Source organism: Monodelphis domestica, chromosome 1 (assembly GCF_027887165.1).
Source record: "Monodelphis domestica isolate mMonDom1 chromosome 1, mMonDom1.pri, whole genome shotgun sequence".
In the NCBI taxonomy this organism is placed as follows: Eukaryota; Metazoa; Chordata; class Mammalia; order Didelphimorphia; family Didelphidae; genus Monodelphis; species Monodelphis domestica.
The window spans coordinates 593,393,610-593,607,818 of record NC_077227.1 but is presented as its reverse complement, the minus strand read 5'-3'; the positions used below and the strand labels follow the sequence as shown (position 1 = coordinate 593,607,818).

Below are 214,209 nucleotides of genomic sequence, written 5' to 3'. Positions count from 1 at the left end.
TATGTGACCCTGGGCAAATCACTTAACCCTGTTTGCCTCGGTTTCCTCAGCTGTCAAGTGAAATGGATAAGGAAATGGCAAACTATTGTAGTATCTTTGCCAAGAAGACCCCAGACAAGACTGAAAATTACTGAACAACAAAGGTGATAGTGGATAGAGCAGTGAGCTTAGAGCAGGGAAGATATGAGTTCAAGTATAATCTCAGACCTGCTGCATGACCCTGGACAAGACACACATCAGCTCTGTGCCTCTGTTTCCTCAACCATAAATGGGAGTGGTGGTGGTAATAAGACTACCTCCCAAGGTCTTTGTTTATGAGGATAAAATGAGACATGAATAAAGTTCTTTGCCAGACTTAAAATACTATATAAATGCTAGTGGTTATTGTTATTGAAGGAAATCAGGAATTCCAAAAGACTGGAGGGAGGACATTTTAAGCATGGGGGACACAGCTAGTGGAAAAGTAGTAAGGTGGGAGATGAAACATTGAGTATGGGTAAGAACAAATTACGGGGTAAGTAGGTGGCCCACTGATAGAGTCCTGGGCCTAGAGTCAGAAAGACTCATCTTCCCCAGTTATCAACTGGCCTCAGACACTAGCTGTATGACTCTGGGCAAATCATTTCCCCCCTCTTTTGCCTCAGTTTACTCAGTCTCAAGTGAATTGGAGAAGGAAATAGCAAATGACTCCATATCTTTACTAAAAACTCCAAATGAGATCACAAGGAGCCAGAAAGTCTGGGAAGACTGGAAAGGGTTGGATTGCAAAGAGCTTTAAATACCAAATAGAGGAATTTTTATTTACTCGTGGAAGTAATTAGGGAGCTATTGGTATTTACTGAGCAGGCAAAGGGAAATAGGATGATGACTTGAAGGAACAGCAGAACCTAATGATGATTTTTAAAGTATATGCATTTTTGAAATCAGTAGGGAAGGAACCAATTCATAGAGCTTCCATTATGACTCAATTCAAGTTGTATTTTCTGCAGAAGACTTTTTCTGATTCTCCCTTTGCCCCCTCTCAATTTCTAGTTCTTTTTCTTCTTAGATTACTTTCTATCTACTCTCAGACAGTTCACATCTATAAAGCCCCTACCATGTACTAGGAACTAAGCTAAACTCTGGGAATACAAAAAAGAGGCAAAAAACAGTTCTTGCCCTCATAATCTAATGGGAGAGACAAGAAGCAAATATAAACAAGCATATAAGCTATATACAGGATAAATAGGAAATAAATAAAAGGAAGACACTAAAATTAAGAGAGATTAGGAAAGACAGCCTGTAGAAATTGAGACTTACAGGAAGTCAGGGAAGCCAGTAAAGGAGATGAGAAGGGAGAGTATTCCAGACATGGGAGACAACCAGAGAAGATGACTGGAACTAGGAAATGGAATGTCTTATTCTTGGAACAAGATTCTCTGTTTACCTCTCCACTTTGAAGAGAGAACTTCTCCTTGGATGAGATCAAGCCCACTCTCTTGAATTGGGCTGAGCTTAGATCTTATGTACCCATCTAAAGAACTCATTCATTCTTATACATATTTTCTGATATATTATAATTGGTATAATTCTCTGATTTGTTTACTCTTTTGCTTGGATAAATAAATTTACCAGCTATTCACTATTTATGATGGTCTTTTGTGTAAATATCATTTGATGGGAAGGAGTCAAGTTAGTAGGTGTAGTAAACTTGGAGCTCCCCTCCCCCTTAAGAGTACTTAAGGGGGGGGGGCAGCTGGGTAGCTCAGTGGATTGAGAGTCAGGCCTAGAGACAGGAGTTCCTAGGTTCAAATCTGGCCTCAAATACCTCCTAGCTGTGTGACCCTGGGCAAGTGACCCCCATTGCCTAGCCCTTACTACTTTTCTGCCTTGGAGCCAATACACAGTATTGATTCCAAGATGGAAGGTAAGGGTTTAAGAAAAGAAATTTTAAAAAAAGAGTATTTAAGTCTTCCTTCTAGACCCTTAAAAATCATACTTCTAGAACAGAAACTTTTAGGGCAGCAGAAAGATATCATTGTAATCTGGTTTTCCTCTTGGAGATTGGATGAAAGAATAACCAATTTTGTGGAGCTTCTAGGACTGGCCTACTTCTCTCCCCCAACTAGTATGCTGACAGTGATGTATTCAATGCCTGAGCTCTCCTCAGAGGCAAGCTAGACTTCAAATGATGTCTCTCCCTACCGCTCATGAGCCAAATCAATACATGAGAGCCCACATGTCTTACATATTATTGCTGTATATATTTATATATGTTCTTATATGTGCCATTAGAATGTTAGTACCTCATGTTTAGGAATTGTTTCATTCTTTGTGTGTATATCCCCAATGCCTTTCATTTGTATTCAGTGGTTTTAGTCATGGTTGACTCTTTATTCCCATTTGGGATTTTCTTGGCAAAGATACTGGAGTGGTTTGCCATGTCCTTCTCCAGCTCAAATCACAGCTGAGGAAACTGACGCAAACAGATTTAAATGACTTGTCTATGGTCATAGAGCTAGTGTCTGAGACCAATTTTGAACTCTATCCACTGTGCCACCTCATTGCCATCTGCCTTGCATAGTACTTAGCATATGGTAAACCTTTTTTTAACCCCTCACTTTCTGCCTTAGAATCAATACTAAGTATCAGTTCCAAGGCAGAACTATAAGGCCAAGGCAACTGAGAGTTAAATAACTTGCCCAGGGCCACATAGCTAGGAAGAATCTGAAGTCTCATTTGAACCCAGGACCTTCTGTTTCTAGGTCTGGCTCTCCATCCATTGAGCCACCTAGCTTCCCCTAGTAAGCTCTTAATAAATGCTTTTTAATTGAAGTTACACATATACATATAATATATCTACATACAGACACATAAATTTTTATAGTGCTTTGTGAACCTTAAAGTACTTTATAAATGTAATAATTGTTTTCTTCTGTTGATATTTTGGAAGTTATTTTATTTGCATAATAATAATTCTTACTACTGAATGTTGGGCCACCAACATGAAGAATATCTTCTACAGGAGGGAAGGGTTACAATCTAAGAGTGGAGGGCATGCTCATATAGATGAAGCAAAAGTATAACAAGTATCATTACTTTGATAGTTTCATCAAAACCACAGTGAAATAAGGGTGGTTAATTTGATAGTTTGTAATGCATCTGTTCCTGGAAATTATCTGTGCCTCTCCTAAATCCATCTGCTGAATGTCTTTCTCTGACTTGGCTCCAGTGAAGTATGTGGACCATTGTCTCTGCTGCTGCATAATAATAAAGTTAGCATTTATATGGGGCTTGAAGGTTTGCAAAAACATTTTTAAAATATCTTGATGTGGTACACTTCACAAAGTGAGTTCAAACACCCAGAATTTCAATTATTGGAACTGCGATTTATTTGTTTATTTATTTATTATTTTTTTAAGCCCTTTCCTTCCATCTTGGGGTCAATACTCTGTATTGGCTCCAAGACAGAAGAGTGTTAAGGGCTAGTCAATGGGGGTCAAATGACTTGCTCACGGCCACACAGCTAGGAAGTGTCTGAGGCCAAATTTGAACCTAGGACCTCCCAATTTCTAGGCCTGGCTCTCAATCCACTGAGCTACCCAGCTACCCCCTCTGCTGACATAATTTTTAAAGTTAGGAAACATTCCCTAATTCCAAGGTAAGGTTATAAAAATGAATGTACAATTTATTAATAAAGAACAAATAAAGAATCTACTAGCTTTCCCTAGTGCAAGCTGCTTTGATCTAACATTTTGGGACAGTTTATATGTGGTTACAAGATACAAAGTTATTTCTTTTTACACATAGGTTCTTAATCAAACAAACCTTATCACCAACACAGGAATGTGGGGTCAGAGATGAGGAGACAATCCTCAGATTTATATGGGGGCTGTTATTTAGGGGCTGTTTATTTTCACATCCATTAAGTCACCTGGCCCTATTTAGCCATATGTTATCTTGCTTCTATCCTGACCTCTTTGATAGTCCTGAAATTCCTTTGTCTTCCTGCCCCTTCTAATTCTCACCCCCTAGCTAAGTAGAGACTGGTCTGCTGTCTGCATAAACAGCTCAACTTCCTGGGGGAGAGAAGCCAGGTCTGTTCCCTAAAAAATGCTGTCAGGGATTTTTATCTGTTTTATCTATTTCAATTTTACTATCCTCCTCTTTTTAGACTACTTCAATCTCATTCAATTCTCACAACAACTCTGGAAGGTAAGTTTATTATTATCTTCATTGTACATATGAGGAAATTGAGGCAGACAGAGACTATTTGACTTGCCCAAGGTCACATAGCTAGGTAATGTCTTAGGCTGGATTTGAACTCAGATCTTTCTGACTCCAGGTCTAGCAGTCTATTCACTGTATCACCTAGCTGCCTCTATAACTGGCTAATTTTCTTTTTTGGTGATACATTTCTCTGATGTTATTTCTTTTGTCACTATTTCTTTATATCTCCTTATTTGTAATGTCACAGTCTGTTCACACCCACCATATGCCTCTCCATTGGCTTTTGGATGATCCTCAATTTCAATTCTTTAAAAGATAGCAATTTTCCATGACTCATAACCATCTGGAATCACTGGCAGAATATTGGTGATAAAAAGATGAACCTTTATTTCAGTGAAAAACTAGTATCATTAGATTATAGAAGGAAGAAGTCAGGGAAACCTCTGATTTCCTGGTGTAGGGCCAGGAAGATGGGTATATGCTCTGTTCTTTTGTTGAAGAACATGGGCCATGTTAAAATGATGTAGTGACACCTTATTGGTAACTGGTGGATTATGTCAAATCAAAGATAAGTTAGAAGGAGCTGTCCATTCCATGGGATTTTTAAAAAATCTTTCACCTTAAAATCAATACTGTGTATTGGTTCCAAAGCAGAAGATCAATAAGGACTAGGCAATGGGAGTTAAGTGACTTGTTCAGTGACACACAGCTGGGAAGTGTCTGAGGTCAGATTTGAACCCAGGATCTCCCATCTCTAGGCCTGGCTCTCAATCTGCTGAGCCACTCAACTACCCCCTTCCATGGGGTTTAATGGGGAAAAAAAGCAAAGCAAAAAAAAAAAAACTAGAGAGAAAAAATATCCCCATTTGGAATGCATCTGATGTTTTCTATCCTTTAGATTCTAGCAAGGGGAATAGGAAGGGAATTTCACTCTTTTCCTCCTCAGTAGCAGTGGTGGCTACAAACACAGGGCAATGAGAATATATCCTTGCCTAAATAAACCTTAGTCCCAGGCTGTTTCTTCTGCATTTGTTTCCCTCCTTAGCCACAAGTCAATGAACAGCAGTCTTAAGAAATGAGGATGTCTAGCCTTCGTAGGTAATTTATGATTTCAAGAGTTCTAGGGGATGGATGCCAGATGCCCAGTGGAAGATGATTCCCATAATGGCATTCTTCTCAAAAAAGAAGTGATCCTAGAGAGGATCACCCTAAAACCTATAAGATTAAAGAATCATACCCAACTGACCAGGAGATCTGAACCTTGTGATTTCCTAACAGATATAAGATGAATGTGAAATAGCAGTCCTGGCTTTTTCAGGAATACAATTAAGTTTTTTTTCACCACTTGGGATAAGCCTGTATATTGGCTATTTTATGACTTTTTTGTTTCTGTATTTAATACATATGAGTTGTTTTATGCCTTAAGCATTTTCTGGGGAGGAAATAAACTGCTGTCATATTTGTAAACTGAGTCCCATTTTTACCCATGCAAGGCACTGCTTCTTTGGTAGAAAAAGAATATTCATTTGAGAAGTATTCCAGGGATGGAGTGAGTTTCCAGAGCGAAAAGATTTCTGTGGCATTGTAGACAAAATCCTTTGGGGTGTCAGGAGTGTAGCCAGGGGACATGTATTTTTAACCTTGTATTGATGGGAAAGTGAGGCTCAGTGATACTCAATGACTGGTGGATCTGAGCTGCAATTCTTTTTTTTTTTTTTGCGATTCCATTGTGAGTTAAAGCACATCTTATTTGTGTGCCAATGATAGTATACACCCTTCATTATTATTTTTTGGGGTGTGTGTGTATTTTTATGCTCTAGGGAAGCAAAATCACTTGGTCTTGAAAAGATAATGGATTCAGTAAAGGGGGGTGGGTGGGAGGGATTTAGGGTGCTTGTGTTGATCCTATTCACTATAATGACAAGAGCCAAGCCATTTTACTTTGGAAAATCTCCAGATTTAGATTCCCAATGTTTAACGACAAGAATTATTCACATTCATAATATAATAAATAACATTTTATTACCAAAAAAGGAAGAAAAGAAAACCATTCATGCAAGAAAAACAAGAAATACAGCCCCCAAGACAAAATGGAGAGGAGAAAAATGGACTCTTCTTAGAACCAGTTAGAGAACTATACCTTGGATGTATTAACTTGGAAATAACATAGAACTATTAAATAGTCAGAAAAACCAAGTCTTTAATCAGGAGAGGGATAAATCCAATTTGGCCCTTTACCCAGAGTTCAGCACCACAACTTTTTCAGGGTATAAACCCTAGACTCTGGGGATGTTATCCCTGGGAGTGCCCACAATGCTAGATGACACTCAGAGGAACAAAAGAATTTGGGGAACCCATATACCATTTGGGGAATCCAGGGGCAGGGAAAGATGATTGACATCACTATAGCTACAAAGAAAATGAGAGTGTTCCAACTACACTGACAGGATACAATCAAGCTTGTGTAAGAGAAGGGGCTACTTACAATGGATACTAAAGGATCCTTAGCATATGCTTAGTCTCACCCAACTAGGATAGTCATTCCCCTGAGGGTCTCCCACTCAGTCTGAAAATGCTAGCCTGAGATTTCCTTCAGGGTAGATTCCCATGGGAACAGGGAACAAGTACAAAGTTTGGGGTCTCCAACCTATAAGCTAGTCCTGAGACTTGGGGTTCATCAGATCCCACTAGGCCATAAGTTTGGGATTCCTAAATTCCATGTTGACACGCCCCCTTTTGGTCAAGACCAAATGTCACTGACCAAACAAATGGACAAATGGGTAATGCTATATGGGATTGGACTCCATCCCAATGGTGGGAAAGCCTAAGGATACAGGTTTGGGCAATTGACATTTGAGCCAGAAAGGCAGGGAGTCTGCCTTTGGCAAAAAAAACTAACAAGTAAAACACTACCCCATTTTCCCATAGTCTTAAGTCTTTCACATCTGGTGGGCCCTGATATGATGCCTTCAGCCTCCTGTCTCACAGACTTCTGTCTTCCTGCAGATGCCTTTTGTACCAGACAGCTTCTTTGCTGCAAGAGAAAACTTAAGAGAAATCCATAAACACATTCTTTAACAAGACTCCATCAACTCCCAATATACTTTTTTTAAATTTTATAATATTTTATTTGATCATTTCTAAGCATTATTCATTAAAGACAAAGATCATTTTCTTTTCCTCCCCCCCACCCCCCATAGCTGACACATGATTCCACTGGGTATCACATGTGTTCTTGATTCAAACCCATTGTCATGTTGTTAGTATTTGCATTAGAGTGTTCGTTTAGAGTCTCTCCTCTGTCATGTCCCCTCAACCGCTGTAGTCAGGCAGTTGCTTTTCCTCGGTGTTTCTACTCCCACAGTTTATCCTCTGCTTATGAATGGTGTTTTTTCTGCTGGATCCCTGCAGATAGTTCAGAGACATTACACCGCCACTAATGGAGAAGTCCATTATGTTCGATTATACCAGTGTATTAGTCTCTGTGTACAATGTTCTCCTGGTTCTGCTCCTCTCACTCTGCATCACTTCCTGGAGGTCCTTCCAGTCTCCATGGAATTCCTCCACTTTATTATTCCTTTTTGCACAATAGTATTCCATCACCAACATATATCACAATTTGTTCAGCCATTCCCCAATTGAAGGGCATCCCCTCGTTTTCCAGTTTTTGGCCACCACAAAGAGCACAGCTATGAATATTTTTGTACAAGTCTTTTTGTCCATTATCTCTTTGGGGTACAGACCCAGCAGTGCTATGGCTGGATCAAAGGGTAGATATTCTTTTGTAGTTCCAAATTGCCCTCCAGAATGTTTGGATCAATTCACAACTCCACCAGCAATGAATTAATGTCCCTACTTTGCCACATCCCCTCCAGCATTCATGACTTTCCTTTGCTATCATGTTAGCCAATCTGCTAGGTGTGAGGTGATACCTCAGAGTTGTTTTGATTTGCATCTCTCTGATTATAAGAGATTTAGAACACTTCTTCATGTGCTTATTAATCGTTTTGATTTCTTTATCTGAAAACTGCCTATCCATGTCCCTTGCCCATTTATCAATTGGAGAATGGCTTGATTTTTTGTACAATGGATTTAGCTCTTTATAAATTTGAGTAATTAAACCTTTGTCAGAGGTTTCTATGAAGATTTTTCCCCAATTTGTTGTTGTTTTCCTTCTGATTTTAGTTACATTGGTTTTGTTTGTACTAAAGTTTTTTAATTTGATGTAGTCAAAATTATTTATTTTACATTTTGTGATTCTTTCTATGTCTTGCTTGGTTTTAAAGTCTTTGCCCTCCCAAAGGTCTGACATGTATACTATTCTGTGTTTACCCAATTTACTTATGGTTTCCTTCTTTATGTTTAAGTCATTCATCCATTTTGAATTTATCTTGGTGTAGGGTGTGAGGTGTTGATCCAAACCTAATCTCTCCCACACTGTCTTCCAGTTTTCCCAGCAGTTTTTATCGAATAGTGGATTTTTGTCCCAAAAGCTGGGATCTTTGGGTTTATCGTATACTGTCTTGCTGAGGTTGCTTTCCCCCAGTCTATTCCACTGATCTTCCTTTCTGTCTCTTAGCCAGTACCAAATTGTTTTGATGACTGCTGCTTTGTAATATAGTTTAAGGTCTGGAACTGCAAGGCCCCCATCATTTGTGTTTTTTTTTTTCATTATTTCCCTGGATATCCTTGGTCTTTTGTTATTCCAAATGAACTTTGTTACGGTTTTTTCTAAATCAGTAAAGAAATTTTTTGGGAGTTCAATGGGTATGGCACTAAATAGATAAATAAGTTTGGGTAGGATGGTCATTTTTATTATATTGGCTCTTCCTATCCATGAGCAGTTAATGTTTTTCCAATTGCTCAAGTCTAGTTTTAGTTGTGTGGAGAGTGTTTTGTAGTTGTGTTCATATAGTTCCTGTGTTTATCTTGGGAGATAGATTCCTAGGTATTTTATTTTGTCTAAGGTGATTTTGAATGGGATTTCTCTTTCTAGTTTTTGCTGCTGAGCTGTGTTGGAGATATATAGAAATTCTGATGACTTATGTGGGTTTATTTTGTATCCTGCAATTTTGCTAAAGTTGTTGATTATTTCAATTAGCTTTTTGGTTGAATTTCTAGGATTCTTTAAGTAGACCATCATGTCATCTGCAAAGAGTGATAACTTGGTCTCCTCCTTGCCTATTTTGATGCCTTCAATTTCTTTTTCTTCTCTAATTGCTACTGTAATGGTAGAAATTTTAGGCTTCTGGGAGAGGTTATGAGCACTGTAATTGGTTAAAATTGTGGCTACAGGATTTATGTAATATTGAACAATGGCCGCCAAGGAATTTACTTATGAAATTCCTAAAATGAAACACTCAAGTCAGAATGGAGTTTATGGAGGTTTAATCACACTGGGAGTAGGGAAAGGAGAGGGAGAGAAGGAGAGAAGAGAAAAAGGAAAGGGGCTACTCAACCTCTGACCAAGGCAGAGGGAGTTCTAGGCCCAAAGGGCCAAGGTGGAAAGAATCAGTCCTTAACTCACGTGAGTGATCTGAAGGAAAGCTGTCTGCGGGCGTCCTCCCTGTCCAAGCTCCTAACACCCACTCCTGTCTCGCTCTCGCCACAGGAAGTCCGAGAATCCCAGAGGCTGTTCCCTACCTCACTTCCTGTGTCTCACAAATGCCAATGGTTGGCTCTAGCTTGGCTTAGGACAGCCCAGGTGGGCAGTTAGTTATTTCTGATTTGTCATTGACTAGCACATGCCGGTGTAGTGTGGGTGTGCACAATTTTTGGGTGCTAGACCAAGATGGAGACTTTTAAAATTCACACTACTGCTAGTGTTTCTAGTACAATGTCAAATAGTAGAGGTGATAATGGGCATCCTTGTTTCACTCCTGATCTTATTGGGAATGCACCTAATTTATCCCCATTGCAGATGATATTAGCTGATGGTTTTAGATATATACTGTTTATTATTTTTAGGAACGACCCTTCTATTCCTATGCTTTCTAGTGTTTTTAATAGGAATGGGTGTTGTATTATATCAAAGGCTTTTTCTGCGTCTATTGAGATAATCATGTGGTTCTTGTTGGTTTGCTTGTTGATGTGGTCAATTATGTGGATGGTTTTCCCCAATATACTTTTTTTTCCCACCAATATACTTTTAAAGATTATCCATGCTGCTAAACTTAAATCTGTCATCCCATATTATTATAGTTTAGTAATGTCTTTTCCACACTAATTATAAATTATGTAATTTATACACACTGCCAAAATAATCATAAAAAAAGCAACCCTACAAACTATAGAAGTATAAGGGCAAAACAAAATCCACATCACAGGTTAATCAGGACTTTGTAAATCTGGAAGTGGCCCTACCTTGTGACTGTGAAAAATGTGGGTTTCAAGACTGTGGATTGCCCAAACTGTAAAGATGATTTTTAGTGTTTTGATTTAAATAAAAAATAAGTGGTCGCCATGGGAAAAATTCCCAAATATGAAAATACCCAAGTCAGCTGGGTTTTATGGAGATTTTAATTAATACAAATGAAGGAATTAAGGAAAGGGAGAGAGAGAGAGAAGAAGAAGAGAAAATAGTATGAAGGGCCTTTGGCCTAGGCCTGAGCTTTAAGAGAGACTACTAGTCAGTCTTTTATCCACTCACCACAAGATTTTGTCCCAAGCAAAACTCCAACTAAGTTCAGAGAGACCAGCACCTTTTAAAGAGAAATTTCTCTTATGTCACCTCCCCTAAATTTTCACATCTACCAATCATAGTAGAGTTTTTCCCAGGACTGCCCATTCTTAGTTCTCACTACTCTTTAGTTCTCACTTTCTCTGGGTAGACTAAAACTTCACACCTCTTTTGTTAAGCTTGCCTTTTGTAAATTGCTTGACCTTTTAGTGATTAATTTAACCTTTATAGGTACTTAGCACCCTTTTGTATTAGATCTAAAAACAGACCACCTAGCTTACAGTTTTAGCTTCACTATAAGTATGAGTTGGGGACTTTTCATTGTTCATTAAGGAGTTTACAACTTTATCTTCCCCTAAGGCACTGTCTAAGTATGGGTGGAGTAATGTTAAAATTCCCAATACATTCCTGATCAAGTATCTCCATTGTTGCAATAAGGGAATAGATTAACCAAATTTTCTAAGGTAGAGTCTGAGCAGTTTTAAGATTCACAACCTCCTGTTTGTGGCCCCAAAATTAAAATGTTGTCTAGCACTGTTACAAGGGAATCACTTTAAAAGACTGATATATATTAATTTAAGGTCGCCAAGGAATCAGCTATGTAATTCCTAAATGAAAAACTCAAGTCAGCCGTCAGCCTTTTTTGGAGTTTAATTACAATAGGAGCAAGAAAGGAATTAGAGATATATATAGAGAGAGAAAGGGGAGAGAAGGGAATAGGGCTTAAATACCCCTTCTGTTTAGGCTGGGCCAAAAGGCCCAAGCCCTTAGATAGCTGGGGCAAAGAAAAGAGATCAGTCCCTTTCACTCACGTGTCCAAAATGGAGAAACAGTCTCAGAGGCCCCCACCTTCAGCTTCCTTCAGAGCAAGCTTCCTCAGAGCCCAGGAACCACACCGACCAAAAAACTCCATCCTCTCCTCTCCAGACCCTCCTATCTTTAAGGACACCATCCAAGTTGCCTCCCCTCAGTCCTCACATCTACCAATCACTCTTCATCAATTTCCCTGTCAATGGAGGCTCTCGCTTAACCCAGGACCGCCCAGAGGTTTCTGGCTTTTGCACATGTCTGTTGAAGGTCATATTTTCAAATGATTAAATCTATACTCCTTTGCTACAGCCCTTTCTAAATCCTGTTAACTTGAGTATGGTAGAGATTGGAATAATTAAAATTTGATCTAGGCTGCAGCCCTTACTCAATCCTATTAGGACTGAATAGGGTGGAGATTTATTCCAAGTATCTCCATTGTATCAATTCTAAAATCAATCAAGACTCAAAGAAATTCCTGTTCTATGCTTAAGCATAGATCAAAGTCCTTTCCATTGTTCAGCAAAGGGTCTCTGTCCTAAAGTAATCTTAAGAAGGGAAGAGAAAGAACCTCCCATGCCAATGGGATTCCCATTCCAATAGACTATCAGTAAGAAATTTTCCAAGTATGAAATATCCCAATGGTGAAATTTTCAACAATTATAAGTCTAAGGAAATTTGAGGTTTACAATCCCCCCTGATGATCATTGGGAGACTAGTCTCCCCATTGATCATTTAATATAATCATTTTGTAGTTCTAAATTCACTTCTAACTAAAGATATACACAATATTCAATTTTCTAAGAGAAATTAGAATAGTGAGAGAGGAAATAGAAAAGAAAAGAAAGCAAAACCAATGTTTGCTAGGCGCATTGACAGAAAGCCAAATTAGGGGCAGTCCCTTTTGGCATAAATGTTACAATAAATATTCAATCAAAAGTTCAGTCCAATCAATCACATCCAAAGTTCATTCTTGATCTTCTTGATGAAGTGTAGGTTTTTGGCATCTTTCTGCAACAGTTCATTCTCTGGATATAAAAGTTTCAAGCTTCTTTCTTGAAGATCTTTTCTTGAACAAAATCAAAATCTTTGAATTTTTTATAAAAGTAAAATCTTAAACAAAAGTCTTGGATTTTTATAAAAATAAAATCTCAAACAAAAAAAATTCAAAAATTCTTAAATTTTAAATTAAAATACAATCCCCCCTGAAGTAAGTATTTAAAAAAAAATATCAAGTTTAGCTCAGAATGCAATGTTCAGTTATGGGGGTGTATGTGTCAATTATCAAAAGAATAGAAAAATAATCAAAAACATAAGAAAAATTCAAAATAGGCCTTGTATAGGTCCAGTTTAAAGTAATTTCTATCCCACAAGTATGTAGGACAGAATACAGTAATATTTCACTTAGCCATTTGTAGCCAAGACTACAGGAAGTTGCCATAATATAAGAAGGAAAGAATTAGAATTCTATTTTGATGGGGAAATGTCATTCCCTTGTCTGATTTTTTTCCTTCAGAGATATAGGGAGCCAGCATGATAGTCAAGCTTTGTACTTGTTTGAGTACTTCAAAAGGAGTGTAGATACAAGGAAGTCCTACGACTTAAACATAAGTTAAGCGTCGCAACCTTGAGTCTCACTTTAATATTTCATGTGTGCTCTATTGGCACTATTCAGGTTTAGTCTGTGCTCCTTGTTTTTATCCCTTTTCCTGGAATCAGACACAAACATTAATCACAGTCCTATAATGTTTTATCAATAAATGGCAGGTTCCCATAGTTTAAAGCTTTTAGGCATATATTGATATTATAGCAAGAGTATATATATTAACTTGTATTACTGCAGGGAAAAAATAATATTAATATTAATTATGTGTACCTTCAGTACAAAAAATGAGAAAAAAATCAAATATTCTGATAAAAAAAATAAAAGAAAAGAAATAAGAAAAAATAAGAAAAAAAAATCAGTAATTCAATATATTCTTGAGAGAAAAAAAACCAGCATCCATTTGTCTATGGATTATTATTTCCAATTCTTATGATAAGATAGAGTCACAATTCATATGATAAGATAGAGTTAATCAGTCTCAGCAGAAGATGCTTTCTTCACATGTGAGCAGTGAATCCAAGAGTCTCTTTCTCCAATCTTTATAGATGTTGGAGTAGTTAATAATATTTGGAATGGTCCTTCCCAGGAAGGTTCAGTTGCTCCAGTTCGCTTGAAATTCTTGATATAAACTTTATCTCCTGGGTTCAGGTCATGCAGAGAAAAGTCTAATGGTCCAGCTTGTACTGCAGCTCCGGATTCATGAAGTTCACGTAGTTTGTGCTGTAACTCCTGTATATAGGAAGCAATAGTAATATCTCCCCCTAATAGCGATGTATAAGCCGGGGAGAAAGGCTTAGCCTGTATAGGCGGATGTCCAAAAAGCATCTCAAATGGTGAAATATGTAAGTCTCCTCTAGGCCTGCTTCTAAGATAAAATAGGGCCAGAGGGAGAATTTCAGGCCATTTTAAATGGGTCTCAGTGCATAATTTGCCAATCATAGTCTTAAGTTCTTTATTCATCCTCTCCACTTGGCCTGAGCTCTGGGGGTGATATGGAACGTGGAATTTTGGAGTTATCCCCAAGCAAGAATATATTTGATTTAAGACAGAATCGGTAAAATGACTCCCTCTATCGGAGTCAATACGTGCTGGTAGGCCAAAACGAGGAATAATTTCTTTTAAAAGTATCTTTGCAACAAAATCTGCTGTGGCTCGGGTCGTAGGAAATGCTTCCGGCCATCTGGTTAGTTGATCTACAATTACTAGACAAAATTTATAACGTCCAGCTTTTGGCATTGTAATGAAATCTATCTGTAGATGTTCAAAAGGTGTGTAAGCCAGAGGACGTCCCCCAAAGGCTTTTCCACGATATGCATGTTGGTTATATGCCTGGCAAATAGGACAGGCTGAACATACTTTAGAGGCTACAGTAGTTATACCAGGGGCTATCCATACTCTCTTGACAGAGTCCACGATGCCCTGGGTGCCAAAATGACCATTTTTATGAATAGATTGGCAAATTTGGTTATAGAAACTTCTAGGGAGCAGGGGTTTTCCTTCAGGTGACACCCATACTCCATTAATTTGTTTTGCTTTAAATTTTTGTTTCCATTTTCCACTTCCTTTTCATTATAGGAGAGTGATAAATTTAAATTATCAGTGGTTGTTAATGTTAAAATTAATCCAGGTCCTTCTATGGCTGCTAGTTTTGCAGCGGCATCTGCTCGGTCATTTCCTCTAGAGACAGGGTCAGAGCCACCTGTATGGGCAGAGCAATGAACTACAGCTAGGGCTTCAGGCAGTTTGAGAGCAGAAAGAACTTCATTAATAATTTCTGCATTAGCTATGGATTTTCCAGCTGAGGTTAAAAATCCTCTCTGGAGCCATAGCATCCCGACTGAGTGACAAATGCCAAAAGCATATCTAGGATGCCTCCTTTGAGAGGGGATACTGAGGGATAGAAGGAGGTGGGCTAGATTTAGTTTTTATCTGCACAGGAACAGCAGACTACAAACCTACATCAGAAGAAGATGTGGCCCAAAGAGACTCTGGTATATCTTTAGGTATTGCAAAGACGGGATGCTCTTTTTTCTCCTGACTCTGAATTACAGGGAATAAATTTCCTCTGGTACTTCTAATGATAATGAACCATCTGGGGAGCAGGTTATTGTGGCTCTGAGTTTGCATAGAAGGTCCCTCCCCAGCAAATTTAAAGGGGAGTCAGGCATCAAAAGGAAGGAGTGTTGTACCTCTAGGGGTCCTACAGACACCATTCTAGGAGTCTTTTAACTCTTTGGGTTATTCCTGATACTCCCATTACATTCTCTGAGCCAACAGAATAACATTGTAAATCAGGTGTTCTCTTTAATACAGACCAGGAAGCCCCGGTGTCTAATTGACAATCATAATAGGTGTTACCCACTTTTAAGGTAACATGGGGTTCATTAGTATGGGGAGGGCAGTGGATAGGGACAACGGGTAGTAGGACATCAGGGTCTGGGAAATCAAAGGTTGTATCCTCTGATTCCTGTGCCCCAGCCCCCCCCGGGCACCATCATTGTGTTTGGGATATTCCTTGGGCACCCCCCTGAAGGGCACCTCTCTGAGGGTCATTAGTACCTCGAGTAATTTTTGGACGAGCGCCATTTCTCATATATTGTTGAGTATTATCATTAAAATTTTCTTCAATTTGAGCATTGTCATTAAATTCCCAATTCCTATTTCTATAATTCTGGTTTCTAAAGTTCTTATTTCTATATTCATTATAGTTATTTCCATAGTCATTATTATAATTTCTAGAATTCTGGTTTCTATAACCATTATCATAATTTCTATAGTTATTATTTCTAAAACCATTATTAAACTGTGTATTCCTTCCAAACATCTTAAGAAAGGTTCTACATTCCATCATTTTGTGGCCCTTCTTCTCACAGAAGTGGCAAGTAATGGATTGATAATTGGATTTCTGGAGAGGGGCAATTGTCGTTGGTTCATTATCATGCCCACTTTCTAATTTAGTTATCCTATCTATTACACATCTCATTTTTTTCTTCATTTCCTCCATGTCATCATTATTCTCTTTCTCCTTTTCTTCGTTTCCCTTAAAAACATATATAGCTGTTTTTCGCAATTCTTCAAGGTCCATATCTGACCATCTTGGGCATTGTGTTTTAAAATAATTTTTAATTACTTTGCAAGAATTATTTACAAAGATTCTTCTAACTTGTCTTAAACTATTCTCTTTATTTAAGTCCCAATCTAAGTATCTGTCCCCAAACTCGATAATTCTGTCCATAAATCTGGAGGGTGTTTCGTTTTCCTTTTGCTTAATTTTTTCCAGTTCCATCCACTTATCTGTACTGTCCGCACATTCCTTCATGGCCGTGAGGATGGCCTCTCTACAACGGTATAGTTGTAGATAGTCCTCAGGATTATTATAGTCCCATTCGGGATCCTGAGATGGCCAATGTGCTGCATTACGCCCCCGGGTTTTGTTGACATGAGCAATTATTTTATTTTTTTCACGTTCACTTAAAAAAGCCTGTAGTAAGCTCTCAACGTCCTTGTAAGACGGATTATATTGAAAAAATATGTCTCCCATCTTTTTTGTTACTAGAAAAGGATCTTGTTCATATGTGGGGATATTTCGTGTAAATTCATTTATTTCTTGGGGAGTAAACGGTATCTTATGTCTTAAAGTCACCACATCCCCATTTCGTCCTATTTCAGGTACTTCTCTTAGAGGAAACAGGCCTCTAGTTGAATTTTGCACCTGTGGGTCAGTTTGACAAGGACAGGTTTCTCTAGGAGGACAAGATCTCCCTTGCATTGGAATTTGGTTTTCTGTAGGAGAAGGAACATGAGAAGCTGGGATTGCAGGGGAAGGGTTTTGGGGATTAAATTCAGACAAGATTTGCACTGCACGAGAGAAGCAGTCTGTTAACTGGGCTATAGGGAAGGTGTTTTCCATCTCTATTTCAGGGAAGGAAATTTCCTCATTCAAAGGTTCAGAAACAGGTCTGTTTCTGGTAGAGTGGGTGTTTGCCCATTGATCCTGTAAGAAACATTTTAGATCTTCTAATTGGGCTTGCATTTTTTCCTCAATTTTTCCTATTTTATCTTCCATATCTCCCATTTTATCCTCAATATTTCCTATTTTATTCTCAATATTTCCTATTTTATCCTCAAGTTTTTCTATTTTATTCTCAATATTTCCTATTTTATCCTCAATTTTTTCTATTGTATCCTCAATTTTTTCTATTGTATCCTCAATTTTTTCTATTTTATCCTCAATATTTTCTATTTTATCCTCAATATTTTCTATTTTATCCTCATTTTTTTCTATTTTATCCTCAACATTTTCTATTTTATCCTCAATATTTTCTATTTTATCCTCATTTTGTTTTATTTTATCCTCATTTTGTTTTATTTTATCCTCATTTTGTTTTATTTTATCCTCATTTTGTTTTATTTTATCCTCAATATTTTTTATTTTTTCATCTCTAAATATAGTATTGAGGAGTACAAAAATGACAGTACCTATTAATATAAAAATTTGGAGGTATCCTTCATTCCTCAATGCCCCTACTTCTTCAGCTGCCATATAATTGTCAAAGAATGTAGTACTCATTTTTATATGTATATTTTGTAATTTCACAAAACAGGTGGGGAGCAGGGCAAAGCAACAAACTTTCCACAGGGTTTTTTTTTTTTTTAATCCAGGAAGTTGTTCCTTAAGGGAAAGGATATTTAGAAACAGTTCTTCCAGCCAGGACTTTAGAGTCCTGTTGCTGAGATTTAAAAACAGCTGTTTTCTGTCTATCAGAGTCACACAGCTGGGAAGTATCTGAGGTCCGATTTGAACCCAGGACCTTCTGCCTCTAGGGCTGGCTCTCAATCCGCTGAGCTACCCAGCTGTCCCTTAAGATTAAAGGGAAGAAAAAGAAAAAACTGCTGATTCCAATTTAACTTAAGGAGAAAAGAGAAAAAGTTTTTTATACTCACGTGTTCTAGCAGCTGTGTCTTTAAGCCAAGTTTTTTTTTTTTTTTAAAAAAAAGGACTAAGTGGTGAAACAGTATAGTAAAAAGGCAAGGAAAAAGTTTTATTGAGAGGATTCTTTAGACTCCCGTGTGGTCAGCCACAATGTTACAAGGGAATCACTTTAAAAGACTGATATATATTAATTTAAGGTCGCCAAGGAATCAGCTATGTAATTCCTAAATGAAAAACTCAAGTCAGCCGTCAGCCTTTTTTGGAGTTTAATTACAATAGGAGCAAGAAAGGAATTAGAGATATATATAGAGAGAGAAAGGGGAGAGAAGGGAATAGGGCTTAAATACCCCTTCTGTTTAGGCTGGGCCAAAAGGCCCAAGCCCTTAGATAGCTGGGGCAAAGAAAAGAGATCAGTCCCTTTCACTCACGTGTCCAAAATGGAGAAACAGTCTCAGAGGCCCCCACCTTCAGCTTCCTTCAGAGCAAGCTTCCTCAGAGCCCAGGAACCACACCGACCAAAAAACTCCATCCTCTCCTCTCCAGACCCTCCTATCTTTAAGGACACCATCCAAGTTGCCTCCCCTCAGTCCTCACATCTACCAATCACTCTTCATCAATTTCCCTGTCAATGGAGGCTCTCGCTTAACCCAGGACCGCCCAGAGGTTTCTGGCTTTTGCACATGTCTGTTGAAGGTCATATTTTCAAATGATTAAATCTATACTCCTTTGCTACAGCCCTTTCTAAATCCTGTTAACTTGAGTATGGTAGAGATTGGAATAATTAAAATTTGATCTAGGCTGCAGCCCTTACTCAATCCTATTAGGACTGAATAGGGTGGAGATTTATTCCAAGTATCTCCATTGTATCAATTCTAAAATCAATCAAGACTCAAAGAAATTCCTGTTCTATGCTTAAGCATAGATCAAAGTCCTTTCCATTGTTCAGCAAAGGGTCTCTGTCCTAAAGTAATCTTAAGAAGGGAAGAGAAAGAACCTCCCATGCCAATGGGGTTCCCATTCCAATAGACTATCAGTAAGAAATTTTCCAAGTATGAAATATCCCAATGGTGAAATTTTCAACAATTATAAGTCTAAGGAAATTTGAGGTTTACAGCACCAAGTAAACTTCTAACTAAATATTCTATCACCCCAAAATCCAAAACCACATTAAAATGACTGCATGGCAATTTCAGCTTCAAAACTATTTTTAAATTCAAATTTAAGTTTCAATACTGAAATAAACTCCAAAATTCTCAAGATTAAAATTCTTCTAATTTTCCTCAATTTTAAAACCTTTCACACACCTCATACACACCCCTTTGGGGAGATTAAGATGCTAGGGATTTTGAAACTGTTTTCATTCACCTTTAATCACTTAACTACCATAACCATGCACTTAAACAATTTAAGACTTTTTACTTCTATTAACTACTACCTAGTATGAAAAAAAAATAATGTTGCAACTGAGTCAGCTAATGTAAAGTCTGTAGATAAAAATTTTTGTTAAAATAATTCTCCTGATTGGACTGAGTTGTAGCCTTAAATTAGTTTTGGGTACACATTTTATTTTACTGAGTATTTGTTCATTGGCAATGAGGACTCCTTTACCACTTAATTTAGGCCTAGTCTAAAGGTGATTTCATTAGTATTCCTAGGCACAAAGGCTTTCTCTAATCTCATTGTTTCTTGATTTGAAGCTCCAAACTGTATAAACTTTACTAGTACTGGGGAGCAATTCAGTGTTCTGTCAGAACCTTGTTTATTAAAAATGCTGCTTAGAATCTCTTATTTATGTGCAAGGCCTCCCCCCTTTTGGCACTGATATTTTGCCAGGTTTTCCTTATGACCTAAATGCTTCCTTTTAAGAAAAGGAGCCTCTTGTCTCTAGGCCTGGCTCTCAATCTAGCTGCCTCCAGAAGGGAATCCCAGGCTAGCAGTTTCAGACTGAGTGGGAGACCCTCAGGGTAGATTCCCATGGGAACAGGGAATAAGTACAAACTTTGGGGTCTCCAGCCTATAAGCTAGTCCTGAAACTTGGGGTTCATCAGATCCCACTAGGCCACAAGTTTGGGATTCCTAAATTCCATGTTGACAGATGAAAACAGCTATTTAAAGGTTGAGTAAAGAACTGAGGGTGTAATGGCCGCAGGAGATTGTGGTCCATCAGCTCGTTTGCATTGGATTGTTTTTAGAGTTTTGAAATTTGTAACTGACAAAATTACAAAGCTGGAAACTGGAAACTCCGGGGAGATTACGTGAGGAATGTTGGATTCAGAGCTGAAAGAATGAAGGATTTCTGGAGTTTTATCTTATAAGACAAAAGATCATTCACGGACCACCAACAGGCTCTGATTTGAGGCATTAAAGGCTGTTGAGAAGCCAGCAGGAGGACAAGCTTTGAGAAGACGCAATAGGACAGATTAAGAAGGAGGACTCCAGCTGAGATCGTTTACCCCTCTGCTTCTTTGCTGGGCATTTTCTGATTGGAAGAGAATCGTTGCTTTGTTGATTAATTTGGAGGAAAGCTAGAGCTCCTGCTGCTGCAAGCTCATTGGATAAGAGATGAATCTTGCCACAGTGTGAAGAGCCATTGAGTGTCTTGAGCAGCTGAGAGAGAGGAACCTCTCAGGAATGCCTGCATTGCCCTCTGCTGCCCTTTCTGGTTTAAGAGGTGGAAATGGGGGAAAAAAAGATAGACGTTGCATCCCTGTTCCGAGGTGCGCTCTGCCATGAGAAGAGGCTTAAAGCTGATTGGACAAAGAGGGATCCCCTGCTATTTGCAGATTTAGCAAGAGGAGCTTGCCAGTTCTCCAGCTTAAGGGAAATGTTTGTCACTGAAAGCATTAACGCTTTTCTTAGTGCGCTTTTGTTGGCTTCTAGGAGCAAAACGAGCTCATCACTGTTTCAAGTGTTCAAGAACAAAAGAGAAATAGTTTTGTATGGCAAGGAGAGGTGAGGACCTACAAGGGAGCAGCTAACAGAGAAGCAGTGTCCTACGATGCAGATTTTTCCTAAAAGGACCAATAACATGAAGGCCTTCAGACGAGAGTTGTGAGTCGCTCTGCAGTCAAGGGTTTCCCCACTCATGTGTCTTCCTGCTAAGTTTCTTTAAGTGCATGTATGCTCAGTCTCCTTCACAAGTATATGTAAAAGGTAACCCAGGTGTATGGGAATATTGTCATATTGTGATTATTCTTGCCATATTCCACTGAGCAAATGTTAGGATTATTTCTGTTTTTGCTTACTGATGAATAAATATTACGAGTATTATTGTTTTGCCTTATGATTTATAAATCTATGTTAAATTATTAATTAACACTTAATGAGCTATTCAATTAATTTTATTCCTTACATTAAATTTTAATTTAAAGAATTTTGTAAACTAGTCTGTCAATTATTTAATGAAATTAATGAAATTTAGATTAATTTAAAGAATTTTCTATAAATTTTATAAAATAAAATTTTTATAAGGTTGGGGAGGGAGAATGGGACAGAATTTGGAACTCAAAATAAAAAGAATGCTAAAAAAGTGTTAAAACTTTGCATAAATTATATAACTTTCTTTTACTTATATAAATTTCTTGTTTGCATTTTGCTTTACTGACTAAAAGATATGGAGTTAAAAAAAGAGAGAGAATGGTGTCTTGGAATTGATTTTCCATAAATAAAAAAAAGTATATCAGTAGGAGCTCAGGAGCTATGACAGTGAGCAAGAAGAATGTAGCCTACCACCCTATGAAAGGATTATCCCTAGATTCCTGACAGGAGATTGTATGAAGTATATCAGCATGGTTGTTTCCCTAATATGGGGTTCCCAAATCTGCCAGTGAGGAGGAGAGTCAGGACAGAGAACAAGGGTTGGAATAAAATGCCATATCTACACTATACCCATTTTGGCTATATCTGAGTTTTTTTTTTTTTTGAGATTCCTTCTGACTTAATTTCAGGTAGGGGCAACAAGCCAACAGAGAAAAAGAAAGTTCAAGCTCCTTTTTTGGGATTAGGTGCTCCTACACTGCATCTAAATCCATGTGGACTTAGAGCTAGAGCCCCCTAGGAAAGAGGGCTCCCTGGACCATAGTTTGCAGAAAAGAATTTAGGGGGCTCAGTAGACAGAAAGCCAGGTCTTGAGACTAGAGGTGCCGAGTTCAAATTTGACTTCAGAAACATTCTAGCTGTATGACCCTGGGCGAGTCACGTAACCATACTTGCCTAGTCCTTACTGTTTTTCTGTGTTGGAATCACTACTTAGTATTAATTTTACGATAGAAGGTAAAGGTTTTTTAAAAAGAATTATATAATTTCTTTTTAATTTTGTTTTTTTAATTGTCATGTAAAATATACTTCTATATATATCTAATTTCTCAAAGGCAATTCATGCTTTTCTCCTTTTCAGTTCCAGATCTTATCTATTTATAGGGTTCATAGTTTTTACTATATGAATAATTAGGGTAAAATCTTGCAAGTGACTACAGATATCATTTAGGATTTTCTGCATTTTCAGGGCTGGTGGAATTGGCAGTGTCATTCCAGAACAGGAAGGCTCAGAGAATCTTGCCATCTAAAGGGTAGGCCTTCTCCCTTCGTGACAGTGGCAAACACTTTTTATGAACATGAAATTCTATCAGTAGCCAAGTATTAATTAGGCTTATATACCCAATATCTTTTTTGCCTTTGGTTCCTCTTCTCACCTTGTACTGAAACCATTCATCATCCCATGCATCTTCACTCTGATAGTTGAAATTTAATATGAGAAAATAGACCTCTTTCACTGTAAATGCCCTCTTCTCCTCAATTCCTAGATAATATATCTCTCTTCTTTAATTCAGAGGTGTCCTTTTTCCTTGGCAAGGCCAACCTCTCTCCATGGACTCTTAATTTCATCCCTCTCTAGTCTTTTCTAGAAGATTGTCTCCACTATCATTTCTTCTCTTTCTCATATTAAATCTCTATCTACTGGCTCCTTCCCTGCTGCTTAAATTTCTCTCACTTAAAAACCTGTCACTAGATGCCACCATCTCCTAAAGCTATCATCTGTATCTTCTCTCTTTTCACAACCAAGCTCCTAGAAAAAACTTGCCTCCATTTTCTCTCCTCTCACTTTTTAGCTGTCTACAATTTATCTCATCACTCAGTTGAAAACTACTCTCTCCAAAATCACCAATGATCTTTTTTAAAAAATTAAATTAATCTTTAGTTTTTAAATTGCCTTTCTCTCCAAAAAAAGTCATCCTTTATAGCAAAGATTTTTTCTTTACAAAGGAAGAAAAAATTTTTTCAGCAAAACTATTGAAAAAAACCCAAACCTGACATTATATTCAACAGCCCACTTCTGTGGATCCCTACCTCTACAAAGAAGTTTGGAGAGGGGCCTTCTGATAGCTCTTCTTTGGGGCCAAGTTTTATAAAATGTTGCCACATTCAGTCTTGGTCGTATTGTGTTGGTTGGTCTTTCCATTTACACAATTTACATCTTTGTATGAATTGTTTTTCTGACTTTACTTACATCTGCATTGTGTTAGCTCATATATTTTCATGCTTTTCTGTTTTCATATTCATTTTTTGTAACAATAATATTCCATTTCATTAATGTACCACAATTTATCTAACCATTTTCCAAATGAAGGTCATCTTCTATTTGAGGGTAGGGACCATATAATTTTTGTCTTTATATCTCCAGCATCCGACAAGATGCCTAGCACATGGCAGGTATTTAATGATTGCTTGTTGTTTGGTTAACCACTCTCTCCTCCTAGATAATTTTTTCCTATTTGAGTTTCCAGGTACTGCTCTCTCGATTCTTCATCTATCTATCTGACTGCTGCTTTGAGAGGTGATTTGGACCTGAACTAAGGTTGTAGTTGCCTGTGAGAGAGAAGAGATGGATTTGAGAGGTGTTATAGAGTTAGAAATGGCAAAATTTTGACATGTTTGGTGAAGAGACTTGAATGATACTGAAGTTGTAAACCTGGTTAACTGGAAGAAGAGAAAAAGAGAAGTTCAGAAGAAAGTCGAGTTTTGCTTTGGACATGTTGAGTTTGAGGTACCTATGGTTATATTCATTTTGAAATATCTAATAGGCCATTGGGAATGTATGACAAGAACTTAGAATGATTAGGAATGGAAATGCCCATGTGAATTGATAAAATTATGGAGAAAGTGGGAAGGGGTAGCTAGGTGGCTTAGTAGATAGAGGTCTAGAAACAGGAGGTCCTGAGTTCAAATTTGACCTCAGATACTTCCTAGATGTGTAACCCTGGGCAAGTCACTTAACCCCCAATGCCTAGCCCTTACCACTCTTCTGCCCTGGAATCAATACAGAAGGTAAAGGGTGAGGGGAGAGGGAAAGAGAGAGAGAGAGAGAGTGAGTCAGGAAATTCTTCTTTCTGAAGATAGGAATTTATATGAGAGCTTGAATGAAATCAGGGAAGTGAGGAAGGAAGTAGAGTGTTTGAGACATGGAGGATAACTGGTGAAAATGCCTGTAGTTCAGAAATGGTCTATCCAGTTTGAAGAATAACAAGAAAGCCAATATCACTGGCTTACCAAGTACATAAAGGGTAGTAAAGTATAAGAAGACTGGAAAGGTAGGAAAAGGTCATGTTATGAAGGGCTTTTAAATCCAAACAAAGGATTTTATCCTAGAGGCAATAGGGAACCACTGGAGTTTTCTGAATACTGGGGTGACAGGACTGAGGTGGGCTTTAGGGAATTCAGTTTGACAGCTGAATGGAGGATGGACTGAAATGGGGAGAGAATATACAGCTAGAAGACCAACCAGCCAGCTATTGTATTTAGTTTTGTCTATTAGACATTTTAAAATGGAGATACGATTGGCATCTCAAACTAAGAAGGAACTAAATAGTCCAAGACTATTTAGGATCTGCACCAGGGTTTTATCAATGTTAGAAGAAAGAGAAGGGGAAAAAAAAAACATGAGATTGTGTGAAGGTAGAAAAGAGAGGACTTGATAATTGGTTAGCTATTACAAGTGAGAGCGTGAGGAGTTGAGGATGACACCTGGGGACAGTGGTACCCTTGATAGCTTGATATTAATAAGAGAGCTAGAAAAAGAGGAGTTAGGAGGGAGGGTAACCCTAATCATCCTCTGGACAACCAAGTTTCAGAGTGAAGTTGGAGCCCCCAAACATGCCAGTTTTATATGTTCTCAGGAAAGCTGGAAATGATGTCAATAACCTGCACCTTTAGTCCCATTAGCCATTCAAAATGATGTTTCAATATCACTTAAGAAAGAAACTAGTCTAATTTACCCAGTGATGGTAGGTTAGGATATTGCTCCCATTGTACCCAGGCAGTATGTCATAGAGGGTGGAATGCTGGACTTGAAATCAGGAAAACTTCAGTTCAAATCTAGTCTTAGTTTGCTAGCATTCTGACCCTGGGCAAGTCATGTAACCTCTCAATCTTAGTTTCTTCATCCTTAAAATGAGACTAATAATAACATTTATCTCAGAGTATTGTTGTGAGTATCAAATGAGATAATATATAAAATGCATAGCAAAATTTAAACTACTACATAAACACTGATGATGATCATCATCATTATTCTCCATCATTTACTTTCTCTAATCCTTTTCTTATGCTTCTGGTTGAATGCTGGGTCCACTACAGATTTATTATGTAATCTCGAATGGGCTCTCACTACTGCATGGTAATCAGCAAAGTCCTACTCCAGTGTTTCATCATAATGTGGAGGTGATCGAATTCTCAAAAGTTTTCCAAGCCCAGTGCCATTTCTGGCTGGCTCTACCCTGCTGAAAAGGCTATAAATATAGTTTAAGTTGCAACAGAGTATGTTTTCTGAGGACTAACTTAAGTATAAAAAGGCTCATCACCAGAAGGTTGGCCACTTGGTGGTGACTTCTTTGACCATAACAATCTATAAAAAAAAATTTTTTTTAATTCAAAATGGCCCTTAGATCTGTGTAGTCCCCCTTTGCTCCTTTGGTAACGATGGAGTATGATGAAAAGGGAGGCAGAAAGTGCAATTAACTAGTTTTCAGCCAGTCTATAAACTTTAATTTAGTTGTTGGCATTCTGACTAATGAGGGGTTATCAACTAAACAATAAGCTTTTAGTAAACTATTTCAGTCAATGAATCAAGATTTATTAAGCCCCTACTGTGTCTGTGCTAAGCTCTGTGGATACAAAAAGAGCCAAAATACAGTCCCTATCCTCAAGGAGCTTCCAGTCTAAAGGGGAATACAGTATGCAAAATAGATTTGTACAAAGCAAACTAAATATATAGGATAAATGGGAGATAAATAAAAGAGGGAAGGCAATGAAATTAAGAGCGGATGGGGAAGGCTTTGTGTAGAAGGCGGGATCTTAATGGAGACTTAAAAGAAGCCAGGGAGGTCTGTAGTCAGAGTGGTAGAGGGAAAGTATTTTAAGCACAGGGGACAAGAGAAATCACCTGGAGCCAAGGGATGGAGTGCTTTGTTTACATTTTTATGACAATCATAAATAATTTTTTTCTTATGACGAGATTTTTTCATTGGATTTCTTCCATAAAATGATTTTTTAAAATGTAATCACAGTTTGTTTGTGGAAGCATCCCTGGCAGAGAAGAAGGTGTAAGAAGCCTGGAAAGGCCGGAGGAGGAGAGATTATAAAAGGCTTTGAATGCCAAATAGCATTTTGCATATTTGATCCTGGAAGCAATAGGGAGCCATTGGAGTTTATTGAGGAAGGGAAGAGAGGTGATAATACATGATCAGATCTGCCCAGCACTGTGCTATGTATTGAGGATGTACACCAAAGGAAATTAATTTTTCTAATCTTGACAGTGTCAATGACACTAAGATAAGATGAAAGAGGTAATTGGCAATTAAATGGGAAAATAGCTCATTGGTTCTCCTTGGAGAGGCAAATAGAAAAGTTAGAAATGTGTCACCTCTTGTATGAATATCCTGTATGTACTCTAGGTTTTTATACAGCGACTTTCCCCATCTTTGTTCTCTTTAGCTCCAGTGCTACCTCCTCTGTAACACATATTGGGTCATGACGTTAGAATCCAAGTGTGGTGGAGTCTGTTTTTGGTTTAAAAAGAAGTTTGTTATGGAAATCTTTGCGGATCTTTTCCATTTTCCCCTTTCTGATGTACTTCCATTTTCACTTTCAAATGCCCTTGGACAATTCTGAGGGACTTATGGGAAAGAACTCTATTCATATCCAGAGAAAGAACTGTGGAAGTAGAAACCGAAGAAAAGCAACTGCTTGATCACATGGGTCAATGGGGATATGATTGGGGATATAGACTCTAAATAATCACCCTAGTGCAAATTTCAATAATATGGAAATAGGTCTTGATCAATGACACATGTAAAACCCAGTGGAATTGTGTGTCAGCTATAGGAGGGGATGTGGGGGGAGGGGGGAGAAAGAACAGGAATCATGGAACTATGGAAAAATATTCTAAATTAATTAGTTAAATAAAATTTTAAAAAAATCAAATGTCCTTGGGATGACTGCTCAGTTGATTACACCAACTCTTCATTACATTGGTTTTACCCTATATGGCTTCTCTATTTTATCTTTTAAAATTAGAATAATAATTGCAACTACCTCCCAGGGTTGATGTGGCAATAAAATGAGAGAATATATGTAAAGTGCTTTGCAAACCTTAAAAGTGTTACTTAAAATACATATTAGTTATTAAGAAGGACTCCATCTATGCTTTCATCTGTAAGATCTTATGAGTTTGTATTCTAAACTAGAGCTGCCTTCGGCTGACATTTTTTTCTGCTTGGTAAGTACGAGTGTTTGCCAACATTTATGTCACTTCTAGCACTGTAAACATTTTCACATAGACAGACCTTGCTTATTGTCAATAAGCAGGTAAAGAGGATTGTGGGAAGATGGTGGTGTGTTAGGACCTAGGAGGGATCAAATCCTTCACAAGTACCCCAGGAAATCTCTAAAAATGAACTGGAATGAACAATAATAAAATAACCCAGAAAATCCGCTACAAATTCCCTTATTCAGTCCAAGACTGCATAGGACTGCCAGGATCCTGCTGAAGCCTCGAATGGAGACAAGCCAGGGTAAGTGAAAAGCACAATGCTAACTAAGCAGCCCAGTTTTAAGAGCAAGGCAGCTCTGACCTGCAACAAGGGCCCCTGAGCAGTGTCTAGGCATCTCCAGTCCTGTATGACAGGAAAGAAGGCCAGATGATTCCTGCAGAAAGTGGGTTTTAACCTCCGTCTTCCAGAGATTAGGAACAGAATCTGACCCAAACACGTCTCTGTTCTAGTGCTGTGGTTGGTAATATGAGTAAGCTGGAGAAAATGCCCAACACACTGAAGCAATACTTTGGATTGAGAGATGCTCATAGATTAATTCCAAAAAGAGAATAACTTCACAAATCCAAGTAGGGGCTCAGAGAAAAAAAAATGTCCTGACCAAGGATTATAAGAATACCTGGGAGAAACTAAATAAGAGTTACACAATGGAATAGCTAAGGAGGAAAGAATGGCAAGAATAATTAATACCTTAGAAGAGATGATGGCGACAGATGACTCAGTGGATTGAGCGCCAGGCCTGAAGTGGGAGGGCCTGAGTTCAAATTTGGCCTCAGACACTTCCTAGCTGTGAGACCCTGGGCAAGTCACTTAACCCCCATTCCCTAGCCTTTATACTCTTCTGCCTTGGAACCCATACTGAATATCAATTCTAAGACAGAAGGTAAGGGGGGGGGGAGAACTAGTCTGAAATATCAAGGAAAAGGAATCTAAGAATCTGACAATGATGGGCAATAACCAGGCAAGACATTTCCCAGCCTCATTTTCTTCATTTATCCTAGATGACCCCAAAGTTCCTTCTGGCTTTAAATTTATAATTCAATGATGATTTTGTGAACTCCTTGGAATGTAAATCCAATAATATAATTTCTGGGATACGTAATATGAATAATTTTGTTATTTTTCTTTCATAATTCCAGATTATTTTCCAAAAATATTGGCCTAATTCACAGCTCCACTGATAAGAAGTTAGTGTGCTTCTTTTCCCACATTCCTGCCAAGATGAATTCCCCCCCCCATATTTTATCATATTTTCCAATTTGATGGATTTGAGGCAGTCATAACTAGTTGAAGTTGGGCTGGAGGCAAGTGTGTGTGTGTGTGTGTGTAGCTTGGTGGTGATAGCTCAGCAGAGGACAGTTTAGTCTTGATTTGCAGCTCATTCTCCACAAAGTCTGGTTATTACCTTGTAAAGACTGAGTGAAAATGAAGGTCCTGGGAGAGAGGCACCATAGTGATTAAACTGTACTGGTTATAGAACAAAAAGAGTTATTACACTGTTGAAAGACTATGAGACAAGTCATGGGGAACGTAGTCATAGGGGCAGCTAGGTAGCACAGTGGATATATGTGCCAGTTCTGGATTTAGAAGGATCTGGGTTCAAATGTGGCCTCAGACTCTTTCTAGCTATGTGATTCTAGGCAAGTCACTTAAGCCAAATTGTCTAATCCTTACGGCTTACATTTCTGCCTTGGAATCAATACTTGTATCAATTCTAAGACAGAAGATAAGAAGGGTTTAAAAAAGAAATAATTCATTTCCTATCTGTATCTAGGAAAGGTGGGTGATTTATTTAGCAACAAGCATTTATTAAGTGCTTTCTATGGAAGAAACATTTTTAGTCATAATCAGATAATTTGAATTATTATATCATAACAAGTTCTGATACTTTTTCATTTTTATAACTTTATTTCCTTTTTCATATATTTGTATCATACATATTCCCACATATTAATGACCTGTATTACTTCTTATGAATTCTAGCATTATTTTGCCAAATTCTATAAAGTACTTCTTTGGTAATTTGGTGAATATAGCATTAACTCTATAAAATAATTTGAACAACAGCATCATTTTCACCATATTGGTATGACCCAGCTATTGACATTAAATGCGTCTCCATTTATTTCAGTCTTCCTTTATTTCTGGGAGAATCATTTTCTAGTTGTACTTATTTAAGTCCTATGCATGTTGGTAGGTTAATTCCCAGTTTAGAGGAGACTGTGAACTAAGGAAGTGCTAACGTGAATGAAGAAGGGGCAGACTGAAGAGATATTATAGAGACAGAATGGACAGAAATTTGCTGTTCATTAGATGTCTCTTGATTTCTTTGCCCCAGGTCCACTGTACTTGGAACATAGAGTCAAAGAAGCCAACATTCCTGCCACTGCCCCATCCCTCAAAAATAAGATCAACTGATTCTTCCTTTTTCCTATCATGGACAAATTTCTAGCTTTTGTGTACCTTATTCTTGTGAGGCAGAATCTTTGTTTTTCTTTCTGAACCCTCATTCTCATCTATCCCAGCCATGCCCTGTCAACAGTCCATAACTTCCTTTGCCCTCCCCTTTTCTGATATACTCTTTGGAACCTCCATTCTATTGTTAACAAGCTCCACTGCAGATCTCTTTGTCTTATAACTATAGCAGCAGCATAGCAGAGCATCCCCTCTCTCTAGACTCTTAGGTTTGCAATCTTTTTTTTTTTAACTCTTATGTTCTCTCTTAGAATTGATATTAAGGATAAGTTCCAAGACAGAAAAATGGTAAGGGCTAAGCAATTGGAGTTAAGTGACTTGCCCAGGGTCACACAGCTAAGAATTACCTGAAGCCAGATTTGAACCTAGGTTCTTCTGATTCTAGGCCTGGTACTCTATTCTCTGTGCTACCCAGCTGCTCCAAACTCAGTCATCTTTGATAGAGAGCTAGGTGGTATAATGAATGAAGTTCTACACTTGAAGATAGAAAGACTCAAAGACAAGATATAATAGCTATGTAATTCTGGGCACCTCAGTCTCAGTTTCCTCATTTTTAAAATGAAGAAAAATAGTAACCGTGAGTCTGTTAATAAACATGTATTGGTGCCTACCATGAACAAGGTACTGTGCTAAGTTTTGGAGATACTAAGAGAGGCAAAAGACAGTCCCTGCCCTGAAGAAGCTCACAATCTAATGGGGAAGGGAGAGTGTGAAACAAGCCTACAAATCTGTACAAACAAGCTATATATTGGGCAAATAGGAAATAATTAAAAGGCATTTGTAGGCATTAGAATTAAGGGCATACTTCACAAGGTTGTGAGAATCAGATGAGAATGGATAGAAAGTCCTACATAAATCTTCCCCGTTGTTATTCTCTCTTCCTCAGCTACCATATCCTAGCAGTTACAGAGTCTTGATTATTTTATCATTGACATTTGGTCTCTGTCACCTTCACTCTCTTCACACAGGCACCACCCTATCTTAGGCCCTTATTACTATTTGCCTGGGCTATTCTGATAGCCTTCTAATTGGTCATATTGCTTCCAGTCTTTCACCTCTCTAATCCATCCTCCACATAGCTAGCTGCCAAATGAATGCTACTAAAACACAAGTCTGAACATGACACCACTCAAAAATCTTCAGTTACTACATAGAGTCTCTAAGACACGGGCTCTCTATCAGAGTCCACAGATTCCAAGGGACCTGTGGATAGACTCCCAAACATTTGGATGGGAAAATGATTCCTCTTGCTTTGGTATAATATATTTCTTTTGTAATCTTGTATATTTTAAACATTTAACAACATTATTCTAAGAAGGGTTCATCAGATTACCAAAGGGGTCCATGAGGCAAAAGAGGCTAAAAGAAGCTCTACTCTAGGATAAAATACAATCTCCTTAGCTTTTAAAGCTCTCTATGACCTAGATCCTAACTACCTCCTCCAGAAATATTTCATATTATTCCCTTTCAATATACACTACTTTCCAGGCAAACAGGTCTACTAGCCATTCTTCCAATTTATCGTTTCACCTTTATGTCCATTCCTTTGTACAGTTAAAGGGACTACCTCCACTCATCTTTGCTTATAAGAATGCCCAGCTTTCTTTAAGGCATAGTTCAGGCTCCATCTCCTTCAAGAATATTTCCCTGATAAACCTAGCTGTTAGTATTCTCTGTATCAAAAAATACCTGTCATGGAGCAGCTAGGTGGCTCAGTGGATAGAGAGCTGTGTGACCCCGGGCAAGTCACTTAACCCTTATTGCCAAGCCCTTACCTCTCTTCTGCTTTGGAACTGATACTTGGTATCAATTCTAAGATAGAAGGTAAAAGGGTTAAAAAAACAAAGCAAGTTTGTACTTATCTATGTACATAATGTATTCTCCCAATACAGTGTAAACTCCTTGAGGTGAGATACTGTTTCATTTTTGACTTATTTCCAAAACCTAATACATTAAGCACATAATAGGTGATTCTTGAATATTTTTAGATCAAATGTTTAATTTTGGGTCAAGGTACCAAAACTGGAAGCTAAGGGAAAGGTATAAGGTATGAGTATAATTTAGAACTTTGTAAAATATTTGACTAAAAAGTTGATGCTGTGTTTGTGAGGAAAAAAAGGAGGAATGTAAGCTATGTGATAGTACAATTAGTTGGATTTGTAACTGATTGAATGGTTTGTCTCAAAGAGTAGTCATTAATAATACAATATTCAGCTTGGAAAGAAGTCTCCAGTGGAGTGTCCCAAGAGTCTGTGCTTGGCTCCATACCATTTAACACTTTAGTCAATGTCTTGAATACAAACACAGATAGCATATTTATCAGGTGATGCCAATCTAGGAGGGATAACTGACACACTGATTGAATCAGGATCCCAAAGGATCTTGACAGGCTAGAACACAGGGCTGAATAGAATAAGATGAAATGTAATAGGATTAGTCTAAAGCCTTACTTCCAGAAATTGTCTTCAAAAAGCCTCAAGAAATTGTCTTTACAAATTTAAGTTGAAAAGTACATCATAGCTGTTTGTATGAAAAAAAAAAAAAGCCTGGAAACCCAGATTGAATTGTTTTCCTGCTCTGGGAGGGGAGGGAGAAGGGAGGGAGACAATTTGGATCATATAACCTCAGAAAGCTTATGTGGAAATTTGTTATTAAAATTAAAAAATAAATGAAAAAAAGCCCCTGGTGTTTTAGTTGACAATATTATGTGAGAATCAAAAAAACTAAGGTAATCTAGGCCCCACATCAAGAGAGGCATAATTTCCAGGAATACAAAGGTCATCTTCATACTATACTCTGCTCTAGTTGGGCCAGATTGGGAGGAATCAGGTCAATTCCAGGAACCACAATTTAAGAACAAAGGTAATAAGCCAGGGATTTCCAGAGAAGGGCAAGTTGCAGGACTGAAGGACTCAAGCTGGTGACATATGAGTATTGATGAAAGGATCTGGGGATGTTTAGACTGAAGAAGAGAAGTTTGATAGTGGGGGGTGGCAGGTAGACAAGATTTCTATCTTGAAGGACTAGCCAATTGGATTTGGTCTGTTTGGATGAAATGGGAGCAATGAATAGAAATTACAAAGAGGAAGAGTTAGGTTTGCATTAAGGAAAAACTTCCTTAGATTCTTAGACTTAGGACTATCCAAAGGGAGAATAGGCTGCCTGGGGAGGGTTGGTTTTCCCCTTATTGGACCTCTTCAGATAAAGGCTGGATACAATCAGGTTATGGAGGGTGGGAGCCAACTAGGTCAACCTGGACCCCTTCTTCAATGCCTGAGACTGCCTTACTTAGATCCTACCAGGATCTTCTCTTCCCAAATGTTATGGGCATGGGCTTCTTCTAGGCCCTAGCTGCAAGGATGTGGCTAGTCATGTCTCTTCAATGAACAGAAATTTACCAGATATAATCCTTCAATAAGGAGAAAGTTCAGCAGATCTTATCTGCTCTGCTCATGATCCCTCTACTAGATACATTGACCATACCACCCACCTTGCTATTGCACTCTAAGGCTCCCTGGCCACTGAGTAAGGTGGCACCTGCCTACAATCCCTTCTTCTAGATAGGCTAAAATTGGCAGGTCTCTTGAGCTTGAGAATTCTGGGCTTTGATGGCTTAAGACAATCAGGCACCTGTACTGTTTGGGATCAATATTGTGATCCCTCAGGAGTGGGAAGCCATCAAATTGTCTAAGGAGAGGTAAATTAATCAAGATCAGAAACAGAGTAAGTCAAAAATACTGTGTGGAGCAGTAGAGCATCAGACCTGTGAATATCCTCTGCATTTCTAGCCTGGGTGAGACATGGAGACCCAGTCTTAAAACTAAATCAATAGACTTTGTTGTCTTGTCTTGATTTGTCCAGTACATCATAATGGTTGATTCTTGTTTAGGAATGGATTAAAGAGTACTAGATGACCACTGAAGTAAGTCCCTTCAGTTCTGAAATTCTGTGATTCTATGACTATGATTCTGTGAATTGAATTCCCACTCTTACCGGGTGGGAGGAAAGGAACCACCCAAGGTGATGAAGAAAGAGCGATTAAACAGGTAGGAGGAGAACCAGTAGAGAACAGTGTCACAGTAGGCGAAGGATAAGAAAGCATTAAGAAGGTGTAAGTGAGCAAGAGTGTAGCAAATCCTGCAGGAAAGGCAAGGAAGATGAGAACTGAGAAAAGGCCATTTGATTTTTACAATTAAGGGGCCATCAGCTCCATGAGGATAAAAAGCCAGATTGCAGGGGACAAAATGTGTGGTTAAGTGTAAATTATTCTCTCCATCATTTTAGCAGCAAAGGGGAAAGAGAAGTTAAGATGATAGCACACACAGGTAGCAGGGCCCCTGAAAGGACTATTTATTTTAGGATAGGGAGGGTTTGAGCTTGTCTGCTGATGATGGGGAAGGAGGGAGAAAGATTGAAAACAAGTACATTAAAGATGTGGAGGGAATTGGAGTCCTTGATATAAGTTAGCCTTGGTATAGAAAGATATTCTTTAATCCTCTGAGGCAAGAGGAAAAATAGGCAAAGAAAGAAAGAAGTTTCCAGGATGGAGGATGGGATGGGAGATGATAGCACTTACTTTTCAGAGAGACAATCTGTAGGGATAGTGTTGGGGCCTTGAAAAGATAGGAGAACAGGTTATATAAGTGGGAATAGAAGCCTCTAGAAGATCTAACTACCACTGCCACCTCTGCTTTCATCTACTATTCCCTCCAGCTATTAGTTCAGAGGCCCACAAATATGCATTCAGTCAATTAATTCTTATTCACATTTAGTTATTATTCACTCCCTGGAGCTCAACACCATTCCAAACCAGAAATATTTCCATGCATCACCTACCTAGCATCTAGGGAGGGAGCAGGGCCTGACCTCCCCTCTTACAGAGGAAGAAACTCAACCAAATCCTGGGGCTCATATTGCCCATCCCAAATGGTAATAGAAAACAGGACCAAAAGCCAGGTCTCCTTAATGTCTAACCCTGGACTCTATCCACAAGCTCAGTTTGCTTATCTTCTGTGTTTTGACATCTCACTGTAGGTGTGTGAGAGGAGGGGCCTAGTTACTTGGCAAAGGGAGTCATTTATCCAGCTTTGCTCTACCCCACTGCATTCTGTGGTTCAGAATCTGACAAAACTTGCTTGGGCTCTCCACCCATTGAAGCCAAGACTGGCTCTTGTTTGTCTTGGGCATATGAACTCTTCTTCCCTTTCTACCCACCCCTACTTGTCCTGTCCTCTTACAATGCCTTCTCTCCTGAGCCTTGGAAGTAGCCCTCTGGGAATGCCCATTCTGACACAGCCAATTCCCAAAGCCCAGCACCAGCATCCTGAAGTATTTTGCCCAAAGTTCTCCTTGTTCCTCCTTCACAACCCTGCTATTGACAACTTTGCTTCCCATCACTGAGTTACTACCTGTCTCCCCTCTTTCAGGGGAGATTCCATTATACTTCCTTCCATTATACTTTTCTATTCCAGTATACTTCCTTCCATTATCACTCCTACTCCATCAACCCAATGCTTCTTCCTTGATACACCCCATCTCCTTACCCAGGCCTTCCCTGCTTATTCTAGCCTGAATCAGTCTTCTCTGCATCTAACTTCTTCCTTCTCCAATCCATCAATCCATCCTCAACGCAGCTGCCAAAATGATATTTCTAAAGCACAGGTTAGATCTTGACTGACACAAAAAGTGTCAGTCTTTCTCCACAAAAATCTTTGGGGGTCCGAGGATAAAATATAAACTGAATTTGGTATTTAAAGCTCTTTGCAGTTTGGCTCCAATCTGTCTTGCCCGGCTGATTATGCATTACCTCCTTTCATGCAATCTTTGTTTTAACCAAGTGTGCCAATTTAGCATTCCTATCTCCTACCCCCAGGCCTATGCCAAGCTGAAAAGGTCTCCTTCCTCACTCGATTTTACATAATCACTAATACAACTCAAGTATCACTCTTACTAGGAGACCTTTTCTGATCTCTTCTCCTACCCCTCTAAATTTCTTTGCATTTACTCAGGAACATCAGAATGTCAGAAAGATCTGAGTTCAAGTTCCAGTTCTGACATCATCTGGCTCAAGCAGGTCAAATGACCTCTCTGTGCCCCCTATGGAGCAGATGTTAGCTTTCATTGATAGAGGTAGCTTCATGTTTGGGAGTTCCCTGTACAATTAAAATCACAGGTCCATCCAGTTTGTGTCTGGGGCCATGTTCTTCCCAGCCCCACTCCTCATTCCCAATACTTCAGCACACAGAATCCCCAACCCCATCCCTAGTGCTTAGTACACAGTAAGCAAATGCTTATTGAATTGAGTTAAATGGAACCAATCTTGCTGTTCTCTGAATACAGGTTGAACTAATTATCCAGGTGGCAGATTTTGTGCATTATGTTTAGTCTCTCATTTGCTGTTTCACATATATAATCTTAGGAACAAGGTTATTAGTTTCGTGAGGGCAGTGACTATCTCTTATTATTTTCCCTTTTGGCATCTCTCAAAGTATTAGGTGACATAGTAGTTTCTCCATCAATGCTTGTTGTGTGATTAGAATCCCCGAAATCATTTTTTCTCCCAAGTGTCACCTCAGGATCCTCATTCCTTGGCAAATAGAATATTTTCTTGCAGAAGTATATGCTCTGAGGTCCAGGGCACAAGACAGTGTGCTTTGTGTGGTCCCTGAGATTGACCCTGTGCTTTTCTTCTCCTGACAATAAAGTTTTAACAGGGATGGGCACAGTTAACTAATTGCTTGTTCTCCCCAAACTCTGACATCCTTTTTCCTTCATGTGTATTTTCCACACCCTTCTGGCTCCACTGCTTTCTCCCACTCCTTTCCCTAATAGATTCTTAACTTCTAGCTGACGCTAGTCAACCAAGCACAGATCACTACCCCACCCCTTTCTGCAGAAGGCTTTGCTAACTTTTAAGTTACTGGGAAGGGAACTGAGCTCCCCCTTGATTTAAAATTGTAAGACCAGGACAAGAACAAAGCTAAAGATAGAACCCAGGTATCTATTGATAACCTGCCTCTTGAAATAGGATCCCATCTCCAACCTACTAGTTCTTCTCTTTTTCTCCTTTTCCCCAATCAGAAATCTTGCACTGGGACTTCTTGGCCCATTGCTTCTTAATTCCAGTGCCTTCTCTTAATTATTTCCCATTTATCCTGTACACAGCTTGTTTGTACCTATTTGTTTGCTAAATGTCTTCTCCATTAGATTGTAAACTCTTTGAGGGTAGGGACCATCTTTTGCCTTTTTGGTATCCCGAGCACTTAGTACAGTTCCTGGCACACAGTAGGTGCTTAGTGAGTGTTGATTGACTGAGTATTCCTTACCCCCTTTGCCTAGGGAGCATCATTCTGAAGTTAGGGGCTGCAGACATTTCCCAGAAGGGGCAACTTTTTTTTTTTCCAGGAAGGATGGGGGAAAGGGTATCAGTCATCATCAAAAGCAACTCTGTTCTGTTCCCTGGGAGACCCCCCCCCCCTGCCCTTTCCTCCTCCCACCCAGCTCCAGGGAGAGAGCAGGGACAGAGCTTCTTTTATCACCTGACGCTGTGCAGTCACCGATCCCATTGGTGGAGCCAGATTCAGTTGGTCTCTCTCTCTCTCTCTCACCCCCTCTCTTCTCCCTGTACCTCTCTCTCGTCTTGCTCTCTCCCTAGTCTCTCCCCTCCACACACGCTGCTTTGATTTTTCTTTTTCTCCTGTGAGTCTAGCGGACGTTTCATAAGGAGAGAGCAGGCAGACAGTGTGTGCCTGAGAGAGAGAGAGAGAGAGAGAGAGAGAGAGAGAGAGAGAGAGAGAGAGAGAGAGAGAGAGAGAGAGAGAGAGAAGACAGGCGCTGCCAGGGGAAGAAGCCGCATGGAAGAAAGGTCCTCAGCTGCCAAGAGCCCAGCAAGCCAGTGCTGCTGCTTGTAAAGCCAGGAGTGCAGTACCTTCTGCTGGCTCCAGCCCCGCAGGGGAGCAGGTCCGGACAGTGGTCCCCGTCCTTGTCAGGTCTTCTTCTGCAGTACCTGGTGGAGCCAGGTAAGCTACTCTCCCTCCCAGGAGCAACCTGATGCCCCCGGGGTGAGTGGGGTGGGGGGTGGGGGCATTGCAAGCACTGGGATAATGGAGGGGGGACAGTTAGGAGATGCAGACTCCTGTCCTCTTGGCCCTGCACTGGACACTCACCCTGGCATGCGTGTAGGACAAATGGCATGCCCCCTCCCCTTCCCAGGGGGCCTTTGGTAAAAGTGAGAACTGGACTCAGGCTCTGGGGCACAATACTGCTCAGTCACCTCGTGACCAGCCCTGCTGCAGTGAACAGTGCCAATGGGGACACAGCAGGTTAGGAGGAAAGGTTTCTGGTGGCATATGGGCTGCTCGTGGGTATGTGCGTGGCAGAAATATGGGTGCCTGTGTGCGCAGCATGTGTGCATGTTGAGGGGGGGGTGCATCTCCCTAGATGCACAGAGAAATATGAGTGCAGGGTAGGAGGGGGGTGGCAGTGCTGGGTATGTGTTTTAACCTGTGTGACCATGTGTACCAGTCTATGAGTTCCTGTGTCCATGTGAGTGTCCATGTGAAGAGCCTGGGAGCAGTTTATTGGAGGAGGGCTACTTTGGTATGTGTTGGCATGTGCACGCCTTCAGCGAAATGGGCATGGCGTGGGTATGTTGTATGTGTCATGCATGCACACACATGCATGTGAGGGGGTCCCCCACCCACTGCCTCTCCATATGGGGAAGCATAACCATAGAGCAAGAAAGTGGTTGGTAGGTGGGAGAGAGAATAAACGTTCATGTGTGACGGTGTTGTTATAGGCAGGTCTCTGGGGGTATATATTCCGCCTAGGATTGCTTCAGCCTTGACACACAGTACATTGCTAAAGCCTATCCAGAGGCAAGTTAGGCATGCACACATTCATGTGCTCGTGTGCCGAGGGAGGACCCTCCCTGAGAGAGCATCCCTGTGTGGATGTGGGCACTCATTGGTTTCTTGTGGAGGTGGAGGCATGTGTCTGTTCCTACTGTATGCGCTTACCCCTGACTATGACTTGTGAGTAGGAGTACATATGAGTTGTACATACATGAGGACATCTACATATATGATGGCTATGTGGGTGGGATAAGCGTGAGGGACTTTTCAAATATAAGGTAATCAGGCAAAAAGCATATGAATGCATAGAAGATTGTGTTTGTGGGGAGCTGGAGTGGCCCTGTGGAAGTATGTGAGTTGGTATGCTCAGGCTGTGGGGGAAGGGGTATACATGGGGGTGGATATACTCCTGTGTAGGTGGGGGGCAGTGTATATGTGTGAATGTGCCGATATGTGGGTGTGTGAACGTATGTCTGTATGTATGTGTACATGAGAGTGGAGGTGTTTCTCTAGGGTGTTGCCTCAGCCTGTCCCTCAAACCCTGCCCTTCCCCAACTCATCTGGGCGGAGGAGATGGAATGGTTCACCCCCACCCTCTGTCCACCGGAGCTCTAGCTTCATGGCTCTCTCAGTATCAGCCATCTTCATACTCCTAGAGCAAGGATGGTGGAGGCTTCTTAGCTTTCCCAGATCATAGGGAGAGTACCGAAAATTATTAGGAGAGGGACAGTAGCCAAGGCATTGAAGAACCCATTCCCCAGACCCTCCCTCATCAGACAGCAGCTATTCCCTTCAATAGAACCTGATGGGGTATGGGCATCGATCTAGGAATTCCTGCCTCCTCCATATAAATTGGCAAAGGGGCCTCTTGGGTATATGTCAAGGCTAGGCTGAAGCTTACAGCCATCTCTGTGAGTTTGAGGTGGACATGGCAAAGGTAGAGAGGTTTGCTTGGTATTGCCAGTCATGTCTCAGTGATTTGTTAGGTGACTCTTTCACCTAGGGGTTCTCCCAGGGCAGCAGATTCTGTTCTGTAATCCTATGGTTGGTTTTTCTTGGGTGGCATTTGACCGTTTATTTGCCAAAGGCTCCTCACTTCTATATATCCCTTCCCATGCTCATATGCCATGCACTCTAGGGAGACATTCAAATGATGCTGTCAGTTGGTTAATAAACACTTATTAAGCCTCTTCTGTGTGCCAGGTACTGTGCTAAAGGCTGGCATGGTACAGGGAGAGCTGATTAAGCTTCATGAGTGGCAAGGAAGGATTTTAAGGTAGAAAAACGAAGGCACAATACAGAAATGACACCATTAAAGGCTCAATCCTACCCCCACTCATATGCATACATTGTACCTGTCACCCAAACGTCTCACACAATTAAATGTGGGGGTGCCAGGCTCTGAGCAGTCTTAACCGAAGGGGAAAATGTAAGTTGAACTTCTATTAGCTAGAAACAAAAGCACCTACTTCTTGGGTAGGTACAAAGAAAAATCTGCTTCCTAAACCCATCACAGATCCCCCTTACTCACTGGAAAATGGATAGAGGAGACAAGAAGATTCCATTCAGTGAAAAGCCAGGTATTCTGCTGTAGGGACCCAGGCTGTGGACAGAGTTAAGGAAAGAGATGAAAGAGTGAAAGTGAACAAGTAGGGCTAGGTCACACATCGGATAGAGCAACAGACCTAGAGTCAGGAGCACATAGGTTCAAATCTGACCTCAGATACTTTCTAGTTGTGTGACCCTGAGCAAGTCAATTAGCCCCATTCATCTAGCTCTCACCACACTCCTATTTTAGAATTAAAACTTAGTAGTGTAAGGGTTTAGAAAGATAAGGGTTAAAAAAAAAAGGAATCAGATAAGAAAAATAACCAAAAATTATATAGCACTTGAAAGTGTGCTTAATGAAATTAGCTAAGTTGTTCTGTATAATAAATATGTGTAGTAGACATTATTGTCCCATTTCCCAGATGAGGAAATGGAGACTCCAAGGTTAAGTGACTTGCCCAAGTCACATAGCTAGTAAACATCAGAGGTAGGATTTCAGCCTAGGACTTTCCTCACTACAGGTCCTAAATTCTTTCAACTATACCATAGGTCAGTATGTGATGGAGAGGAAAAGAGAGAAGAGATGGAATGGGAAAGAGTTGTAAAAGGAAAAGAAAGGGGAGAGAGATCCCAGGGACCAGGTCCCTTCTGATCACTCTTCTCCAGACTTCCTCCTCTTTCCCTGAACAAGATTAGACCTCTTCTCAAAGAGAAGAGACATTCTCTTCAAGGGGAGTCTCTAACTTGGTATCCTGGTCGTTTTACTTCTACTAGTCCCATGCCTGAAGAGACCACACCAATGGGTGGTATCTTTGATACATGGCTGAGTCATCTTCTTTCCTCTTTGGCCCCTTTTAGTTAAAACCACTCATGCTGGTACTGGTGCTAATGGGCATAACTGAAACCAGGAGGGAAAGCAAAACAAAAACAAAAACAAAAACAACTCCTGGTGTGGCAGGACAAGTTGTGGCATAATGTATAAATAGCACATGAGCTCTTAAGTCTAAAGACCTGAGTTTTGACCGGAGGCCAAAAGATCTGCCTCAGATAAAAATCTCCTCTGGTGATTATGAGCAAGTCCCTTAATTTCTCCCAGTCTCAGTTTTCACCTCTGTAAAATGGACTTAATAATACTCATGCCACCTAACTCTCAGTTGTCGTCAGGAGATTGTTCTTTGCAAGCCTGATTAAGATATAAATGGTCATGATTATCTTTTGATACAACTCTGATATAGGATCAGAGAGAAGGGTAAAGGAGTTTTTGTGGGGAAGGGAAACAAAACAGGTGATGCTATGCATCAGGCACTCACAGGACAAGTAAGAAGGAAGGAGAAAAATATTGTGATAGCATGAAATAAATGGAGATTCCAAAAGATGGAGGGGAGAGAATAAAGGCAGAGAAATCCAAGGGCTGACTGTTATTAACAGCATAGGAGGAAAGCCATGGCTTGTGATATTAGAATATGACACCTACATCCTATCCATGAACTACTTCTGTACATACCTGTTCTCCACCTGTACACACCTGTGTTACCTGTAAGGGGTGGGGTACTACTGACCTAATTGAGTTTTGAGTCTCTTTTTAAAAAGAGATAAAAGAGAGAATATATACCCCATCTCTCCAAGATCCCTGTGACAACTGGATCTCTGAATCTATTCCCTTTTGCCTTATTATGGTCCTTAAAAGTGACCTCTTGCTATCCCCCTTCATTTTCTCTTTTCTTCGTCCCTTCCCCTCCCCTATTATTGTCCCTTTCTTTTTTGATGCCTGCTACTAGCCCAGAGGCACCCCCCTTCCTCCCCAGCTCCATCTGCTCTGAATCTGTCCTGCCCTGCGCTTCAACATTTTCATTGCTTCTGCCACCTGCCAGGTGCCGTCTGCTACGCCTTCCCCTCTGCAGAGAGCTGAGAACTGCAGGGGGCTGCAGAATGGGAGACAGCACCCTTCCCACCTCCCGGGGGGGGATATGGATAGTCTCCCCACTCTAAAATAACCCTAGTTCCCCCTGAATGCTCCTCTGAGATCAGATCTGGCAATGTGGAGACCTTAGCCTAGCTGCAGTGCATGCCCTCTCTGAACATAGGTTTCCATATGTGTGTAGGTGGAGTGGGCTGGGGAAGATGATAGGAAGAAATGGTCTTGGGGAAACCATAGGGAAATAGCATTGACTGCCCCACCGCCATTCCCCTAGGAGCTGAGCCAGAGGAGAGCATGGAGATGCTGCTGTCTACCCCACACAGCATTGAGATCAATAACATCACCTGTGACTCCTTTCGCATCTCCTGGGCCATGGAGGGCAGTGACCTAGAGAGAGTCACTCATTACTTCATTGACCTCAACAAGAAGGAGAATAAGAACTCCAACAAATTCAAGCATAGGGTGAGTAGGTGGCACGTTGGGGGAGAAACAATGTGATCAAACACCCCCACCCCCTTCACGTACACATAGACCATACCCACAACTCAAACAACTCACAGTAATACCACTTGAACGATTCTTGAGGCTTCAGGGTGGCCAAGAAGAACTAGGAGTGGTAAGATGAAGGATTATAACACCTGGGGGCCCAAGTCTCAAGTTCAAATCCCGTGGCCACCTTAGATTCTAGAACCACCTTGGGGTGTTGGCTGGGAGATTTCCCATGGCCAAGGGTATGATCCTATCTTCTACCCCAGCTCTTGATCAGTGGCAAGTTTCATCCTCAGACTATCTCTATTCTCTACTCTCTACCACAGTTTGTCTGGGAAGATGTTGTTGTTACCCACTTTTTCCTTCACCTGGGAGGCATCTCTCTTCTTCAGGGGGATACCTCCACTCTGAGGAGTGTGGAGAGCAGAGAAGGAAAGTTTCCACTTTCCCAAACTGGGGGAAAAGGAAAGGAGAAGAGGGAGGTGGGAAAGAACTGGTCCACATGATGACAGAACATCAAAACAGGTTACTCACCATCCCCCCCTTGGAACTGTTTCCTTGGATCTGGGTGTCTTTTGGCAGGCCAGTTGCCACAGCAACAGAATGCTTAACATCACCACCATCACCACCACCACCACTGCCATCCCTCCACTCCCCCCCCAACATAAGTCATTTTTTCTTTCCTCCTGGGCTTCTTAGCATTTGCTGTTGCCGTGGAGACAGCCCTGCAGTGCTGAGTGCTCTTGGAGAAGTCTTCCTCAAAAAAAGAAGTCCTCACCGCCCCCAGTCTTAGGGCCCTCCCTCTACCAGTCATTTTTCTCTAGCTCTCAAGAAAACTGGATGTCAGGGGAATTTGGGGGTTAGGGGTGCTGGGGAGAATCTGAACCGCATTAGTGATTCCTCTCAGTATGAGTGGGAAAACGATCTTTTGGGGGGGGGAGTGGTAGTGGTGTGAGTCTTCCCTGCCTTGGGCCCTCCTTATGTGAGACCTCCAGGGGAGGGTGAGTGGGAGGGACAGTTCAGGTATGTTGGAGGATGCAGAGTGGGTAGACCAGCTAGCCCGACTCCTGGGTACTCACCTTCTTCTCACTATGTCCTATAGGATGTCCCCACAAAACTGGTGGCAAAAGCAGTGCCCCTGCCCATGACGGTGAGGGGTCACTGGTTCCTGAGCCCCCGCACAGAATACAGTGTGGCCGTGCAGACTGCCGTGAAGCAAAGTGATGGAGAATACCTGGTGTCTGGATGGAGTGAGACGGTTGAGTTCTGCACAGGAGGTAAATAAGGGCCCCTAAGACCGGAGCAACTCCCCCTTCAGGCCCAAAGGCATGACTCCCCAACAGCATCTTCAAATGAGCTCCCCGAGCCCTAGTTCCCTGGCTTTTGTCCAATGGGCCACATTCCCAACTATCCCAGTTCCTCTGACTTTTCCACATGGAAAATAGTAGATTCAGCATCCCCCCCCTTCCCAGACACAGCAATGGGATGAAGAGAGGACAGTACACACATCTGGCTCCCTGTGGGCCTTCTCCACAAAATTCTCCTTTTCCATTGCCAGAGTTCTCTTACTAGTGTGACTTGAAGGGTGTCAGGAGGGATCATACCCCCGAAATGTCTCCTTGTTGTTCTGTTCTCTGGGGGCCTCTTCTAGTTCAGTTACTCCCAGGAAGAGAGGCTCCCTTAGGTGCTCAGAGCTGTGAGCCTTACTCCAGCTATTCTCCTCAGGGACAGAAGAAAAAGGGGGGGGGGAGGATGAGGGGAAAGAAATTAAGAAGGAAAAAAAAGGAAAGGCATGGACGAGAGTGGCAAGCAATGTCCAAAGCAGAGGCTGATCTGGTGTTTTGATCAGGGCCTGGGGTCATCTGTTAATGAACCTGCCGAAAATCCAGGATACAGCCAGTTGTCCTGGGGATCTGGTTGGTCATAATTGGGGAGGGGTTTTGAAGCAAAAGGCCCCCAGCTGGTATGACACCCTTGGGCTCACTTGGACTCCTTATAGATTATGCCAAAGAGCATTTGGCACAGCTTCAAGAGAAGGCAGAACAGATCGCTGGGCGTATGCTCCGATTCTCTGTCTTCTACCGGAACCAACACAAGGAGTACTTCCAGCATGCCAGGTACAGTATGTTTGGGTTCCCCAGAGGTTTCCATATGGGATCATTTATTTCATGCCTTCTAGTTATTTCTTCTCCCTCTTTTGAGTCAGTCTTTTCCTCCCCCTAGTCCTTGCCCTGGAACCCTCTTATCTCTGTGTGTAATGGATAACCCCTCTTTCTAATTACCCCTGGCAGGAGTTACTTCAGCATCTTCAGTTGAGTTCAGGAAATCTGAGACATGTGGGGCCTCATCCAGCATGAGTATATATATGAGAGAGAAAGAGAGCGAGAGTGTGCATGCGTGCATGTCCACGTGTGTCTCAGTGTCCATCCTATTTAGCTCTGCCATACTAAAGTTATGGGCTCGATCCCCATGTGGACCAATGAGCTTCACTCTCTTCCCCAATTTGACCTTTAATCCTGAACACATCCACTGTCTCCCAAATGTATGTCCTTAATAAAGAGTGTTGATGTTAATTTATCCGCACTACTAGAAAAACTATTAAAAGTGTACGCCTTTGGGTGGTGGATTAGTAGACTGCCTAAATGTTAAAAAAATTATTATTATTGTCATTAGCTTCAGAGAGGGACAGAGGGCTGAGAGAATGAGTTAGGGTCATAGATTTAGAACTGGAAGGAATCTCTGAAACTGAAGCACAGAGCAATTACCTAATTTGTGTGAGGTCACATGAGTAGTAATTATCAGAGGTGGAATTTGAGCCCAGAGCCAGAGCTCTATCTGCTATATAGCATTGGCTTCAACATCTTAATTTTGTTCTAATCAGTCTGTCGAGATGCATTATTAAGTGTCTACTATATGTCAGGCACTGTGTAAGTATGGTTCTGTTTCTGGGGGATAGTCTACTGGCATCTTTTAGAAGCCGAAACGCCCTGGGGAAGCCAGGCAGGTACAATGGAGAGAACCCTGGAATGGGAGAGAGAAGAGCTGAGCTCTAAGACTCGGGTGCAGCTGAGTAGCTCTTGCAGTATATAGAGCTCCAACATTAAGCAGCTGTGTGACCCTAGGCAAATCACTTAATCTTTCTGTGGCTCAATTTCTTTAACTATAAAATGGGGATAACAATGACACCCAAGTCTCAGGGTTATTTTTGGGACTGCAGGAGAGATATTCATAAAGTGCTTTTGCAAACCTTAAGGCACCATATAGCATTATTATTAGCTATCTTTCAGGCTGGCTTTGGGCAAGCCATTTGTCCCCTTTGTGCAGTGCTGTCTCCTTGGTTTATAAAGTGAGGGGATTAATTTAGATCACCTACGAGTTGTGAGAACTTCCAGCTCTAACATGTTATGCTTCTACATTTGTCTTGAAAGCGCTAGTGGTCCCCATGGCAGAGCCTAGGAGCTGGCACAAGTAGTTTCCTCCTCTTTTTCCCCACAAAGCAGCAAAGGGCCACTAACAGACCCCCATTCTCTCCCCAACCTCCCCCCTGGCCCGGCAGGACTCACTGTGGGAACATGCTTCAGCCTTACCTGAAGGACAACAGCGGCAGCCATGGCTCTCCTACCAGTGGTATGCTCCACGGTGTCTTCTTCAGCTGTAACACTGAGTTCAACACCGGCCAGCCCCCTCAGGACTCCCCCTATGGCCGATGGCGCTTCCAGATTCCAGCCCAGCGCCTCTTTAACCCCAGCACCAACCTCTACTTTGCAGACTTTTATTGTATGTACACAGCCTACCACTATGCCATTCTGGTACTGGCCCCCAAAGGCTCCCAGGGTGACCGCTTCTGCCGGGACCGTCTTCCCCTTCTGGACATTGCCTGCAACAAGTTCCTGACCTGCAGTGTGGAAGACGGAGAGCTGGTCTTCCGTCATGCCCAGGATCTCATTCTGGAGCTCATCTACACGGAACCAGTCGACCTGTCGCTTGGCACTCTGGGTGAAATCAGTGGGCACCAGCTGATGAGCCTTTCAACTGCTGATGCCAAGAAAGACCCCAGCTGCAAGACCTGCAATATCAGTGTGGGGCGCTAGGGACTCCTAGGGGGATCCGGGGGTGAGTCAGGAGGGGACTGACATGGAGAGGACAAGGGAGAGAGAAGTGGCACATGGGAGGAAACCTCAGTTGACAGCGGTCTAGGGAGCTGGGCTTCTCTCTTGTCTCCTCCTGATCCCCATTCTCATGCCATGCTGCCCTCACTCCCAATACTAATGAGATAGAGGGAGCCTGTGTGAAAGCATCCCCTTTTCAGCTGGCAGTCTCACTCCCACCGGAAGCAAGTCACAAAAATCCTTTCTTGTTCAGAAGGGCCCGACTATTGCTTCCATAAGGGTGGCCCACCCAGCGTCTGATGGAGTTGGCAAAGGTGTTGGCCAGGTGTGGGTGGGCAGGCTTTTTTGGAGGCTTCTTTTCTCCTCTAGTCTCCCAGTTTTGCTGTTCCCACTTTACTCTTGCCTGCCCCTGGGTAGAACTGTCCTAGTTCCTATTAGGGTCTCTGGTATAAAATCCCAGCCCCCTTGAAGACTCATTGGATCCCATCTTCCTGATGTTTACCCCTCCTGATGCTTATTTCCAGGCAAGATGTGTAGGGAGGCTCTGGGAGTTCTTCTCCTCAGCCCCAGCCCCCCTTAACCCAGAGCCAACCAAGAAACTCTCCTATGTCTTTTTTTGAGCAGGTCACTCAAATAACTAGTCCCTAAGCAGCTCCCACCTCCTGGCACAGACCTCTTTCCTCTATAAATAGTCCCCTTTCAATGTGACTCTGGCTATCTCCCTTGCCCCTGCTATATCCCTAGGAATGGCTACCCCCTACCAACCCTGTCCCCAGGGTCCCCTGTTTCCCAGAATAGGGGCCTTCTTTCTTTTTCTACGCCTTATGGGCACTTAGCTGTTTTTTTTTAGCTGTTTTTTGTTTTGTTTTGTTTTGTTTTAACCTTTTCCCTCCTGGGAGCCGGTATGCCCTGAGGCACCTACCCCTTTGTTCCAGAGCAGCAGAACTTGGACTATAATTGGGGTTGAGGATGGAAAGCAAGGGGTAAGGAAAGCACTGGTACTATGAAATGCCCCTTCTTCAGCCAGGAATGGACTCTGTATCCCAATCAAGGCCAGCATGGAGCTGGAGTGCCACAAACTTTCCTCCAGGGGGCTCCAGGCACCATGCCCAGCTAGGCTGCTTCACTCTCTGTTTGCCAGGGTTGCCTGCTGTGCTTGTGTTGTACCTGTGCATAAGTCAAACCGTGGCTTCTCCCATAACCATCTGCCCAGGCTGTTTCTTTTCATTGGAAGGAATCTAGCATAGCCCACCAGGGCCCCTTGGATTTTGCCAGAGCAGGTCCCAGTTGGGCATGGTGTCTCCCTTCCCTTGAGGTTACTTGAGACTCCCAAGGAAAACATGGCAAGCTTGGGTAAGCCTCTTGGGGCTTCCCAGTGATTTTACATAATTGTTTCTTGAATGTGATCACAGGTCAGCGGTAGACTTCTAGGAAGGTGTTTCATGGCAGGTGAATCCCTTGGGATTGGTAGTTAAGGGGAGGTCAGAGCTTAAATCAGGCAGATAAGGAGGTGACAGCAACTTTTAGAGACAAGGAGATAACTGAGCTAAAGGCATAGCAGACACTTTTCTGAGAACAAGGCAACTTTATCTCCAGATGGAAGGATGAATGGTTAAAAGACTGGTGTCCCTGGCATGGGACTGAAGGGAGCTGGTATGAATGGATTGGGCTCCAAGATGCTTGGAAGAAGAGAGGACATAGACACTTCTGGCCCTTTCTGCTCCCTCTGCTTACTACAATGCCAGCAAGAGGTCCTTCCCCTCTGCCCCAGTCCATGTGTCTGACCTTTGCTGATGGCCTGCCTGTGCTATGCTTACAATGTGCATCAATAAACCACTACCGCCAGAACCCCCAACTACTCCTTCCTTGGGCAGGGTGGTGGGCTGGGGTGTATATGTATTCCCTTTCTAAAAGAGAAAGTACTTTCAGGGGTCACTAGATCTATTCAGCAAAGAAATCTCAGGAATCCCAAACCCAAAGGAGTTGAGATTAAGGAAGATTCTATGTTGTAATCCCCATTCTTAGAAAATTGGGCTAGAATGTTCCTCTTCCAGGAATCAAAGCCAGTAGAGATCTTAAAGATCATTTATCTAGGCCAATGCCTTAATTTTACAGACAGGGAAACTGAGGCATAAGGCAGCATAGCAGTGGTATACCTAAGACCTCTGTTCTTTCTGCTGGTAGATTTTGCTGTCAAAATTCTAAACCTGGATGTCACCTCCCCCTAGCCAGGCTCTGAAAGGTTGCTGTTCTGAGTCACCTCTTCATCTATTATAGTTATGAAAATGGCTCCTCTGCCTGAGCAGAAAAGCTCCAGAAAAAGCTAAGCAGCCCACTGACTCTTTGAGTGCTGATCTAGGAACTGCCAGCCTTACAGCATATCCAGACTGAACAGGAGGAATAAACAACAACCAGAAATCTGGAGGAAAGACTTTTCTAGGGGAAAAAAGTCCTTATGTTAGAATGTCAGAAGCAGCCCATTTAAGGGATAGCTAGGTCGCTCCATGGATTGAGAGTCAGGTCTGGAAGTCCTGGCCTCAAATCTGGCCTCAGACACTTCCTAACTGTGTGACCCTGGGCAAGTCACTTAATTCTCATTGCCTAGCCCTTATCACTCTTCTACCTTGGAGCCAATGAATGGTATTGATTCTAAAACCGTAGGTAAGGGTTTAAAAAAAGAAATGGACCGTTGGCTTCAGATTAAGTGTGTATACCCAGTGACGGATCACAAAAAAGTCAGAGGCAGTTAGGTGACCCACTGGATAGAGTCAGGAATACAAGCTCAAATCTGGCCTCCGACACTTCCTAGCTGAGCAACTCTAGATAAGTCATTTTACTTCTAATTGCCTCAGTTTCCTTACTTATAACACGGTGGTTGTGAGGATCAAATGAAATCATAATTGTAAGTGCTTTGCAAACATAAGAGCACAATCTAAATGGCAGATATTATTAAAGATAGGACCTCATACAGCCCTTTTCTGGGACCATGAATGATATTCTCTGAAGTTTGCCCCAGTTTGTGGAGATGGGAATTCCAGTCTCGTTAGACACCAGGGGGTGCTGTGGAGTCATAAAACCAATGCCAAGAAAAAAAAGATTAAATGAGAAGGGTGGGTGGGATGGAGCATTTAGAAGCCTAAAGTTTAGGAGGGATGGCAAAAGGTCACCCAGGCCAACCTCCTTCCTCCAAATAGGCCTGTATCAACTATCTTAGCCGACTGAGAATCTTGCTTTTTTTTTTTTTAGAGGTCTAAAGGGAGCAAATTCCACAGACTTCTCCTAGTAACCCCAGAAATAATTTCTTGGGAATTTCTTGGCTCACTATAAGATTATCTCTTGGAGTCCTTGACATTCTTACCCCCATCTCTCCCCCACTTTGTGGAAGGTGGGAGTAGGAAAGAGAAGGAACAAAATAGAAGACTTGGAAGGGTAGAGGAACTTGAGCAATGATTTTCCATTCCTAAATCTAACTGGTGATTCTTTCCTATGATCAACTGGGGCCAAAGCTAGAATTTGCCCCAAGGATCTTTCCAAACCAACCCCCAGAATCCTCTTTTTCTTTATGGTCTGATCTGTTTGGTAGACTGGATGAAAAGACACATACAACACAGTTACTCTATCAGCCGAGAGGAACGAAGACAACTCAGGAACCTCATGCTGTCCCCTCCCGTCCACCCCCTCTGCGGCTGAGGCTCCTGTCCTCCCTCTGTCATACCCACTCAATGGAGGGCAGAGGGGATGAGAGCAGCAGAGAAGGATCTTGGGGAAGGGATATAGCCAAAGTATTCACATCCCCACCTTGCCCTGTACACATCCCAAAAAACACACACTCACATACACTTGATGACCCTCAACTGTATTCCTGTGTTCACAGATGGCTATTGACAGGGACAAGCTCATGTCTACATTCACACTTTCCTGTCTGCTGCTTGTCTACCTGGCTTCCTTAGAGCCCCTCCTAATGACCCTTCTCATTTCTCCAAGGCGGGGAAGTTTGTTTTACCAAGAGCTGTGGCTTAGGGGACAAGCCCTCTCCGCTGCCACAAGGATTCCACATAGCTCCTCCTCCCTCCTGTCTGAAAGAGACTATAGGGAACCAGAGACTATCCCCTGAGGTAGGGGGCCCTCAGGAAGCAAAGCTGAGGCCTCCATAGGCAACTGGCCATAAAAACACCCCCCAAAGCCAGGCCACTACATCTGGAATATATTAGAACCAGATGTGGTGAGAAAAAGGAGGTGGGGGTGGGGAGAGGTGGTGATGAAGCAAAAGACGCAGCGGCCCTCACTTGATCAGGCAGCCGGTAGGAGGGATGGGGCAAGAGGCCCCTAACGTTTATTTGGGAGAACGATGACTTGGATTCAGGCTAACCCCTTCTCCCACCCCTCCTTTGGTTAGACTCTAGAGTTTTTCTGCTCGGTATAAATTCTGTGATATGCCATCATGGTGGAGAAAGCAGTCACGCAATCCTGTAATTTAAAGGGTAGCCATGCCTCCTAAGTATGTCATCTACCCTAACTTTGAATATTAGTAATTCATTTCTTTGGGTTAAACATGGCCTCCTCCTTATATTGTATTTTAAGGTTTACATATGCCTAGATGAGGTAGAGACTTGTGGGGGCTAGTTTATCTGTAGCTTTCTTCTAAGATCAGAGGGCCTCGTGTTCCATAGAGACACCAGGGTATTTGGAATGGTAGTTCAGTGAAGGAGAAAAACAATAAAAAGGAGAGATCACTCTACTGACCTGGGAACTACTCAATTGCCACTTTGTCTCCAGGAAGGGCTCCTCAGTAATCCTGGGAGAAAATCGTATAAGATGTCTCTGGTATTATCTAGACATACAAGGGTGCCCCACTATGACCACATCTCTCTGTTACCACTGTTACCCATTACCCTATTGGAGGGGTCAAAGAACTTTCAACCTTTGGTTTCTTCCCCTTATCCAGAGGATTGTGGCCAGCACTACTCCCAGCATGCTGGCCCCATGGCAAGGGGATGCCCAAGCAGCATTCATTTCAGGGATTCAGGACAACCAAAATATTTCAGAAGCAGCAAAACCCCATACAATATAGAAGTTGAGGAATACAAAACAGGTTGGAAATGACTTCAGAGAGAAGATATCTCTATCCCTTTCTGTTACCCATACCTTGGGGCTCCCAGATCAAGGAATCCCTTAGGTGGGCTGATCTAGTGAAGAGTTTGCTTTAGAGCCTCTAAATAGCTTTTCCCTAGGTTGTTTCCCATATGTAAACACTATTCTTACCAGCCCTTGATTTTAAACTTTCTATTGTTCCTTCTCTGGACTGTATATGATCCAGTCTGGGGGTTGCTATTCCCTTAGAATTATATATTAGAGCTAGAAATAGTATCCATTTCAACCTCCTCATTTTGGAGATGAGAAAATTAAGACCCAGAGATATTATATGACTCACCTGAGGTCACACAGCTATTAAGTGACCTATCCCAGACCAGAGATTTCCTGCCTTCCAGTATGAAGCTCACTCTACCACATCATGCTGCCTTTGCTTGACGGGGGAATCCTACGCAATGTGGAAGGCCCGCCTGGAACTTAGGTAATGAAGATATTTGGTTGTGGAGATGGTTAGGGACAAAGTCTAAGAGAGATCAATTTGTTCACCTTCTGATCATGCCCTAGGTATCCAGGGGTTCAGAACCCCAGTTCTCAGATGGAGCCAAGATGGTGGCTTAGTAGCAGTGAAAGCTGAAACCACTCAAAGAATCTTCCCAAACCAACCTTAAAGTAGCACCTAAAAATGACAGGAGTCACAAAACCAACAGCAAGATGGAGTGAGGGGGCTCTCCAGCAGAAAACTTGAAAGGTAGGCAGAGAGAGTCGATTTTCAGGGGATGAGGGAACGGGAAGTAAAACTGCACACAAAGGAGTGCATGCTGACCCCACCTGCTTCACCAGGTTCTGAGACTGGGCACAGGCCAACTTTGGGATCTTGGGACCCTGCCTAAACCAACAATAGAGCACCCCATACCCACTCCTTGAAGTCCCAGGCCCTGGCACCAGCCTTCTGTGAGGCCCTGAAGTCCATAGTGTTTGCCCCTTTCAAGCCTGCCTTGTGGTGAAGCCCTGAGCCTCAGAACAAAGTCATTCACAGGGCTTAGTCCTGCAAGCCATCAGCAGAGGAGACAGAATCAGCAATTTTCTGAACTCCCAATCCAAAGGCAAAAAATAGGGCTGGGAAAATGAGCAATCAAAACCCTATTCTCAGGCTGAGGAAAGAGGCAGGGGTAGAAAGTAGGAATATGGAAATCTTACATTGGCATTTTGGGGACTGAATGAATTGTAAGGCCAGTGCTTAGGGGTTATCAGAGCTATAAGAGCGGAGAACAGAACCCAAGAAAAAAAGAGGAGTAGAAGCTCTCCCAGAACTGGGGGAGGGGATGAGGTGGAATAAGCATTGAGGATGGAGGCATATTCCTGGAGAACTTATTAATTTATTAAATTCTGAAATACGTCTCCAGGGACAGCAACCAGTTTCGGAATAGCTCCCGCCATCCATAGGAAACTGTTTCTTCCTCCGCATCTTCGTCTTCTTCGTCTTCCTCTTCTTCTAGCCCTTCATCTTCTTCTGTTGGTATCAACTTTTCATCACTCCCTTGAAAGATCTCATCACTATCTTCCTTTTCATGGTTGCTTTTGGTTGTTGTAGATTGGGTCATCTTGTCTTGGACCCCAGGCAAAAGACTCACAATTTCATCTTGCCCCTGGGAAGACTCCAAGCAATCTGCTGGCAAAGCCAAATCCTCACTGATTATGACGGAGGGAACCTGTACAGCTGAGTGTACTTTTTTGTTCTTGGGTTTTTGTTGCTTCCGGGCTGGCATATTTTGGAGGGGTACTCTACCACTCTTAATTTTATTGGATATATTCCTGCACCAACGCTTCCAAACCAGTCGATTACCAGTATATTTTCTAATATACCTCCTCCTGGAACGAGGTGTCTTCCCCTTGTGTGCCACACTGGTAGATAACCATTTCCTGAATTTGGCTTTGGTATTGGATTTGGTACAACTGGGGGACTTAAAGGCCTCAACAACTGTGGATTCACTTGAAGAGACAGGCCCTGTCTTGTTGTTCAATATAATGGTAATACTGGAGTTTTTCTTGGCCTGATGACGTTTTGCAAGCTTGATCCTGGACTGCGTTTGTCTGTATCTCTTCAAACCAGCCGTATTCCTGGTCACAGCACCACAGTATCTTCTGGAGGAGGGCACTTTGCTGGATGTCGTATGGCACGATTTCAGGGATGCGAGTTGTTGTACTATATCTTTTTGGTCCTTTGAGGTCTTACTCTTGAAAGCTTTAGGTTGGCAGGGAGGGTGCTGGTGACCAAAGACTACAAATTCTGCCATGGAATAAGTGACCCCAATCTGTCTGGCAAACTGTCTAGCTGAAAGTCCCAGTTTGCTCCATTTGCTGGGGAGCCCCTCCATTCTGCTCTTGGCCCCCCAGCCTGCCCCATGGCGACCTTCATCCTAGCCTTAGAAAGGTTGGGAAAAAGGTGGAGGTTGCCATGGCATCACTGACTCTAGTGAGGTCATAAGCACTTTCCCTATGACTGTAACAAATGGGTTTGTTGTTGTCTTGCCATCAAGAGAGAGGGATCTTTCCCAGAGAGGACAGAACTTCCAGTTGAGAACATGTCAACTTCTTATTGTGGGGAAAAGGCTTTGGGGATGTTAATGGTGGAGTGCATGCTCCTTAACAGCCAGCTGGAAACAATTCCCAGGATGCCAGGGCCCTACATAGGGTTTTCAGTGCATCTCCTTCTCCCACCTTCCTCTTGGGAAAGTATCAAAATGTCCCATTAGTCATGCTGGAACACTCACTAGAACTATACCCACCCTACCAAGCCTCAGTTCCTTCATCTGAAATGAGAAAAAGTAGGACAATAAAAAGTTTAGTGAACCAACTTTCAGCTTAGGTTATCCACTAGAGGCTAAAGAGTTTGGTTATTAGCAATCACAGCTTCTCTACAGAGTGGACCAAAAGATGCCATGGTATCTGTCCATCTGGAATATGCCCCAAACAGGGTATAAAATGTGAGAAACAAAGCTAAGGATCAGTCATCCTCTCTTCCAGCCCCCAAATCCTTGGGATTAGACTTTAAGGCTAGGGGAGAGAGCAACTTGTCAGCAGCAGAGATATACATGACTTTCTGATCTCTGCTCCCTATGAATGAAGTCAATGTTTGTTGAAACATTCTCCCATCTCCCCATTCTCTCTCTCTCTCTCTCTCTCTCTCTCTCTCTCTCTCTCTCTCACATACACACACATGCACACACACACACACACACACACACACACACACACATTTAGGGCTCCTAGTCCTTTGGGGAAAGCAGGCTGGAGCTGGAATGTTTGTTCAGCAGCTAAAGGCTGTCTGACTTTATCTCTTACAAGGAGAGGAGGCCCAAAAGTGCCTCCAGAGACCCAAATCCCTGGGGGTTGATGGGAAAACACTGGGAAAAAGAGGTTGCTGATTTTAATTTTTTTTTTTGGTGGGGGTGTGGGGGAAGAGTTGTGTAACAGCCCTAAAGTTAGTCTTTCCAGCTAATCCAGACTTCTCCTTGCCTGGATTTGGTTTGATTCTTGAGATTAGAAAACTAACCCTCCCTCCTCCATCTTCTCTCTCTCTCTCTCTCTCTCACTCACACACACACACCCCACACACTCTCAGGGATGGAAAATTCCAGATTCACAAGGAAACTTGCTTCCCCCATCCTTTGCAACACCCCCTCAACTCTCAGTACATGTACTCCCTAGGGATACATTCTCATAGCTAGTGGCTCAATAAGGGAGGGTGCCTGTGGGTACAGGTTTTGTTTGTACTAGTGGATATGTATTTTTGCATCATAGTGCTTACTGTATGACTGTATGTGCTCCTTAGGACAGTGTGTTGTGACAATGGGTGTGCATGAGGCTAGCTGGGTGTGTAATCTCATGCCACTATGTTTAAAATAACAGCCCTAGGGGACCCAAGAGCAAAGAGAAAGTGCTGGCCAGAGAAACCAGGTGTCCTGGCTCTCTCCCATACAGCACCACACACACACACACACACACACACACACACAGCAAGGCCACACATCTGGAATCAGCATATCCGCCCCCCCCCCACCAGGCACATCTGGCAAGGTTAGTGAGTTGGTTGTAACACTTTCAGTTTATTGGCTGGGGGTATCCCCAGATGGCTGACCTCACTGCCGCTGGGAAAAGAGAGGGGCCCTACACTGCCCCATTTCTCCAGTCTCCCATCCGCCCCCATCACCTCCCTCAAGACTGCCCATTGGACAGACATGCTAAAACCGGAGCTTTAAGAATAACACCAAAATGAGAAGGGAGGAGGGCAAGGAAGGAGGAAGACTGGGTTTGCTGGTATGTTACAGTGAGGATTTTGCCACCGACTATACAGAATACAATTTGGAGTGAGAGGGACAAGAAAGATCAGGGAGTCTTTTGCTCCAAGTAAAGCTCTCCCAGATCACTATGTGGAGGGAAGTTGTATGTGTGTGTGGGAGGGGCTGCTTGGAGAACACGGATGTCTTCAAATCTCCATGAAAACTTTATCTCCCAGACCTTTATCCCTCTCAGTCACAGGGCAGGCATAAAGAAAGGAGAGAAGAGTGGCGGTGGGGGAAGCCATTTAGAGAGAAGTCTGTTTCCTCTACCCGCCGAGACTCAACTGGTATCCAAGCTGGAGACTGGTTCGAGAGAGGAAAGGGGAATCGCCTCCCTCTGTCCCCTTGTCCAACCATGTAAGACAGTCTGTGTGTGTGTGTGTGGGGGGAGGGAGCTGGTGCCCAAGGAGAGGAAGCCTTCCTCTTCCCTCGGGGGATGAAGGGAGAGGTCACTTCTGGCTCATTTCCTGCTGTGAAGTGTGTCCTGGAACTTGGTGCTGGTATAGCGAAGATGGAAGCCTTTTTTGTTGATGGTGTCATCAGAGTGGAATCTCACCAGGACTGAATCTCCAGCTGAGTACACCTCCTCTGGGGGCTATTGGAAGACAAGGGGTCAGGGGTGAGCACTGGAGCCTTTTTACCAGGCTGCCTCTAAAGGGACACCTTGTGAACCAAGGCTTCAGGATGGGGAGATGAAAAGCCTTCCCTCAAGAAAGTAGAATCTAGGATCAGGGATTTAAGTTGGAGAGGAGTTTTTTAAAGTTACTGAGTTCAAACCTCTCATTTTACAGGTTTGGAAACCAAGTCCTAGAGAGGTTAAGTGCCTTGTTCAGAGTCACACAACAATTGTCTGAGGCAGGATTCAAACCCAAGTCTTTCTCACTCCAAGTCCAGACCCATTTGTTTAGAAAAAAAAAATATATATATATATATATATGTATATATATATATATAAATTTTCATCCAGTTGTGCCTTAGAAAAGTTTGAACAGGGCAATGTTCTCTCCAGAATGATTTCAGTGGTGGGGATGAGGCTAGAGGAAAAACAAGGGATGGAAGCCAGGTTGCCAACCAGACCTAACTATGGCTTTTCCTCATAATAACACCTTGTGAGTCAGTTCATTCTTATTAAAGAGAGAGGGATATAGTACCTGCTCTAAGTCCCCTTCTCTAGTCTCTCTTTTTCCTTTGATGGTCTTGCCAGCTCTCATGGCTTCAGTTACCACTGCCATGCAGATAGTTCTCAAATCTACATTTCCAGCTGTAGTCTTTCTTCTGAGCTCCATTCCCCAATTTCCAGCTGTGTATTGGCCATTTGGAACTGGATAGCCCATAGAAGCATATCAGAGTCAATATGTCCAAAACACAATTTATCTTTCTCAACCCAACCCCCCCCCCCCAACTTCTCTATTGTTGTGTTTTCTTTTTGGAGTGAAGCAAAGATGTCCATTAGTGCTTCTTTCCTTCTACTGCTGAGGGCACCACCACCCTTCCCAGTCTCCCTCCAAGATTCACAACACAGATGTGTTCTTTGAGTCTTGTCCTCTTTCACCTCACATATCTAATCTACTAAATATTGTAATTTCTGCCTTCACAATATCTCTTGATCTAGTTTCCTTCTCTCTACTCACACAGCCAACTGACTTAGTTCAGACCCTTATAACATCCCATTCCCACTCAGTCTATGGCAAATGTCTTTTCTTTTTAAACCCTTACCTTCCTGGTTCCAAGGCAGAAGAGTGGGAAGGGCTAAGCAATGGGAATTAAATACTTTGGCCAGGTCACACAGATAGGAAGTGTCTGAAGTCAAATTTGAACCCAGGACCTCCTATCTCTAGATCTGGCTCTCAATCCACTAAACTATATAGCTTCCTTTGGCCATAGGATTTTAACTGGCCTTCCTGCCTCAAGTTCCTTGCCATTCAAATCTTCCTCCACAAAGCTACCAGCTAAAGGTAGGTCTGACCATGTCACACCCTTACTCAATAAACTCTAAGGACTCCTCATTACCTTTAGGATCAAATATAAAGCCTTCTGTTTGGAATTTAGAGCCCTTCACAACCTGCTGATTTGCTATCTTTCTTGTCTTCTTATCACTCCCTTCCATGCCCTCTTGTTTGGCCCAGGGATGCCTAGCTTGCACATGGTACTTCATCTTCTAACTTCACACCTTTGCACTGACTGACCAACTCCCACGCTCAGAATGCTTTCCCTCCTCATCTCTGTCTCTTTACCTCCTTGGTTTCTTTCTAGATTCAGCTAGAATGCCACTTTCCAAGTTCCCTCAGTCACTTGAACTTTTCCCTCCTTCCTTCCACTCTGGGGATAGCTTGTACAGACACTGAATCCCCCATTTATATGTAATTCCTTGAGGGCAGGAACTGGTTTTAATTTTTCTTTCTTTGTATCAACATTTAGCAGGATACCTGGCACATAACTGGTGCTTAATAAATGCTCATTGGCTAATTAATGATTGGTAGCCTTTACTTTCTATGCTTAGGGTAAGATGATGTCCACCAGACAGCATTGGTGCCAGACTAGCTTTCTGTTCACCAAGGTTGGGGACTCCAATATTGTCCTTTCCTTTCACTGAGGGACCCCACCTAACACCACGTATTACACTTCAATCCTAGACTGTCCTTGTCTAGGCTGTACCCCAGAGTGGTGGCACACACTGAGGACATTCCTCAATCAGTCATAAATGAGTGCTGACTCTTGGAGAGTAGGGGGGAAAATGAATTCACTCTCCTTTAAATCCTGGCAGATGACTAGATCCCTGGTTGGAACTGGGAGACCCTGAAATCATGTACCTCCATTCCCCTTATTCTGTGTCTCTTCTACAGTCCAAGGAGAAGAGGGAAATGGAAGAGCAGAAGACTGCTTGAGGAAGATGACCTCTATAGAAAATAATTAGAACGCAAAGGAAGACAAGGAATTCCTAACTCTTCTTGGCCAGGGCTGAGGCAAGGTGGCAATGAGAAACTGTGGGGCAAAGGGAGAAGGTAAGCAAAATGTTGTAGCTGGGGGGGGGGGACACTGGGCCAAGGGGTCAGGGTGGAGAAGGGCCAGGAAGGAAACAATGAAGGGGTGAGGGTGTCTCTGAACCTTACTCCCAACTCCACCACTCCCTCCTCCCTCTGCCCTGGTGCCCTTTCCCCAACCCCTTGCCATTCACGCAAAGGCTGAATAAAGTTCTGCTTTCCTAAAGGTCTGGTAGAAGTTGGACCAGGAGCTGCTGAAGGTTTACCTGTATTTAACTTTTCTGGAAGCATTCAAGTGGCCCTCAAGAGAGCAGGGAGTGATGGAAGAGTAGGAGAGAGGAAATGAAGGAGGAGAGAGGAAGGGAGAGAGGGAAAGACAGAGACAGAGACAGACAGAGACAGAGACAGAGACAGACAGACAGACAGACAGAGACAGACAGAGACAGACAGACAGAGACAGACAGACAGAGAGAGAGAGAGAGAGAGAGAGAGAGAGAGAGAGAGAGAGAGAGGTGTGAATGGTTAGGATAGAAGGGATGAAATAATTTCCCTGGAGGAGAAAAGGATGAGAGATAGTGTAGAAAAAACTTTTTTAAAAGAGAGAAGAGAAAGCATGAAACTTACATTGGCCTGTCAGGCTTTGATCTCCCTTCTGGGCCATAACTTTCTTAGGGGCTCCCTATGGATGGGGGGGGGGGACTCTCAAAGTGCTGTGGAAGTCATTTGGGCAGATGAACTCAAAGGAAGGTGGAGAGTTTTTATGTATTAGCAAAAGAATCACAGAGAGAACACAGGGCGAGTTCCTACTAGATTTCATGCCTGTCTGGACACAGGCATTTTGCTCCTGCCTTCTGGTCTCTGTAACCCTAACCCTGGCTCTATGCTGGAAGGCCCCCCAAGCCTATTTGATAGCAGGCACCTGGGACACTTCACTTGGGACAAATAGAACTCCTCCTTCCCTTAAGGCTCAGTGGTTTCAGATCTATTTTCAGGGCAGGCCCAGTACAAATAAGGGCTTCAACCTGGAGGAGAGCTGAACCTCATGCTTTGGGCCCCACATCAGTGACCTATATTTCTCCAAGGTCTACAGAGACACTCATTTAACCAAGCCAAAGAACTCTGCCCAACTCTTAACTCCCAGCAAATCCTCAACCCAGTGTCCTTCCATGTTCAGACTCATGGACCCCATTTCAAGGGATCAGAGACAAACCCCCAGCACTCTCTATCTAGTCAACGTGATAAGGAAGAACTCACCCCAGAACCACAGTAGCGCCCAAGCCTGGGGGCTGTGCTGTCATAACCGTCAAAGAGTTCCATGTAATCATAGCCACAGTCAGCCTCCTCCTCCACCTCAAAGGTCTGGAACACCAGCTCCACACCGTAGCCCTCTTCAGCCACGATGACCCACTCACAATCTGACCCCCCAGGGTAGTTGTTGTCTCCGAACTGTGCATGGGAATAGAGGTCCTTGGTCTTCACTTCTGCTCGCACATGGCCCCCACACTCTGTACACAGGAGGAACAGACAAATGCCCATGGCGGTGGCCGGGAAGGTAAATAGGAGGAGGAATGAGAGAGCTACCAACATCACCTCCTTTTTTTCCCCTCCCTCTTCACCTCTCTTTCTTTTTTTCCTTCTTCTCCCCCTCCCTATCTATTCCTCCCTTTCTCACTTCTGCCCATTTCCATTCCCCTTTTCTTTCTCTCCCTCTCTTTCTCCTTTTTATCTCTCTTTTTCTCTCCCTCCCTCAGTTTTTCTTTCTCTCCCTTTCTCCCTCCTTCCTTTCTCTCCCTCTCTCTCTCCCTTTTTATTTATATCTCCCTCCCTTTCTTTATCTTCCTCTCTCCCTCACTTTTTCTTTCTCTTCCTCCCTCTTTTTTCTCCCTCTCTCCCTCCCTATTTCTTCCCTCCCTCAGTTTTTTCTTTCCCTTTCTCCATCCTTTTTCTGTCTCTTGCTTTTTCTCTCCCTCTTTCTTTTTTCCTCTCCCTCTGTTTTTCTTTCTCTCCCTCTCTCCCTTGATTTTCTTTCTCTCCCTCTCTCCTTCACTCTTTTTTCTCCTTCTCTCCATCCCTCTTCCTTTCCCTAGCTGTTTTTCTTTCTTTCCCTCTCTCCTTTTTTATCTCTCCCTCTTTCTTTCTCTCCCTTTCTTTTCCCCCTCTCCCTGTTTTTCTTTCTTTCCCTCCCTCCCTCAATTTTCTTTCTCTCCCTCCCTCTTTCTTTTTCTCCCTCTCTTTTGCTCCCTTTCTTTCCCTCCTTTCTTTCTCTCCCTTCCTTTTTCTTTCTCTCCCTCTCCCTCCCCTCTCCTCTCTCTATCACTTTCCCTTCCCCCACTCCAGGCCACTTCACTACTTGTGGCAGGTTACTGCTGATGCAGAGGGTGAAGGGCTGAGGGTAGAGAAGTGACAAAGCCCCAGAAAAGGAAATGAGGGGGGGGGGCTCTAAATTGCAAAGGGAGGAAGGGGAAAGCATATGTGTGAATCAATCAGTAACATAGTGAGTAGCCATTTTAAGCTTCTGCAAAGGGTCAACCCTGAACAACCAGGAACTATTGTAGACCTACTCAGTAGTCAATCTCTCAGTAGGGATCCATGCAACACCCCTACCTCCACACAGCTAACTGGCAGCAATACCCTTCTGGCCCCCTTTGCAGAGAGATTTCAAGGTCAGTTCTTTCACCTCTAGCAGCTTCCCTTCAGAAAGCCTTCCCTGACATCCCAGCCCACAAAGATGCCCCCTCTTGAATTCTCCTAGTGATTACTATTTCTACCAAGGGTATTGTTCATTGTTTACTCTTTCTACCTGACTGAATTGGCTCCAGCAAGGCTAGCATGAGAGTTCCTTACCTTTTTATGCACAGAGGGACTACTTTGCCTTCCCCTAATGTCTCATGATCCTTCAGGAGCCTGACTTCTTTCCAGGATCATTTCAACCCAGTGAACCCTTTTCTTGTCTGAAAGCTTAGAAAAACTTACTGATTCTAACCCTTACTTAGTCTGTTGTAGTACATTAATTGTTTTCTTTGGTGTAGATATGTGTTATGGTTCCTTAATTAAGCTGTGAGCTACTGAGGGTCAGAACCTGTGGTATATCTGGCATTTCTCATAGTATCAAGTACAATACCCTACAAAAAGTGGTTAAATGAAAGAATGAACAAATGGATGGAAGGAGTAAATGGATGAGCGTGCTGGACCCTAGACCCACTCCCTCCAAACCAAGTCCTGGCCCCCACCTGTGGAATGGGAAGCCTGGAAACCTTTTCTCTGGACAGAGTTGTCAGAGAAGAAGCGCAGGAACATGCGATTTCCAGTGGCCAGGATGGGTTCAGGTTTCTTGCTCCCACAGAATCGGCCCAGGACAGGGGCTTTGGCATCACGCCCGTCATATACCTCCAGGTGGTCATAGGTACATTCTGGCTGGGACTCAATGTCCAACTCTGAGAAGGTCTAGAGAGGGGAAGAAAGAAGGAGGACATAAGCTAGAGGGGTAGGGGGCAGGAGGAGCATAAGGCTGTCCCCTTCTAGCCTCCAGAATAAGGACAACCCTGCATGAGATGCCAGTAGACTGGACTTGTGGGGGAGGGATGGGAGAGATGCAAGAGAGAACAGCAGAAGCAGTTAAGGCTTACAGGATTGGAGGGAGAGGAGGAAGAAAGTTAACATTTTCAGGGGTGGGGATGCTCATGTCCTCTGTCTGGGGTCAGATTCAACCATATTCTTAGGGCTGGGAAAGTGTCAATCGCAATGGCTATGTTCCCTTGACTGAAAAGTCCAGGTGCCAACTACCCTGTGACTTATTCCAGAAGGTGGAGCAATAGGGGTCTTGGCCAAAGAAGGTCAAAGGAGGGAGAACACATGTACACGTGTGGCATCTTACCAGTTTGACACGGTGCCCAGCAGTGCTAGAGATAGACCAGGTACACTCCTTTTTGCTTGGGTATTTATCAGGCCAGTTGGGGCTGGTGATGGTGCCACTGGTGGATGTCACCTTATGGTCACAACCGGCTGTAGGGAAGTGGGAGAAGGGATTAACATGGACAGGAACTCTATTCTCCCTGGACAAGAACGATTATCTCTGAGAATGGGGTTTAGGGAGCTATATTCCCTGTCACTCATCCACCCAAGGGAAAGTCAAGCTAAGCTGTTTTTACTTGCCATTAGTTAAGCACCATTTGGTGGCGGTTACCTGATTTACAGGTTTGGCAAATAAGAGGACCTGAGTAAATTCTGAAGGGTGTGTGTCGCAAATTCAAGCCCATGAAAAGATGATGAATGCCATATCCAGTTGGACAGGTCTCTCCAAGAGGAAAAAAAAAAGGTCCTGTGAGAGCAGGAAGAAAACCACCGAGCAGGAGGATGGGGAGCATATGTTTTAGCTGTTACCTCTAATCTATCCTGCTTCTCTTCCCTTCTCATTTCAGCATTTCTCCAGTTCTTATTTGTGGCCAGCCTCTCTGGGACTTCTCTGTTCTCTTACAGACACTTGGGAGATCAGGATTCTAGTCCCAGTTCTGCTCCTAACTAGTTGCATGACAGAGGAGTTAAACTTTCTAGGACTCATTTTCTTTACCCATCATATGAAAGGATTAGACCAATATTCTTTAAAGTCTCTATAGACTAGGGGGCAGCTATAGCCAGGCTTGGAGATGGGAGGTCCTGGGTTAAAATCGAACCTTACATACTTCCTAGTTGTGTGATCCTGAGCAAGTCACCCTTACTGCTCTCATGCCTTGGAATCAATATGCAGTATTTATTCTAAGTCAGAAGGGAAGGGTTTAAGGAAAAAGAAGCCTCTGCAGACTGATATTTTGTATTTTTTATGATTCTTACTCCCTCTGAGAAGTCTGCCTTCTTTTGGACTCATTATTCCCTTCTATTCATGTATTCTTCTAGGCCACCACTGAATCTCCTGAGAACATGTAAAGCACATAGAGAGTACAGTGGTTACAGGGCTGGACTTGGAGTCAAGAAGGTCTGAGTTCAAATCCCCTCTCATCAACTTATTATCTTTGACACTGGGTGAGTCATACAATCTCTATCTCAGACTCAATTTTTCATCTGTAAAATGGGGAATAATAATAGTGCCCATTTCACAGGGTTGTTGTGAGGATCAAATGAAGTCATATATGTAAAATGCTTTGTAAACCCGAAAGCACCATATATAAATGCTGGCTATTATTATTGTAGCAGAAAAAGCTGTGGCTCAGTGGTTAAGAGCAGGGGTCTAGGGAGGCAGCTAGATGGCTCAGTGGATAGAGTGCTAGGCAAGAAGACAGGAGATTCTGGGTTAAAATCTGGCCTCAGACTCTTCCTAGCTGTGTGACCTTAAACAAGTCCCTTAACCTCTGTATGCCTAGAGGCACCTAGGTGGCACAGTGAAGTGCTTGGACTGGCGTCAGGAAGACCTGAGGTAAGATCTGACCTCAGACTTCCTAGCTGTGTGATTCTGGGAAAGTCATTTAACCCCTAATTGTCTGACAAAAGGATCCATTGGATCCATTAGAGAACATGGCAGACTATTGCAGGATTCTTCCCAAGAAAGCCTCATGGATAGTTATGGTCCATGGGGTCACAAAGAGTTGGATATAACCAAATAAAGATTATTATTATTAATAATAAAATTATTATATACATATAACAAATAAGATATAATAAATAAAAATTTAAATAAAATAACTAAATAATAAATATAATATAAATTTAAAATAATAAATAATTAAAAAATGATCTCCAATGACAAATGACAGTTTGATGACAACACAAGTGAGGACAAAAGTGAGTTCAGGATCCCTGCCATGCTTATGATAATGCATCAGAGTAAAGAACATATATTGTCATTTTATGACTGTTTTGGCATCCAGGTGGAACAGTGAATAGATTGCCCAGTTTAGAGTCAGGGAGACTCATACTCCTGTGTTTAAAGTCTACTCAGACACTTACTATCTGGGTGACCCTGGACAAGTCACTTAACCCTGTTTTCCTCAGTTTCCTTGTCTGTAAAATGGGCTAGAGAAGAAAATGGTAAGCCACTTCAGCATCTTTGCCAAGAAAACCCCAGAATGGGATCACAAAGAGTTGAACCTGACTGAAAATGACTGCAAAATAGCATGATTATTTTTCATGTTAGTCTTATATGCCCAGATATATTTGAGGATTCTAAAGGTAAGAGACCATATTTTAACATAGCCCTATGGAATGAGTCATTGATTTTCTATTAATCTATTGATTGACAGTAGGTAAACTGGTGTTTCCAAAATGTATAAGGGCACTAGAAAATGACTGGTCTGCATGAGTACGATTATCCCTTCTGTATCATGGGGGTAAGGGGAATGGCACCCCTGTGATCTGGAAAATCCACACAAAACTTTTTGGTCTCCCTTCATACCAGAGAAGAAGTCTGAATTTCTTCTTTTTCTTTTATGGAACATTTACAGTGAGAGAAATTGCATATATTTATAGTATTAAAAGACAAGATATATTGCTATTATACAATACTGGATATATATTTTATGCACTTCTGAGTTTCTAAACCTTTTCTGTGTTGTCCTGCTGGCCTTAGCGTGTTATCTGGTCCTCCATAAAACTCTCCCAAATTCCTTTTTAATTTCTTATGCCAATCCATCAAAATGTTCCGCCTGGATGCCAAAACAGTCATACAATGACAATCTGGTTTGTTGGTGCTATTAGCCCATCTTTTCTTCCCACATAATATAAAGGTAAAGTTTGGCTCAGACCCTTTGGAATGCTAAGATTCCAGTTCTAAAGCAGAATTAGGGAAGCCCAAAGGAATGAAGCTCTGCTGTCCTTTCCTATTTTTGGGGTAGAGGGACAGGAACAAGTACTCAGCACCTACCAAGTACAAGGCATTGTGCTAAACTTAACAAATATGCTCTCATTGTTTCACATTCGGTCTTGCAAAGCTCCCTCTCCCAGGATATGCAGGCACCTTCTCCATATTGTCTCTAATCTTGAGGAGCTGATTAGAACCCAGAGAAGTGAAATAACCTGCCCAATGTCACCCAGCTAGTATGTGTCAGAGGTAGGACTTGAACTCAAGTTTTCCTAGTACTGATGCCAGCTTTCTCCATCCTCTACACCATGCTGAAACCTAAGAAAGAATTTTCCATTGGGAAAATGTAGTGGCATGGGGCATCTCATAGGGGAGTAAGACTTCCATAGATCCTATGATCAGGCTAATGGCAATGATACCCTACTTTCTTCTCAGCCCTTTACCAGGAAGGAAGGTAATGAGCATTTATTAAGCACCCACTATTTTTTAAGTGCCAGGCACTTTACAAATATTATCTCATTTTGAACCTCACAAAAATCCTAGGTGCTGCTATGATGATCCCTATTTTACAGATTAGAAAACTAAGGAATCTGACCTCATACACTTCCTAGCTGTGTGACCCTGGGCAAGTCACTTAACCCCCATTGCCTAGCCCTTACCACTCTTCTGCCTTAGAACCAATACATAGCATTGATTCTAAGACAGAAGCCCTTCGTAAAGGTTAAAAAAAAAAGAAGAAAAAGAAAACTGAGGCCAACAGAGGTTAAGTGGTTTCCCAGGATTACAAATGTAGAGTAAGCATCTGAAGCTAGATTTGAATTCAGGTGTTCCAGACTCCAGGACCAGTGCTCAGTGCACCATGGTGCCTCCAAGCTGCCTTGGATCAGCACAAATCCTAGCCTCTTCTCTCCTGCTATCCCCTCAGGTACCAGGATAGCCAGTGTCAGCTGCTTCTGCCAGGAGCCTTGGCAGGTCCTTCCTTACCTTCCTTACAGTCATGCTTGTTGTCATGGAGGACAAAGCCACTTCGGCACTGGCACTCATAGCTGCCGAAGGTGTTAACACAGTCCTGCTGGCATCCACCATTGTCCTTGGAACACTCATCCTTGTCTGTGTGGGAGAGAGAGCAAACACAACACAAAGCCCTCTCTGTGGGCTGGGGGCAGGCATGGCAGGGCCAGGGCAGGGAGGAAGCAGAGGGCTATACTCCTGCGGGTGGGAGGAGAGTCCAGGCTTTCCTCTCCCTGAGGGCAAGGGCAAGCTGAGGTTATGGGATCCAGAGGTCAGAGCATTAAGTAGCAACCAGATGTGGGAGGCCTAGTTGTGCAGCCCAGGAATCATCCATGATGTGGGGAGAGAAGGTAGGTAGGAGGCAGAAAGTGGGATAGGGGAACAGGGAAATGCAAATGACCGACGTGGGGACCCCCTACCATTACCTGCTTACTGGACAGACGGACAAGTGGAAAAACAGACACATGGACAAGCAGACTGCAAGAGAAAGGAGCAGGACACAGGGGTCCCTCTTTTACTTCACAACAGGAAATGTCACAGACACCATCAAAATGGGAGGGGGTAGGGTGGGGAAGCACCCAGGGGGTAGGGGGGAAGAGGAGAGCACCAGTTCTGTCCGGCCATGGCAGGGGGGCAAGGAGATGTAGGCCAGAATGGAGGGAACAAAGGAGTTGAGGTGTGGGGTGGGGGGGCTCACAGCCCCCCCTTTCTTCCAAGGAGTTCCTGAGTAACAAACAGGCTGGAGAGGCCACACTGGCCTCACTGTTGGGTCCGGTTTCTTTTCTGCATTCGGTTTTTGAATGGCTGGGGGCGTCCCCGAGGTGGCAGCAGTGATGGCCTTTTTTCTGAAATGAGAGAGAGAAGGACAAAAGGGACCAAGGGAAAAGGGAGAGAAAGGTAGGGGTCAGGAAAGGAGAGCAGGTGAAAACCACATCCAGGATCTCAGAAGCACATTAAACAGGGGCTGGGGTGGGGTGGGGATGGGGAGTATCAGGGACATGCAGGACAGCCATATCCAGGTACAGCCAGGTCACAAGAGAGAAGCAAGGAGTGCAGCAACCATGGCATAGAAAGGGAGATCCTGGCAAGGAAGGCAGGGAAATGTTTTCCAGCCCTGAGGAAAAGCTGTCAGGGGGACCTGCTGCACCAGACATCTAGGGAGTCTTGGGCAGGAGACAAATGAGAGAAATTGATTTTGGGAACAAGGGAAGGAAGGAAGAAATGAAGGAATATAGGGAAGGAGGAGGGAAGGAAAGAAGAAAGGAAGGAAAAAAGGAAGGAAGAAAAGAAAGGAAGAAAGAAGAGGAAGGAGGGCAGAAAGAAGGAAGGAGAGATAGAAGGAAGTAAAGGAAGGGTTAGGGTTAGAAAGGAGGAAGGAAGGAGGGAAGGCAGGGGAAAGGAAGAAAGGAGGGAAAAAAGGAAGGAAGGAAGGAAGGAAGGAAGGAAGGAAGGAAGGAAGGAAGGAAGGAAGGAAGGAAGGAAGGAAGGAATAGAGGGAGGAAGAAGAAACAATTTCTCTGAGAGAACCTAATTTGTTCTTTTAGTCTACCTGCTGGGTCTATAGATCATCCTAGTCATACTGATATATGTTCACCAAGATGTAAAGATACTCACAGACATGCCCACAGCTTCACTGAGTCACTATGATATTCATTTAGATATACAAATACAGATTCACATTCAAATAGAAGCATAGATAGAAACATATACACATCCAGAGAGAAACAAACACAAGTACACATTCTCCTCTCTCTCTTTCTCTCTCTCTCTAGCTCTGTCTCTTTCTCTTTCTCTCTCTCTCTCTCTCTCTGTCTGTCTGTCTGTCTGTCTCTCTCTTCCTCTCTCTCTCTCCCCCTCCTTTCTCTGTCTGTCTGTCATCCACTTGCAATCTCTTGGCTGGAAAGGGTCAGTAGGCTCTTCGGCCATGAATTTAGAGACCCTGGGGATACCAATCCTTTCTTAAAGTTGGAGGGGTGCCTCATGGCTGGAGCAGACAGAAAGGTAGGTTATCTGGAACTAACTCTACCCTCCAATAGTCACTGGAGTTCAAAGGGATGTCCAGATAAGTTAATAAGATAGAGACCTTCCACCACCAGTACTACTGAGGGGAAGCTTTTATCAGATCTTTCAGCTCTGACTGTGGGCTCAGCCTCTATCTCCTTAGAATTCTTGCTCAAGCTAATGGGAAAACTCCTGGGCAGAGTACCTGAGATTTTATAGAAAGGACTTCAGAAAATATACATGGTTTCAATAGTAGGAAATCCCTGAAAGGAAATTCACAGAAGCCTCTGGGCTGGTTTCCTAGATACTGGGACAAGCCAGGTCCAAAGAGGAAGAAGGAAGATGTATTCTTAGGGGACTCTAGATTCTTCTTATTCCCTGTTCTAAAACTGGTTTGGAGGGCAGTTGGGAAAGCTAGGTTCCATGGACTGATGAGAATTACGATGTGTTTGGACTCTGGCCTGGGGAGTGGGGATGAGAGGGAGCCTCACCTCTGAGCCAGGGGAAGGGAAACAGTGAGAGCATCAAGGGCAAAGAGAGGATTGACATGTGCCTGAATGAGGAGACTCCACTCACCCTCCAGTGCCTGCAAGCCCCTTGGCATCTTGCTGAGATTGAACTGAATTTCTTCCAGGGTCTTCTGCTTCTCAGCTTAGAGTCTCCTTGTGAGTGTCCGAATGGTTCAAAGGTCCCCAGTCGTGGGGTTCCAAAGCCAGCCACCCCATACCCCCAGCACCAGTGGAAGAACCCTCCAGCCAAAGCTCTTCAGTAGGTCTCTTGCAACCAAAGGCAGAGTGGGGCATCACTGAGCCAAAGGAAGCCATCCTTGGGCTGCCAACCCTGGCATCCAGGCCAAATCGATTTGGATTTTAAGAACACCCTTTCCCCATTTCATAAGACCACAGTAATAGAAATACAGAGAGAGACAAGAGTAAGCAGGTAATGGTTATTCCCTGGGGTCATATCATGCCCTGACTGGGCACAATGTCACTTCTGGCTACTCCCATTAGTTTTCAGGGACCATCACAGTTATATGTGACTTGGATAGGGAAACACTCTGGTTCATGTTGCATCAAGGGGCATCTTGGCAAGCAACAGGAAAGGTGGGGGTAGCATGGGGGTGGGACATGGAGTGCTTTAAGCAGAGCAGTACAGTTGGCAATGCCAAGCAGGATAGGGCAGAAGAAGCAGGTGTGTGGTAGCCAGATGGGGCAGGCAAGGGAAAGGAACCTTTAAGAGCTGGGCATAGTCAATTGGTGGTACTGGGAGAAGGTAGCGCACTGGGGCTTAGGGGGAGAAGGTAGGAAGGCACAGGATTGGGGCTGGGATGGACAAAGGGAATATGGTTCATGTAGGGAGGGGATGGGGAAACAGATAATATCCCTCTGGACACCTGCCCTCACCTCTCCTCTCTACCATATAAGCACAGGGAAGTTGCTGGCTTGGCCTTCTGAGGTCTCTTATTTAGGCAGGGAGTGGGAGATGGAAGAGAATGGATATATAGGAAGGGAGAAAAATTGCTTGTGGGGCCCAAGTTGAGTCCAGCTTCCTCTATGTCCACTGGTTTGAAGCTACATGGTTCTCCCTACCCTATAGCACCTTTAGGACATCTTTTATAATTTAATCCTGGGTAATATATTATATGGTATTTTCAACTGCTTTCTGTTTCATATGTGTCTGTCTTGTCTCTTTGTAAATCTCTTTGTAGCTCTGAGACCAGAAGCCTGTCTTACATTCTTATCCCATCTCCAAAAGGCACCTAGCTCAAGATGAAGCACACAGTAGGGACTCATTAAATATTTTTAATTTTAAATTGTTACTTTCTTAGTAACAACTCTAAGACAGTCAACAAGGGAACAATCCTATAATAGACTGACCTGGAACTAAAGGATATAAAACGAACAAGGACAGTGCCTTGAATGTTATAAGCATTTTAATAAATATTGTGATGTGTCTTCATCTAGCACTCCCTCATTTGTGGGCAGATTGGGGACAGGGAATGTTTTATGTTAGGATGGCGATGCCTAATTATTCCTTTTCCCCACCTCTTCAGGACCTGTGATTTCATCAATGTGGGGAACTCTCTAGCAGAGAAACTCTCCACCAATTCAAATCCCCAACTCATCCATCACTTCGAGCCTTGAAGGGTTATTAGGGACATTAAGAGGTTATGGATCACTAAGCCCACATGTGACAGATGTACCCCCTGAACCCAGGCTTCCTGCCTCTAAGTTCATCAGTGTCCTGGCTACTCCACTACACTGCCTCTCTTCTTTCTTAAATCCCTGTAATGAACCAGGTCAGCTAGCATGGAGTTTGGCAAGTGGCCTAGCCACCAGCCAAAGGTGGGAGCCAAAGGAGGGAGACCTGTTGCCTGAAGCCTCAAAAGAGCATCAGCTCTAAAAGGCATATAGTGGGGAGAAGGCTGACTGCCCCTGGAGGGATGGAGGGCAGGAAATCCCCACATGCCAGGTTCTCAACCAGGAGAGCTCAAAGACAGATTGTCATCTCCGCCTAAAGGTGGGGGTCCAGGGGAGTCAAGGGGGAGAAGAAGAGATTTGCCCTTTAGGTCTGGTGGGAGAGGTGTGATGTTGGATCCTGGGGTGGAGGATGCCAGTATTACCTGAGAAGAAGTGGGCCTTGAAACCCTTCTTGGAGACAGTGTTGTCCGACTTAAATTCCACTCGCATGTTGTTGTACTGGGAGGTTATCACCTCGGGTTTTTCAGCACCGCAGAACTTGCCATGAAGTTTGGAATCTGCTGTCAGTCCGCTTCTTACTTCCACAAAGTCATACTTGCACACCTGCCCCAAAGGGTTCTGCTCAAGTCCCCCTTCCAAGAAAGCCTCCCTTCCCGAACACATCCAGCTCTCAACCAGCTACTTATGCTCTGAACCAGCAAAGGCAGGGGTCCTTAAACTGAAGTCCACACCCCACCTTCCTAGGGGACCAGAGATTGATTTCAGGGTGTTCATGAACTGATGAGGAAAATAACTGCATCTTTATTTTCACTAACTTGCAATTGAAATTTAGCATTTCCTTCAAATATTTAAAAACATGATTTTGAGAAAAGGGTCCATTAAGTTTCACTCAACTGCCATGGAGGTCTATGACTCACGAAAAGTGAAAAAGCCTCTGCCCTGGAGGGGCAGAGGGATTTGAACCCCCAACCAAGGATGAAACATACTCTCTTTAAAAAAAAAAAAAACCTTACCTTCTGTTTTAGAATCAATACTAAGCATTAGTTCCAAGACCAAAGAATGGTAAGGGCTAGGCAAAGGGGCTTAAGGGACTTGAACTTGTCACCTATATTTTGCTTTTATGTCTCTGAAAGCCTCTAGCACATAGCAGGCCCACAAAATGTTTGATTGGTTTATAAAACATGAACTCTGTTCTTAAGAAGTTTACAGTTTGGGGTTGTTGAAGGAACAGGGGGTTGGGACAGTGGCCTGAGCCACAATAAACTCTTTCTAGTATTAGAAGGGCCGTCATGTGGATGATAATCTGTTCTATTTGGTCCCAGAGGGGAAAATTGGGAGCAAGATGGGAAATTCAGAAAGGCAGTGACTTAAGTTTGATACTTGTAAGGTAGTGAGTCCCCCATCAAAGGAGGTCATCATGCAGAGACTAGATAACCACTTTATAAGATCAGAGATCTAAAGCTGAAAGGGGTATCAAAGGACATGTTAGTCCAATCCCTTCATTTAATAAATGGAAACTCAGTGAGATTAAATACCTTAAATTCCTATATTGTCACAAAAATATCAGAGATAAGATTTGAACTCAAATCCTTTGATCTCCAAAGCCAATGGAAAGAGCATTAGGTTTGAAATCCAGTGATGCTATTTGGAAAGAACAGAATCAGCATTCAAGAAACATCTTTTAAATAAGATGGCATGGCCAGCTGGGTGGGTCAATGGATAGAGCATCCTACCTGGAGATAGAAGGTCCTGGGTTCAAATCTGACCCCAGACACTTCCTAGCAGTGTCACCCTGGGCAAGTCACTTGACTCCAATTGTCTTAGGACCAATACTTAGTATTAATTCTAAGAAGGAAGGTAAGGGTTTAAAAAATAAATAAGATTTTTTAAAGAAGGATATGAGCACAGAAGAATGGGGCACCACTTCTTTGTTCTGCCCTGCCCTGGGCACTGGAGCTAGTACTTACATCATTTCCCTCTGTTTCAAAGAAGTCAAATTGTAAGGAGATTCGGTACTGGGTAGGTGCCACAAGTTGCCAGATACAGTTCTTATTGGGAGGGTATTCCTTGGGCCACCCTGGGCTGGTGATGGAGCCATTGAGCTTGGTAAGAAAACCACCGCAGGCAGCTGTGGGGTGGAGGGTATAGGGAAGATTGGGTTAGAGAAGTTATCATATACCAAAGGCCCCTGACCTGGGAGTGGGGAAAGAGCATGGCAGAGTGAAGCCCTGGCTTGGGCAGGACTGAGACGCTGGCTGCCCCCCAGGAGAGTGCAAAGGGAAATACTCAGTGGCTCCACAAGCCCAGGCAGCCAGGACTGGATGAGGACAGGGGTGGGAGGTAGGGAGTCAAAGCAAAAGCCTCCAGAAATCTTTAGGAGCACTAACGTAGAGTCATCAACCAAATCTCCCAGCTCTTCAGGGAAGGCACTGGTCCAAGGGCTATCAGGAATGATTACTGACAAAAAGTTAACTTCTGGACGTCAGAGGGAATAGAGATCGGGGGTGAGCGTGGTGATGGCATGCTGCTCACCTTCACAGCGACGCTTGTCTGGAGCCAGCTCATAGCCTGGGTCACAGCTGCATTTATAACTGCCTAGAGTGTTGAGACATCGCTGCTCACAGCCTCCTCGGTTGGGCCGGGAGCACTCGTCTACCTCTGGTGAGGAGAGAAAAGGGAATCATGAGTTAAACCTTGTGACTGAGGTCCCAAGCCTCCTCTTTTGAAAAAACCCTTACCTTCTGTTTTAGAATTTAGGGGGCAGCTGGGTAGCTCAGTGGATTGAGAACCAGGCCTAGAGACAGGAGGTCCTAAGTTCAAATCTGGTCTCAGCCACTTCCTAGCTGTGTGACCCTGGGCAAGTCACTTGACCCCCATTGCCTAGCCCTTACCACTCTTCTGCCTTGGAGCCAATACAATTGACTCCAAGATGGAAGTAAGGGTTTAAAAAAAAATAATCAATACTCTGTGTTGCTTCTAAGGCAGAAGAGCAGTAAGAGCTAGGCAATGATGGTTAGGTGACTTGCCCAGGGTTACAAATTTACATCCAGGGCTTCCCATGTCTATTCACTGAACCTCCCAGATGCCCCTTCCCACACCTCTTCTGAATCCTTCCAAATCCTGTCTTTATTCCTTTCTGCAGATCAAGTTCTTTCTTCACTTAACTGCCCTACTTTTCTGTGCTTGGGAGGGAGACAGCTCCCACTGGTTTTGTCACATCCTAGACATGCCCAAGAATTGCATCTAATCGAAGTGGGGGATGGACCAACGTGAAGAGCTCCTGACTCCCTGACAGTTCTCCTGGGGAGAAGACAAAGGGATCCCTTAGGAGGAAGTGTCATGTGTCACAGATCCCTTCTCAGAAGGAGGCTTTTAAATGCATAAAATCAAGTTCATACCATTATGAAGAGAACCAAAGGTGAGTGAAAATCAAGATGGAATTTTCTCCCATCCAAGTTCATAGATCTCAAGTTAAGAACTTCTGCTACTTAGGGGCACAGAGATGAAGGAGGCGAGTGTGAGAGAGTGAGACAGATAAACTGTGGATGTGGATGTGTATACGTGTACATTGCGTGAGTCCGTGTGTATGTATGATATGTGTATAATTTAGTGGTACTGACCATTCAGGAAGCTTTCCCTAACTGCTCTAACCACAATGACTTCTCCTTTCTTTGCACTCCTAGTCCATGAGTGTTTCCATGTCATCAGTTTAAGGTTTGCAAAGGGCTTTCCATAGAGCCTGTCACTTGATCCTTACAACCCTGGCAGGCAGGTAGGTACTTCAGGTATGGGTACCACAGGGTCTGGGTAGAAGGAAGAAGGGAAGCACCTTTGAAAAAATTGACAGCAAAGCCAGCTTTGTTGATGGATCCATCAGAGACAAACTTGAGCCAGAGGCGGCTGGATGTACTCTTGATGTCATCTGGTTTCTCATACCCACAGTATCGTCCAATGAGGGTGCTGGTTTCACTGTTTCCATCCCGTACCTCCAGGTAGTCATAGGCACAGCTGTCATGACGTTCAATCTGGAGGGGAGATTGAAGGTAGAAACCAGGTTGGAAGGAGGAGTTTCCAGATGTCATAGGAACCTATACCCATCTAGACTCTTGGAGAGGTAGAAGATGTAGACTTGAAACTATGAAGTAAGGGGCAGGGCCAGTTGGCTCAGTGGATAGAGTCATGCCTGGAGATAGGAGGTCTTGGATTCAAATCTAACCTCACATACTTCCTAACTGTGTGACCCTGGGCAAATCACTTAACCCCAATTGTTTAACCCTTACTCTTCTGCTTTGGAATCTACCTGGGATTATTATTACTACCCAGAAAAAATACCTAGTATTAATTCTAAAACAGAACAGAAAGGTTAAAAAAAAAAAGAATTATGAAGAGGGCTACAGGGAGTTGATCAAAAGAACCAGGAGGAAAGTAGGTGATTGTCTTAAAAGAGAGAGAGACAAGGGCTATATAGGTTTAGAAGGCCATCATTTCCCACAACTAGGGTGGTCCCTCATTCTGAGATTCAGCACCATACCTCAAAGGACTGGAAAGTCAGCCCCACGTGGAAGCCCTCAGACACCTGGATCCGCCAAATACAGACTTTGCTGGGCCTGTAGTCATCTGGGTAATTGGGTGACTGAATATGACCATTGTCCTTCTTTACATCACCCCCACAGATAGCTGCAAATGGTATGGGTGGAGGAAGTCAGAATAATAGTGGAGAGGACTTCAGTCTATCTGGTGGGGTGTTTGACATTCCTCACCTTCCTGGATTCCCAGAATTCATGATAATTCCTACTTTACTGGACTCTTCCCCTTTGTTTTCCCTATTCCCCAGATCCTGCCATTTTTTAGAGGTCTGAGATTCCCATGGATTCTCTTCTCCATAATCTTTTATTTTCCCTGTATCTTTTAACTTCCTATCCACTTTAGCTTCTCTGATACCTCTGTCCAATTTCATTCCTCATTTATTTTCTTATCGGTTCTGTTCTTGATGTCTCTCTTTTCCCTAAGGCAATGTGTCTTCCTATTATTCCCTGCTAATAAGGAGCCTTCCTATTGCCTCCTGGATGAAATATAAAATCCTCTTTTGTCTTTTAAAGTGCTTTATAACCTTACTTCTTCCTGGCTTTCTAGTCTTCTCACACTTTTCTTCCCTCCATGTACTCTAGAAACCAACAACACTGACCTTCTTTTTGGCTCCTCTCCCATGAACTCAATGTCCAAATTCTGTGCCTTTGCATCGATTATCTTTCCTGTTTTAGAATTATCTTCTTGTCTTAGAATGCTCTCCTCCCTTACCTCTCTCTGCTTCCCAATTTCCTGGACTTCTGGACTCAGTTCAAACTTTACTTTTTGCAGGCCTTTTCTAGTTCTTCCAGTCCTCTACCCCAGCTAGTACCTTCCCTCTGAGATTACCTCTGATGTATACCGTTTATAGCTTGTATGTCCAATTGTTTTGCATGTTGACTGGCACAGGTCAGTTTCAGTGGGCAGGATCAAGGCATTCTCTTTATACTCAGGCCTCATCCATCCCACAGCACAATACCTGCAAGTACCTTCATAAACAGCAAAGAAGCCTTTTCCAACCCAATTGCTGCTGCTTCTGAACTCCACCCAGAGGCGACTGTCAGTGGAGACGATGGGTTCAGGGAGTTTGCTCCCACAGAATCTTCCTATGGGCAGTAAAAGGGTAGGGAGTGGTATGAGAATAGCAAAAATGAATCCATCTAGAAATTAGGTATCAGGAAAGCAGGTTGTACGTAGGAGGAGACAATGAGGGATTCTTGATATGACTGTATGACTGTAAATGCATATGTTTGCATTATCAGAAAATCCCACTGTCCTTGGCCTGGATACATTTATTTAAGATGTCTTGTCCCCTGTGTCATAAGGAAAGCTTAAAAGTCTACTATAGGTTACAACATGGAGGAACCATAATTTTCAAGCCTTGCCAGGGGCACCCAGATACTCCAGGTTCTATCTCTACTTTAGCTCTGACCCTATCTCTACTTGATGCCCTTTATTCCCAGGCTCCTTTCTGTTGTTCAGCCATTACATGACACAATCATTCCAAATTTCTTTCCCTTCCAGAAACTGCAAAACTGCAGACCTTGGACCTGGAATGGGCTCATCAAGCAAGGTACATAGATAAGCAAGAATCAACCTGCAGCCTTTCTCTTTCTCATCTTATCAATTCCCCAAAGCACTGACTACACTGGCAGGCAGGTTGGATAGATATGGTTATCCCTGCTTTATAGAGGAAGAAACTGATGGCCACAAAAGTTAAGTGATTTCCTTAAGGTTGTATCAGAACCAGGATTAGAATCAAAAGATTCTGCTGCTGAGTCCAGGGTTCATTCCATTTTAGTATAGTAATCAATTTGACAAGTGTGCTTAGAACTGTGTTCCACAGTGGGGTTTAGGAAAACTATTAGGAAAGAAATGAGTAGTTCTCAGAAAGAAGGATAAAAAATAATAACTAGCATTTATGTAGCATTTTAATATTTTCAAAGTGCTTTACTGGGCAGCTAGGTGGCATAGTGGTCAGAGCAGTGGGCTTAGAATTAAGAAGAGTCATCTTCATGAGTTCAAATCTGGCCTGAGATATTTCCTAGCTTTGTGACCCTGGGCAAGTCATTTAACCCTCTTTGCCTCAGTTCTTCATCTGTAAAATGAGCTGGAGAAGGAAATGGTAAGCCACTTTAGTATCTTCGCTGAGAAAACCCCAAATGGGGCCAAGAAGAGTTGGCCACAACTGAACAATAGCACCTTCTTGCTTCTAAAATCCATGACTCTTACTTATGGGCAGCTAGGTGAAACTTTATATGTTATTTCATTTGACCATGATGCCTAGGGCAGGGGAGGACATGGTTACCTCGAAGGGGAGCTTTTCTCCAAAACCCGTCTCTAACCTCTACGTAGTCATACCAGCATAGCCGGCTGCGGTATAAATCCAGGGAAGTAAAATTCAGAAGAATCTGTCAGGGATAAAGAGGAAGGTAAAAGGTCATGTCACTTCTCATTCTATCCCTTTTACCTCTCCCTAACCAGCTTCCTTAGCATAACATGTCTCACCCTGCAGTTGGGTAGATGGCAGACTTGAGAAAGGACCTAAGGATCTCTGCACTCAAGCACTCAACGTGGCAAATAGATATATTCTGAGGCAGTGGTGCCAAAATCAAATAGAAAGCCATACAGAAGGATTCTGATAGGCCACATATTGACTTAGAAAACCACAAATTAATATTATATGTTATGTATTTTTTGTGAAATATTTTCCAAGTACATTTCAATCTGTTCAAACGTCACTCACTCAGGCTCCATAACTGACACTTCTGTTCTATAGCACCAGGGAGGTGCCCTCTCACTAAAGGCTTCTTTTCAATGTCCAGCTGATATAATCACTAATACTTTAGTGTGAATTAGCTGACAAAAGAGTGTTCTTTGGTAACAGGAGGGGTTCAGAACAGCATGAGACTAGTTGGCGCCCAAAAGGGGAAAAGTCCTAGAAATAGAGAAGACTAGGATGGAAGGATACTGACACAGTCATTCCACACTTTCCACGAACTTCATTTATTAAGTACCTACTCTGTGAAGGGAACTACACTGGACACTGCAGATGACACAGTCTTGTCCTCAAGGAGCTCGTAGTCTGGAGGGAAGGGGAGTATATAAGAAAGATACATATGAAAATATAACTAATAAGTCAAGGAAGCCAGTGATAAGACTCTGCTATTTTGTAGGTGGGTCCTAGAAGAATCCATTTTCCTAATTACTAGCATAGTTAGTAATTAATGAATGCTTGTTGGCTGATGGATTGGACTGATAGACTGAATCCATGTCAGATTAGCAGATGGGCCACAGGTCTAAAGAGATATAAGAGCGGCACCTCTGGGAGTAGTGAAGGCAATTTGCTTGGCAGCTTCTAGGTAAGTGTTGGGGTGGAGGGGCGGGGGGGGGGGGGAGGGAGGGGATAGTATGAGCTAGTTTAATTTGCCTTGAGATTCCAGAAGTATGAGCAGCAAAGAACTCAACCGAGTGATGCATAGGGTCTTTGCTACGTGTATCTTCTTTCCTGAGATGGTAGGTAGTCCAATTATGAAGGCTTCCTGTGTAAGCTAATCCTTTAGCTAGAGGTAAAGGAAAGGGTTTGCACAGTGACTCTCTACTCAGGTTCCTAGATAGGAAGAAAGAAAGAATTCTGGAAGGTTAGTTGGTGATCAGGAAGCAAAGCAAAGGATTGGGGAATCTGAGGTAGTGAGTGGGTGGTGAATGTAAGAATGTAAGACAGAAGGCAGAAAGGAGGAAGGCAATAAATAGATCTACCCCCATCAAAACCTTGGTCAGCAGAGGATGAATCCGGACTTTCTGAAGAAGCATCCAACACTGAGTGGAACACAAAGACCCCAGAAAATGAGAAGACTCTGTGCCCTCCCTGAGAAGAAAGTGATGCGTCATGGTGGGCAGGGACTCCCTATTTAGGAGCACATGGGTAGAACTGATGTGGCTGGCTTATTTAGGTATCTAAGATGAAACTCACAGGCTGGTAAATATCTTTAAACCTACTTAAACACTTCTTTTTAAAAACCCTTACCTTCTGTCTTGGAGTCAATACCAAGTATTGGTTCCAAGGCAGAAGAGTGGTAAGGGCTAGGCAATGGGGGTTAAATGACTTGCCCAGCATCAAACAACCAGGAAGTATCTGAAGTCTGATTTGAACCCTTTCTCCAGGCCTGGCTCTCTATTCACTAGCTGCCCCTTAAATATACTTTAAACCTAGGAATCGACCCCTTCTCACTGCCTTATATGGGGACAAATGAATTGTTCAGACAAAAAAACCAAACCAAGAATATTTCACTAATAGCCCTGGAGCCAAGGGATTTGGTTTTTTGGAGGAATTAAGACTAGAAAAAAGACAAGGATAACAGGAAATGGATGATATGTATCTCAAAAGGACCAGAACTCTTTGAACTAATCAATAGGACTTTCAACCAAAAACTGAGGGAAAGGGGTGGGGAAAAGGCCCAGATAAAATGATAGTGACAGTCTGGAGAATACCACGGGTGATAGAGAAGCCTTTAACAGAAGACATGCTCAGCAATTCTCTGCAGGAGATGGAGTGGGGAACTATAAGGAAGAAAGCTGCCTTTAGAATAATACTTAACAGATTTAACTGTCTCTGTCATAGTCAATGAACAGCATATGGGCAATAATCAAAGTGGATTTGAAATTTTAATATAAACAGGTTGATACAATTTCATAGTTATCACTGAGATGATAATGGCATTCTGGACTGGAATATGGCAATGGTGAGATTACCATATTTGTCTGAACAGAAGAAGTGGGTCATATATATACCAAAAAAGGCAAGAAAATCCATGAGGCTCAGAGGGGAAACATGATAGAAAGCATATAGAGAAGGATCGCAGAAGGGGAAAAGAAATTATGTTGTTCACAGAACTACACGTTACCAGACCATGAGCCTATTACAGTTTACAAGACTGATACAAAGAAAAAAATATGGTAGCAATAAGAGATTTCAAATACAATGACAAGTTAAAGTGCAATTCTGCCAAAGACAGACTATCTGATACATTCTTGCCTTACTGATAATTTCACCACTTAGAATGTAGAGAGAGCAATTACAACAGCTGCTGCTCTAGACAATTTTAACCAACAAGGAAAGCTAGTTGGTGATGTGCCAAAGATTTTGTAATCTGAGAGTTAAGAATATTCAAGGCTGTCAGCTAGGTAGCTTGGTGGAGTGAGAGCCAGGCCCAGAGACAAAAGGTTCTGGGTTCAAATGTGGCCTCAGATAGTTCCTAGCTGTGTGCCCTGGGCAGGTCACTTAACCCTACTAGCCCATACCATTCTGGTCCTAATCTCAGCCTGTCCAAAAAATGAAGGTAAACTATAAATGCCTAATGGTGAAGTAAGAGAAGGAAGGAGATAATCAAACCATTGTACGTTTCCAAAGCCCTTTATGACTTTCAGAGGGACTTTCTTACAGAGGGAGCTTCTTTCCATCAAGATCTTTATCAATGGGCAGCTAGGTGGCTTAGTGCATAAAGAGCCAGAGCCAGAGTTGGGAGGGCCTGAGTTCAAATGGGGTCTCAGACACTTCCTAGCTGGGTGACTCTGGGCAAGTCACTTGACCCCCATTGCCCAGCCCTTAACGCTCCTTTGCCTTGGAACCAATACTTAGTATTGATTCTGAGATAGAAAGTAAAGGTTTAAAAAAAGTATTCAAGGAAGGAAATACTAGAAACAGTAAGACATGCACCCTAGACTTTTAGGAAAGTGGGTTTTTTTGGGAAAAGTTCAGAGGAAAGATCCAAGGGCCAAAGACTCTAAAAGGAAAGATGCCTCAAGAGGAATGATTATATGTTGTGAATATTTATTCCCAATGAAAAACCAACAAGTCAAGTAGCTTAAGGAAGCTGCAAGGTAATCTCTTGGATGAGTTTACAAATGTTTAATGCACATATATAAATGAAGAAGGCACATGCAACCAAGGATGAATAGTGATGGTGGCCAATACTAACTTACATGGGCATAGTGCTCTGTATTATTCAAGCCCTTTCCTCTCAGCTACTTTCTGCAGTAGGTTAACATCACTACCTTGAACTGTGATAATTATATCAGGAATGCTAAAGCCCAAGATGAATTTTATTTTAAAGCAGATAGGTGGCTCAGTGAATTGAGAGCCAGGTCTGGAGATTGGAAGTCCTCAGTTCAAATCTAGCCTCAGATACTTCCAGGCTCTATGACCTTGGGCAAGTCATTTAACCCCAACTGCCTGGCTCTTTGCCTTGGAACTGAAACTTACTATTGATTCTCATACAAAAGATAAAGGTTCAAGGGGGGAAAAGTTGGTAAGGGAAACAAACAAAAAAATCTTAATAAAAAGAAAAGGGAGCAGCTGGGTAGCTCAAGTGGATGGAGAGCCATGCCTAGATATGGGAGATCCTGGGTTCAATCAGACACTTCCTAGCTGAGTGACCTTGGGCAAGTCACTTAACCCCTATTGCCTAGCCCTTATCACACTTCTTCCCAAGAACCAATACATAGTATTGATTCTAAGACAGAAAGTAAGGATTAAAAAAAAGAAACAATAAAAAAGGAAGAGATCTGGGCCTGGAAAAAAGTGGAAAGTTAAAAGATGATTCAGGAAAGGGGAATTGTGCCACTCATATTTTCTGTGCATTTTCTCTACCAAAGAGAAAATGTCTTCTCCAACCAGACTCAAAGGAATAAAGCAAATATGATTAAAAGGCAGTTGAAGCCCAAGATAAGGTGAAGATGATAAGAACACATCTCATCACTTTAAATGAACTCAAGGTGTTAGGTCTAAAGGCATAACATTCCAGGATACTGAAAAGACTTGCAGATGTGTGAACACAGAACCACTTCTAGTGCTCTCTGGGAAATCATGGTGAATGGGAGAGGGGCCAGAAAATCAGATGGGTGAATACTGTTCCAGTTTTCAAAATGTGGAAAAATATAGATCCTTCCAATGAAAGGCCAGTGATTTTGACACTGATCTCTAGCAAAATTCTAGGGTGATTACCAAACAGATGGTTTGTGTGCACTTAGAAAAGGAAGCAATGATCATTAGTAGCCAGCATGAGTTCAACGAGAATAAGTCATGTCATATTAATATCATTTCTGTATTTCTGTTTTGATTCAGTTTCTAGTATTGTTCACCAGGGGAACGCCATATGTATATATATGTATATATGTATACATATATATATAAAGTATATCTGGTTTATACACACACACACACACACACACACATATATATATATATATATGGTTTTTATTAAGGCCATCAAAAAAAAATCTCTTATGGGCAATGGAAGGTAGTGGGAAGTTCACTGGGTTTGGAGTCAGAAGACTAAGGTCCAAGTTTCTGATTTTGTCAATTAATTAACCTAGTAAACAGGGCAGCTAGGTGGCACAATGGATAGAGCACTGGGTCTGGAGTTAGGAAGACCTGAATTCAAATCTGACCTCGTATAGTTAGTTCCTAGCTGTGTGACTCTGGGAAGTTACTTAACTCTGTCTCAGTTTCCTCATCTGTAAAAAAATGAGCTTGAGAAAGAAATGGCAAACCACTCTATTATCTTTGTCATGAAAACCCCAGATGGAGTCTCAAAATCTCAGACAGGACTGAAAGGACTAAACCACAACCCTGGACAAGTCACTTAATCTTTTTGAGCCTGTTTCCTTGGAGATAGAGATACTCTTTGTGATATCTCTCCCCCTGGGTTGTTTTAAGTCCCATGAGAGCAGGACCAAATCTTCCAGATATCTGTATCTCTTCCAGAACCACATAGTCTGACTTGCACATAGCAGGCCCTTCATTTTGATGCAGATCCATAATATTAAGCTACTGCTTAATAAACAGAAAATTCTAAAAGGCAACGACTGTTTTTTGTCTTTGTATTCTCAAGCCTACCACAGTGCCTTATATATTAAACACCTAGTAGGTATATAAGTACATTTGCTGAATTGAACTGAAATGTCTGCTATGTACACAGCATCATGCTAGGTACCAGAGATACTAAAATGAAAAACAAAGAAAACCTTTTGCTCTCAAGGGGTCTTGAGTTAGGTGGCAACATGAATAAAGAGTAGGAAGGGGAATCAGGAAGACTTGGGCTCAGATCCTGCCTCAGACACTAGCTATTCAATTCTGTACAAGTCACTTAACCTCTGTCTACCTCAGTTTCTTATCTGCAAAGTAGGGAAAACTAAGAGAACCCACTTCCTAGGATTATTATGAGGACCAAATGAAATAATTGTAAAGCACGTTGCAAACTTAAAGCACAACATAAATGCTAGCTGCTACTACTAGTGCTATAACCAGAATTCACTTAATAAATGTTAGTTAAATGAAAGGAAGCATAATATAAATGTAAGCTATTCTTACTATATTTTGTGGGCAAGGTAGGCTGGATTACAGTACAGATAAGTAAGTTGTCTAAACAACCAGAAAGTAATGATCTAGTTTGAGGAGGTCCTCAGCTTTGTAACATAAGAGTTCTCTCTCTGTGGTTTTCCAATATTTTGACCAAGGATTAGGGTTAAGGTATATTTAGTTCAAATCAACAATCATTTACAGAGCCATTCAGCAATCATTTACAGAACCAAAACAAGGAATCCTGGCACCCATGAAAATTCACTTGAACAGTGTGAAGTGACCATTTTCCTAGGGCGTCTGGCCTACATTCCAAAAAGAGCTAGAAAAGAAGGCAGAAGGTAATCTGGAAAGATCGTCTGATCTTAAGTACAATCTCTCCCTCTCTCTTCTCACTCTCTATGGCCCATGATTTCCCCTTCTCAATTTTTTTTTCTTTCAAACCTCTTCAAACTAGATCATTACTTTCTGGTTGTTTAGACAACTTAAAACTATGTGAGATAATAAGAGTGAAATGAGTAGAACCAAGAGAACATTATATAGAGCTACAGACTTAATATCTGAAGAATAATTTGTGAACATATACCTCCAGAGAATAAACTGAGAAGTGGAAACACAAAGACTATATTTTGCTGGATGACACCTTCTATGGTGTGGGAAAGAGAGGAGCTGAATAAAAAGATGTAATAAACTTTTAAAAAAGAGAATTAGACAAGTTTAAAGGAGTGATAGGTTTTTGAGGGGGGAGAGATTGTGAATTCCATTTTGTACAGGTTGAATTTGAGATATTTATAAAATATTCAAAGAGAAACATAGAAAGCTGTTGGTGACATGGGACTAGATTTCAGAGAAGAGATTAGAACTGGACCATAGATTAGGAAATTACCTGCATAGTAATGGTAAATGAACTCACGGGAACTGATGAGAACACCAAGAGGTAGAGTAGAGAGAAAAGAGAACAGAGGCTTGGGGGATACCCACGGTTAGGGAGTGGGATGATAAATCCCAAAAGGAAGCTAAAAAGAAAAATCACAGAGGTAGGAGAACCAGGAGAGGGCAGTGTCAGGGAAGCTGAGGGAGGAGAGAATATGTAAGAGAAGGGGTGCTAAGTAGTATCAAAAGCTATAGAGAGTTCAAAAAGAATGAGTACTCTGAAAGAAACAATAGATTTCATAATTAAGATGTGGTTGGTAACTTCGGAGAGAACAGTTTCAGTAGAGGAATATTAATCATTTTGCCAGAAATCATTTTACAAGGGGTTTAGAAGGGAGTGGTTGATGAGGAAGTCATGACAACAAAGATAGCTTCTAATTAATAACAGATGCAGAAAGAGACATAGGATGATAACTTGAGGAGGTGGGGAAGACCTGGGAACATTTTTTTTAGTCCATAGGGAAGGAATTGGTAGATAAAGAGAGAGTGAAGATAACAAAGAGAAGGGAGATGATCAAGGGACAGACTCCCAAAAGAGATAGAAGGGTATGTAAGGGCATAAGTGGAAGGGTTGGCCATAGAAAGAAAAGGGACATTTTCTCCTCAGATACCTGAGCAAAGAGAAAAGGACAGATGACATAAAGGAGGTTTAAGGTACAAAATAGGAATGAACTGGAAGTTCTTGGTATATGACCTCTATTTTCTCAATAAAATTGGGGTCAAGATCATTTGGTAAAAAGAAGGGAGAAGTAGTGATATAGGGGGCTTGAAGAGAGGAGAAGGTTTGGGATAATCATTGTGAGGAACATACCATAAAATCAATGAGGAATGAATAAAATAACTGCTTGCAACTGGCATTAAATAACATAAATTTATAATGTACCTGGTTGTATGACTTCCAGTTGCATTCAACAGCACATGGGAAGGAAGAGGAAAAATAAGTGATGAGGCAATCCAGGGTTGAAGTTTGTCAAAATATAGATGGCAACAGAACAATGGGCCCAATGATTTAAGAGTAGAGAAATTTATAGAGGAACTGTTCCATTATAAGTTCAAAAATCTGGAGGGAAGGAAGGAAGGCCAGAAAAACACATAGAGCCTTGTAGAGTAAAGACTAGTAACTAGTGAATGCAAAGAGAATGAAGAATAGATTTAGGAAAGGTAGAAGAAGAGAGAGATATGGAAAGGATAGGAGGTTGTGATCAGAGTGAAATTCAGAGTTCTGGATCACAGTGGTAAAACAGTTGTGGGTAATGGTGAGATCAATGATATGATCATCCAAGTGGGTAGTGGAGGTAGAGTGAAGGTGAAGGCCATGAGAGTTAAGAAGATTGAGCAGTAAAGTTGGCAGGAGGTGTTAAAGTATATTAATTTATATAGTGAAGATCTCAAGTATGAGAAAGTTGAAGTGGATGGAAAAAGGGAAAATACAGAGAGAGAAGAAAGCCCTGGATAGAACCTTGAGTGACATCTCTGCTAAAGAAGGGAGAAATGGGAATGATTTCTGATCTCACCTCTTTATCAGGTAAGGAAAAGAAGTTCATATAGGTAGGATAACACTATCATGGAAGCCAAAAGAAGAAAAAAGTATCAAGGACTAGATATTGAATAGTGTCTTAAAAAAAGCACGCTGGTCAGGGAGCATGAAGATTATAAAAAAGCCACTGGAACTGGCAATAAAGGGATCATTGGTGACCTTGGAAAAAAGCTATTTCAGTCAAGTGGTTTTGATGTGGGCTGAAATGTCCCACTGAACCCTGCCAAATAGCTGTGAACAATCAAAAGAACATGGAAAGAATAACTTGTTAATTAGTATGGGGCCACCTTTTAGCTAGATTTACAATTATGAGGAAACTTCTTACATCACATGACCTAAGGCCTTGGTTAAGGAGGTTTGGATTCCCAGTTACACAGGACTAGGTTTAAACAAAGCTTAGTTTACACAATCACTGCCTTCCTTAGACTCTGTGAAGAATTAGGCAAAAGTAACTTGGTTGACATTCCATTTACATTGTGGTTTGTTCCCCCTACAGTGGAGAAACAAGGTGAATCATAGGTAAGGCCACACAGACCAAGGTGAACTATGGGCAAAGTGACATCAGTTCCCCGGGAATGGCAGGGCAACAACCACCCAAACAAATGACCCCTTCCTTAGTAACTACTCGAGATATAAAGAATTCCTGAAAACCTCTCAGGAACTTTCCACTACCATGCCTTTTCATCACTACAGACTTTCCATCACCATGGTCACTTCATCACCAAGGCCATTCCACTGCTTTCCTCCCTCTCAATAAAGCTTGTTTCCTTGCCATGGAGATTGCCTGAGTTATTAATTCTTTGGATAAGACCCCATTTCCACACACCCCCCACATAATTTTTGGCACCCAGTACCAGTGAGGGATGGAATGGTTACCCCTGGCAAGATCTAGTCCTCTAAGACATAAGAAAATGGAGAAAGGAGATGGACTTGGACATAGGGAAGATTATAATTCAAATTCTGTTTCTATCAATTACAACATGAATGTCTCCCCCTCTGTGCCTCAGTTTCCTAAACTATAAAATGAGAGGATTATACTACATCAGAGATGTTAAACATGCAATTGTGGAATGAGGGCAGAACCAGGTTAAAATGTAATTGGGAAACATTTAACAAAATAAATAAAATTACAATAGAACATAATGTTAATATGTGATTTTCTAAGCCAGTATGTGGACTACAAGGGTTTCTTATGTAGAGTTTAGTGGGCCCATTTCTATTTGAGTTTGATATGACTGGATTGCATGACCCATAAGACCCCTTGCAGTTCAAATCTATTGTCCAGATGGCCTCATTCTTCTCTGTAAAGTAGAAGGAGAGGTCATCTATTGAGAATGTGTGTGTGTGGGGGGGGGGCATAGATGGCATGTTCTTCAAATCTGTTGATTACATAAAGTGAAAGGGATAGTCAACAGGTTGGATGAAGAATTTGGATTCAAAGACAGGTTGAAATGAATCAAGAAAATGACAGGACTGACAAAAGAGATAAACCAACCTTGGGACATGGTAATAGAAAATATTGAGTTCAGATAATGAAAGGTCACTCTGGGCTGGTCAGACCACATTTAAGGTTTCTGTGGTTGACAAGGGACCATATGTCAAGTATCCATCAAATGGAGAATGACTGAACAAACTAACATATGAATCTAATAGAATATCATTATCTTGTAAGAAATTACAAATCCAAAGAATTTAGAGAAATTTGGAAGACTTTTATAAACTGATAGAGGGGGAAATATGTGAAACCAGAAGAGAAAGTTATATAATAACCTCAGTAACATAAAAAAATAAACTAGTCTTAAAAGGCATCAGAACTGTGATCAGTGCTATAGTTAATATTGACTTCAGAGGATAGAAAATGTAATACTTTGTCCTCTTGATAAAGAGGTGATGGATACAAGGTATTTTGTCATACATATCCCATTTCGATATAAGGAAAAGTTCTACTGTAAGTGTGTGTATGTGTGCATGAGTGTATATGACAATTATTTTTAAAAGGATGTTGGTAAAAACTTTTTATTAAATAGAGGATGTTAAGAAAGAAATGACTAGTAAGTCAAATGGCTTGCAAATCATGTCACACGAGGGAGAGTTAAAGGAATTGGGGCCTTTTATCCTGGAAAAAAAGTGAATAGAACAGTGGCCTTAGAATTAGGAAGACTAATCTTCTTGAGTTCCTTTAACTAGTTGTGTCATCCTGGGTAAGTCACATAGCCCCGTGTACCTCAGTTCCTCATCTATAAAATGAACTGGAAAAGGAAATGGCATAGCACTCTTGTATCTTTGTCAAGAAAACCTGGGCAGTTGGACATGACTGAAAATAACTGAACAACATCTTGGAGAAGAGAAGTTTGAGAAGAAATATAGGATCATAAGGTTGCTAGCACATGATAGTTGACTTTAGACATTTTCAGAGATGTTGTAGGAAAAAGAACAAGAACTTGCTCTACACTGCTCCAGGTTTGACTGGCAAGAAGAATGAACAATTAAGGACATTCAATAATAAAGTAGGCTGCCACAAAGCAGTAATGAACTTTTGATTGGTATAAGAAGAGGCTAGAAGACACTATGAGGGATGCTGTGGCTAGAAATCTTATATGGAGAGGAAGGCTAGATGAAATGACTTCTGAGTTCTCTTTCCAAATCCAAGATTCTATAGTATTATTTAACCGAATGGTTTACTATAGTGTGAGAACACCATGGGCTATAGAATGGTCAGGGGCAATTTTAAAGAAGAGGTAGAATTCTAATGAGACTTTGAAGGGTGGAGACAAGTTGCACAGGTTTGGCCAAGGCTGGTCTTACCTCTAACCACTCACTCCTAGTTCCAAAGAAACAGCTAATGAAGGCAGGGGACTGACAAAGAAACAGATCCACAAGAAGAAAGAAGGAGAAACTGAAAACTGAAATGCTTGTCTAGAGAAGAACTGATATGGAAGATGAAAAGAAGGAAATTGGAGAGGAGAAAGGTATGGTCAGGTTATAATCCCTACATATATATCAAGTGCCTATTCCATACAAGGGGAAAAACAGATGATAGGGAACATGCAAATGTTTTATCATCTAACTGCTAATAATGCAGCCACTACAGTGGCCATTAGAAGGGTCATTTTGAGTATGTATATTTTTAATCTGAATAATATGCCCCAGGTGCTTTATGGGAGTTAACTGATGACTAGTTGGAGTGCTGTGGCAGACCCTGAAGAGCTGGAATACAATCCTTTGGAGAATAACACTTCACCTTTTTCCAAGCAAGATTAGAAAGATAAGTGAGTGGAGAGGAGGAATAGGTCACTCTGAGTGAAGATTTACGGGTCTCTTCTATCCCTCTCTCAATCAAAAACAAGACACAAACATACTCTGCAGGAGAGGAGAATCTGGTTTTTGTTTCCTTTTTTTTTTTAAAGGAAAATGTCATAAGCAGAGCTACAGATAGTATTTTCCACATCTAAAGCAAATAGCAGAAAATTGCCCTCAGAGTAACTTTTAAGACACATTTAGCTGGGGGAAGGGTGGTTTAGGGACATTCAAACATCAAAAATATCATTACTTAGTTGAAAACTCTTTACTTGGAGAATAATATCTGCAACAAAGTAGATGCTGCCATTTAGTTACTTCCCATTTTAACTAATTAGTGTTGTTATACTGTAGGGGTTTTAAGCTCAGTTGTTTCTCCGATTATGGAGTGTTACTATTGTTACTAGTGTTACTAATTCTAAACATTGGCAATGAAAAGTCCTGGTGACCCTAGTTGTATGGCTATGATTAAAAAAGTTTCTATAATCATATTTTTTAAAATTTAAGATTAAAAGTCTGACAAATTTTTCTCTCTCTCTGTTTTATGGCTTATGGGATGGAATACTTGGTTTTGATACTCATGACCCTCTTAACCCTAGGTGTGTCGGACCTGTTTCTTAAAAGGGTGACAAAATGATTTCTGATGTGTGTCAACTGAATTCTTGATCTACTATTTTGACTGCCTAGGTGGCAAACTAGCTGAAAAGGAAAGTACTGGTTTGTTCTAATGGAAACTACCATTTTGGACCTAGACAAATCTAACAAAAGATAGATTAAAAAAAGAAGTTAAAGACTTCAATAGGGCTTTAGAGAAGTAAGACCTCTGGTGATTACTGAATGGGAATAGAGAAGAATATGCATGTTTATCATTGTGTTTGTTACCTTTCTAAAATTGACCACATTCTAGGACAGGAGCTCTTAGACTATTTTGTTTCATGGATCTCTCTGGCAATCTGATTAAGTTTATGGATCCACTCTCAGAATAATTTAAATTTACAAAATAAAATATATAGAATGACAAAGGAAACCAATTATATTGAGATACAATTATCAAAAAGTATTTTTCCAGGTCACAGACTCCACGTTAAGAATTTCCACTTTAGGGCATAAAAACTGCCTAAACAAATGCAAATATTAAACAAATCCTTTAACCCACATAATGAAATAAACATTATAATGAAAAAAATGTCTTTGAAGAAAGGATATATATTTAGATGGAGGCTACATAATTTGATATTAAAGATTGGTGGGTCAAAGAACAATTTAGAGAAACAAAAGAAAATTTCATCAAAGGAAATTACAACATTGATATAATATACCAACACTTTTGGGATATAGCCATAGTAGTGCTTAGGGGAAAATTTATATCCATTACACTTATGTTAACAAAAGAAAGAAAGAACAGATCAATGGACTGAGTGCACAATGAAAAAATTAAAAAATCCACTAAAAACAAAGCAAAAATTCTGAAAATGAAAGATAAACAGAATTTAAAACAAGTAACCATTGAAATGATAAATGAAAGTAATAGTCCTACTAAAACACAAATAATAGGGATAAATCACCAGCTTATCTGATAAAAATCTAGGAAGAAAAAATTGTTGATATCAAAAACAAAAAAAGGAGAAATAATCACAAGTTAAAAATAACTAAAGGAAAATATTAGAAATTATTTTACCCAATTATGTGCCAGAAAGAAAACACATGAAATGGATGAATATTTACAAATATATAAAATACTCAGAACAAGGAACAGAGAATTTAAATAATCCAATCTCAGAAAAAGACATTGAATCAGCCATATATGAACTATGAAAGGGAAAAAAAATACAAAGACCAGATGGATTTATAAGTAAATTCTACCCAGCGGCCAAGGAACAAGTAACTCCAATTTTAAATGAATTACTTGCAAAAACAGGTAAAGATAGAATATTATTAAACTCCTTCTAGGAGACAAATATAGTACTGATACATTCCTAAATCATGGATCAGGAAGCCAGAAATATTGCTAATGAATATTGAGGCAAAATTACTGAGTAAAATATTAATATTAGCAAAGAGTAGTAGCAAAAGTATAGTAAAATACTTAAAATTGTGTACTATAAGCAGTTTAGAATTATAGTAGGAATGCAGAGTTTATTTAGGAAAACTATAAATATAACAGAGCACATTAATAAATGAAGGAATGAATGAATAAAAGTCACATATTTATACCAAGAGACAGAAAAAACTTTTTTTTTTTTAAACCCTTACCTTCCGTCTTGGAGTCAATACTGTGTATTGGCTCCAAGGTAGAAGAGTGGTAAGGGCTAGGCAATGGGGGTCAAGTGACTTGCCCAGGGTCACACAGCTAGGAAGTGGCTGAGGCCAGATTTGAACCTAGGACCTCCCGTCTCTAGGCCTGGCTCTTAATCCACTGAGCTACCCAGCTGCCCCCCAGAAAAAACTTTTGATAAAATATATCCTTTTTTTAAAAATACCAACTTTTCTTTACTCTGATAAATCTATATAAAATTAAGAGGAAGCATGGTTCCATAATTTATAGTGGAGAAATATTAGAGGCCTTTTGAAACTGATCAAGAGTAAGGCATACATGTACATTGTCACTAATTATTTGATAATAATTTGACATGATAATAGTTATAGAAAAACTATCTATAGTCATATAAGCACTGGCAAAGAAAAAAGTTGATCAGTGAAGTCAGGGAAGGTAAGTGGCTCAATGGATAGAAAGGCAAGGCTGGAGAAAGGAAGTCTTGGGTTCAAATATGGCCTCAGACACTTCCTATTTGTGTGGTCCCAGGCAAGTCACTTAATCCCAATTGCCTAACTTTTACTCCTCTTCTGCTTTGGAACCGATATTTAGTATTGATTCTAAGACAGAAGGTAAGAATTAAAAAAAAAAAAAAGAAATACATTAAGTACAAAGGTCCAGAAACAACTGAACATAGTAGTGTAGTGATCAATAAACCCAAGGATCCAATCTACTGAAGTAAGGCCTCATTAGTGATTCAACAAAAACTGGCGGGAAAATTGAAAAGCATTCTAGGAAAAATTAAATTTAGATCAAAATCTCAAGCCATATGCAATAATAAGCCCTAAATGGATATATGCCCTATTTTTATAAAAAGTTTAAATATAATAAATAAGTTATAACGATAGATAAGGTAGGACTTTTTGATCAAAGTAGAGAGAAGCTCACAAAAGATAAAATGGCTAATTTTGATTATGTAAAATTTGAAAAAAGTTTTGCCCAAACAAAAGCAAAGCAGTAACAATCAGAAAGAGAACAATTAACTAGGGAAAATTTTTTAAAGTAAAAAAAATAGGAATTGATACAAATATATAATAACAATAGTCATTCCTCAAGAGATACATTGTCAAGGGATATGAACAGGCAGTTGTCAAAGGAAAGAAATTCAAACTGTCTACAATCATATAAAAAATGCTTCAAATCACTAAGAATAATAGAAATATAAATTATAATAACTTCTATCCATCAAACTGGCAAAGATCACAATTAAGAAAGTGACAATTGTTAGAAGGGCTAGTGAAGGACAGATATACATACAGATAGGTTGGTCCTGTTATGAACTGGTCCAAATACTTGGGAAGACAATTTGGAAGAATACTTTAAAAAATCACTTCTGTAGCTCTTTAGTCTAATGACACTCTTGTTGGCATGTACCCCAAAGTGATCAGACAAAAGAAAAATTGTAACAAATAACTGGATGCAAAATGAGAGTCCATTCATGGAAAACCACTGAACAAATTACAATATTAATCCTAGTGGAATATTACTGATCCATAATAAATGCCATGAGGGAATACTTCAGAGAAACTGAGAAAGACTTACAAGAACTGACATAAAATTAAGTCAGCAGAACCAAGAGAACAATCTATATTCATTGATCATAGCATTGTAAAAGAAAACAACTGTGATAGATTCAAGAATTCTGATCACTGTAATAACCAGTCCTAATTCCAAAAGACTGATGAATCATGCTTCCCACCTCTTGCTGGACAGATGTACCATACATGCAAAGTGAGACATTTCCATTACAACATAAATTTGTTTTGCTTGATTATATTTTTATTACAAAGTTGTATTTTGGAGGAAGGAAGTTGAGAGGGGAAGTGGAGGATAATGATAATTATGCCCAGAAAGGAAAGAAAAGTGTGTTGATGAAACATTTAAAAAGACACAAAGGTAAAGGGGACAGCTGGGTAGCTCAGTGGATTGAGAGCCAGGCCTAGAGACGGGAGGTCCTAAGTTCAAATATGACCTCAGATACCTCCTAGCTGTGTGACCCTGGGCAAGTCACTTGACCCCCATTGTCTAGCCCTTACCACTCTTCTACCTTGGAGCCAATACACAGTATTGACTCCAAGACGGAAGGTAAGGTTTAAAAAAAAAAAGACACAATGGTGGGGCGGGTAAGTGGTTTAGTAGATAGAGAGCCAGGCCTGGAGTCAGGAGAACCTGGGTTCCAATCTGGTCCCAGACACTTCTTAGCTGTGTGACCCTGGAAAGTCATTTAAACCCTATTTGCTTAGCCCTTGTCCTTCTCTCTTAGAGTTGTTACTAAGACAGGAAGTAAGGGTTTAAGAAAAAGGGGGAAAATTTACACAGGGGTGTGAGGGAGATTTGGAGGAGACACAGGCAAGAAGGGCCAGTGTTGGTACTACCATATTAAACTAAATGTATGTTAAAAGGAATAGGCTGCAGGTTTCATGTACAATTCCCATTATCTGTCCTTCGTTGCGTAGGAAAATGTTCATGTTGATAGATGATTTCTCTTTTGTAACTCAAAAAAATTTAGAGAATGATTAAGAAAAAAATAATTAAAAAAAGACTGATTCTCAAAAAGCTGGAATTCCCAGGGCTTTGTCAATGTGTCTGGGAAGAACCACAGACCTTCTTCAGCCAGAGACAGTACAGCTAGAGTGACTCACATAGGAGGTAGGGCAATAGCATCAAAACAACCCCCCTTGATAGGAGGGAGCAGCAGACTCAAGAGAGATTGTGAAATGTGGTGACACGTAGAACAGTAAAAGAAAGGCAAGACTACCAGAAGTGGGTCCCAGCCTGGGCTGTAGTGACCATGTTCTATGTCTGTGTTGGGGCAATGGAGGGGGTAGGGAGGTTGACCCTTGACATATGTGGAATTTGCAAAGAATACTCATTACTTTGTAACTTGAACAATTAATGAGTGTTTGCAAGTATGGTCATCAGTGTCCCTGGGGGACATATTTCCCAAGTTTCTTTGTTAGGGTTCGAGCCCAGAAAGAACAATAAAATCCAGAGAAGGCCCTTTATGCCATAGATGTCCATGGCACAAAGATTAGGACAAAATTAGAGGATCATAGATCTAGACCTGGAAAAGGGCTTAGTGGTCATCTAGCTCAACTCCCTCATTTTATACCTGAGGACTGAAACACTGAGAAATTTGGTGATTTGTCCAGAATTAGTCAGAGGGAACATTAGGAGTCATTTATTCTAGCTCCCTCAAAATTTGCACAAGAAAAAAAGTCAAGTTCAGAGAGAAGTGACTTCTTAAAGGCCAGCTGGCTAGGACTAAATGTTAGATTTTATGACATCCATTACAGGGCTCTTTCTACTGAACCACACTGCTTGTGTGTATACCTGGCCTCCCCAACTAGATTCCATGTTCACTGTATCCCCCATAGTGTCTACCACAGTGTACTTAAATATTGAATGAATGAATGAAAATAGGTAGAGAGCTTCATTCACATATCCTCAGCACTACATTTGTTTTCAGACTGGTTATATCTTTAAGGATACAGGGTAAGAATGTGATGGGTAGGGAGGGGAACATATAGGTTAGAGACTGGATAGTACCTTTTCTCCAGGTGTGACTGAGATGCGCCAAACACAGTGCATGTGGGCAGAATAGCCATTAGGGTATTCGGGAGAGGAGAAGTTTCCAGTGCTGTCCTGAAGAGTCTCTCCACAGGCTGTTGAGGAAACCACAAATGGCAGTATCATTCATTAGATGCAATTCCCAGCACTCCTAACTTGCATCCACCCTTTCCTCAAACTCAAGCTTTATCCCTGGCAACCCTTCAAGGGTAGGGATAAGGGCGGAAACATGAGGCAAGGAAGAATCTTTAGGGGATAGCCCCGTCTCTTTAAGTTCCTTTCCCCATACACACAGATACACCACCCCCACCCCCACCCCATTCTACCTCTCCCTGCTTCTCGCTGCCAAGACAACCAGCCCTACCATGGCCGTTATCATGGCAACAAAGGATTCCTGCAGTTGAGGTCAAATTCTGGTCTAAATCTCTTCCCCTTTCATTGGGCCCCAACTCCCAGGCCAGCTGGGGGTGGGGAACAGAGAGAAGGGGACCAGGGAGTCTCCTGGCTCCTTCCATGGATTCACCTTACAAAGAACATCTGGTACCTCGAGGCATGCTCAACACCAGTATTTGGTTTATTACTCCCCAGGAGCGCTTTCACACTTCACCTTATTTCTTTTGATCCCTTCACAAGGGCATACCTTTAAGTGCTTATTTCTGGATCCAGCCTTATCCCTTGCTCCTCCCTTCAAGCCTTAAACTCACTCCCCAGGGCCTGTCCTTTAATATACTGCTTTATTCTGCATCCCGTCCCCCCCCCCCAACACTACTCCCCTTTCCTTCTTCCCTGCCTAGACCTTGGAAGGCATAGTTCTCCCTCAAGCTTGATCCTTCCCAATTTGTTCAATCTAAAGACTCTTCATTTGACTCCAAAGCCTCCTTATTCCACTAAGATTTGCATGATGCCACCCTAGTTCATCATCTCTGACAACTCTGCCCATTGTACTCTGATCAATGCAATGAAAACTCACAATTCTAGAAGACCAAAGAGAGTAAGCTTATTAGAGAGGAGATGAACCCAAAATGCAGAATGAGACATATGTTTAAAAAAAAAAAACCTCTTACCTTCTGACATAGAATCAACACTGTGTATTGGTTCCAAGGCAGAAGAGTGGTAAGGACTAGGCAGTGGGGGTTAAGTGATTTGCTCAAGGTCACACAGCTAGGAAGTATCTGAGGCCAGATTGGAACCCAGGAACTCCCATCTCTAGGCCTGGCTCTCGATCCCCTGAGCCATTTAGCTGCCCCAAGATATATATTTTTGATTCAAAGCCAACAGGGAACTTGCTTTGCTTAACTGTATATTTTTCACAAATAGATTATTTTAATTTTTTGATGTTATTATTCTGTCGGGGGAGAGGGAGAAAAATAAATGCTTAATTTAAATACAGTTAAATTATTTAAAGAAACTACTTTGTCCTTTGTGCTATGTCTTGACTCTCACTGACACTACTCAAGCAAACTCTGAGACGGATGCCCCTAACTCCCCCCCCCCCCAGACTAACTTTGACACCTAAATCTAACTTTTTCCTCTTACCTGGGCACTTGTAGAGCTTTCGGGCTTGGGCAATGTCTCCCTTACTAAGCCGAGTCCTTTGGCCAATAGGGGGTTTTACCCCATTTACATCATATTTGGGAACAATGGTGTCCAGGAAGATACCCCTGGGTAGGGAAACCAAAATCAGAATGGTAATGTTGGGAGGAAGAAAGAGAAGTCCCTTTAGCAGGGACCCACTCAAGTGTGGGCACACAGTACTGCCAGTGAATGGAGCTCCAAGAGGCTCAGTGTCTGCTTCCATAGGTCATAACCCTGCCTGAATTCAGACATTCTGCAGCAGGGTCAGGACAGGGTGGAGACAAAGTACCCTGTCATTACTATGCTATGACTAGCAACCCCACCCCATGGCAGCTGGACCCACCACGAGGCTAGAGAAGCCACAAGGGAACTCAACATTTAGGGAGAGAGGCAAAAATAAGGGATGGGATGAGGGTGTCTAGGGTCCTCCTGGCATACCTCCTATGTTCTTATTCAAAACACAGGTAGCTTTTGACCCTTTAAACCTTTATGTCATCTCCAGCTGCTCCCCACCTCTTCTCACCCCACTCACTGCTCAAGCTGACTCATGCCTGCTCTGATCCCCAATTCCTAGCAATTTACCTCGCTGGAATTAGCTGCTGTAAGGTTTGTTAACCAACTCAATCATTGGGGATAACTAAGACTGTGGGAGTCTAACAGTCCCAGCTATAGCCTTCTGTTCCCAGTGGGGAATGATGAAATCCTGCAGATTCTGCTTCCCTAGAGTCCATGATGGATTGTAAAGGTAGGGTGGGGTGGGATATGGGTCTCTGGGGGTGGGGGATGTAATGACCTCATCACTTTTCTCTGGTCTTTGATGTTGCGTCAAGGGTCTGGGAACAGCCTTGGATTGAGAAAGAGCCAGAAGGCAGGAAGAGGGAGAGAGTGGAACTGAAAGAGAAAGAGAGAGTTTGAGATTTGGCTGGAGGTAGGGTGAGGGCAAGGGGTAGAAGAACAAATTCAAGGGCAGAGGAAAAGTCAAGAAAACAGAAAGAACAGGCTGAATTAAGAGCTACCAAAGGCCAGGTCCTATATCCCATGAGAAAGGAGCTGAGATACTGACTTGAAGAGGTCTAGTGCTCTCCAAATCGCCTCCTCAAGCTTTTCTAGAAGGCAAGGCTTGAGTTTCTTCTTTGGTACTTAATGTATTACGAGTAGGTAGTCCAAATCTAATAGTAGTTGTGGCTTCTGAGAAAGGAGGGCAGATCTACTTAGAACCTCTATCCTAGATAGAGAATACCAATGGGGAAGGATGAAGGATATACTCTTAGAACATTTCTCTGGACTTTGAGGCTGCAGAAGCCCACAGGACACCTTGGGTCCTTGCTATGAAGAACCAGAGTGTCACCAGACACTAGTCACCAGAGGGCAGGACTTGGAGTCAAGAAGACTTGGATTCAAAGCCCACCTTAGACCCTAACTAGTTGTATTATGGTGGGCAAGTTCTTAGCCTCTCAGAGCCTCAGTTTCCTCATCTTTAAAATGAAGGGGTTAGAGTAGATGGTCACTTAACTTGAAGTGACAAAGGTCACTTATATAGGACCGTACTACATTGTTGTCTATCTGTCACACCAGCGCCCCATGTCAAGTCTGAAGAAATAGTGCATGCCACTGAGTGATGAGCAAGGTGAGGATGAGAGCAGTCACTGGAGACTTCAACTCTAGCTCTTACCTGGAGAAAGTGTTTCGAGCATAATGCATGATACTGTCGAAATCGTAGGTCTCCCCCAAAGATTCCACTTCCTCGAGCTCCATCTTCAGGAAATTATACTCCTGTCCTGTGGAGATGGGGTAAAGGATGCGGGGGGCAGGAGGAGGGGAAAAGGAGAGGGGAACTGCCCAGCTTTGGGGCACTGAGACAGTGTCAGAACACCTCTCTTGGGGCTAGCACACTAGGAAGGGGAGGCTTCTTGGTAAAGATCAGGCACTGATGCAGTTGGGGTCCCCAGGAGTGGGCAGCCAGGAGGAGGACAGAATGTCCTACTAAATGGCTAGCTCTGCCCAAATGTCTCAGAGGAAGCTCCAAGAGTGGACAGGGAGAGAGCAAATGGGGAAAGGGCAAGGGGAGTGGATAGGAATGCAGCCTTGGGAGTGAAAAGGAAACACTGAGATGGAAACGTCAAGATGGAGAAAAACAGGGAGACACTAAGACAAAGAGGTAAAGTCAGAAGGGGAGATGGAGATCATAACGGGAAAGGGAAAAAAGGGTGAGGAGATGAGAGATAGCAAAGAAGTGAATGGTTGGGAAAATAGCTCTCCTTGCTCCTGTCCCCACCTTTTTACCCCAGAGACCAGTTGGATTCTGGGATGATCTAAAAGTCCTATTTGGTCCAGGATATAGGATATACTGGTATTCCTAAAGTGGTTCCATAATTGGCCTATTCTACTCAAGGCCCTTTGGACTAAGGATGACCAAAGTTTCTTTGAGTTCTTTAGCCTAGAGTAGAACCCTTGGGACTTCAGAGACTAAGATCTGAACTAGGCTGAAGTTAGGGGAGTCTACTGACCACTCTCTCTTTTCTCTATGATATGGATAACAGCAGGCACCAGGCACCGGACTGGAATGCTAAGCTCATAGCCACAGAAGCAGAAAGGCTAAATGAGGAAACATAGATGGGATTACCTGGCTGGATATTCTCCCTCACGATGGCAACATGGTTGTCACGGTCAGGTCGTGTGTGCTCATGCCAAAAGCCGATAACATGGCCCAGTTCATGGACAACGATGCCAAACTTGTCACAGTTCTTCCCAATGGAGATGGCCTGGGGTCCCCCGCCCCGTCGACCCACATAAGAGCAGCACCTGGGGGGCAGGGCCAGCTCAGGGGGGCAGGGCCCGAGCTGGGGGAGTGCAGCTGACTCAGGGGGAGGAACCTGCCTGGACTATTAGTCCAGGCTGAGGGGAGGGACAGGAGCTGGGTAAAGAAGTAGGGAATGAAGGGAAGAGATGGTTTTAGGGACTAAAACCCAAGACTAAGAGTCTAGACAAACCCAGGAGGTCTGTCCCAGGGGCCAGTGACCAAGGAGATGGACATTCTAGGATGAGGAATACCATACCCATGGGCAGCACCTCCACCAATAGGTAGTGCCTAGGGAGATGCCCACATGAAAAGGACCACTTCTTTTAGGGGTGATGCCCCAGGGAAGTTTAAGCCTTAGGGTTTCCCACTCACCCGCAGGGTCGGTAGGTGAACACGATGTAACTGTCCTCATCTGTGCGCTCTAGAAAGGTGACACATGTGTGTTTCTCCCAGTGTCTCATGGCTTGCCGAAAGACTGCCCGTTGACTGCCTAAAGAAGAAAAGAGGTTGGCCAGGTTGTCACAGCTAAATAGAAGTCAGACACGAGCCAGGAACTCCAAGAGACCAACTTCTCTCCTAATCAGCTAAAAGCACTCTGCCCATTGGATCTCCTTCATTCACTGCTAAGCAATATTCATGGAAGGGGGTTGGAGAGTGGGAGAGCTGGAGAAATGAGGAGAATGGGAGAGGTCAAACTTATTTTTCTCATTCGACAGCTAGGAAACAAGATTCTTGGGGGTAGCATCGACCAAAGACAGAGCAAGAAGAGAGCCTAGAGGTCTGGTTCCCAGTCTCTGTTGTCCACTTCTATTTACTGTGAATAGAGGGGGGTCATATGTACTCTGAGGAGCATAGTGACCTAAGAGAGGAGTCAACAGGGAGAGAGCCTGATAAGTCGAGAGAGGGAGATAATATCCCTCATTGTGTTTCAGGGCTGAAGGTCAGCACTCCACTCCAGGAACCTCCTGGTGCCAAACCTCTTAAATAAGTCAGTTCAACTGACCTTGCCCACTCTCCCTTGCCCCCCTCCACTCACCAGTAAAGTTCCCTCCAATGACAAAGGGGATGATGCCATCAACCCACACTCGCTCCGGCCGGGATGTTGCTGCTCTCCGGTTGCGGGACCGGCCCCGACCCCGGCCCCCCAGCTTCTCCCGGGCCTTCCTTTGAAGCCGTCCCCGAGCATGCTGGTTGGCAGGGGTGGAACTATTTCCTGAAAGGAAAAGGGAAGAGGAATGGAGTTTTAGATGGGGGAGAGCTTGTTCATTTCCCCCCGAATGTCTGTGAGAGACCCACAGCCATCCGAGGACAAGTTTGTTCTCTTCTTTTAGCCATATCCTACATTTGTAATGGACACGGCAGTTTTAAATGCCACATCCACATATTGTCTCATTTAGTATTTAGAATGATGATGACTGCAGACAGGCAGGCTGACAGCTAAGGGCCTTTTGGGGTTTACGAAGTTCTATACACTTGCTGTACACTGCTAACATTGATACACTGCCCTTTCCATATGCGGCATCCCTCGAGCCTTGAGCTTCCTGCTATACCAAGCTGCCTTGCCCAGATTACAGAATCTCAGAACTAGGAGGATTTCAGAAGTCACAGTGTCCCCACTGAGTCCTGAATAAAAAATCTCCTCTCTAAGATCCCTGGTAAGAGTCATTTGGTCTCTGCTTGAAGACCTGCCCCTTACCACGTAAAGGCAGCCCCATTCTCCTTTTGGAGAGCTGTAACTGTTGGGAAGTTTTCCCTGATATCAAACCTAAATCTTTCTTGCTATTTCTCCCCTATTGTTCCTCTCTGGGGACAAGAGGAACAATTTTTTTTAACCTTTACCTTCTGTCCTAGAATCAATACTAAGTATCAGTTCCAAGGGAGAAGAGTGGTAAGGGCAAGGCAATTAGGGTCCAAGAACTTGCCCAGCTAGGAAGCCTTTGAGGTCAGATTTTGCAGGTCCTGCTGTCTCCAGGCCTCCACTGGGCCACCTAGCTGATCCAAGAGGAACAATGTTAATCTGTCTTCCCTATGATAGCCCTTCAAATATTTGGGGACTGCTCTCATGACCCATCTAAGTCTTCCATGCTCAAGGCTAAAAATTTCCTTGTTCCTTCAATTAATCCTATATACATGGATACACATTTCTATAGATTGCTCTATTTGAACCTCACAACCTAGTTCACCTCTTAGGGAAGGACAAAAGATCATAGGCTCATAGACTTGGAGCTGAGAGGAACCTCAGAAGCCATCTAGTCTAATTCCCTCATTTTTCAGATGAGGAAAGTGAGACCCAAAGGAAGTTCCTTGCCCAAAATCACATAAGTAATAAGGGTCAGAGGTAAGATTTGAACCTCAAGTCCTGTGACCTCAGAGCCATGGCTCTCTGGGCAATTCAACCCCTCTGGTAGTTCAACCAGGCTGACACTACTTGGACATGTTTACTTTGGGCTGTGGATTAGTCATTTGAGCTCTTGTCAACAGGAAAGCTAGATTGTCCCTCAGGTGCCATCCTTAGAAAGGCTCAGCAGTGCCCACTCCAGTTTGGAGCAGTGGTGAGACTTGAAAGAACTTAACTTGGGGCTCTCAAGGTACTATTTCAATAGGAAACCTAAGGTCCAAGGTGGGGAGAAGGAGAGGGACAACAGGCTCGTTCTTAGCACCTGATTCCACTTTTTAACCTGCCTCTGAAGGCTAACCTGCATCCAGCTCCCAGATTCTGAGCCTCTGACCTCTTCCACCCCTGAGTTGCTGGTATCCTCCCAGTGGAGAAGGAAAGGAGGGCACTTCATTTGCTGTGGACACAGGCATCAATGATATGTGGCCACATGAGAGCTAGGGGTTGAGGAAGTTCTCCTGTCCCTTGTGGGGTGTGTTCCCAGAGGGTTAGTGTTGTCCCAGTTCTTGTCCATATCACTTGCACTCCCCTGCCAAGGCAAAAAGAAAGCCTCCTGCAGAAAGCTGCAAGTGAGTAAGGGACTTGATCAGATTCCTCCAAATCTAGTGCCATAGGAGGAACCAGTGTGAGTCCTGGGTCCCTGAACCTTGGACAGCCCATGGCAGGGGACCTGTAGTAATACTTCATTGTACGTGCTGTGCTTTCTCCTAGACCAAGTTGACCCAAAATTAGAGCAATGGGCATCAGGACTGTGCTTTGGCCTTTCATATGGCCGCTGTCTTTGGAAAAGCAAAGGCATGAGGCTTTGGAGGCTGCTGGGAAGCAGGCAGTCTCCACCCTGCCTTGATGAGATCATAGTCCCCTAGGAGTAGCAGTGGCCCAGCACTGGTGATACCTGAGGCTTTGCCAGTTGCCCTGAGGATGGCCTGCTGCCTGAGTTCCGCGATCTGTTCCACCTGGAAGGCCTTCAAGTCCTCTTCATCCAGAGCAATGTCCCCAAGAAATGCAGCTAGAGAGAGGCACAATGATTAGTCAGTTTTCTTCTCCACAGTTGACAGGGGCCCTTCACTAGCTAGGAGAAACAGGCAGCAGAGGTGATGGGCCAGAACACCAGGTGAGCTCCAAATGCAGCCTTTCTGACCTCTGCTTAACTGGGGACCATGTCCTGGTCCCCATTCTCTGCCTGGTCCCTCTCCCTACCTTTCCCCAAATCTCATCCCCATAGGCTGTTAAGTATCCACAGGAGAAAGGCAGAGAGAAACAGAGAGACAAAGACAGAGAGGAAAATGGGTAGTGGGTCCTCTAGGGAGATTTCAAAGGTTTTTTTCCTCAATGAGCATCCCTGCTAAAGCAAAGTCTAGTGGCCTAATTTTGAGAAGGAACATCTCCAAAAACTTGAGTCAACTGAAAGATTTGGAAAACAGACACACAACAGAAGAAACTCTAGAATCAAAGTCTATAGTAACAATAGCACTTCCTTGGACAATGTTTAAGCTTGATAGCTTATAATTCACCACAACCCTGTGAGGTGGGTACTATGAGTATAGTTATGGCCATTTTACAGGTGAAGAAACTAAGGGTCTGAGAAAGGTTTGGTTCAAATGCCTGAACATCTGGGCTGAGTCTATTTCCTTTTGGAGAATTCTGAGGCAAAGAAGGAAGCAGAGAGTAGAGAAAGAATTGTCTCGGGGAAATAGGAGTGAGTTGGAAGGGGGTTGAAGCTGTAGGGGAGGTGGGGTAGGAGCTGAAAGTCATTTCTCTATAGCTCCGCCCATGGAGACATCTGCTTCACATCCTACAGTTCAGCCAGGGCTTGGCTGTCCAAATTAAACAAATTGTTTTAACCTTGGGTCTTGACACAGATTTCTCTGCCCCAAATGGCCTGCTCTGTGGAAACACATTCATTTATTCAAACACACATACAGGTATACAAAGACTCACCTGTGGTCCCCAATGGTCTTAGAGACACAAAGAAATTCTTCCCACTACATCATTTAGTAGGCAAACTAAACACAGACAGACACACACTCTCAAAAGTGGAGTGGGGCATGTATACTAAGAACAGAGTCAGTTAAGGAGTTCAAATCTAGTCTCTAACATTTAGCAGTGTGACCCTGGGAAAGTCACTTAACTGTCATTGCCTAGCCCATACTACTCTTCTGCCTTGGAACCAATACACAACACTGACTCTAAGTCAGAAGGTTGGTTACTAATATGACCACATTCAGTTAGTGGCAAGAGAGAGCATCTGAACCCAGATCTTCTGATTCTAAAGCCAATGCTCTTTCTATTAGGCCTTGGATCTTCCTCATAGGCCCAAAATTCATGCTAACACAGATACACACCATCACAGATGAGTACAGACATATGCATACAACTTTGCAAACTGCAAAAAAAAAAAAAACAAGTCATGCTCAAAGGAATAAAACTTCATTATTGTCTCACTGAGTAGTCCTGAACTTTTGTCTCTAATCCATCAGTATGACTTGCTCATCACACTCAAATACAGAACACCCAATTTGTGCCATCTGAAGACTGGATCCCACTCTCAAAGTCCACAGGAAAGACCTTATTGGATTACCTACAACTGAGGCAACAAAGAAGCTAGACAAGGGGAGGAGAGTGACACAGGAATCTGGGAGCAGTTGGTCCTCTTCCAGAAATAGGGAAGGATGCTGTGGAAAGAGCTCTGATGGCTCCATTGTAGGGTCTTAGTCACTGAAATCTTCAGACCTTTCCTTTCCTCTTCTACAAAATGATGGGCTTTAATGAGATGATATCTAAGCTGATCTCTTTCCAGCTCTAAATCCCATGATCCCTCAAGGGTACACTCTCACCTGCACACTGTTGTCTAGTCATATGCATAAACATTCATTTGCTTAGGTAGCTTTACGGGCACCCATCCGCAAATACTAAGCACATGTATACATGTAACAATAATAATCCCAAAAATTTGTACCGAATTTTAAGCTTTCCAAAGCTTTCCAAAGCACTAGCTCATCTATTCATCTCCTTTTTCTTAAACACACGAGTGCACTTTTAGGGGCGGGAACTGCAGAAGTGTTCAACTTTACAATCCTTCCCTGCCAAATGTGCTTCATCAACTGCCAGCTGAGAGGAGCCCCTGAAGAGGCTGAAATGATTCTAAATTGGAACCCTAAATTCTAAGCATTTGGGGCATTGACTGGTATAAGGCATCAGAAAGAGGAAGGGCCCAGCTGGGGGGACAGTGAAATTTGGGGGCCAGGAGGTAGTTTAAAAAGGTAGACCAGGTCATAATACACAAGGGAATTGTGGGATGATGGGCTTTCCTAATGTACTCAGGGAATCTCAGAGCAGGTCAGGCCTGGATCAGGGAGCCCCATGGGATGGAATGGGATGTCATGGCTGAAGAATGTGTGGGAACAGCCGTGGGGGGAGGGAGGGAAGAGAGAAGTAAAAGGAGAGCTAGGGATGTGGGAGAGCCCCAGGATGGAGAGGAGGAGGGATTTCTGGTGGAGGAACCAGGAATATCACACCCATTAGGGAATTCCCTCTCTGCCAAAGGCTGGAAAAATTGGCTTCTACAGAACCAGTGCCTTCCCTCCTCCATCCGGAAGGAAACTCTGGGGTCAGAGTCGGTTGTTTTCAGCTGGGGATCAAAAGTTTTTGTTTTTGTTTTCTGGTTGTGAACTAGCCCGGGGTATTCACAGCCCTACAGCAAAGGCAAGGCTGAACCTTAGGAGCCTGGGGGCCCTAGAAGCTGCAAACTCAGGGTTAGGCCCTCCCCTTCAGTGCTTCCAAGTATTCCCCCTTGCTCTGGTCATCCCCTCCCAGAGCATTCACTGAGTGCCAGGGGGAGGTGTGAGTGCGTTCCAGTAGGCACACACTGGGTTATGACATATGACACATGACATACGTGATTCCATATCCAAGCAAATGCAGATAACCACCCATCCCTGCATCCATATGGATGGATTCCTTCTTGATCACATCTATGGAAACATGTGCTCATAGAAATATTCCATCTTGTCCAGAAAAACACCTGAGCACACTCAAATGCTTCATCATCACGGTGCCTACACTTCTACGCCAATTTTGAAAACACACCCACCTTTGTACAGTCTCTTCCTACAATCCATCCTCCAGACAGCTGCCACAGTGATTTTCCGAAAGCACTGGCCTGACCATGTCTCTCCTCGACTCAATAAAGTCCAATGGCTTTTAGGACCAAATATAAACAAACTCCTCTGTTTGGCTTTTTTATGTTTTCACAATCTGGCCCCTACTTACCTAGCCAACCCTCTACAGGTCAGCCAGACTGGCCTGCTTGCATTTCAGCACACATAATACTCTGTTCCAGCTCAAAACCCATGATGAGTCCACGATCTCTCTTCTCTGAATCTTTGTACTGACTTTCCACTCATACCTGGAAAGCACTTTATTCATTCTTCTGTCTTTGTAGAATTCCTTGTTTCCTTCTTTTTAATTTTTTTAACCCTTACCTTCTGTCTTAGTATCAATTCTAAGATAGAAGAGTGGTAAGGAGTAGACAATTGGGATTAAGTGACTTGCTAGGCCACATAGCTAGGAAGTGTCTGAGGGCACATTTGAACCCAGGTCCCCTCAACTCCAGGCCTGATGCTCTACCTAGTTGCCCCTCCTTATTTTCTTCTAAACTCAGTTCAAGTGCCACTTTCTACATAAACTCTTTCCATATTTTCTTAGCTGCTAATAAACATTTCTCTTCCCCAAAATTGCCTTTAAAAAAAAAAACAACATGGCATTATCGCTAGAAAATCAGCCTTGAAGCCAGGAGTTCAAGATCTACCTCTGACACATATTATAGTGTGATTCTAGGCAAATCACAACCTCTAAACGTTTTACATAATTCTTTAAGGTTATAAATTTCAGAGAAGACACCAACCTGTGTTGTAAAGATGGAAAGCGGTTAAATAAATAAATGCTCATTGATTAATTGGGGGTGATGATGGTAAGAGCTGAGCCACACCAGCAAATTCTGGTTCATCCAAAATGGATGGCCACCTTTCCTTTTTGCAGAAGGACCTGAGAAGAAGTCATATTTATTTGACTCTTCCAAGTCAGGTATTTAAAGACTGATGTGTTTGGGGAGGGGATTAGGAGTGGGGGAATAGGGCAAAGAAACAGCTGGCCCTTCTGGGAACTGCTCCTAAGGGGACAAGTTTGTCCTTTCTCCTCTATCAACTATCACTCTATAATCGGTGACAGGCATTGGAGGGATAAACCTGAGGATATAATTTTCATTGCTCAGCATTGGGATGTTGGGCTTTATGACCTGCCCCCCCCCAGCATACCTGCCCCCACCAAAGCTGCTGGTCAGACACCAACAGTATCCCCATCTCTTTCTACATCAGGTCTAGGGTAGTCCTGGGCTTTTCTTTCTCCCTCGGGGCCCCAAAGAAAAGAACTGAACAAAGGAGTAAGTGGTGAGTGGGTGGGAGGTGAGTCATTTAATATGTCTGGGAGTAAAGCCTGCAGGGGCCAGTAAACCACCTCCCTCCATAATTTCCTGGGGACCAAACAAGCCTTGATTTACTGATTAAGGTAGACAAAATAGGAAAAGCAGAATAAAACAAAACACTTAAAGCAGTAGACTGACCATAGGGAGAACTGGATTCTGGTCATTTTTGCACTCTCAACCTTGGTTTCCCCATTTGTAAACTGAGGTTAGATGGCTGATCTCTAAAGTCCATTCTTGATCTAACATGTCATAAGTTTATGATGCCATTATGGGCTTTGAGAAACCCCAAGGGGGTAAGGATGGTGAAAGGAGTTATGTTCTTAATTATCCCAGTTACACACCCCACCTTCTTCTGGGCAATTCCTCTACCTCCTCTCAGGCCCATCAAGGTGCCAACTGTGGCAGGAGAGTTGCCCAGCAGCTGAGGTGAGGTACAGGAGATGAGAGGCAGATATATCCTCTAGGGAGGAGATCAACTGTCTCAAAATCTTTTCCATTTCCATCATCCTCTTCTCTTTTGCTCATTTTCTTCTTGAGATCTTTCCCCAGGTTCTTTGTGAAGGATCCCTCCATCCCAACCTCTAAGATATAGCTTCTGGATGGGAGGGAGTCAGACTTAGAGATAGGGTGCCTATGTAGCATTCCATCCTAGGTCCCTTTGCCCCTAGTTCCCTGAATTATTCTAGCCAATGAGGCCAGAGTTAGGTAGGAACTCTGGACTTTGGAACTTCCAGGCAATGTGGGGCTTGGAAGCAAGACTGATTCCACTGCTTCCTTAAAATGTTCTTAGAGGAGCATCTAGATGGCTCATGGACAGAGAGTCAGACCTGGAGACAGGACAGGAGGTCCTGGGTTCAAATTTGACCTCTGATACTTCCTGAGCAAGTGTGTGACCCTGAGCAAGTCACTTAACCCCAATTGCCCACTCTTGACTGCTCTTCTGTCTTGGAACTGATACTTAGTCTCAGTTCTAAAACAGTAGGTAAGGGTTAAAAAAATCTACTTGGAGAAAGGAAACAATGAAACAGACTCTAAATAAGACGTAATTCAGGAAACATAGGGTAGTTGAGAGAAAAGGATGCTGGATCTGGAGTCATAAGACCTGGGTTTTAATTGTGGCTCTTCCACTCACTACCTATGTGACGTCAGACAAAAGCCTTAACCTCAGTGAAATTTGGTTTCCTAATCTCTAAAATGGGAGGAAGGGGTTTGGCAGACAATTAGCAAAGATGAAAAAGTTGAGGAATAGTCGATGCCAGAAGGATTGTGGAAAGGCAGACACAGGTTATGTGAATGGATACAATCATTCTAGAAAGCAATATGGAATTATGCAAATAGAGGGATTCCAAAATCTATATACTTTGGGAGATTAAATTGCTGGTATGTATCCCAAAAAGGTGACTAACAAAAAGAACAGTCACACATATATCAAAATATTTATAGTAGCCCATTTTGTGGGTAGCGAAGAACTAGAAATAAAGGAGATGTTCATCAGCTGGGAAGGATAGACAAATTGTGGCACATAAATGTAATGGAAGATGACTTCACTCTAAAATCTAAGAAACAATGAGTTTCTCAATCTAAGAAATGAGTACAGAGAAGGACGGAATGACATATGAAGTGAGGAAAACAATACACACAATGACTACCACAATATAAATGGAAGGAACAACCTCCACAAAACAATGGAAACTTAATGTTGCAAAATCATAATGAATAAGTTTGGCCCTCAAAAAGAGATATAAGAGAATACCTCACTCTGCTTTTTGGAAGAGATGAGAGTGTTGAACATCTCATATCACCTCAGACTTTTTGATAACTTGTTTGGTTTCTCCTTTTTTCTCATTTTAAAAAAGTCTTTGTTATAAGGGATGGGAAGAGACAAAAAGGAAAGATAAGGCAGAAATGCAGATGATGTAAAACAAAAGACATTAACAAAATATTTTTAAAACAAAGCTAAAAATAAAGGTGCTGGACTCAATAAACAGTCTCTAAGGTCCTTTCCAGCCCTCAGTCTATAATCTAACTGTTCCTCAACTCTCCCAGGATCCTTCCCAAGGGAGCAAAAATATTCATGGATTCCTTTTAGGGGATCTCTCAAAGCTGTCTTGATGGCAACAGCAGTTGGTGAGTTCAAATAAAAGGGGGGATGGGCTCTGACTATTCCCAGGACAACCCAGACACAAGGCTGTTTCTACCTTATTGATAGGAATGTTAACTCTCGGAGACTGCAGGCCCCTCTCAGCTATGTACAAAAGTGGGGGAGGGAGTGGAGTTGAGCAGGAAGGCAAATTCTGTCTCTAGGAAGCAAGGGCACATTGCTACCACCACCCCCTTCCATCCATTTCAAGGTCAGGACTTTGGCCATTGTTTCAGGGATGACATGGCACTGGAGGAAAGAACCAGCCAGGAAAGGTAGCTAGACATTGGGTATATCCAAGCAGTCCTTGGCTCTTGGGACATAGAGACAATATGAATGGGGTAGGGAGGGAGGAATGAAAGAAAAGCAAGAGAAGTTGGGGGAGGGAATAACATATGGAAGCGTAATTACTCCCTGAGCATGACGAGGTGTAATCTGGTAGACAGAACTCCTAGATGGACTTCTCTGGCTGATTTGGGTGCTGCTTACATCCTCCCTTTGTGGTGGGTATCAGGTCATGCCAATCAGTAGTAAGTTCAATTCCACAAACATTTACTAAGCACCTGTCATGTGCAAAACACAGCTAGATGGTTCAGTGGATAGAGTACGGGCTTGGAGTCAGGAAGACTCATCTTCCTGAGTTCAAATTGGACCTCAGACACTTACTAGCTGTGTGATCCTGGGCAAGTCACTTAACTCTGTTTACCTCAATTTCCCCATGAAATAAGCTGGAGAAGGAAATAACAAACTACCGCAGTAGTTTGCCAAGAAAACTCCAAATGGGTCATGATGAGTTGGATGTGACTGAAAACCACTGAATGACAACAAAACAAAACAGAGCACACTGCTGAGCTTTGGAGAAGAAGTTAAATTAAGGGCCTATGATTCAGAAGAGGAGTAACATATTATATAGAAATAGGGGGCAGCTAGATGGCTCAATAGGTTGAGAGCCAGGCCTAGAGACAGGAGGTTCTGAGTTCAAATATGATTGCAGATACTTCTTAGCTGTGTGACCCTGGGCAAGTCACTTAACTCCCATTGCCTAGCTCTTACTGCTCTTCTGCCTTAGAACCAATAAACACACAGTATTGATTCTAAGATGGAAGGTAAGGGTTTATACCTATTTTTCTATATATCTATATCTCCCAAAATTCTCTATATATGTATACATACATACATATGTCCCCAAACTTTAATGCAAATGAGCATAGTACAAAATGCTTTGAGTGTTCAGAAGTGGGAGAGATCAAATATGGTCAGAGGAATTTCCATCTGAAAATGGATTTACAGAATCCAGACACACATAGTAGCAGCAAAAGCAGAATGTGAACCATGTCCTCTGACGAATTCATTGCTCTTTTCTATAGGCAATGGGAAGTCCATGAAGAGTTCTGAGCAGAGGAGTGTCCTATACAGAGGAACCCTTCCTATGACAACACATGAAGGACAAATGGAAGGCAAGAGGGAATGAGAGTGGTCAGATCAATGGTAATGATGACCTGTCCCAAGTTGATAGCAATAGGAGTAGGTTCAAGGGGACAAATGAAAGAGATATCATGGTGAAAGGATTGACAAAACTTGGTGTCTGATTTGATATGAGAGCTCCAGGGAGGAAGAAAAGAATCCAAGTTGTTTCCAACATGGGAGCCCGGGTGACAATACCAGCAGAAGAAAGGAAAGTTTACAGGATTTTTATTTATATATTTTTACTTTTTTTAATGAGGATGGGTGAAGAAATGGAGATTGGGAACTTGGGTTTGGAAATTACCAGATAGGTAAGAAAAGAATGCTGGGTCTGACCTGCAGCTTGGCTTGTCATTGTCCCATGGCCTCCTTGCCATCACTGTGGGTTAGGGGCTGTCTCCTCAGCCTCACCTGGTTAGTTTTGCTATAATTCTGGGCTTTCTCTTGAGCAAGCAGGTGCTCTGCCCCATTTCTATGACTACCTCTTACTCAGATCCCCTTACCAGTGGAGCCTAGTCTCAGAGTAACCTTTCAAACGGAAAACCCAAGGGAAAAAGGAAATAGTGGAAACAGGCAAATAAGATGATATTTATAAAGTGTTTAACATAGTGTCTGATTCATAGTAGGTGCTTGATAGAAAGACCCTTAGAAATCATTTAGTCCAGTGACTCAACAGAAGTTACCTATTCCCCTATCCCATGATCATCTTTCTGTCTTCTGACTGGTACTGCTTACTTGGCACTTATATTAGTTGTTACTAATGGATTTATACATATATCTTATCTTCCATCTAGACCATTGATGGCAAACCCTTAGAGGGGCAGGTGATGTCCTCAGGTGTGCATGGAGAGGGGAAAGGGAGCAGCCTGGTCCCATGTCCCTCTGGCTTTCTAGTAAGCAACTCTGGTGAATTCTGTGCTGGGATAACGGCAGGCATGCCCACAAAGAGGGCTCTGAGTGTTCCCCTCCCCCCAGCATGTATGCCATAGGTTTGCCACCATGGATCTAGACTAATATGCTCTATGAGGACAGGAAACCCCATGTTGCACATTTTTCAGTAATCCCCAGAGTTTGTGGTTCCATCAGCCATGCTCATAATATCCGTTTCTTCTTTCAGAAAGAAAGGAGATACAAACTCCTTTAGCGAGACCTAGACCATGACTGTGGAGATATAGGGATGGGGCCATGGACTCTCCTTTCACCTGATAACTGTCCTCTACCTGTTCCCTTTCCCAACTTTCTCCCTGCAAATAGAGAAAGGAAGAAACTGAAGCATCATGACATCAAATAAAAGTGCTATAAACAATCTTATCTTCTCAAATTTTTCTTTTATTTGACAAACATTAACATTTGTCACCTATTATACACTAGGCACCATGGCTACCAAGATAGCTCACACATAAGCCCTGATCCCAAGGTATTAACAATTATCTAAAAGAGGGGAAGTTAGGCATCTAGATGGTTCAGTGGATACAGAACCAGGCTTAGAGACAGGAGGTCCTGGGTTCAAATTTGACCTCAGATTCTTCCTAGCTTTGTGACTCTGGACATGTCACTTAACCCTAATTGCCTAGCCTTTACCACTCTTCTGCCCTAAAACCTAAGATGGATCCTAAGATGGAAGGCAAACAACAACAAAAAAACTAGATAAAAGAAGACCCTGACAAAGAATAAAGTCAAAGAAGAAGTCCACACAATGGAAAATCTGAGCAATGACTTTACTTGGTGGGGGTGGGGCAGGGCAAGGAAGTTAAAGAAGAGAGAGATGGGGAAGGCTTCATGAAGGAGGCACCTAAATTGGCCAGTTTAAGGGGGATGGGGGTGATCAGGAGGGTTCAGTTAACTGTGAAACTGGAGAAGTAGGAAATCCATTCCAGACACAGGATATGGCATGAGCATATCAATCAATCAGCAAGCAGTTATTAATCACCTCCTAAATGCCAGACACCATTTGAGCCCATAGGGATACAAGCACAAAGAATGAAACAATCCTTATTGGTAATGAGCTTAGGTTCTGTTCTAAGGACAGGGTGGGAGAAGGCAGAATGGGAAAGGCCTAAAGATATGTCCAGTTTGACTATGGCATAGAATAAAGGAAAGGAATTAAGGGCAATAGGAGTAGAAAGGCAGATTGGAGCCCAAAGAAGCCTTGGAATTCCAGAATCAGGACTTTATACTTTATTTGGTAGGCAATGGGTAGCTGCTGAAGGTATTTTGAGTAGGAGTAACATATTGGGTATGAAGATTTGGAAGAATACTCAGGGAGATATTATCTAGGTCTCTCCTTTATATTTATTTATGTTATGAGTTGCATGTACAGGTCTCATCCTCTATAAGCTCCTTGAGAACTCACTGTCATTTTAACAAAATTCTCAAACTCCCACCACTGAGCACCATGCCTTGTACTTAGCAAACATTTATTAAATGTTTCTTGAACTGAAGTCAACAAAGGATCCTGCTTAGAAATGAAGGCAGACCTGGATACCGATGAGTAGGGGAAATGGCTTGGCTCCTTTTTCTGTCTTGAGGACCTTCTGTCCCTGCAGTGGTCCACCTCCACCAAGAAGCCTGCCAGGGCAGTAACCCAGTGAATTGAAGAGATTGGAATAAGTCCTTAGAAGGAGACCATTCTCTATAAGTAACCCCAGTCTCAGAGTCCAGACTCACCCAGAAGGCTTTCCCATCAGCCTTGAGCATTCTTCCATCACTCCATTCCCTTTTCTTCTCCTCCTCCCCCACCCCAAACTCCTTCAGAGAGAACTGGATCCTGAATCAGAAAGTCTAGGAAAAGCCCAGCTATCACTATCCTCTGGGCGGCTCCTTGTCCCCAGGCAACCCTGTTCCAGGACTTCCTATGACATAAAATGGCCCTGTGGCCTGGCCATCTGGACCTTCCTAGGGCAGGACCCTTTGGATGATAGGGTTAAACACACTTTCCAATGAGCCACAGTGGGACCACACACCCCCTATGTCTCCACCCCACCACACAGAACCCAGGCTCTGACCTCTGCTAATTAACCTCCTATCCCTATGGGGAGGGAAAGTGGATACTGAAGGTCCCACTTACTTCTCTTGGTATCCTCCCTTTCCCTACCACCAACTTCGCCTTATGGGTGGTGGATGCCCGGAGCCTGCTCCTGGCATGTGGGAAAAGGTTAATTCCCTCTCTCGGTTGTGTTCATTGATTTTGACAGCTGATTAACCAGTCTCCTCCAGCACGGTGGGGGCTTACAACCACCCAAAGAATCCCAGGCAACAAGAGAAACCGGAAATCTCCCCTTTCATTTAAAAAACTCCCTTCTCCTCCTTGGGTAGGGGCCTGCCCCGATTAGGCCCGCAGGGATTTCCCAACCTCTCCCCCTTACCACTAGTAGCCAGGGAGCCCCAAGGGCCATCTAGATAGACTGGAAAACTTCTACTGCTCCAGAGTAGGAGATTGGGGGTGGGGGGTGTTGAGAGAAAGGAAAACTGCACAGGGGAACAGACATATACCCGAATGTGGCCAAAAACTTTCCAGTGGATAGAAAGATACTACCCAGCAGCTGCCCTCTCTGGATCCAGGGAAATTTCCCCAGGAATCCTCTCCTGGAATCAGAGAAGTAGCAGCAGGCAGCGGCAACAGGCAGTGGTAGCAGCAGCAAAACTTCTGTCCTAGAAGTCCCCCAAACTTCCCCCTCCCTCTCTCCCTCTCTCTTTTGTTCCCCGCTGCATTGCCAACCAGGCAGGCTCGGCTTCCCACACTGGACTGTCCTCCCCCAACCCCAACCCCAAATAGACCCCGTGGCGTGGCGGGGATCCTCCTGCCTCCTCTCTCATACTCCCCCCAGCCCCCGACTCTTACTGCCCCCCCTCAGCTCCAGGCCTGCCCTCCCCCCCCCCCCCAGTTCAATCCCCTGATGGCTGGGGGTGCGGGGCGCACTTACCGGCTTTGCAGGGGTCTTTGTAGTTCAGGGGCTCAGGGTCCTCCTCTTCACCCAGGTCATAGGTGTAATCGGCCAAGTCCAGCGCCCCGACCGGGCGCGGGGGCAGCAGCAACAGCAGCAGCAGCAGGGATAGCAGCGGCGGCAGCAGCAGCTGCAGCAGCAGCAGCAGGGGCGGGCGAGCGGCTGAGCCGGGCATGCTGTCTGGGATGCGGCTACGGGGCCGGGACCGAGCCCGAGCTAGCGGAGAAGGTAGGAGGGGAAGAGGAGGAATGGAAGGAGAAGGGAGGGATTTTTTCCTCTTCTCTTTCTCCCTTTCACCCTCCCTTTCTCCGATTTCTCTCTACCCCTCCCTCTCTCCCTCCTCTCCTATCTCTTCCCCTCCTCTCCTCCTCCCTCTCTTCCCGTCCACCCCCTTTCTCAATTTCTCTCCCCCTTCTTTCTCCCTCTCCGGCCCTTGCTTTTCTCTCCCTCTCTTCCTCCCCCCTCTTTTTTTTCCTCTTTTTTTTTCTTTTAGGGAAATGAGCTCGCCGGAGGGCGTGTTTTCGCTCGGAGCTCAGCCCCCCTCGGGGCCCGGACTGTGCTCAGCCCCGGGAATTGGGCCAGTCGGAGGCGGGGAAGCAGCAAGCCGGCCCGCGGGCGGTCGCGGTCCCTCCCGCCGGGGAGTCGGGAGGGGGGCCCCCTCCACGCGTGTCTGTGTGTGTGTGGGGGGTTCTGACCGCTGCCACCACCACCACTGTTGCAGTTGCTGCTACTGCTACTGCTGGCTCCACCCGCTCAGGCCTAGGAGAAAAGGGAGCCCCGGGCACCGAGGGGCACGCGTGGGGTGCGGGAGGTGGAGAAAAAGCAACGCGATGTGGCCCCGGGATGGAGTTCACTTAGGGGGTATAAGCTCCGGGGGACGGGGGTGCCTCCTAGTGGTGGAGTTTCTCCATGGGGTGTCCCTTTGGTGCCAAGAAGCCCCAAGACATTGACCCCGAAAAAGAAGCTCCTCCCAACTTGAACCCCCCAGCCACAGCTCCTGCAGAAACTCTTCACTTTCTCCCTTCTGCCTCTTCTCTCCTGCCTCTATTCCTCTCCGTTTTCTTTCCTGTCTTTCTGTCTCTGTCTGTCTTGTTTCTGTCTCTTCCTCTCCTCTCTTTCTTCTCTGTCTGTGTCTGTATGTCTTTCCCTTTATCCTCACCCCCCGCCCTTTTGTATATCTATATCTATTTATATATCTATATGTATATGTATATTTATTTATATATATATATGTCTTTCTCTGTCTCCCTCTTCTCACCTCCCCCCCCCCTTTTAGTCCCTTTGGTTTCTTTTTCTTTCTCTCTCTAGCAAACTCGTCCTCTTTTCATGGAGAAAGGCCATTCCTGAAATTGCCACCGGAGGGCGCTACAGTCCAGCTGATTGCTCCCAAGTCTTAGCTACGCCCCCACTCGTGTCTGGGACAGGAGTCACGTTCCCCGGAGTGGAGGGGGCAGCTCTCTGTTCCCTCCTTCTATCTGCCAACCGTCTTTCCCAACCCTACGTTAGGAACGCCACTCCTTACTCGCCAAGTTCCCAGGGCTCTGGTCACAGAGGGAAGTAGTGGGCTGACAGGCAGGAAGAAATTCACTCAGGTTTTTCATGAGAAAGAGCTTTTCAAAGAGCTCATAGAGTAATTTTATTCTTTTTGTAGCAGAAGCAGCCCCACCCACCAAACATGCTTCTTCCCCTCACTCCACACCGTCCTTCCCTCTCCTTTTCTCTCCTTGCAAACTATAACCTTCTTCAAAATCGGGAACCAGCCAGGCAGGAGCTCTTCTTCTGGCCCCTTGGCAGCTCAGAACCTAGAAAGCAAAGACACTAGTTACCATGGGAGGGGGTTACCATGAGAGCCAGCGTAGAATAAATACATAGAGTCTTGAATTTGTATTTGGAGTCAGGAAGACTTAGGTTTAGGTATTTAGTAGCTGTGACCCTAGGCATGTTCTTTAATCTCCTGGTGCCTCAGTTTCCTCATCTGTAAAATGAGGGTGTTTAATGACTCCTAAGATTCCTTTCCAGAGGAAGGGGAGGGGAAAATCTCAACTCCTCCCCCTCACTCCCATCCCCCCATTTCTAGGCTTTCCAAAGCACAGTACATCTCCATCTTCTCCACTTTTACCCCATATGTGGTTCATCCAAGTTCAGTGCCCCTTGGAAGATACAGACATAATGTCATGCTTTCAATAATTCCCTTGGTTCAATTTAGTTTTGCCCTCCCAGAACCTGCCCCTCTCCCCTTGCTCACCGGATGGTCCTTAAATGTAGTATGCAGGCACTTCACCACAAAGAACGTTCATAGTAGTACCCAGGAAGGCAGGGTCCACCTGGGACTCTGAGCTGGCATGGGAGTCCTCCTCCTGATCCAGGTTAGCAGTGGGCAAAGAAGGTTTAGCCTAAGAAAAGACATTCCCCCGAGGGTGGAGTATGATTGATATTGGCTACAAAAACCTAATGTGCCTACTGTACAATGGAAATGGGGTGCACCACTCACTCACCAAATGATTCTGAAATTTTCGGGTGATAACATCAAGGCTGGGGATATCCTCGGGAGCCATTTGAGTGAAGTAACAGGTGGCACCCAGGGCAGGCTTATACGCAATTAAGAGCTGAACATGGAAGGCAAAGAGTCAACTGAAGAAAGTTTCTCCCTTCCCTACAACCTCCCCCTCAACAAACCCTCAGTCTAGCATCTTTGAGGGCTCAGAGTTTGACTCTTTCCATCTAGTGGGCTGTGAGAACCAGCAGTGGAGGCTGATCAGAACTAACAGCACCCCAGAATGGGGTGTGGAGGAGGTACAGCCTTAGAGTGGGGCATAAGGGTGGAGGCTGGTGTTCAGACATGTTTGCACCTATGCTAAATCCTAAACATGCTCCAGAGATATGGGAACCCCGCCTTCCAGTCAATCTGGTGAATCCCTTCTTGCCCCACCCCTGCCCAGAACCCCATACCAGCCCTGAGGCATTTCTTGCATACCCGATAGTAATCATACACCACAGTGCCAGAAGAACCAATGGAGAAGGTTGAGATGGCTCCCTCGTGCCTGTTGAGGGCCAGGCGCTGCTGGATGTCTGACCCCCCCATGCTCATCTCCAGGACCTAGAGAATTAGACTGTCAGTTCTGCCATGCCCTCCTCCCTTTTCATGTGGCCTTTTTCCTTTTTTTATCCTTTTGGGGTCCATTCCCAAACCCAAGTACTTTCCCCACATGCCACCTCTGCCTGTTCTGAGGACAGTGCCCACCTCCATTCCTGCTATCCACAGAGAATGAAGTGAGTAGAGCATCAGGGCTGGTGAAGAGGGGAGGTGGAGGTGGGGGTGTGCCAACTCTGCTCTCATAATGCCCACCTCATCATCCCAAACCAAATTTCATCTTCATAGTCCTCCCTGCCCATTCTGCCAGGCCATTTCCAAACTGCCCTCCCCTCCAATACCCCCTTACCATCTCCGTGTGTTTCTGACTCATATGAAGCCCCATGAGCAGGGCCCCTACTATAACGACCACCACCAAAACCACAACCACCACGATGATGAGCAGCCGCTTGAGGGGCAGAGGGCAGCAGGGGATTTTAAACCTTCCTTGAGGGGTGGCAGAGTAGTCCTGGTGTGGGAAGAGGGGCCAAGGAAATCAAGGTCAAAGTTAGGAATCATGTCTGCATTACTCCCTACCCCACCTGCCCACATTGCCATCTGGCCACTTATGTTGTTCAGCAATGATGCCCATTTTTCTCTTTTTAAATAAAATTACTTTAATTCTGAACTTTAAGAACACCAAATAAAATGGGTCTTGAACTATACATACAGTATAGAAAAAAAGATTGAACATGAAATTACAGATCACTATTATACACAGCTTGCTTTCATTTAAAGAATATGATCAGGGGACAGCTAGGTAGCTCAGTAGATTGAAAGCCAGGCCTAGAGGTGGGAAGTCCTTGGTTCCAAACTGGCCTCTGACACTTCCTAGCTATGTGAACCTGGGCAAATCACTTAACTCCAATTGCCTAGTCCTTGTGGCACTTCTTAGAACTAATACACAGGATTGATTCTAAGACAGAAAGTAAGCATTTAAAAAAAGTATATGATCATTCAAATTGTACATTTCAAAGCTGTCCTGCTTGTCTATAGTTCCTTCTGGCTTCCTTTCCCTTCTGTGTTTTTAGAAAAGATTCTTCAATGGCTCTTTTTTTTTCTTTTTTCTTTTCTGCTTTTCTGTCCCTAAACCTGAGGTTGCCCACTCTTTTACCCTATGTAAACAGGCTTCCAAAGACATGTGGGTGTTGATTGACCAACCACCAAGGAATGATCACATTCCTGCTTTACTCTGTTCTGCTAAGGTGCTGAAAAGGATATAAAGGAGATAGAAAATAGAATCTGTCTCTTTCAGCCTAGCTGAGAACACACACACATGAGGAGATAACTATCAACACAAAGTGGAACAAAATGATTATCCCAGATAGTAGACAGAATAGGAGTTGAAAGGAGGGAGAAATCAGGAAGGGATGGTTAAAAGGGGTAGGGCTTCATACAGGAGGTAGGACTTAACCTTGAAGGATGGATAGGAATTAGGCAGGAAGGGAATGCTGTAAGTCATGACACATATTCCCTGTGTCCCCCACCCCTCTACCCCTCTGGTTGCCCCAAGTCAAGATCAATGCCAGGTTTCTGGGGTCAAACCCTAGCCTAGGGTATGGGTTTGTGAGTGTAGATGGAGAGTCTTAGTCCTATTGTACTGTAGCCTCCTAGCTGGGGATTCCCTTCTCATCCTCCCCAAACCCTTTCTTACCGGGGGTGGCAGTGCACTCTCCATCAGGGCCTCTTTGGTGCCCACATCCATGTTGCTTGAAGTTCTTCCTTTTCCTCACACCTCCAGCCTCCTGGTCCAGGGACCTTATATAATATAATGGACAATGGAGGTCATGGGGGGGGGCGGTTCCTGAATTTCAGGACTTAAGCCAAACCTTTGGCTTTGAAGCCTGTTTGTTCCTGACCCTCCAGAATCAAAGCCTCTGATAATTCAGATTTTGCGTGCCCTAAGGGCTCTCACCCTGGGACACAAAAACCCTCTAGGGCACTGCAAACAGGCATCTAGTTCAAGCTGAGTAAACTTGGCCTTAAGTAATCTGTTCCACCCACCAGGGGTGTCTCTTCTGTTCTTTCTGCCCTTCCTGTTGGCAACTGCCTCTGTTCTTCAGCCTTTGGGGCACTGCCCTGTTCTTCCAGAGCTGGGAAGCTCGGGTAGCAGGGTCCCTGGCATATCTGGATTTCCATAACTTTCCCTATTTGTTTGTCCACCACCCAAATTCTCAAAGGCTTTGCACTAGAAATAGTCTCTTAGGGATGCAGAATCCCAAAGCACTACTGGGTGCAGGGGTGCTATCCGGGCATTAGACTCATTGGAAAGGAAGTTCCAAGTTCCCCCCATTGGTCAGATTCTCATCCTCCACCATACCTACTCCTTGTCCACTCCCCCCCCCACTTTATATAACTCTCTTCTTGAGTCATTGAACACTGAACTTATCCTATAATAATGAAGGCACCCAACACCTTGAATTTGGAATGAGGGTCTGGATTTGAATCCTTCCTTTGCTGCCTATTTCAAAGGTAACCTTGGACAAGTGACTTCTCTCTTCTGGGCCTCAGTGATTAGACTGGATGTAATCTAAAGTCTAAATCCTAAAACCCTGGGAATCCAAAAGGTCTTTTCAGCTCTTTAAGATGCTAAATTACCTTTGATGGGGGAACCTAGTGATCCATTTTCTTTTCTCATCTGCCAGTGGCTTCCTGTATGTCATTCTTGGTTGCCCAACTAGATTTGGAACCCTCTAAACAATCCCTTGAAGGAAAGATTATGGAAAGGGCTATCTTACAAGCCTTATGAGATAAGTAGTGCTCTTACCATTATCCCCATTTTGCAGAAAAAGGAAGCCAAGGCTCAAGTAGGTATTGTTGTTGTTGTTGTAGTACTAGTACTAGTGGTACTACTAGTAGCAGTAGGGCAGCTGGGTAGCTCAGTGGATAGAGAGCCAGGCCTAGAGATGGGGAGGTCTTGAGTTCAAATGTAAGCTCAGATCCTTCCTAGCTTTGTCACCCTCCAAGTCACTTAATCCTCACTGTTTAGCTGTTACTGTTCTTCTGCCTTAGGGTAAGATTTAACAAAAACCCCAAAACAAAATAACAATTAAAAAACAAATAGTAGCTGTAGCAACAGTAACAGAAGCAAGAGTAGAAGTAATAGTAACAGTAACAGTAGTGTTGGTGATAGTCGCAGAGGCAGCAGTAGTAACAGCAGTACCAACAACCAGCATTTATATAACACTTTAAGGTTTGCAAAGCACCTTAAAAACATTTAATTTTGTACTCACTGCAATCCTGGGAAATAGGTATAATTATTATTTGTATTTTACAGATGAGGAAACTGAGGCAGACAGAGGTTATATGACCTGCCCAGGATTACACAGCTAGTAAATGTCTGGATTGAAATTTGAACCCATGACCTCCTGAGTTCCAAGCCTAACGCTCTAGCCACTGAGCCACCTCAAATGAAATTAGTAAATATCAGAGTCAAGATTCAAACTCAGGTCTTCTAAGTCCAACACTCCTTTTATCACTTCAGGCTATCTTCCTCAGATCCTGTATCTTGTTTATAATACTAGAGGGGTATAATTTATCACATGCCTCCTGTGATATATATAGATATACTACTAAGTGCTGAGGGAGGTATAAAGGAGAGAGAAGGCAGAATGTCTGTCCCAGAGGGGCTCAGCAAGCAAGGAACACAGACACACACACAGTTAAGTATCAACCTGCAATGCCACCAAATAATTGTCCATCCCAGTTAGTGAGTACCAGTATGCAAGCAAATGGTAAAGCAGTTGAGAGGATGAGATCAACTTTGATATTTAGTGGTGTCTGATTCTTTGTGACCCCATTTGGGATTTTCTTGGCAAAGATACTAGAGTGATTTATCATTTCCTTCTCCTATTTATTTTACACATAGGGAAATTGAAGCAAACAGGGGTAAGTGACTTGTCCAGGATCTCATAGCTAGCAGATGACTGAGGCTGGATTTGAACTCGAGACTTCCTGATTTCAGACCTGGTGCTCTGTCCACCTGGTATGGGATAGTAATTAGGAAAAGGCTCCATGGAAGAGGTAGGACTTGACTTGGTCCTTGAAGGGTGGCTAGGAATTAGACAGATAGGGAGGGTCCTACCTTAACATGTATATTCCCTGTTTCCCTAACCCTATGGCTGCCCTAGGCCAAAGTTTCTGGGGATGGCCTAGTGTCTGGCATGGGTTCATGGTTTCATGGTGTAGTCAAAGGAGCTAGAAAGTGCTAGATTAGAATCCTGCCTTACTAGCTGTACTGTCCTGAGAAAATTACTTATCCCAAATGTCAGTTTCTTCATTTGTGAAATAAGGATAACAATAGCACTCCTCTCATGGAGTTATTGTAAGGATCAAAACAGATAAGTAAGACTCTGCCAACTTTAAACCCCTATATTAATGTGTTATTTTTGTATTTTCCTATTCCCCCAAAAGCAATTAACAAGGGAGAGTGACAGATTGATGCTTCTGTATTCTAAATGTAAAATCCCCGCCTAGCCTTCCTTTCCTATGGTGGCTATTCTTCTGTCACTCCATCTTCATTTTCTGCTTAGATTCCTTGACATATTTCTCCCAATCCTAAATCATCCCCTCCTAACTTCTTCCTCATACCTTACCTCTATCTTTTGTTCTGACATCTCTAACTGCTTCCTAGCCACTTAGTTTTCCAACCTCCAGACCTTTCCCCAATTCCCACCTCTTATCTTGCCATATCCAACTTTTCCTGAATTCATTTAGATTAAAAAATTGACACCCTGTTCCCTTGGCCTCACATGCACATGTCTCTTTCACCTAGACCCCCAACTGGAGTACACTTAGACCCTTAAGGTTGTGCAACTAATTGGATTCCTGGCTGCTGAGAGGGTCTAAGAGGTTTCAGAAGAGCTTCGAAGGAGAGGAAAAGGTTGTTTGCTCCTCATTCTCAATCCTCCAACTACCCCTTTAAATATTTGCTCATGTCTCTATTTAGAAAAATGTCCCAGGAGAAGGTTGAGAGCAGGAGGAGGGGGAGTTAGAAGGGAGAAAAAATAGAAGAAGAAAAATAGCTTTATACTCCCTGCCCTCCCAATAATATTGCTTCAGCCATGTCCAGGTGCCAGAAGCTGGGAGCCTGCCTGCCTGCAGTGCCCACCCTTGCCAGCTCCCCAGGGCCTCTTCCCCCAGTTGTCCTGGCAACATTGCAATTGATCAGCTGACTCACGGGCATTGGGCAGGAGCCAGGTGGGGCACTGGGCCAACTGGAAAGCCAAGGAGAACCAAAGGCATCTCGGGGACCCTGTGGGCATCTCTAGGGGCCGGAGGGCCTTGACCCAGGGAGTACCCTGAGCTTTACTGTTGTATAAAAGCTTGTTCTGGGGAATTCCAGTCAGATGGTGTTGGGGAGGGGATGTTGCAGCATAAATTATTAGACTATGAATTTATTGTCTTGAATCCTTCATATCGTTGGAAGAGTCTAGGCAAGTTTCTGTCCCCTCTAGGTCATTATTCTTCTTAATATTGAATCTGACTCTTCATTTTACCATCTATGTGACCCTGGACAAATAATTCACTTGACCTTCCTAGACTTTAGTTTCTTCATCTATAAAATCTAGAGGTGTTGGACTCCATGACCTATAAGATGCCTTCTTACTCTAAGACCATGATCCTACCTTCTTCCTGTCAAGGTTTCAAGTGAATAGTAGATATCACAAACTCTTAAATCCATTACCTTGTAGAAAACAGATGGAAAAAATATTTTCCTCTTTCTCTGAGAATAGCTACTAACATTTTAATGGGCTTGGAGATTTCTGGAGGACTGATGAAAGGAACTTCCTACTAACATTCAAGGTTCTATACCTCCCAAACCCAACCTACCTTCCCAGAATTATCTCCTATTACCCCGATAACATGAACTCTATTCTTCAGTCATTTTTATCCCCTTCATCATGTCCTGAATCTGACTTATCCTTCATGATCTGGGTAAAACTCCCCTTCCCAAAAAACTTTCTCAGTCAATTCCAAAACACCCGAATGAACTTTGAGAATTTGAAGACCACTGACCTTAGCACCATTCACTATTTTATATTGTTGGATATCATTTTCATGTATGTTAATCTTGGCTCTCCAGTTAGATCATGGGATCCTGAAAAATAGGAAAATTTTCAAGTTGTTCATTGAGCTATAGCATACTGCCTTACATATGATGGGTCCTCACAATACTCCCTTAATGAATGAATGTTTGATGGATTGACATGGTGATGAAATGGGGTAACCAAATCCCAGCAGTTATTTCTATAATAGTGTTTGCTGACCATCTATTATTTCTAATTTAGGTTCCTAAGGGTCCTTAATCTGCTGTCCACAGATTCCCAAAGAATGCTTGGATAGAATTCAGGGGATCCATGAGCTTGGATAGGAAAAATATTTCATCTTTAGCTTTACCAGCCTTTTGTTTCTTTTGTAATCCTTAACTTTTAAACTTAATTTTTAAATTATTTATTATATATTATATTATTTATTTTTAAATTTTTATTTAAAAACATTATTCTGAGAAAGGATCCATAGGCTTCATTACCATAGAGAATCATAACACAAAATGGTTCAGCTCTTTCTAGTGAATCTTTTGCCTGTTTTACATTGATGCCTTCTACAATCTGGAATGGATAGAACCAAGGGTGGAGGAAGTCCGAGACAGCATAGAGGTAGGATAGTGGGAAGAAGGCTGAAGAATCAGGATGCTTGGGTTCTAGTTTTGGCTCTACCACTTACTAGCTGTATAAACCTGGGCGAGTCATGTCACATCTCTGACCTGGTTTCATACCTCTTTAATCTATAAATAATAACACCTGCTCTCCTAATCCTCAAAGAGTGAGTGTGAGGATCAAATGTAATGGAAGAAAGTGCTTTGAAGATTGTAAAGGTCAGTACAAATGTTGGTGGGGCTTCAGGAAAATAGTCATATTAGTACATTATTAGTGGAGTTTTTAATTGGTCCAGATATTCTGGAAAGCAATGGAACTATGCCCCCGAAGTTACTAAACTGTGCATACTCCTTGACCCTGATATGTCACTACTAGGCCTATATTCTGAAGAGATCAAAGAAAAAGGAAAAGAACCTATAAGTCAAAACTAGCCCCAGACTAGAGACTAGAGGGGTGCCTTCCTACTGGGAATGGCTAAACAAATTGTGGCATATGACTTCAATGGAATATTATTGTGCCATACGTGACAAAACCAACTGTTTCCGAGGAAACTGAGAAGATGTGTATGAACTGATCCAGAGTGAAGTGAGCAGGAACTAGGAGGATAATTTACACAATAACAGCAATATTAGAGAGGAAAAATAACTTTGAAAGACTTTAGAACTCTAATCAATGAAATGATTAATTAAGTTCCAGAGGAAAGATGATGAAGCATACTTCCAACCTCCTGTCAAAGAGGTAAGAGACAGATTCAAGGTATGAAATGAGAGATGAGGTTTTTTGGACATGATCAATGAAGGAATTAGAATTTGTTTGCTGGAACATATATATCTGTTATGAGGTTTATATTTTTAGGTTTTTTAAAAAGATAACTATTCAGGAGAGGGTATATCATAGGAGGGAACTAGATAACAGATACTTATAAAAATAAATAATTTAAAGTTCAATACAAAGGTAAAGAATTATGCCCCCAGAAGTGGTGGCATAAATGTCCTTTGCATTTTTCTTTCATTGAAGTCTTAGGTTAGGGTCTTCTCTGGACTGTTACTGCCCTTCTCCACTAGTTGAGAAAAGGATCCAGTAATCCTGTTTCCCTGGACTTTAAGAATTTCTTGCCTGTCTCTCAGATGACTCCCACTATGTCTTCTCTGGGATGGATGACACCAGGGAGCCTACCCTTTTTACCTCCTCCCTCTTCTTTCTATCAACAGGGGGTGGGGCGGCTCTCACTCTGCCCTTTGTATGCTGGGCAGGGCTGTGCCAGGGACCAGTGGTGGGAAGCCCAGCTGCCCCAATCCCCAGCCCCCCTCCCACTACTTCTCATCACACAAGTGGGCAAGAGCAGAGTGAGTAGGGCACCAGCAGATGGGTTGACAGTGATGCCATGGGGTAACCCCATCTTATTAAAGGCAAAAGCTTAGCCTGTGTGTCTGTGAGGCAGAAGCAGGGAGGAATTGTATTGGAATCCTACAATACTGACTGGGCACAGGATGGTTCAGGGGTGGCCTGGGCTAGTCCCTGGACTAGGGACTAGAAGAAAGAGAAGCCACCTGTTCCAGAGTAAAGTGTCTTTGCTTAGGTCAGATATTCTCTTTTAAGAAGGTTCCAAATAGGGAGGAAATAATTGCATACTCAAGCACGCTTATCTCTAGCTATGAGAACCCTTGGCTTTAATAAAACTATTAGCTGGATGGGGGGGGGGGGAGTCAGGAATATTCCAGATTCCACATGTCCTGAACAGCAAGGACTGTGTCCTCTAGCCTACTCACTCGTGCCCATTGAACAAAGGCGTATTTCATTCAGCAGCACACACATGAACATACATATGCACTCCACCCAGTTGCCTCAGTACCCATTCCATACATTCTCAAACAGGCCAAAGAAACCACACACACAAGCCATCATGGGCATTCTGTAGAATATAGAAACTGTAGAGGCATGGGAGAAATAGTAGAAAGAACACTGGACCCAGAGACAAGAACTTTTGGGGGTCATATTTTTTTCCCAGCCCTGTTCCAAACTGGGTTTCCAGGTCTGTACATTGCTTCCCCTTCCTCATGCTTCTTTTCTGTCAAAATGGCCTTCTCTTGGTCTCTCACACTTGACACCATCCTTTGCACTGGCTGTGGGCATTACCCCATTCCTGGAATGAGTTCCCTCCTCATCTCAGTCCTATGGAATCCTTCCCTTCCTTCAAGATACAATTTTAACACCACCTTTGTTAATACTCCTCTTTATCAGCATATATTTTGTTACTTGCCTCTTTATAATCATTCTGAATCTACTTACATATAGAGACAGAGTTATGCAATCCTTGTCTCTTCTGCTAGAATGTAAACCCTATTGGAGAAAAGATCACTTCATTCATTGTATTTGTATACTTGCAGTATATAGAGCAGCGCCTGGCTGATCATAGGTGCTTACTAAATACTTCTTGGGAGGTCCTGGGTTCAAATCAGACCTCAGAAACTTCTTAGCTATGTGACCCTAGGCAAGTCACTTAACTCCAATTCCCTAGTTCTGACCTATCTTCTGCCTGGGAACAGATGGATTCTAAGACAAAGTAAGGGTTTTTAAAAAGTAATACTCTCAGGCAGCTATGTGACTCAGTGGATAGAGGTCTGTAGTCAGGAAATCCGGGGTTCAAATGTGGCCTCAAATATATACATGCTAGCTGTGTGATTCTGGACAAGTCACTTAACCTCTGTTTCCTTTAATCCACTGGAGAAGGAAATGGCAAACCACTCCAGTATCTTTGCCAAGAAAACTTCATGATGGACAGCATCTGAGCTATGTATTGTCCACGGGTCAAAGATCCGACAAGACTAACAACAACAAATTCTTGTTGATTGAGTCTCACACTTAGTAGTTAAGTGAACCTGGGCAAGTCACCTAATTTCTCTGAGTCTCATTCCTTGGTTCTAAAGCGGGGCTATGAATACTTACACCGCCTGCCTCATCAAGCTGCTTGCAAAGAAAGTGTTTGTAAACCAAAGGGGCAAAAAAGGGACGTTCTTCTAATCCATTTGGAGGCCAGGTCAGCACACACAGGGACATGACCGAACATATATAGATATCATTATGCCCACATCAACATGCGTGCACAAAGCCCACACACACAACCGAGAGCACATGCATACATCCATGTACACATGTACTCCCGAAGAGAAGATAAGCATGTCCACCCGCACTCACGGGCATTAACGCGTGAGAAGACGCAGGACCCAAATGTATGACCTGGGGGAGAAAGGTTCAGCTACACGCAGTCCTGAGGCACCTGCTTTCCCACATACTGCAGCAAGATCCCTTCCCGGCAGCCCCCTCCTCCCCGCCCCACCCCCCGCCGGTCTCCCTAACTCTGAGAGCCCTCCCTCCTTCCCTCCTTCCCTCCTCCCTCCACGCGCTGTCCCCGCCGCAGTCTCTTCCAACCCCACCCCTGGCCCAGCTGGTCCCCGAGTGCGGCGCACTCTGCACTTGCTTCTCCCCGAACAAGGGGAAAGGAGACTGCAGCGTGGCAGCGCAGAGCGGCGGCTGGGAGGGAGAGGCTGAAAAGCTGGAGAGCACAGCTAGGGGCAGGGGGAAAGGGAGGGGGGGGGGGGGGCAAGAACAGCAGGAGCTGCTGGGCTGCCAGGGGCTGAGGGAGGGAGATAGAGGGAGGATCCAGCTGCCTGGGAGTTCTCAGCTGCGGCCACTGGGCAGTGATCCGAGCTGCAGGGGGAGGTGCCAGCCTGGGACGCTGGCATCCTTTGGGGGCCTTTGGAGCCTGTGGGGGACCAGCTTTTGGTGTGGCATTGCTAGTGGGTGAGGAGGGAAGGGGGCAATCTCTCTTTGCAGCCATGTTGGGGCTGTGGGCATTGCCGCAGGGATCTGGGCATCGTCTGCTGGGGCTGTCCTTGCTAGGCTTCTGCCTGGTCTTACTGGGGGGTGCCAAGAGGCCCCCCAAAACTCCCCCATGCCCACCCAGCTGTTCCTGTACCCGGGACACTGCCTTCTGCGTTGACTCCAAGGCTGTGCCCAAGAACCTGCCCACTGAAGTCATCTCCTTGTGAGTGCCTGGTCCACGGGAAAGGGGGATGGAGGGAAAGACCAGAGATGATGGGGACACAACAGGCACAGACTTGGGTTCTAGAAAGTGCATATTTCTAGGAGCAGGCAAAAGATGTGGAGAGGAAAAAAAGGAGAGACCATTGGGGAAGCTGGGGTGGGGGAGGGGATCCGGAGTTTCTCAAGAGGGTGCCTGACCTCAGAGAGGGATAAGCATGATGCCTTGTCATTCCAATCCCTCAGAAACAGGAGGTAGGTAGCAAGGAAGCAGCTCTTTAAAGGTAGGGGCTGTGACATTTTTAAAAATCTTTATATCTCCAGGATGCAGCCCAGTGCCTTCCCGTGCTTGCTGAAAGTTGGGTGAATGGGTCCAGCAAGCATGTCTGGGGGAAAAAAAAGCAAGAGTATGTATCCAATATGTATATCATCACCAAACATGAGCAAATATGCAAGGCCCCCTGGGCCAGGAGTATATGTCCACACAAGCATGTGTATTCCTTTGGTGAAGATGTGTGTATGCCCCTCCTGCATGCCTGCCCATGGAATCAACTCCACAGTGGGGCTCTAGGGAGAGAAATTACAGCCCTGTTCTGTTCCTTGGCATCGATGCTGGTCAATGCAATCCAACATATCAGCCGTTCTCTGTCTATGAGCTGAATCGCCAGCATTACAGTTAGAATCGGGGCCACAGTTAACCCCTTGGCTACTAGGACATTCAGAGTTAAAGCTCCTTGAGAAAAGAGAGCACTTTGTTGTAGTCTCAAGTTGTCTTGGTTTCTTCATTTAGGACAGCAATAATCTGAAGTCCTTATCTCAGATTGTGAAGATCAAATGAGATCATGTAATCAAAAGTATTTTTTGAGCCTTAAAATGCCACGATAATAATAGCAGCATTTATATGTCACCTTAAGGTTTTGCAAAGCACTTTATAAACATCTCACAACAACCTCAAGAAGTAGGTGATGTTATTAGCCTCATTTCACAGCCAAAGAAACTGAGGCAAAGAGAGATTAAATGACTTGCCCAGGGTTATACCCCTAGTAAGTGTCTAAAGTCACATTTGAACTTAGATTTTCTTCACTCCATATTTGGAGCTCTATCCATTGCACCACTCTTGCTCCTTAATATAGATTAATGTCAGTTATTATTATTTATATCTCTAGGGGTTAGCACAGGGCTTGGAGGACCTTGTACATAGTAGGCATGAAAATGTTTGTTCATGATGATGCAATAGCTCCTTCCTGATGGGTGTGGGTGATAAGAATAGCATATGACTTATTGAAGAGAAGAGGGTGAGGAAGTAAGGAAGGATTGGGGGTGTGGGGGAGCAGAGAGGGCAGAAGTGAGTCTTCAGAGATGGGCTGAATATCACACTGGATTGGGGGTAAAGGATTGCATCTAAGTGACTTTGGGAGAGATGTAAATATCAAGAAAGGGAAGCTGGGATTTGAGGTCACAGGATTGGGAGAAAAGGATCACCATGGGAGATGTGAACAAATAAAGTAAAATCAATGGGGAAGGGTACACATTGACCCAAAATGGTGTCTAGGGAAAAAAAAGTTTCAGTTGGGGAAAGTAGAGAAACTGCTCATTGGAGTAAAAGACTGAGCTAAATCTCCTCACTCCCCCTCTTCCCCCCATCATAATACCTGCTGCTCACTCTATTCCCTAATCCAAATGCCTTCCCCACAGGACACTGGTCAATGCCGCCTTCTCAGAGATCCACGATGGAGCTTTCTCTCATCTGCCACTCCTTCAGTTCTTGTACGGACCAATCCTATCTATCACCAGGCAATCTTGGGGCTTGGGAGATTATTAGGAGAGGCTATAGTTTTGATCCTTCTGTGGATGCTGTCACAAAAACACAAGGGGATATTCACCTGGAAGCAGGAACAGAGAGACCAAGAACCAGAGAAGGGATCTCTAGGATCAGAGCCCAGTCTTTTTTGGCTGAGTTGGTTTTCGCTCTGAGAATAGTATTTCAACCAGAAGCCAATAGTGGGTGGACCCAAGACCCAGATAAGGACAGGGCCTTTGATAAAGGCAACAATTTAGCCTGAGTATGTAGAGTGGAAGAAGGATGGAATGCAATGGAGACTGACAGTCTTGGAGGTCAGGACATAGAACAGGAGTTCTTATCTTTTTGTTTTTGTGTTGTGGACCCCTTTAGCCATCTTTTAAAGCCTATGGATCCTATTTTAGAAATTTTTTGTTTAAAAGAAGTAAATAAAATGCATAGGATTACAAATACAATTATCAAAAATCATTTTTTAAAAATCAAGTTCACCAACCCTAGAGAGGCTCAAAGTTCCCAGAAAACTCTTCCATTCATTAATGGGCTTGTCTAAAATGCATGGCAGAGGGAAGTATGTGTATGGGGTGTGTGTGTGTGTGTGTGTGTGTGTGTGTGTGTGTGTGTGTGTGTGTGTGTGTGTGTGAACAATTCTTATTTTCCACTGGATTTCAATTCAGATGGACAGAAGAAAGAACAAAAAATTTTTATTAAGTGCTTACTATAGATCAGACACTTTACAAATTTTATCTCTTTTAATCCAAACAACAACTCTGGGAAGTACTATTATTTGAACTAGTATATGAACTCAGTTCTTTTTGACTTCAGTCCAAGCACTACCTAGCTGCTTCAGAAGCAAGAAATGACAACTTAGAAGGAAGAAGGCAGAAAATAAAGCAGTCAAAATTATTGGCTAACAGAATGATTTCTGTATCCGAGGTGGGGATATATTTTTATCCTGAGAAAAAGCACTTAGAAGGGACTATTTCGTTTAGGAATTATTAACCTGAGCAGCTAGGTGGCACAGAGCATCAGTTCTGGGGTCAAGAAGATCTAAATTCAAATGTGGCCTCAGACACTTTACTAGCAGTGTGACCTCTGAGTAAGTCACTTAACCTCTATTTGCCTTAGTTGTTCATCTATAAAACAGAGACACACTAGAGAAGGAAATGACAAAGCATTCCAGTATCATGGACAATGTTCATGGGGTCATGTATAGTTGCACAGGATTGAACAATCATAGCCCTTAAGGGGTCAGGAATAGATTTCAGGGGCTCTGTAGACATCTATGGGAAAAATGTCATCTTTATTTTCATTAACTTGTAGCTTTAAATTTAGTATTTTCTTCAATTACTTTAAAACCTTAAAAAGGGGTCCATGACACAGAAGAGGTTTAAGTACCCATAGTTCAATTTTTTGAACCTTTGCAGAGTTAACTGAGTATCAGAAGATTCTGGAAAATGATTAGATCTGTATGGTACTCTCAAACCAAAGCTTCGTTCAGTTATGTGCTAGATGATAGTCAATAGAAAGAGGAAAGGAGAGTCTCTGGTGAAAGGAAAGTGGAAATAGCTTGGGATCCAGAGATATCCATCTTTGACAAAAGAAAGCTCCACACACTCTCCATTATTTTTACCCTTGGGTGGCAGGTGGTAGAGAGGGGGGAAAATCCAAGTGCCATCTAGTACAATACATTTTGTCACAATTGTGCCTTACTGTCCTTAATAGCCTTGATGGTCCCTATTAACAAATCCATTGGAGTTCTGGACTAGGACTCTGGGTAGAGTGGGGAATAGTGGTGGCTAAAGCATAGGGAAGGTCCTTCCTTAGAGGAAAGAGAGAATCCTTGGGGAGTAAGGGACTTTGGGGTAACGGACCCCCCCCCCCGGGGAGTTCTAACTTCTTTGTCTCCTTTTCTAGGTTACTCAATTCCAACAAGTTCACTCTGATCGGAGACAATGCCTTCATGGGACTATCCCATCTGCAGTACCTGTGAGTGGGAGGAAAAGGCAGGAAGGGTGGAACAAAAACAAAGGAGGAGGAGGAAGCTGGGAACTGGGTGAACTGGGTGGGGTTGAGTGGAAGTTGGATGAGGAAGGTTGGGAATGGAAGGTGAGAGGGTGACAGACAATGAAACATGGGGCTGGAAAGGAACTCAAGGGATCATTCCATCTATTTTTCTACCATGCACAAAACTATAGCTAAACCAGTGTTTCTTACAAAGGGTGTATCACCTCCAGATGTTTCCATTAGGTGTGCTTTAAAATCCCTAGTCCTCACCCCCAGCTGTATTTGGCTGTCTGCTCTTTGGAAAGGTCACAATAGCAACTCAATAGGAGGAGAAGAGGGGAGAGGGGTTACCTCCCTTGCTGAGAGTCCTCAGGAGGTAAAGGGAGGGTAAAGAGAAGCAGAGGAAGCCCAAGGCTTGCCTAATGGATCTGGAGCCCCGACTGCCAAGGAACTGTTGTTACCAACTTAAAATGTGCAGTATGCCTTGGTTCCTCGTGGCAAAGAATATTGTGCTGTAAGCAAAAGAAAAAAAAAAGAAAGAAAAAGCTGGAGAAGAACCGCCCTAAAGCATCCTAGCCATCTCTCCAGGGGCCCAGATTCCCATACGCTTCAGCCCTAGCTTCTGGGGTAGACTATGTTCTGCAGCTTTGCTTAAGTAAAGGTTAGGGGCTAGAAGTCTGCCAGGATTGAATTCAAGACTCTTATTCTCTGTAGTTTCATTGAGAACAACGACATCTGGGCGCTGTCTAGGTTCACCTTCCGGGGACTCAAGTCGTTGACACACCTGTGAGTATAACCCACCACCGGGCACCCCACTACCCAGGGCTTCCTACAAACAGGTAGCCCTGGGGCTAGAAAAAGGTGGATCGGTTGACCAATAACCCCACTAGCTCTCCTAACTTCTAGATGACGGACTGTGACTCAAGTATTTTTTCCCTTGCAGCTCATTGGCCAATAATAATCTTCAGACTCTACCTAGAGATGTCTTCCGGCCCTTGGACATCCTGAGTGACTTGTAAGGCCCTTTTCCCATCTCTTCTTATGAGCCTGCCTTGAATCTCTTGCCTGGGAGGGAGATTTCCTTCTGGGAAGGCGATCTTAACTTGGGGTCTGTGAACTTGTAATATATATCTCATATAAATAAATATCTATACACACACACACATACACACACAAATATGTAGGCACACACACAAATATACATACACACAAACACACATGTATACACAAACACCACATATAAATATGTACACATACACACAAATACATATGTACACACAAATATATACACACAACGTAAATATAGGCACCTAAAACACGTACACATAAATATATACATACAAACACACATCTACAGCATAAATATATGCCTACAATACATGTACACACAAATATATACACATGTGTGTAAACATGCATGTGTATAAATGTGTATACATGTAAATGCTCATGCATACATAAACACATGTGTATACACATGTGCATGCATATATAAATACACACGATATATGTGAGCTACACACCGACATGTAATACACATGCACTTATATACATGTAAATGCATGCATGAATGCATGTGTGCACATACATCTATAAGTACAAATATATAACACCCACATGCATATATAGATGTGTATATATAACTAGTTTAATATAATTAGTTTCCTTTGCAATCCTAGGTATTTTATTGCATACATTTAAAAATGTTATTCTGATAAAGTGTCCATAGGCTTTACTAGCCTACCAAAGAGGTCCATGGCACACACACACACACACACACACACACACGTTTACGAACTGCTTTAAGGGAAGTGTTAAGGGATGAGGGAATCATAAAACCTAGAAAAATAGACAAATGTGGGTGTTGGGGCCTGGGGGACAGGATTAGAAGAGGATTTGAAACAGCAAAGGATAGGATTAGGCCAGGATTTGAAACAGTGGCTCATAAAGTTTTCAAAGGATTCCCTGAGACATTAATGAATTTGTCTAAAATTTATGATGTTGGGGCAACTAGGTCACTCAGTGGATAGAGAGCCAGGCATGGAGACAGGCAGTCCTAGGTTCAAATCTGGTCTTAGATACCTCCTAGCTGTGTGATCCTGGGCAAGTCACTTGACCCCCATTGCCTAACCCTTACCACTCTTCTGCCTTGGAAGCAATACTTAGTATGGTTTCTAAGTCAGAAGGTAAGGGTTTAAAAAAATTAAAATGTAAAAAGGTATGATGGGAGGAGGTATGTGTGTGAATAGCCTTCATTTCCCTTTGGGGAGGGCTGGAAAATGAAAGGGAATAAACATTTATTAAATACCTACTATATGCCAGGCACTGTACTAGGCACTAGAGGAACAAGTACAAAGAATGAAACAACCCCGTCTCAGAAGGAGTTTGTTTCCCTGTTCTAACAGGGGAAATCAATGCAAACAAAAACATATACAGAAGGTGTGTGCATATATATATATATATATATATATATAAATTAATACCAAGTTAGAAACTGTATAAGGGAATTTTGGAGGGAGGGCACTCCCTTGGGAAAGGCTTCATGCCAAAAGTGGTGTCAGCTGTTTCTTAAAGGAAGAGAGAGGTTCTATGAGACACAGGTCAGAAGGAGTGCATCCTGGGCACAGAGGATGACTGGTGCAAAAGCAAGGAGATGAGGGGTTGAACGTTATATGTGAGGACCAGAGAGAAGGATGGTGTCCTAGAAACAAAGCATCAGGAAGACATATGTCTTGCTCTTGCCTCAGACACTTCCTGGCTTGTGAGAATTTTGGCAAATCTAATTTTCTGATGCTTTAGCTTCTTCCTCTGTCAAATGTTGATAAAGCCTGCTGTTCCTACCTTACCAGATTATTTCAGGGCAAAAATAATGAATGGAAAGCACTTGGCAAATCCAGGATGCCAGCTCTTATTACTGGGGCTTTTATGTCTCTGTAGCCCCTGAGGTCAGCATTGCATAATAGCCCAGTACTGGGTATAACTGTTATTTTCAAAATAACACTGAGTCATCAGGAAACAGAGATACCTATAAGCTCTCTGTGGCTCTTCCATGGAGAAGAGGAAGACAATGACGGCATATGGCATAGGTTAAAGGGTACGAGCCTGGGAGGTTTAGACTCCAGCCCTGAGCCTGCCACCAGCTCAATGTAAAGCACTCTGTGAATTCCAGTTATTTATGATTCCTTTTATGAGCTTGAACAACTTCTAAATTTCACAGCATCACAGACTTAGAGCTGGAAGGGTCCTCAGAGGACATCCAGTCCAACATCTTCTTTTTATAGATAAGGAAACAGAGGCACAGTTAGAGTTAACTTTTGAAATGCCTTATACAGGGCTCAGTGGATAGAGAGCTAGGCACAGATGGGAGGACCTGGGTTCAGATGTGACCTCAGATGCTTCCTAGCTATGTGACCCTAGGCAAGTCACTTAATCCCCGTTGCCTAACCCTTACTGTTCTTCTGCCTTGGAACCAATACTTGTATCAGTTCTAAGATGGAAGGTAAGGGTTATAAATTTTAAAAAGAAAAGAATAAAAGATAATATAGTTAGTATCAGAATTAAGATTTGAACTCCGAATCTGTACCCTTTTCACTGTACCATATATCAGTTTCCTCATCTGTAAAATTAAGGAGTTGAACTGGGATCCATGGGATCAAATCCTAGGATTTAAATGTATCTGGTTGTCTGTTTGTACTATTGTTATTTCAGTCTTTGTTTCTCTTCACAGAAACTTGTTACTTCCACTCCATATTCCTCTGAATAAACCCTGGGCTTGATGAAACAGCCCAAGGCAGCTGCTAGGCTGGGAGATCTCAGTGCTGGACTCTCCCTCAGCTCTATAGTTCTGTCATTCTTTCCAGATTCTGAATCTCCATTAAGATGATCCCAAATGAACCTATTGAAAGCTCAACTATATTCATGATTACTTATCCAAAGAAATAATCCCTAAAATTGAGGAGAGAGTTTTTTGGCATTGGATAATAGGAACAGAATAATAGGAGAAGAATCAGGAGGACCCTTTGCTTAGCAGAAGTGGTCCACACACCTAATTTTGAGGAGTCTCTAGATTTGAGCCAGATTCCTAAATGTCTCTCTTCCCCTCCCAAATCCCTCACTCTCATTGACCAGGGACCTTCGGGGCAACTCACTGAATTGTGACTGCAAAGTAAAGTGGTTGGTGGAGTGGCTGGCGAACACCAATACTACTGTGGCTCCCATCTACTGCTCTAGCCCTCCTCGATTTCAGGAGCACAAGGTGCAGGACCTCCCACTCAGAGAGTTCGACTGTATCACAACTGGTAGGAGACAACCTGTGGACCTCCACAGCCCCTTTCCTGCAACCTTACCTATGAACATCTTTCCATGGCATCCCTTGGCCACTCCTCTTATTGGGCCCACCATCAAGCATCCCTACATTTGCTACCCTTCCAGCATTGGGTCACCACCAGACATCCCTTCCTTCTATGCATCATTCCCTTCCTTCTCATCCTGCCTCAATTCTACTCTTCTTACCCTGACTGACTCCACTCTGCCTTTCCTCTCATTAACCCATCCAAATCCATTTTGTCCCCTTTCATCTCAACCTACTCTGACCCTGGGCTAATGGGTCCTCTCCCAGCTTCACCCTACATCTCCTCTGCAATGGCCTGTTTCTCCTCCTCACAGATTTTGTCCTGTACCAGACTCTGCTGTTCCCCGCAGTGTCGGCTGAACCCTTTCTCTATGCCAGCGATCTCTACTTAGCCCTGGCCCAGCCCAGTGCCAGTGCCTGTACCATCCTGAAGTGGGATTACGTGGAACGTCAACTCCGTGATTTTGACCGAATCCCAGGTATAGGGGCAGCCAGCCTCCCTCCAGCACTCCTGGCAGCATGCCAGTCAGTACAGTGGCCCTCTGCACTTGACACTATATGGGACAGCCCTAAGGTTCAATGATGAGGGCTTCAGGCTGTGGGCTGTTGGAGTACAAGTGGTAGTCCTCCAAATGGCGTGAGTTTTCAAAGCGCGGGTGGGGGGAAAGGGCAAGTGTAGCAGAGATGTGGTCTGTTAAGAGGGTGATAGATCCTATCTGTAAAGATTAAAATTTAGGGGAAGCTGAGGCAGATATAAATTAGTTTTTCTCTGCAAGAAGTATTATATTTTTAGAGGTTTATTGAAGATTAAGGATTAAAGAAAAGACAGGATAAGAAAGCACGTGTCTAGGCCCAGGTGCCTAGACAACCTCACCTACATTATGAAAAGAACCACATCTGCTTGCAAGTGGAAACAGGAAAAAGATCCACAAAAGCCTTTCCAATCAGGTTAAATACCCCTTCTGGATCTCGGCCCAGGTGAGAATTCAGTGATATTACAAAGCATTCTGGGGAAGTGGACCAAGGACTTCTGGGGATTGAAGTCCTGGATTCAAGTCCATTTTTACATTTCTCCGTTTGATTCTTATTGGGAAAGGTTTCCCCAAAAAGGATCATGAAAACATAATCAACTTAAAGATTACAATAATTTGAGGATGAGGAGAAGAACAAAACCAATAACTGCTGGACACATTGACAAAAAGCCAGTTAGAGGGCAGTCCCCTTTCTGGCATTAAAGTATACATACAAATAAATGTTCAATCAACCACACCCAAAGTTCATTTTTGTGCAGCTTGTGATCTGGAGGCTTCTACATGGTGGCTTCTCCAACAGTTCAGTTTCTGGATTCAGAGAGGTTGCATCTTTCTTTACCTAAAATTCTTCTCAAAAGGAATTTAAACTTTGCAATTTAAAATAATGACATTTTTTACATATCCCTGGAAAAAGGATTGCTAGTTTGGAGATAGATTTTGGACTCATGCATGTAAAGTTTTGTCATTGCATAGCTACTAAGTTCCTGCTTACGTGTGTTTATAAGGGTGTGTCCCCACCTAGGCCTATGTGTGCATGAATAACGAATGAAGAAGGACTGGCTAAACACTTACCATGTGCCAGGCATTGTCCAAAGAGTGCTGGACAATAATAAATACAAAAAGTTAGGCAATTCTCGCCCTCAAGAAAGTTATGTTCTAATGGAACCGTTCTGATACATTCATGCAATGAATCGCAGCTGCTTTGCTTCCTAGTTTGTATGGCATTCCTGCAAAGGGGTTTTGGGATGAGCCTTCCCTTCTCTCCAAAACTGTTAACTTCCTCCTAACTATCTATCACTTAACCAATGATTATGGGATGTGGACTCTGTGCCCTGCCCAATGTTAGACATTTCAGGGCATCTAGAGACTTAGAAGTCACGGCCCCTACCACATCTATGAATCAATAAGAAAATAATGATGGTCAGTGAGGATGATGGTATGATGCCCTGATTACAGAAAAGTGTGTGGGAAGCAGCTGAGTAGCACAATGGATAGAGCATCAGGCCTGGAAAAGAGAGGCCCTGGGTTCAAATGTGACCTCAGACACTTCCCAATTGTGTGACCCTGGGCAAGTTACTTAAATGCAATTTCCTAGAGACCTTGCCACTCTTTTGTCTTAGAATTGCTACTAAGTCACTAAGTCAGAAGATAAAGGTATTGAAAGAAAGGGGGGAAATGAGAGCGAGAGAGAGAGAGAGAGAGAGAGAGAGAGAGAGAGAGAGAGAGAGAGAGAGAAAGTGAGAGAGGGAGAGAGAGAGAGAGGGAGGGAGGGAAGAAGGAAGGAAGGAAGGAAAGAAGGAAGGAAGGAAGGAGAGGAAAGAAGGAAGGAAGGAAAGAAGGAAGGAAGGAAGGAAGGAAGAAGAGACAAAGGAAGGAAGGAAGGAAGGAAGGAAGGAAGGAAGGAAGGAAGGAAGAAGAGACAAAGGAAGGAAGGAAGGGAGGGAGGGAGAAAGGGAGGAAAGAAGGAAAGAAGGGAGGGAGGAAGGAAGGAAGGAAGGAAGGAAGGAAGGAAGGAAGGAAGGAAGGAAGGAAGGAAGGAAGGAAGGAAGGAAGGAAGGAAAAAAAGGAGGGAGCTGTTATGGAGAAGGAAGGGAAGAAGGATGGCCTTCATAATGCTGCCTTGCTTTCTCTTCCCATGAACAGCACCTTCAGCTGTGCACTGTAAGCCCCTGGTGGTGGATGGTCAGTTGTACATGGTGGCAGCTCAGCTCTTCGGTGGCTCCTATATTTACCATTGGGATCCAAACACCACTCGTTTCAACAAACTTCAGGACATTGACCCTGAACGGGTTCGGAAACCCAATGACCTCGAGGCCTTCCGCATTGAGGGTGACTGGTTCTTTGCAATAGCTGACAGCTCTAAGGCAGGAGCCACTAGCCTCTACCGATGGCACCAGAATGGCTTTTACTCCCACCAGGCTCTGCATGCCTGGCACCGTGACACTGACCTGGAGTTTGTTGATGGCGAGGGCAAGCCTCGGTTGATCGTTTCCAGCAGCTCCCAGGCTCCTGTCATCTACCAGTGGAGTAGAGCCCAGAAGCAGTTTGTGGCGCAGGGGGAGATTTCCCAGGTACCTGATGCCCAAGCCGTCAAACATTTCCGCGCCGGCCGCGACAGCTATCTCTGCCTGAGCCGGTACATCGGTGACTCCAAGATCCTGCGCTGGGAGGGCACTCGATTCTCGGAAGTACAAGCACTGCCGTCCCGAGGTTCGTTGGCTCTGCAGCCCTTCCTGGTGGGGGAACGGCGCTACCTGGCCCTGGGCAGCGACTTCTCCTTCACTCAGATCTATCAGTGGGATGAAGGGCGGCAGAAGTTTGTGCGTTTCCAGGAGCTGGCGGTTCAGGCCCCTCGGGCCTTCTGCTACATGCCAGCGGGGGATGCCCAGCTGCTGTTGGCACCCAGTTTCAAGGGGCAGACCCTGGTGTACCGCCATGTTGTGGTAGATCTTAGTGCCTAGGGAGGTGCTATGTGTTCTGAGATCCTTCATGGAGAGATGGATGCCAAGGGGTCCTTTGTAGTCAGTATGTACACAAGCATGTGAAGACACATGTAACCAGTGTTCATACATGCATTTGAGTGTACACGCCCCAGAAGTATGCATGTTCACATAAGACACACCTGGTAACATGCAACCACATGTCTGATTTGCAAGAGCTGACCTAAACCCAAGTATACACAACACACCTAACATGCCAGTACGCATTCCCAAGCGGATCAGAACACCCACAAGAGATGTGCACAGCCCATTTTGTTCTCACCCTCTCTTGTAGGAATACTCTGTGTTCAGCCCGCATCTCTTTTGGGCTCCCGTGCTATAGAAGTGGCTCTCTGTGCTTTTCTCTGGCCTTTCCAGGCTTTCCTGTCGATGCCTCAGAGTATTTATTTAATGCAGTTAGCATTTCTGCTCTCAGGTGGCTAACCCCTTCCTTAGCTCTGCATTCGAATCCTGTCAGCCTTCCTTCCCCCTTCAGCCATGTCCCCCAGCCAAAGGCAGCCACCCAGTTACACCCAAAGAGACACACCAGCCTCTGCTTTGGTTCCCATGGGTGAGTGTACCTAGGGACACACACACACACGCCTGTAGACACATGTACTGGTTGTGTCTGCTTTGCCTAACAGGGCTTCCTCTCCCTTCCCTCCCTTCTGTTTGCCGTGAGGAGGGGCCTGAAGTGGCAATGCCCCGGGCCACCCCAGCCCATTCTGCCTCTGCTCCCCCACAGCTGTGCCTCTTCCCACTGGTAGTGAGGAGAAAGATGATGGTACCCGCTCTTCCCTTGGAGCTGGAGCCAGCCTCACTCCCCATCCAAAGCAATAATAAACCCCAGGCTTCCCCTGGTGCTGCTGACCCATCTCCCAGCTCTTGGTGAAATGCAGGGTTCCCTCCTGCCTGGGGGCAGAAGATGATTTAGAGCCTGGTAGCACTGATTCCATCTTGGCTCAGTACCAATCTGTCCTCTCCCTTGAGCCTGCCCATCTGTTTATCCTGAGCTGCCCTGGTTGGGTTTTTCTTGGGTAGGAGGGGGAACCGTTGGAAGATGGGGCACCCAGAGGGCCCAGGCTACCCTAGGGATCTCCTGGGGCTCTGGGTGGCTCCTTTGCCACTAACTACAAATTGACACACAGCCTTTCAGCATGTGCCCTTTGGGGAGGACCAGGTGTGAGCTGGCAGCCTGAAGGTGAGGGGACCTACGAGTTAAGCTTCTGCTGCCACCTTCTGGGCACTTTGAGGAACCCAGGGGTGGGTTGTGGTGAAAGAAAGGGGGCTGCCCTCCACGGGGGACCCCAAGGAACCTACGATATCAATCCATATCACCGCTCAGGTGTAACGCTCGGATTCACCTCTTTCTTCCAATAAAACCCGTCACCTTTTCCAGCGTCTCTTGTTTCATTGCCAAGGTCCAAAGGGACTTCATCCAAGATGGTGCCAGGACCAGCTTACACTGCCCAGTGCAATAACAACACTCATTTGCAGGAGGTTTGAGCAGCCTTTCCCGAGTCCTCAGGGTTCCTCGCCCCTTTTTCCCCCCTAAATTCAGCCTCTCACACCCAGGGACAGTCCACCCCTCTGTTTTAGGAATGGAAATCTTCCAGAAGGCAGTAGGTTCTGGGGTTAGAAATTCATGAACAACTAGTCACGAGGCCTGGGACTGAGAGAGCATGACCCGTGGGCAAGACCTGGGACTGAGTCACCAGTCAAGGTTATTCCTGACTTGGAGACAGCTCATACAGGATGCCAGCTAGCAAGGCAAAAAGTAGGGATGGTATTTGGCTGTTAGGGAATTCCAGGGGGAAGGGCATCATGGAACTGGGAAGGAAGTTTGGAGCCCTGAAAAAAGCCCAATTAGAAGGCTATAGAAGTATAAGATTCACGATACCTGGAATATTTGGAGCTCAATCTCGACAATCCCATCAAAGAAGAGCACAGGAAAGAAATCAAACATGAGGAAAGTTCTGAAAATCCATTGGGAAGACAAAATTGGCATAGAGTAGAATTTGTATCTACTTGGGTGTCATGCCATCATTTCAAACTCAGCGTGTCCAAAATCAAACTCGCCATTTTCCCATTGGATCACAGAAGCCCAGGGTTCTGTCAGACACTTTTATGACCCTCTCAGACACGGATTTAGAGCTGGGCCCCCTCATTTACAAATGGAGAAACTGAGGCCCAAAGAGGATGTGACTTGCCCAGAGTCACACAGTGAATAAATATCTGAGAAAATATTCAAAGCCAGGCCTTTCCTTACTGCAATTCCATTCTCTATCCTCTATGGTCTCTCTTTCATATTCAATCTCCAGATGGTGTATATATATATATATTGTTCAGTCATTTCAGTGGTGGCTGACTCTTCATCGTCCCATTTGGAGTTTTCTTGGCAAAGATAGTGGAGTGGTTTTCCTTTTCCTTTTCCAGCTCATTTTACAGCTGAAGGAACTGAGGCAAACAGGATTAAATGACTTGCTCTGAGTCACATAGCTAGAAAATGTCTGAGGTCAGATTAGAACTCAGGAAGAAGAGTCTGTAGGAAAAAAGTCTAAAAATTTTTGCTTTTTTTCTATTTCTATAATGCCTATGATAGTTGAGGTCCTCTTCACCAGCCACATCTTGACTCTGATAATTGCTAGCTATGTAATTTCTGGGCCTCAGTTTCTTCATATGTAAAAATAGAAATAAGACATCAATACCTTCCTCTCTGAGCGGTGGCAAGGAAAGTACTTTGCTATTAGGGGCAGGTAGGTGATGCGGTAGATATAGCACTGGGCTTGGAGTCAAGAGGACCTGAGTTCAAATCTAATCTTAAATACTTACTAGCAGTGTGACTTGGGACAAGTCTTTTAAACTCACTTTCCTCTAATGTAAAACCCTCAAAGGGTTGTTGTAAGAATCAAATGAAATATTTGTAAAGTGGATATCAATGATATCCAGTGTCTGGCACACAGTAGGCCATATAAATGCTTATTCCCCTTCGGTCTTTCATTCAAGATATTTGATGCAAAACAAAAACAAAATCTGCAGAGAAGGCGGCATAGACTGTAAATAAACAGGGACAATACCACCACCCCCCCCCCCCAAAGGCATCTGGGTTGTTTACTGGGTAGAGAATTGGCTCTGAAGTCAAGAAGACAAGAAGACCTGAATTCAAATCTAGATTCAGATACATACTAGCCTTGTGACCCTAAGGTCACAAATCACTTAACCACTTAATTTCCTTTCGCCTCCCTTTGTTCAATTGTAAAATGGAGATAATATTAACACCTACCTCCTAAGATTATTGTGAGAATCAAATGAAATATTGGTAAAACATTTGGCATGTAGGAGGTGCTCAATAAGTGATTGTTTCCTTCCCCCCTTTGCACACCTTAAAGTGCTCTACGAATATGGGTTATTGTTATAGCCCCTTGTGCCTGGATTACCAGACACTCTTTCTTCATTTAGTTCATCACTAAGTCTCCTCTATACCCCTATCACAATAGCTCTCCTAAAACCTTGCAGTGCTCATGTCTCTCTGCCTCAAGAATCTGTGGTAGTTCCATTTCCCATCACATCAAGTCTAAATTCTGTTTGGCATTTAAGACCCTTCATTACATGGATTCACCTTATCTTTCCACAGCCCTTGGCCAGCTGTCAGGACACAGGAGATGCCCTCAATATAACTGACTCTGCTTCTGTTCTGTCCCTTTGATAAAATAGCTGTGATGCTATAAGATAAAAACAGATGCATGAGGAGATGCGACTCAAGTGTTAGGAAAGGAGCACGTAAGGAACCATGGCATGGGTCTGTCAATAGTGGCTGGCAAAGGGATTTCCAAAACAGGAAGACAGTGTCTTGGAGTTAGAAGCTCTCAAAGGGCATCTAAGTCCATCCATATTGGAACAAAAATCCCCTAGACAGCATCCCCAACAAATGACTATCCAACTATGCTTGTTAGTGAGGAGGAACCCATTATCTCCTGAGGCAACATATGCCTCTTTTGTATAACCTTAATTATTATGAAATTATTCTTTCCTTATACGCGGTCTAAATCCGCTTTTCTGCATCCTCCATTTATTGTCTCTTCCTGGGCCCAAGCAGAATAAATATGTTCATTCTTCAATTAAGCAACCCTTCAAATACTTGAAGACAGAAGGGATGCCCTTACATTCAAGCTAAAATGTCTTCAGGCTAAACACCTCAGATTCCCTCAATTGATCTTCAGTGGCTCTTCACCATTTTAGTTATAGTCCTCCAGGAACTCTCTAACTTTCCAGGCTCTTTTCTAAAATGTAGCACTCAGAACTGAATACTATGCTCCAGAAGGGTCTAATCAGAGCAGCATACAGTGGGACTGTCACTTTCTGAACACTACTATTGTTGTAAAAGTCTTTCAGTCATGGCTGACTCTTCCTGATCCCATTTGGGATTTTCCTTCCTTCCTTCCTTCCTTCCTTCCTTCCTTCCTTCCTTCCTTCCTTCCTTCCTTCCTTCCTTCCTTCCTTCCTTCCTTCCTTCCTTCCTTCCTTCCTTCCTTCCTTCTCTCCCTCTCTCCCTCTCTCCCTCTCTCCCTCTCTCTCTCTCTCTCTTTCTTTCTTTCTTTCTTTCTTTCTTTCTTTCTTTCTTTCTTTCTTTCTTTCTTTCTTTCTTTCTTTCTTTCTTTCTTTCTTTCTTTCTTTCTTTCTTTCTTTCTTTCTTTCTTTCTTTCTTTCTTTCTTTCTTTCTTTCTTTCTTTCTTTCTTTTTCTTTCCTTCTTTTTTCATTCTGTCTTTCTTTCTCTCATTCTTCTGTTCTTTCATTCTCACATTCTTTCTTATTTTATTTCCCCAATTACATGTAATAATCTTTAAACACAAATTTTCTAAAATTGTAAGGTCCAATACCTATGGAAGTTTTCAAGTCAGATGGGAAAATCTGATGGTCATTAGGCTGCAGTGACAAAGGGGATGCCTAACCCTCTTTAATGTCACTTCTGCTGGTAAAATGATCAGTTCCTAATGTCGAACCTTTGACAGTACCAAGTTCTTTAATGGTAAGAAATTTCTTTTCTGAATATTCAGGAGCTCTGATGGTAGCACCAGTAGGAAGGAGCAGTTGCCAGGCTCCATCTCTAATAGGGTTTCTTTCTAGGAGGATGACTGGTGACATGAGGCTAGAAGCTATGGAAGATTCCAGGTCAAATGAAGACGTCCAATGATCTATTCTCAAAGCTCTTGGTCTTGGGCTGTTTCCATCAGGGTCTGAGAGATCTGATGTATAAGTTAATAGCAGTGGTTTTATTTGCCTGGCACAGGCTGCCTCCCATCTCTCCCTTAGCTTTGCTACTTTGCCTAAGCTGGCTTGCATGCCCTATTAGTAGCCACTGGTTGGCAATTGGCAGAGATGGCTAATCTCTTTTCAACAAGAGCTCCTTCCTCAGGTGATGGCTGTGAAGGCTAGACTGGAAACAGGACAGTCTGAGAAGAATGCTCTCTCCTAGAGCTCTTCCTGTTTGGCTACTATATCATGCCGCTGACTCAGTGCTATTTAATCATTCCTTTCCCACATGAAGTTTATTTCTTAGAACATAATTATGAGGCTTTACATTTATCTCTATTAAACTTCATCTTTTCAAATTAAGCTCAATATACTAACCCAATAAGATAATTTGGGATCCTGATTCTGTCATCCAACAGGCTAGTTATCTCTCCTTGGTGTTATCTACACATTTGATAAACACAATCTATTCCTTTCTTTAAGACATGAACTTTTTTTTTTACAAATGTTAAATAGCACATAATCAAGCACCTGTCGTCCCAGGCTTCCTGCCAGGGAGAGTTCAACGTTAAGATAACAACTGAACCAATTTTAATGGTTATTCTTTTGATTTGGCCACTAGACCAGATCTGAATCCACCACACGTCTTCATTTTGTGCACAAAAATAGCATAAGAGACTTTGTTGAATGTTTTCTTAAAATCTTGGCAAACTATATCTATCTCATCCCTCCTTTCCCCCCCAATCTACCCATCTAGTCATTTGATCAAAAAAAGAACCTGGCTTGACCTTGATGGAGCTAAGCTAGCCATCCACCATTTCTAAGTGTTCCCTAGATATCTCTTTTAGAATATATTCTAGAATTTTTCCAGAAATAGAAGCAGTCAAGCTCACTGACCAACAGTTTCCAGACTGGATTCTGCACTCTTTTTTGAAAATTGGGACATTTGCCATGCCTAGCCTTGCCGCATCTCCCTCATTGTTCACAGTCTTACAAAGGTCACTGACACGGGGTCAGCAATCACATCTGTTGGCTCATTCAGTACTTTGGAATGTAGTTCATCTGGGCCAGATGACTTGAACTCATCAAGGGCAAACAAGTGCTCCTATTATCTCCCCACTTATCTTTGTTTTCAACTCACCATTTTGTCATTTTTGTACAGTTCTTGCCTAGGCAAAAATCTTGGCCCAGAACTGAGGTTGTTGTTCAGTTGTTTTCAATCATGTCCTCACTCTTTGTGACCCCATTTGGGATTTTCTTGGCAAAGATATTGGAATGGTTTGCCATTCCCTTCTCCAGCTCTTTTTACAGATGAAGTAACTGAGGTAAACAGGGTTAAGTGACTTGTCCAGGGTCACATTACTAGTAAGCATCTGAGGCTAGATTTTGACTGAGGAAGATGAGTCTTGGGACTCCAGGGCAGCACTTTATCCACTGTGCCACCTACAGAACTGATGTTTTCCTTTAAATCCACCCCTCCCTCTTCCTGATTTCCCTGTTTCTTTGAAGGCTACCGTCTTAGAGTCATCATCAATTTTTTACTCTTCCATTCTTCTCTAAGCAATTGACTAAGTCTTATCAATTTGATCTGAAATATCTCTGTATATTTGGGCAATTCTGTGTGATGCTTGTTTAAGGCTCAGTTTCTGAAGAATCCTCTGTTTCTGTGTACAACTCAATCCAATCTAATTATTACATCTAATCTAAAAAATCTGAATAATTTAAATCTAAAAATGTATTGTCTAATATGTACAAAATGGGCAGCTGGATGGCACAGTGGATAAAAATGGCTGGTCTGAAGTCAAGGAAGACTCATGTTCCTGAGGATGGGAGCCATTTCTCTCTTGTTTGGGTCCTGACGTTTGGCCCCCACATTTCAAAGGGTGTGAGAGCACATGGTCTACCTGCCTATTGGCCCTATCACCAATGAGTAGCCTCGAAACTCCATTATAATCAGTTCTAGGGTATGAATGGAGCAGCTAAGCCACACAGTGGCTGGAGAGCTGGGCCTGAAGTCAGAAAGACTCATCTTCCTGAGTTCAAATCTGGCCTCAGACAATTACTAGCTGGGTGACCCTGGGCAGGTCACTCAACCCTTTTTGTCTCGGTTTCCTCATCTGTAAAATGAGCGGGAGAAGGAAATGGCAAACCACTCCAGTATATTTGCTAAGAAAAACCCAGATGGGGTCAAAGGATTGAAATGTCTTAAATAACAAGGGATATCAAGAACTTTGGACTAAGGGCAGGAGAAACATAATCCTACACATGGAAAGGACACTTTTATTAATCTCATCACTTCTTTCTCAGGTACTCTTCATGTAGGATTCTTTTTTTTTTTAATTGGTTTTCTATTTCATTGATAAAGGCAAAGCTTGGTAAAGAAAATCCTTCTTTGCCAACACAGGACAGCAGCTGTTTTGTAATTTATAGTCAATATTACTATAATTAAAAAAAATTCTTTCATTCAGAAAATTAAGCTATGTTCAGCCTCCAGGCTTTCTTTGAGAAATTCCCCTGGATACAAATCATATTCCTTGAGTTTCTCCAGTCAGGGACGCTCTTCAACCCCGGAGACAAGACCTCAGTCTTCATTTACCAATAATGTTTCACAACGATATTAGCTGGGGAGGTTTGCTGCGAGACACATCCAAAGGGCAGAAGGTCTTTGACAAAGCCATCCAAATATGAGGTATGAATTAGGGAATGTCTAGGGGATTCCTCCTATCCCCTAAGCTCTTGGGAAGGCGAACTCATGAGATCTCCATCAGTGTGTGTTAAAAAAGAAGACAGCTGGGGGCAGCTGGGTGGCTCAGTGGATTGAGAGCCAGGCCTAGGGATGGGAGATCCTAGGTTCAAATCTGGCCTCAGACACTTCCCAGCTGTGTGACCCTGGGCAAGTCACTTGACCCCCATTGCCCAGCCCTTACCACTCTTCTGCCTTGGAGCCAATACACAGTATTGACTCCAAGACAGAAGGTAAGGGTTTAAAAAAAAAAAGAAGAAGAAGAGGAAGACAGCCTCACGACCCTTCATTTCTGTGACTTTCATTTTCTTCATCTGTAAAATGGGGATAATAGGATGTGCTCTCCTTTCATCTGTAACTGTCAGGCTCACACGAGATCACAGAAGCTCAGTCTTGGAAAGGCCACCTAGTCCAACTCATACATGAATAAATAAATGTCCCTCCTGCAACATAATACCAAGGGGATCAACCAGAAACCTCTGACCAAAGGAGAAGAGATGTGAACATTCTTTAAAGTGCTATATAGATAGGAAGTAGTTTAAAATTCAGAGTAGCTAGGGGGTCCAGTGGATATAGTGCCTGACATGGAGTCAGGAGGTTCTGAATTCAAATCTGACCAGTGTGACCCTGGGCAAGTCACTTAACTCTTTTTTGTCTCAGTAAAATGAATCGAAGAAGAAAATGGCAAACCACTCCAGCATCTTTGCCAAGAAAATCCCAAAAGGGGTCATAAAGAGTAAGAAATATATGACTAAAAATAACTAAAACACTTTAAAAAAAAAATCTTACCTTCCATCTTAGAATCAATACTATTTATTGGTTCTAAGGCAGTAAGGGGTTAAGTGACTTGCCCAGGGTCACACAGCTAGGAAGTGTCTGAGGTCAAATTTGAACCCAGGACCTCATGTTTCTAGGCCTGGTGCTCAATCCACTGAGCTACCAGCAGCCCCCAAAACAACACACTTTAAAAATGATTGCACCGTCAGTACCCACCCCCATGTTGTCAACCAAGGCAAAGAGGTCTCCCCTCTCTTTCTTTGTGCTTCCCTGCACTCAGAGCCTGCCACCTTTGTCCATTCATTTTCCCCTTTATATTCATTTTAGCCCTTTTGTCACCTGGAAAATTCTGTCGCAGAAGTTAAAAGGTAATCATGTGATTTCCGGGGAAATTTACACTACTTTCAGGTAACCCAAGAGCTGGGGGTTGTCACGATTTATTTTTATTTTTTGCATTAGAATGATGATTTGTTCAGAAAAATGTTCTTAGGTGCATAAAATAAAATATGTTGGCTTACAAAGGAAACTGAAGGTTCAGAAAATACAGATTCGTTTTTTCTGTTCAAATGTATGGATCTGGGAATCTATCCACAGGCCCTCCATGTGGTCCAAAGGTTATAAGAATTCCCACCCTAGACCCAAAGTCCTCAGCAGGATTAATCAAGTCCTGGCAATGGTCAGTTTCTCTTGTCCCAGATACTGACTGGCTCCGCTGGGTATGGGAGGAGACGTCCATGGGGGAGCATTCTCTGGTAGGGGTTCTCACACCCAGTGGTACCTATAAAATTGATGATAACAATTAATAATGGCATAATGATGGACAGCATGTATTTATCTCCTGTCCCAAGAAGCTCACTTTTCCCCAGAAGCCTTTCACTGGACTTTCTTTACACCCTTCCATGCCCCAGGGGAGGTAGGTGGGAGTTAAATATTACTTTTAATAAATAATAATCACCCCCCTCTTTCTCTCAGGAGTCCTGTGTAGACATGCTGTCACTCTTCCTTACCTCATTCTTATGTGGGAGAAAGGGGAGTCAGCTATTTTTTTCTCCATTTTTTCAGAGGGAGCCAGAAGGGAAAATTTATACCAAGCCTCAGAGTCAGTCATTCAACAAACACTTATAAAGAGATTGTAAGGGCAGCTGAGTGGCTCAGTGGATTGAAAACCAGGTCTAGAGACAAGAGGTCCTGGGTTCAGCCAATTCCTAGGTGTGAGACCCTGGGCAAGTCACTTGACCCCCATTGCCTAGCCTTTACTGCTCTTCTGCCTTAAAACCAATATTGCTTCTAAGATGGAAGGTAGGGGTTAAAAAAATGATAACTATGTTGGGACAGCTAAGTGGCACAATGGATAGAGAGCCAGGAGGATCTGGATTCAAATCTGACCTCATATTTCCTAACTGTGTGAGCCTGGGCAAGTCATAGCCTCTCCCCTTCTGTCTTAGAGCTGTTGCTGACAGAAAGTAAGGGTTAAAAAGAGAGAGAGGCAGAGAGATCGCTATATGTACAAATATGACAAAAAGAAAGCCAGTCTGCGCTCGAGAAGCTTACAACCTAATGGTAGAGGACCATTCGTAGAAGAAAGCTGAAAAATGTGGGGAGGTAGGAAGAGGAGAAAGGACCAGCCAGCAGGGGCTGGTGGAAAAGTCAAAGGCCTTCAAAATGAGTGCAGATGGGTGAGAAATGAGATGTCCCAGGGAAAAATCTGTGCCAGGTCCTCTGACTCAAGGGCATATTTTGGCAAATTTGTGTTTGTTCCTGGTGCCTTCCTACTTTCCCTTTCAAAGGTCCTCTCTTTCTCTCCCCTCAGGCCTTCCCCCCCACCCCCCTTTTGGGTCCTATTTTTGGCTGGGCAAGACTGTCAACTTGAGACTGATGGAGGGGAGGGACCTAGAAATCCACAGTGGGATTTAAGGTATTGCAATTAAAGCAAATATTTATTGTCTCCTACCACTAAGAATAGTAGACTGGCCTTAGAGTCAAGAAGACCTTGGTTCAAAGCCTTCTCTCTCTCTCTCTCTCTCTCTCTCTCTCTCTCTCTCTCTCTCTCTCTCTCTCTCTCTCTCTCTGTCTCTCTCTCTGTCTCTGTCTGTCTGTCTGTCTGTCTCTCTCTCTCTGTCTCTCTGTCTCTGTCTCTCTGTCTCTCTGTCTCTCTCTCTCTCTCTCTCTCTCTCTCTCTCTCTCTCTCTCTCTCTCCCTCCCTCCCTCTTCCCTTTTGTATCAGTTCTAAGACAGGAGACCAGCAAAGGCTAAGCAATTGGGGTTACACAGTTAGGGAGCATCTGAGACCAGAGTTGAACCCAGCTCCTTCTGACTACAAGCCTGGCAGTATCCTCTGTGCTACCCGGCTGCTCCCCTCCTCAAGTCTTCTCTTTCTCATAACTGTGCAAGTGACTAAATCTCTCACAGCCCTTGGAAGCGCTCAAGACAATCATTTATCCCTTCCATGGTTGGCATAGAAATGAAATGGAAATGTGGGGGGGGGGGGGTGTGTGTCCAGAAACCACAGATGACACGAGAAGGCGAACAGACAACAAAGAAAAAGTTTTGAAACTCAGAAATATATACTTTAACCCCAAATTTACAATAAGGTGCTCTAAATGCCCCATAAGAGAAAAAAAAAGAAAGAATTCAGACTTCTCTGTTTCATTTACCTGGATTTTCCAGATCATGGGGGTGTCAAGCCCCTAACCCCCGTGACGTGAAAGGGATAACTGTCCATTCCTGAAGATCTGAACACTGGCCCATTTGCAGCCACACACAAAGTTCCCTACTCTAAGGACATCCCTTTGCCGTCTCCAAAGTATAAGGAAGACACTTTGCTGGGCTCTGGGGAAGCAAAGATGAAATGAGGCACCAGTGCCTGCCTGCAGGGTGTTTACAGTTAGACACTGTCAGCACCCTGGTGCAGGCCCTCATTAGCTCACATCTGGATTATTGCAATAGCTTTCTGGTGAGTTTGCCTACCTCAACTCTCTCCCCCATCCAGTCCATCTGCCACTCAGCTGCCAAAGGGATACATAAACTCTTATCACTTCCGAGATCAATAGAAAGTCTTTAAAAAAAATTGTATGGGAAGGTAATGGTCATTTTCCTTCTCCAGCTCATTTTACAGATGAGGTAACTGAGGTAAACAGGGTTAAGTGACTTGCCCAGGGCCACATAGCTAATTAGTGTCTGAAGCCAGATGTGAACTTAGGGAAAATGAGTCTTCCTGATTCCAAGCCCCAGATATAAAAAATCTTGTGTTACCATTCAAAGTTTTTTGTAGCTCGTTCCTCCTCCCCTGGCTTTCCAAGTCTTAAACTTGACCCTATTTGCCTCCCTTCTCAGGGGGCAGTGACATGGCTCAGTGGATTGAGAGCCAGGCCTGAAAAGGGGAGGTCCTGTGTTCAAATCTGACCTCAGACACTTAACTAGCTATGTGACTCTGGACAAGTCACTTAACCCCCATTGCCTAGCCTTTACCCCTCCTCTGCCTTGGAACCAATATGATTCAAAGATGGCAGGTAAGAGTCAAAAAAAAAAAGTTACTATACAAAATGGAATACTTACACTAACATACAGGCCTTGTCCAGTTTTTAATGCTTAAAAATATAGAGCTTCAAATCCTACTTCCTCTAGTACCATAAAATATTTAGAATTTTATTTTCTTCACTTACTTCACAGAGCAGTTATAAATAGTTTTCTCTTTTAGAAAGCTAATTTAGCAGAATAGATAACTTTAATAATTCAAAGCAAAAGGTATTTCATTATTAAAATGTTTTCATTTCAATAACTCAATAGAGAAGTGACCTCTCTAATGGTATTTTACATAATAAAGAAACATTTCATATAACACTATGTAATTTTAAGCTTATTTTTTTCTAATTAAAAGAGAATCCGCCTTTTTTAACCTCACATCTGATATTCTCCCGAGTTCTAACACCAAACTTCCCAATTTTCATCTATGTAACGGTATAAAACCTTAAATGAGCCTTCTTAGAAAATCAGTCATGATTTATATATATATATATATATATATATGCATATATATAACCTTTTATAGTTACTAAAGCAATAAAAAAATTGGGGGGTCAGGCCTACTCCATAAGTCAATCAGTAAATGTCCTGATGTTTCAGAAAAGTCTTTTCAACATTTGAATTTGTGTTTCAGTCTTGTCTACACAAAATAACCCAAGGAGTCATGGAAGGGGGGGGGGGGCAGAACTAAACCAGTTACTCTTTGGTTCTGCCTTCCTGCTAGCAAGAAAATCATCGTTTCTGTCTAAATGAGATTTGATGATCCTTCTGATTGTTGTTGTCTGTCCTTCCTTTTTGAAGAGGGTCGAAGAAACTGTGGGTGTTTGTCTTGATTTGTTCATAAACTGGATTGAAGTGAGGCAGAGATGCACAAAGTCATCAGACTCACTCTCTCTTCCAGAGCCATCCAAGTCTAGTATCAGGGCAAAAGTCAGGATGGCTGGAGATGGCCCAAGATGCAGTGGATGATCTTGGGTGTCTTCCATGTCTATCCAAGTTCCAACTCCAGAGCTCCTGTTGTAGCCACCTTCTTGGCTACTAGAAGAAATTGTTCTCATCTATCCCTTCTGCTGGGAGAAGCCTTCATAGCCCTGGAATGGACATCCTCTTGCTCACCAACATGTTTGAGTCTTATTAGTTACCCTCAGCCTGGCTCAACTCATTGGTCCAATCAGTTTGACCGGAATGTGGTTGCTGCACATGCTAGAGCTTTTTGGAGCCACGGGTAAGAGCTAGATGGCAGGTAGACATCAAAGGAGGGAAACAGCCCCAGCAAAGGCTTAGCAAGACCTCACACCAGACCTACTAGTCTTCTCCTAATACTCCATAGACCTGCTACCTGTAAATATTAGTTGAATATAATAAGCATTTAATCAAATTTTAAGTTGAACTGAATTACAAAACCCTGCTAGGGAACAGTGAAGAAACTAAGATATGGTCTATGTCCATCATGTCGTTTACACAAAGGGTAATTGTGACAAAGACAGAAAGGGTAGGCAAGGTACAGAATTACAAAAGGTCTTAAAAAAATAATGTGAAGGAGGTTGAACTTATGCTATATATGGATACATTTTTCTGGGGGAAACGAAGTCAAATTGGACATTCTTTCTATTTCTATTATCTGAGCTAGAGACTAAAATCTTGACTATTTCCCAAACCTGCTCTTCAGGTACAATTTCTATTCAGTTTAAATAATTGTCAGTGTCAATAGACCCAAGAGTTCTGATGAGACAAGTTGAGGGCCAAAGAGAAAACATATGCTTCAGCAATTAAAATAGCTAAAAAAAAAAAACAACCCAGCTAAAAAACTGTCGTGTGAAAACTTCCCCCAGTGGAAGGAGTGGATAGGAACAATTTGTTCCAATAGCCACGAAGATGACTGAAGTAGATGCTATGGAGCACTTAGAGCCTGGTCAGACAACAAAGACACTAAGATCCTCCCAGCTGTCTCCTGTCATCCTGACTTTTGTTCTGCTGTTGGACTTGGATGACTCTGGAAGACGGAGTGAGACTGATGATTTTGTGCAACTTTGCCTCGCTGAAATTCGATTCATGAACAAGTTAAAATATCACCAATGACATCTTTGGTCCTCTTTGGAAAGAAAGGACAAATAACAACTAATGGCAACATTTACATCTCTTTTTCTCAAACCTCTCCTGCTTCTTATTATTCTGTGTTCAAAATTTCATGGTGACACTCCTTTCTCAGAAATAGAGAGAAACAGAGATTTTCTTTATTTCTTTAAATCACCCAAAGAGCCAAATCAATTTCTAACATTTTCTTACCTTAACAAACCTGTCTTACATTCTTCAATTTGCCTAATTCCTTTAGTTATTATTTCCTAATCATACTGCCTACAGATTTAATCTACCTTCTAATGAATTCTCTTCCATTCTTTAGTATAAGTTTTTATGATAGAAAACCAATTAATTGTAATACTGTTGTGTTTTGGGGTCTTTAAAGGCTTGCAAATACACAGTTCATTCTAATCTCTTTGAGGTCTTCTGGGCAATTAGAATTTGTGTAAAGAGATTTGTAAGCACTTTTTCTTTGACTGAAAAAGATCTTAGTTTCTAATTATCTCCTCCTCTAAAGTTTGTGATATTTTCCAATACTGCAGGTTATTGTTATTGTACTTAATATAGCAATTAGGGGTTTGGAGTTTGTCTCTCATCAAAATAGGAGTTAATTTTCTAATGATTTTAAATGAACAGAAATCCTCATTACACTACTTTAATTTTTTGAATTCAACCAAATCAAATACAGATGTATAGTTGCTAATGTTAATGATTAAAAATCTTAAATTTCACAAGAATCACTAAATGCCAGGATCTCATATTTCATGGCTCACTGTTATAAATTAGAAGATTCAAAATGTCAAACTTGAAGACTAACAAACTGAAACTATTTTTAAGTTATTTTGAAAAAATAGTTCTTAAAATTCAAATGACAACTTTGAAAGCAATCTCAAGTTATTTTTAAATTCCTTTTTTATGGGATAACTTGATGGATCTGCCAATTTTCATTTTTCCTCAAACTTAAAAATAAATACTTCTTACTTTCTTTCTTAGAATTAACACTAAATATTGGTTCCAAGGTGGAAGATCAGCAAGGGCTAGGCAATTGGGAGGTGAATGACTTTACCCAGGGTCACATAGCCAGGAATTATCTGAGGTCAAATTTGAATCCAGGCCCTCCCATATCCGGACCTGGCACTCTAACCACTGGGCCACCTAGCTGCCCCTTTCATCCAACTTTTCAAAGTTTTATTCCTACCTAAACAATTCTATATACTAACACGCTAAAAACTCATCAAATTGTTTACAAAAACATCCAAATCATAATTTAGAAATTCTCAGTAGAGCAAATAATTATCCTTCTTTCATAAATTTAGTCTCTAGTTTTTGTCTCTTTCGTTTCAACTAAGCAATCTTTAATGTAGCCAGTATTCGAAATATAGTGAAAAATAGAGTAGTGAATCAATAGAATAGATTAGGTAATCAGTACACAGTAATAAAAGACCATAGTAACCTAGTGTTCAATAAACCCAAAGATCCAATATTTAGGGGAAAAACCCATTATTTAACAAAAACTACTGGGAAAATAATATGGCAGAGACCAGGCAAAGATCTATATCTCATACCATATGCCAGAAAAAGTAAAAATGGATACTTGATCTAGTAATAAGCATAAACAAGTTGGGGAAACACAGAATAATTTACCTGTCAAACTTGTGGATAAGTAAAGAATTTAAGATCAAATAAATGATAGAGAAAATTATGAGAAGTGAAATGGATAATTTTGATTACATTAAATTAAAAAGGTTTTGTACTAACAAAACCAATGCAACAGAGATTAGAAGAGAAACAACAAACTGGGGAAATTTTTGATAGCTAGTGTCTTTGCAAAGGCCTCATTTTTGCAGTTCATTCTAAGAATACAAATCATTCCCCAAATGATAAATGGTTAAAGGAGATGAAAAGGTAGTTCTCCTAAATTAAAACTATAGTCATATGAAAAAGTGTCCCAAATTGCTAGTGATTAGAGAAATGCAAATTTAAAAAACTCTGGGTTACCACCTAAAAACCTATCAAATGGGCCAATAGGACCAAAAAGGAAAATAGTAAATGCTGGAGGGATGTGAAAAAATCAAGACACTAATAACACTGCTGGTAGAACTATATAGTGATTCAACCATTCTGGAGGACAATCTAGAATCATGACCAAAGGGCACAATATATGTGTGTATATGTATAGTCTTTGATTTAGCAATACCACTATTGGGTCTGTATCTCAAAGAGTTCAAAGAAAAAAGGGAAAAAACATATAGCTACATAATAGGTAAATATGTACAAAATATTTATAGCGACTCTTTTTATAGTGGTAAACACTCGAAAACTGAGAGATATCCATCAATTGGAGAATGGCTGAACAAGTTATAGTATATGGTTGTAATGGAATATTATTTTGCCATAAACAATGAAGAATAAGATGAGTTCAGAAAAACCTGTGAAGATTTGTATGAACTAATACAAAGTGAAGTGAGCAAAACCAGAACATTGTATATGATAACAGAAATATTACATGATGATTATCTATGATAGACTAAACTATTATCAGTAATGCAAAGTTCCAAAATAACCCCTAGGGACTCATGATGAAAAATCCTATCTGTAGCTATAGAAGGAACATCTGGAGTCTGAGCGCAGATCAAAACATAGCATTTTTTACTTTATTTTCATCATGAATTTTTATTGCATGTGTGATGTCTTTTTTTTAACTTCTCAGAGCAACTTGCATTCAGGAATTTTTGGTGGGGGTGGGGCATCCTTAGAAATTTTCTTTAAGAGAGTTTCAGAGAGGAAATTCCTCAGTGGGTATGGCCAGGAAGAGAATGGGGTCATGCATGCACATTCCTACAGGATCTCCCTTAGGTAAATTTTTTAAAATTGGAGAATTATAGTTGGAATTTTTGGCATCATGGGAAAGGAGTAAACTCCCTGCCCAGTTAGAGATGACATAGAAAAAAAAAGCCATTAGGCTCAAAGGATATGAACAGGCAGTCCCCAGAGGAAGAACTTAAATCTATCAATAGTCATATGAAGAAATGTTCCAAATCACTATTGATTAGAGAAATGAAAATTAAAAAAAACAAAAACAAAAACTCTGAGCTATCCTCTCCCACCTACCAGATTGGCTAATATAACCAAAAAAGGAAAATGATAAATATTAGATGGTATGTGGGAAAATTGGAACACTAATACATCATTGGTAGAATTTGAAGTGATATGACCATTCTGGAGAATAAAATGGAGCCATGCCCAAAGGACCATAGAACTATTCATAATCTTTGTATCCCAAAGAGATCAAAGATAAGGGGAAAGGATCTACCTGTTTAAAAATATTTTTGTAGCTCATTTTGTAAAGAATTGGAAACGGAGAGGGTCTGCATCATTTGGGGAATGGCTGAAGTTGTACTATATGGTTGCAATGGAATACTATTATGCCATAAGAAATGATGAATAGCATGAATTCAGAAAAACCTGGAAAGGCTTATATGAACTGATGCAAAGTGAAGTCAGCATAACCAGAAAAACATTGTATATAGAAGCAGAAATATTGGAAGATGGTCAACTCTGAAGGACTAAAAAATTATCAGTAAATCAAGTTTCTAAGTATATCCACAAGGGACCCATGATAAAAAATGTTATCCACAGCCAAAGAAAGAACTGTTGGAATCTGAGTGCAGATCAAAGCATGTCAATTTTCATTCTATTTCCTTCATGAACTTTTTATTGTTATGTGTGATATATGTCTTCTGTCACAACATGAGCAATATGGAAATATGGATTGCATAAAAGCACTGGTATAACCTATGCAAACTATTTACCAATTTGTGGTATGGAGCTGGATGAGAGGGAGAGAATATGAATCATAAAATATCAGAAAACAATTGTCAAAAATTATTTCTACACATATTTGAAAAAATGAAATTTAAATCTAAAAAAGAAAGAAAGAAAAGAATCATTAGGCTAGGCAAATTGCTAGAACCTAGATGATTTGTTTTGTTCAATATTTAGAATTTTTTGATTATTCAATACTTTTTAAGAAATTAAGGCTTTTTCTTAAACAATATTCTAAACTTAGCTTAGACCAAACAAATGCCCAGTACTGCTGGGAATGTCTTTGAATCCTAGGAGCTGTCTTATTTCTTGTCCCATCAAAGAGAAGCTTATTTAAAAATAGAAAAGCAACTTGAAATCTATATAAAATTTATTTGGACAATTCTTTTTGTTACTTCTGTGAATAACATACCAGAACTTAATTGTAATTTGAATAGATTAGGCTTTGTAAGTGACTTTTAAAATAATTATTAAGAACACCTAAAAGGTTGATATGGAATTCCTCACAATTCTATTCCTAACTAGCAGTTGGAATTGAGATTGCAGCTGAGAAATTTTATATGAACCTTTCTACCCTTTTGCAAAAAGGAGGGGAAAATGAAGAACTTTCCTTTTTCAAAGAATAATAGCATTGTAACTGTTTGACCATAATTCAACAGTTTAATTGCTGTAGAAATATTAATATTCAATATTCTCCCTTCAGATTAATAATCTTTAGTGGGCCATTGGTTTTGTTTAACCAAAATGTACCAAATTTTTTGTTTTTGAACAAAACTAATGATTTATTATAATCTGGGATACTACTAGAATATGAAAGACTTAAGAAAGGATTTTCAGACCAAGAAAAAGGTTTCAGTATGTTGAAGGAAAGGTTTGAGAGAGTTTTGGGCTATATTGATGTGGGAAAGTTGTATGAAACTTCCTGTTTTTTTTTTTTCAATTGGTAACTAGAGTAATAAAAATTGCAACTTGATCTGTGTTATAGTGAAATTCACCTTTAAAGATTGATATAATATTAATTTATGGTCGCCAAGGAATTTACTTATGAAATTCCTAAAATGAAACACTCAAGTCAGAATGGAGTTTATGGTGGTTTAATCACAATGGGAGTAAGGAGAGGGAGAGAAGGAAAGAGGGGGAAAAGGAAAAAAGTTAACTCCACCTTCTGGCAGAGCCAGAGGAAGTTTAGGCCTTAGAAGGCCAAGGTAGAGAAGGGAATCAGTCCTTCACTCCCGTGAACGATCTGAAGGAAAGCTATCTGTGGGCCTCCTCCCGGCTCAAGTTCCTAGAACGAACTGGCGCCTAGCTCTGTCCCCAGGAAGTGAGCGAATTCCAGAGGCTGTTCTCTACCTCACTTCCTCTGCCTCACAAGTGCCAACGGTGGCTCAAGCTTGGCTTAGGACAGCCCAGGTGGGCAGTTAGTTATTTCTGATTTGTCACTGACTAGCACATGCCCGTGTAGTGTGGGTGTACACAATCCTGGGTGCTAGACCAAGCAAGATGGAGATTTTAAAATTCACATCTGAAAGCAAATAAAGAAAAGTTATAGAGTTAGGAGTAAAATGATAAACAATGGGTTCGGGATTGTAGAACACAAATTTGAACTACATTAGAATGTGTTCTTAATTGGACTTCCCTATTGGGACAGTGGGGTGGATTAGAACTTAATGTCAAACCATCGCTTTTAGAAATCTCTGGCCATGGAATTGTCTTTGCGAAATATATAAATTATAAATTGTGATTTCTCCCACTAGATCCTTTGTGTATTTTTAAAGGAAAAAAACCTCCAGCTTATTTTGATGTGATTTAGTGCATTTAAAAATATAAATGTGTATTTATGCACATGATATATATGTAGTATCCCTGTAATTCTATTTTTTAAACATTTCTTTTCTCTGCCCAACATTGTCCATTGAAAAACAAATATGCATACTCAAGCAAAACATTAAAAATGTAAGCAAAAAGCCAATGTGTAGAATTTTCATGAATTTGCCCATTTTATGAGTTGTTGGATCTCTAAAATTGATAAAGATAGGAATGTTGACCAACTTGGGTTGGAGATTTGCCATATTAGCACAAACTCCCCATCCTCCCACCCCCTCAGCCTAACCATGCTCCTGGATCATTGTCCCAGTGGGTTATTGATTTTCCTTCAATATCAAGACCATCTTGCCCTGCACGGTAGGAACTGTCTCCCCATCCCACTTGATCTTTCTTTGTGTGGTCTGCGGTGATTCTGCTGCGAGTTAGCATTATGGGACCCAGTATTGTGACGGCTAGGGATGTTCTTTAAAAACATAAGAACAATAAAGTTCATCAACTATTGATGGTCCTGACTACCCAAGATGCTGCTTAAAGAAGAGCTGCCTTAAGGGCATGCACTTTGGGTTATCCCGATGCCTCACAACTTCAGTTTTATTGATTGATAAACCCTTGCCCATTGGGGAACATAAGGAAGATAGCCCCGTTTGCTGCTTCTTCCCAGCTTGCCTGTCCACCATTTGACACTCGTCTCCACAAGTGATTGTAGAAGCTCTCTGGATTCTGGCTTTATCACTACATCTGTCTTTGGTGTCTACTCCTTCACACATACAAATAATAACCGAACTGCAAACTGTAGCATCCTCCCACTCAACCTGCTTCCATTTCATCTTTACTTTTTTTTTTTAAACCTTTACCTTCTGTCCTGGAACTTATACTAAGTATTGGTTCCAAGGCAGAAGAGCAGTATGAGCTGGACAACTGAGATTTAAGTGACTTGCTCAGGGTCACACAGCTAGGAAGTGTCTGAGGCCAGATCTGAACCTAGGACCTCTTTATCCATTGACACCTTTACTCTTTAATTTATCAGCACATGGAATTTCCCATACTCAAAGAATATAATCTGTCTCCTTTGTCACTCCAGGTTTTAGGAGAGCTTACAAATCTGACTCTCAGCCCAAGTCCGTGTTGTTCTGTATTGTCTCTAAAAATAAATACATGGTTCGAAGGGATATGGCTGGGGATGCAGACTCTAAATGAACATCCTAGTGTAAACAACAACATGGAAATAGATTCTGGTCAAGGACACAAGTAATACCCAATGAAATTGTGGTTGGCTGCGGGAAAGGAGGGAAATAATGTGATTATTGTAACCAAGGAATAATGTTCTAAATTGACTAAATAAACTTATTCAAATGGAAAAAAAAATAAAAATGTCATGCCATTACTGTGATACTTTTATCTGCAAGAACTGTTTCAACTGCTTCCTTGAATCTAGAAGAAGACAGCTAGGCTTTTGTGCAATACATCTAATATGTGAAATACTGATATAGACTCTAATCTTCTACTTTTATTGCCTGCCAAACTTGTTTCTTCAGGAGGTATCAAAGTCTTGGTGCCCCTTTCCCCTCTTGTTGTCACCATCACACTGAGCTCAGTAAGGGGCTACCCCCTCTAGTATTTTGGGACTTTCCTCTATGTGTTCTCAGGCTTTAGTGATCCATAAAAGGCAGGTGCGGAATTATTAAAATAATTTTGATACCCTTACTTAATTTAATCAGAATCTAGTTAGTGTCAGTGATGCATAAGTGAGTTAGGTAGGAAAGAATGAAGTTTGATGTAGTTAATACTGTTAGAATAAATGTCATGGGTTAGACTTAACTCACCATAGATGGATGATTATATTACTATTTGATATGTTGGATATAGACTATTAACTATAACTATTAACCCTATTAGTTAGGTCTGCTGTAAAGATTTATATTCAGATGTATTAGCGATTTGCTGTAATTAGTGCTCCTCCCACTCTCAGAACTGGACTCAAAAAATTCCAGCTTCTTGCCCCTTCTTATAGATGTTCATTGTTATTGTTGTTTGTCCTTTGTTTTCAAAGAGGACTAGTGACATCACAGGATGATGTCTTGATTTGTGCATGAATTAATTGGATTTAAGCAAGGCAGATTTGCATAAAGTCACCCGCCTCACTCTTTCTTCCAGCAACATAGAAATTAAAAGGTAAGATAAAAGGCAAGAGACTGGGAGATGGCTCAGGATGCAGCGCATGACTACCACCTCTTCCAAGTCTGACCAAGCTCTTCAGCGTTCCCCAGCTTCTGCTTCTGCCACCTTCCTCTCCTTTGGAACAAATTGTTCTCCACTGCCCATTCAATCAGGGGAAGTCTTCACATGCTTGGGGTGGTCCTCTACCTAACTCCCCCGTTTGAGGCTCCTCAGTGCCCCTCATCCTGGTTAAGTTCTTTTGTCTGTCCAGATGGTTTTATCTGTGTGGCCACTGTGTATGCCACAGTTTTCTGGAGCCACCTGTGAGAGCTGGGTGGAAGGTGGACACCCCCTGAAAAGGGCTCCGACGGCCCTCAGATGGGAGTTTAGTCCTCTTTGCACACCCATACACCCCGAGTTTATTATCACCTATAGAAAGCCCCAGAAAACTGCTAACACAATACTGGTAATTCATTAGGGATGAAGGACATTTCCCCATAGGGTTCCCCAGCTTCCCAAATTGACCATTCATGAAGTATACTGCCTTATTCTATTTTTAGGGGTCTCTTAAGGTGTATAAAAATGTCCCTCGGACTAACAGAAGGATTCTTGACTATGAGGAAGGTCTTGGATCCAACTGCTTAGGGACTTCCAGTCTCCTTAAATTGAAACGTGATCCATCGGGGCTCTGCCTCAGTTCCCTTTGGTTTCAGATCGGATTTCTGCAGCCCCCATAAGAAGAAAGAATACACTTCTGCATGGCATAGGGGAAATAGCAGGGTACTGTGGGAGAACATGGGTTGGAACCCTGCTACTTCCTATGTATGAAACACTTCATTGCCCCAGAACCTCAGTTTCCACACTGGAAAAACGAGGCAGGTAAGATTTCTCCTAGATTTTAAATCCCTCAGTCCCTTCTCCCGATGTTCTGCCAAGCGCCTCTCCAGGTACCCTGGTGTCAGAAGTCAGTCAGCAGGGAGAGGCCACGGCCCCTTTAAGGCTTAGCTCTCTACCCTCCTGGCTTTTGCAGCCTTCCGGGCTGTTGTTTCCACTGCGCCTGCGCCGGCTGGGGCCTCGGGGATTGGACCAAAGTTAGGTCAGTGCAACTTTCAAGTCAGTTGCAAACTCCGCCTCGGGGCCCGACGGAGCGGTAGCAGCGGTGGCAGCTACCACAGCGACGGCGGCGGCGGTGGCTGCGCGGCCGAGGCAGAGCAGTCGCGGAGTTGTGGGGCGCCCGGAGCAGAGCTGCGAGGGAGCGACCAAGTCGAGCAACCCGCTTCTGAGTCCCCACCATCTTCTTGCTTTGTCCCCCGCCATTCCCCAGCCGGCGAGGGGCAGCGGCCGAGTGCCCGCCACCTAGGTCTTCCGGGGCACCCCTTTCCCACCCCAGGCACCTCCATCCCTCTTCGGAGCCTCTTCCCCTGCCTCGATTATCTCCGGGCACCGCAACCCCTTCCCCCCAACTCCCCGCAGCTGGCAGGATGGTGTCCTGGGTGATCTCCCGATTGGTGGTGTGAGTATCGGAACCCAAGGGTGGGGAAGAGGCGGCCTGGCCCGGGGGCCCTCGTCCCCCTTCTGTCCCAGGGCCAACTTCCTTCCACGTGCCCCTGTGGAGCCGCCCCCAAACCCACCCAACCCTCCCTCATAAAAAGGCCTGGTCCTGGTCCTCCCCGAATTGCTAGGCTCAAGGGAAGTAGGGGGCATTCCATAGCTGATGGTGACTAGTAGGAAGAGGGGTTGGTCATGGCTTGAGAATCTAGTTGCCTGTTTCCAGCCCGAGTAATCACGTGACTCACTCCCCTGGTCTCCAGGTTAATAATTCATCCTCAGAGCTGGGGAGGAATACAACATGTCCCCTTGAACTTATACAGACACACACAGTTCAAATACATATTTTCTTGCATTGCCACACAGAGACACACACAGTACAAATACATGTTTCCTTGCATTGACACACACAAACACATACAAATACATGTCACCTTGCACTGACACGAGTTCTTACAAAGTCTTTGTTCCCCACCCTGGGCTGTTCTCTCCACCCTCTGAGCATGGCAGATTTGCCTTGTGTACTCACCCAGTGGGAGGCCTCTGCATGCCTGGGCAGGTTTTAGGGATGTTTGTAATCGGTGGGATGGGGTAGGGGCCTTCAGGGCTCTGAATCAGGAATCAGGAACACTGGCTCTGCAAAGTCAGAAACAAACACACTGTCTGTATATGGGAGGTAGGGACAAGCACCAGAGGATCCAGGCTTAGAGACCATAACAGTGGCAGAAGGGGAAATTTGTAGTCCGGAAGATATAGGTTCAAGTCCCAGCTCTCCCACTGTCATTGGGAAAGTTATTTCCCTTCTCTGGAGCCTCACTTGTCTCTGCCATAAAATGAAGGAGTTAGGCTCTAATTGGGCTTCTGATGAGCCTTTCCCCTTCTATTTCCTTCTCTCCCTCATCCAGGCTGGTGTTTGGAATGCTGTACCCTGCCTACGCCTCCTATAAGGCTGTGAAGACTAAGAATATCAGGGAATATGTGAGTGTAGACCTCTTTGTGATGGGGGCAGGAGGCAAGGCAGATGGCATAGCTAGGATAGAGCAGCAGCCTGGTAGGGGGCAGATTGGCATATTTATGGGAGTGGATTAAAGCAGGAGATAAGAGAGAGACAGACAATATAGTGGAAAGAACCCTGAACTGGGGAGGCAGATCCCCTGAATTTGACTCCATTTGTTACTTAATAACAAATTATTAAGCGATGTGATCCAGTTGCTAGAACCTCAACTTCCTCGTCTGTTGAAGAAAATGCTACTACCCACGGGATATGGCATGATTTTTTATAGCACCTTTTAGCAATATCAGAAGGATTTTATAGAAATATCATCCATGATCACAGATGGGTGGCAAGGGATGGCAATGATGGTGACCATCAGGAGGGCACTGATGGATGGGGTCTAGAGGAAAGATGTTAAGGACGATGTCCCTGGAGCGGGAAGTGGCACCTATGGGGAGTGGAGGAAGCAGCAATAGGTTCTAGCGAGTATGAGTCTCCATAGGGGGAATGCTGCTGGACCAGCTTCTTCATGGAATGTCTCCACCACGTGGGCTAGTAGGGAGGGAAGAGGAGAGGCAGAGCAGCCTCTGCCTGACCCTATTACTCCCCGTCTCCACCCCAATCAGGTCCGATGGATGATGTACTGGATTGTCTTCGCCTTCTTCATGACAGTAGAGACTTTCACAGACATCTTCATTTCCTGGTATGGGGATGATGATGGGTGGCTGGGACTGGGGAGGGCAAGGCTGGCTGCTTCCTCCTCCTGATTCCCTCCTGCCTTTGACCGTCTCTTACAGGTTCCCTTTCTATTATGAGATCAAGATAGCATTTGTGGTGTGGCTTCTCTCCCCTTATACCAAGGGCGCCAGCCTACTTTACAGGAAGTTTGTCCATCCAGCCCTTTCCTACCGGGAGAAGGTAGGCAGGAGAGAGATTGAATGGGAGAGGGGAAAGCCTTGAATTGATATTCAGGAGACCTGAGTGAGTCTTAAATCCAGTTCTACCACTGACTTGATATTTGACCTTGGGGGAGGTACTTTTCCATATCCAAGTTTCTGTTTACTCATCTGTAAAATGGGAATCACCATCCCTGTCCTCCCTGCCTTACAGGGTTGTTGTGAGGATCCAGTGCACACAGGAAGGTCCTCTGAGGTGTCCTAAGAAGCCCAGTGTAATCTAATAGAATATATTAGGAATGACTCTGGCTGGGAAGGGGGCAGAGTAAGACCTTTCATAGGGATCTCAGAGAAGTCCCTTGAAGGCAGGTTATGTCAGGTATCTTGTCCAGTACACTGCAGACAGTCTTGCAGCAGACAGACCCTGAGGGTAGGAGGGAGGTGGAGTAGGGCAGGGACTAGAGCCGGCTTCCCTCTCTTTCAGGGTCTCACACCCTGGGTATTTAGGTATAAGGGTATAAGGAAGCAGAGCTGAGGTTTTATTCTTTTTTTTTTTAAACCTATACCTTCCATCTTAGAATCAATACTAGGTATTGGTTCTAAGGCAGAAAAGTGGTAAGGGCTAGGCAATGGGGGTTAAGTGACTTGCCCAGGGTCACACAGCTAGGAAGTGTCTGAGGTCAGATTTGAACCCAGGACCTCCCATCTCTGGGTCTGACTCTCAATCCACTGAGCCACCCAGCTGCCCCCTGCAGTTTTATTCTTTTTATCTTTTTTTTTTATAAAAAAAATACAAATCGCTCCCTGAAGAGAAAACCTGATTTGTTTTTACCTTCTATTACCAGTGCCTTGAAAAAATGCTTGTTGAATGAATGGATGATGTGGCTCTTGGACACATCCCCTTCCCTCATCCTTGACTTCCCTATGTCCCTAGGAAATTGACTCCTACATCGTGAAGGCAAAGGAGCGGAGCTATGAGACCGTGCTGAGCTTTGGGAAGCGGGGTCTGAACATCGCCGCCACTGCCGCAGTGCAGGCAGCTGCCAAGGTGCCAGCCCAGCCATTTACCCTCAATCCTTTGGGCACTTCATCGGGGTGCTGGGTGGTGCCATTCCTTCCTGGCACATAGGGAAAGGATCCTCAGGAGGATACAGTTGCAAACGAGATCCAGTTTTTACTTTCACTAAGTCATTAAGTCACTGAGCCTCAGTTTCCTCATCTGTAAAATGAGTTTGGACTAGCCAATATCTCTAAGGTCCTTTGCAGCTCTAAATCTGGGATACCATCATTGTGATATGATACTTTGGGACTCAGAAGATCTCTTCTCACTAGTTCCAAACCTATTCCTGACTCCTCCTAGACTCAAGTGGGCTCCCTCTAGGCCTTCCCCATGGCCAGGAGCTTGTACCCCTTCTGTGTCCCCAGTGACCGTCTTCTCCTTCCCCCGCAGAGTCAGGGCGCCTTGGCCGGCAGGCTTCGGAGCTTCTCCATGCAGGACCTGCGCTCCATCCCTGACAATCCTGCCCCGCCCTACCAGGATCCTCTCTACCTGGAGGACCAGGAACTGCACCGGAGACCACCTATCAGTAGGAGGGAAGGGGAGAGGCGGGGGAGGGGACCCTGGGATCTGTGCCCAGGAAATAAGGCACTTCTCGGGGTCTAGAGTTGCCCAGATTACTTCCAAGGGGATAGGAGGCTCTGGTATTTGGTAGTCAGGAAGACCTCTAGGCACATCCCTTCAGTCTCTCCATGATCTGTAAAATGTGACTAATACTCTATCCCAGGGATCCCCAAACTTTTCACACCGGGGGCCAGTTCACTGTCCCTCAGACCGTTGGAGGGCCGGACTATAAAAAAAGCTATGAACAAATCTGTATCCCGCTGTCTGGGATAGCGGAGGCTGCAGCGCTGGCTGTGATGGCCTGTCACACCTTGCACAGGCCCATCACTGCCACCACTATACCGGGCAGCAGTATACACAGTGCGGAATCCCCTCCCCCAGATCGCAGCTCACCATGCTGATGTCTTCCACTGGGCAGCCACATAATCCTTTGTGTGGCGCCTCTTTCTTGTTCAGTTACTCTCAGAACAAGGCGCCACACAAAGGATGATGTCACCGGAAGTAGTACTGTACGTGAGCGACGCTGCGCTTTGTGGTGCCGCCACATACAGTGCTCCTCTCACTGACCACCCATGAAAGATCTGCCCTTCTGGAAGTGCAGTGGGGGCCAGATAAATGGCTTTGGGGGGCCGCAGTTTGGGGACCCCTGCTCTAGAGTAAACCTCTGAGGCTTGAGTGAAGCCGTGTAGGTAAAATATTTTGTAACCTGGAAGTACCGTCGGGATGTAGCTGCTTGGGAATGGGCCTGAGGAGCGGCGGTAGGGCAAAGGGGAGCTACGCCCGGGTCTGAGGAAGCCCTGGGAATGCCCTCCCCTGCCAGTATCGGTGCCTGAGCCCCATGGGGTGAATCCACTGATTCTGTGTCTGCCAGGGTACCGCCCTGGGGGCCTGCAGGACAGTGACACGGAAGACGAGTGCTGGTCAGACTCTCAGACCAAGGCCCACACCCTTCCCCGCCCCCGGGAGAAGCCCCTGGTCCGGAGCCAGAGCCTACGGATTGGCAAGAGGAAGCCGCTGGTGCGAGAGGTGAGAGGATGGCCCCGGAGCCCCCGTGTGAGGTGCCGGAGGCTCCCACGGCTCACCCGTGTCTCCCCTCTCCTCCGCAGAGCACCTCACGCTCCATGAAGGTTCGAACTCGGAAGAAGGCAGTGGCCCCGGTGGAGCTGGACAGCTAGTGCCCGCCGTCGCCCATTCGCTCTACCTCCAGCCGCCTTGCCCCTTCTAACACCCCATCCTCCAGGAGAGGGCGTGGGGGGGGACCTTGGAGAAGGCAGAAATGCCTCCTTTTTGTCGTGGTTTTCATCTGTTGCCACACGATCTCGCCTTGTCCCGGTGCCCTCGCCCTCGGCGACATTCCCCATCAGAGGGCCCAGGGAGTACCGCAGGGGTCCTAGCCCCCTCCCCTGCCAGCCTGCTCCGGGGGTGGGGTGGGATTAAGGGTTCTTAGTTCAGGTTGCTAAAGGTGTCACCCGGTTGCCAATGTCCAAGTTCTGTATTTTCAGTATACCAAAGCAGTCCCTCCTTTGTGCCTTGACTCCAGGGTTATTTATTGCCCGTCTTTTTTCTGCCATCGTCTTGCACCTCCGGCCCCTTCGTGGCTAGGGGATCTGGGAGCCTCGATTGTCCTTCTCTAACTCTTTTCCCCTCTGTCCCAGGCCCGCCTTGGATCATTCCATCCCCCTCCCACGTGACTTGACAGGCCTCTTCTGGGGGGTCATTGTGTGTGTGTGTGTCGGTGTAAATATGTGTCTGTGCGTACGGGTGTGTGGCCAGGTTTGAATTGGTTTTGATAAATAAATCCATGAATTTTCTCTGTGTTTGTCTGCCTTCTCCCGCCCCCAGCCTCCAGGTTGGCCTCTCTCCACCTCCTGCTTCTATTGTGTAGATGCTTCTTTCAGAGATCTTGCCTCGTCTCTGCTGGAGCGGCCTTTGCCTGGGGAGCGGGCCTCCCCTTCCCGAGGGAGCACAGGCCTCGGCCGCCTGGACCCCATTCAGAAGCGCTGCACCGGCAGGGAGAGGCCACAGGGTGGCAGCCACAGCACCCGCTTGTCTGGCCCGGTCCCCTACAGCCCATGCCTTGGGAAGGGAGGCATCCCCTTGTGCGGGCGGCCCCTGCTCTGCCTCCAGTCTGGCCCCATCTGCGGGTGGACCTCTCCTCCCTTCCGTTCTCCAACCCCCAAGGGTCCTAGGCCCACCCTTCCTTCCCTCCCACCTCTGTAGGCCGAGGCGCTAGGAGGAGAGTGACCGGGCGATGGGGCAGCGAGGTGGTGGCGGAGAAGAGTCGAGAGACTCCTCTTCCCGAGTTCAAATCTGGCCTGGGACCCTGGGGGTTGCCTCACCCTGCTTGCCTCCGTTTCCTCATCTGTAAAATGGGCTGGAGAAGAAAATGGCAGAGCACTCGTGCCTTTGCAAGGAAGACCCCTTGGAGTCATGAAGGATCGGACCCCACTGAGAAAGGGCTAAACAACACTGGGAGTGGGAAGCCAGCGACCAGCCAGGAAAGTGGCAGAAGAGTTCAGCTTCACTCTCCATTCCGAGATGTACTGTCCTGGAGATTAGAGAGAACTGGGCTGGGCTTGGAGTATTCTTAATCCCAACGCATTTCTTAGGCGGTTTCCCTGGCTGAACGTGGCCCTCGGCAGCAGGGAGAGCTCAGGGTTTTCTGGCCCTCCTTTTGGGGTAGGAACGAACGGAGGACTATGGGGACTCCCCGGGGGACCCCTGCCTGCCCTCTTGGGACTGCCTAGGGAATATGAAGTTCTGACTGTTAAGGCTTGGCCCAGCCACAGTAGCAATTCCAAGCAAAACTATCGCTTGCCTGTGCATTACTTTCAGTAATTAGTGCCTTGGAGCCACCCCTTCCTTTTCGCGGGCAGAAGTCCATGATTTTTTTTTCTGCTTTGCCTCAAAGCACAGACCTGGCATCAGTGGGTAGGTGTTAAAGAAAGGCAAATTTTGGCTCAATTTAAGGAAGAACTTGCTAAATAGAACTGTCCAAAAGTGGGCGGGTTGGAACAGCTAAGTTTGCACCCTGGATAGAGCACCAAACCTGAAGTCTGGAGGACCTGGGTTCAAATCTGCCCTCGGGCACTTCCTAGTTATGTGACACTAGTCAAAACATTTAATCCTCATTGCCTAGCCCTTGCCAATCTTTTGCTTTGAATTGATACTGAATGTAAAGAATAGTTTCCCAAGGGAACAACTAGATGTCTCCGTGGATAGAGAACCAAGCCTAGAGAGAGGAGATTCTGGGTTCAAATCTGGCCTCAGATACTTCCTAGCTGTGTGTGACCCTGGCCAAGTCACTTAACCCCCATTACGAGCCCTTACCAATTAATTCTCCTGCCTTGGAACCAACATAGCATTAATTCTAAGACAAAAGGTAAGAGTTTAAAAAAATTGTTTCCCATCTCACTGAAGATATGCAATAAATGACTGGATAACCACTTGATAGGCATATAGAGACTTCTGCTCAGGGGTTGAACTAGACCTCTGAGGTCTCTTCCAGTTGTTTTTTTTTTAACCCTTACCTTGTCTTGGACTTAAACTTAATTTCCCACAGAGGTAAGGGCTGAGCTATGGGGGTTAAGTGACTTGCCCAGGGTCACACACAGCTAGGAAGTATCTGAGGCCAGATTGGAACCCAGAGCCTTCCATCTCTAGGCCTGACTCTCCAACCACTGAGCCACCTGACCACCCACCCCCCATATCCCAATATTCCACATCCCAACATTCTCCTCTTTTCCCTCTCACTTGGAGCTACCCAACTCTTAAGACTCCTGTTGCTAAGCACTCTGGTTGTATCTAGGCATGGAATCAAGGCAATCATCAATAGTTTAACAAAGTCTATGGAAAAGTTGAACAAATCTATGGAATCCCAACTCTGTGTCAGCCTTGTATTTGACTGTGCTTTGGGGGGATCCACAAGAAGGATCTCCTTCCAGGTGCTTTTGGCCATAGAAGAAGAGAAGAGGCTATTGAACCCCAGCAATGGCACCGATTTGGATGGGTCTGACATGGTCCAGGAAAGCCAGGAGAGGGCATCCAGGGAGACTGGAAGGCTTCCAGGAGGAGGTGAGGAAACTAGAACTTGAGTGACCACCGTTACCTCGGTGCCATAATTGTTAGCAATTGTTTCTACGTGTAAGCTGTCTTTCCCCCATTTCTTACTGCATAGTAATATGCAATTCTAGCCGTTCCTCAATGAATGCGCACCCCCCAATCGATGTTTTGGAACTCTTGGGTTCTTTTCCTGCTTTCCTGGTCTCCTTGGGTATACACAGTTTTACATCTGATATCAGATCGCTCTTAAGCTTCGTTTCCTGCAGCCAGCCCCCACTGGCCTGCTGCCAGGAGCCGATCCATACCCTCCCTCTGGAAGCAGGGTAAAACTCCCCTAAGGGAACGAGAGCTCCTTCAGGTAGAGGCTCAGTCTGCACTCAGGAACCTGAGCTACCTAGCCTCAGACACTTCCTAGCAGAGTGACCCTGGGCAAGTCATTAAGACAGAAAGGACAAGTTAAAAAAAAAAGAATGTAAACTCCTTGAAGGCAAGGATTATCTCTTTAAAAATACAGTAGGGAGGGCAGCTAGATGGCTCAGTAGATGGAGAGCCGGGCCTTGGAGAGAGGAGTCCTGGGTTCAAATCTGACCTCAGCCACTTCCTAGCTGTGTGACCCTGGGCAAGTCACTTGACCCCCATTGCCTAGCCCTTACCACTCTTCTGCCTTGGAGCCAATACACAGTATTGACTCCAAGACGGAAGGTGAGGGTTTAAAAAAATAAACTACAGTAGGGCCCCCTAGCTGCATTCTAAGACCTACCATGGATGACTAAAGCATGGGTCTAAGCATAAACGAACACTTGCTGACTCCCTGTGTGACGTGGTTTTCGTGTACATCCATACTAATAAAGTTTAATTGACAAATTAAACACAGTAAGACATTATCAACACTAAATGCAGTAATTGTAAAGTAGAGTATGTTGTGGGGGTGAAGAGGCGCACCCCTGGGGTTCCGGAAGGATACTTTTCTGCAAGAATGCAAGACGCCGAAACTTAGCTTAAAAATAAAGAGTGTGACCCTGGGCAAGTCACTTGACCCCCCTTGCCTAGCCCTCACCACTCTTCTGCCTGGGAACCAATACACAGTATTGACTCCAAGACGGAAGGTAAGGGTTTAAAAAATAAAAAAATAAAAAATAAAAAAAGAGACATTTATTCATTTAGAGAGTAATGTTGAGAAGGGCCAGGAGGATGGTGCAGGTGGAACAGCAAGATGGAAGGCTGCTCCCGGAACCCCTCAGTTCTGGGGACTTTGTACCCTTACAATAGGTGCTGTGTCATGGTGTGGATGTGACTCTAGAGCGGTAAACCCTCAGGCATTCGGTCAGGGGTTTGGTCATCTGACTGGGTCTGCCGGAGACAGAGGGAACGCGCCCCCTAAAGATTCCTTAGTTTTAGGGAACAGACAGAGGTCTGAGACGTAGCCTGATAGAATCCAGGCGTAGTCTGGAGGGGCATCTCTGTCCATCTTAAATCTAAAGGAGGACCAGCGTCTCAGGCCTATAGGAGACATTGGATGTTTGGGGTTAGGAGTCACGAGGGTGTAAGGGAGCAAAGGAATCTCCCTGATAATAGTTTACTTGAGTTTCTGGGGGTACAGTGCCCATGTCGGAGTATACTTATTATATAGTGCTGTACAGTAGTCCTGCCTTACCCAAGGGGGATATGTCCAAGACCCCAGGAGATGCCTAACCTTATACAAAAAGTTCTTGCTTTAACCTTTTCTTTTTTTAAAAACCCTTGTCTCAGAATCAATACTAAGTAACCATTCCAAGGCAGAAGAGTATAAGGGCTAGGCAATGGGGGTCAAGTGACTTGCCAAGGGTCACACAGCTAGGAAGTAGCTGAGGTAAGATTTGAACTCAGGACCTCCCATTTCTAGGCCTGGTTCTCCATCTACTAAGCCACCTAGTTGGCCCCTTGTTTTATCTTTTAACATTCATGTTGGAAAATTAGATGGGAGCAATCTAAAATTACATATTATATTTAACTATATATTTATTATCTATTATATTGTATATGTCATATTATATATATATATAAAGTAATAATTACCACCATTGGTAATCATAACTGGGAATGGGAATGGGATGGACACTCATATTAACTTGCCTGCATGGTACAACACTCTCTCTGATCCTGTCTCTTAGCTCGGTGCTCTGCAGCCTCCCATCTCCCCACTCCCCCTTCCACAAAAACAAAATAAAAACCCTAAAAGAAGACCCATCTAAGGGACAGCAGAAGGACTGACTTGAGCCCTCCACAGGCAGTGCAGATTGTAGCTGGGAAGCAGACCTCCAACACAGATGGATGATACTTTTTTTGCCCCACTTTCCTACCCAGACTTGGGGGAACTGAAACTCTGGAAGGCAAAATCATGAGATAAAGGGTGCTACTGTATTTATATTTCCCACTCAGTGCTTGGCACATAATAAGAAATCCTTTGATGCTTGCTTCCTTCCTTCCTTCCTTCCTTCCTTCCTTCCTTCCTTCCTTCCTTCCTTCCTTCCTTCCTTCCTTCCTTCCTTCCTTCCTTCTTTCCTTCCTTCCTTCCTTTCTTCCTTCCTTCCTTCCTTCCTTCCTTCCTTCCTTCCTTCCTTCCTTCCTTCCTTCCTTCCTTCCTTCCTTCCTTCCTTCCTTCCTTCCTTCCTTCCTTCCTTCCTTCCTTCCTTCCTTCCTTCCTTCCTTCCTTCCTTCTTACATTCATTCATTCATTCTGAAAGAAAAAAGCCCAATTTCTTTGCCTCTGCTAAGGCTTTTTCCTCCAAAGTTCTCCTTCCTCTCTCCCTGTATCTGAATTCTGCAATGTGCAATCAAGACTCACCTTTTCAGGAGCCTTCCCTAACCCCCCTAGTCCCCAGTCATCTCTTCCTCTAACATCTCACAGTAATGACTAGACTATACCACTAACCTTGGCACTAAAGCAAAGTGATTTCTTCTTATATTCTTTCTTTAACTAGATTGTGAACTCCCTGAGTGCAGGGACCATTCCTCTCCTTCAGAGTGGCTAACACAGTCCTGGGCACATAGTAGGGACTCGATGAACATTTGTCGATTGTACCCAGGTGTGCTGGGAAATCACATTCATCTCCCAGGCTCTACTATGCGCCTCTGGAAGGGCAGTAAAAGGGAAGAAGACAGTTTCCAAGCCCTGGAGCATCCTTTTGACTGTGGGTCAGATCAGTCCTGATCCAAGGCATCCGCTACTCCAATCTGGCTGTTCCTCCGAGGATAGGGGGCTTCTCTCTGGGTTTATATTCGGGGCTGACCATCGATTAAGCCTTAAATCCTCTGCCCAGAACGAATACCCTTTCCGGCTCGGTTCATACAAGACATATTAAGATGATGAGTTTTTTTGTCACTTCCTGAAGTAACTAAGTAGAAGCTGGGAAAAGAGGGGATTTCTGGACTGGGTGGGAGTTTGTACTAAATGAGCTCAGTGTTTTCTGGAAGATTTCAGACTGGCTTTATCTCTGTGTGAGGGGTTCACCTTCAGTTTCTCCCCCTGCCATTTTCTGCCCTGCCTCTGGGGTGGGAGTACGGGGGTCAAGCGGGGCATTCTAGGCCAACGAGTACAGGAGGGAAACTACAGGACTCAGGGCCTTCTCTACAGACAGCCACACTTCAATCTCCCTCATCCCCTAATGACCACCGAGTCCAGAATTATGGAGTTTGGGAGCTGGAAGAAAGCTAAGAGGGCATCTAGGAGAACCCCCATGCTTCAAGTGGTCATCTCGGCGCTGACCGAAAACGAAAACATCCAGAACGGCGAGCCATTACTTCCTAAGGCAGCACATTCCACTCAGGCCTGGAGAGCTCTTACTTGTTAGGAAGTTCACACAAGCCTAGATCTGCCTCTCTGCATCCTCCCCCCAGCGCTTCTCATCCTGTCCTCTGGGGCCAAGCAAGAACAAGCCTAATCCCTCTTCTGCATTACATCCCTTTCTCTGCAATGTCCATCTCTGACCCAGCCTGGACCCTGGTGACCCTCCCACAAGCACGCCTTCTTTCCCAAGCCCACCCACCCACCATCTTCTTACCTTCCTCCCCGTGTTGGTGTTGGCTCTCCTCTCCTCTCCCGTGGCATTGCTTTCCTCTGTTCCCTCTTTTGGTCCTTTCTTGCCCCGCTCTTCCCCTCCGCTGCGCCTTCTCTGCCTCTCCACCCCCATTTCCAGCTCTCCTGAGTCTCAGTTTCCCTCCTCCCCGCTCCCCCCACCCACCCTGTCTCTGTCCTCCATGTGCACGGCACACACATGGCCCTGTTGCTGTATTTTTAGATGCCAGTTTCAGCAACGTAATTAGCCTCTTGTTTCAACACAGTCTTGGCCCTGGCCAGGGCCAGGTTGTCCTGGCTGGCACTGCCCCACCCTGGGTGGTGAGGGGGGAGAGGAGAGGAAAGGGGAGGAGATGGGAATTCGGTCCCTTCCCCCTCCTCAGCCCCTGGGTCAGAGCTTCAACAGCTGACCACAAATGACAGGGCCCCAGAGATGCCCACTGCTCGGGGCGTGGTTGGGGAGGGGGAGCCCCGGCAGAAGACCTGGGGAGGGTGGCTGCTCAGGACAAGGTGAAGCAGCTCCGAATGAAGGCATCCTCGAAGCAGCTCCCTCTCCCTCCCTTCAACACACATTTCTGAAATGTTTGACGCCTTGGGGGGCGGCTGGGGCTTTTGTTTAGGTGGGGAGAGGGTCATGCTTTGGAAGAGGGAGCAGAATCCCTTTGGGAGGTGGGGGAGCTGCGGAGAGGAGAGTTGTCTGCCACAGAGCCTTTCTTCGGCGTGAAACTCATCTTGGAGCAAACTGCCTCCCCATGACCCATTTCTTGCCCCCCAGCCCCCGCCTAGGTCCGGGGGCTCCCCGGGTATAGCCCCCGATAGTCCCCAGCCCAGGGGAGGCAGCCAGCCTCAGCTCTCTGTGGGATGGAGGGCTCGGGGAAGCAGGGCTAGGTGCCCAGACAGCCGCATGTGTAGGAGGGGATGTCCTCGGATGCCCTCCACCCGGCAGTCCCGGCTCTGACGTGGGTGCCCCCCCTCCCTGCCCAGATTAGTGGCAGCTTGGCCTGGCTGTCCGGGGCTGCCCTCCCCCGATCTAGGGGCCGCTCCAGCCGAGGGAGGCCTGGCCAGCCTGCCCAGGTAAGTGACTGAGGAAAGGGGTGAAGGTGGGTGGAGCTCCCAAATGCCCGTATGTTTGTGGCAGTTTCTGTGTTTGTGTTTGTGCTTGTCTGTGTGGGGGTTGGTTCAGGTCTGTGTCTGGGCACGCCTATGTTTTGGGTATTGGTCGGCTTGCCTTTGTATGTGTGTCCATTTGTGTATCACTTTTTCCTGTGCGTATCTGTGTCCTTTCTGTGGATTCCCACAGCCCCGCTGCTCCACTCCGGGGCCAAGGGCTGCCCCGGAACGGCCTTGGGCGGTGGGGTTGGCCGGGAGAGCCCGACTGGGAGCCAGAATCAGAGTGGGGTGGGGCTGGGAAGGGGACTCTGGCGTCCCCCATCTCCCCTCCTTCCCAGGCTCTCTAAGAGCCTGCCCTCGGGAGTCACAGCCCCTGGGGAGAAACACCCCTGCCATCCAGAGATGTGGGAGAAGTGGGGCGCCCGTCTTCCCAAAAGCCCTTAGTCTCCCAAGGCCTAAACCATATGCTTCTCCCACTGGGGCCGTCTAGCTCCTTGGCTGCTGCATGGGATGCACAAATGATCATCCTGCCAGGACCACTGACCTGAGAGTGCCACTAGCTCCCTGAAGCTAGTCTCAGGACCCTGGTTGGGAAGACGGGAGAGTGGGGTCAGGAACAGAGAGTCCCTTCTCTCCGTTCTCCCAGACAGGCCAGACCTACGCCAATCTGGAAGGGGAGGCTACAATACTGGATCAGAATCTGTGTTCCTGCAGCGCAGGCTCCCTCTGGACTCCCCCTCTCCCCAAGCCCCGCTCAGGATCCTTTACTCCTCCAGCTTCTCACATTCCTTCGTAGGCTGTCTTCTTTCTGACTCAGAGCTCCACTGATGCTAGCCTGTCTCTGGGGTCCAAAGAAGGAAGCCTGCCCTCTTTTCTTCCCCTTCCCTCCCACCTGAATTCTCCACTTTGGGGAGACTAGTTCACTTTTGTGGGTCTGGGATAGGTCCTCACACTCTCTCCAGTTCCCGACTCCCTTAAGGGAGTTAAGGGATGGGTGATGGGTGCCCAGGTGAAAGGAAACACCGGTTGAGCTTGTGTATGTGTGTGAATCTGTCTGGCTGTCTGTGAACCTGGTTGTGCTTCTTGAACCACCCCCACAGAGGAACCTCAATGCTTCCTTGGGTGGAAGGGTACCTCACTTTCCCATTTCCTCTCCCACTCTGGGTCCCTCCCTTTGAGCCACTCCCATCAACTGCTCTCCTAGGCAGGGCATAGAAGCCCTGGGAACACTGAGGAGAGGAGACTCATAGGATGCCACAGCTGGAAGGGACCTCAGAGATCATCTAGTCCAATCCCATCGTTTACAAATAAGAAACCAAGAAACCTCAGGGACAGGTCCTTCAGGCAGTTAATCCAAGGGTCTGGCTAAAGGAGAGAATGTTAGGGGAAAAGAGGAGGGGGACGGCTAAGACGGGAAGGTGTCCTTGGGCACAAAAGGAAAAAGTGGGAAAGGGGTACAAAAATATGAGAGGGAGGGAGGGAGGAAGGGAGAGAGAGAGGGAGGGATGGAGGGAGGGAGAGAAGGAGGGAGGGAGGGAGGGAGAGGGAGAAGGAGAGCAACTCATGACATAGGACAGACAGATGTTTCCCATCCTTGACCCTATGAGAACCTGACTGCCACTGCCAGCAATGACACTGCCCCTTCCTTTTCTGCCCTACCCTGGAGGGGGGTGCCCCACCCCATGAATCCTGCCCAGCCCCTCCCGCCCTTTGCTCCAGTTCCCCAGCTTGGCACCTACTAGCGGGGTGCTGCCCGCCTGCCAGGCTCCGGGCCGGCCCACGGGAGGGTGGGGCCGCTGGGAAGCTGGCACGTTGCCCTGGGGGAGCCTCTCTCAGCAGGCGCCCGGGTGCCGCTGATGGGGGGGGAGGGGGGAAACAAAGGACTCATTCTCTGGGTGCGCAGCCGGTGGCATCGCAGGGGCGTTGGCGGAAGCCCCCGGGGGCCAGGAGGGGGCAGGCCTGGGCGGGGCTGCAGAATCACGGGCTCCTGTTCCCCGCAGGGTGCAGGAGGAGTAAACCCGTGGAGCAGCTTTTCGGTTCCCCAGTTGCGCGTCCGGCGATGGCGATAGGAGGTCCTGCTGCGCTCTCCGTGCCGCTTGGTCTACACTAGCCGCGCAGCGCTGCGCTCCCTTGGTGCCGCCTTCCAGGGCACCCCGATCGCCCCCCAACGACCCCTTCCCCTGGCCTCTCGGCCGCCTCCCCCCCACTCTTCCTTTTCCAATCCGGGGCGCCTTCTTCCCCGGCTCAGCTTATTCTCCCCTAGGGGAGTCCATTCCCCCCCTGCCCAGCTCACTCTCCCTCCGGGGAGCTCTCTCCCCAACCCCCGACCATCTCACTCTCCCTCCGGGGGCGTCCGCTCCCCCCGGCCCAGCTCCCTCTCTCCCCGGGGCACCCGCTCCCCGGCCCGGCCCGGACCACCCAGAGGCGCAGCACGGAGTCTCGGCGGCCCATGGCGCAGCCCACAACCTCAGCCCAGAAGCTGGTGCGGCCCATCCGCGCAGTGTGCCGCATCCTGCAGATCCCGGAGTCTGACCCCTCCAACCTGCGGCCCTAGAGCGCCCCCGACACTCGGGGGAGAGAGGGGGTGAGAGGAGCCCGCAGGTCCCAGAGGTGGCTCATGGGGAAGGCGCGTCCGGCACTAGCCAGGACCCCCGCTGCCCTCGAGTCAGGCCCGAGCAGCACAGGTGAGTACTACCAGTGGGACCCAGGAGAGCACGGCGATCCGGGCTCCAAGGGAGTCCGGAATTGATCCGTCATATTGTCTTGGATCAGTGTGCCTCTGATTAGAAAGTTCTTAGTCCCCCGGGGCAGCGTTCCCACTTTTTATCAACCCCCTAGGAAACCAGGGAACCCTGTTTGTGGCATTCCCACTCCGTACTCTTTTTTTTTTCTTTCTGGGACCCCACCACCCAACTGCTACTGCGTTCCCTGGGAAGCAGTGACAGCCCCTGGGCATACTGTCATGCTAGTCTCGGTGACACCTGTCATACAACTCTTGGGACTTCCCTGCTTTGCTTGGGAGTTTCCCTGTTTTCCCTGCTTTCCTGTGTCTCTGGTTAAGGAGTCCTCTCCCGGTCTGCTCCTCTTCTATGGAACATTCATTACTCCTGGAGTTAGGAAGACCTCATCTAACCCAGCAGGAATGCCTCTTAATTCTCCTTCACCTTAAGGGCCTCTCCATGGAGATGTCTCAGCTCTTACAGGAGTAAGGAGTCCTGTGAGCCCAGGGAGGAGGTTCCAGATCCCACCAGCTGTTCTGGGCTCCCTTGGGGGAGCTAAATGGGATAATCTTAGAGGACCAAGAAGAGGCAGAGTTTCTACCTGGCATGGTGTGCCAGGAAAGATGCCAAAGTAATGCTTCCAGCCCTACTGTGCATTCCTCCCTAGTTACTCCTTTTTACCAGATCTATGTTATTTTTACTCCCTAGAGACTGGGATAATTGGAACAGAGTTGAGTCTCAGTTTCCTCCTCTGTAAAATGAGAGGATTAGAGGAGATGATCTCAGAGGTTTGGGCAATTTTAACTACTATGGTCATAGATTCATAAATTCATAGATTCAAGATCTCCTCCCAGACCATTTACTTAAAATTTCCTTAACCCAGAGAGAGTACAAAGTCACGCACTCAATAAGATTCCAGAATCAGGACCCAAATCTTCTGATTCCCAGTCTTATGATTTTCCTTAAAGGGTTCGAACCCTTTCTTATGAGTTCTTGTTTTCTCTGGGGAGGAAGTCCTGGGTTCCATACCCTGATGATATAGTGAAGAAAAAAAAAACTTTTTTCTTTCTATCTATCTATCTATCTATCTATCTATCTATCTATCTATCTATCTATCTATCTATCTATCTATCTATCCTTCTATCCATCTGTCTGTCTGTCTATCTATCTATCTATCTATCTATCTATCCTTCTATCTATCTTTCTATCCATCTACCTACCTACTTATCTATCTATCTATCTTTCTATCTATCTTTCTATCCATCTACCTACCTACTTATCTATCTATCTATCTATCTATCAATCTATCTATCTGCCTCTGTCTGCTTGTCTATCTATCTGCCTGTCTATTTTTCTACCTACTTACCTGTCCATCTATCTACCTATCTGTCTGCCTTTCTATCTATCTCTCTGTCTATCTCTATCTCTCTACTTGTCTGTCTGTCTGTCTGTCTCTCTTTGCCTGCCTACCTGCTTGCCTGCCTGTCTATCTATCTATCTATCAAACCTTTACCTTCCATCTTAGAATCAATACTGTGCATTGGTTCCAAGGCAAAAGAGCGATAAGTGGGGTTAAGCGATTTGCCCAGGGTCACACAGCTCAGAAATGTCTATGGTCACATTTGAATCCAGGATCCCCTGTCACTTGGCTCTCAATCTGCTGAGCCACCCCGCTGCCCCCAAGAACACTGTATTTGGTAGAGAGCATCCAACGCAGATATGAATCTAGGCTTTGCTTCTCACTACCTATTTTCCTGTAGGCAAGTCATTTAAACCCCTCTGAAGCTCAGTGTCCTCTTCTGTACCATGTGGTTAGACTACATGTCTTCCACTTTTAAATCTCTGCTTTTTTGTTCTCCCGAACAAGTGTGTGGGACTGAAGAGCTCTGTCCAATCCACTCCATTCCAATCCAATCTAATAAGTATTTATTAAGTGTGGATTAAGTGTAAGGCACTGTGACAGGTGATGGGGATACAAAGACAAAGATGAAACTGTCCCTGCCATTTAGCATTTAACAGAGAAGGACATAAATGGAGATTTGTGGATGACTAAGGGGGTCAGGAAAGGCTTCTCATGGGGGGTGGCACACAAGATGAGTCTTGAATAAACCTTAGGATTCTAAGAGAAGAAGGTGAGGAGGGAGTGAAGTCCAGTGAAGGGGGACAGCCTGTTCAGAATCATGGAGGCCGGAGATGGAATGCTGAGTTTGGGGAACAGCGAGTAGCCCAATTTGGCTGGAACAGAGAGTTCATGAAGGGGCATAACGTGAAATAAGCCTGGAAAGGTAGGCTGGAACCAGACTGGGAATGGCTTTCCATGCTAAGCAAAAGAATTTTAATTTGATTTTAGAAGCAATAGGGAACGATTGAAAATCCTTGAGCAGGGGAGGGGTGACATGGTCAGTTAGATACACAATCTGACTTTTTATTACCTATTAGTGCAAGGTATTTAGGTTTACAGGCTATTTCCCACAATAATCAACCACAACTGCATACTAATAAATATGGAATAGGCAATTGAATATAAAAAATAAAGCAATTTTTCAATCATGATGAAATAATCTATATCATTGATGAATTACATTTTTGTTTATCAGTTTCCTAGTTGGAAGAAACCGATAGATAGTACAAATATTTAAAGATGTTAAAAGATATGAAAACAATAATAAAAAGAACCTCCAACTCCACTCCTTCTGTTCCTGCTGGGGTTCTCTGGCTCTGATGGAATATAGCAGGGAGTGGGGGGAAGTATAGGAGGTGGAGGGGTGAGTAGTGTTGCTTCTTCACCCATGGGGGCATCAACATGTCCAGGGTGGGAACCTTAGGGCAGTGTGTGGGCAGGCAGCTTGGTGCCCAGTTGTTGGCTTGTACTTGCCTTACCGGTTTGTGCTGCCTCAATGTCGCCAGGGTGGGGCTCTCTTTGTACCAGACAGCAGGGATGCTCAGGCGATGCACCTGAGCCCATGCTTTGTTGGTTTCACTACAGGGAACCCCTTTGTGAGAGCCCCATGAGGGCAGAGGCATCATGGAAAGCACACCCAGCTACCTGCAGGATGCCCCCGCCTGGGAGAAGCCAGCATCAGAAAGTAGCATCAGACAGGAGCCAGGCACCTTGCCACAGGGTCCACACCTTGGGCCACTATGCCTGGGGGAGCCTGTTCCCTTTTGGAGAGGGACCCTGAGCACCCCAGACTCTTGGTTTCCACATGGCTTGCCCCATGGCCCAAAGGACCCATTTCCATTCTTGGGGGGTGAGGGGCCCCGGAATGGTGAGGGAAAGGCTGGATGGTTGGGGGCCAAAGAGGGGCTACGGTGGAAGGAAGCAATGCTAGCTCACCAGCTGGCACTCTGTGGGCATCCATGCCCACCCCGCAATAATCTCCTGGCCCCAGAGCAAGGTGGTAGTCACCCCAAGAATGACCCACTGGCTTTCCGTCCCTTACATTGTCCCTTCCTTCTGGAGACCAAGATCTTAGAGAGGACCCCTTTCTGGGTGCCCACCTGCCTGCCTCCTTACTTGGTGCCCAGCCAGCCCCATGATCGGCCTCCTGACTGGCCCCTGGCCCCTTATCCTTGGACATACCTAGGGGCACAGCCCAAGAGCCCTCCTGCTTTCAACTCAGGAAGCAAGGTAAGGACTTGAAATTGTTAAGAACTCTGCTCAAATTGGGGAGGACCTAATGAAAGAAACAACTGGTTTTCTTGGCCCAGGGAAAACTCTTCTCCAGAAGAATTCCATTCAGTTCAACAAGTGTTTATTGAGTGTCCTACCTTCCCATACTAACACCTCTAGACCTGGTCTAGGACTCCAGGATCAATTTCAAGTTAGCTGTCCTCTATAGGGCATTCCTTCATTTCCCCAGGTCCAGTCACCCCCTTCCATCCTTCTTTATTGAGAGACAAAGTCAGTGCCCAGCTTAACTCCTTTCTTCTCCCTTTAGGGCTTTTATCATAAAGATCTAGGCATGCCTCGCCTGACAAAAGAGATGTTGACCACTGCTGAACCTGGGTTGTTGGGCGTAGCCCCTGGTGGGCATCTTCAGAGAGCCGGGGAGATGGATCAGTCCCTACCCTACCAAAAGGATGGAGAGTCGGGAGCCAATGGGCGCCAGAACCTTTGCCCGCTCTTGGGAGGGTGCCCAGATATAATCGGCAGCCGGACCCTCTGGCCTACTCACCCCCCAGGCTTGGTTCATGCTCTTGGCAGTTCCTGGGTAGTGCCTCGAAATGGGAACCTCAGACACCCCCAACCAGGGCTACCCTCTGGATCAGAGTGCCCTTCACCAGGGCAGTCTGTCAGTCAGGTGGGCTGCTGTCCATCCCATCTACCTGCTGGAGATGGGAGTCATAGCCACTGTGGAAGGTGCCAGGCAGTCACAGAAGGTGGTACTAGTGGGACATCTGGGTCCACTGAAGAAGCTGGCAAGCATCCCGGGCCTGGGGCCTGTCCTCCAAGCCACCATACCAAGCTGAAGAAGACCTGGCTAACTCGACATTCTGAGCAGTTTGGATGTTCAGCTGGGTGCCCAGGGGAGGAGGTGGGCCCAGCCTCTCAGATTGGGTCCCTCAAGAGGGAGGGAAGTCCTGAGGTGTGGGGAGCAGCTGGTAGCCCAGCCCCCAAGCGTCCAGCTGACTTCTTCCCAGGCAGCGAGGGGCAGGGGGCTGGGAGCTGGCAGGACCCTTTGGAACCACCACTCGGGAGCAAGGCTGAGACGACAGAACATGATGGCTGGAGAGGTGAGAGGGTTGTTGGGCTGGGCATGAATGGCAGCTGGGGCAGCTGGGACTTGGGTAAAGAGGGTGAGGCTTGGGGTGGTGCTCTGGGCCTGTCCCACACTCAGCAGGCCCCTTCTATTGATTCCTGCGCCGTTGTCTAGACTTTCTCCGTCTGGGTTTTACTGACTCTTTTGAGACTTCACAGAGCCTTGGCTGAGGGCACTCTTCTGCCCACTTCCGGACACTTTCTTTGTGCTTTACCGGCTACCTCCCTGTGTTGGGACTAGCATCCTACCTCGGCACTCGCCCAGGGCACTGCCAACCCCTAACAAAAGAGGAGCAGTACAGCTCTGATGCGGCTCTTTCCAAGCCGTCTCTGGGGAGTCTCTGCCGACCCATGCTGTCTGAGCCAGGAACTGTTCCTTCTCTCGCCCAGTTGGATCATGGACCCCAAGCGGGGACTCTGTGTGCTCTGGAATAATTAGACCATAATGCCCCTGCCCTGTGGCTCCCTTAGCCGCTGGAAGCTCAGCGCCCCGCTGATGCTCTCCAACTTTACCGAGGGGAGAATGGTTATTTTGGAGTTACAGTCTGTTTCCCTGGATCGTTAGAGCTCAGTGCGCCAGCCGGGATTAACGTGCCCGAGACGGGCCTGTCTCAGCTCCTTCACTATCTGAATGGCTCTATCTCTCAGATCCTCCAGCTAGGACTCTCCTGTCATCTCACCCTACTGGTCCACTACCACCGCCTTGGAGCTCTCCTCTCATTCTGGCAATGGTATCCCTTTGCCCACAATTGGGACTCTCCGGCTTCTTCACTTGTGCTGAGATGATCCCTTCCCCCATCCTCGGACCCCTGCCCCCAAACGCCAGCCCCCCTTCCCCATTCCCTGTTTACGGTCCTTTCTGTGGCTCTTCTCAGGGGGTTTGAGAAGCGTTGCCCACAGAACCTTGAGCTAGGGAGGAGAGTAAGTGCTGGGATCACAGTCCTTGGAGAGGGGCTGAAGGGGAAGGGATGCTGTGATTGGGGACCTTCTTTGAGGCAGGTCAAAGGAGAGTCTTGACAGGACGCGTTATCCCCTTAGGATTCCTGGGCAGCAGGCCTGGCCTTGATGGACTTGAACTCCAGAGTGTGCCTTGCACAGCACTCCCGGCAGGAATGACCCGATGCCAGAGCTGTGCCCGTGGGGAAGAGGAAGGCAAAGGGATGTCTTGCCTCTTTCTGAATGTGCGAAGGTGAATTTTTGCTGCCTCGTCCCCATCTCCCCAACAACACTTTGCTGGTCTGGGAATCCCCTTTCCCAAGCTCTGGGCATCCAGTTAAATTCTTCAAAGGCTCTTGCCTACTGATCCTTCTTCTTGGCTTCTCCCTGCTTTCCAGGTTACCTTCAGGTGGGACAAGAATGGCAGAAAGTGAAGCTGGTCATTCTGAGGAGGACCGAGGCGGCAGGCCCAGTCCAGACACCAAACTGAGTGTGCAACTCGCCAAATACTTGCTGAATAGCCTGGGAGACAGATTCTGTCGACTGCTCAGGAGGGAGCGGGAGGCCCTTGCATGGGCTCTTGAGGAAGGTAAGCAAGAGTTAGTCTCTGGGGCCATTGAAGACAAGAAACGTAACTGATTACTTACTGTGTGCCATAGTAAACAAGGGGGAAATGAGGTTACCTTGTAGCTACTCTTTTGTTGTTCAGTCATTTCAGTTATAATTGACTCTTCATGACCCCATTTGGGGTTTTCTTGGCAAAGACACTGGAATGGTTTGCCATTTCCTTCTCCACCTCATTTTTGGGGAAACTGAGGCAACCAGGGTTGAGTGATTTGCTCAACTAGTAAGTATCAGAGGCTGGATTTGATCTCAGAGAGAGGAGTCTTCCTTTCTCCAGGCCAGGCACTCTATCCACCGAGACAGCTAGCTGTTCCATGTACTGTATTTTGTACCCATGGTTTATATATTCAGGACCCATTTAGGTATATGTTATCTCCCCTATTAGAATGTAAGCTCCTTGAGGTCAGGGACTGTTTACACTTTTTTCTTTGAATCTCCTCCATTAGCACAGCGCCTGGTACATTAATAAATGCTTGGTGCTTGTTGACTGATGAATATATCTAAGCATATACATGATATATAGCTAACATTTCTGTAGCAATTACTATGAGCCAGGTCCTATGCTAAACACTTTAAAATTATTATCTCATTTGATCCTTATAACAACCTTGGGAGGTAAATGTTAATATGATCCCCATTTTATAGATGAAAAAACCAAGGCAAACAGATTTATGTATCTTAGCCAAGATCACATTGCTAGTAAGTGTTTGAGGCTGGATTTGAACTTGGGTCTTCCTGACTCCCAGTCCAGTCCTCTATCCACTGTACTCCCCAGTTGCCCAAGTGAATACCCTGTAGTTTATGGAGGAAAGGTAATGGAAGGCTAGAGAGATCAAGAAAGGCTTTATGTAGAAAGCAGTGTTTAAGTTGGGTCTTGAATAGAGAACTCATAGGGTCTTGGTTGGCCTCTATCCATTAATCCTTTATCCCTTCCCCTATAAAGTTTGTCTGCTTATACTTCATACTATAGTCACACAACTAGTCAGCAACCGATGTGAAAAAGATAAGGGGACTTCAGTGAATTGCTAGGAACTTGGTATGATTTAAGCAATGTCATCATGGAAGCCAAAGCATCCATCACACTCCTACACTGGCATCCAGTGCAAGAGAGGTCATAATCCTACTGTAGCTGACCCCATTCAGAACATATTTAGGATATCATGTTCTCTTCTGGGCACTACAGTATGGGAGGGACTATTGGCTAGAGCAAAGACAGCAAAGGGGACCAGGTTGACAAGAGCATGTCCTACAAGGATTGGTTGAAGGAACTGGGGGATGTTGAGCCTGAAGAAGAGAATACTTTAGGAAAGACATGATAGGTATCTTAAGGATTCGAAGGGCTCCTATAGAAGAGTGATTCAATTTATCCTGTTTGTGTCAAGTGGTGGAGAGCTAGGATCAGAGAGTAGAAGTGGCCAAAACACAGATTTGAGCACAATAGAAAGAACAATTCACTCATAATCATCTGTCTCAAAAATTGAACGGGCATGCTTCAGAAGACAGGAAATCTCACTTTACTGGAGACCTTCAAGTAGATCCTGACTGTCCATCTGTTAAGTATGTATGGAGATAGTTCATCTACTGGGCAAAATGACCAGCTTCATTTCATGATAACACTGCTAAAGTATGCGAACCAAGTTCTTTTGATCCACTTCCACCTCCCTTGTAATATTTATAACACTGCTCCTTGGGAGCCCCACTAGTCTTGTTTGGATGTTATGGGAAGCTAATTAATTGGAGCAGCTAGCTGCCTCAGTGGCTAGAGTGCTAGACCTAAAGTCAGAAAGACCTGAATTCAGATCTAGCCTCAGAAACTTGTAAGCTGAGTGACCCTCTGGGCAAGTTTACTTAACCTTGTTTGCCTTAATCCACTAGAGAAGGAAGTGGAAAACCACTCCAGTATCTTTGCCAAGAAAATCTCATGGATAGCATTGGTGTGACATGGTTGATGGGGTTATAGAGTCAGACACAACTCAACAACAACAACAACAACAACAACAACAACAACAACAATTAATGAGAAGCAATTATGGAGTGGGTGACAGAGAGCTGGCCTCAGTCAGGATAACCTGAGTTCAAGTCCCTCTTTCATCACACATTGGCTAAATGATCCTGGATAAATCACTGAACCTCTAGGCAACTCTCTATGACTATAAGCAGGGCAGTCTCTTATCTGCATTCTCTGCATTCGTAGAAGAAGTTTGCTCACTGGGAGTTCCCTAGAATGATGAAATCACTGATCTAAATGAAATAATGATGATAACAATGACTTTAAGTGGGATCTGTCCTTTGGGCAGATAGGTGGTATAATGGATAGAGAACCTAACCTGGAATCAAGAAGGTTCCTCTTCATAGGTTCAAATCTGGCTTCAGACGCTTACTAGCTGTGTGACCCTGGCCAAAGCATTTGTTCCTGCTTGCCTCAGTTTCCTCATCTGTAGAATGAACTGGAGAAGGAAATGGCAAATCACTCCCGTATCTTTGCCAAGAAAACCCCCAAATGAGGTCAGGAACAATCAGACACAACTGAAATGAATGAACAACAACAATACCTATACTCTCCTTAGTGTAGCTTTCTATTAGGGTCCTTAAATCAGAACTGAACTCATAGTAGAAATTTAATACCTATAGAGGAAAGAGAAGGGAAGGAAAAAAAGGAGTGAATGTATGAATAACTGAACAAACAGATGCTAGAGGGGGAAGGGAAGGGAATAAGCATTTTTTAAGCGCCTACTCTGTGCCAGGCACTGTGTTAAGTGCTGTACAAATGTTAACTCATTTGGTCCTCCCAACAACCCAGGGAGGTGGGTGCTATTATTAGCCTCACTTTGCAGTTGAGATAACTGAAGCAAACAGAGATCAAGTGATTTGCCTAGGGTCACACAGCTAGTCTTAGGTGGGATTTGAGGTCAGTTCTTCCTGACTCTAAGCCTAGCCCTCTCTCCATTGCTCCACCACCTGTTGATCTTGTTTAGGATGAATATGAAAGATGGACCCAGAAGTCAGAGGGAAATGATTAGTTTGTGGCCAATGGGCAGAACATTTTGGAACTTTTGGACTGCCTTGACTTGTAGTTAGTTGCTGTTTGCTGGTGGGTATCATTTGGAGAGGACAGTTGGCGAGCCCTAGCACAGTGGAAAGCTGTGGAGTCTTTGGACTTGGGATTAAGTCTTGGCTCTGCTGCTTCATTATCTGTGACCTTGAGGCAAGCCACTGAATCTCCCTGAAATTCATTTGCCTCATCTCTAAAATAGAGGGGAAGGAGGACAGGGTATTTGCCTCCTTCAACAGGGCTATTATTCTAATGAGATCAAATGAGAAAATCAATGTCAACTGTTCCTTAGACTAGAAAATGATATGTAAACAGAACTTTTGTGAGGCATGGCAAGGGTGGGGGCCTCTTTGCAGAGATTACCGGGGTCCGTTTAACCATGTTTCTCATCATTAATCAGCAAAGGTTTATTATTTTTAAAAAATCTTTTACCTCTTGTCTTAAAATTGATACTGGTTATTGGTTCTAAGAGAGAAGAGCAGTAAGGGCTGGGCAATGGGGGTGAAGTGACTTATCCAGGGTCTCCCAGCTAGGAAGTGTCTGAGGCCACATTTGAACCCAGGACCTCCTAACTCCAGGTCTGGCTCTCTATTTGCTGAGCCACCTTGACAATGATCTTGAAGGAAAGAAGCTCCCTCTCTGTGAGTACATCTCTCTGAGAGTCATAAAGGGCTTTAGAAATGTAGGGTGCCTGGTGCAAATATTAATAATATAGAAATAGATCTTGATCAATGACACATGTAAAACCTAGTGGAATTGCTCTTTGGCTACGAGAGGTGGGGTGGGAGGAGGGGAGGGAAAGAACATGAATCATGGAACTGTGGACAAATATTCTAAATTAATTAATTAAACTTAAAAAAAAACTGTAGGGTGCTCTGATCACCTCCTTCTTTCCCTTACTCCTCCACCAGGCTTACGGTTTACCTTCAGCCTTTGGGCAGGGTGAGCTTAGGACCAAAGCATTTGTCCTCCTAGCCTTGACCCCATCGAGGCTGAGTTCTTTGAACAGCTACTATGTTCTTTGTTTTTATGCCTGCTGTTTTCTCTGCAGTGGGGGAGCCTACCCCTACCCCTATCCCATGGGAAGACCCCAGTTCCCCAAGGTCCTGCAGCCGCTGCTACCGTGGACTCTTCAACACCCATTGGCGTTGCCCTCATTGCTGTTACAGGCTCTGTTTGGCCTGTGGCCGCGTTGGGAGGGTCAGGGATACCACAGGTATGGAACATGGGCTTGTGTGGGAATCCAGAAGGAGGAGGAATGGGAAGACAGGGTCTGGTCCAAGCTTAACCCCCTTCTCCTGTGCTAGCTTCCATTGAACACTGTCTGAGATAGTTACAGACAGACAGACAACCCCATCAGGAAACGAATCTGTGACTATGCCTGGCTAAGCCTTACCCTCCAGTGCATTTTTGCTCCCTAAGAGCTTACTTAGCTTACTTTTGTGATCTTTGTTCTTTTTTTGCCACTTTGACCTCTAAGCTAGCTGTTCCCACTCCAACAGGCCCTCAGGAGCAGCCCCGGGAGGGATGTGCCCATAGCACCGGGCACATCGCCAACACTCTGACGTTGACCCAGTTTGTCCCCAGCCAGGGTAAGCCAACTGGGGTTCCAAGTTTTTAGGGCAGGAACCAGAGGGGCCCTTGCTAGATTTAAGGAGGAGGACTCCCCTCCCTCTGCCTCCCGGACTGCTCTTTGATCCTTGGTACCTCCTGGTTGTCAAGTCTGGGCTGGGAGGAATAAGGAAAGGGGTGGTTCTCTGGCCAGCCCCTCAGAGCTTCCTTCGTCCCAATCTCGAGAGGTGACGTCCCTCCGTTCCTTCCTCCCTCAGCCCTGGCCGAGGTGAGCTCCAAGATGCACCAAGTCCGGGCCAAGTTTGACATCCGAGGGCACTGCCCTTGCCAAGCTGATGCTCGAGTGTGGGCTCCCGGGGAGAGAGGCCCAAAGGTGAGAGCTGAGAGGAGGGGATAGGGATGGGAGGGTGGAGCTGGGCAGCTTGGACAGGGTCTCTAAGCTAGTTTTCTTGGCAGCTGGCACCATGTTGTATGAATTCCCTGTAGGGGCCACCAGTTTTAATGGGTGATGGTGATGAGGACTGGGGGGAAATGGGCTTGTTATCCCACATGCTGACCTGGGTTTGGGAGCACTGGGTGGGGGAAGGAAGCATTCACAAGAGACGTTTTTCCTCGTACCCCACACCTCCCTGATCACCTCATTGCTTCCTTCTAAGGTTTTGGTTGGGTTGGGGGTGGGTGGGGGTGGCTTTGACAGAAGGAGCCAACAGAGAAAACTCCAGCCCCACCACCCTCTTGCAATGACGATGCCCACCGAACCAAGGAAATGAAAGAAGGTGAGCTGGTGGGAGAGCCCTGGGTGTGTGCTGGGGGGAGAGAGAGGAGGGGGGCTTCGAGGAGAAGCCTTTCCCCTACCTGGAGCTCTAGACCTTGAGAAATCTGTGAGGCCCATAGAGAGAGAAGACAGAAGAGATAGGAGAGGGGGAAGTACAGATATGATGGAGCCATTTGGGGGTGAATGTGAGAAGGCCCCTGAGTACTTTTATGGTGTGTTTATGCATCTCTGTGCTCGTGGACTGGCGTGACATTCCCGTGGGCCCCTACAGTCCGAGTCGTTATTTCTACAGAGGCCACAGACTCCACTGAACCTCCGGGAGAAGCCCAAGGAGGCCGGGGATCCTTGCCCTGCCCCTCGCTCTGTGAACTTCTGGCCTCCACTGCTGTCAAGCTCTGCCTGGGCCATGAGCGCATCCACATGGCCTTTGCCCCTGTGACCCCAGCCCTGCCCAATGTGAGTGCCTGGGGGAAGGTCTCAGGCCTTGGGGGACCAGTCAGGGTAGCACTGGGCTCAGTCAGGTCTTTCTCGACGATTTGACTCCATGTTGACAGAAGCGATGCCTTATTTAAGTTAGATTTAATTTAAATTATTATTAAATTAAATTAAATTAAATTATCCAGCGCTAAGCAGAGAGTAGGTGCTCAGTAAAAGTTTTTAGCATTCCATCAAGGCATAAGAGGGTAGCACGAGGAAATGTGTTGACCCACCTTCCCTGGCCTGCAGGACGACCGAATCACCAACATCCTGGACAGCATCATTGCGCAGGTGGTGGAGAGGAAGATTCAGGAGAAGGCGCTAGGGCCAGGGCTCCGCAAGGGACTCGGCCTGTCCGGCCCTCCTGCTCCCCGGGGGCTGCCTTCTCGGGGGGCTCTGCTGTGGCTTCAGGAAGCCCAACCCCGACACAACTTCCACCTCTTCCAGGAACACTGGAGACAGGGCCAGGTGAGGGTTTCCTCCTGGCTCCCCTCAGCCAGCTCCCCAAGTTCCTTTTTTCCTAAGCCCTGCCTTATCGACAAGGGAGACCTCGTTCCAAGTCGGGCTTTCTCCCTAGTGCCGTCCAAGTAAGCTCCTCTAACCTCCTTCCCTGAGCCCCAACTCTGACCTCTTCTTGGACCCATTCTCCTTTCCTGGACCCTCTCTTCCTAATTCTCCCCTCTACAGCCTGTGCTGGTATCTGGACTCCAGAGAACCCTGCAAAGCAGCCTTTGGGGGCCGGAAGCCCTCGGGGCCCTGGGAGGGAAGGTGCAGGCCCTGAGTCTCCTGGGGCCTCCTCGGCCTACAGACCTGAGCAGCACAGCTTTCTGGAAGGGTTTCTCCCGGCCAGAGGGTGAGTGAGTCCGGACGGCTCAAAGGGAGAGGGAGGAGGACAGAGCCCTGGAGATGGGGATGAGAGTTCAGAAGAGGAGAGGCTAGAATGGAGAGGCCCTTGGATTTGTCAGAAAAGACCCTTGTTTGAATCCTGTCCTTGACATTTCCTTGCTACGGGACTTTGGCAGTCTTCTCCAAAGCTTTGAGTCCTCCTATGCCAAATGGGATGAATAGGGACAAATTACAGCAAATCTGTCAGATTTCTCTGTTCATAGAAGTTGAGTGCCTGAGCCTGGACCAGCTAGGTAGCACAGTGGAGAGAGCATTTGGTCTTGAGTCTGGAGGACCAGGGTTCAAATCTGACCTCAGACACTTCCCAGCTGTGTGACCCTGGGCAAGTCACTTAACCCCCATTGCCTAGCCCTTACCATCCTTCTGCCTTGGAACCAATACACAGTATTGATTCCAAGATGGAAGGCAAGGGTTTAAAAAGGAAAAAAAAAAAAGAATTGATACTAAAACAGAAGATAAGGATTAGAAACAAAAACAAAAAAAGAATGGTGGGGCCTGATGAATACTGGGATGGGAAAAAAAATCACTTGGGAATATCAGATGCTGTAGATTAAGAAAGAAGCATCTTAGTAGAGTGGGTGGAGAGTCAATTGGCCTCAGAATCAACAAGACTCTGGTTCCAGTCCTGCTTCTGACAAAAATACTGACTGTGTGACCCTGGACCTGTCCTTTAACCTCCTAGTATCCTGGGCAATTCTCTAAGACTCCAGGTTGTAGAATAGTTCCAGACTTTGTTGGCAGAGGGAATTCCCTTTTGGGGTGGTCGTGAGGAAGATGCTTTGTTAATATGAAGCATTCTATAAATGGGAACTATCTTCAGTGATGAGGGGAATAGAAAAGAGGGGATGGATTTTTTGAAACCAAGGCAGAGAGAAGGGGGGGAAAGCAGGGGCAAAGAAAGGGAAGGAAGCAGGGAGAGAGACACACAGAGAAACAGTGAAAAATGGGAGGGGGGAGAGAGAGGGAGAGGGTGAGAGAGTAAGAGAAGATGGAAGGGACGGAGAGGGAGAGACTAGAAATCATGCTGTCCTCCCTTTAAAAAAAAAGATCCCACACTAATATTTTTTCCATCTGGGGAATAATAATGATTTGATGACAAACCAAAACTGTTACACAGTAGTCATAGTGTCAAAGGCATTGTCCTTTCTTTTAAATTTAACAACATGGAGAAGTTATTATTGCTCTCTGTTTAATAGGCTTTAAGGATATTGGTAAGATTTCTTTCTGAACCAAAGTTAGCTCACTAGTAACTTAAAAAAAAAACAACAACCCACCATTTTGCACGAGGGTACATAAAGTGAGCCTTGCAGATACATGACATACACGCTGAAGGGCTAGTCCCACTTCCCGAGGCTAATAGCTTCCTTCTCTTCCCTCAGCTCGTCCAAAGCTGGACAGTGGGTCCCTCCTCCTTTTGCATAGAAATCTCGGCGAGCCAGAGGCCAGCAGGTGTGTATTTGCAGGGGACCCAGTTTTGCCTCTCTGACCCTCCCCTGCATTGGCCCTTGCCTGTCTTTTTCTCCTCCTGGACCCTTCGGCCTCTCCCTTATTCTCAGACTTGGCTTTCGGGGAGCCTGCATGGGGTCTCTCGGAAGAGACAATGCTTAGGAGAAAAATGATAAGTGTGATGGGTCCCTTCCTCTCCCCCCTCTGCAGATCAGAGAACCTGACTGCCAGCCTGCCACTCCCAGAATATTGCACCAGCCATGGGAAACTCAACCTGGCTTCCTACCTCCCTCCCATCCCTACTCTCTGCCGGCTGGAGCCACAACTCTGTGCTTCTTACGGTGAGTCTCTAGGCTCCCTCTGCCCACAGTCTCCCCTGATCAAAGCCTCTTCCTCATACCTATAGCCCTTTATGCCCACTCAGGACCATCTGCAACTGTGTCCATAAGCTTTAGTTCCAGGCCCTGATGGGTGCCGGAGCCTGGGTTCTGGCAAACTCAGCAATTGCAGTTTTCGCACTCATGACTTCTCTGTGCCCAGGTTCCCATGCCCACCACAGTTAAAGGTCTAACGCCAGCCCCGTTTCCCTGGGTCAGGTGCCACAGCCTGGAATTGCCATGTGCTCTTAACCTTCGCCCACCCCTCCCCATGCCAGGTGTGAGCCCACAGCACGGGCACCTGGGGACCAAGAATCTGTGTGTGGAGGTAACAGACCTCATCAGTGTCCTGGTCCATGCAGAAGCACCAGTACCTACTTGGCACCGGGCACAGAAAGGTATATTTCTGTAACTGGAATAGAGTGGAATGAGGTGGTGGGAGGAAGCAGAGAGGTAAAGGGTGGGATCAGCTCTACCCCAACCCCAACATCCTTTTTTCTTCTCTTAGAACTCCTGACATGCCTGGAAGGTGAGGGACTGTGGTCCCCAGGTAGCCAGGTGGGCGCTGTGTGGCATGTGTTTCGGGCACAGGACGCCCAGCGCATTTGTCGCTTTCTCCAGATGGTGAGGAAGGTGGGATAGGAGCTGAGCAGCCCCTTCCTACTTCACCCCACTCCGATAAACCTCTCTTTCTGGGTTTCATTCCAAATTTTTGAAATCTCCTTTCTAGCCTTACCATCTCTCTTCAGTCCACAAATATTTTAAGACACCCAATCAGTGTATCAGCCAGCATTTATTAAGAACCTCCTTGTGCCAGGCACTGCCCATGGTGCTGGAAATGCAAAATAGAAATGAAACAGTCCCTGCCCTCAAGGAGCCCACGGTCTGTTGGGAAAGACAACATGTACATGTGGATAGACAAAAATAAATGCAAAGTAATTTAGGGGAACAGGGGAAGCTTTATATGGGGAGGCTTGAGCAGGTTCTTTAAGAAACCAGGAATTCTTAGAGGCTGAGAGAAGAACTCGATGCAGAAGGCACAGATAAGAAATGAGACAGAATGTGTGAAGAAGAGCAAGAAGGCTGATATATATGAAATATAGAGTATTTATATGGATAGTTGCACCTTAAGAGAGAGTAAGGTGTAGTAAGGTCAGAAAGGTAGGTTGAGGCCAGGATGTAAAGAGCTTTAAAAGCTGAGGAACAGACAGTGACACAAGGCAGCGTGTAAGTTGGTGCTCTGTTATGTGGTACCCTCAGCATTTGGAGGAGAAGGAGGTCACTGATGCCCAGAGGGTTCAGCGAAGGCTTTAGAACATTTCCTCTAAGGATCTTCTGTTTAATCTTGTCCTCAGCGTGTGTGAAGCGCTCTAGCTAGTACTCTGAACAACTTCTGTGGGCTGACAAGTTAGGCTGGGCAGCCTTCTCCCAGAGCTCTTGATGAGTTCCTAAATGGGGCAAAGGGAAGGTGTATCTAGAGGGTGATGGCAGCCCTGCCTTGGAAGTGAGGTGAATGTGAGTATTGTGGCCCTTTGGGGCATTGCATCCTGGAGGAAGTAGTCTTTGGGGTGTTTCTAGATAAGGCGACTGTGGGAAGCAGCTTAGAGTGATCCAGCTTAGAGGGCAATCTCAACCATCAAGTGAGATGTGGAAACAGGGGTAGGAGAGAGCCAAGGGAAAGGAAAGGTGCTTGGGGAAATTGAGAAAGAAAGGAATCTGCTTCGGAGCTCAACAAAGGGTTGGCTCTCCTGGGGGAAAAGTCAAAAGCCTTCTACACAAACCCTGGACGTACTGCACACACACTCCTTTCTGGGGTTAATCTGCTTCTGGCTCTACCCCTAAGGATGCTAGTCTGGTCTGGGTAGGGCTGTCTGTGGCCTAGGACACCTCTGGGCAGTCCAGGTTTGTGTAACGAGGGAGGCAGAACTCCCTCACGGGCCCATCTCCAGTAGAGGGCGGCTCTTTGGTAAACTTGGGACTGAGGCCCAAACTCTAGTATAGACCGGAATCCTGAGGTTGACGGGAGAAGCAAATTCGTTTCCTTGGAAACTCCAGGACTACATTAGTTTCTCTAGAGTGTCTAATGACTGTAGGGATCATGTGGCACATTCAGGCCCACCAAACCCATCATGGGCTCTTGTTAGGCAAGAAATAGATCTTCCGTGAATGGAGAGGAGAGGACGTGTGGGGTGGAGGGTGGAGGGTAGAGAGGGGGGCCTTCACCTAGCCTTTGAGCTGCCTAAAATGTGGAATCTATAGGGGATGCGAGAATTTAGAGATAATAATGATGATGATAATACATTATCTGGTATTAGGACCATAGATGGAGAGGCTGGGAAGCACCCTCAGAAGTCATCTAGTTGAGCTCTCATTTTGCAAATGAGACAGGTTGTATCTGCGCAGTGTCATCTAGGTAGTAAACGATGGAGTCAGGATTTGAAACCATGTTATCTGACTCCTAATCCAGCATTTCTGGAAGTCTGCAAAGAGCTCTGTCTGTGATCTCTCATTTGCACCCCATTCCAACCCTGTGAAATAGGTAATACAAAAATTATGACCCTTATTTGACAAGGAGAGGAAACTGAGGCTTAGGAAAGTGAGTGACTTGGGTTTGGTCACCCAGCTTGCACGTGTCAGAGGGGGGATTTAAATGCAGATCTTTTGGACTCCCTGTCTAAAACCCCAACTGTTCTTCCTAGCTGCCTCTCGACAAAGGGAGGCATTTATTACATGTTGTAGAGAACACTTTCAGCTGGAGGATTCTAATTGGTTTAACTATAGGGGAGCAATGAAATTTAACTCAGCAGGCATTTATTAAGCACCTAACATGGTGCAGGCCCTGGAGGGAGGACAGCAAAAATAAACTAGACCCTGCCCCTAGGGAGCTAAGGTTCTATTGACTCAACAAGTATGGTACAGTAGGAGTATTTGCATTCCCCAGGATTCTGCTAGTCAATAAGGGAGAAAAGGAAGGTACAAAGCAGAGTCCTAGTCCTCCAAGGAATAGCTAATCAGAGATCCTCCACCTGATCCCGCGTCCCATCTCTATCCCCAGCAAGAGTCAGGACCTTGGCTTACAGATCTGTAGGGGGGGCCGCTACTTCCTTCAGAGGCAACCCATTCTAGCTGAAGTGACAGGATCCACTAGAGAACAAGGTACAATAAAAATACAAGGCAGTGAGTGTTCCCTGAGCCCAAGTGCCCTAAGAGCTCAGAGGAAATGGGAGGATCCCTGTGGCCTTGCCTGAAAGACATGGACCAGAGGTTTAGAGAGCTAGGCGGTACAGTAGAAAGAGTACTGGTCCTTGGAGTCAGGAAAACTTGCCCTCAGACCCTAGCTGTGTGACCCTGCCCAAGTCACTTCCCTGCTGCCTGCCTCCGTTTCCCCATCAGTAAAATGGAGATAATAATAGCCCCTCTTTTCCAACATGGGTATAAGAATGAAGTGAGTTAATGTATGTAAAGTTATTTATAAATGCTATTATTAGGAGGGCCTTATCGTCATTGCCATGAAAGAATAAGGGATTTAAACCAAGGACGCTCCCTGTCCTTACTCGGTTTCTGAGTTTTTAATCCCTCCTTCCTTTTTCCTCCGTTTCATTCTCTCACATTTCCCGAGCCTGCCAACCTGGGCAACCCTCAGACTCCCTCTACATGTTGGGCAGGCTCAGGCCAGGTTGTTAGTCCCCGTCTCCTTTCTCTTCCAATCTCAGGCTCCTCACTATAGCCCGAGTGACTAAGTCCTCCAGAGGATGTAGCCTTTGGTAAAATCGGCATTCCTAGCATCCTCCTCGCAGCCGGGGCCTTTGTTAGCGGGGGGAGGCAAGAGATTCCTGTGAGCCCCCCATTCTCGGAGGTCCCCTTCACCTCTAACTGTAGGAGCCTCTGACTCTCCTCGCTAGGTGTGCCCCGCGGGAGCAGGCACCCTGGATCCAGGGTCTCCGGGCAGCTGCTACCTGGACACGGCGCTGCGTCGACGCCTCCGGGAGGAGTGGGGTGTGAGCGGCTGGACCCTTCTGCAGGCCCCTGGCGAGGCTGTGCTGGTACCAGCAGGGGCTCCTCACCAGGTCTGGGCAGGCAGGATGGGAGATTGGCCTACTCAGGATAAGAATGAATTTCTGAACTTTGACTAAACGCTGCACTTTTCAAAGTGTTTTCATATCCACTCTCTCCTTCTGCCCTGAGGAAGGAGGCACACCGGGCATAGTATTCCCATTTTAGAGCTTGGGAAACAGAGCCAAGAGTCTTGAAGTGACTCGCTCCAGAATAGGCGAGGAGGGGTGGGAGCCCACGTCCACATTGTGTAACCCTTCAAGTGCTGTCTGAATGTCAGGACTATGCGTGCTCTGCAAATGGGGACAGCCGCCTAGGAAAAGTGGCATAAGGGATCTGGCCCCAGGCCTGGATTTGCTAATTACTCCCTGTGGGACTTGACCCAGAGCCGAAGCAGATGATCTCTTTAAAGAACCTGCTGGCCCTGGGATGCCCTGCTTAGGTCAGCCATCTTTCTATTGTAGATCTTACTTGAGGGTGGCACTAGCGGCTATAACGTGCCCCCAGCTCTGCCCGTACCCAGGAACAGGGTCCTTGCCCCTTAAGAGCAAAAGCCAAAGGTTAGGATGGGGCGCCAGCGTTGACCTGGAGCACGAGGGGCAGAGAGCATCTTTGGGTCCTCCCTAGCCCCTTCATATCTCTCTCCTCCCTGGCACAGGTGCAGGGGCTGGTGAATTCGGTCAGCGTCACCCAGTATTTCCTGTCTCCTGAGACCGTTGGCCTCTCCATCCAGCTCTGCCACCAGGCGCCCAGCCTGCCCCCTGACACCCGCCAGGTGTATAGCCAGGTAAGGGCTCCGTTAGGGCGCTATCCTTGCCCTCTGGTACTGGAGATGGGCTTGAGCTGTGGGTAAGGTGGATGGAACAGCACTTGATACATCCCCTCTTTTCTCTCTCGTAGATGGACTGGGCCATATTTCAAGCGGTGAAGGAGGCTGTGGGAACCTTACACAATTCGAAATAGGAGCAACCCGGTCATTCAGGGTGGGAGGGGAAGCACAGATAAGACAAGGCAAACACCAGCATGCCAACTGGGTGTTTGCCCCAGCAGCTCACCCCCTTGAGATCAATTGGGGAAAATGCCCAAAACCTTGGGAATTAACCCCATGGACAGCCCTCTGGTCACAGGCAGAGCATGACTTCTCGGGGCACCCTACCTTGAACTCCCCAATCAGTACACAGAGTACTGCCAATGCTTACGTGCTCTCTGATGCCACTCTACACATATACCTAAGGCTGGCACTGAATGACGGGTCAGCTCTTCTCATGTGTGTCCTCCCTCCTCTTCTGGTACACGGTCTCAATTGCCCCCTGGGATCCCAGAGCAAGAAAAACGGTCCTTCCAAGACACCTGGGTGAACTTGGGGAAATTAGTCTCACTTAAACTCCGCCACTGCCTTCTTGCCCTCAGCACTCCGCCCTTGCCCAGATCCTCTTCCCTGTCTTCCCATCCTTGATGAATTCCCGGGGAAGTCCTTCCCACCATCCCCCTTTGCCAAATGGGCACTGTGAGGCGGCCAGAATCCTCCTGACTCTGACTTGCCTTAGAGAGGGGCTAAGAGGGCAGGGATCAGATGGAGGTGAGGGATACTCCAGGGCTTGCAGGGTCTGCTGGCGGGACCATGGTCTGGGTGGCGTGCCCCTCTCTTCCTTGTGAGTTTGAGTACCCATTAAAGTTTGTGTTGTTTTGTGAATACTTTCTGTGTGCTTGGCATTGTTTACAACCTCCACATAACACAGGAAAAGAGGGAAAGCGTGAATTCCTTCCACATAGTGGGGGAAGAGGGAGAGCCTGTGGAGATCTTGGGATGGCTCCCAACCTACACACACGTCCGTGGGCTTATTCCCAATGATTCCTAGACCAGCTTCTTCACCTGGATGTTTTATCTTCAAGATTTGAAGTGACTGAAAGATGGAGCCTTCAATGCTGATGCCAGCATCAAAGACTGGATGGGGGGTGACCCTGGGCGAACCAGAGCAGTTGATCAAACAATCAATCAGCAAGTATTTATTAAGCACCTACTATGTGCCAGGCACTGTGCCAGGCTCCGAAGACACAAGGGCAAAAGTAAGAGCATTTTTGCTCTCGAAGAGCTTGCATTCCTCTGGGAGGGGAGGAGAGGGAAGGAACCAGAGAACTGAGAAGCTCTCTGTTTGAGCCCATCAGCAACCCTAAGTGGGATTATCATCTCTATGGAAATAAGTGCTAGAAAGCCAGGCCTGGTAGTGCTTCTGACATTGTGAAATGAACGTCCCATAGGGATCTCAAGTCCAAATCACCCAAAAGAGAGCTCACTATATTTCCAGGTCTCTCTCCCTTCCAGACTTCCAACTGTTCAGGGCACCAAGATCCTTCTGATCATCTAGGTTTGAAACCTTGCTTCCATCTTCAACTCCTTAGTTTCACCCACTCTCCATATTTAGTTAACTACCAGACCTTGGCTTTTCCATCTCTATAGTGTCTCTCTACTCACAACACCCACTACTTCAGGCTTCCATCAACTCCTGCCTGAATTATTATACTTTTTTAAACCCTTACCTTCCATCTTAGAATCAATACTATGCGTTGGTTCCAAGGCAGAAGAGTGGTAAAGGCTAGGCAATGGGGGTTAAGTGACTTGCCCAGGGTCACACAACCAGGAAGTGTCTGAGGTCAGATTTGAACCCAGGACCTTCCATCTCTGGGTCTGACTCTCAATCCACTGAGCCACCCAGCTGCCCTCTCCTGCCTGAATTATTGCATTGGTCCTCCTGCCTCAGATTTCTTGGTCACCCCACCCCACCTCATTAAACTTTAGTGGCTCCTTATTGCTTCTAAGATCGAGTATAAAATGCTCGTTATTTAAAGCACTTTTTGTCTTTCTGGCCTCACACATTACTCTCCCAGGTATTCTACAGTCCAGCCATTCTGGCCTATTTGCTGCTCTTCATGCACAAATGACCCTCCATTTCTCATTGCCTTGTTTTTGTATTGCCTGTTTTCTGTGCCTACAACATTCTTCCTCCTCACCTTCACCTCTCAGAATCTTTGACGTCCTGCCAGACTCAGCTTAAGCATCATTTTTCTAAAGGGGGGCTGTCTTTATTCCCCTGGCTATTAGGGATGTACCCTTTATAATAAAATTCCCTTGTGACTTAGATCCCTCGACCTACTCTTTCAGCCCATTTTCCTGACTCTGGCTTTACTTGCCTCCATATTCCCCTCCTTGAACCCTTTGACTGAACAGCAAGGTCCTTGAAGGTGAGAATTGTGGCTTATCTCAACAGTGCTTTGCACAAATGGGTAGTTAATAATGTCTGTTGCATCAAATCAGGGGACCACTTTAATTCATTTTTAATTCATTCATAATGACTTATTGTTGTCTTAGAATCTCTGGTTTTCTAACCTTTCAACTGTCCTTCTGACCTGTGAATTGTCATCCTTGAGTAATCTCTGCTATCTGGTTTCTCCTCTCTTGCTCAACGGCTAGTGTGCACTGATAGAGAAATCACAAAATCAAGCTGATTTCATCCATTACAAATCCATGTTACATAACCTTGGCTGGATCTTTGAAACTGTTTGACGAAGCTTCTACTCTATCCCTATCTTACTTCTCCCTGGCATGTGTTTCTAAACATTCTTATCTTCCCTCCTGTCACCTCTCAGCCCCACACTAAGAGCAACAGACTTGGCCTACTCCTTTCTGGACAGTTCAGTTGCGTCTGACTCTTCCTGACCCCATTTGGGGTTTTCTTGGCAAAGATACTGGAATGGTTCCCCGTTTCTTTTCCCAGCTCATTTTAGAGATGAGGAAACTGAGGCAGAGAGTTAAGCGACTTGCTCATGGTCACACAACTAGTAAGTGTCTGAGGCCAGATTTGAACTCAGGAAGATGCATCGTGACTCCAGGCCTGGTATTTCTATCCAGTTTGCTTTCTGGAAAAGACTGAAGTGATCTGGTGAGAACTCCTGCAGGCCCCTTTCTCCAGGCTTCAAAGCTCAATCTCCTTGTCCACTCTCTTCTCCTTGCCCCCAAGCATAGAAAAGGTAATGCTGTCCTTGAGTAAGATTAATCTCTCATTTGAATCTATTGCTCTTTCTTCTAGAACCCTGCTGGAGAAGTCATCTCCCCTCTATCAAACAGCTCTGGTCTTCTCACTGGAGTAAAATCTTTTCTACCTGCCTGCAGGTATGTTTTGATTTTCCTGAACCTCAAAATACCTTTTTTTTTTTTGTCCTTGCTAATCCATCTAGTTACCATCCCATTTCTCTAGCCTTTACTAGTAAACTTCTGGAAAGGGTGTCTGAAGCCTCCACTTCTTCACCATCTACTTCCTCCTCAATCCTTTGTGCCATCTGGTAGCTGGACCTTCACACTCCCACCCTGTGGCCCAATAACACTTTTTCCTTTTTAAAAAACTCTTACCCTCTGAGGCAGCTAGGTAGACTTCCTAGCTGTGGGATCTTGGGCAAGTCACTTAACCCTGAAGGCCTGCATCCTAACTGAGTATCAGTTCCAAGGCAGAAAAGATGTAAGAGCTAGGCCTGCGTTGGCAAACCTATGGCACATGTGTCTGAGGGGACACTCAGAGCCTTCTCCATGGGCATGTGTGCCATCACCCCAGCAAAGAGCTCACCAGAGTTCATTATTAGAAAGCCAGAGGGACTTGTTCTCAGGCAACTTCCCTCCTGTTCTTCACACAGTTTGCAGTTTGGGCCCTGGGTCTCTAAAAGTTTCACTATCACAAGCCTAGGCCATGGGAATTAAGTGACTTGCCCAGTGTCACAAAGATAGGAAATTTCTGAGGTCAGATTTGAACCCAGGACCTCCTATCTCCAAAGCCTGGCTCTTTATCCACTGAGACATCAAGCTGCCCCTTGCAACATTCATTTTTAAAGTTTTTATGGTGGCTATTCCTTCCATCTCCATTGCTGTAGTTATTGTGTATATTGTTTTCCTGACTCTGCTTACTTCACTTTTCATCATTTCATAGAAGTCTTTCTATGATTCTCTATATTCATCATATTTGTCTTACCATATAGTAATACTTTCTATTTTTCTAGCTGCTACACACCTTTTCCATTGATGGGTCCATCTTCTCTGCTCCAAAATGTGGGTCTTCCCCAGGGGCTTGTTCTTAACTCTCTTCTCCCTAATTCCGACAGGCTTCGATCATCGCCTCTCTGCCTATGATTCCTGTGTCTATAACTAATTACTGGTCTCTTTTTCAGAGTTCTCCACTTGTTATAGAACACTTCATTCTGGATGTTCTTTTGACACTTTGAAATCTACACATCCCAAATGAAATTATTTATATTTCTCCCTTTCTGACTTGAGTATTTCTGAAGTCTATAGCACCGACACTCACTCTTTTCCCTGTGCTTGAAACTGAGAATTAGAGAAATTCAATATTTGTTTAGAAGATAAGCTCATTTGCAAAACATTACAGAGAAGGCTGGCAAGATATTGTGAGCAGAGCAGCTAGGTAGCAAAATGCATAGAATATTGGCCTGGAGTTGGGAGGTCTTGGGTTCAAATTTGATCTCAGACTCTTCCTGTGTGATCTTGGGCAAGTCACTTACCCCTGATTGCCTAGCTCTTGCTACTCTTCTGTCTTAGAATTAATATTAAGGCAGAAGGTAAGAATTCAAATATATATGTGTGTCTATGTGTGTGTGTGTGTGTGTGTGTGTGTGTGTGTATGTGTATTATGAGCAGCAGCATATTACCAGGCAGCAAAAAGGAACTGTAGGGAAAATGAGAATGCAAGAAAAAAAAAATCTTGGAACAAGATCCAAAAAAGCCAGATGTTCCCCAAAGCATTTGTGTGTAAAACCATAAAGTGGATGGGATGTAATAGACAACAAATAGCTACAAAATAAAATATATTTGCCAACCTAATATACTTCAAATGCATTTGAAATATATTTTACTGAATAAAAATGAGTGCTTTAAAAAAACTTTGCTCAGTGTGGCAGGGCAGGGTTAGTAGGAGGGATAGATGAATTAATGCAGCTAGGTGGTACAATGAATAGAACACTAGGTCTGAAGTCAGGAAGGCCTGAGTTCAAATTCAGCCTCAGAATCTTACAAGTTCTGTGATCCTGGGCAAGTCACTTAACCCTTTTAGCCTCAGTTTCCTCATTTGTAAAATGAACTGGAAAAGCAAACTACTCCATTATCTCTGCCAAGAAACCCCCAAATGGGATCACAAAGAGTCAGATGTGACTGAATGACTAAACAATGACAAAATGCCAAATGCCAGGACTACCAATATGAAAAAGAAGCAGTCTCTGTCATCAAGAAGCTTATATTCTGCTAATGGCATTGTGCTGACTGGATGAAGTCTAGAACATGATGGAGTCTTCTAAATAAGACTGATGGTCATCCAAAAGAAATGGATAATATAGGGGAAAACCAAGCTGGTGAAGAACATGTGACTATCAAAGGGGAAAGGAGACAATCAGGGAACCCCTGGTCAATTTAGTGAACTCCTCAACCAGAGGAGATTAAGGAATGAGAGTCTTTGTTTAGGAGACATCTGCAGGTTATTTTCCTATTCAGGTGACACTGTCCACTGATGCCCTACTTAGAGGAGGAAGACAACTTCTACAACTGGGATTCCAAGACTCAGGGGAGCATACTCTTATGGGAGAAGCTATACCACTCTCTACTCTGTTAAGATGAGCCGTCTGTCTGTCTGTCTATCTGTCTGTCTGTGTGTGTTTCTTTTTTGGGCTTATTCAAAAGATGGACCAACAGGCAACTGAGCACCTTTGTCTTCTTGGGCGATAAGGGTACCCAGTGCCACGTGCAATTTCTTCCTCTTATCCTTACTCCCAGGAGCAGTAGACTGGGTCATGTTTCTGAACCCAGTTCCTGTGTGATGGAGGTGGAGTTTTGAATATTCTAAACAGGGTGTCTTTTGCCTCTTTTTGTATTCCCAAAGCTTAGCACTGTGCCTGGCATGTAGCAGGCACTTAAGTGTTTACTGATTGGATTGACTTTATGTGTTTATAATAGGGTTTTTTTCTTGCTGTTTCAATGAGGTGAGTAGAGATAAAAGAAAGAGAATTCAGAGCTAAAATGAAAATTAATTTAATTAAAAAAAATAAATTATTGGGATGGGTTGCAATTTCCATCACTGAAGGAAATAGCCACACAGGTGAAACTACAGAGCCATTGAAATATTAATTTCTTATGAAATACTCTTGGATTACTCTTACCTTCTGTCTTAGAATCAAAACTACGCATTGGCTCCAAGGCAGAGAGTGGTAAGGGCTAGGCAATGAGGGTTAAGTGACTTGCCCATTCAGAAACCTGGCCCAGGAAGTACTTTCTCAGACAGAATACAAGCTTATGTCTACTTTTCCTATATACTTCTACCCCAAGTCCCAGTCTACTGCTCCTGGGGGTAAGGCTAAGAGGAAGAAATTGCACATGGCACACTGTACCACATAGCTAGGAAGTGTCTGAGGTCAGATTTGAACCAAAGACCTCTCAATTCACTAAACCATCTAGCTGCTCCCATTCAGTTTCTTATAAAATTGGCTCTATATGCTCATTCTCCAATTGATACAGCCAAATAATACAAACAGGCAGTTTTCAAAGGAAGAAATCCAAACTATCAATAGCTTTAAGAAAAAAATGCTCCTAAATACTAATAGAGAAATTCAAATTAAAGCATTCTTTATTATCATAATTTTACCATAATTTTAGATGTCTTTAAATCTTTAAATAAAAATAAATATAAAAATGTCAAAATCAATTATTATCATAATTCTCAGTAAAGAGGTTTTAGTTCACACCAATCAGATTGACAATGTTCCAACAAGAAAAATGACAATCCAATGATTGATTGAGGGATCACAGGAAAATAAGCACATTAATGTACTGTCCATGGAGTTGTGAATTGGTCCAACTTTTGTGGAAAATGATTGGAACTATGTCCAAAATATTACTAAATCATATGTATCCTTTAACTTAGCAATACCACTAGCCTATACCCCAAAAAGTTCAAAGAAAGGGGAAAAGAATCTATATATACAAAAATATTTAGAGCAATTCTTTTTTTAGTGACAAAGAACCAGAAACTAAGGGAGACCCCATAATTTGAAGAATAGCTGAACGATTTATGTTATATTAATGTAATGGAACATTGCTGCATCATAAAAAATAATGGTTTCAAAGGGAACTGAAAAGACATGTCAATTGATACTGAAGAATGAATGAGCAGAAGCATAAAAAACAATTTATACAATAATAACCATGTAAAAATAGTGAAAGACTTAAGAACTCCAGCCAACAAAATGATCCACTATGATTCCAGAAGATTGGTGATGAAGAGAGAGAGGTTAGTGACTCATGGACCATTTTTTTCTGATGTAAATGTGGGAATGTATTTCTATGCATGTTTCTTGAGGCTTTATATTTTCTTTTTCTTCCCCCAGGAAAATGGGGAGAGAAAATAAATGCTCATCAATCAATTAATTGACTCTATAAAATGAGATTGGACTAAATGGCCTCCAGAGAAGAAGGAATAACTAGAAGAGAGTGATCAGCTGGGTTAGAAGTCTGGGTTAGAAGTTATTCACAAAATACATTCCTCATCCAGTCTACCTTTGTTTACAAAGGTATCATTGGGACTTTTGTCATGTCTTTTTTACTGAAATTCAAGAATTTGACTGCTATAGTATTCCTCTGTTCTACCAAGTTAGTTACCATAGAAAATGGCATGACCTATTCCTAATGAACACACCTTGCTTATGGTTTAAGGTTTCTACTTTCTTCAAAGGAAGAAAGGATACAAAAAGGAAAAGAAAGGCAATATAATAGGGATGTGTCTAATTAAAAAGGACTAGATTTCCCATAAGGCTTTGAATCTCAAAGATGGGCCTGATTGAAATTCCCAGGTGTTTGTTTGCAGAAGACATTGTGCCTGTGGGCATGGGGTAATTACTGGAGTCAAGGCCACAGAAAAAGAAAGAAAGAAAGAAAGAAAGAAAGAAAGAAAGAAAGAAAGAAAGAAAGAAAGAAAGAAAGAAAGAAAGAAAGAAAGAAAGAAAGAAAGAAAGAAAGAAAGAAAGAAAGAAAGAAAGAAAGAAAGAAAGAAAGAAAGAAAGAAAGAAAGAAAGAAAGGAAGGAAGAAAGAAAGGAAGAAAGGAAGGAAGGAAGGAAGGAAGGAAGGAAGGAAGGAAGAGAGGAAGAGAGGAAAGGAGGAAGGGAGGAAGGGAGGAAGGGAGGAAGGGGGGAAGGAAGGAAGGAAGGAAGAACGAAAGATAAGGAAATAGGATGAAGGGAAATGTACAGTTAGTAATCATAATTGTAAATGGGAATGTGATGAACTCAGCCAAAAAACGTGAATGTACTTCAGAATGGATTAGAAATCAGAACCTAATAATATATTGTTTTATAAGAAACACACTTGAAATAGAGAGATATACAGAGTTAAAATAAGGGGCCACAGCAGAATTTATTATGATATAGCTGATTTTAAAAAGGCAGGGATAGCAATCATGATCTCAGGGGAAAAAAACAGACCTAATTAAAAAGGATAAAGAGGGAAACTACACCTTGCTAAAAGGAGCCCTAGACAAAGAAGTAACATCAACACTAAACATATATGCACCAAATGGCATAGAATCCAGATTCTTAAAGAAAAAGTTAAATTCATTACAGGAGGAAATAGTAAACCTAACCTAATGGGGAACATCAGCTTTCTCAGAGGTAGATAAATGTAACCATAAAATAAATAAGAAAGAAGTCAAGGAGATCAATAGAATTTTATAAAAGTTAGATATGATAGCTCTCTGGAGAAAACTGAATGGTATCAGAAAGGAGTATATCTTTTTCTCAGCTATTTATGATGCCTTCACAAAAACTGACCACAGGCAGTAAAAACTTCACAACCAGTATAAAGAACTAATCAAATTTATAAGAATACAAGCCATTCCCTTGTTGACAAATGGTCAGAGGATATGAATAAGCAATTTTCAGATGAAAAAATCAGAGCTATCAATAATAACATGAAAAATATTCTAAATTCCTCTTAATTAGAAAAATACAAATTAGAACAACTCTGAGATACCACTTCACACCTATCATATTGACCCATATGACAGTAAAGGAAAATGAAAAATGTTGGAGGGGCTGTGGCAAAATTGGAACACTAAGGCATTGCTGGTGGAGTTGTGAAGTGATGCAACCATTGTGGCTTTCTGCCACTCAGGTAAAACAAACAGCAGTTGGAATGTTAGAGAGAAAATATTGACAAGAATGACAGTTGGTAGGGGGAGGGGAACTTGGGGAGTGACAGTTAGGTTCCTGATGCTCTCTTTCCTGGCCCTCGAACTGGAAGGAGCCTCTCTCACTGTCTCGGGATAGAAATTCCTCTATTACTGATTTTTCCAACTGTATATTCTACCTGGATTCCTGTGATCACGTCATCAGACAAAAGGATTTAAGGGGAGTGGTTTGAACTGTAAGGCCAGTCTTTAGGAGCATCAGCCTGAAGAGACAGTCCCAACCAGCTCCAAATGTCAGAACCTTTTCTTCCTCTTGCTGTCTACTGCTAAGACTTTGAACTTAAGAACTCTAGCAAAGATTAAAGCAAAGATTAGCTTAGAAACCCTCCACCAGCCTTCGAGGCCTGAACTTAGCTCAAAAGCTGAGAGAGACTCAAACCCCATCTGGGGAAAAGCATAGGGAAATCCTTATCCCCTCTACCCTGATACCTCCCCAATCCAAACTTGTTGTTAAAATTCATCTTTATTTAAATAACCCTCAGTCAGATAAGAGGACTATCATTATAAACTCAGAATGGGTGAATGACTTGAATATAAAGAAGGAAACTATAAGCAAATTAGGTGAACACAGAATAATATACATGTCAGATCTTCGGAAAAAGAAAGATGTTAAAACCAAGCAAGAGCTAGAAAAAAACACAAAATATAAAATAAATAATTTTGAATATATCAAATTAAAAAGTTTTTGTACAAACAAAACCAATGCAACCAAAATTAGAAGGGAAGCAACAAATTGGGAAACAATCTTCATAACAAAAACCTCTGACAAAGGTCTAATTACTCAAATTTATAAAAAGCTAAATCAATTGTACAAAAAATCAAGCCATTCTCCAATTGATAAATGGACAAGGGACATGAATAGGCAATTTTCAGTTAAAGAAATCAAAATTAATAAGCACATGAAAAAGTGTTCTAAATATTTTATAATCAGAGAGAAGCAAATCAAAACAACTTTGAGGTATCACCTCACACCTAGAAGATTGGCTAACATGACAGCAATGGAAAGTAATGCATGCTGGAGGGGATATGGCAAAGTCGTTGGGACATTAATGCATTGCTGGCTGAGTTGTGAATTGATCCAACCATTCTGGAGGGTAATTTGGAACTATGCCCAAAGGTTGCTAAAAGACTGCCTGTCCTTTGATCCAACCATACCACTGCTGGGTTTGTACCCCAAAGAGATAATAAGGAAAAAGACCTGTACAATAATATTCATAGCTGCACTCTCTGTGGTGGCTAAAAATTGGAAAATGAGGGGCTGCCCTTCAATTGGGGAATGGCTGAACAAATTGTGGTATATGTTGGTGATGGAATACTATTGTGCCCAAAGGAATAATGAACTGGAGGAATTCCATGGGAACTGGAACAACCTCCAGGAATTGGAGCAGAACCAAGAGAATATTGTACACAGAGACTGATACACTGTGGTACAATCAAATGTAATGGACTTCTCCATTAGTGGCAATGCAGTGTTCCTGAACAACTTGGAGGGAACTATGAGAAAAAACATTATCCACATTCAGAGGAAAAACTGGGAAGAAACACTGAAGAAAAACAACTGCTTGATGACATGGGTCAAGGGGAATATGGCTGGGGATATAGACTCTAAATGAACATCCTTGTGTAAACAACAACACGGAAATAGGTTCTGATCAAGGACACAAGTAATACCCAGTGGAATTGCACTTCGGCTACAGGAAGGGTGGGGGGAGGGGAGGGAGGGAAATGATGTGATTATTGTAACCAAGGAATAATGTTCTAAATTGACTAAATAAATAAATTTTTAAAAAAGGAAAATGAAAGAAAGAAAAAAAGAAGATTGTCATTTCAGGGGGATATAGAGGGAGCTGAACCTCAGGACAGTCATTCAACAATAAATGGTCCTTATTGGACCCCTGCTAGGCAACCTTGGTCTGGGGGAGACTTGTCCCTCAGAGGGGTCTGTGCTTACCTGCTCTGGGGTATCTTCCACATCTGTCCATAGAGAAGACATCCCCTCAGGCTCTCATAAGTGACCCATTTCTAGGGAACTCTGTTTTTCAAAGATAGATTCTTGGCAGGGGAGTAATTCTCTCCTTTTACCTCATCAGCGGCCACATTCCCTCTGTCCCTTCAACTCCTCTATTCCCTGTAACAAAACCTTCCTTATCCCCTGTCCCTCTTCAATTCCCTACAATTCTTTTAACTATTACATTAGGAATCATATCCAAAGGCCTATAAAACAATGCATATCCTTTGATCTAGTAATGCCACTACTAGGTCTATATCCCAGAAAGATTTAAAAAAGGTGTGTGTGTGTGGGGAGAACCTACTTGTACAAAAATATTTATAGCTGCTCTTTTTGTGATGGCAAATAATTAGAAATTAAAGGGATGTCCATGAATTGGGGAATGGCTGAACAAATTGTGGTACTTGTTGGTGATAGAATACAATTGTGCTGTAAGGAATCATTGATGAACAGGATGATTTCAGAAAGAGCTGGAAAGACCTTTATGGACTGATGCAGAGTGAAATAAGTAGAAGCAGGACGTCATTGTAAACAGCAACAGCAATAGTGTAGAATGATCAACTGTGACAGACTTAGCTATTACCGACAATACAAGGATCCAGGATAATTCTTTAAAAAAAATTTTAATAGCAAATTTCCATATAAATTTTCCAAAGTCATATGGTCCATGTTGCTTCCCTTTCTTCTTCTCTCCCCACTCCTGGAGCTGACAAGCAATTCAATCTGGGTTATACATGTATTTTCATGCAAAACATATTTCTATATTATTCATTTTTATAAGCAAATAATCTTATAGAACCCAAATCCCAAAACATATACCCAAATAAATAAGTGATAAATCATATTTTCACCTGCATTTCTACAACAGTTCTTTTTCTGGAGGTGGAGAACATTCTTTTTTATAAGACCGCATAATTGTTCAGATCATTGGAGTTAGAATGCAGATCAAAGAATGCAATTTTTCAATTGTTTATTTGAGTTTATGTTTTGGGGTTTTGGTTTTGCAAAGATTACTCCCTTACAAAAATGAATAATATGGAAATAAAAAAACAACCAGAAATCCCCTTCACAACCAAAAGCAGAAATACACATTTTCAAACCATAATGCAACCAAAATTACATCTAAAAAAGGATTGTAAAAGCATAAAAACTAAATAATCTAATCCCAAAGAATGAGTGAATTAGAGAACAAATCACAGAAATAATCAACAATGTCATCTAAGAGAATGACAACAATGAGATAATATTCCAAAATTTGTGAAATGTGGAATTCAAAGCAGTACTATGGAGAGAAATTTATATCTCTACATGCATCCATCAATAAAAGAGAGAAATATTAGATCAATGAATTGGGCATACAAGTAAAAAAAACAAACTAGAAAAAGAACAAAAAAAAATTTAATGAAATACTGAAATGAAATCCTGAAAGTCGATATGAGATCAATAAAATTGAAAGTAAAAAACTGAAAAAATAAACCTAGGAGTGATTTTATGGGAATTTTTTTTTAATTTATTAACCATTGGTCAATTTGATTATAAAAAAAGAAAACCAAATTGCTAGTATCAAAAATACAAAGGGTAAATGCATCACCAATGAAGATGAAATTAAAACAATTTTATAAGGAGTTATTTTGTCCAGTTATATGCTAGTAAAACTTACAATCTAAGTGAAATGGATGAATATTTTTAGAAATATAAGCTACTAAGATGAACAGAAAAGGAAATAGCATAATTGACTAACTCTTAAACAAAGAAATTTAAAAAGCCATCAATGAGCTCACTAAGAAAAAATCTCCAGACCCAGATGGATTAATAGATGGTTTCTGCCAAACATTTAAGGAACAATTAATCCCACTACTATATAAACTATTTGAAAAAAATAGGTAAAGAAGGAGTCTGACCAAAATCCTTTTATAACACAAATATTGTTTTAATACTTAAAGCAGAGCAAGCAACAACAGAAAAAGAAAACCACAGACCAATTTTCATAATGAATATTGATACAAAAATGTTAAATAAA

At 43.9% G+C, this 214,209-nt stretch overlaps 6 protein-coding genes and 3 long non-coding RNA genes across 24 annotated transcripts; 5 read left to right on the top strand and 4 right to left on the bottom strand.

Moving 5' to 3' along the window:
* Positions 1-17,680: 17,680 nt before the first annotated feature.
* Positions 17,681-45,345, bottom strand: LOC103095420 (uncharacterized). 2 transcript variants are annotated; one of them, XR_001622492.2, is made up of 3 exons: positions 44,910-45,345; positions 44,420-44,606; positions 17,681-40,988 (listed from the first exon to the last, which is right to left on the bottom strand). It is a non-coding gene; the product is annotated as an uncharacterized LOC103095420 (long non-coding RNA). The 2 variants fall into 2 exon arrangements; XR_008915582.1 differs by having other exon boundaries at positions 17,681-44,606.
* On the top strand, positions 38,534-49,297 carry PHYHIP (phytanoyl-CoA 2-hydroxylase interacting protein). Of its 2 annotated transcripts, none has more exons than XM_007476472.3 (5): positions 38,534-38,854; positions 43,126-43,313; positions 44,443-44,617; positions 45,340-45,457; positions 46,897-49,297. In XM_007476472.3, the coding sequence occupies exons 1-5, from the start codon at positions 38,725-38,727 to the stop codon at positions 47,429-47,431; spliced, it is 1,146 nt and encodes a 381-aa protein (XP_007476534.1). In that variant the 5' UTR covers positions 38,534-38,724; the 3' UTR covers positions 47,432-49,297. The 2 variants fall into 2 exon arrangements, with proteins under 2 accessions (XP_007476534.1, XP_016277785.1); XM_016422299.2 differs by lacking the exon at positions 38,534-38,854 and adding an exon at positions 39,063-39,131.
* Positions 49,298-51,950: 2,653 nt separating this feature from the next.
* On the top strand, positions 51,951-74,522 carry LOC130456544 (uncharacterized). Of its 4 annotated transcripts, none has more exons than XR_008915580.1 (5): positions 51,951-53,021; positions 53,105-53,288; positions 59,724-59,882; positions 64,752-64,877; positions 70,295-74,522. It is a non-coding gene; the product is annotated as an uncharacterized LOC130456544 (long non-coding RNA). The 4 variants fall into 4 exon arrangements; XR_008915581.1 differs by lacking the exon at positions 64,752-64,877 and having other exon boundaries at positions 51,956-52,541; positions 52,939-53,021; XR_008915577.1 differs by lacking the exon at positions 64,752-64,877 and having other exon boundaries at positions 52,011-53,021; positions 70,295-70,599; positions 71,369-74,522.
* Positions 56,627-116,412, bottom strand: BMP1 (bone morphogenetic protein 1). 2 transcript variants are annotated; one of them, XR_008915576.1, is made up of 21 exons: positions 116,217-116,412; positions 104,103-104,216; positions 101,849-102,025; positions 101,185-101,302; positions 100,636-100,814; positions 99,685-99,790; positions 97,974-98,098; positions 96,417-96,532; positions 78,736-78,838; positions 77,417-77,533; positions 76,393-76,538; positions 75,691-75,886; positions 74,394-74,519; positions 73,829-73,989; positions 72,284-72,464; positions 67,633-67,758; positions 63,736-63,863; positions 63,092-63,305; positions 61,116-61,366; positions 58,032-58,201; positions 57,338-57,475 (listed from the first exon to the last, which is right to left on the bottom strand). XR_008915576.1 is itself a non-coding variant. In XM_056813685.1 (20 exons), the coding sequence occupies exons 1-20, from the start codon at positions 116,410-116,412 to the stop codon at positions 57,341-57,343; spliced, it is 3,015 nt and encodes a 1,004-aa protein (XP_056669663.1). In that variant the 3' UTR covers positions 56,627-57,340. The 2 variants fall into 2 exon arrangements, 1 of the variants encoding a protein (XP_056669663.1); XM_056813685.1 differs by lacking the exon at positions 58,032-58,201 and having other exon boundaries at positions 56,627-57,475.
* LGI3 (leucine rich repeat LGI family member 3) lies at positions 116,328-143,129 on the top strand. 4 transcript variants are annotated; one of them, XM_056813686.1, is made up of 9 exons: positions 116,369-116,465; positions 124,142-124,249; positions 131,763-131,834; positions 133,783-133,854; positions 134,587-134,658; positions 134,816-134,887; positions 138,001-138,170; positions 138,538-138,702; positions 140,899-143,129. In XM_056813686.1, the coding sequence occupies exons 4-9, from the start codon at positions 133,829-133,831 to the stop codon at positions 141,714-141,716; spliced, it is 1,323 nt and encodes a 440-aa protein (XP_056669664.1). In that variant the 5' UTR covers positions 116,369-116,465; positions 124,142-124,249; positions 131,763-131,834; positions 133,783-133,828; the 3' UTR covers positions 141,717-143,129. The 4 variants fall into 4 exon arrangements, with proteins under 4 accessions (XP_016277629.2, XP_056669664.1, XP_001381981.2 ...); XM_016422143.2 differs by lacking the exon at positions 124,142-124,249 and having other exon boundaries at positions 116,328-116,465; XM_001381944.4 differs by lacking the exons at positions 116,369-116,465; positions 124,142-124,249 and adding an exon at positions 125,906-130,071.
* Positions 117,831-125,467, bottom strand: SFTPC (surfactant protein C). Its single transcript, XM_001373365.4, has 7 exons — positions 125,386-125,467; positions 121,022-121,125; positions 119,678-119,836; positions 119,212-119,334; positions 118,733-118,843; positions 118,483-118,630; positions 117,831-118,039 (listed from the first exon to the last, which is right to left on the bottom strand). The coding sequence occupies exons 2-6, from the start codon at positions 121,070-121,072 to the stop codon at positions 118,493-118,495; spliced, it is 582 nt and encodes a 193-aa protein (XP_001373402.1). The 5' UTR covers positions 121,073-121,125; positions 125,386-125,467; the 3' UTR covers positions 117,831-118,039; positions 118,483-118,492.
* A 7,798-nt stretch (positions 143,130-150,927) lies between the features above and the next one.
* Positions 150,928-177,806, bottom strand: LOC103094506 (uncharacterized). The gene is made up of 3 exons (XR_008915575.1): positions 177,074-177,806; positions 165,990-166,096; positions 150,928-151,283 (listed from the first exon to the last, which is right to left on the bottom strand). It is a non-coding gene; the product is annotated as an uncharacterized LOC103094506 (long non-coding RNA).
* REEP4 (receptor accessory protein 4) lies at positions 164,985-170,782 on the top strand. The gene is made up of 8 exons (XM_001373352.4): positions 164,985-165,425; positions 166,366-166,438; positions 167,081-167,157; positions 167,252-167,372; positions 168,285-168,398; positions 168,801-168,936; positions 169,843-169,997; positions 170,078-170,782. The coding sequence occupies exons 1-8, from the start codon at positions 165,394-165,396 to the stop codon at positions 170,144-170,146; spliced, it is 777 nt and encodes a 258-aa protein (XP_001373389.1). The 5' UTR covers positions 164,985-165,393; the 3' UTR covers positions 170,147-170,782.
* A 113-nt stretch (positions 177,807-177,919) lies between the features above and the next one.
* Positions 177,920-201,592, top strand: HR (HR lysine demethylase and nuclear receptor corepressor). Of its 7 annotated transcripts, none has more exons than XM_056813683.1 (20): positions 177,920-178,161; positions 180,198-180,881; positions 183,904-184,548; positions 184,859-185,654; positions 186,718-186,868; positions 187,014-187,204; positions 191,343-191,507; positions 191,794-191,883; positions 192,121-192,236; positions 192,561-192,639; positions 192,931-193,094; positions 193,365-193,583; positions 193,803-193,968; positions 195,401-195,470; positions 195,678-195,808; positions 196,123-196,242; positions 196,353-196,468; positions 199,747-199,911; positions 200,556-200,684; positions 200,798-201,592. In XM_056813683.1, exons 3-20 carry the CDS (start codon positions 183,943-183,945, stop codon positions 200,858-200,860), a joined length of 3,537 nt encoding a protein of 1,178 aa, XP_056669661.1. In that variant the 5' UTR covers positions 177,920-178,161; positions 180,198-180,881; positions 183,904-183,942; the 3' UTR covers positions 200,861-201,592. The 7 variants fall into 7 exon arrangements, 5 of the variants coding, with proteins under 5 accessions (XP_056669661.1, XP_056669659.1, XP_056669662.1 ...); XM_056813681.1 differs by having other exon boundaries at positions 196,353-196,477; XM_016422040.2 differs by lacking the exon at positions 177,920-178,161 and adding an exon at positions 183,033-183,202 and having other exon boundaries at positions 180,746-180,881; positions 196,353-196,477.
* The last annotated feature ends 12,617 nt before the right edge of the window (positions 201,593-214,209 follow it).

What these genes read in the sequence shown, in the direction of transcription:
- PHYHIP (XM_007476472.3), top strand. Translation starts at nt 38,725, where the DNA reads ATGCCCCCTCCCCTTCCCAGGGGGCCTTTGGTAAAAGTGAGAACTGGA. An exon ending in CCAACAAATTCAAGCATAGG is followed by an intron (nt 43,314 to 44,442) that starts GTGAGTAGGTGG and finishes TATGTCCTATAG; the next exon opens with GATGTCCCCACAAAACTGGT. An exon ending in GAGTACTTCCAGCATGCCAG is followed by an intron (nt 45,458 to 46,896) that starts GTACAGTATGTT and finishes CTGGCCCGGCAG; the next exon opens with GACTCACTGTGGGAACATGC.
- BMP1 (XM_056813685.1), bottom strand. Translation starts at nt 116,412, where the DNA reads ATGCCCGGCTCAGCCGCTCGCCCGCCCCTGCTGCTGCTGCTGCAGCTG. An exon ending in GCTCGAAACACTTTCTCCAG is followed by an intron (nt 98,099 to 99,684) that starts GTAAGAGCTAGA and finishes TTCCCTACCCAG; the next exon opens with GGGTATCTTCCTGGACACCA. An exon ending in CAAGCATGACTGTAAGGAAG is followed by an intron (nt 63,864 to 67,632) that starts GTAAGGAAGGAC and finishes ACTTCCCTACAG; the next exon opens with CCGGTTGTGACCATAAGGTG.
- SFTPC (XM_001373365.4), bottom strand. Translation starts at nt 121,072, where the DNA reads ATGGATGTGGGCACCAAAGAGGCCCTGATGGAGAGTGCACTGCCACCC. An exon ending in TGGTGTATGATTACTATCGG is followed by an intron (nt 118,844 to 119,211) that starts GTATGCAAGAAA and finishes TTCCATGTTCAG; the next exon opens with CTCTTAATTGCGTATAAGCC. An exon ending in GAAAATTTCAGAATCATTTG is followed by an intron (nt 118,631 to 118,732) that starts GTGAGTGAGTGG and finishes GTCTTTTCTTAG; the next exon opens with GCTAAACCTTCTTTGCCCAC.
- LGI3 (XM_001381944.4), top strand. Translation starts at nt 129,863, where the DNA reads ATGTTGGGGCTGTGGGCATTGCCGCAGGGATCTGGGCATCGTCTGCTG. An exon ending in CTATCCCATCTGCAGTACCT is followed by an intron (nt 133,855 to 134,586) that starts GTGAGTGGGAGG and finishes TATTCTCTGTAG; the next exon opens with TTTCATTGAGAACAACGACA. An exon ending in TGATTTTGACCGAATCCCAG is followed by an intron (nt 138,703 to 140,898) that starts GTATAGGGGCAG and finishes TCCCATGAACAG; the next exon opens with CACCTTCAGCTGTGCACTGT.
- REEP4 (XM_001373352.4), top strand. Translation starts at nt 165,394, where the DNA reads ATGGTGTCCTGGGTGATCTCCCGATTGGTGGT. An exon ending in CTAAGAATATCAGGGAATAT is followed by an intron (nt 166,439 to 167,080) that starts GTGAGTGTAGAC and finishes CACCCCAATCAG; the next exon opens with GTCCGATGGATGATGTACTG. An exon ending in ACAGACATCTTCATTTCCTG is followed by an intron (nt 167,158 to 167,251) that starts GTATGGGGATGA and finishes CGTCTCTTACAG; the next exon opens with GTTCCCTTTCTATTATGAGA.
- HR (XM_056813681.1), top strand. Translation starts at nt 183,943, where the DNA reads ATGGAAAGCACACCCAGCTACCTGCAGGATGCCCCCGCCTGGGAGAAG. An exon ending in AGAACATGATGGCTGGAGAG is followed by an intron (nt 185,655 to 186,717) that starts GTGAGAGGGTTG and finishes TTATCCCCTTAG; the next exon opens with GATTCCTGGGCAGCAGGCCT. An exon ending in CCAGTTTGTCCCCAGCCAGG is followed by an intron (nt 191,884 to 192,120) that starts GTAAGCCAACTG and finishes TTCCTCCCTCAG; the next exon opens with CCCTGGCCGAGGTGAGCTCC.